The 288,358-nt window shown below is 38.4% G+C and overlaps 1 protein-coding gene across 3 annotated transcripts; it reads left to right on the plus strand.

The window, feature by feature from the left end:
• The first annotated feature begins 96,217 nt into the window (after positions 1–96,217).
• LOC127563301 (ATP-sensitive inward rectifier potassium channel 12) lies at positions 96,218–229,473 on the plus strand. 3 transcript variants are annotated; one of them, XM_051999671.1, is made up of 3 exons: positions 96,218–96,917; positions 192,312–192,412; positions 223,250–229,473. In XM_051999671.1, the coding sequence occupies exon 3, from the start codon at positions 223,405–223,407 to the stop codon at positions 224,692–224,694; it is 1,290 nt and encodes a 429-aa protein (XP_051855631.1). In that variant the 5' UTR covers positions 96,218–96,917; positions 192,312–192,412; positions 223,250–223,404; the 3' UTR covers positions 224,695–229,473. The 3 variants fall into 3 exon arrangements, with proteins under 3 accessions (XP_051855631.1, XP_051855639.1, XP_051855622.1); XM_051999679.1 differs by having other exon boundaries at positions 192,312–192,382; XM_051999662.1 differs by lacking the exon at positions 192,312–192,412.
• The last annotated feature ends 58,885 nt before the right edge of the window (positions 229,474–288,358 follow it).

A 288,358-nucleotide genomic window follows, 5' to 3' on the forward strand; every position in this document is an offset into this window, starting at 1 on the left:
GACAGGAGAAAAAGATAGGCCCAGGACTAGGTCCTCTTAATCTGGGGAAAGGAAGCTTGCGTCCTGACCCCAGGAAAGTGAGATGAGGTGACAATACTATATAGCTAGGCAGAGAGTTCCAGAAGTGATGGAAAGGAATGTTAAAACCCAATTTATTGTACATCCAGTTTTGCTGAGGGCTACTTCTTTCTGTGATGTCATCAACATTTTAGAGATAGGGATAGTAGAACCATAGTAAAGATCTGCTTAATAGCCTGACCAATCAGAATTTTCTCCCTTTTGCTTTCAACAATTGTAGAATCCCAGAATTTTAAAACTGGAAGAAGTTTTAGAACATGGAACATAGGATGTTACAGCTAAAAGTGGTTTGGGGAAATGGAAGGCCTTTAAGGAAGCTTAAAGCATAGAACATATGCTATTATATATTGCAAAGTTATCTTACAAAATAAAATGTGTAATGTCAAGGCTGAACTTAGAACCTGGAATGTCACATTTAGAAGAGAAATTTGTTAGATCTGGATGAGACTTCAGAACATAGAACAAAGAATATGTTAGAGCTGGAACTTAAGAACTTTATAGCTAGAAGAGATTTTTGGTCATAGAATGGCAATTTTTAGATCTGGATGGACTTAGATCATAGACCAAAGGATATGTTAGTTAAGGATATGGAACTTAGAACAGAATGTCAGATCTTTGAGAGAACTTAATAAAGCATGTTAGTATTTGAAGGGACTTTAGAATATAGGGCTCAAAAATTCTGAAAGGGTATTTGGGACCTAGAAAATAAAATGTTAGAGCTGAGAGGAACTTCAGAAATCAGTCTAGTCCAGCCCTTCTTGTTATAAAAGGAAAACTGATACAGAGATAAATGATCTATTCAAATTCAGATAGCAAATTAATAGTAGGCAAATAAAAGTCTCAAAAGATGATAGGATTTAGAGTTGAAGATAATCTTAGAAATCATCCAGTCCTTTCCCTCATTTTATAGAAAAGGAAACCTAGAGAAGTCAGGTGACTTGCCCAGTATCACACAGAACAGAATCAGGAGAGTTGGGCTGCAGATACAGCTTATCCAATTTCAAATTCAATAAACTTTCGACTAAACCACATTGTCTTTCCTCACTGCCAGTCGAGGACAGTTTATCTGGATGGTGGTGTTCAGTGGTTTCAGTTTGACTCTATGCGACTTCCTATGGGATTTTCTTAGCAGATACTCGAATTCTTTGCCATTTCCTCCTCTAGCTCATTGTAGAGATAAGAAAACTGAGTTAAATAGTGATTAATAATGCTTAATGGGTACTTCAGCATATACTGAGGTTTGTTTTTTTTTAAGTAGTTGCCTGTAAGAACAAAACAATTGAAAAAAAATTTTTTTCAACTGAACTGAAATTCAAAACAAATCATTTTAAGCAAAAGCAAAACCTTTTTATGGGCTCCCAAGAAAAGTTATTGTGTCCTAAAAGAGAGGTTTTTAATACCATAGCTCAAGTCCCCTCTTATAGAAATGTGTGTAGTTTAATCACAGAAATTGTTATTGAAACTAAATGCACTCTGAAGTTGAACCTGACAAATTAGGAAGATAAATGGTGGTCTTGGTGAAATCATAGAGAGAAGGGAAATATGACTTTCCAGAGTGCAAAAGGGAGAAGGATAAGGGGGAAGGAAAAGAGAAAAACATAAGCAGGGGTTAACAAGATAGCAAGTAATACAGAATTGGTAATTTTAACCATAAATGTGAATGGGGTAAACTCCCCCATAAAGAGGAAGCAGTTAGCAGACTGAATTAAAAGCCAGAGTGCAAAACACTGGGAATGACCAATAATTTCAATGGAGATGGATCAGTTTCTGGAATCTGAGGTATCTTAAAGTGACTTGTCCAGGATCACACAGCTAATTAGTGTCTGAGGTCAAATTTGTACTCATGAAGATGAGTCCTCCTGATTCTAAGCTCTATGCTGTAAATACTGCACCACTTATTTTATCTGGATGTCTAACTAGAATTTCACACCCCACACCCTGCTGTCCTACTCCATCTTTTCCTAAGAATCATCCTGAGCTAAGAAAACATTGCCAGACTAATGATCTGCCTATGGCAGCTCCCTAGGCAACAAATCATCCCCCCCCCCCCTTCTGCAAACCAAGCTGGGCAAACAGCAGATTCATTTAATGAAGACTTAAGGATCACATTAATAAACTGGGCTGATTCATCTTGCCTGTACAGGAGAGATCAGGCTTCCCAGTCTGTCTCTCTTTCCTCACAAGCAATTTCATTGAACATCCCAGTACTGGATGGAATTTTAGCATTTGTCTCTGTTCATGACCAAGCATGTTATTTTTTCTCCACAAAGAAATAGATGACTCAGCACAGCCCAAGGTGGATTTGTTTGACTTGATGGTATATTTGTTAAAAAGACTTTGTTGAACTTACTATATACTTAAAAATAAAAGTGTTATTCAGTCATCTTTGACTCTTGGTCATCCTATTTGGGGTTTTCTTGGTAAAAATACTGGAGAGTTTTGTCATTTCCTTTTCCAGATCATTTTACAGAGAAGGAAACTGAGGCAAATGAGTAAAGTGACTTGCCTAGGATCATCCTGCAAGAAATGTTTGAGACTTGATTAAAACTCATGTCTCCCTGACTTCAGGCCTGGGGCTCTACTTCACCTAGCTGCCTCCCAAACAAAACTAACTTGTATATGATAGAGACCTGTAATTTCATGTACAACTCTCTTGTTCTGTTTTAATATGTATATAGAAACACCCATTTTTTCCAATATTCATTAAGATAATTTTTTTAGTACACAAAAGAGAAAGAGCAGAGACAGAAGGAAAAAGAGAGGAAGGAAGGAAAAAAGAAGGAAGAATGGAAAGAAAGAAGGAAGTGAAAAATTGAACGGTGCAGAAAAGAAAGGAAGGGAGGAAAGAAGGAAGGGAAGAAGGAAAGAAGAACGATAAGAAGGAAGAAGGAAGAGAGAGAAAGTAATACGTAACAATAAAAACAGAATAAAAAATTTTTTAAATTTAAGTTTAAAAAATATGATTTCTAACTCTTGTGTCATACTCTTATAGAAACACATCCTTGCAGGCTACACATTGACTCAGAAAACCACAAGTTAACATTATCTGTTTTATATCACATTTTATTTATTTTGTTCAACATTTCCAATTACATTTTAATCTGCTTGTAGCTGGTGGTGAATTTGATACTTTTAAGCTAGTTCAGCTCCTTTTTACAGGGAAGTCACTTGAGGCTCATAGGGAAAATGAACTAAAATCCAAGGTAAATTAGTGGCAAAGTTTGTACTAGAACTCAGACCTATGTACATTTTCTGTTTCAAGGCACTTCACACTAGCACCACAGCTGGTCTTATTCCTGTATTCCTGGATAGATGAAGGCAGAGTTAGTCCTAAGCTTATCTGGGACATCTTTTATCTTTCTTCACTTTCTTCACCCCAACCACTCAGTATCCTCTTCTCAGGGCCCCACCGCTCTCTTCTTTCTCATCCAAACTTTAAAGAATAATGTTTTAAGATTCTATCTCTAGAGTTGCCTGGTTCTCATCTGGTCATCCTTATGTTATGGGTGTAAAAGTATTCTAAGACTTAGGGGAGATTACAATTAAGGTCACTCAAGGAGTAAAGTCAGAGGAAGGCTTTTTGTTTTCATTTTAAATTTCTTTTTTTTTCACTTAGCAAAAAAAAAAAAATATTTTCTCTTTCTCCCAATTCCATGACCCCCATCATGGAGAAGAAAAAAGAAAGAAAAAAACTTGTGACAAAAATGAACAGTTAAGCAAAACAAATCTGAGGCAGGATTTGAACCTAGGCTTTATAACTCTAGGACACTGTTCTTCCCCCATTACATGAAGTCAAGGGAGTTTTCCCATGGTTCCCAGCCTGACTTTTTGTATTTATTCTTTATTTTATAGATGGAAACCTCAGTCCTAAGGATATGTCTCATATCCGAGACTGGACACAGAGCCAGTTAGTGGTAAAAAGTTCAATTCTAGGACCCTACAGGACTACCCTGTAACTGAATTCAGTCTGATATCAGTTAGATCCAATATATATTATTCATAGACAGAATGTTCTACATATACCTGGGAGATGAGCACTTTAAACTTTAACTTCAGCTCTAGAGTGACTGGCTTTCCCCCTTGTTAGAGGGTTTCCAGGCATTTGTGAGGGACTGTTACCTGTGGGGATCTTCCAAGGACCTCTGATGTCCTGGCACCCAGGCCCAGCTAAATTTCCTTGTTAACTATATGCTCTTCCAGATGTGTTTCATATTTACTATTCCTGGTACCTATTTTACCTCTTCATTTTGCCTGTAACCCCTTCTCATAAATAAACCTATCTTTTGCCAAAAAAAGGCTACTGTGAATTCATCACATGACCAAACCCTAACATATGGTGCCAATTGGTCACATCAATCTCATCAGTAGGATTTCAAGAACCAGCAAAGAGGTGAGGCAGGTAGGCAGGCAGCCCCCACCCCAATTCCTTGAGTCACACCACATGAACAAACTCTATTCTGTAAGGGAATAGTCCTCTTTTAGGCTAAGAGACCTACGTTGGCCATCCCTACCAGAGGCTGACCTGGGGAAATAGGAGTGAGGAAAAAGCAGAATATGTTTCCTTCTGAATTTAGATTAAAGATGAGGTAGGAAAGAATCTGTCACGAATCTAGGAATTAGAAATTGGGTATAGCTCTTATCTAATTCTTTCATCTGAAAGAGAAAGAGAAACTGAGGCCCAAAGGTAACATGAGTCATATGGTCACCATTACCAAGCTAAGAAGTAACACAATTATTATTTGAATGTTTCTGACTCTAAATCTAGGATTTTTCTCTCTTTGGATTCAGTTGATTCTATCTTCTATGTCTTTGGCTAGGGCCATGAAATTTCCTCACCCTCTAAGGGGCTAAGGCTTCCTGCCAGCTTTCTCCATGTCCAAAACCTAGTCCAGGTCTCTCTTATTATTCCACTTTCTTTTGGGGGGAAGTGGGGAAGAGGGAAAAAGCATTTATACAGTGCCTATTATGTGTAGAGAAGGGAATAAGTGTTTATAGAGTGTCTACTATGTGTCAGTCACAGTGCTAAGCATTTTTTTTTTTACAAATACTATTTCATTTACTTTTCATAACAACCACAAGAAATAAATGCTATAATTAAACCCATTTTGCAGTTGAGGAAATTGAGTCAAACAGAGGTTAAGGGCCTTGTTCAGTGTCACACAGCCAGTAAATGCCAGAATTCAGATTTGAACTCAGGTCACCCTGACTCCTAGTCCAATCCTCTATTCACTGTTCCATCTTGCTGCCTCTGGAGAGTATTGAAGTCTTTAACAGGTGTCCAATTCCCCACCCACAGACCTCCTGTGGCCCTGTTTCAGTCAGATGATTTGTCTGAGACTTCTTCCTTCCTCCTAACTGACCCCCCTTTCTTTCCTTTGGATTGCCATTTCTTCTTCAGTTGCCCCTGCACCTGTTAAGAAGAAAAGTCCCTTCCTTGGGCATCAGGACTCAGTGAGTGACCCATAAGTTCACCCACTCAGTCCTTCTGTTATCTTAGGCAGGTCAAGCTCATTTCCTGTCTGTTCCTTCAGATCTGAGCCTGTTAGCAACTAGATCTGCTCAGTGGAGTCAGAGAACATTAAAGTTGAAAGAAAGAGTCCCTAGGAATTATTTGAGTCTTAGGAATCTTTGGAGATTTAGAGAGTAGACATATATTTCCTGTGACCTGGCTCCTTACCTCTTATGATCAGTTATGAGTCCTGGCTTTGTCCAGTTGCTCTGTCAGCCTAATCCTGACCCTAAGTCCTTGTGACTGGTGGATACTCTTCTGATGAGGAGGCCAGAGGATTCACCAGTTGTTTAATTCTTCATTTCACAAATCTGTACTAAGTACTTACTGTTTGTTCAACCCTATGTGTGTGTATGTTTTGGGGGGCATACAAAGAGTTAATAACAACAATGCTAATGAATAATAATGAGAGTGATTCAAATTTATGTGGAACATTCAAGTTTATAAAGGACCTTCCTAAGTAGTACAAATATTATCATGTGCATGAAGAAACTGAAGGTCAGAAAGATAGAATCATTCACCCATAGTTCAGCTTACAAGAGCTATTGTTTTATATTTGTTCTCTTTATATTTATTCTCTATACAATTATATATGTCCTTGTTATATCTCTCTCCTCCAATTTAGAGTTTAAACTCTTTGTGAATAGAGATTATCTTATTTATTGGATTTGTATTCCAGGGCTGAACACACTTCCTGGTAAAGGGGTGTGTTGTATGGAGGTGTTTTGATTTTGTCCATGTAGATTATGCATGTCCATATATGTTTGTCTAAATGGGGCTTACATGGAGGCAAGAATAAACATCTTTAGTATCTCCTCCTCACCTTACAATCTTCTCCAAGAGAGGCTTTGCTTCCTGCTAGGTGGGGAAACAAGAGGTTAGGGCCAGAGGCTAGCCACTCTGTTCTTTTGGGGATGGGGTAATCCCAGGTTAGAATTATATCTCTCTGACCCTTAAATATTATCTAGGGAAAGTAATTTTTAAGTTTCACGCTAAACTCTTAATTGCTATTCATTAACAAGAAAAGGAGGTCTCAAGCTATATATCCAAGGCAACCCTCCTCCCACAAGTTGTCAGTTCCACAATGAATACATGTAATAAATAACAAATAGACTCTCTTATCCAAGTTGATAATAAGCAGAAATCAGAGAAAGTATACACAAGGGAACATATACTAAACAATACAGATTAAGTGAACTCACCTTTTGGGAATGAGAAAACTCAATCAAGAGAGAGTTTCATATCTCATCCAAAGGGAAATTCCCTGAAGTTTCTAGAGTAGCAAACTGGGGATAGGAATGTGATTGAAATTCTATATATCAGCTTTTCCCAAAAGTCTTTGTCTCCCTTTAGTGATATGAAGAGATGTTGGAATCTCTCTAGGATCTGTCTTCTTTTGCTCCTACCAACTCTGTCTACCCCTCACAATAAGTCCTTGAATAATCAGTCTCCACCAATGAGAAAAAAGTGTCATTTTATTGTCCCTTTGGACCACTCTGGCAAATAATAGGCACAATATTTATTGACTGAGTGAAGTGACAGGATCAGGCTCTCAGGGAGCTTACCATCTAGTTGGAGAGACAAGACTCATATATATGAAACAAAAAAAAATAGAATTAAACTCAATTTAACAAATTAAATATTAAATATTTGTGTATTAAATATTTACTCTGGGCAAGTCACTGTGCTTGGCACTAGATAAGGAAAGATAAAAGATGACACAATTCCTGTCCTGTAATGAAAAGAGGGCTGATATTGATTAAGAGCAACTAGGTTTGAATTGCTATTTGCTACATCTGTGACCCTGGTCCAGTCCCTTCCTTTAGAAGTCATGGCCATGAGTCTCTGAGCCTGAAGAAATTTTCATCTATAAAAGGAAGGTGTTACCTAAATGACCTCTAAGGTCTCTTCCAGACTTAAATCTATGATCCCATTTAATTATGTTAAATTGTGTGATACAGAACTATAGTAATTATAGCAAGGCATCCTCTAGGAAGGTTTCCTAGAAGAGAAGAGGCTTGAGTTAGGACTTAAAAGTTGGGCAGAGATGCTTTTGATAGACAAAAGAGGAGGGTGATGAAAGAGTATTCTAGCCTTCGGAATATAACCAAAGACTTAGAGGTAGCAACGAACATGGCATGAGTAGACAGTGAGGAGATCAGTGTGGTGGGATCAAGCAGTAAGACCAAGCAGTGTATGTTGAGAGATAATTTGAGGATTTTAGTGTTGGAAGACTTTATAGATCATAATAGTCAACCTCTCATTTTATATGAGGAAACTGAGATACAGAGAATGAATGGCAGAGCCAGACTATCAACCCATTTCCTAAAGGCAAATTCAGTGCTCTTTGCCTTATATGATTCTTCCTATTTGAAATTTTTCCAGCTTGGCAGGATCTTCCTGAGCCCATGCTCTCCTGCATAGTTTTTGAGAACCAGCCTCATCTCCATGACCCATGGAAGCAGTGAAGGAAGAGGTGCTCATTACATACCAACAAAGAAATCATAAAAATCTTAAGACTGTATTAATAGTAAGTTGTCATTTTCAACTTTGCCTCCACTTTGGCCATCATTCCTACCATTTCCCCACAAAAAGATGTGCACTCTGCCCTTGTAAACATCTTGGGTTCTTATAGACGGAATTTTTTAATGTTTTCTAAAAACTCCATATCTTGTCTCAGCAACCCTCTCCTGCTTATTGCACTCTGGCCCTCCCTTTTAAGAATGTCATGTCTTTCTCCATTTGAATATAATCTTGAGGTCACAGATTATCTTGTTTGCTTATATTTGTATCCCCCGCACTTAGTACAGTTTCTGGCACTTAGTAAGTACTTAATAACTTTTTCTATCTATCTATCTATCTATCTATCTATCTATCTGTCTGTCTATCTACTTATCTATTTATCTGTTTACTTATCAATCTACGCACCAATCTTTCTAAATGTCTGTCTATCCATCTGTCTGTCAATCTATCAACACATATTCATCATATCAATCTCTCTGTCCACCTATTTGATTACCCATCCATCTATCCATAGTCACAGAGTCTTTTATAACACATGTGGCCTTTTGAAATGCTGAAGTCTATAACATGGTTATATTAGCATATTAAAAACTACAGGAATAGATGGTGGAGTAAAGTTGCCCAACCTGTCCCCAAACCACTCCAAATACCTTTAAATAATTACTTTAAATAAATTTTAAATCATCAGAATACTCAAAAAGGTGGAGCAGAACATTTTCCAGCTGAATGCAACTTTAAAACTACAGGAAAAAATATTTATCTTAATTTTCTTGAAATGAAGAGCTAGCAGTATATGCAACAAGAAAACATTAGAGGCATTTCCACTAAAAACAGGTACAAAACAGGGCTGCCCACTATCTCCTATTTAGACAGTTTTAGAAATGTTAGCTCTAATATAAAAAATCAAGGGAACAATTTTTAGTAAAAAAAGAAATTAAGATGTTGCTATTTGCAGATGACCTGAGTTTATGTTTAGAAATCCAAGAGAAAAGGAAAGAAAGAAATACTCCTTGTGATATAATTATTAAAGCAGATCTATGCAGATTTCCAATGGGAAACAGTTTATTACTGTTTGAGTTACTTTATATATAGTACTTGGAAGTAACTGTGAGAACCATGTATCATCATCAGTTTCTTCCTTTCCTTCTGGGCACAGGTGGAGTCTCAGAATACATTCTCAGACATGAAATCTATGGGTTAAACTGAGGTCATTCTATCTTAGCTGTAACAACTAACCCTTCATAAATTGACCAGATCAGAGTTCACCTCCAGTTCCTTCTAGTCCACACAGAAAAACTATGTTCTCCTGCACAAATGAATCTTAAGAATTATTCCCCAGCATCAAAACTTAAGATGCCAGACTTAGACTTAAGAAGCAACATTGTATAGTAGATAAAATACTGTATCTTTTTTCAGGAAGATCTGAATTCGAATCTTGCCCAGACACTTATCAAGAAGACTTGAATTCTAGCCTCAGACATTGTGTGAACCTGGGCAATTCAATATAACCCCTATTTGCTTTGGTTTCTTCAACTGTAAAATGGGAAATAATAACAGCATCTCTCTTGCAGGGCTGTTATGAAGATCAAATGAGATGATATTTGTAAAGTACTTAGTACAGTAACTGGCACTGTAGATAACAGATAATATATAAATACTTATTCTTTTACCTAAAATAATTATTCCTTAATAATTGGCACCAAGAGGCATATATTTGGTTTATCGCATTGAATTACAGCATTCTTGTTTCTCTCTGGGAAGGATTATTTCCCCTTGTTCTTGCTATGGAAGTGAACCATGACCACTGCAGAAAATATCAGTGAAGCTCTGCTTCTCCTAGTGGCTCAGAAAGCCAGGGCTTCTGCTTAATCTGCACAACATCGATGTTTGTATGATTGTGACAATATCTATTAGATGTAATTAAAGTAAACTGTTATTGTTTATCCTTCATTTTCAAAAATGACCATTGCAGGGGCAGCTAGGTGGTGTAGTGGATGGAGCACCAGCCCTGAAGTCAGGAGGACCTGAGTTCAAATCTGGTCCCAGACACTTAACACATCCTAACTGTGTGATTATGGGCAAGTCTCTTAACTCCAATTGCTTCAGAAAAAAAAAAAGTGACCATTGCATCAGGAAGGTGATGCTGTGACATGCAAGTGAAATTGAATTTAAGTGAGGGAGGACTGCGTAAGATCATCTGCCTCATTTTTCCCTCCAGAACTATCTGGGTCCAGTGGCCAGATATAGATCAGGATGATTGGAGATGGCCCTAGATGCAGTGGGGGACTTTGACCTTTTTAACTGAAGGTCTTCAACAGGTCTCAGTTTGACTGAGGCTACACCCATTCAGTGATTATAGCTGGGTATCAATCGAAGCAAAAAAAAAAAAAAAACCTACTCTTTCACTTAATTTTATATATATATCAATCTAATCTAAATTCTGTAATTCAGACTTTTTTCCTGGTCTCATCTTCAGCAACCATGAGACAAAAATATAGAACAATATCTGTTAGTTGAGGATTTAGTATATAGCAATGCAATGAGTCCTGATCTCATATATAGTATCGAGGTATCATTTAATTCCTTCTAGGATGGGGAGCAGAAAGTTGGGACCAGAAGCTTGGCTACCCTGCTCTTCTCAAAGAGAAAGAGTACTTGAGTAAAATTATATCTGTTTGTTTTCTTAAATGTTATTAGTCTAGGGGATTTATTCATATTTAAGTTAAAGTTCTGATTGCTACTTATTATTGGGGGGGAAGCAAGACCCCAAGCTACATGTCCAAGGCTGGATTCCCTTCCCATCATATATAGTTATACAGTGAACAAACTAACTAAGTAGCAAACAAACTCATTTATTCAAGTTGATAACAAAACAGAAATCAGAGAAGATATGCATAGGAGAATATGTATAAGATAATACAGAGTGAAGGAATTCTATGGAAAACTCAATCCTACCAAGAGAGGAATACTAGATCTCACTTTAAGGAAAAGTTCCCAGAAATCTCTAATGTAGCAAGCTGGAATAGAGACAGGATGGAAACTATTAGCTCTTCTCATATTGGCTTCTTAGAGTCTTTTCCTATTAGCAGTTTGAAGTTGGGTAAACAAGTTGCATCTTCTCTTGAACCGAGAAGTCCCCAAAGTAATTATAGAACTCAAAAGAGCAATTACTAAGAGCCTCTAGATACTAAAGTCCTATTCTGCCCTATACTTCAACAATTCTAACCAAACCTCATGCAAGCCCAGGAAATTGATCTTCACCTTACCAATGGGCTTTGGGACTTGGGTTACAACCAAAGTAACCCACATGGAATCTAGGAACTTGAATATTTGGTGCTTTCCCAAGAGGAGACACCAGCTTCCCTTACAAGTACTCTGGAACACAAGACTTCGAAATTTAGAATGGCATTGTTTGCACAGTAAGAGCTCAGACTTACCTTTGAATTAATAAAAAAATAGGACCTTTCATTCTCTTTTAGAAGACAGACTCCTCTTTAGAAAGGAGTCTAAAAAACTGCTTATAGTATTTCACAATTTGAGGTCAAAGTAAGCACAGAAAAGTGAATTGTCTTTCCTGGGTGTTTAATAGTGTATTGTTTGCTTTACCTCAAGTCTTTCTTTTAGGTGGTGGAGGGTAATGGTGGCCTGGGTTCTCTCCTCCCCAAAAGATTCCTAACTGATTGAGGGAGACTGCTATTATAGGCAGAGGCATCAACTTTAGTATCTACTACATTCATTTTGTGTTTAGCAAATTATTTTCATTGAACCTCAGTTTCCATTGGTGTTAAATAAATATATTGGACTAGATGACTTTTAAGGGTCTTTTCAGCTTTAAAATTTTGTTTCTTCTATGACAATCTAGGAAAACGACAAAACAAATCTGTTTTTTTCTCCCTTTCTAAAGAAACCCTAATTTCTAAAGAAAGGCCTGAAAATCTCTCCTGTTGTATACACATACAGTCCTGGACCCAGGGCATTTTATTTTTCATTCATTTTTTTTTCTCAAGAGGAAAAGCCCCATTTCCTGTCTAGCAGGGCAGAGCTGGAGGTCTATAGGGGCCACTGCTTGTCCACTGTGGCTGTGGCTGCTGGCTAAAACCTGTAATTGCTGTTTCCCATAAGGGCTCTTAGAGATAGTAGGTGCCAGCCTCTGCTGTTCCTTTTTCTCTTTCAGCTGCTCTAAGGGAGGGAAGGGAGGAGAGAGGGTGAGAAAGTCAATGAAGCCCTCATCCTGGGTCATGCATGAGCTGCCTGGGTCACCTCCCCTTTCTTTCCTTTACCTCTTCATGCTTCTGGACAGCTGATGCTGGATAAATGAGTGTGGGGCTGGATAACATGGGGACAGTGCCCTTTGTTAAACTGCCGTATTGAAGATTGTACATTTATAGGCAGTCATCAACACCAGTCTCCATTCCTAATTTATACAGAATGGCTGTATGTTCACTCCCTAAGGGGCTGGAGAAATGTTTAATAACCATAATAACTCTTATGCTGGGACAGAGCATTATACTTTTCCAAGTGCATTCACATCCATTATTTCATTGAATCCTGAGAAAATTAGGCAATCCATTGCTGGACTTGGAGTCAAGACCTGAGTTCAAATCCAGCCTCAAATATTTTCTAGCTGTATGGCCTTTTATTTAACTTCTATCTGATCCTCACTTAACTTATATCTACCTTAGTTTTCTTGCTTGCAAAATGAGGATAATAACACTTACTTCTCAGAGTTGTGAGAATCAAAGGCTATTTGTAAAGTGCTTAGCACAGTGTCTGGCACATAGCAGGCAATAAATACTTGTTCCATTCCTTATCAAATCCCTGCAACAGAGATAAGTAAGAGAGTATTTTTCTATTTGACAGATAAAGAAACAGAAAGGACTTATTCAATGTTACACAGCAAGTTCCTAGGAGAACTTGGTCTAGAACCTGGTTTCTTTTTTCGTTTTTTCTTCCTTCCTTCCTTCCTTCCTTCCTTCCTTCCTTCCTTCCTTCCTTCCTCCCTTCCTTCCTTCCTTCCTTCCATCTTTCCTTCTTTTCTTTTCTTTCTTTCTTCCTTTCTTCCTTCCTTCCTTTCTCTCTGTCTGTCTTTCTTTCCTCTTTCCTCCTCCCTCTCTTCCTCCCTCCCTCCTTCCTTCCCTCCTTCCCTCCCTCCCTTACTTTCTTTCTTTCTTTTCTTCCTTCCTTCCCTCCCTTTTCCCCTCCTTTTCTCCTTCTTTCCCTCCCTTTTTCCCTCCCTTTTTCCCTCCCTCCTTCCGTCCCTCCTTCCTTCTTTCTTTTCTTTTTTCTTTCTTTCTTTCTTTCTTTCTTTCTTTCTTTCTTTCTTTCTTTCTTTTCTTCTTTCTTCTTCTTTCTTCCTTCCTTCCTTCCTTCCTTCCTTCCTTCCTTCCTTCCTTCTTCCTTCCTTCCTTCCTTCTTTTCTTTCTTTCTTTCTTTCTTTCTTTCTTTCTTTCTTTCTTCCTTCCTTCCTTCCTTCCTTCCTTCTTCCTTCCTTCCTTCCTTCCTTCTTTTCTTTCTTTCTTTCTTTCTTTCTTTCTTTTTTCTTTCTTTCTTTCTTTCTTTCTTTCTTTCTTTTTTCTTTCTTTCTTTCTTTCTTTCTTTCTTTCTTGTTTTTAACATTAAACACTCCATTTCCTTAATCCCAATTTAGTGTTCTTTCCGTTAAGAGTACAAGAGAGGGAGAAAGATGAGAATGCATGTATCATTCCTTTAAATGGGGATAATTTAGATTTTATTTCCCTGACACTGAAGCTATATCTTCTTGGAGCAGAGTAAGAGACATATGAGGATGGAACTAGGGAGGTTTGGATAGAGAAGGAATGATGTTCTCTTGATAAAGTTGAAGGGAAACTCTATGTAAGATTTCTTTGAAAAAAAGAATAAGAAAAGAAAAGCATTTTTCAATTCAACTCTGAAAAGATCTTTTTATTTTTCCTTTTCCTCCTCTCTGTTATATGTTGAAGTGGATTAGCCTAGTGTCTTAATGGTTAGGCTTTACATCACTGCTTCCTGCTCAGGCCATGGGTTACTAAGATAGCAAAGCAATGGGAAATGAGTGACTTTCAGATTTGGAAATGTAGGTAATCAAGGGATCCAAACTAAGTAATGAACCAGAAGTCAGAGGAACTGGAAGTCTTGTTTTTGGGTATCTGTTGCTATTGTCCCCTTGGATTAATGAAGTTCTAAGGTCTTGTGTAGTTTCAAGTCTGATGGGCTTGCTTTGTTCATTAAAAACTTAACTCTGGTCCAGTAGGAAGGAGAAAATAGGACCTTCCAAAGCCCCAGTGTTGGCCTCCTCACCCCAGGAAGGTCTGAACCTGCAAAATTAATGAGATAAGGGGTGATTCTGCTTTAATCAGACATTCTGCATCATTCTGAGAGGTGATGATTTCCATTCCCAGCACATAGAAAACAAGACCGTAAAAGGGAAATATTTTCTAACTTCTGCCAAAGTCAGCTTTTTATAGACTGGCTTCCTTCTTTTGGTGGAAGTTTCAAAAAGCCCCTTAATGTTTGTGTAACCATCAAATTATATAAGGTCATTTTGTTTGGTTAACAGTCATTTTTATTATTTGTGCCACTGATTAATAAAAAAAAATCCGATTCTTCTAAGGCACTTTAAAGTTTTGCAAAGTAATTTGCAAATATTATTTAATTAAATCCTTGCTCCAAATCCCACAAGATATGATGTGAACATTAAGGAACAGAAAGGTTTTCTGAGGTGTCCAACACCCCAAAGTTAGTGTGGATTAACAGTAAGATTCAACTCAGGTCTTTTGTGATTCCAAGTCTAGCATTTTTTCTCTTAGGCCACATTGCCCCACTACCTCCTTCCCTTAGATAATTGAGAGTAGGCCTTCATACTCCTTCCCAAGAGTGGGATGCCTAAGTCTCAGATAACAGTTGAAAAGTGCATGCAAGCTCTCTGGAGATCGGGGAGTACCAAGTGTCATTCCAACTAAGGAAGTAGAGTCTATCTCCCATCCTAGGACCGGATGAAGCTTGGAATCTCTATCAGGTCACTTTTGCTTTTCCAAGATGAATAGCTTCCTGTCGGAAGAGCTCAGGAGGGTCAGAATGGGAGTGGATGACCGGAGGAGAACGGAGCCAGGACTGGTGTCATTGATGCCTAATAATACCATTGGTATTATTTCTTGTAAGGTAATACAGGGGTCAGGGAAAAGGCTGAACCTAGATGATCCTTAAGATCTGTTCTTGCCCTCACCTATGACTTTCTAACTTTTACATAGGGACCAAGTGCTCTGGGAATGACTGTGTGACTCAGTGGCTTTCAACACAGTAGTTCTTTACCTTGGCAATGTGGCTGATGAAATCTATGGATTCCCTTTCTAAAAGAATGTTATAAAATCCTACCTCAGACACTGACTAATTATATGACCATGAACAAATTACTTTGGCTCTCTGCCTAAATTTCCTTATTTATAAAATAGCACCTATTTCCCAAGGTTGTGGTGAGTTTCACATGAGATAAAATTGTAAAGCCTTTTGCAAACCTTAACTCTATAAACACTAGCTATTATTATTATTAAGTGTACAAGATCCATATGATTAGAAAAAAAATCAATAATATCAAAATATAGTACATAAAGTATTTTCAAAGACTAATTCACAGATCATAGACTAAGAACTCTTTCTAGAGTTTACAGTTAGAGGACCTGGAATCAAATCTTCTGTCTGATGCTTATGACTTGTGTGACTGTGGAAAAATCACTTAATGTTTCTGGGCCTTAGTTTTCCTATCTGTAAAACAAGTAGTTGGACAAGATTGCCTTTGAATTCACCTCTCTGCTCCCATGATCATACATTTTATGATCCTGTGACCTCTAAGTGACCTAAGTATGAGAATATGTGATTTGAGGAACAAGGGAAGATTTAGGACTTCAGTATGATTTCCAAGAAAGGTCCCCTTTTAAATACTTCATTGTGGTGAGGGGAAATCCTAAGTGCTCCAAGTCTATATCAGTAATCCATAAGCTCTAGCAGATCCTATCTGCCTAGCAGGAAAGGCCTGAAGTATGGGCCCAGAGATGGACTCAGTGTTTGTGCTGTGTGACTCAGGACAAATAACTTAATCTTTCAGTTCAACTCTCTGAGACTATAAATTACAGGGAAGGTGCCAGATCTAAATTGGTAGAGGTAGTTTCCTCACCTGGAAGTTCCTTATGTTTGTTTGTTCTCATATAATTTAAATATCTCTTGCAAACTGGTTCTCACCATGATGTTGCTAATCAGTATTTTCCTGTAAATGACATAAAATGGGAAATGAACCTCTTGCCAAAGTTGTGGGAAGGGTATCCCATATCCTAGCTCGATCTGGCTCCAGAGACTGGGTGTGAATATTTTACACCTCAAAAACTGGTAAAGGCTACAGATTGGGACTTGATTTTTTGTTGTTGTTGTTGATTGTCAAGATTTAAGAAAGTGATCAAAAAAATGTTAGTAACAATGATTAAGTTTAAAAGCTTGTGGTGCATACATTTTTCTACCTAGAAAGCTGGTTAAATATTTACCAGCATACAGATGAATGGATGAGTATGTCTATATGAGTCTCTCTCTCTGTTCATATACACACATGTATACACACACACACACAAACACACAGGGTAGCTAGGAGACACCATAGTGTACAGGGCACTGGACCTGGAGTCAAGAAGACTCATCTTCCTCAATTCAAATCCAACTTCAGACACTTACTAGCTTGTGACCCTGGATAAGTCACTTCACTCTGCCTCAGTTTCATCATCTGTAAAATGAGCTGGAGAAGGAAAGGCCAAACCACTCCAGTATCTTTGTCATGAAAACTTCAGATGAGGTTATCAAAAGTTGGACATGACTATAGCAACTGAACAAGAAGATAATACAAACCCTATGGTGAATGATGAGGAAATATGAAGTAAAGTTCGTGAGAAAAACTTAGTTTCAAAGGCTAGCTAATCCTGATACAAATGCTAACTAGTTGTATACTCCTTAGCAAACTATTTTGAACCTCAGTTTTTTCTTCTATGAAATGAAAAGATTGGATAAGATGATTCCTAAAATCTTCTCCAGGGCAAACTTTTAGGATTCTTTGAAGTCATGGATAATATATAGAGGATCAGGAGAGACAAGAGCTTGGATAGAAGAAGGAAAGCTTGGACATAATTCTACTATTCTACATATATTCAACATATACATACATACATATGCATATACATATGCATGCACTCGTGAATACATACATATATATTTTAGTCTAATATCTCTGAGAGTAGGCTGCTGTAGAATCATGGCTCTCCAAGGCTGGTGCTTTCTTTCTAGATATACTTTAAAACTCTCCAAATGACTCCTGGAAATGCTTTTTCAGACTCAGGGAGACAAACAGCATGGACATCTGAAAGAAGTAGGATGAGACCCAGTAAAGTAGTAATAGATCAGATGGGGGGAAGAATAAATTAAAACCCAGAGAAATATGAACTGGTGGTCTCAAGGGCAGAAACATGGGAGGGAAGGAATCTTGGGGCCAGCAGTGTCTGGAGAGATCTTAGGGAAAAGGTTAGAAAAGAAGACTTGACATGATAAATGTGGAAATTTGTTTAGGAGAATCGCACATGTTTAACCTGTATTGAATTGCTTGTTATCTAGGAGAGGAGGGAGGTGGGAAGAGAATGAGAAAAATTTGAAACACAAGGCTTTACAGGGGTGAATGTTGAAAATTATCTTTGCACGTATTTTGAAAAAATAAAAAAGCTATTATTAAAAAAAATAAGAAAAAGAATGAATTCTGATTCTTAGGGATGCATATGTCACTTAAAGACAGAAGAAACAATGGGAATGATAAAGAATGTGGACGTTTTCCTCAATCATTGTACTTCTAGACCAAAAATCAAAGTATCAGCCCTTTCTCAGAGTCATTGAGGGCAATTATGAATGTTTGGTCTAATAAACTATTAGCCCTTATTTTTAAAAAATGGCTTGAAAAGGGCCACAAGGAGCCCAGGGCAAAATTGTGAAAGTGGCTGCTAGTATTCACGCCTGACCTTCATCTGTCTCCCTGTTGTGTAGAGATTTTGTGCTCTTTTGCTTCTCAGCAGGTGGCCATGGACACTCAGGGTCCTTCTATTTGCAAACTTTCCAGGTAGGCTGTTTTCCCAAGAAACTCTCTGCTTAATCACTGACTGTCAGTAAAGGGTGGATTGTTCTATTGTGGGGGGGTAGAAATTACTTAAGTGTCATCTCTATTTTGAGGACCAGGTTGGGGAGGGATTGGGGGTGGAGAGGAGAGATGAAAAACTGAGTCAATATATTTGTTATTGACTATTCACCTCATCCAGGCAAAACTTCCACCCCTCCCCCTCCAACCTGGCATTGTGGTATCATCAGTAAAAAAACCTCTGGATTCAGTCATGAGATCTGGATTTTAATTTCCCTATGTTATTTGTTGCCTCTTTGACTCACCTAATATGATTCAGGCTCAGCTTTCTATAATCTATAAAATGAGGAAGATGGACTAGATGATTCCTAAAGTTCTTTCCAATTCTGAATTGATGATCCTCACCCCATCTCCCAGAGAGGTAAAATAACAATGGGAAAGTGGGAGAGAAAAGGAAGAGAAGGCAAGAGGGATGCTGATTTGGGGAGGGAATCAAAGCTATTCTCTTATGCAAAGAAGAGTCCACAGAACCACTTTGCTTTATTCACCATTCCCCTAAAGATATAGGGGATAGATTGCTGAACCTGTAGTCAGAAAAATCTTGAGTTCAAATTCAGCCTCACAAACTTACTAGCTGTGTGACTCTAAGGCAAGTCTGCCTCAGTTTCCTCATCTATTAAATGGGCATGCTAATAGTATCTATCTCCCTGAGTTGTTGTCAGGATTATGCAAGATGGTATTTGTGAAGTGCTCTGCAAACCTTAAAGCTCTATATAAATATTAGTTAATTATTATTCCCCTTCTATATTGTGTTTTTGTATGTGTTACTGTGGGGCAACCAGGTGGTACAATGAATAGTGTACCAGAACTGAGTTCAAATCTGGTCTCAGACACTTCCTAACTATGTGATCCTAGGCAAGTTACTTCACCCTGTTTGCCTCAGTTTCCTCATCTGTGAAATGAGTTGGAGAAGAAAATGGCAAACCACTCCAGTATCTTTGCCAAGAAAACCCCAAATGAGGAAAGGAAGAATCAAGCACAATTAATCAACAAAACGATATGTTACAGGTGATCCTAGCACAACTTAGGGTGTGAGCAACTGACTTAAGATACTCTCCACCTAAGAATCCCTGGAGAAAGACATGCTATGGTGGAAAGTGTATCAAACCAGTCATCAGATGATTTGGATTCCAGGTCTAGCTCTGCCATTTTATTCACTATGTGATCTTGGACAAGTCACTTCTTACTCCAAGAATCAGTTTCCTTATCCATAAAATGGGCACAATCATGCTTGCATTAAATCACAAGGTTGTTGAAGGACAATGCCTTATTTTAAACTATCATAAAGTGTTATAAAATGTTAGTTGTGTTGATATTAATTAATATTAATTATTATTGATGTTCTAAGGTCCCTCCCAAGTCAAACATTTTATGTTTTAAGACTCTTCCTTTTTAGCCCTTAAATTCTTTGTTCTATGGTCTAAGGACCCTTTTGGTTTTGCTATTTTATGAAAAGAAGGTAATTCTGGAGAGCTAGTTTAGTTATCTCTATCAAACCAAGAAGGCTTTCCCCTAGGGGAATGGGATTCCAGATAGCTGAGAACTATACTCTGGTCATTCCACCTTTTAAAAAGTTGGCTTTGTAGAGAGTTTTATTAGTCGTTCAAGGGCAGTTCATATATTCAGAACCTCTGATGGGCTGAGATGCTGCTACTGATTTTTCTTTCGCTGACTCTCCCTTTGGAGGCTTCTGACTACTGGGCCTTTTGGAACAAGCAGCAAAGCTGGGTCCCACACCTTCCTCCTATACACCAAAGAAAGGAGCTGGGAGGCAAGGCCCACCTTTCAGGAAGGCAAAGTGCAGATAAGAGAATTAGCAGAGCATGGTTTCTTTCTTTCTTCTTCTTCTTTTTTTTTTTTTTTCAATGTAACCCTTTTTGCCCAAGAAATTTTGACAGCCCCGGTATATAGATATAAAGTAGGCATACAAATCAAAAGATTTACTGATAATAAATCATAATTTTGTGACTCCCCACCTTCAGTTACAAGACCTCATATGGGATTGTGACCCATAGTTTAAGAAACTTTGATATAGAGAGCATTGGGCTTGAAACCAGAAAAACTTGAGTACAAATCTTGCTTCTCAAGTTTTAGAGAATCTTTACACAAGTCACTTAGTGTCTCTGATGCTTAGTTTCTTCATCTCTAAGATGGGGATCATTATAACCACATGAGAGAATAATTGTAAGTTTAGATAAGATTGTGTACAAAAGTCACTGGAAATAGTAGTTTTAACAGTAAACCAGGGAAGGTTCCCATTCTAATCTGTCACTAGTTCTTGATATCTGAAGATTGTAGAGACCTTAGAGATCATCTAGCCTAAGTTTCCCATTTTGCAGAAAAGGAAATTGAGGCCCAGACAGAAGTAATTTATTCAAGATCATACAGTATATAAATAAATTAAAAATAAAGGACATATAAAGAGAAATGTTCTCTGTATCCAGAAAAGAATTGATTGATATATATGAAAATGTATATATTCACACACATAAATGTATATAAAGACACACATAAATTTATATATATATATGTATGTGTGTGTGTGTGTGTGTGTGTATACACACACACACACACACACACACACACACACACATACATATATACTCACATCTGTTTGTGTCTAATGGTAGTCATCTGTGGGGGGAGGAAAAGGGAAGAAAAAAGTTTTAAAAAGAAATATTCATGATAATTTTGTTTTATATTTGGAGAGACTAGCACATTGTATATGATAGATTTGCAGTTTCATGTGCAATCATCTTTTTATTGTACTGTGTTATAGAAATGCTTGTTTTGTTCCCTGAACTGAAACAAAAATAAATTTTTAAAAAGATCACACAGGATATTAGAAGCATTCTGATTCAATTCTATCTAGTTTTTTCCAATGCTTCCCTTAAAGGGTGGGTTATTTAGAGATGTGCTAATTAACATTTAATAAACAATCCTCCCCAGAACACATTTTTAAGTTTAATTTTCATTATTAACATTTTTCAACACTTTCTTAAGTATAGACAATAACAAAGTAATAAATCAAGTTCTGATTTTTAGCATTTACATCCTCACATTAAAAACTTAACAATCTGCTCTCCCCAAAATTGTCTTTCCTGGCTCCAACACATCCCTAGAGTATAAACTGGGAGTGTGACTGGGGAAGGAGAAAAACCAAGGACTTTGGGGACTTGAGGGTGCTCTAGAATTCAGTTTTTCCACCTCTTTCTACCCATTTGTCCTAATCAAACCAAAATTGAATGTGGATAACAGATGACCTTTACCTGAGATCTTAACAGACGATTAACTTTCTAGGAAATAGAGAGAGCCTACTTCTAAGAAATGCTTAGAGGGATACTCCAGAGAAGGGAGGTAACTTGAAAACGAGTAATTGAAACGAGTGGCAAAGCTGATATTTAAATTCAAATTTCATAACTTTCCATTAAGTGAGCAAGGAATTTGAATTCAGAGGTCCTAGGGTTTGAATCCCATCTATTACCTATTACTTCTATGACCTTGCACAAATCATTTCAGTTTGCTGATCTTCAGTTTTTTTCATCTGTAAAATGAGCAGATTAGACTAAATGAATACTAAGGTTTTTCTGTTTCTAGAATCCTTTGAGGTATATAGGGCTGCTATTAACATTAGGCAGTGAGGTAACATAGCATCCAAGTATATTGTACTATGCCACCATAGTAGAGAGAGAGTTGAATCTAGAATCAGGAAAACCTGTGTTCACATTCAGCCTCAGGTACTTACCAGCTGTGTGACCTTGAACAATTCACTTAATGTCTGTCTGCTTCCCTTTTCTCAACTGTTTCATGGAATCATAATCGCACCTATCTTCCAGGTTCTTGTGAGGATCAGAATAGATAATATTTTTAAAATATTTAGCCTAGTACCCAGCACAAAGTTGGTGGTTGTCCTTCATACTCAAAAAGGACCAACATGACATCATTATGTTAGACTCAAGTTCCAATGTGTTCAACTGTGGCTGATCAGACCAATAAAAGCTCAGAGTGCTCTGCCACAAGTCGGACATAAATAGTCCCTATGAGCATTTGGGACAGCTTCTCTAGTTTTGCACATCTCATGTTTCTTTGAGCTAATTCAATTGTGTTTTGCTCATAGAGCACAGCACCTTCTTGATGAAGGCATGTCACACTGGGTGGTTTTGTGCCAGTGTCGCCCATGTCATACAATCTATTCTAAAGTTCTCGAAAGACCTTGAGAATGTCCTTGTCTAGCTTTTTCTGACCACTTTGTGAACATTTACCTTGTGTGAGTTCTCCATAAAATAATTTTTTAGGCAAGCATACATTTGGCATTAGAACAATGTGGCCAAAACCAAATACTCTCTATAAATATATTATTGTTTTCATTTTGCAGATGAGGAAACAGAGGCTTAGAGAGTTTAAAATGGTTCTCCAACTGTTCCATAGTAACAGATCTGTCTTTGGAATGATAACATTTTTATGGGGTGCTTTAAGGTTTACAAAGGGCTTTCCTCACAACAGCCCTCTATTATTATAGAGGACCTTTATTTTCTAAGCAGTGTTAGAATTATTTTACAAATAGTGACAGTGAGGCTCCCAGAGTTTTAAGTGGCCTTGTTAGGATTCAAATTCAGATCTTCAGAGCCAGGATTTGAATTTGTTTTCTACTTCACAATCCAATGGTTTGATCAGGATTCAAATTCAGGTCTTCAGAGCCAAGGTTTGAATTCAGGTCTTCTACTTCACAACCCAAAGTTTTGCACTAGACTTTACTTTCTCTTGGGCTCAAGATTGAGGACACAGATAAGTTTTGCTGGAATTGGAGGAGGTAAGCCTGAGCATCAGGCAGGAGCTAAGGTTTCTGGAGTGCTACAGGAGAGAGGGAGGTCCCTTTAGGACTTTTGTAAGTTCCTAGAACTAGAGCTGAAAGGGACTTTTAGAAGCTACCTAGTTCAATTGTTTTATTTTTCTAGATAAGGAAACAAGGTAGATACATGAATTGAGTTACCCAAAGTCATGTGGATTACTTACCTGAGTTGCCAAGTTCAACATTCCTTCCATTGTTCCATTGTGCCTCCTCACTCTGTGCCTCAGTTTTCTTCTCTGTAGAATGACCAGGTTAGACTAACTCCACAAGACTGTCAGTTCTGTGATTCTCCCTTGTGCTAAGTGCCCCAGCTCCTCAAACAGATAATATTTCCTAAGGGGGCCTGAGCTGCCATCCACCAGAGCCTTTCTTCCTACTTAGCCACTCCCTTGGGGAGGGCTTGAGTACCTACCCTAACACTCAGAAGCTCATTCCTATTGACCTCCATGAGTAGGAGGTCTCATGCTAAAGATGGAGAGTAGAGGGTCTCAGGGGCTTTTAGGAGATCAGTGAGAGGCATTTATCAGCTCTCCCTAAAGCCTGAAAGTGATTTCCAGGGTCCTGTGGCCTTGAAGAAACCATTATGAGCAATTAGGGTTGCAAATGGGCTTCCTTGATGCACTCAGGGTCTTTTCTCTGCTCAACTTTATCCCCACCCCCCATTGAAGAGAAATAGACTGTTAGAACTGGAAGTGGCCTTTGAGCTCTAGCCCAAATCTATAATTTACTAGAACAGGAAACTGAGGCACAAAGAATGGGAACAATTTAACCAGGTTTACACCTAGTAAACCACAGAATTGGGAGATGAGCTCAGAGCTTCTGACTCAAAGGTTAGTTTGCTTTCCAGTATGCTCTGCTTGTGTTTGGATGAATCCAACTTTATTTTAGAGTGCTGAGTATGTCTGCGTGAAAAGGCAGTGAGCTATAAAAACCACTGGACTTGGAGTCATCAAATCATAGAACTTAGAGCTGATATTTGCTGACTAAAAAGAATCTTAGCAGTCATATAGTGAAATATCTTCATTAGTTTTCTTTTTTTTGGTTCATTTTGAACTTATAATCAGAAAGACAAAAAAACCCAAACATTTTCATGTACATGGCACAACATAAAGTGGATTCAATATAGAATCATAAATTTCTACTTCAGACTGTTTACTTTTTTTGAAAATTATGTAATAAATACTAGACATTATTTTCACTGCTTACCTGCTTTTCTGTGCTTCTTTCTAAGTTTTCTTTTGTTTTCTGCTATGTACTTTTACATTTTTTCTCCTTCTCTCCCCACCCTAACCTAGAGAAGATTACAATTAAATGCAAAGTTATGTATGTATGTATGTATATATATCATTTTTAAAAATAAAGACATATGACTAAATGATTGCTAAGGTTCTTTTTAGTCAGCAAATATCTATCTGTCTGTCTATCTATTTATCTACTTATTTATCCATGTCCAAAATATACATACTTCTATTTATTAGTCTTTCTTCTGGAGGGGTAGCATCTTCCTTCATAGGTCCTTTATAGTTGGTTTAAGTGTTTATGATACTCAAGATGAATTAATTATTCAATGTTGTTCTTAGGACAATATTTCTGTCACTGTGTACAATGTTCCGTTGGTTCTGCTCATTTCACTTTTCATTATTTCATGCAAGTCTTTCTGCATTTTTCTGAACTCAAACAGTTTCTCATTTCTTACAGTGAAATAGTATTCCATCATAATGCTATACCATAGTCCAGTCATTCTAAAACATTTTCTTTTTTTATAAGTCAAGAAACAAATTAAAGAAAAGTTCTGTGATTTGTTCAGTGTAAAATGTGGGTGGCAGAATATTAAAACCATTACTATTTCAGTGGTATTTCTTCTCTCCCATAACGCTACATTGCTCCTGCTTTCAATCTTGACAGCTACATATTAGTTCTACTATCTAAAACACTGTCATACACTGCATTGGCTACACCTTATGTCAAGCTGAAAAATTGACAACCATATCATCCATGCCTTCATGTAAGTCATTGATAAATATATTGAATAACTCATAGCCAAGAACAGATCCTTGGGACATTCCACTAAAGAGCTCCCTGCAAACTCATTAGTTTGTACTCTTTGGGCCTGGTCATTCAATCAACTCCAAATTGACTTAACATTTGCCTGTTATCTAATTCATATCTTTCCACACATTGCACAAGTACAAAGAAATACCAAATTACTTGCCAAAATCAAAGTATACTACGTTATAGAATATGCCTGTCTAGTTTATAGATTCCATTATGGTTTACAGATTTCCATTCTCTTCTGTTTTTGAAAACTTTGTTTTTCTCCAGGTTTACAGAACCTCTACCATTGTACAAAATTTTTCACAGGTCACCAATAGAGCATTAAAAAAATAGCTGCCATTCTTTCAAGATAGTTTGTCAGGTCGTATGACTTGAATTCATCAAGACCAGTAGATGACACCTGATTATTTCTCTACATATCTTGAGTTTTCACTGCTTACTAATCATTTTATCAGCTCATAAGTCATTATTTTTGGAAAAAAAACCAGAAGCAAAATAAGGCCTGAGAAGTTCAAATTTCTTGATATTGTCAACATGTTATCATTCAACATATATTAATTGTCTAGTGTGTGACACTGGGAATACAAATACAGAGAATGAAGCAATCCCTACTCCCAAGGAGGTTATGCTCTAATGAGTATACAACAAGGAATATATGTCTATATAGAATATCAATCCATCAGTTCCTACTATGTGTTAGACACTCAGTGGGTACATAAATGCAGAAAATGAAAAAAATTCCTATTCCCATGAAGGTTAGACTCCAATGAGGATTCAACAGGGACATATACAAATCTATATAGAATATCAATCCATTGATCTACAAACATTTTTAAGCCCCTACAGTGTACCAGATACTCACTGAGGATACAAATATTGAGAATGAAACAATCCTTACTCTAAATGGAGCTTTCATTGTGGGAAGATTAACAAGAATTGATACAACTGAAGTAAGCAAAGACAAAACAAAAACAAAAACTATATACACAGTGACTACAACATTGTAAATGGAAAGAACGGTAGTCATACAAAACCCAGAAATTAATGTTACAAAATTACAAAGAACAAGCATGGCCCGAAAGACAGACTCCCTCCATTCCTTTAGAGAAGTTAAAGGGAGGTGCGAGGAAGAGGAGAGGGGAGGCCACAGTTGTGAAACACGGCTTATATTGTCAGACTTTTTTCTAAGTATTTCTAGTTTTGCTGATTTTCCTCCTTCTTTCCTTCTTATCTTCCTCCCTTCTTTCCTTTCTTCCTTCCCGCCTTCATTCCTTCCTTCTTTTCTCCCTTTCTTTCTTTCTTCCTCCCTCTTTTCCTTTCTTTTTCTTTTATTTTCTCTCTTTTTTTCTTTCCTTCTTTCTTTTGTTTCAAAAACCATCTTTGTTATAAGGGATGAAAGAAGGAATATGGGGGAAAACACATGATATAAAACAAACCTAATGTTGATCATTTTTAAAAAGAAGCTTACATTCTAAAAGGAGAGACATCTAGTATCATCAACCCCATAATCTAGTGCACCTATCACTTTTTTTGTTACCTCATTTGTCCCCAGTATAGCTTTTATAAAAAACAAAAATAAACATCCCCTCCCCAATTTTATTTTTTTCACAGCATTAATTGTCAGTCTCAGTTCATTCTGAGTTTTAGTCCTGGGCACAGTTTTTATATTCCCACTAAGATTCTTGTCCTTGTTCTCTTCATTTGTGCATCTTTTTGAAATCAGAGGAAGCTGGTTGATGGCTCTCCCACTGGTTCTCCATTTTTCTTTTCCTCATTAGGTCATTGTTTTCTTCATCTTTTAAATGTTATTTTTGAGTGCTTCCCTTACCTTTTCGGCCAGTTTCCCCCATTTCAAATTGACCATTGGATCATTGATGGCTTGTCCCTATCCAATCTATGAACCTTTTGAAATCCAGGGTCTTATCAGACTCTGAATGGCATCCTTTGTTATCATTCACTCTTATTATCATCCTTCCTTTGGACCCCAGTTAATGCTTTTTTTTTTTTTTTTTAAGATTGAGACAATTACTAAAGTCACAAATTCTCCAACTATTCTTACTTTTGACAGATAGATATCTCCATAAGATGCCTTACAAGTTACAATCTCCCTCACTGTGATGCTGTTCTCCCAGACTAAGTTTGTGACTCCTAATTTAATTCCTCTTCATTTCCAGGTGTTCTCTGATATATTCCAATAACAATATTACTTCTGCAGCTATCCCTACTCAATATCCAAATGCTCTTCTCCATGTTTAAGATTTAAATTCCTGGATTTCTATATTGGCAGGAGTGAGCTTATAAATGTTTAACAACTAGCTGTCTTGGGGAGAAACATATGCAAGAGACACATTTAAGTTTAGTCTGCATTAACATTTTTTCTATAGGTCTAGACAATTAACCAGACAATGAACCAAGTCCTGATTTGGAATGTTTTATTTTTTTCCAAGATGTAAATGCTCACATTGAAAACTTAGTAAGCAGCTATTTTTGGAAGTGGTGGTGCAATTGGGCTAAATGACTTGTATTCAGGGTCACATAGCTAGTTAAGTGTCCAGGGTCACATTTGAATTCAGGTCCTCCTGACTCCAGGGCCAGTTGTTCTATCCGTTGTGCCAAATAACTACCCCTACCAATCAACTCTCAAGAGATGCTTTTAACTGGCTCCAGAGTACTCCTTTATACGAGTATGTATTCTCAATGTACACTGTTAATTTATTTCCTTGCATATATTCATAGATCATAGATTTAGAACTAAAAGTGACCTTATAGGCCATTTCAGCCTTTTCATTTAGAGAAGAAACACCCAAAAAAGACTAAGTAACTAGCCATTATTACATAGCTAGTAAGTATTTAAGAGGGATTAAAATTCAGGTCTTGATTCTAAGCTCATTGTACCACCAGCTGTGAGACATGTATCTTTTGAAAAAGGTATATCCTTTTAGTAGCAAATCCTAGTCAAGGATACAATCCCACTTAGTCTTAGTGATACCTATAAGCAGGGCATGCAGATAAATATTTAACAAGCAGCTCTCTGATTAAGTAGGTGGATGGGAATGTATTCTCAACTATTTTTAAGTTTAACTTGCATTTTGAATATTTTATCTGTAATTTGCTTACTCTACACTATCAATACACTAATAAACCAAACCATTCCTAGTATTTGCTGATTTTTGAAGTGTAAATGTTTACATGATGTTTTCTTACATTAGGATTTCTAGTTTCACCCTGTTTAGTATCTCATTTCTGTATTTGTTCATGGAAATCTTCTCAGGCTATCTTCTTGGAAATTTTCTCCTGAAAATTACTGTTTTTTTGCTATTCTTCTTCTTCTTCTTCTTCTTCTTCTTCTTCTTCTTCTTCTTCTTCTTCTTCTTCTTCTTCTTCTTCTTCTTCTTCTTCTTCTTCTTCTTCTTCTTCTTCTTCTTCTTCTTCTTCTTCTTCTTCAGAAACAATTGGGGTTAAGTGATATGCCCAGGATCACACACCTCAGACACACAAATGTCTGAGGTTTGTTTTGAATTTGGGTCCTCCTGACTCCAGGATTGGTGCCCTATCCACTGTACCATCTAGCTGCTTCTATTTTTCCTTTTATGTTTCTATGGGATATACTTTGAACTACTAGACTTGTTAGATGTATAAAACTACATTTCCTTCGCCTCCTCTTTTTTTTTTTTCAATTTGAAATCCTCTTGCTTCAGTTTGTAAGACTCCATGAAAGTGTTTTTTGCAAGCCTTTGTTAATAGTGCTCCATTAAGAACCTTACATGTGAGAGGACTGGCGAGATTTACATGAACTGATGCTAAGTGAAATGAGCAGAACCAGGAGATCATTATATACCTCAACAATGATACTGTATGAGCATGTATTCTGATGGAACTGGATCTCTTCGATAAAGAGATTAATTCAGTTTCAATTGATCAAGGATGAACAGAAGCAGCTACACCCAAAGAAAGAACACTGGGAAATGAATATAAACTGCTTGCATTTTTATTTTTCTTCCCGGGTTATTTATACCATCTGAATCCAATTCTCTCTGTGCAACAAGAAAACTGTTCAGTTCTGCACACATATATTGTATCTAGGATATACTATAACCTATTTGACATGTAAAGGACTGCTTGCCATCTGGGGGAGGGGATGGAGGGAGGGAGAGAAAAAATAGGAACAGAAGTGAGTGCAAGAGATAATGTTGTAAAAAATTACCCTGGCATGGGTTCTGTCAATAAAAAGTTATTAAAAAAAAAAGAACCTTACATGTTCACATTTTAAGCTATGGTTCAGAAATTAAAATCCTGTCTTCAGTTATCATCTTTTTAGTTATTTGTTCACTTTTCAGATGTGTTTCACTAGACTTTCAGACCTTTTCTTCTAATCCATTGCCTTTTCTAATATACCACGTGAAATGTGATAAGATCTGAGTTCAAATCTCACTCCAGACATTTACTTACTATGTCTATGGCACTGAACAAATTATTTAAACTCTATTCTGTTTCAATTTCATCATCTATAACACAGTTTCTTAAACTGTGGGTTGTGACCCAAATGGGGTCCTGTAATTGAAGGTAAGGGTCACAAAATTATGATTTATTATCAGTAAGTGTTTGATTTGTATATTTTATATTTATACTCAGATGAAAAGTTATAAGTGAAAAAATTTAAAAAGCTATGATTGATAAAATAAGAATAATAATAGCACCTTTGATCCAGAATTTTTGGGAAGATCAGATGAGATGATATTGGTAAGGTGCTTTGCAAAACTTTAAGTACTACTATATATATATATATATATATATATATATATTATCTTTATTATCTGAGAATAGTGAGAAGGGAATAAACATTCATTAAAGGCCCATTTTGTGAGAGACACTATACAAAGCGCTTTATAAATACTATCTCATTTGATGACTCCAATCTTGAGAAGTAGGTGTTTTTATCTCCATTTTACAGCAGAAGAAATTGGGGCAGAGAGAATGTAAGTGACTAGTCCAAGTTCACATAGCTAGGATGTATCTGAGGCTAAATTGGAACCTGGGTCTCCCTGGTTCCAGGTCCTTCATTTATCCACTATTTCATTAATCTGTCTCAGTGAAACAATGCTGAAAGTCACTAAAATTAGACTCACAAAATTGAATCAGTTGCTGAATCAGAGTTCAGCAACTAACTCAATTGTGTGACTGGGACCAGTTTCCTTATCTGTAAAGCAAGGGGTGGGAATCAGACAACTCTATGATTAAAAATCAGTGACTCTTTCCAGAACTGCTCAAAAGAACTTCCCCATCATATTTTGCCTTTACGTAGGGCTCCTTGAAGATCCAAAAAGCTTTCCAAATTCAAAGGAAAAAAAAATTACCAGTATTGGAATTTCAGGTACTGTGACAAGCCTGTGTCGGGGGAGACATTTGTAGATCCTGAAGAGAGCATCGAGGGCACATCTGGGTCTCTTGAGCACCATTTCACAAAGATCTCCGAATACTAAAACCTATGCAAGAGATTGGTGTTTTGATTGATGTTTGCCCTTCGTTCTCAAAGACATCAGAGAGGTGATGCTGTGACATGCAAGTGAATTGGATTTAAGTGAGGGAGGCTGTGCGACGTCACCTGCCTCACTTTTCCCTCCAGAGGCATCCAAAAGTAGATGATTGAAGATGGAACTGGATGAAATGGGAGACCTGGGCGTTTTTAAGCTTAGGTCTTCACCAGGTCTCAGTTTGACTGAGGCCAAACCCATTCAATGGTTAAGGCTAAGTAGCAATTGAGGCAAAGATTCCCCTTTTTCTCGGGGTCCAAAAACATCTAAATAATTAAATAAATTAGTGAATGACTCTGGGAGAGGAAGACCCTCAGGTGGGCCCCAGTCCCAGGAGGAGAATGATTTGCACTGCTTGCATTACAGATACATTACAGCCAAGGAAGTATCTCTCTCTTCCTTCTCTCCAGCTCCTCCCCTCCATTTCAGATTTTAAATTGTTTGTGTATTTTTTTCCCCTTAACATGGGAGCTCATTATAAAATAATTGAGTGCTTGTAACAGTTTTCTCCTTGAGGGTTCCAATTAAGACATCACTTTACTCTCTTCCTTTTAAGACAGTCTTTTATTTCTTGAACAGATCGTTCCAAGGCCTGCTAAAAATACCCTACTCAGTGGCTGGTATCTTTGCTATTGCTTTTCCTTTCTCATTTTCCCCCTCTGAAATAAACCCTCTCCTGGCAGACTGATTTGAGGACCCTGGAAAGAGAAGAAGAGGGTTAAGATCTTGGTACCCCATTGGAGCAAGATCCTGTTCAGTTATGTTAGGGGTTAAACAGAATTGGGGAAACTGGCCTGGAAACCTAAGTACCCTGGGGAACATCAGTTTCCTGGGAAAATATGTTTCAGGTTCCAAACAACCAACTTACCAACAAACTTATGAAACATACATTTTGGCAAATTGGAAAATGTCAGTAAATAGCAAGGAGATAGGGTGAGAATCTCTTGTTCAATGAGGGTACTTACAAGCCTTTAGAAAGGGATTGCTTAGATTTGAAGAGACTTAGGATAAAGGAGGTACTTGGCAAATAATGTGGCAACGACACATATTTTTATAATCTTTTTAAGTTTTACAAATTATTTTCTTTATCACAACCTGGGAGGTAGAGAAACTGAGGTTCACAGGGCTGCATGGGAAATAAGAACCGGAATCAATTCTTTAAATCAAAATTTTTAAACAAATTTTTATTTTAAGACCAGTATGTTTTTCATCACACCACACTGTTCATTCACATAAATGATACTCAAAAAGGTATATGCTGATCTAATGAATGAACATAGAGGCAAATGGGATGAGGAAGGAGAGAAATAGAAACAAATCATAACTAGTTCTTAATTTTCCATATCAATGAAGAGAGGAAGTATATTGGATCTTAGTGGTGGAATCATAGATTTAAAGCTGGAAAGGACCTTAATAAAACTCCTTGAAATAGGATTGGTTTTAAGACTAACCCAGGATTCAAAGTATTCCCCAAATTCTATCTCGAAAGCCCCGACCAGTGTACTGACCTTTAATAGTAAGCCAATTAACACAATTAGCTCAGAGAAGGGGCATTTTCTGAAATCGCACAACATGAATAGTAGTAACTAAACACTTCCCCTCCCCCATAAATCTAAGATGAACTCTTCTACAGTTACATTCAGTGGTAAAAAGGGACACACATATTAAGTATACTATTGGAGAAACACACATAGAGTATACATGTGGCCAAAGAAAATAGTAGCTCCTTCACTGCAAGGTTCCAATGATTTTTATCTTTTCATAGAGTCTTCATGTTATTTCCCCTCAGCATTTGTGTTGGGCAGTTCACTCAATTAACTGGATCCCCTTTGTTTGTTCTTCCTAGTATTCACAACTGACAAATCTAACTCTCTCAACTGACTACAGATGATTCTCTTCCTATAATTTATTTTCTTGTAGTGGGTCTGAAGAAACAGTGAGGTATGAATATCCATTTCTAGGGATCATTTGAGAGCTTTAAAATACATCAGAAAAGGAAAGTACCAGCTTTGGTATTTCCTAATATTAGACCTGTTCACTGAAGTTTGTTCTTAATTCAGTTTTTATCCACTCTATGTTTTTTTTTTTAATTCAAGAGTATTTTATTTTTCTAATTACATGTATAGATAATTTCTAACATTGTTAGAAATTTTTGTAAGATTTTGAGCTCCAAATTTTTCCCCTCATTCCCTTACCTTCCCCTCCCCACCAAAAGCAAACAGATATGTTATACATGTACAATTGTTTTAACTATATTTCCATATTTGTCATGTTGTAAAGTGAAAATCAAAACAAAAAGGAAACCCATGAGGGAAAAAAAAGCAAAGCAAGCAACAACAACAATAAAGGTGAAAATAATGTGCTTTGATCCTCATTCAGTCTCCATAGTTCTTTTTCTGGATGTAGATGACATTTTTTTATTCCAAGACTATCGGAAATGTCTTGGATCACTGTGTTGCTTGGGAGAACTAAGTCTCTCATAGTTGATTATCTCACAATGTTGCTATGTACAAAGTTCTCCCGGTATATCTTACTTCACGCATTATCAGTCCATGTAAGTCTTTCCAGGCTTTTCTGAAATCAGCTTGCTTATAATTTCATATAGAACAATAATATTCCATTATATTCATATACCATATTCATTCCCCAGATGATGGATATCCACTCAATTTCCAATTCCTTGCCACCAGAAAAAATGCTATAAACATTTTTGCATATTATCCATTTTATACTTTTATCAAATTGATTGGAGGACTTCTTCCCAAACACTTCTTTATACTTTTACATTACCCCAACGAAGTCTGAAAGGAGCAAAGAGTTTATAAAGTACTAATGGACCACTCCCGCTATTATGCCCTTTGGAATCTGCCAGTGGATAAAGCATGTGAACCACTTAAAGTTTCACTCTCTTAACAATCTATAAATATAACTACTCAAAGCCTGAAAGGGGGAAAACTTTAATATCTCATTTTATATATTACCTCTCCTCCTTATATTCTATAATTTCATTAAGTAGTTTTTGAGGCACTAAATTTACCAAGGATTCCTTAAAAGTCCCAACACAAAGATAAAGAAATTTAGGTTCAAAGAAGAAAAGCCTTGGTCACAAAAGTAATCAGCAGTAGAGCCAGAATTCCATGATCTTTCTTTTTATTTTGCTCATGGTAGCCATGGATAATCCCCAGAGAAAAGATAACCCATTTTTCCCTCTTTGGTTTTAAAACCATGTTCAAATTGAAAGAAAAGAAGGGAAATTAGAGAGGCTGTGGATTTTCTTTTGTCACTGTTTTGTGATTCAGGGTTACTTGTCAATTTATCAGAAGAGAAGGTTTCACAAGTGTGCAGATTCTATCCGATAACTTCATGAAGGATGCTAAGGAGCAGATGGCATATTTCCAGTGGAGAATGCTAAGGAACTACTTAGGGAAGTAAGGGAAGTCTGAAGATTCCAATAAGCTAACAAACATGGTAAAAGGGAAGGTCTTTTATTGGCTATGGAGGCATTTGTCAAGGCCTTTCATCTTCAGAGACTTTCTTTGTCTCCCATTGTCTTCAGCTGAGATCTGGTAGTGTTATGGCATCTGGTGGAGAGACCATGCTGTGAGGCAGGTTGACAGGTAGGCCTTTTTATTCATTCATTTCCATTTTATATGTAGGGAATAGAGTCTGTGGTCTGGGTTCAGAGCTTGAGTTACAGGAATCCAGGAGTTGAAATCCAGGTCAGTTATTGTAGCCAGACCAGAATCAATGCCTCAAGGATTAAGGAGTGATCTTTTGAGATGACATTCAGGATTGCAAAACCAAGGGATGGACTCATCTGGCAATGATGCCGTTTTTGGATAGGAACTTGATGAAACTACTGCTTTATAGGAACTGAGCTAATCCCACCCTTCCCAAATACAAGAGGTAGTATGAGAGGGGATTGTGCCTTGAGTATAGGGGGAAATGTTTTTTTGTTTGTGCTATATCCGTGAAGTAAATATTCCTTCAATCATTTTGGAAAATTGGAAAATGTCAGTAAATAGCAAGGGGGTAGGGTGAGAATCTCTTGTTCAATGAGGGTACTTACAAGCCTTTAGAAAGGGATTGCTTAGATTTGAAGAGACTTAGGATAAAGGAGGTACTTGGCAAATAATGTGGCAACAACTCATATCTTAATAGTCTTTTTAAGTTTTACAAATTATTTTTTTTTATCACAACCTGGGAGGTAGAGAAACTGAGGTTCATGGGGCTGCATGGGAAATAAGAACCAGAATCAATTCTTTAAATCAAATTTAAAAAAAATTTATTCTAAGACCAGTATGTTTTTCATCACACCACACTGTTCATTCACATAAATGATACTCAAAAAGGTATATGCTGATTGAATGAATGAACATAGAGGCCAAATCAATCAATGTTATTTAGTTAGATGGAAGTGGGGTGCACTATGGTTACTGGATCCTAGAATGGGGGGGGATACAGTGAGTAGTGGCTTGAGCCAGTGGCACAGAACAGAAATATTCTCAAATCCCTCAGGATACCTGAGAACGTGGGGGAAAATGTAGCCTATTTGGCTCTGGGAGAGGGTCAGAGCATACAAGTTACATCAGCATTCTCTAAGGTCCAAACATACGACCTGGGTGGCATTCAGGATATGATCAAGCAAAACACTCTAGAGTAGTGGAAACCAGCTGGGAACTATAATTCACCAGAGATTTTAAGATGCCACAAGATAATGTTAGCAGCTGTATTGCTGGCTTCAGGCCCCACTCTGAGACAGGGGCTTGCCTCTCTCTGCAGGTGTTAATTTGGGGTGGTGATTTTTAACTTGAAGCACCTTAAGGGAAGAGATTGTATAGTTTACTTAATTCTGTAAGAAGGGTTATAGATAGGAATTTTGGCAGCTGAATCAACTTTATTTTGGAGGACCTAGGAAGTTCATGGTGAGAATAGAGGATACTTGGCTCACAGGTTTGATCATGAAAGAAGAAGAGATAGTCTGCATCCTTCTCAAGGAAATCTTTCTCTGGAATTGGGGCCCATCCTGGGAAGAAAGTGAGGGACACTATGGTAAAGAGATCATGAGGAGAATGGGCTGGGGTGGCCCTACTGCCGCTTGGGCCATATTAGACAGATGAGTAGAATATTGAAGTAAGCTGTTTTTCCACAATCCCTTCTACCCTTTAGTACAAAGCCTACTTCAAGAGTTGTTGTTTGTCTGTCATTCTCAAAAAGGACCATGACATTGGGAAGGCGATGTCATGACTTGCAAGTGAATTGGATTTAAATGAGGCAGGACTGTGCAAAGTAACTAGCCCCACTTTCTCTTCCAAAGCCATCTGGGTCGAGTGGCAAAGTATAGATCAGGATGCCCCCCCAAAAAAAAACCCTAATTAAATACTAAATACTACAATCTCTAGATTATAAGTGGTTACAAAAAAAATAAAAAATGTTCTAACAGAGATATGAATTACTGCTTCAGGATTCTGGAAGAAGCCTCAGTGTCTCTGGGCCTAGAGGCAGGAGGTTGGATACAACGACTGTTCTGGTCCCTTCAAGATCACAGATGTGGACCCTACTGTTCAGGGTCTCTTATTGTATTGAGACTTGGAGTTGGCAGTGGGGAAGCTGTTCCAAAAAAAAAAAAAAAAAAAAAAAAAAAAGGAACTGTGAAACAAGCTGTTTGTCTTTGTTCTTCCTTCCAGTCATTTTTCTTCGTGCTCTGTCCCTCAGATAACCAATGCTTTCATGCATTAGTTGCCCAAAGAAATCAGTCACCAGGTCTTTACTGATACCTATAGTTTCAAAGACAGAACAATAGATTTGAGCTCAGACAACTTGGATTTAAATCTTGATTCTGCTATTTGGCACCTGTGTGTCTTTAAGTAAGACCCTTAATCTCTTTGTATCTCAGTTTCCTCATCTGTAACTAGATAGCCTTTGAGGTCTGTCCCTTCTGGCTCTAAATCTATGACTCAGCATCATTTTCCCCATCAGAATATGTGCACGTGTGGAGGATATGGCCTCTGTTGAAGCTTTTGTTATCTCTGTTCCCAGCACAATGTCATGTGAATTTTGTTAAGTGGTTTTTCAGTTGTCTCTGAATCTTCATGACCTCATTTGGGTTTTTTTTTTTTTTTGGTTGTTGTTGTCGTTGTTTTGTTTTGTTTTGCTTTTTGGCAAAGATACTGGAGTGTTTTGTCATTTCCATCTCTAGCTAATTTTTTTTTTCTAGCTCATTTTACAGATGAGGAAACTGAGGCAAATAAGAGGAAGTGACTTGTTCAGGGTGACATAGCTAGAAAATGTCTGAAGTCAGATTTAAAGTCACAAAGATGAGTCTTCTTGGGTCCAAGTCCAGTATTCTACCCACTGCCCCATCTTCTTTGAACTGAGAATAAAATTACTGAATCATAGCATGTTAAAGTTGGAAAGACTTTAGAGTTCATTTAGTTCAGGAATTCCTAACCCATAATTCATTAACTTGTTTTTGAAACATTTTGATTACTGCATTTTGGTATGTGCTTATCCTTGTAATCCTATGCATTTTATGAATTAAAAAAATTTGTTTTGAGAAGGAACACGACCTTTATCACTCTCAAAAGGACACACAGACACACAGACACACACAAAAGGTTAAGAATTTTGGAACTATTCCAAGTCCTCTCATTTTACAAGATGAAGAAACTGAGGTCCCATAGCCATTAAATAGCATAGCCAGGTCTAACTTTTAGTACAATAGTACAGGGCCTAGTATGTGCTAGACCCTGTGGTAAGGATAAGGAATACAATGAAAGGCAAAAAAAAAAAAAAAAAAAAAACCAAAACAAAAAAAACAAAAACAAAAACAAAAACAAAAACCAAACTGGTCTCTGCTGTCAAGTAGCTCAGTCTGTTGGGGAAGGCAACAATGCAGATGACTGTATATAAATGGAAGAAATTGAGAATAATCAATAGAGGATTAAGACATAGAGAGAAGAGACCAGAGCCTAGACTTCACCTTAGATAATTTTTATTCAAACAGATGTCCTTTCAGCACCATAATGGCAGGTGATATGCAGAAAGTCAACCTAGAAATCAAATCTTATCTCAAAGAGTTAGAGATATGAGGGTTTCAGATCAGCAGCATTGTAGGGGAAATATTTGGGCATACAGGAACCTTTCCTGATATCTCCAGGTTAGTTTGAGGCTCCCACCCTCAAAAGCTGAAAAAAACAACCATTCTCTAGATTTAGGTGGACTAAAGCAGATTAACTGAACTGAACCAGTAGGACAATCAATAATGACCACATTGTTAAAACAGTTTGAAACACTTGAGAAATCTGATCAACACAATAAACAACCAGTATTCCTGAGTACCAATGACAAAACATGCCTTCTCCTGACAGAGAGGGAATGAAATGAGAAAGAAATTTTTTGAATGTGGCCATTGTGGAGATTAGTTTCCTTGAATATGCATATTTGTTACAAGGTTTTCTTTTTTCTTTTTCAGTAAGGGAAAGATGATGATGAGAGGGAAAGAAAATAAAAGAGAGACAGGGAAAGACAGAAATAAAGACAGAGAGAGAGAAGAAAAAGAGAAAGTAGGGAAGGAAGGAAAGAGGGAGGGAATCAAGGATTGAGGAAGAAAGGAGGAAAGAGAGGGAAGGCAAGAGAAAGTGGAAGAAAAGAATTAAGGGAGGAAATTAGAAAGAAAGAAGGGAGGAAAGAAGAAAAAAGGGAAGGAAGAAAGAAAAGAGAGAAGGGGGAAGAAAAGAAGGAAAGAAAGAACATTTTTTTTTTTGCTTTCAACCTGCTAGTACTTGTCTCCACAACTCAAGGCTCTCTTCCCCCAACTTCACCCCCCACCCCATAAGAAGTGAGCCTTGACAATAGACATCTCCCCATTCTGACATCTGGCTAATCCCCAGGGACCTGGGTTTTGCTCACTACCTTCCTCCTTCACTCCCATCTCACCCACCTCCTGCTTTGCAGCTAGGTCTCTTGAGGAGGGAAGTGTTGGGATGATAAAAGTGTTAGGGTTGGAACATCCTGGGTCCCCTGTGACTCCTCTGCAGTAGATTATGGGCTTGTTAACTGCTGAGGGTGCCTGAGGGTCCCTGTCCCTACTTGTATCTCCCAGGCAGGTCAGTAAGATGCTGAGTAAGTTGGAGTAGTAGGAGACAGAATTAGGCCTTAGCAGTTTCACATTTGCTTCCTAGTAATGACTCCTGATATAGATATATTTCCACCCACCCCCCACTCTCCCAATCAGAAAGCTCTTCTCAATTCCAGATCCCCCAGAGGGAGCTTTCCCACTGCTTCTGGGCAAGGAAAGACTCTCTATAGAGGGGGATGGGAAATTTATTGACAATGCTGCTCTCCAGCCATGTAGATTGTCTACCCCACACCCAAACTATGAGTTCCTATGATGAGGGAGCTGGGTCTTTAGATTGTGGTAAAACTCCAATTACTAATCAGGAGCTTGGGATCCTTAACTGAGACTCAAGCATCTTTCCTTCTCCATTTTTGCCTCATTTTGCCTTCAACACATTATCAGATGTCATCATTTGGAGGCAAAGGAAATCAATTTTTTTTCCCCAAGTGTGAAGGCAGATTGGGTCACAGATTTTCTATCCCTGGACAATTATGGATGTGTGACATAAAGATAGAGTAGAGTTTGTTCAGGTTAGGAGATGAAATCTGGGTTCAAATTCAACCCCAGATAACTATGAATGTATGATATTGGACAAATCACTTAACCTCCTTAGTCCCAGTTTCCTCATCTGTTAAATGAAATGTTTGAGCTTGACGGTCTCTAAAGTACCTTGCAGTCATTATAGATTATAGATTTATAATTTTATAATGCTTATAAGACTGATTCCAGTTTCTTTCTCTTACTAGCCATATAGCTTTTGACAAGGCTTCTCTCTTCTTGGGACCTCAGTTTGCTTCCCAGTAAAATGAGTGAATTGAACTAAACAAGTTTCCTTATAAACTCTATTTTTAAGTTTTTATTTTAAAATAAATTTTTATTGATATGCTTTATTTTTGATTAAATTTCTTCCTCTGTGTCCCTCTTGCTATTTTAATTAAAACGTCTATAATCTATGATCAGAGGAAGAGAGGTATTACTGTGCAGAGTGCTCATCTTGAGTTCAAATCTTGGCTCAGGCAAAGGCATCGAGGTGGATAGAGTAGTCTGGAATTGCTCTGGAATTAGGAAGACATGAGTTCAAATGTGGCCTCAGATACTAACTGTGAGATCCTTGGCAAGTCACTTCACCCTGTTTGCCTCAGTTTCCTCATCTGTAAAATAAGCTGGAGAAGGAAATGGTAAGCCACTCCAGTATCTAAGCCAAGAAAACTCCAAAGGAGGTCTTGAGAGTCAGAAATGATTGAACAACAATGATACTAACAATTGGCATTTATATAGCATTTTAAAGTTTGCAAAATGCTTTTAATCCATTATTTCATTTGAGTATCATAACTCAGATTGTGGCATATAGGGTATTTCCACTTTAACTATCAAATTATGGTATGCCAAGGACAATGTGAATAACGAGCTGTCATTTAGGGAGAACTTTAAAATTTGCACAGAATCTTAACATCCAGTAATCTCATTTGAACCTTCCTTCCTTTCCCCCTTCCTTTTTCCTTTTTTCTTTCCTTCTGTCTTTTCTTCCTTTTTCTTTCCTTTCTTCCTCTGTCTCTCCCCTCCCTTCTTTGTTTCATTCCCTCCCTCCCTGGTTACTTTCTTGCTCCCTCCCTCCCTCCTTTTCCTTCCTTCCTTCCTTCCTTCTTTCCTTCCTTCTTTCCCTTTTCCCCTTTTCTTTTCCTCTCTTTTTTTCTTTCCAAGATCTATCTATCTCTCCCAGACTGGAACTGTTGCATCCTCTCCTAAGTCCCATCCTATTATTGTTTGACACAGAAACTTTGACCAGCTCTTTTCTTCATCATGGACCTGTTTGCTCTTCTAGGTAGTCTCCTCCTAGGGGCTCACCATTTTGGTATCTGTCTTCATTTAGATACATGATTGACTTTCGTTCTGCTGTAGCTCAGAATTTCAGAAGTCAATTGTTCTGTCCTTCCTTAGTAGTAAAGACTACAGGCAAGTAGCACCATGACCAGCCACCTTTACATGTGATGTTTAATAAATACATATGATGTTACTGACAGAATTTTTCTGCCCTTTTTTTTTTTTTACAGGTTCATATTTATTTTGCAAAAAGCCAAATTGCAATGAGAAGGAACAGAATAAGGAAGACCTGGGTTCAAGTTTCACTCTGACACTTTCTGGACAAATCCCATTACTTTTTAGTGCTTTTTCTCTAAGACAAAGGATTCAAAAAATATGTAAACATACACATATTTCATTAGATATTTCCCAACTACATGTAAAAAAAAATTAACATTCATTTTTAAACATTGATTTTCCTCCCTCCTGCCCCTCCTTGAGAAGGTAAACAGCTTGATATTGATTATACATGTGAAGTCATTTCCATATTAACCATGTTGCAAAAGAAAACAGACAAAAATAAAGTTAAAAACAAATATGCTTCAATCTGTATTCAGAATTCATCAGCAATTTCTTTGGAGATGGATAGCATTTTTCATCATGGATCTTTGGAACTGTCTTGGATCATTATAAGAGAAGGATTCTTAACCATGAACTTGTGGTTCATGTGGTTTTAAAAAAAATTTAATATTTTGATAACTATATTTCAACATGCAGTTATTCCTTCCAAATCACAGCTTTCCCCATCACAGTTTTGATAGATTGTGGGTTGGCATAAGAAATTAAATGGGAAATTTTTGGTAGTTTTGCAGAAGCCACAGATGACAAAAATGTTTAGAAACTATGAAATGCATGAAATATATGTATAGTATTATATAATATCAACATATTTTATTTTTAATGCTATCACAATTCAGACTTCTCTTCTGGTATGAAGGGAGGGCCAAAAATTCTTATGTGGCTTTTCCATATTGCAGGGGCATAGTGATATATAAGAGATAATTATAATTGGTTTGTTTTGTAATTCTATACATCTAATAACATTATTCTAAGAACAGCCTTCATCTGACTGCCAAAGCAATCTATAACATAACCCTGGCTCTAAGATTCTAAATTACAGATTAATTCCCAAACTATTGGTGGAGGGTTTCCTCACTGGAGTTCCCTATCCTAAAGAAAATCATAAATCAATTTGCAGGTACTAAAGAGAAGGCCCAAAGCTTTGGATAAATGAGCAAACAAATGAAAAGGTACTTAAGTACTTGTTGTAGACCCCATAGAAACATTCATTGTTGTTCAGTGATTTTTCAATCATGACCCCATTTAGAGTTTTCTAAGCAAAAATCTGGAGGAGTTTGTCATTTCGTTCTCCAAGTTATTATACAGGTGAGAAAACTGAACTAAACAGGGTTACTCAAGAAGATGAATCTTCCTCAATGCAGACCTAGCATTCTATCCAACGAGCCACTTGGCTGGTTAGCTAAACATTAGGAATATAAAAATATACAAGTAAGATAGTCCCTACCCTCAAGGAACTTATGTTCTAAGGGAAGGAGACAACATAAATAGAGGAATGATAACCTGAAAAGAAAGAGTTTTAGTATGTAGGGAGTCATAGAGATGATGAATTGATCTATAGTAATCCTCTGCTAAAATATCCTTTCCAGAATTAATAATCATGGCAATACACATAGTTTCAGATTTGGGCAGCGAGTTGGTGTAGTGGATAGAGTGCCAGATCTGGAGTCATGAAGATTCATCTTCCTGAGTTCAAATCTAGCCTCAGACATTTATTAGCTATATGACTCTGGGCAAGTCACTTCACTCTGTTTGCCTCAGTTTCCTCATCTGTAAAATGAGTTGGAGATGAAAATGGCAAGCTGTTTAATATCATTGCCAAGAAAATGCCAAAATGGTGTCATGAAGAGTCAGGCAAAACTGAAAAATGACTTAACAATAAAATTTGTATCTGGAGCTATACTTGACCATACTATTTTGTGAAAGTTGACATTATGACAGTAGAACCATGACACATGGTTCAATTGAAGGGAGTCAATTCAAAGGGTTGTAAAAATCCATAGGCATTTTTGTTTCTTCAAAGTAATTTCCCCTTACATATGTGAGAACACATAAATAAATAAAGAAGGGGGATTTGAAACTGAATATTCATTTTAAAATTAGAAAAGTAAACCTTAAACAAGTGGAAAAGAGGAGATCTTGACAGCTATAGAAGAAATTGATCAATCGGAAAACAAAAACATCTAGGAATTCAGCAATATTTTGTAAATCAGAGTGGGAAGTTGTAGACTCCCAAATCGGAAAATAATAATAAAAATAATAAAATATAGCAACAACAATAAAAGCCAATAGATCTTCCTGCGTCTCTCTTTATCATAAAATAGAGATTATAATCTTGGTCCCACAGGGATAGAGAGGATGAGATGAGACCTCTGGGAAAAGAGAATACTCTAAATTTAAACCCAAGTCAATACTAAAAGCTTCTTTAATAGACACCAGGGACCAAGAAGTCAGACTGACTTCATTGAGGCTGAACCTGCCTAGCAGCAAAGTAGGCTCCCTTTGGGATTTATCTCATGTTTCTTTCTCCATATGCATCCTCTTGATCTGTTGAAGAACTAATTCTTCAGCTGAAGACTTGATGGGAACTCCTCACTATTCTTGGATCACAGAGATTGAGACCCATTGGCATAGGAAGAAGTCCACAGTCAGGAGAACATGCATCCCTAGATAGGGAGAAAGAAGGGAAGACTGGAAGAGCAGAGTAGAATCCAGTGAAAGGAATGGTCCCAAGCTAAATAACCTATGGAGGTTGGTGGCTGGGGTACTCTGTCAGAAACAACACCTGGAGAATCAAGAGGTTAAGAGTCAAGGCAGAGAAGGAGAGAAGAACGAGAAGGAACCAAAACTAAAGCATAAGGATTCTAGAACAAAGGAACACTTTTCTCAAATAGGAAGCCCCTTATATTAATAAAATATTTTAAAATGAAAAGTAGCTGGTATTCTTTTTTAATTTAAAAATTTTTCATAATAGCTTTTTATTTTCAAAACATATGTATAGATAGTTTTCAACATTCATCCTTGCAAAATCTTGTGTTCAAAATTTTTCTCCCTCCCCTTCCTCCACTCCTCTTCCCTAGATAGCGAATAATCCAATATAGATTAAACATGTGCAGTTTTTCAAAGCATATTTCTATACTTATCATGCTGCACAAGAAAAATAACATTGAAAAGGCAAAAAAAGGAGAAAGAAAAAAAAAAGCAAACAAACAACAACAAAAAAGGTGAAAATGCTATGTTTGGTCCACCCTCAGTCCCCATAATCCTCTTTCTGGGTGCAGATGGCTCTCTCCACCACAAGTAAAATTGCTGATATTTGTACAGAACTTTAAAGTTTGCAGAAGCTTTATATATACTATTTGATATTTAGCATAGCCCCACATTACAGCAAGGAAACGCTGGGAAAGGTGGCACCTGAGCTAGATCTTGAAAGGAACCAGGGATTCCAAGAGTCTGAATAAGAAGATAGTGAATTCCAGGCAAAGAAAGGCTACACTAAACTAGCACCTGGCAAAATTGGCTCCTGAGGTCATTTCTAGCTCTACTCCATAACTTACTCCTGAGAGAGGTATTATTATTATCCCTATTTTCCAGCCAAGGTCACTGAGACACAGAGGTAAATCCTCTTGGACCCTGGCTCCTGTTCTCCAGCCACAATAACATTCTGATTTTCAGGGGAAATTACTTGCCCGAAAACAAACCCTAAAGAATCTACTCCTTTGCAGAGGTGGGGGGCTCATGGGTATGGAGCATTGCCTATATTTTCAGATTTATTCTTTGTATTGATCAGTTTTTCTGATTTTTTTCTGTTCATTTTTCCTTGGAAAAATATTTGTTATATGGAATGATTCGCTGGGAAGGGGATAATGGGGAAGATTATGAGGAAAATTCTAGATGGTGTAGTAGAAAGAGCAGTGGGTCTAGAGTCAGGAAGACTTATCTTCCTAAATTCAAATTTGGCCTCAGATGCTTACTAGCTGTATGACCTGGGCAAGTCACTTGCCTCAGTTTTCTTATCTGAAAAATGAGCTGGAGAAGGAAATGTCAAACCACCCCGATATCTTTGTCAAGAAAACCTCAAAGGGAGCCATGAAGAATTGAACATAACTGAAATTACTGAACAACAACAGAAAATATCATCACTAAAAATTTATTTAAAAAATACAAGATAGTTTTAGTGGTAGGGCACTAGCAAGGAAAGGCTGTAGAAGGTGGCACCTGAGCTGGGTCTTGAAAGAAACCAGGGATTCCAAGAATCTGAGTAAGAAGGTAGTGAATTCCAGACAAGGGCAGTGATAGTAATTAGTACAAAGACCTGGATATGGGAAATGGGATATTGTATGTGAGAAATTGCAAGTAATTATCTTTCCATAGAAGCTACAAACGTGTATTTTAAGATAGGAGTTATTAGTTATATTATTATTCCCTTCCTACAGAACATACTGAAATCTGGTTCTATCTTTTTCATACTTTTTGCTTTCCTTCTTAAAAGTATCTTTCTTCTTCACTAGCCTTCCTTCTGAATCCTGTGTGTAATTAGTCATTTTAAAATTCATAATCGACTTTTGTGGCAAAGATGCTGTAATGCTTTTGCCATTCCCTTCTCTAGTTCATTTTACTGATGAGGAAACTGAGGCAAACGGAGTTAAGTGACTTATCCCAAGCTCACAAAGCTAGGAAAGATCTGAGCCTGGATTTGAAGTCATGAAGATGTCTTCCTGGCTCCAGGCTCAGCACTCTGACCACTGGGCCAAGCTCCAATTCTGCCTCTGATGGAAGGATCCCATCAGCTGAAAGTTTTAAAGCTTTCAGAGGATTTAAAGTTCAGTCTAATCTAACTCTTTCTATTGAGAGCACCACCATCCTTCAATTAACTCAGTTCACAAACCCTGAGTCCTCCTTAATTCCATCTAATCCTCATCTTCCATCTAATCAATGTCCAGTCTCCTCAGCTTATATCCCACACCTGCCCCTCCCCCCCCTTCCCCCTGCCTTTCTACATTCACATTGCTGCTACCCTAGTTCAGGCTCCCATCATCTCTCAAGTGCACAGTTACATTGGTCTTCAAATCAGTTCTCTTGTTCCCAGTCTCTCCCTCCACAATCTGGTTTCCAGAAGGTTGTCAAAAATAAGTCTAAATTACCCTCTTTAAAAACAAAACCAAAAACTTTTCGGTGGTTCTTTATTGTCAGCTAAAATACAAACTTCATTTAAAGCAAAGAGTTTGGTTGTACAGTGTTGGGCCAAGAGTTTAAAACCATCCTCAGATATTTGCTAATTGTGTGAGTCTGGGCAAATTGCTTAACCTCTGGGCAAATACTGCCTCAGTTTCCTCAACTGTAAAATGGGAATAAGTACAGCAAGATTGCTTTGAGGATCAAATGAAATTTTTGTCATTTGGTAATTTTAGCCATCTTCATGACTACATTAGGGATTTCTTGGCAGATTTACTGGAGTGGTTTGCCATTTCCTTTTCTAATTCATTTTACAGATGAGGAAATTGAGGCAAAGTAGCATATAAGTGCTTAAAGTAGCATATAAGTGCTATATTATTATTATTATTATTAAATAACATTTCACATGTCTATGATACATTATAGTATACTTGCCTCACAAATCTATGATGTAGGGAAAGCCAGTGTTATCTCTATTTTGCAGATGAGGAAACTGAGTCTTGGTGTGATAAAATGATTTGCCCATGATCACACAGTTTGGAAGTCACTAATCTGGAGCCAGACCCCCAATTCTTGTGACTGTTAGGTTCAATGTTCTTTCCACCCACTTGGAGTTTCCTCTCTAAAAGTTTTTGTTACATAAAATCACTGATATAGAGCCAGAAAGAAGGGGAGGGGTAAAAGTTCAGCTTCTCTCATTTTACAAGTAAGTTAACTAAGGCTTAGGGTGAGTAACTTCCCAAGATGAGACAACTTTTAGGGGCCCCCAGAATAAAGAAATCTTGTTTCCTAAATCCTGTGGTTGTTCATCATTCATTCTCAAAGAGAAGGAATGACTTCAGGAGGGTGATATCTTAACTTGCAAGTTAATTGGATTTAAATGAGTCCAAATAGGACTTACATATAGATCGAGGCAACTGGAGATGAATGGCCTTTTAAGCTAAGGTCTTTTCCAGGTCTTAGTTTGTCTAAGGCAACACCCATTCAGTGATTTAAGGCGAGGTAAGAATTGAAGCAAAAGATGCCCTAGTTTACCATCACAAAAGAATCAATCTGGGAGGGAAAGACTTTCAGAGTTTCTGGCCAGAACCGAAATAATTGCTAGCTGAGCTTTACCTAACTTTTAATCAGTGAATGAAAGTCAGACAAACTGAGACTTGGGAAAGACCTTAGCTTAAAAAGTTCAAGGTCTCCTAAACCAAACAGACTCCACATAAGTAGGCTGCGTATCTATACTTGTTCACGCATACTCTGAGCAATCTTTAGTGTCAGAAATGGGATTTGAATCCAGGTTCCCTGAACTTAAAAGTCCATTGCCTCACTATGTAAAATGTAAATTATACACACATACATATGTATGTATGTATTTTTGTGTTTTATTTGGAAAGTATCAGATCGATTTAGTTCCTTTCCCAGAATTCTACCCTAGGATCCCAGAATTTGAAATACAACAGCTCCAGTGCAGCTTTCAGGCTTTCCTCCACCCCCTCACTCCAATTCTCCCCTCCCTCCTCCTCTAGCCTAGAGGCTGTCCAGGAGCATCCCAGTCCCAGTGACAGCCTCACTATGGAAGGAATAAGGACCTCGTCTTCCCACTCTGGCCAAAGTCAGAACCAATTATTAGGGTTGGGGGAATGGGGCTCGCCTGGGGCCTTGTGCATAAAGATGAAGTTGATGGGGAGGGAAAGCTGGGGAGAGATAAAAAGTCCAAATGAAAGTGACTCTCAGGGCTTGAAAGCTCAGCTATCCCAGTGGGTCCCCCAGGGGCCTAAGCCCTCCAGCTAGAAGGTACTGCCTGGGTTTTGTAGCTAATGGGTTTGGGAGGGATGAATAGGTCTCCGATTTCATAATCACCCCAGGGGGACTTGGAAAAACTAGGGCCCTTTTCAGATCCAGCAAGAGGAATTTAGGATTAACCCTAAAAATGCCATGTTGTGGCCACTAAGAAACCTAGGAAATGCCTTCTCCCCCTCCCCCAGTTCAGTCCCAGGGGCTGACATTGATTCACCTAATGTTAGTAATGGAAGGGCCCTACTGGTTCATTTTACAGATGGGGAAACTGAGGACTGCAGAAGGTCACTTGCCCAAGGTCATATAGACAAGTAGAAATATTGTTGATGCCATGGACATTTGAAGAAGCATGATCTTTTGGTAGGAATTGTTGTTGTAGGAATAAACAAGTCAGAGAGGAGGGAAAAGAAAGATATCAGTGGGTGAAACCCAGGCCTGCACTCATAATTGCCTAGAATATTGCCTTGAACAGAAAGAGGTAATTCTTCGCCCTTATAAATAAGGAACACACTTGATGGCAGAACTAAATCCATCAGCAAACAGGGGCCTTCTTTGTCCTTTCAAGCTTCCTGAAAATCTGAGAACAACGAACTTCAGTAGCTTCCTCTGAAAAATATGGATATAAATCTTACTTTGGAGTAGGGGGCTAGTTCAGATGCTCTTTTGGGTTTCCCTCATGTTTAAGATGCTGCTACGACTGTAAGGAGGAGGAGGTGGATGTAAGGCTTCTTGTACAGACAATTGGTGACTCAGTAAGAGAGCTGTGAACCTGGAGTCTGGAAGCTCTGAGTTCAAATCCAGTCTCAGATACTAACTTTATGATCCTGGGCAAGTCCCTTAATCTCTGCCTGCCTCAGTTACCTCATGTGTAAAGTAGGGGATCATATCATTTACCTTACACATTTGTTGTGAGGACCTAATGAGACAATATTTGTGAAAAGTGCTTAATATAATGCTTGGCACATAGCAGGTTCTATATAAAAACTTTCCCTTCTCCTCTAACCCTCAGGCTCTGGGCCTGAAATAGACCCAAACACCAGGTCCATAAAAACCATCTTTCTTTTTTCCAAGACAATTGGGTTAAGTGACAGCTAGTAAGTGTCAAATACCTCAGGTCTTATTTGAACTCAGGTTCTCTTGACCCCTAAATGGGCGCTCTATCCACTGTGCCATCTAGCTGCCCCTTTAGAACGGTCTTTCAAAAATCAAAGTATGAAACCTTGCACAGGGTAAGTGATTAATAAATATTTTAATAGGAACAAATAGATGATATCTGTTACCAATGTGGCATTAAGCAAATCCTTTAACCTCAGTCTGCCTCAGTTTCCTCAGTTATAAATAAGACTAAAATAGCATCTACTTACCAGAGTTATAGCAGTACCAAATGAAATCATATTTGCAAAATACTTTGTAAACTTTAAAGAGCTTTATAGAAGCTAGCTATTAATAATGGAGATCTGTGATTTCATCAGTATGTTGTTCAGTCACTTCAGACTATTTGTGACCCATAAGTCCACGGAAAAACTGAGATTGGAATCCAGATCTGCCTCCATTCCAGAGTGCTATGTCTCATACCTCACTGCCAGCTTCATTTGCCATTCTCCACCCGTCCCTCCATCTAATAACCTCTCCTCCCTTACATCCCCAACACAAAGACCTGGATTCTCTCCTGGGCTTCCTACAAGCAGAAGAAAGAGAGAGAGTGGAAAATCACAACCCACTCTGTCCTTCGCTTTTGCCTGTTCAATTGCTGTAGTTGAGATTGGCACAGACAATCCAGTCCCAATAGCTTATACATGACCAGGTCACAGAAACAGAATCATAGAATCATAAGCCTGGGAGAGCCGCTAGTCCAAGCAGAACCCGGATAAAACCTTTGTGTGCCCGAGGCAAAGTTTGACAATTGTGATTCCCCCTCACCCCTTCCTCCTGAATTTGAAAATCCTACCTGCCCTCTGTGTGCCCATCCCCTGAAGCTTGGAGCTTTTACTGAGACACGGGTGACATCACAAAGTGGATACTTCAGTGCTATGAAAGGAGGAATTTCCTGGAGAAAAAAAATTATGATTTTAAAGTCATTTGAAAAAGCATCCTCTGTGGCACCCCCAGTGTTGTGCCCTACTTGGCTTACCTGTCTTGCTTGTCTTGCTGTGCCACACCGAGGAATTTTCTGGCACTGGTGAGTATGGAGTGGAAATGGCTGAAATTGGAGTAAAACAACCTAGATTCAAGTCTTGGCTCTGCTACTTAATGCCGGCATGACTTGAGGCAAGTCATATAACCCCTTTAGGACTTGATTCCTAATCTATAAATTTGGGGATAGGAGATTCTTCCTTTTCTTTCCTTCTCCCTCCCTTCTTTCTTCCCTTCATCCTTTCCTTCCTTCCTTCTTTCTTTACTTTCCTGCTTCTCTCCTTCCTTCCCTCATTTCTCTTTCTCTCCTTTCTTCTCTCCCTCCCTCATTCCCCCTTCTTTTTTCTTCCTTCCATCCTGCCTCCTGCTTCCTCCTCTCTCTCCTTCCTTCCTTCTTCTTTCTTTCCTTCTATCCATCCTTATCCCCTTCTTCCTTCCTTTTCTTTCTCTTCTTTCTTCCTCTTTCCTTTCTTCCATCTTACTCCTTCTTCCTTCCCTCCATCCTATTCCTTCTTTCTTTCCTCTCTCCTTCCTTTCCTTTCTCTCATTCCTTCCTTTCTTTCCCCTATTGGTATCCAGTGCCTCCAAAGTCTTTCTCCACATCCTCTTAATCAACCACGTGTTCAATCGATCCATATTTATTAAGCACCTGCTATTTTCCAGCCAGTGTGATAGCTTCTGGGGACAAACCAAAAATATAAGTGTCTGCCCTCAACAGGCTTAAATTATATCAAGATCTGTCTTCCTACACTGTAGCATAAAAAGAAAGAATCCTGAGCCAGAATCATAGAATTGTAATACAAGTTGGAAAGGCCTTAAAAGTCATCAAGTTCAAACCAATCTCCCTCCCTCCCACATTTTCCTTTCCCTCTTCCTCTCCCTCTTCCTTTCTGTCTATCTCTCTCAAATAGATGAGGAAGCCAAAACCATCAAAGTGAACTGACCTACTGAAGGACACAACTGTGAGAGAATGAGGTTTCTGGTTCCAAATCCAACAGCTTTGCCTCCATACCAAGCTTTTCCCCAATCAAGCGACTAAGATTCTTGTTCTGACTCAACCACCAATGAGCTAGCTGTGTGATCTTGGACATATTGTTTCCCTTTTCCAATCTTGAATTTCCTTATCTATGACATTTCTAATGTCCTTTCTACTTCTAAAGTTTCATGATTTTGTAATAATAATAATAGCTAGCAATTACACAGGACAGTCAGGTGGCACAGTCAATAAAGAACAGAACCTAGAGTCAGGAAGACCTGTGTTCAAATCCCGTCTCAGATACATACTAGTTGTGTGATCCAAGGCTAGTCACTTAATCCTGTTTGCCTCAGTTTCCTCACCTGTAAAATGAAGTGGAGAAGGAAATGATAACCCACTCCAGTATCTTTGCCAAGAAAACTCCAAAAGGGGTCAGACAAGTGAAAACAACTAAACAACAACAACAACAAAACACAATTTTAGCACAATATACAGTACTTTAAAGTTTGCAAAGCAAATCTTGAAATATTATCTCATTTTATTCTAACAACAACCTATAAATTGGAATAGAATGACAAGAGATGGAGTTGAGTAAAGGGAATGGAGAAGAAGAGGGTGAAATGAAATCATCAACAAATGACAAGAGAAGAGAAGGAAGCACAGATAAGTGGGATAGCTTTGAAAGTTATGTGTTGAATGTGCTATAAAAGCAAACTCCACATGCCAGAGGTTCATTCTTTTGTAGGTCCATCCATGCCTTTTGTGTTTTACAATGTCTATGAAAATGCTTTTTTGATTCAGTGTATATTTAGTTTGTAATTTTAATAATTAAAGAATAAAGTGGGACACAGCTGAATGGGATGAGGTCGTGGTAATGGAGTAGAGTAGAAGAGGAGATAGAGTGGGGGTAGAATGGAATTGAGATGAATGGATTGGAATGGGAATACACTGGAATGGAATGGAAACTTCCAGGCTCTCCTCTTTTGGATGATTCTTCATCTTCAGGTTCTGATAGTCAAATGGCTCAGCTCCTGCTCCAATGTGATCTCCAATGTGAGGGAACAGGAGGGAGTTGGTTGTTCCTTCTTAGACATCCTAAGAGATAACCCTTTCCTGGTTCCCTTGATAAGCTGCCTTTTGATGGTTTTATGGAATTCAATCTCTCCAGAATGGTTTGGATCCCTCCCCAGCTCCCCTGCACCAGCCACCCCCACCATCCTCCCAGCTGTCATAACCATAGCCCCAATCTGACAGAAGCCCAGAACAAATTCTTGCAGAGCATCTGTGGGAGCTCCCTGGGGATTGGCACCTGGCATGTGGGCACAATGCTGCACCTAGAAAAAGGAAGTCTAAGTGACGGGTGACAGGATCTGTTCCCTCCCCCTCCCCCATCTCCATCGCCTAACCTGGGGCACTGTAGTTCCTGTTGAGTGACTGTGGACTGCTCAGCATTTTGGCAGGTTTGTTCAACCATCAGTTTAGAGAGCTATTTTTTCTCTTCCCTGTTCCCCTATCACTACCTGGAGGTGCAAAAGGAAACAAGGCCAAAGTGGAAGCAACAACTTCAATGCCACAAAACTTGGAGAAGAGGCCACCAAATCAGACAACCTCTGGGAGAGAAGCCAGTGTAGGTATTCTTCACTGGCTCTGGATGCTGACAACTGAGATTCAATTATTCCTTTTGGGACAGTTATCCATGACCAGCCAGCTCAACTGGGAATATCATCTTGGCTATTCCTGGGATTTCTCATTGTCTTCTTCACACAATAAGAGCCAAGTCCCAGGCTTTTTCCTTTTGTTCCTGTCACCTGCCTCAGAGAACTCCTCAGTTCTTATAGACTCAGCTTCCAACTCTAGACTGATGACCCCTAAAATGGATTTGACCTTTCCAATGAATTCTATTCTCTAATTCTAGCTTTCTTTTTTTTCTCAACAGTATTTTATTTTTCCATTCCATGCAAAGACAGTTTTCAACAATCACCTTTGGAAGACCCTGTGTTCCAAATTTTTCTCTTTCCTCCCTCCTTCCTGAGACTGCAAGCAAGCTGATATAGGTTAAACATGTGCAATTCTTCTAAACATATTTCCACATTCATCCTCCTGTGCAAGAAAAATCAGATCAAAAGCAAAAAATGAGAAAAAACAAACAAAAGGTGAAAATACTATTCTTTGATCCACATTCAGTCTCCATAGTTCTTATTCTGAATGCATATGGCTCTTTCATCCCAAGTCTGTTGGTAATTCCAACTTTCTTGCCAAACCTTTCCACCTGAATCAATCAATTAGAAATAATTATCAAGTACCTACCATGTTCCAGGCACTAAACTAGGCAAGGGTGCCATTTTCATATTTTCCACTTTGCCCATTAACTGGTATTAGTGAAACTTAATTTAGGAAGAGGATCATTTAGAGGAGGGAGTGGCCTTTATGGTTACCTAGCCCAACTCACTCATTTCATAGAACAGACTTCTTAAACTGTAGTTTACAACTGTATAACTAAATGTGGGGGTTGCAAAATTATGATTTATTATCAATGTTTGATTTGTATATCTCTTTTTATGCCTGGGATCACATAAAAATTTCTCTGACAAAAAAGGGTCACAAGTAGAAAAAGTTTAAGAAGCCTTATTATAGATGAAGAAACTGAAGTCCAAGGAGGTTGTGACCTGCCAATCATAGAGGTAAGTCATAGAGCCAGAAGTCAAATCTAGAAATTGTGATCCACGGTCAGAACTTTCTTAACTCTTTCACGTATGAAGCAAGAGGAGAATATTCGGTGTTGAGTGGAATTGCTAGGGCAAAAATGGAATTCTGGTGTTTCTGACTCAAAAGACCAGTTTCTATCTCACACTCATTCTCTTAAAGGATGAGGAAGAGTCAAATAGGAGGATGGAAAGAGGAAGGTCTTCAATGAAGCTGATACACAGCCTTGTACTGGGGTATATAACTGGACTCAATGACCATTAAAGTCACTTCCTTCCTTCCCCAATACATGTAAATTGTGGTCAATGAAGAGTTTGGCCAGGTTCAAATTGATGAAAAATGAGAAAGAACTTTGGGGGAGATCAAATAGTAGAGCTTTGAAAGCTGTATTATTATTAGTGGATTTCTTAGGAGATTTGGATTTAGGAAGCCCTAGATTTGAATCCTGCCTCAGATACTTACTAAGTGACTCTGGGCAAATCACTTAATTTCTGTCAGTCTCGGTTTCCTCATCTGTAAAATGAAAATAATAAAATGAATAAAAAAGAATAATAGATAAAAATAAAAAATACATTTAAAACCCTCAATGACTTCAAAGGTCCTTTTTGGCTCCAAATCTATGATCCTATGATCATGTTTGGCACATAGTAAGTAATAAATAAATACTTTTTGTTTCATCATTGGCATTTACATAGTGCTTTAGGATTTACAAAACATTATCTTATTTACAGACTAAAAAAGCCTACCAAAAACCAACTCTAAGGCTCAGAAAGGTAAATTATTTTGTCCAAAATGACATGGTCTGTGAGCATTAAAGGCAGGAATTGAACCTGAGTCCTACTGACTCCACTCTGCATTGCCAGTCTTTGTGTAGTTGTCTGGAACATATCAGGGAAGTTCCTGATCTGATCTCTGAGCTATGTGTTGGCATATGTTCCAGTCTGTTGGTTACCTGGCTTGTACTATACATCTGAACTCTGAATATTAGGCAGGACAAGCTTATTCTCACTCAATGCCTGCATGTTAAATCATTTGTTGTTCAGTCATATCTGACTCTCTGTGATTTCATTTGGAAGGTTTTTTTTTTTTTTTTGGTCAAGGGAATATTGAAGTACTTTGCCATTTCCTTCCCCAGCTCACTTTTACAGATGAGGAACCAGATAAATGGGATGTGACTTTCCCAAGTTCCCACAGTAAATGTCTGAGGCCAGATTGAATTCATAAAGAGGTGTCTTCCTGACTTTAGGTCCAGCTCTTTGTGCACTGCACCACTTAGCTGGCCCTTCTTGAATCATAAAACCATAGATTTAGATCTTAGAGTCATCCAGTTCAATTGCCTGGCCATTTTACAGATGAAGAAACTGGAGCTTAGAGAAATTAATCAAATCCTTCTTTGTTATTCTGCTGTGATAGATTCTTAATATCTGATCTTTACTGAGCTGGTGACTGATTTTGCCCTAGACTCTTCCAGAATTTAAAGCCAAGGAGATTTGGGGTCTGGAACTTCTTGTGTGACCTTAAGCAAACCAATTGAAGTCTCTGTGCTTTAATGTTTTTGTCCCCATCCCCCTAAATTACCAGCATCAGATTTGTGAGGATGCAATGAATTAATGGATATGAGAGCACTTTGAGAAAAGAATAATTCTATATAAATACAAGAACTTATTATTAGACTGTCAGGGGCACCCACTGGTACTATGGGGTTAGGTTAGGACATTTTTCAATCATTCATTCAACAATCAGTTATTGAGCAGCTCCTGGGAGCTCAGCTCTGTGCCAGTCACTGCAGAGGACACATGGAATTAAAAGACACACTCAGTGAATGAATGAGTTTATAATCTAGCTAGGGAGGGAAGATAGACCCACTCATTCATCTACTCATCTCCATCCATTCAACAAACACCTGTTCAGCACCTGCTCTGTGGGTAATAACGGGGTCCCAGTATCTAAAGCTAGTTGGGAACCTTAAAGTTCAACCCTCTTTTCTTACAGGGAAGGAGTCTGAGTCTGGAAATGACTTATCTAAAGTCATACATAGAATATTAAATAACTTTTTATGGGTAAGAAAACTAAAGCAAAAAGGCTTTTCTGCTAAGGCTATACTTCATTCTGCTATCCGGTGCCAATGTTTTCTCTCCTAATTGCTCACATTATGATACAATGGGTTTGAATCCCGGTTTGGTTATCAGGGCAACAAATGGTTGTCGTCATTCATTCTTCCAATGATACCAGAGGGGATGTCTTGACTCACAAATGAGTTGGATTTAAGTGAAGTAGGGCTATGCAAAGTCAGCAGCTCTACTCTCTCCTCCAGAGTCATCTAAATCCAGTGGCAAGACAGGTTAGGATGACTGGTGACAGCCCCAGATGCACTAGGAAACCTTAGTCTTTTAAATCGAAAGTCTTTCCCAAGTCTCTGCTTGTCTGAGGCAACACCCATTCAGTAGCCAAAGGCTAAGTGAGAAGTAAAGTCGTCTAATTTGCCTTCACTAATGAATCAATCAGAGGAAGACCCTGGCCATAGCTGGTCAGAACAGAACAGAAACTATCACTGTTTATAATCAGATCCAGGGGTCCTTAAATTTTTTAAATAGGGGGCCAATTCACTGTCCCTCAGACTGCTGGAGGGCTGGACTATAGTAAAAACAAAAACTTTGTTTTATAGGCCTTCATAGCCCTGGGTGAGGGGGATAATCATCCTCAGCTGCTGCATCTGGGCCGCAGGCCATAGTTTGAGGACTCCTGATTTTTCTAAGCCATCAAAACCCAAACAGTGAACAAGTGAGTTTGGGTTGGGGGCTATTACTGACCAATCAGTAAAAGCCAAAGTGATTTGGGTTTAAAGGCATAATCATGTAGCTCCATTTGAATCTCAGTGGACTAGTCTTTCTGAGTTCAAATATATCCCTTAGACACTTTCTAGATGAATGAGTGAGTCTCTTTACCCTGCTTGCCTCAGTTTCATCAAGTGTAAAATGAGCTGGAGGAAATGGCTAACCACTCCATTATCTTTGTCAAGAAAACCCCAAATGGGGTCATGGCCGAAACAACCGAAGGACAATAACAAAATCAGCTACTTATTGCCTGTGACTCTGGGTAGTAAACTTAAACATGATGGTTTCACTTTTTGTACCTATAAAATGCAGGGGTCAGATGTGATAACCTCTGAGATCTCTTCTAGCCCTAAAGATATGATTTTGTAGTGCTTTACATTTTGCAGAATGCTTTCCTCAAAAGAATTTTGTGGATTAATTTCTCAATCTGTAAATGGAGATGATGCTTTGCAAACCCTAAAAGATACTAGTCTATTGAGTTGAATGTTCTATTAGGTCCATTTTAAAAAACAAGAAACAGACTTAAAGAGGGGAAAAGAAAGGCAGTATGATACAAGCTTTCTCTAATTCCTCTTGTTGCTAGTGCCTCCCCACTCCCACCCCAGTTCCACTCTAATTGCCTTGTGTTTATTTAATATGAGAGGCAACTCAGAATAATTGGCTGGCCTCAGGGTTGGAAAGATCTGACTTTAAGACACTCTTTGGTTTGGTGACTCTCCATAAGTCACTTAAAGTCTCAATTTTGAAGGCAACTCCTAAGAATTTCAGAATAGGTGCTAATTTGTTAGTTGAGGGAGTTTCCTTAGGGATTCCCTATGCCAAAGAAATCATAGATTTGGTTCTCAAAATCACACGCACATATTCACACACATACATACACACACACACACACACACACACACACACACCGCGATTTACTTGAGGGCCCTGTTTCCTTTGTCTTTGCCTGGCACATAATAATAACTACTTGCTGATTAGATCTTAGGATCATAGATTTAGAGCTGGAAGGGATATTTGAGATTATGGAGTCATGAGAGGGTAAGTGACTTGCTTAGTAAGCACTTAAGGTAGGATTCCACACAATGTTTTCTGATAGACTCTTGGAGAGACAAACAGACTAAAATGAAAAATGACACCTGAAACAATATTAGTCCCTTGAGAATAGTAAATGTTCTGTAAAGGAGTGGCTAAAATGTGCTAAGGGCTGAATGAAAGGTTCAGTAAGTAGTCTAGCTCTAACATGGGGTGTTCATCCCCAGCAAATGGAGAGAGTGTGGGTGGTTGATTTTCCCCTTCTGTTTATATGGTCGATGATCCATGTCCCTCCACTGGGTAGGATGGGTAAGCTGAATGTCTCTCAGTTACTGAATGTGCCAGGATTCCTGGCTCCTTTATCTCTTTCCAGGATGCTTCATTGGAGGCTGGCTTCCTTTTGACCATACTGGGATTTTATGTAGGCTGATGGTGCTGGAATGGAGCTAACTGGCTTCGTTCCCCATTTCAACTCCAGTATCTCACTGCTCTTTCATTAAATTCTGAATGTCACCTTGGTGACTACTTCCCAGAATACCCTTTGAGAATTTAGAGCTGCTCTCTGTGGCTCCAGCAGCTGTGAAAATCCCACTCCTTTGTCCCATTGTACAGGGACAGTAATTGCCAAGGGACAGAGATGGTGTGGATGACTTTCCCCCACTCCCCACCTCCCAGCTACTGCCACCACATTCCTCTTCCTGGCTTTCCTATTCCCCATGGAGTTCAGAACAGCCTTGGGACACCACCCCCATAAGTGGCCAAACAGCCCTTCAATATGCCCACCTTCCCTGTTTCCAGATCTAGGATGTCCACTGCAGGGAAACTCTAGGTGACACTTTGCCAACTTGAACAGTAAAACCAGTCTGCTGGTTAGTAAGTCCTAGAATAAGGGACAGAAAGTGAGAATTGTTGCTTGCTCTTTTCCTGAATCATAGAAAACTCAGGGAGGGCAAATATAATTGGTACCTGTCCTATGCTTCCATTTTGTCTTTGTTCACAAGGTATCTCTTCCTGAGATAGAGTATATACAGTGTGTCCCGTAGAAAGAAATAGATCTTTGTGCAGCTGGAATTCCTTTAGAACATTTGAACTCATGAAGATGAGTCTTCCTGGTACCAAGCCCAGTGCTCTATCCACTGTGCCACCTAGCTACTTCTACCTTTGCCCAAATGACAGCATGATATCTTAGCTCTTGAAAAGTGCTGCTATGCTATAGAGTATGTGAAAGAGATGGTGTAAGATAAGACAAAAGGTTTTTATGAACTGGTGCAAAGTGAAGTAAGCACAACCAGAGTAGCAATTTCTACAGTAACAGCAACATTGTAAAAATAATCAGCTTTGAAAAATTTAGTATCTTTGATCAGTACAATGACTGACCACAATTCCCAAGGACTCATGAAACTTGCTAAATACTTCCAGATAGAGAATTGAAGTACTGAGTGCATATTTTCTTCTTTTTTCTTTTCTTTTTTTTTTTTTTTTGGGGGGGGGGAATGACTAATGCAAAATTTTGTTTCGCATGACTATATATATATATATATGTTTTTGTAATGGCTTTTACTTTTTTTGCTTTTTTTGGAGGGAGGACATGGCTAATAGAAAGTTTTATTTTGCATGATTATATATATTTGTAATGGGCTTTGTTTTTCTTGCTTTCTCAATGGGTGAGTAAGAGGGAGGAGGGAGGGGGAGAATTTGGAACTAAAAATAAAGTAAAATTGAATTTGAAAAAACCTCTGACATTCCAAAAGGCTGGAGGCCTTGGTTCAAGCTATTTATTAACCATGTGAACCTTATACATGTTAGTGTATTTGCGCCTCAGTTTTTCTTCAAGGTTCTTTGTCTATATTCTTCATTCCAAGGCCTTGACATTCTGGGTTTTCTACTCCAAGCTCCCTCCTAACTCTGATATTCATTGTTCTGTGTTCTAATCTAAGGATTAGAGAATGTAGAGCATAGAATGTTAGAGTTAAAAGGGTCTACATTCTCTAATCCAGCCTTAAAGTTTGGTTGTTCCCTTCCAAGGAGCTGGCAGGCACAGTAGAAATCCCATTATCTGAGCCAGTCACCTCACTATGGTTTTAGTATTTTGTTATCTTTCTCAGTTGTCCCCTAGACCCATTTTCCATGCCCATACAAACCTCTTTCCCCTGCTTCTCTCCCTTTACTCCAGTGCCTTGGGTTTAGCACATTTCCTTTCTGGCATACAAAAGGAGAAAGCTCTGGGGGAAGAGGATGTATACAAACAGAGTCACAACTTCCCAGCAGGAAGTCCCGGTCACAGCAGGGGGTGGGAGGGAAATGAGCTAGTCTATTCAGGGGGTTCTCCTGTGAAATTCCTGTGGCAAATTATTGTGTCCCTGCCTCTTTCCAGAATTAAGAGACGTGCCATCCCCATTGCTAGGGTTTGCCCATTTCCTCCTTCCCATGGGACTTGGCAAATGTGACTCCTATAGCCAAGGTGAAGCCCCCTTGAACTTGAATAAAGAGTGACTGGCAGAGAGGGCTTGGGGGAAGGAGGGTTAGTTGGAGTTCTAATCCCAACTCCTTGCTGTGTGGGCTTGGGAAAATTGCCCAATCTCTCTTTTCATTAGCTTTCCCACCAGATTTAGTGGGGGTGGGACAATAGCCTGTGGGTGAAGCAGTGCCGACCTAATGAGACTACAGGAACTGGAGAGATGAAAGTCTGTAATATTGGAAATGAGAAGGAGTGAAAAGAGGCAGAGGTACCAGAGGAGATAGCTTTCCCTGGGGATCTCTGGAGGGCTTTCAGGACCCTACTAGCTGCCTTTAAAATGCTGATAACTCAAGGACTGATCTTCTGGAAGGCAAAAGAACAGAATCCTAAAATGTTGACTCTGGAAGAGATTTTTGTGATCACCAAGTATTACTCCCTAATTTTACAGATGAGGAAACTGAGACTCAGAGATGAAATGATTTGCTCAAGATCACACTGCTAGTAAAAGAAGAAGCTGGAATGCAAGTATAGTTCTTTTGACTCTTAAATCCAATGCTATCTCTGCTCTGTCATAGTCTCTCTAGAATCCAGATGTCAAGACTATTCAGGAGAGCTGTGCTTAACAGATATCACATGACTTAGAAGTTTCTTATGTACCTAAAAAGGAGAGGTCAAGGCAGGTAGTAATGTCAACAGATGCCAGCATTTCCTCAGGAAAATAACCATTTTCTCATCCAAATTCCTTTTTTTTTGGGGGGGGGGGCGTAGGGGGGTAGGGTTAAGTGACTTGTTCAGGGTCACACAACTAGCAAGTGTCTGAAGAGAGTTTTGAATTCAGGTCCTCCTGACTCCAGGGCAATATCTACTATATACCTTTTTTTTTTCTTTTGCAGAAGATCAGGATTAAGTGATTTGCCCAGTGTCACACAGCTAGTAAACTAATTCCTTTAAAGTGATTCTTAGCACCCTTCCTCCAATGCATACACACATCCTCTCCTCCACCCCCTTCTCTAGGGGCTGGTTCTGATCCCATCTCTAGTGCCAGCAATTCTCCCTGGCCCTTGCTTATTGATGTCAACAGCTGCCCCTTGTAAAGCATGTGGGGGATGGGGTGTGTGTGTTGTGGGGCGGAACAGGGTGCCTGAGGTTAACTGAGGGTATCAGGCCAGAGAGGGAGAAGATCAGATTTAATGGGGAAATAATGAGACTGCTATTTCTCTGATTTCCCTTTAATCTGGTATCTACCCTTACAACCTCCTATGCTACCCCCCTTCTCTAGTCAAGGCTGGAATAGGGATGGTGGGAATAGGGAGGATAGGAGAGGAGGGCTCTCCCAATAACATGGCCTCCCAACTATTTGCTGACCCGCTTCTTCTAGGTCTTCTGCCCTCAGGGATTATGTGGCCACAAAAGCTGAAATTCCCCATCTCCCTACCCCTGGCTGACTCCATTTTCAACCTAAGCCCCTGGGCTCAGGCTCAGATGGCAGGGAGAATTACAAGGACAATGGGCCTATGGGAGGGACTATATGAATTTGGGGCTCTTTGGCCCTAACTAGGAGCTCTGCCTTGTGCTTCTCATGCCTTAGCTGGTCTAGACCTAGGAAACACTGATAAACAGAGAGGGTGCCTGCCCTTTCTCTAGACTGCATCTAGTTACCTCCTGCAGGGATTATTACAATCTTAGAGACAATATAGACTCCTTGAAAGTGGAGATTGATTTACTATTTTTGTCTTTGTATCCCTGGCACCTAACACCATGCCTGGCACATAGTAGGCACTTTATAAATGCTTTTTGATTGATTAATCCCAGGTTTAGGATACCTGATCTAGTCTAACCCCTTCATTTTTTAGATGTAGAAACTGTCCATTTCTACATGCTCAAGGTCATGTAGCTATGAAGTGGCAGAATGTCTTTTGTTTTTCCAAAGAGAGGGGATGGATTACAACTGCAGAAAGGGCCATACATTGCTAGAAAGGGCCAAGGTGTAATTTAAATCCTTATTTGTGGATGGGGAGGGGTAAGAATGTTACTTGGAAGGACAAAAGTATTTTTAAAAAGATTATTAATAAAACATTTTGAAATTTAAAAAAGACGGGACAAAGCTGGGACAGCTAAGCGGGTGAAGTAGATAGAGCATCAGCCCTGGAGTCAGGAAGACCTAAGTTCAGACACACTAGCAAGTTGTGTGATTTTGGATAAGTCACTTAACCTCAATTGCCTCCAAAGGAAAAGAAAGAAGTGGCAGAGCAAGAATTGGAACCAAGGTCCTCTCACTTTTAACCCCAAATTCTTTGCATTCCCAAACTTTAAATTTCATTAAGAACTGAATTAAAATTCCCATTTCCCCAAGATGCAAAACAATGTGGTATACATTATACATTTATAATGTAAAGTCATGTTGTAAAAGAAGAATCAGAACAAAAGGAGAAAGCTATAAGAAAGAAAAGACAAATTTTAAAAAGTGAAAATAGTATATTCTAGCTTTCATTGAGACTCCATAGTTCTTTTTCCAGATGTGGATAGCATTTTCCATCCTGAGTCTTTTGGGATTGTTGAGGAGAACTAACTCTATCAAACTTAATTTGAGCAAATGTTGTTGTTACTGTATATAATCTTCTCCTAGTTTTGCTCACTTCACTCAGCATCCAAGGTCATGGAAGTATTTCCAGATTTTTCTGAAATCTACCTGCCCACCATTTCTTTTTTTTCTTCCAAAATTTTCTCCATCCTTTTCTTACCTTCTTCCTCCCAAAATCAGCAAGCAATCTGACATAGATTTAACATGTACAATCTTTTAAAACATATTTTCCATATTTGTCATGTTGTGCAAAAAAAAAAAAAAAAAAAAAAAAAAGAGAGAGACCAAAAGGGGAAAAAACATGAGAAAAAAATTTTAAAAGGTGAAAATACTATGCTTTGATCCACATTTAGTTCTTTCCAGATGCAGATGGCAGACATCTATTGGAATTATCTTGAATCACCACATCACTGAGAAGAGCCACATTTACCACAGTTGACCGTCACATAATCTTGCTGTTACTGTGTACAACACTCTTCTGGTTCCATTCACTTCACTCAGCATCAGTTCATGTAAGTCTTTTGACCCTTTCTGAAATCTGTCTGCTCATCATTTCCCATAAAGCAACAAAATTTAATCATATTAATATACCACAATTTATTCAGCCATTCCCGAATTGATGGATATTCTCTCAATTTCCAACTCCTTGCCAGTACCAAACACAGCTCATCATTTCCTATAGCACAATATTATTCCATTGCATTCATATACCATAACTTATTTAGCCATTCCCCAATTGATGGGTATCCCTCAGTTTCTGATTTTTTGCCACCACAAAAGAACTGTTACACATATTTTTGTATATGTGGGTCCTTTCCCCTTTATAATGCTCTCTTTGGGATACAGAATTAGTAGTGATATTACTAGATCAAAGAGTATGCACAGTTTGATTGCCCTTTGGCATAGTTCCAAATTGCTTTCCAGAATAACTGGATCTCTACTCCTCACCTCTACTCCATAGCCAATCAGTTGCCAAGTCTTGCAATTTTATTGATATTTGGATGGCACAATGGATAGAGCACTGAGTCAGGAGTCATCAAAATCTCAGTTCAAATTTGACCTGACTCTTGCCAGCTGGGCTAGCAGATCAGACTTACTAAAAATTTTGCCTAATTTCTTATTGTTGTTGTTAGTCCTTCTTCTAAAAGCGGATCACAGACATCACAAGGTTGACATCTTGAACTTGCACATGAATTGGAATTTAAGTGAAACAGAATTGAACAAGTTACTCAACCTCTGATTGCCTCAATTTCCTCAACCATAAAAGGGGGATAATAATATCACCTTTCTACCAAAGTTATTGTAAGGATCAAATATGACATTAAGGGTAAAACACATAGCACAGAACCTGGCACAGAGTAGGCACTTAATAAATGCTTGTTCTCTTCTTCCCTTCCATTTTCTCTTCCACTATATTTCTGGCATTTATCCACTTCTCTCCACTCATGCAACAACTAGTTTCAGGCTTTCACCTCCTCTCACCTTGACTATTACAATAATCTCCTAATTGGTCATTCTTCCTCAAGTCCCTGCCTTCCCCAAAATATCTTCCTCATAGTTGCTGGATTTCCCCAAAGCACAGTTCTGACCAAGTCAATCCCTTGCTCTATAAACTCCAGTGGCTCCCTATTACTTCTAGGATCAAAACCAAATTCATCTGCTTGGCATTTAAAACCCTTAAAATCTGGCTCCATTATAGCTTTCTAAGCTCCTTACAAACCCTCCATTCCTAGAATTCACTCTTTTCTTAAATTTATCTTCTAGAATCAGCTTATATTATACACACACACACACACACACACACACACACACACACACATTTGTCATTTTATTTTTAAATAATATTTTATTTTCCTCAACATTTAAAAAATAATTTTTAATATGAATTGGTTTTCATTCTGGAGAGCAATTAGCAACTATGCCCAAAGGGCAATCAAATGGTGTATACCCTTTGATCCAGCAACACCACTACTAGATCTGTATTGCAAAGAAATCATCAAAAAGGGAAAAGGATCCACATGTCCAGAAATATGCATAGAAGCTCTTTTTATAGTGGCAAAGAACTGAAAATTGAGGGGATGCCCATCAGTTGGAGAACAACCAAACAAGTTGTGATATATGAGTGTAATGAAATACTATTGTGTTATAAGACATGATGAACAGGTGGATTTCAGAAAAACTTGGAAAGACTTCCATGAATTGTTGTTCAGTGAAATGATCAGAACCAGGAGGATATTTTACACAGTAACAGCAATATTTGTGGTGATCAACTATAATAGACTTAGCTCTTCTCAGCAATATGATGATCCAAGGCAATTCCAAAAGACTCATGATGGAAAATGGTATCCACAACCAGATAAATTACTACAGAATCTGAATGCAAATTGAAGCATATTATTTTCACTTTTTGTTTGTTTTTTCTTTTTTATGATTTTCCCTTTTCTTTTGATTCCAATCCAATCCTGGATACCAGACTGAGTGACCATGGATGAATTAAATCAGATTAATGCAACAATTATGCATGAATCACTATGTACCAGGTACTGGGCTATTCAGTGAAGATATAAAGAAAACATGGTCTCTGCTCTCAAGGAGCTCACATTCTAATTAAAGAGATAACATGTAAATAACTATGTATAAACAAGATATAGATAGTGTAAATGGGAGGTAATTTCAGAGGGAATGCATTAAGAGTGGGGGCAAGGGTAGGGGTATGAGAAGGATAGAAAAGCTTCTTGTTGTAGATATGATTTGAATTGAGTGGTTTTTGTGGTTAGATTTATCTGGTTCCGAGAGAGAGAGGTTGAAATTCCCTACTAATGTAGTTTTGTTTTCTATTTCTTCCTGCAACTCATTTAACTTCTACTCTAAGAATTTGGAAGCTATATCACTTGGTGCATTTATGTTTAGTATTGATATTATTTCATTATCTATGTTGAACTGAGTCTTGAAGGAGTCCAAGGAAATTGGGAGGCAGATGAGAGGAAGTACAAAGATATAGAGACTTGAAGGTGAAGTAGCTTATTTGAGGAATAGTGTAGAAAAGTATAAGAAGCCTGAAAAGGAAGGAGAGGATTTCTGTGAAAGAGGGGTTGGACTCAATGAAAGACCCTCAAGCTCTAAATCTATAATCCTCTTATGACTAATAGTTGAAAGGAGGGCATGAGGAACAATAGTACTCTGTTGCTAAGGGGCCCAGTTCTAGCAATAGAAACTAGAAGAGGTCAGAAAAAAGAAATTTATCAGTGTAATTTATTTTAAAAAATAGCTAACATTTAAATAGCATTTACTATGTGCCAGGCACCATGCTAATATTATCTCATTTGATCTTCACATCAAACTTGGGAGATAGATACCATTTTTATCCTCATTTTACATATGAGAAAACTGAGGCAAACTGAGGTGAAGTGATTGTCCAGAGTCATACAGCTAGTTTCAGAGGTTGAATCTGAACTCATCTTCCTGACTCCCAAGCTCACTGCATCACTTATCAAGGTGAAAGGGAACTTGGACAGGATGATGGTGATGAACTTGACATCAGAAAATCTGGGTTCTAATTCTGGGCTTCAATATGACCTATGGAATAGTCATGGCTAGTGACATCACTCTCTTGGGTCTCAGTATCCTTGAAGAAATGGGGACAATATTCCTACTTCATAGGATTGTTGGAAGGAAAATGCTTTTAAAATCTGAACATACTATAGAAAGATGAATAATTAGACTTTGGGTGGGTTCAGAGGATATTCAAGAGTACTAGGGTACCATCTTCCCTATCCTCCCATCTGGTCCTGGACAAGATGACTTCAAAAGTCCCTTCCAAATCTGTGAAAGAGAAGCCTCTTGCCTAGACTCAGCAGTCCTACTAGGTGTTTTTTGTGGTTCTCTTCCAGGAGTGTGATTGAACTGGCCATCTAAGACCAATTGTTAAATTTTCAATTTGGGCATTCAGAAATCAATGGATACTACAAATGATTTGATTTATTTTTGTCTTTATTTATTTATTTTGTTGTTTAGTTATATAAATTAGATATAATAATAAATTTAATTTAATTTAAAATAAAGTTAACATTGTTTTGTTAATTGTCTGGACTTTGTTGTTATTGTATCTAATATCATAATATTGGGGTGGCTTACTATTTCCTTCTCCAATGTGTCCCCATTTTACAGATGAGGAACTGAGGCAAAAAGGGTTAAATGATTTGTCCAGTTTCACATACCTAGTGTCTGAGGCTGAATTTGAACTTCAGGCCCCATGGTCTATCTACTGCATCACTTAACTGCCCCTTGTCTAAATCAAAGAAAGTGATAAAGAAAATGTTGATAATGTAGGTCAAATTTTAAAATATGGTGTACTCTGTATATTTCTTTTCAAAAGTCTGTTGTTAAACATTTACCAGCACATCCCTATTCCTATCCTGCTCTCTGGGTGTGGAAATCATATTCATATTGGCGTTGGAGATTCCGGTTTTGAATTCTTCCTCTGATGCACACTATCAGAGTGACCCTGGCCAAGTGACCTAACTTCTGGGTCTCAGTTTCATTACCTGTGAATAAGGAGCTTGTACTAGATGATCTTTAAGGATCTTGCCGATGCAGCATCTAGGCTTCTTTGTTCCTTGGAGAACCAGGACATCAGCCTACATCATGTTTTTCTTTCAGCTGCAGAATTATAGCTAATTGTGGGCCACTGGCTGTTTGTTCTCTCATAATTTGGGGTCAAGTGGTTAATTGAGCCTGGAATAATCCCTTGTAGACCCAAACAGGGTAATTGTGACAAGATACACACACCCCTAGCCTTATCACCCTCATTGGTCCCCACAGCAGGGATTCCTCAGCTTGGGTGTTTTGGGGTCCCAAAGCAGCAGGAGTGACTTTCATTTAGACATTTTTATAATTTTCAGGAGTCCCTCCCAGCAGCTCACATTAAGTGACCTGAAAATATGAGGAAGAAAGCCAGGGTGTAAATAAAATAAACTGCAAGAATCAGGGGACCACTCCTCTTTTTTCAGGTCACCTGGTCTGGTCAGAATACCATTTCCGGGACTGTTTGCACATCTTTGCCTGGGTAGTATCAGGGACTGTTAATTGCAGGTAGGGGGAAGGGTACAGAGTGGAAAGTGCCACTGGGGTGGGGGAAGCTGCTTAGAAGCAGGATTCCTTTTCTCCTTCAAAATGGGAGGCTCCCCCAAATTTTGCCGGTTAAATCATCAAAGCGCTGGTGACCTCTCTGTATGGAAGCTGTCTGGCAGTCCCGAGCCCAGGAATCACTGATCAAAGACCATTTTTCTCCCACTGGCAGGATTCCTCATTATCTGGACAACACTGAAATTCATGCCGATTCTCCTCTTTGGTCTTACTTTTAGCCTCTTTCTTCCTCCCTCTCTCTTCTTTTCCTTCTCCCCTTTTCCCAAAATCCCCGCTCCCCCTTCTCTTCCTCCTTATCCTACCTTTCGCTCCCTCTTCTAGATTATTTCTTCCTATTCTTTATTATCTTCCCCCTCTCTTCTCTAGGAATGGTATCTTGGAGTTATATATCAATTTAAGGCTTACAAAGTATTTTGCATACATTATCTCATATGAGCTTCACAATGACCTTGTAATAAGTACTAACAGTGTTATTATCGATTCAAATCAACTAGCATTCATTATGCTCCTACTGAGTGTTTAGTACCTGGCATATAAAGTAACAAAACAAGACAAAACAATTCCTGTCTTCTAGGAGCTGAGGGGATTAATACAGCAAAGGGCAGCTAGTGGAGCAATAGATGGAGCTGTTTGTCTGGAGTCAGAAGACCTGAGTTCAAGTATAATCTCAGACACTTTCTAGCTGTGTGACCCTGGACAAGTCACTTAACCCTGTTTACTTCATTTCCTCATCCGTAAAGTGAACTGGAGAAAGAAATAGTAAGCTGCTCTAGTATATTTGCCAAGAAAAGCCATAATGAGTGAAAGGAATAAATAAAAAAGGGCAGCAAGTAGTGCATTGTGGAAATTGAGTGAATCATACTGATACCATCTTGTGACTCAATTCTGGAACTAGCTCATTCTCTTTATGTTTAATTATGAGTCTAGTCCAACTTCTGACTTGTGAGAAAGCTCTTCAATTGTGGGAACTGGGAGAAAACTATTGCATTGTTTGAACTTAATTCTGCATGGCTGGGAAGCTGGACCACTTCTACCTACTGCTTAGAGACTTAAGGATCAGGTTACACTAACCAGTTCCCTAGTCAGATCCAAAGATTGATGTAAGGAGTTTTCTCACAATTATAAATCTCAAGAAACCCATATATTTTATCTGAAAATTGATCAGTTATTGTTTCCACAATCCTTTGATTACATACAGACAGTTGTGGAGAATGAGACACCTCCTTTCATGATTTCAGGGAATTGCAGCTGTTCACTTTTTCCCTCAACTTGGAAAATCCCAAATCTTTCCTTTGATTAGAAATCAGATTACCTAATTTTGAATCCTAGTGAATTGTTTTCTTTTAATTAATTGTCTTAATTTGAGCCATTATTTTTAACATTTAAACATTGCTGTATGCAGGGCTCAGTGTCAAAGCTGGAAAGGCTGAGAAAGGCTACTAGTCACGATTTGTTGGGCAATTGGGCATGCATTGCTTAATAAATCGATATGCTCAAAAGCTTGAACTTTTGTCTCTTAAGCCATTTCATCTTTCACCCATCACAGAACTTACACTCTAGCGCAGTGGCAAGAGAATAGTGTGTGGATAGATCAATAAAAAATTTATACAGCATAAGGTTATTTGGGGAGGGAGCATTCAACACTGGGGATATCAAGAAAAACCTCTTGTAAGAACCCTCACCTGAGCTATGGTTTGGATGAAAATAAGAAAGTGAAGAGGGAGATTATTATAGACCTCCAGGACAGGTTGTTCAAAGACATGAGATGGGTTGTCTAATATGGGACCAGCAAGTAGACCAGTTTAATTTATGAGTGGGGAATAATATATGTAATCATCCTAGAAGAATAAATTGGATTAGCATTGTGAAAATCCTTAAGTGCCAGAAAGAAGAGATTCCATTTTATCTTAGAATTTGTAGTTCATTTCCATTTTTCAGGAGAGGAATCTGAAACTCAATAATTTGTCCATGGTCATCCAGCTGATATCAGGTCCAATTCAGATTCTAGGTCCAATGCACTTTCTATTTAGCATGTGCTCTCTCTCCCTCTTCTTCTCTCCCTCCTTTCTGTCTCTGTCTCTTTCTCTGTCTCTCTCTGTCTCTGTCTCTGTCTCTGTCTCTTTTTCTCTTCTCTCTCTCTCTCTCTCTCTCTCTCTCTCTCTCTCTCTCTCTCTCTCTCTCTCTCCTCTTTCCTCTCTCCCTTCTCCCCTCTCTCTCCCTCTCCCTCTCCTCTTTCCCTTAGCCCTCTCTCTTTCCCCCTTCCCTTTCCCTTATTCCCCCCTTCTCCCTTCCCTCTCCTCTTCCCTCCCCTTCTCCCTTCCCTCTCTTTCCTCACTTTTTTTTCTCTTTCTACTTCTACTAATTGCCTTCCCAAGCTTCTTCAGAGTTTCAAATTGCTGAGGGAGTAGCCTTTTCTTCTTTGGTTCTATGCCCCTCTGCCTACAAGGCAAGTGATGCCACCTGATTTATTGATGATTCGCTTACCACTAAGAGGACTGAGGATTCAAAAAGGCCATACTTGCTTATCCTCAGTTTCTTCATTTGTAGAAACATCTGGACCCAGTGCTTTGTCTTAGTCTGAGACCCCTGGATATAACTGCCAATCACTTTGTTTCCTCCTTCAGGGGGCTTTGCAGCATAAATCTTTGTTTGGATTCTGCCTCAGTAACTTATCAATTATTTGACTGAGCAAGTCACTTAATCTGTATTAAGCTCATTTTCCTCATCTGTAAGGAGGGTCTGTTGTACTAGAGTAGATCTTGTCCAGTTGAAAATCTATGACTTAATAATTCTTGATACTGAGTAGATGGAGGTCTATCCCTCTCCCAGTCTCTCCTCTTTTCAAGGATTTTGGGTCTCAAGGCAAATAGAAGAATTTTAGGCAGATGCTTAATGGGGCCTGGGACTAAGGCCAGGCACAAACATAGTCACTGTGTCAGAGACAGACAAACTATCTGAGAAGATTAGCAGGGCCCCTGAAAGCAGGGTTCCTTCAATCAAAAATGAAATATCATTTTTAACTTCTCTATCTCCCTTCTCTTAGAAGAGATATTTAGGATCCTCTTCCCCTATGGGACTTAGAAGCAACACGGTACCAGCCTGTGCTTCCTCCATTGGAGTTTCATTGACTCTCTCCATTTACACCCCAGCTGAAAATTATTCCATATCTGATCCCAGAGCACTTTATGCTAATTTGTCTTATATTCATTTTAAGCTCCTTTAAGGCAGTCAATGTCTTCGAAGCATCTTTCCAACCTTACATTTTGCACCCACCCTCACGCAGAATCAACAATCCTCTAAATCAGTCTATAGCACCACCACCCATCATTCCCACCAACTATAGCATCCCCACCACCATTCAAAATTATAAGGAACTAGGAATATTTATTGATTGAATATGGGTGACTAGGAATATTCTTAGGACCAATCAGGCCAGCTGAACATAAGCAGACAGTAGGCTGAAGTTTGACTGCTTAGAACACTCCCCATAGGATCTCTTCCCTCAAACTTCTAAGTCTCCATCCTACTTCTCTCTCAGCTAGTGATGACCTGGCTTCTTCCCTTACTTAGAAGATTAAGACCATCTATCTGAGCCTTCTCATATCCTCTCCTCCATTCCTTAATGTCTCTCTCTTCTCCCATTCCACCCCATCATCTTCTCTTCATTTTCTGCACTTTCAGAGACAAGAAAGTCTTTCTCTTTTTCAAAGTTAACCCCTGTACCTGTGCCCTGGGTTCCACTGCTTTCCATCTCCTCTGAGACCTTGCCTCATTAGTCATTGCCTCTCTCATCTTCAGCCTTTCCATCTTTGCTGGCTAACACCAATCTCAGGACTTTCCTGTTATACAATACTGTTCCTGTCATTTCATTAACCCTTCAAGGTACTGTCTAATCCAACAATCCAAAAGCATTTATGAAGAGCCTGATATACGCTAGGCACTGTGGGATACAAAGAAGCAGCATAATCTATTCCTGTCCTATATTTTTTCTATCTTTTCCCTGCTAAACTTCTTGAAAGAGTTATCTGTGCCCCCTCCCTTCATTGCCTTGTCATCCACTCACTCTCCAAGCCACATAGAATTACTGAATATAGGGTTGGAGGAGACCTAAGGGATCATCCTGTTGAACAGGATGATCAACCCCCTCATTTTAAGATAAGGAAACTGAGACCTTTGGATGTTAAAGAACTTAACTGATGTTGACCACTTAGTAAGTAGCAAAGCTTGGATATAAACCCAAGTCTTCTGATCTCATAAACTTATTTCCAAACCTCTTCCACTCAACCAAAGCTGCTCTCTATAATGTCACCAATGATTTCTTCAATGTCAAAATCATTGACCCCCTTTTCTCCCAGTCCTCCTGAGTGAATAAAACAAGGGATGAAAATATAAAAGAGTTCTTGCCCCCAAGGAGATTATTTTCTAACAGGAGCAGACACAGGAAAGAGTTACATTCTGGACTGGTAAATCACAAGAATGATAAATAGAGCAACAGAAAAGTTGATTTCCCATAGAGACAAAATAGATAGCACACAATGAATAAAGTGCTGAGCCTGGAGTCAGGAAGAAGATCTGAGTTCAAATCTAGCTTCAGATTTAGCTGTGTGACTTTGGCAAGTAAATCACTTTGATCTCTGCTTCATTTTCCTCTCCTTTGTAAAAGGGGGATAATAATAGCTAGTATCTCCTTTTCAGAGTTGTGAGGATAAAATGAGATAACATTTATAAAAGTATTTAGCACAGTGTCTGGCCCATATTAGATGTTTAATAAATGCTCATTTCCTTCTTTCAATAGCAATATTGATTGATTTATTGTTCCAGAGCTGTAGGATAAGCACACATGATTAAGGTAGAATATGAAATATGGCTGAAGCTAGGCAAGGTAGAATGGTTTATGTGACTCACTGAGCAGGACAGCCTTAGGGCAGGAGTTCCTGAGTTGGAATAGTTAAGTCTCCCAGGAGGGCATTGCAAGCAGGGTCGATGGCAAGAAGATGGTCTTGACCTTTCAATAGTATTTAACATAGTACTTTTCTTGATAATTTCTCTTTTTTTCTATAATACCACTATTATGATTTATAAATATTCTCTCATCCTAGAAATGTGGATGTGTTTCAAGGTTTTATCCTGGTTCTGCTTTCCTTTTCTTTCTATATTCCCTTTGTGATTTAATCCACTCTAATGGCTTCAGTTGTGGCCTCAGTGCAGATGATTCCCATATTCAGTCCTGGTCCCACCCCCACCCCAGCTGTGTAGTTTTACATCTCCAACTGCATATACTCACCTGTTTTTTTGTTTTGTTTTGTTTTAATCATACTGAAATCCACATACAGAAATATGAAGGATCTGTGATTTCATTGGCAAAGGAATTCCCTGCATGGAAACTCCTTTCACCAACAGCAGGTTGCAACTAGCCCAATAAATTGGTAGATAAGTATTAGGACATTGTCTAAAACACATGGGGGTTGTAATTTATCCAGGATTAGCAATGTCAGAAGCAAGATCTGAACTCAAATCTTTCTAAATCCAAGCCCAGCATTGCCACCTCTTCTCAAATTAACCTATTCTGTTTTGGAGCCCTGCCCAAGAACTGAATGAAAACTCACTTAATTCACTATATCCAGTCAGCCCTGAACCATTCTTCACATCTCATCAACCATCCATCAGGAAGCTAGGACCTATCCAGCATGGGCATCAATCAAACAAATATTTATTAGGACTCTGCTATGTGGCAACATGGTCTGCTCTTCATCAAATCCAAACCCTATCCCCTCTCCAACCTTCTTGCTCTTCCAGAGAACAGTAATTAAATCAATGCTATCATTACTATCAATCATCAGTTTCTATGAAACTCTAATCAATTGCCCTTTATTCAAAATCCCTGTTACTCCCCAGACCAAAACTCCCTTTTCTAGCCACAGCTTTCCTTTATGTGCTATTTCCCCCATCATAATGTGAGTTCCTTAAGGGCAGGGATTGTCTCACTTTTGTATTTTGTATTCCTATCACCTAGCACAATGCCTGGCACTTAATAAATGTTTATCCATTGATTTGACTATACCACACTATCTCTTAGAATTTTTGGTCCTGATGTATAATGTAATCAGATGTGAGAAACTCCCAGTGTGAAAACTCTCACCATAGATGCTGATCAAGACTTTAGCCATAATTTACTGAATTAGAAAGTTATCTAGACTATTGAGAAGTTGAGTGCTTTGCCCATAATCTATTGACAGAAAGTGTCAGACATAGGATGTGAGCTTAGACTGAATTTTGGATCAGGAGGACTGGCCCCAAGGCTGGCCCTCCAACCACCAGGCCATGCTGCCAATAGGCTTTGTATCTTCATTAGCAATTCCTCAAAGGTGATCTTATGCTAGCTTTCCATAATCCCTACACCTAGGTTGGCCTACAATGACTGCACTGTCCATGGTGCTGTCTGTCCTTGAGTTGGAAATCAGTCTTTAATAGCTGCTCTGCCATAGTCCATATAATCTTAGCTAAATCTAACTTCTCTGAGCCCCAGTTTCCTCTTCTGTAAGAAAAGGGTATTAGATTAAATGAGTCCTAAAGTCTCTTCTAGCTCTAAATCTATGTTTCTGTGTTACAAAGATGAGGATAAAACAATAGCTCACCATCGTTTGGAATTTTATTCTTATAGGATCATAGAAGGTATCAAGAAATTTTGTGTGTTGTATGGAAAGACTATAGTTTATCAAGGAGTTAAGAAATGTGGTGTTTTTCTTCTTTAAAATATAATAGTTCTCTCTGGGAGAGCAGATTTCTTGGGGAGGTTTTCTGGAGGCAGCCTTAGTTTCAGTTGAAAGTAATAATCACTCCAATGCAGCCAGGTGTTAAAAGTTCATATCTTTTATTGCTTCCTCCAAAACAACCCGGTTAGCTTAGAGGCTTATCTCTCTGCTTGGTTCCAAGAACTCTTGCAGCTTTGTCCTTTTCTTGTGCCTCTGCTTTCTTCAGCCTCCAATTCAGCACAAAGGTGAATATATCTTGCCTCTGAGAGAGGGGTTCTGGCTTTCAATCTCCCAGAATGCTTTGTGTCCGTCCCAGCGTGCTCCTCTCCAATCTAATTCCGCTGAACTTCTTATATTTCATCTCCCAAAGGAGGGAGAGATTAAGGGAAGTGTGAATTTGGATATCTCATACTAAACCCTGAAATCTCCCAAACGTGTGAACTCCAATGAGTAAAGGTGTGAACACAAGCATTGTATCAATTAGTTCTACTTAGTACCTTATTTCAGTTTCTGGCCCAAAACATCTCCTTGTAAGATCAGATCAATGATACTGAACCATGCTAAATTAGATAATTATTGTCTCTATCAACTCTAATGACTTAACAATTTGTAAAGATTCCAACAGACATTAGTAATGGAATCTCTATTCTGCTGGTTCTTAGCTATAATTTCTTTCAGTTTTCTTATTCATCTGAGGGGGTATTGGAGAAGATTATATCAAAGGTCTTTATCTCTAATATTTGAGGATTTTGCTTCTCTCTTAAAAGTTTGATGTCTGCAAGAAATTTTATTTTTTATAAAATAAATTTTATATATTTTAACATTCTTTTAGGTTATACATTTACATTTTTTTAAAAACATATTTCCATATGAGTCATGTGGGGAGAGAAAAATGAGAACAAAAAAAGAAAAAACATGAAAAAAACAGAAAAAAATATTAAAATTGTATGTTTCAATCTGCATTCAGTCTCCATAGCTATCTTTCTGAATGCAGATGGCATTTTCCATCCAAAGTTTATTGGAATTGCCTTGGATCACTGAGTTGCTGAGAAAAGCAAAGTTGTCTCAGTTGATCACTGCACAATCTTGCTACTTCTTTGTAGTTGTCTGTTCATGTAAACCTTTCCAGACTTTTCTGAAATCAACTTGCTCATCATTTCTTATAGAACAATAATATTGTATTACTTTCATATACCATAAGTTATTCAGCCATTCTACACTTAATGGGCATCCACGTTTTCCATTTTTTTTTTTAACAAAACAAAAAGAACTCTTTACAAACATTTTTGAACATGTGGATCTTTTCTCTCTTTTATGATCTCATTGGGATATAGATACAGTAGTGGTAATTCTACTACAGATTTTAAAAGGAAGTCAAGTCAACACAAATTTATTATGCAACTAGTATGTACCAGGTATCTGCAAAAAAAACTTTATGTAATAAATACATAACTCATAAAATTTCCATCTCATTTTAGAAAGGAAAAGAGATGGACATTACCATGTATCCTATTTGAGAAATACTGAGACTGAAATAGACAGAGATGGGATGACTGGGCCAAGGTCAGTGATTTAGCTGGACCCAGATCCCAGAAATTCCAGGCCAGTACCATATATCAGAAGATGTGAGCTGCTTTAATATTAATATAAAATATAGAATACATTAATTTTTTTCTTCTTTTGATCTCCAGCTACTAGTATGGTACTTTGCACACAATAAGTTCTTAAATTATGTGTTTTTATTTTTTAACCTTTCAAGTTCCAAATTTTCTCCATCCCTCAAACTCCTCCCTCACCCATTAATAAGGCAAGCAACATGATATCCATTATATATGTTATGCAAAACATCACACAATAAAATTTTTTTATTATAGCTTTTTATTGACAAAACATATGCATGGGTAATTTTTCAACATTGACCCTTGCAAAAACTTCTGTTTCAACTTTTCTCCTCCTTCTCGCCACTCCTTCCCCTAGATGGCAGGTAGTCCCATGCATGTTAAATATGTTTAAGTATATGTTAAATACGATATATGTATGCATATTTATACAGTTATCTTGTTGCACAAGAAAAATGAATTTAGAAAGAAGTTAAAAATAACCTGGGAAGAAAAACAAAAATGCAAGCAAACAATAACAGAAAGAGTGTAAATGGTATTTTGGGGTCACACTCATTTCCCAGTGTTCTTTTGCTGGGTGTAGCTGATTCTACTCATCACTGATCAATTGGAACTGATTTGAATCTTCTCATTGCTGAAGATAGCCACGTCCATCAGAATTGATCATCATATAATATTGTTGTTGAAGTATATAATGATCTCCTGGTTCTGCTCATTTCACTTAGCTTCAGTTCATGTAAATTTCTCCAAGCTTCTCTGTATTCATCCTGCTGGTCATTTCTTATGGAATAATAATATTCCATAATGTTCATATACCACAATTTATTCAGCCATCCTCCAATTGATGGGCATCCATTCAATTTCCAGTTTCCAGCTACTAAGAAAAGGGCTGCCACAAACATTTTTGCACATACAAATACCTTTCCCTTCTTTAATATCTCTTTAGGATATAAGCCCAGTAGAAACACTGCTGGATCAAAGGGTATGCACAGTTTGATAACTTTTTGAGCATAGTTCCAAATTGTTCTTCAGAATGGTTGGATCCATTCACAACTCCATCAACAATGTATCAATGTCCCAGTTTTCCAACATCCCCTCCAACATTCATTATTATCTTTTCTTGTCATCTTAGCCAATCTGACAGGTATGTAGTGGTATCTCAGAGTTGTCTTAATTTGCATTTCTCTGATGAAAATTCATTTGGAACAACTTTTCATATGAGTAGAAATAGTTTCAATTTCTACATCTAAAAATTGTCTGTTCATATCCTTTGACCATATTCATATCAATTGTAGAATAGTTTGATTTCTTATAAATTAGAGTTAATTCTCTATATATTTTGGAAAGGAGGCCTTTATCAGAACCTTTAACTGTAAAAAATGTTTTCCCAGTTTATTGCTTCCCTTCTAATCTTGTTTGCATTAGTTTTGTTTGTACAAAAGCTTTTTAACTTGATATAATCAAAATTTTCTATTTTGTGATCAATGATGATCTCTGGTTCTTCTTTGATCACAAATTCCTTCCTCCTCCACAGGTCTGAGAGGTAAACTATCCTATATTCTTCTAATTTATTTATAAGGTCATTCTTTATGCCTAAATCATGAACCTATTTTGATCTTATCTTTGTATTAAGTGTGGATCAATGCCTAGTTTCTGCCATACTCATTTCCAATTTTCCCAGTAGTTTTTGTCAAATAGTGAATTCTTTGGGTTTGTCAAACCCTAGATTGCAATAATTATTGACTATTTTGTCCTATGAACCTAACCTATTCCACTGATCAACTAGTCTATTTCTTAGGCAATACCAAATGGTTTTGGTGACCACTGCTTTATAATATAGTTTTAGATCAGGTACAGCTAGGCCACCTTCATTTGATTTTTTTCATTAGTTTCCTTGAAATTCTTGACCTTTTGTTCTTCCAGATGAATTTTGTTATTATTTTTTCCAGTTCATTAAAATAGTTTCTTGGGAGTCTGATTGGAACAGCATTAAATAAATAGATTAGTTTAGGTAGTATTGTCATCTTTATTATATTCCCTCAACCTATCCAAAAGCACTTAATATTTTTCCAATTGTTTAGATCTGACTTTATTTGTGTGAAAAGTGTTTATACAATAAGTTTAAAAAAATACTTGTTGAATTGAATGAAATGAAGTTAAATGTATGCCTAGAATCTTCAGGAGCTAAAAAGTACAGAGTTCTTTGCAATTTGGTTGAGGTAGAGTATATAATAGAAAGCATGCTGGATTATAAACTCAGTGATCAGGTCCTGGCTCTGCTAACAACAACAACAATAATAGTTAATATTTACATAGAACCTAATATATGCCAGGTATTATGGTAGCTACTTTATAAAAATTATCTTATTTTAATTCTCACAGCAGCCCTAGGAAGATAAGAAGGATAAGGTCACTCTTGAAGAATTTTACAGTTGAGAAAACTGAGGTAAACAGAAATTAAGTGACCTGCTTAGGGTTACATATTTAGTAAGTGTCTGAGGCTGGATTTGAACTTAGGTCTTCCTGATTCCACGCTCTATTCACTGTACCACCTAGAATTTCCCTTTTTTAAAACCTCTGTATCTGCCTCTGTAAAATAAGAGTTAGACTAGATATTTCTAAGGTCCCTTCAATTCTTACTTCCTTAAGTCTATGATTCTATGAATTAACAATTGTGAGTGACTAAAAGATAACACATTATAAAGTTGAAGAGAACCTTAGAGACATCCTAATCCAATAGCCTATATTTACAGGACAAGAAACTGAGGCACAGAGAAGTCTTGGATGAGACTATGAACAATAAGTCATTTGTATGGATAGGATGTTCCCCAATTGGGCGTTCCTAACTCAGGGAGTCTCAAGATTGAAGAAATGGAAAACCACAGGTCAATTCTCCTAATTAATGAGAAGAGCTTTCCAGAGGGGCTTGTCATTTACACAGCTCTGGAAGTGTATACTCAGCTCGACCTTTCTGCTTTAAATTAGCTTTCACTTACATTCAGAACAAAGGAGGACTTTCTTGCAACATTGTTTTATCCTCTCACTGAATAGCTAAGTGACTCTGAATAAGCCCTAATTCTCTAAGTCTCTTTTCTCTTCTGGAGCTCCATTCCCCAACTGGGACAGGAGAAGGGAGGAAGGGGAGATGGACATTGACACAAACCTTATCACTATGAATGAGTCATCTTGTAGCTAGGGTGACTTCAGGACCATGGAGACAGATTCCTTCCCTGACACCTCCTGCACCAAATTGCTGATGCCTAAAATTCTATCATGACAGCTTATTTTGGGAGGATTAAGACTATTAAATGTTATAACTCCTATTATAATATAAATTCTTCAGGAAACACTGAGTCTTATGACCAGAATATCCTGGAAACAGTTGGATGAGGATCTGGTTTCCCATCCTGAATTTGACTTAGGTGACCTTGGACAAATTGATTAGCCTCCTGAATCCTCAGTTTCCAGGTCTGTAGATTGGCAGGAATGGATTAAATAACCTCTACTGATCTTACTACTTGTGAATCTGCCTGCCTGGGAATCTTAGAGTGACATGACTAAGAAATCCTAGTAGGTAGAGTTGTGACATTGTGAATGAATGAATGAATGTGCATTGATTAAGTGCTTACTAATGACAAGCACTGTCATAAGGCATTTAGGGAAGCATTGAACAGGGAAGGGCATTTTAGTTCAAAAAGATACAGGAATAGTAAATGGTGCCATTGGAGAATAGATTGACTTATTACATTCAAGAGCAATAGCAGAATTGATTAGATCATAGATCCAGAATATTGTGGTGCTGGTGGGATTCAGAAAAAAAGGGAATGTGTATGACAGCAAAGAGAGGCTATGGAGATGATGACTACAAAATAAGTAGTGTAGTGAAGCAAGGGGCTAAGGCTTTCCTGAAATAGGTTCAGAAGAGGCACTCATAGTTGTGTGATCTAAAGTAAATCATTCATTCTTTGCAGTCTCAGTTTCTTCATCTGTAAAATGGGGAGTAATAATGAAGGCATTAAGACTTTTGGGACACAATTGTTGTGGTGTTGATTGCCTACCTATAAAGCTTGAAAGAAAAAAAAACTGTAAAGACTACCACAGCATCTCGGATTTACAAGGCCCTTTAGCCACTATCTTGATCAAGAATCTCATCTCCAGTGCCCCTTACAAATGGCCATCCAGACTTTGCTTAATATCTCTGGTGAGGGAATAACTCTACCTCCCTTGGCTGTCCATTCTTTTTGGATCAGCTCCAATTATCAAGAAAATTTTCCTTGACTCAAACCTAAGTTTTTACAATGAATCCTAAACCCCAGGCTTAGACTAGACACAAGACTATTGTAGACCACAAGAATTCTAGTGAAATATCAATTATTATTACTTGATTATAAGCTCCATGAAGTCAGGGATCATGTCTTAATCATGTTTGAGTCCTTCTGCTCTCTTCCCTTCCCCACCCCTAAAAAAAAGTATCTAGCATCTAACAGCTTGGTATGGTGGAAAGAGTGTTGGCTTTTTGAGTTAGAGGATCTATATTCAAATCCTGCCTCCTGACATTACTTGTGTGACCATGAGTAGCTCATTTTAACCTCCCTGAACCACAGTTCCCCCATATGTAAAATGAAGGAGTTGGATTAGATGGTTTTTAAGGTTCTTCCTAACGCACATTCATGTAGATACTGATCTGAATTAAATTGGCAGTTATTCAATGAGATTCCCCTGTCTTGGGATAGAAAGAGGGAAGAGAGGCAGAGACGGAGAGAGAAAGAGAGAGTCAGAAATAGAGAGAGAGAGAGAGAAAAAGAAAGACAGAGACAGAAGCAAAGAGAAACACAGAGACAAAAAGAGATGGCAAGAGAGACAGAGAAAGATAGAGAAAGAGACAGAAAGAGAAAGAGTGAGTCAAAGACAAAGAGAGACATAGAATCAAAGAATTTTTGTTGTTTGTCCTTTTTTCTTAAAAAGGACCATAACATGGAAGTGAATTGGATTTCAGTAAGAGATGGGCTGAGCAACGTTCCCAGCCTCACCTTTTTCTCCAGAGCTATCTGGATCCAGTGGCAAAATATAGATTAGGACTAGAGACTTGGATGCAGTGGGAAATGATGGAGTGGGGGGAGGGAGGGAAAAAGACACACACACACATACACACAGAGACAGAAACAGAGAGACAGAGAGAGACAAAGAGACAGAGAAACAGAAAGAGACAGAGACAGAGAGAGATAGAGAGATACAGAAAGAAAGAGACAGAGAGAGAAACAGAGAGACAGAGACAAGAGACAGAGATCCAAAAAACAACGATAATTAAGGGGCAAAGAAGGTAGAGCTGGTTAGTAGACTGAGGTGAAGTTGACAGAGGAAGCAAAAGCACTTTTTATAAAAAACTATTATCCCATCTTATTATCTACCACAGAGACTCTTTTCATTGGATTGAGACTGATTCTAGGAGTGTTAATAATACCTCAGAGGTTTTTACTCTTCAAGCACTATATCCAGATTAGATTCATAGGATCTTATATTTAGAACTGAAAGGATCTTAGAGGTCATTGCTCATCTTACAGGTAAAGAAACTGAGGCTGAGGGTGAATAAGTGACTTGTCCCAGATCAGCTAATAAGTATCTGAGGTAGGATTTTAATCCAAATCACCCTAATTTCAAGTCCAGAGTATCTATACCAATACACTAGAATAACCATTGACCAAGATAGATAGATCTTGGAGAGACATCCATTAAAACATCATCTAGTCCAAAGATTCTCAATCTTTTTTGTGTCATAAACCTCTGGCAGTTTGAGGAAGCTTCAATAAACCCTTCTGAAATAAAAAAAATCATAGTTAAAAGAAATGTCATTTTCAATGAAAGGTTATTGAAAATAAATAACACATCTTTTTTTCTTATCCAAGTTCACTAATTCCTTGAAGCTTATTCACACCCATCCACAGCAATCTTCCCTTCCCTCCTCCAAGGTCCAGGGACTCCAGGTTGAAAACTTTTGATTTACTCCATTTACTACAGTTGATTTACAACTCTAAAATGAAAGCAACCGAGGCTAATGGAAGATGAGAAGCTTGGCCAAAGTCACATGGCAAATTCCAAGTGGGGCTGTAGCTAAAACCAAAATCTTCTATACTCAGATATAACAGTGCACCTTTCCCTCACCAAGGGGAAATGAGAAGAAAAAAGGAAGTGGGGAAACTCAAGGAGGATATGTTGTGGAGCAGTTTTAAAATTTGTGGAGTAAAGGCTGCTCATCTTGCAGCATGTCATCTGTGGCCAATAGGAACTGATGAACTCATCCTTCCAGGTCAGCCAGTCAGCCTGGACATTACAGCCCTTCTGGACTATGAACTGCTTGGTATTTCATCTGGTCAATGGTCATTTGTTGCATAGAAGGGACTGCTTGAGGACATAGGGATGGCTTTGTGTTAGATTCCTTCAAAAATGAGCAGAGATTGGCAGGAATCTGTTGTGCAGAGTGGGTTATAGAATCCAGTTCTGTGATAAATTTCTTGCATGGGGATAAAGGGGAGAAAGAGAGAGATGCATAGAGAGAAAAAGACACACACACACAAACACACACACAGAGACAGAGACAGAGACAGAGAAACAGACAGAGAGATAGGGAGACAGAGACAAAGATAGACAGTAAGAGAAAGAAGAGAGAAAAAGAGGAAAGAGAGAGAGAAAAAGACACAGAGTCAGAGAGAGACAGAGACAGAGAGTAAGAAAGAGAAGATAGAAAAAGGGAGAAAAGGAGAAAAAGAGAAGAGAGACAAAGACAGAGACACAGAGAGAGATCCTTTAAAAACAGGCTTCTGTTGTTTAGTATGATTCTTAATGTTCCCAGAAAGGCAATTTTTCTGTCAATATTTTTATTCTGCTCCAATTTTCATCTTTCTCTCATTGTTTGAAAATTGATCCCATAGTAATTACAAGACTTCAAGCACATTAATAGTTTAAAAATAGATCCAATATTAACTGCATCTTCCCCCCCCCAATGTAACTATTCTGTTAGGGGCATTAGATCACGGGGCAGGGCTGGAAGGCACCTCATAGGTCATCTAATCTCATTTTCAGATGAAGAAACTAAACCTCCAAGGAGTTAAGTGACTTCTTCATAATCACATAGTTACTAAATTTCAGAAGGAGGAATTGTTGAGACCTTAAGTCCATCATGCCTCCACTGAACATGTCTCTGTCTCTTTCTCTCTATGTCTCTGTCTATTTCTGTCTTTGTCTTTCCCTGTCTCTTCGTGTGTGTGTGTGTGTGTCCGTCTCTGTCTTGTCTATCTGTCTGTCTGAACCATGATGTTCAGCCCCTATACTTGGACAGGTTCTTTATACTGCTCCAGGGGCCTGGTAAAGGGATAGACAGAGAACTAGGAAACAAAGGGAAGAAAGAAGAAGCAATTCATTCATTCCAACATATGCTGAGACCTGGGCTCTCTGAGCTGAGTACTTTGAAAGAGAACCAAAGAATAGTTCAAACAATTGATGCTAAAAATGACCCAAGTCTCATATATCCATATGTGCATATATAAATAAATAAAATCAAACAACAAAAGAACTCTTGTCACCTGGTAACTGATTGGTATGCTGCTAAGTTCCATATAATACACGTTTAAGCTTAATATGCATTATCAATATTTTCTTGAACACTTTCTTAAGTCTAACAATCAACAAATTAAGCCCTGAGTTGTAGTTTCATAATTTTGAATATATGAATGCTCACACTGAAAATCTAATAATTGGTTCTCTCTCTCTCTGTCTCTCTCTCTCTCTGTCTGTCTGTCTCTGTCTGCCTTTCTCTCTCCAATTGGCTCTTGAAAGCTGATTCAAACTGGTTCTTGCATATCACTAGTAGGATCTCTCCTTCTATCTTTGCTTTTTGTTAATTGCTTTTGTTGTTTAAGGATTACAAACTCATAGTTTTCAAGCTGAAATAAAACTGAGAGAGAACTATGATTGAGGAGATTAAAGAATTTGCCCAATGTCACACAGGTAATATAATTTGAACCTGAGTCCATGAGATCCATATTCAAGTACCTTTTCCACTGCCCACTTGTCTTTGTATTTTGATTTATTTTTACCTGTATATAAAGTGGTATGATTTGTGTTGTGTTGAGAGTATGGGAAGTTAGAGGTGGAATTGACCAGTCATGGGAAAGTTGAGGCCACTGGGGGAATTATCCAAATGGCCTAAGGGGTGGTCCAGTCCAGTAAGCAATGACCTGACTTAAACCTTCCATGGAACCTATAAATAGGCACTGTCCCTGCCCTGAAGGCCCATTACTGAGCACCCCGCTCCTCCCTGATAGGCCCATGGGAGGGATGATATAACGGCCCAATGCCAGGGATGGGTCATCACAAGGCACCATCCTGTTTGGGGGCCCTGGGAAAGGGATGCTGGGTGACCTAACTGGTCTCTGCCATCTGTGGTTTCTCCATTTGGCTGGTTTCCTCCAGCCATGGTCAGGGAAGCGAGCTTGCTTCTCCCATGAGAGCTTAGTTCAAAATTGATTTGATTTCCAGGGCTGCCATGCCTTCCCCAAAGTTTCCATCCAAAGCTACAGGCATCTGCTCTGTGTGCACAGAGCATCTGATGGAACATCCCGAGCTGCCGATTGGGCAGCTGGATCTGACAGCAGATGCTCTCTGGTTCTCACCAGTCAACACCGCTTCCTTAATGATAAAAGAGGGGGCTCTTATTTGCTCTGCCTACCTTCCCAAGTATGTTGTGGGGATCCAATGAGATAGTGAATGGAAAGATTAAGAGAAAAGAGTGTGGCTGAAGGGAAAAGATAGTGGATTGGAAGCCCAGAGAATTGGGTTTTAATCTAAACTCTACCACTAACTTGCCCTGTGACTTTGGGCAAATTATATACCTCAGTTAAATTGGGTGGGGGGTGGATGAGATGTTCCTTAAGATGCCTTTTGACTCTAACAGCCTGGGTTTCTGTGGTAGTCCTAGTCACAAAGTGAATGAGTCAGCAGCTGAGCTGGGAATGAAAGGGGGATGGTGGAATGAGGAGGGAGGGAAGAGGAAGGAAGGGGAACCCAGGCCTAATGGTTAGACACTACTGAGAAATCGAGGGGAGTAAGGCTGCCGGCATTACATGGGAGGGTCTACTGCCAAGGTTCTCTTACTCAAACTTCCAAGTTTGGTTCAAGGGGTCCCGGGTTGGGGTCTGGGAGGCCTGCCACCTGGTGGCTGGACCCTAAAACTGCAGGACAGCTGTGCTGGGGGTAGGCGGGAGCCACAGACCAGCGGGAGGCCTCCCGGCAGGAGGAGGAAGAGGAAGACAGAGGCAGATGGCAGGGAGGAGTTGGCAGCCCCCCAAGGCAGGCCTCTGGATGGAGGTTAGGAGGCAGAAGGACGAAATGCCATTAGCGCCACTGTCCACCCTTCCTAGGGGGTTGGGATGGGGGGACTTGGTGACTGGGACAGAAAGGATGAGGATGGGGGGATGTGCGGGGGACATGATCATGGTAGGATGAGGGGCAGGGGAAGGGGGGAAGGGAACTGCTGTGAAATTGACGGAATTATCACAGTCAGTGCCATGAGCCACCAAAGAGAAGATATCATCTATTTTTAACTTTGATGGATGAGAAGCAATCGGTCCCTCCCCTTTCCCCTTCTCCTAATATTCATTATTCCCATTCCCCTGGGCAGCCTCAGTGGGCATCTTCCTTCTGGCCCCACCCTGAAGCTCTGAGTTCATTAAAGCAGAGGAAGCAGGTAGCTGGGCTAGGGGGAGAGGGCAGGACACTTTGCACCTGGGAGAACAGAGGACAGAGCAGGGGGGAGAGCAGAGTCCAATCCAGGCAGGCAGCAGGACTGCCTCCACCTCTCAGTCCCCCACCCCTGAATCTATTTCTCCTCTTCCCCTCACTGCCATCCTCAAACTGGATGGGAATTTGGGAGAGAAGGGGAACAATAGCAAAAGAAATGGGGGGATGAGGAGGGAAGAAGGAGGTTGTGTGTAAAGAGGGGGCAGCATCTAGGGAAGCGTCCAGGAGCCGGTTCTCAGGGAGAGGATGGGTCTGTGATGGAGGAGAATGGGATAGCGGTGAGTCTATGAATCAGGTAAACTGAAAAAGAAAAGAAAAAGTTAAAATTTTGGCCTGATCAATCAGCATTTCCTAGGAAGGGACTCGCTGTCCTTTTTGAGCCCTTCTTTCCCCTTCTGAAATTCTCTTTTCCTCAGATCAATGAGAGACAGCCATCTCTCAGCTGAGAGAGTGCCTAGAGGAAGAATGCATGGAGGGGAGGGCAGGAAGGGGTGAGTAGAAGGCCCCTGCCTTCCCTGGCTTCTTACCTTGGCATACAGAAACTTGGGGATCTGTGCTGCCATACTCCCATCCAGCATCTCCCTACCACCTCATTATTTTTCAAACTCTTCTACAAAGAAATATCTAGAGTTTTCCACTGACACAATATGACACTTTAGGGTAGCCCCTTGTGGTGAAAAAGGTGATGGACCTGGAGTTGGAGACCCTGTTCTAGATATTGTATTTTTCTCTCCTTCAAAGCCTTGCATAGGCTATTCCTCCTTTCCCTTCTCCCTCCCAAGTCTGGAATATTCTCCTTCCTCCCTTCTGCCTCTTGAAATCCCTAACTTCCTTCAATTCAAATGCTACTTCCTACAAAAGAATAATTTTTGATTTTCCCATTTGTTTTTCTCTCTCTCCCCTTCCCCCCTACAAATAGTTTTATATTTATTTTATGTAAGTATTAAAACGTACTTATCTATGAACATATTGTCTTAGAGTAAAATTATTTAAAGGCAGGAAACTTATACACTTTTGTTTCTTTTTCCCCCATTGTGTCCTAATAGTATTTGTCATATGATAAATATTAACAAATGCTTCTTGTGTTAAATTTAATATTGACTCACTGGGCTGTGGGGTCTTGAATAAATTATCATCTCTCTTAGGTTCATTTTATAAAATAGAAAAATAATACATTTCCTACGTCACAAGGTTATTGTAAGGAAACTTTGTAATACTATATGAATAATACCTATTAATAATGGGCAATATCATAGATCTGGAACCAGAGGGAGCTTCAGACGTCATTCAATACAACCCTCTTGTTCTACAGATGAGGTATGCAAGGTTCTAAATGTCAGAAATAGGAGTCAAGTCCTGGTCATCAAAATCCAGAACTAATACTATTAATAAACCCTAAACTTCTTGAGGGCAGGAACCTTGTCTATCTCCTTCCTCTCTTTGGGGCTAGCGCAATGTGTATTGCTTCCTGGGTTACTTCTGTTGAATGAATGAAAAAAAAGTTAAACAGAAAAGGTAAAAATGTGCAAAGTACTATGCTAAGCCTTAGAAATATTTTTAAAGAGAGATAGATGATCATTGCTTTAAAGAAGCTCACATTGTCGGATAAACAACACAAATAGGATGGTTTAGCTTCAAGTCTGATGGAAAAGTGGCTTGGATCTGAAAATGCAAGGACAAAAGAGCTATTCATTCCTCTTCCTTCATGTCATATTCATTGATAAAATTATATCAGTTTCAGATATTGAACCATCTAATTATATAAAGAATTTTGGTGACATGAGCTTTCATGAATGAATAAATGAATGAATTCAAAAGTTGAAAGACCTTTGTGGGAAGGGGAAGATGGAAGAGTTCTTAGGAAATTGTTTTTCACCAAGATTGAAATTCTCAGTTTCTGAATTTCAAGGATCAGGAGAAATCAGGGGTAACTGGAAGAACATGTTAGATAATGAAATCAAAGGGAATTTTGCTTCCCACAGAATTTTTGAAAGGTGTTTATAAGATTTATTTAGGGTTATGGTTTTTGGTTATTTAGCAGAGGAAAGAACCAATAGCCGAGGGACCTTGTTCCCTACCCTCTCACACCCATATGGTCTCCACAGACAGAACAGAATGTTGAAAGTGGAAGAGATCATAGTGATAATCTGAAACAGTGGTTCTCATACTTTATATTCTTAAAAATCATTGAGGACCCCTCAAAGAACTATTGTTTATATGGCTTATATCTATTGATATTCCCCAGTATCAGAAGTTGAAATATCCATATTACAAAAATTGTTTATAGTTATAGTTATATATTATTAAATATAGTTTATAGTTATGAAACAAAAAAATTATTATAGTTATTTTGACAAAGGGTCCAGTGAAAGGATCTGAGGGAAGGGTCCTAGATCACACTTGGAGAACTACTTATCTATTCTGATCACTTCATTTTATTGGAGAAAATTGAGGCCCAGAAGCAGGGTGTGAAAATCTTAGCCAAGGTCCTACAGTACCAAACAAAGAGTCCAAACTCTATCCTCTTAACCCCAAATCCAGGACTCTCTGGATGACTACCCCCTTAGAAGGAACTCATCATAGAATAAATGACTGTGCATCATGTACTTCCTGAGTACCTAATGTCACATACTTGGGCCTGTACTACATGCTATTGGAGATACATCAAGAATTCCAGTAGTGGTCCCTGCCCTCAAAGAGAATTCACAGTCTAGTTGGGGAATGAATTAGCATATAGTTGGCAAACAGTCCAAGGCAATATGTAATTAATGAAGGGCTAAATTGACTAGTAGAGATTCTAGGTATTGTAGGGGGTCCTAAGGAGAGTACTACTTCATGAACAGTCAAGGAAGGCTCCCTGGAGGAGGTGAGGTTTGATCTGGGCTTTGAAGGATGGGGAAGATTTGGAGAGAAAAAAGATGGAGAGGATTTGGAGAGAAAAAGATTGGGGAGGATTTGATGGGATGAGCAAAGGAAGCAATAGCAGTAGCACTTTGGATGCAATGCCAAGGAAGGGGGCTTTGGTTTTTCATCAATTGTTAAATGATTCTAGAAATAGATATTGTCATATTATAAATGTAAATATTAAAGGAGCCATACCACTGAGTTAATTTAGTTCTAAGGTTTATATCATTCTCTGGCCTTCTCTCCTGCTCTTGCTTTTACTAAATGAAGCTCAAGCAGCTAGGTGGCAGAGATAAAATGATTGACCGGGAGTAAGGAATTCCTGGGTTCAAACCCAGCCTCAGGAACTTATTAGCTATGTAACCCTGTGGAACCTGAGGGCAGGTTCCCCTTGTTTCCTCATCTGTAAAATAAGCTAGAAAAGGAAATGGCAAACTATTCAAGTATCTTTGTCAACAAAACTCCATTTGGGGTCATAGAGAGTTGGGCATAGTTGAGAACAATTGAACAAATGAAGCTCAAGTTTTCTAAAACCCTTGGTGGAAAGAACATGAAAGTCTGAGGGGAGAAGAGCAGGCAAGTGGCCCCAGGGTACGTGATCTTGGAAAAAAAAAAGTTACTAATTCTCTAGAATTAGAAGGGACCTTAGAACATAAAATAGATCTTCAGGCCTGGAAGGGACTTTAGAACTCAGTAAATTTAGCATCCTTGTGTTTCAGAGAAAGAAACTCAAGTCTATAGTGGGGAGGGAAACTTACTTGACCAAAGTCATACAATGATTTAATAGCCCAGTCAGAACCAGAACCCCAAACCAGAATACTGGTTTACTTATTGCACCAAACCACCTTTCCCTACCACCATCCTTAACAACATATCCATATCTCTTATAGTATTTAATTACAACAACCTTGTGAGAAAGGAAACTGTACATTCAAATGCCAATTATACCGCATTTTACTGTGAAAAGAGTCCTGCACTTGAAGTTGTAGCTTCAAATTTCATATGGTACTATAAGCAAGCCAATTGATTTCCCAAGCCTTACTTTTCTCATCTATAAAATGGGGATACTAATACACGTATCTATTCCATAAGATTGTTTTGAGACTTTAATTAAACCTTTTGTTGGAGCAAAGTGTGCTAGTTATTTATTATATTTTATGCTTTATTGTTGTGCTGAATTATACAAAGTGATCTGAAAACTTTAAATCAATAGAAATAATAGGGCATTTAAAAATTAAATAAAATTTTCCTTACATTTTAAGCTCTGAACTATCTTCCTCTCCCCTTCCCTACCCCACACTCAAGAAAGTCACCTTTGGACACAATTGTATGGATATATGTGTATATATACACAAACATATATGTGAAGGTATACACATATGTATGCGTACATATATACACATAGACATGTAAATACCCATACATATATACATATATGTGTGCAAAACTATACTTTGCATACTTCTATTTATTAGTTCTTCCTTTGGACGGAGATAGCACCTTCCTTCATAGGTCCTTTGTAGTTGTTTTGAATATTTATAATACTCAGAAAAGCTTAGTTATTCACAATTGTTCATGATATTGCTGTTGTTGTATGTAATGTTCTCCTGATTTGCCCATTTCACTCTTCATTATTTCATGTGAGTGTTTCCACGTTTTTCTAAAATCAACCTGGTCATTATTTCTCATAGCACATTAATAATGCAAGAGAGGGCATTTAAATATAACTTCTTTCTACATATCAGAAAGTGTGTGCTAAGCACTAGGGATAAAAATACAGGTGAGCAAGATAGTCCCTGCTCTCAGAGAGCTTATGTCCTAGTCAGGGAAACCAACAGGTAAAGGGAAAAAGTTCCATCTCAGGAGCAGAGTCCAGGATTTGGTGGAGGAAGATAAAGATGATGGCTAGGTTGTATGATGGTATGAAGATAGCCAAGACAGAAATATTATAAGAAAACTGAGGCTGAGGTAAAGTATCATTCCCAGAATCACACAGAAAATCAGCTACAAAGTGAGGATTCTACTTCACGCTTTGTAATTAAGTCTAGAAGCATCCTTCCACCATTCATAATCCAATAAAATGGAATTCAAGGAGTGCCTTTCTCTGCCAAAATCTCAAAGCTTCTTCTCAGTCTCCTTTGCCCACAAACCATCTCCTTTTGGAAAGGATATTGCAATCAGATATCTTCTGTAGTTCTTTAGATCCTTTTTACTATTTCAAACCCTATGCTTAATACAAAGAATAGGGGCAGCTTCCTTGACCACACCAGATGCTTCCATTTGACTCTGGCTAGTGTTCTACCCCTTCATCTCCTGTACCATTTCTAGATGGTTCTGATTGAGAGAGGGAGGGTATAACCATTTCTCAGGGTAGCAACCTCCATTCTAGCCCTAGCTCCCCAAATAACTAACTGCATGAACTTCTACATGACCCTAGCCTCAGTTCCCTCCTTTAAAAAATAAAAGTGTTGAGCTAACTAAATCTCCAAGGTGCCTTCTGGCACTGACTGCAAAGATTCTTATGAGTGTTTATTGAACATCTGTCATTTGGCTGAATCCTCAGCCCAGTGCCTTACTCATCGATCAATCAGTCAACCAACAAACATTTATTAATTGCCTACTACATGCCAGCATTGTGTTAAGTGATGGAGGTACAAAAACTGGATTTTTTTTTAAAAAGCTCTAGCTTTCTCAAGAAATTTCTATTGTAGAAGACAACATATAGACACATCTACATATCTATCTATTCACAGTTCTATATCTTTATATACATACTGTCTTTATATAAGGAACAATGACATGCACAGTGGACAGAGTGCAGAATTTAAAGTTAAGAAGACCTGTGCTTGAATCCTGTTTTCAGAGATTTAAGAGCTTTGTGTCTCTAGATAAGTCCCTTAACTTCCTTCAATCTCAATTTCCTCATTTGTAAAATAGGGATAATAATGACATCTACCTTGAAGGGTTGCTGTGAGGATCAAATGAGTTAATATATGTAAAGTGCTTTATAAACTTTACACCACTATCACTGCTAACTCCAGAGCCAGAAAGAAAAAAGAAAGCAGAACGAGGGAGAAAGATCCTCCACTGGGTCATGGGAAAAGCATTGGAATACTTTTGGTAGTGGCAAAGAACTGGAAATTTAGTGGGTGACCGACCATTATTTGGGATGGAGAATGGTTAAATAAGTTATAGTGTATAAAGGTAACAAAATATTATTGTTCTATATGAAATGATGAGTGGGCTGATTTCCGAAAACTCTTTAAAGACTGATATGAACTGATGCTGAGTAAAGTGAGCAGAACTAAGAGAGCATTATACACAGTAACAGCAAGATTATGTGATGATCAACTATGATGGACTTGGCTCTTCTCAAAATTGCAGTGATCCAATGTAATTCCAGTAGACTGGGGATAGAAAATGCCCATCACATCCAGAAAGAGAACTATTAAGACTGATTATGGATCAAAGCATAGTATTTTCATCATGTTTTGTTTGTTTTCTTTCTTGTGCTTTTTTTCCTCTTTTGGTCTTATTTTTCTTGCACAACATGACAAATATAGAAATATGTTTAAAAGGATTGTGCATATTTAACCTTTATCAGATTGCTTGATATCTTGGGGAGGAGGGAGATAAAAGAGGAAAAGGAGAAAAAAATTCAAATGACTCCCAGATATATTTATTTAGTTCTAGTCTATGGGAAATCCCTATCTATATCTAGTAACACATCTTCAACTCTCTCTTGGATACCTCAAACTGGATGTCCTGTAGGCATCTCAAACTCATCCTATCCAAAGGAGAACTCAATATTTTCCACCTACATAAACCCTGCCCCCGAACTTCCCTATCACTGTCGAGGGCACTATAATCATTCCAGTTACTCAGATTCACAACCTTAGCACCATCCTCAATTTCTTGCCCTAAAAACCTCATATATCCAATCCATTGCCGAATCTTGTCCCTCCTATCTTCCCAATATATTTATTCCCTTCCCTCTATTCATCCAGCTAGCACTCTAATTCAGGCCTCTATCACCTCTCATCTAGACTACTGCAATAGCCATTTAACCAGTCTCCCCACCTCAAGTCATCCTCCACTTCAGCACCAAGGTGATTTTCCTATACCTTCTGACCATGTTCCCTACCCCCAAGCAGCTGTACTACATCCCCATTAACTCCAAGTTTCGATTTAAAGTTCCCCACTGGGCATTTAAACATCTTCGTAATCTGGTGACTTTGTATCTTCTTTTCTATATATTCTATGATCTAGCTTCACAGGCCTTGTAGCTTCTCAAGCAGAATATGGCCTTTCCTCCAATCCATGCTTGTAATGTTCAGCCGTCTCCCTTCTGCCTCTTAGTTTCAATCAGGCCCAGTCTCCCCCACTGCTAGTGCTGTCCCTCTGAGATGATTTTCCATTTGCACTGTCTATATCTTGTATGTACACAGTCATTGGATTATTTCTGCCTTTCTCTGTATCCCCAGAGCTTTGCCCAGTACCTAGCACATGGGAAAGGCTTAATAAATGCTTGTTGACTCATTAAAATCCCTAGACTGGCATATACTTTGGGTGCTATCAACATCCTTGAGGCAAGACCCCTTCCTCTCACTCTATCGCATAATTACAACAACTCATATTTATATATTACTTTAAAGCTCATAGAGCATTTAAATAAGTTATCTCATTTGAGCCTTACAACAACTCTGTGAGGTACCTAAGATAGGTTTTATCCCCATTTTAAAGATGAAAAAACTGATACCCAGAAAGGATAAAGTGATCTGCTTGTGATAACTCAGGCAAATATTAAATATAGGATTTGAACTCCAACCTTCTGACTCAGTGTCTAGTACTCTACTAGTAGACCATGCTGCCCCCTAGATGCAATGGTTTTTTTTTTTTTTTTTTGTTCTGTGGACCCCTTTCAGCAATAATAACAAAAATATGTTGTGAACTCCCAGCATAATTTAGTATTCTGCTTATAATATTCTCTATAATTATTTACTGATTAGGGTATTATTAAAGAATTTTTCATACAAATCATTTGGGGGTTCTAGAACCACTAAATGGCTAGGCCACTGTTCTAGCCTAATGAGGATTTCTTTCCTGGTTGTTGGATTTTAAACTTCTTGGCATCAACTCACCACCTATCACTTCTTTTAGTTACCTATTTCAGGACTTAAAGAGATCTGGAAGATCTTACTGATGTCTAATTTGAATCCCATGTTCCACAGGAGAATCCTGGTCCTTCTTTCTCCTCCCACAGGCTTTCAGACAGTCAACATGCACTCACCGAGCAGCTGCTATGCTCCATGTGCTGCTGGGGGACCGACTAGCTCTGGGGCTCAGGTCTGGCCAAGGTGCTGCAGAGTCAGTATGTTCCTGACTTCCTTCTATAGATCTCTACTTAGGTCAGAAAGAAAATCTAATAAACCTTTGGGCCTACCTGGAGCCCACCTCACTCTGGTTCACATAACAATGAAGCCTCTGACCCCTTTGGCTCCAGCTACAAGGCCAGATCCCTGGGGTTCACAATGTGAGTCATTTCCCTTGCCAATCATGGGGAAGGAGAAGTCGGAAAAGATCATTGTGTCCCACCCTCCTCCCCAGAGGCATGTCCCCTGAGAGAGAGGACTACATCGTTGTTCTCAGTCAATTAAAAAAAGATTTATTAGGGTTACACCAAAGAAAAAGAAGTAGATTTTGTCCATGTCCCCCAAACCCGGCACCAAACCCACTCGTCTAAGAAGTTTTTCCTCCCAAATTATAACCTCAGAAACACATGTGTATATACACATGTGCATGCATGTGCACACATGTGCAACACACATGCATGCAATGTGTCTGCATATGTTCCTGTGTATGAGCATGTATGTGAACACAGAGCCATACATCAGATGGGAACATTACTTAGGCCAGATGAGGAAGAGAGAGGGAACCTCTGTGTCTTTCCCCTCCTGTGGCTCTGCTTCCCAGCTTCTTCCATCCCCTTTCCCCCCAACATCAGTGCAAAGTATGTCAATACCCCTTATAGAAGGGGAAAGTCTGCAGATCCAATCGATGCCAACTCCTCTGGACAACATCCTGGCTTGAGAGCACTTAAGAGCCTCCAGGAGCCACAGTTTGGCCTAGCAAGGACTGGCGATAGAAGGGGATAAAAGAGAGGAAGAAATAGAAAAAGGGTTTGCAGTGAAACCAGCTTCATAGTGTGGTAGCTGGCTTTTTTTTCCCTTTCCTCCCCCTACCTCCCAGATGCCTCCTTTCCAGGCTCTGGGTTTCAGCCAGATCTCCATCCTAATCGGTCAGAGTCTTGTAGTCAATTTCCATGTTTCTCAGCCACATAATTATATTTAACATCAAAGTAAAAGAGTGAACTTGACAATGGGCACTCTCAAAGGAGAAATACGTATGTATCTACGTGTGTATATATAATTCGCACACACATATATATGCATATGTATATATATATATATATATATACCTATGTGTGTGCTGTCTATGTGTAATAACCATGGCTAGATGTGAAAAGAACACAGCTTAGAAATGACTTATATTTTCCTTGGGCAGGAAAGTGGTTAGAGAAACAGTAGTTCATGAAAATGTCTGTGTATTTTTTTTAAAGGCAGAGAGGCCAGATGGGGCTGGGGAAAAGGTGGATAAAAGAGCTGAACTCCTTCACTGTGGATCACCAGCCCCCAGGAGGCAGGGGAAAGATCTAAAGAGAGAGACAATGGGCCCTGAGCTGTTTGGCAGAAGTAGGGGCACGTGGGGACAAGGCAGCCTCTGGTAATACTGCCTGGACTCCCAGAGTGGGGTTCTTGGGAGTGGATGGAGAGAAAGGACCAGGTCAAAGGGTTGGATATATGTGGGGCAAAAGGGATGAAAGGGGAAAGCGATCCTAGGAAGAAGAAGGGAGAGGTTTTCAGGGAAAGTATGTATAGGTGTGCATAGGAGGTGGGGAGTATGGAAGCAGTTGGATTTGGTGAAAAGGAGAAGATAGTCGAACAAACAAATGCAAAAAGAGAAGACAGAAAAAAAGAGGGTAGAGAAGAGAGGGAGAGCCATCTGAAGAGGAGGACAAACATGTATGTGTGTTGGAGGGGCCTCAAGAGAAGGCAGCGAAGAGAATGATGGAGTGGGAGAACCCTAAAAAATAGAGCAGCCCAGCTATAGAGACGAGGGTGGGAGGAAGGAAGGCTCCTAAAGGCCATGGCTGGTGGGTTTTCGGGGAACAGTTAAGAGTAGTTGGTGTTCATGAACTAAAGCGGTAAGAGAGGGAGTGAAGACTGGTGGGAGTCCGAGATTGCTTCTCCGGGTGCTTGTGTTTCTTTGCCTTGGGAAAAAAAAAATAAAGTGCGGGCGAGGGGGGGGGTGGTGGAGAGGAAGAGAGAGAGAGAGAGAGAGAGAGAGAGAGAGAGAGAGAGAGAGAGAGAGAGAGAGAGAGAGAGAGAGAGAGAGAGAGGCAAAGGTTGGAGCTGGATGGGAGAACATTAAAGCCTCGCTGAGCTGTAGCCGCACTCACTCAGGATCAGATAGCAAGAAAACCAATAGGCGGGGAGGTTGGGGGGGGGCGGGGGGACCTCGCACTGAGACACCGAGAGAGCGAGCGAGAGGAGCGCAGAGGGGCCAGGTCGCTGCCAATAGCACGAGTCAGGGAGGGATCCAGGCGTCCAACCCCGGCAGAGCGAACCGGGTCCACCCAAGAAACCCGTACTCTGAAACTCTGTCCAGGATGGGTGCTCAGTGCATCAGGAGAAGCCCCCTAAAGGGTGAAGGCTCTTAAGGGAGACGGGAGGCTCGGGGCCAGCTCTCCTCGCTTCTGGATTAGCTAGGGTTTGGTGGGTGACTTTTTTTAACCCACAGAATCCAAACATTGATTTATTTAAATCAACCTCTCCACCCCAAACTGGTCACCTATATTATATATATATATTTGGCTGGGGTTAGGGAGAGAAGAGGAGGCAGGAGGACGCCCCTGATTGGGGTGGGGGTGGGTGGGGGGCTGGCTCTGCTCTTCAGCATGGAGAGATTGGATTCGCACCTGAGCCGGAGATGCAGCCCCAGTCCCGGCCCCAGCGGCAGCGGAGACAGCGGCAGCGGCAGCCGCGGGCGTGTTCCGGGGAAGAGGAGCGACTGGCTGGATTCCCCGAGCAGCTAACTGGAGGGAGCGCCGGCGTCAGGAGACCGGGCTCCACGGGGGCTCCGGCCGCGGCGAGGTAAGGAGCAGTGGCGGGCCTGACCCCCTCCTAGATCGGCCGCAGTGGGGGGGCTGCAAGGGGCGGGGCCGGGGGGGGGGTCACTGAAACATAGACCCAGAAACAAACCACAGACACAGAGACATCTGCCCAACCCCACTGAACCCGGGACGAGGCCGGTTGCCCTCACTCGTCGGCCTCCTTCCAGGGACTGCCAAGCGTGATTTAGCTCATGAAGTCTCTGCTTTAAAAGCTCTTATTGGCGGGTGGGTGGGAGGAATAAGGAATTCGTGCAACAACTAAGCTACACCCCCCCCCCTCCCCGTTCCCTAGTCGCCTCTACCCCCCAGCTCAACCCAATAGCTTCAGCCTGATCCCAGGGCTCTGACGTTGGGGGTGTTGGCTCCCTTAAGATCCCTAAAAATAATCCTCCCCAGCCTAGAATAGGGACGAGGTTGTGCAGGGAACATGGGTGGTGGTGGTGGCGTGGGTTTTTTTTTTTTTTAATTTTTTTTTTTTGGTGAGTGATCTGGAGATATGCTGACTGGTGCTTTTCTATTTTGCCTCGATTTCTATGTTTGTCACTGATCTTCAGCGCCTCTTTGCCTCTTTTTTCCCTGCAAGTTTTATATTGTAACCTTCGTTCTGGGCTCTGGTGGGAAACTTTGTAATTTTTCAATTGTGTGTCTCTTCCCCGCACCCACTCCTATCCTCCCTTCCCTGTCGGAGGTTTGGGGAGATGTGATGGTGGTGGTGGTGGTGAGGTGTGTATGTGTGTGTGTGTGTGTGTGTGTGTGTGTGTGTGTGTGTGTTTCAGATTGCAATACAACCTGCCTGCTTTCCCCCCCAAACCAAACCATATACTTAACCCTAGATCTGCCTCGGTTCTGCCCCCTCTCCTCTCAAAGACCTTCCAGAGAGGGCCCATTCTTTCATGACAACCTGAGTGACTTGAAACGCCTAGCTTCTTGTCAGTTGAACACACACAAACTCAGCTGTATCACTTGAATAGTATCATCTCATACTAAGTTCTGATGTAGTAAAAAAAAAAATCTTAATTTTTTTTTCCCTCTGCCTCTAATCAACATCCTGACAACTCCTCTGGTGAATTGTATTTTTTTTTTTTAAGAAGTCAGCCTTAATTACGGAGCAAACAGTATTTGGAAAGAGAATTGGAGAGTATTTTTCATCCACTTCGTTTCAGTAGAAACACTATCCACTGTCTTAGTCTTAGCTAAATTCACAGGCTTCTTAGTCTCTATTATGAGTCTGCTTATGAGAATGTTAAAGTTGGCAGGAAGACTTGATACAATCCAGTGAAATTCCATCATTTACAGAGGAGGAAACTGAGCCTAGAGAGTGGAAACTACGTTTCCAGTTTGATTTTTCTTTTGGAGAAAGGAAGGGAAATGACTTGTAATTTCATTGCTAACAGATAATTCCACAATGAAAATTTTTACCAATGTAGAATAGCCTTTGCTCTGCAACTTGTCTTAATAGAGTTGCTTGGAATAATGAGAGATTAAGTGATCTGATGAAAGTCATATAATCAATATGTCTCAGGGCAGGATTTGAACCCAGCTTTTCTCGATGCCAAGGTCTACTGTTTACTCTTTATATCATATTGCTAGTTAGTTTATACAGGATGAGACCAAAAACTAAAGCATTTTTTCGTGGGAGGGAGGGTATTATTCCCTAGATAGTGTTAGTTCCTCACAGCAACAAATATAGAATCATAGACTATTAGAAATGGAAGGAAGGAAAACAGGGAATTTTAGAGCTTTGACAAACCTGAGAGATCATCGAAACCTTACATGTTTCAGAGAGGACCAAGGCTGGAGAGGTTAAGTAACTAGCTGAGGGTAGCACAGATGATCAAGAGGAGATCCCAGGGCTCCTGGTGCCCCGTTTCCAGCAATTTTCCCATTATACCACAATCCCTCTCACATAAATATGGGCAGCTGCTGGGGTAGACTTAGAGCTAAGAGCCTCTTTCCCCAGCCCCATCTCCCTACAAACTACCCAGCAACCTTCCCAATAAGCAGCAATCCAGATGGGGTAGAAGAAAAGAAAATTACTCGGAGGCTAACATGTTTATCTCATTTCCCCTTGCCCATGCTGTTTTTTAGAGCCTTCTCTATGATTAAGGTCATACACGAATATACACATAGAAGACCCAAAAGTGTTTTTCAGTAGAGAAGGATGGGGATGGGGAAGAGAGAGAAAGGGAGGTGAAGAACTGTCTTCTGCTCTTCCTTCTCGCCTCCCATCCCTCCCCCACCTCTTCACTAAGGTGAATCTTGGGTTAGCTGCTACTGCCTGCCTCTTAATCTTCTGAAAGAGAATTCACCCACACCGAGTGGAAATCGGCCTCAGCCTCCTGCAAGGGGAGAGCATGCAAACGATTTGTGCATCTTGCCTCCTACAGAGGCAAACAGAGCGGTGCCTTGCCCGGCTTCAGCCTCCGCCTCTTCAAAAAGGAGTCATTCCTCAGAACATGAACTATCACTTTCAGACCCTCCTCTTCCCTTCCCGTCTTCCACCCCATCCCACCCCATCCCACCCCCTCTTGCCAGAATAGGCAAGATTAACCTGAATCCCTCTCTCCAGCCTTCCTTCATTTACCTAAGTGAACATGATGGGCAACTGATCACCGTTACATTGCCACTGACGTGTCTACTCCAATAAGTACCGCGGCTGTATATGGATGCACTGACTTGAATTTCAGTCTCAGGGCGGGCTGTGGCCTCTCCGGACAGGTTGGGAAACTGAAGGCCAGTCTGTGGGTTACTTTTCTAAGCAATTGATGGAGGCAGAAAGCGGGGTGGGGGACTGAGGTTTCACACTTAGAAACGTTAGTGCTTTCTGTTTTCTATTAAGAAAAGTTGCCGGAGCTTCCTCCCTTCCCACAAGGATATTTGAGGGTAGAGGCAGTCCCTCATTCCCCTTCTCTCCTAGGGAAATCATCCCAAGTCCCACCTTGTTCACATACTAAAAGTTTATTCCAGGATCCTTGAAGTTAGTCAGAAAAATGGTGTGTGTGTGTGTGTGTGTGTGTGTGTGTGTGTGTGTGTGTGTGTGTGCTGGGTGGGGGGTGGCAGTATTCTGTCCTCCCAGGCTTGGGGTGAGTGTAAGGGAAGAGCCTGGTGTTGGGGTGCTTGAGGAGAGGAAGGAGAAGGTATTATCTGGAGTGTACTAAGTAGTGGCTCAGGGCTTAGTTCTGGGGGTAGGAGAACACAGGAGGCTGTGCCAGGGAAGAAAAATGGTTCTTGGGGGTGATGGGGAGCATACGAGTAGGAAGCATACTCCTATGCTCTCCATCACTCCATCACCTCTTTCTGGAAGAGGAGATAGAATAGGTCCACAGCTGGAAGAGGAAGTATAGAGTAGATGATCCAAAGGGGATTGTTTTACAAACCCTTATAAGCACCTATTCAGTATTAGGAGCCTAGAGATCTACAAAATTTAAATAAGACATGGGGGCTGTCTTTATCTGTCCCCTACCTGGCTACTGGTTCCCCAATCCCTCTTCTCCATATCCTGCATCAGAGGCCCTGAGCAGAAATCTGTTTATACAATGCTGCAGGAATCTTCTGAGATAAACTGGTCAGGAGAAGTGAGAATGGGTATGTCAGACTCTTCTACAGGAGTCTCTTACTGGCCTTCTCTGTCTCTATTACCTGTGGCAATGAGTGCCAACTGTTGGGGTTAGGAGTCCTTGGCGAATTATGACTCACTTGGGATGGGAATGAAGGGCTTTCTCAGCTCAGGAAGAATGAGACAGGGAGCCTTACTTTTCTGTGCACATAGTAGGGACTGAACAACACTGTAAGAGTTCAATATAAATGTAATAATTTCACCTTTTTGGTTTTACATCAGAATAGAAGTGAAACTCTTAAGAACTCTACAAAGATTTGGGAATGAAGCACCTTAAGTTCTCCCAAATCCGCTTGTACATTAGGAAATATTTTTCTTTTTTTCTTCAATAGTATTTTGTTTTTCTGAATACATACAGTTTTCAACTCCCCCCCCCCCCCGAGGCAACTGGGGTTAAGTGACTTGCCCAGGGTCACACAGCAAGGAAGTGTTAAGTGTCTGGGGTCAAATTTGATCTCAGGTCCTCCTGACTTCAGGGTTGATGCTCTATTCATTGCGCCACCTAGTTGCCACAACATTCTTTTTATGACTTTTGTGTTCCAAAATTTTTTCTCCCTCCCTCACCTCCCCTCTCCTAAGAAAGCAAGCAATCTGATATAGGTTATATATGTGCAATTCTTTTAAATGTATTTCCATATTTGTTATTGTGCAAGAAAAATCAGACCAAAATGGGGGGGGGGGAACCATGAGAAAGAAAAAGAAAACAAACAAAAAAGATGAAATTACTATGCTTTGATGCATATTCAGTCTCCATAATTCTCTCTCTGGATGGCATTTTCTATCCCAAGTATCTTGGAATTGTCTTGGATCACCACAAGAAATCCCAAAGCTGTTCTCAGATGTGCACTGTATGTGATTACCAGATAAGATGGGATTGGACACATCATTCTTCCCAGCTTGCCTGATCTGGGCACTATTCACGGGTCAGGTATCTCCTACTCTCCTTTTGCCATCATGAAGCAATGATATAGCAAATGAGACTCACAATGAGAAATTGGGGAACACTTGAAGGGATTGGCCCGGTTTCTAAAGCATCTTTGTCCCTGCCCTGAGAGCTCTGGTCCCTTAACTCTCTCTGGGTATATCGGTCTTTTCTCTACTGAGTACTTGGGGCAGGAGCCTGTTCAGTCCCTCTTGAGTGGGGACTAGGTTTTCAGATCTAAAAGTCTTATCCTGATCCCCACCTACCCCAAAGTTCCATTCTATGGAAAATCTAAAACCAAAAGACAACTTAAGGATCATGGGATCATAGCTCTTAGAGCTGAAAGGAACCCCAAGTCTTTCATTTTCCCATTTTACAGATGAGGAAACTGAGGCTCAGGGAAATGAAATGGCTTGCTCATGCCTACTCAGATACCAAATGTCAGAGTTGGGATTTGGGCCCTCATCTTGTAACCCCAGTCTTTTCCCAACAGTGTCACACCACCTACATGCCTCATTTAATAGAAAGGCCCCAAAAGTAAAAAAAACAAAACAAAACCAAAAAAAACCCTGAGTACCAAGAAGTGAATCTGGGTCTTTGGATTTCAAGTCCAGTGTCCTTGTAGCATCTATAATTCTAATTTGTCCTTGGAGAGGAGGGCAGAAGGTCTAGGGGGGAGAGAGAGTGAATATAGTTACCAATTATAGGGGAGAGGGAAGGGTAAAAGGCAGAAAATCCAATTACTCTCCTGGAGGGTCTGTCTCTGGAGAATCCTGGGGATTCCTCATATTTTTGAACTGTATGGACTAGACTGGCTATCTCTATTGGAGGCAGAATAAGGTGATAGTTCTGAAACTGTACTGGAATAATTATAATAATACATTGCATTTACAGAGCAATTTGTACTTTAAAAATTGCATTGACGTCTTTTCTTCTCAATGATTATGGGAATTGAGTCAAAGGTTGGGAGCTGCCCTGCCAGAGCTGGTGCCAGGGGATACTAGCACAACTGTAAATGTTGGTCAGCTAACAGTGGAGGACAGTAGCAGGTTGATGACTTTGAATGTGGAGCCTCTGAATTATCCACCCCTAGGCATCACCATCACCATTTCAGTTAAGGTTGGGTTCCTGGAGATTGATGGCTAACTTTCCTTCTCCCCCCTTGCCCCACACTCTGGGGCAAGGTTCCAAAGAACTATTTGATAGTTTTGAGCACATCATGTCCTGGAAACACTTCTGTTTCCTTTTCCCAAGAAGGACAAGCCAGAACTTTTCAGGGATGGCAGAAAGTTAAGGTGAGATAGGGAGAAGAGAGGGAGTGAGAAGCAGCCAGTGGCGTGAGGATACATTATCTATTGGTCATTCATCCCTCCTAACCAACTCTGCCATCTTTGTCACTGATGGAAACTTGTTCTCTCTTTCACATACATCTTCTTTTCCCTCTTTCTCCTCTTCACTCTTATCTCTCATTCCCTTTTCCTTTCCTTTCTTTAAAAACAGTTTAATTTTTCATTATTCTGAACTTGAACTTGTGATTAACAAAAACAAACACTTCCATGTGCAAAAGAACCTCAAAAGAGGATCTTATATGAAACTGTAAATCTCTCTTTTTAATAGAACAAATTCAATATGCTCTTTTCACAACTGATGTGATTATTTGTGTCTCCCTCTGAATTTCCTTTGCATAGCTTCTTGTGCATGCTCCAGTGACCCGCTTTTCTCTTTTTCTTTCTACTTTTCTTTCATCATTATTGCTAGTTCTTTATCTATTCCAAAATTCACCTGCCCAATTATAAATGAGCCCTCCCTTGTGGCAAATAAGCTGTCAAACAAAAGTGGCTATGTCCAAATATATAAGTTTTATTCTGTAACAGGAATCCATGGCTTTTCTATGAAGATGACTCCCTTTTTCTTTTTTTATTGTCTTTTTCTTTTACCTAGGCTTTTCTCCATCTCCCAGTACTTTACTTATATGACTCTGAGAGAATGAAATTTCCTTTTTTTGAAATTCTATGATGTCACAGTGACACTCAATTAGAGGTCCTAGATTTCCTCAGCAGTGTTCCAGGACCCACCCCTTCCCAGCATTCACAGCCCTCAGTCCTGCCTGCCTTGTGACGATGGTGATGGTTTTGGGGGTAGGGGTGGAGCTGGAGGGGAAAGGACATCCATGGGCCAATATGCATCTGGCCAGCAGCAGAAGGGAAGCCTGAGGGAAGAAGGTGTATCACGCCAGAGGCAGCGAGCTGGTTCTGATCTGAGAAGAATGGAGAAACAACCAAGAGTTAGGCTTCTTTTGCCAGCTACATCTGGTGCCTGGCCCTGGCCTGGGCTCAGGCCAGGTGACTCATTAGGAATGATCAGAGTCGGAGTGCCTGGCACTCACCTACCCCCCTCCTCCCTTTCTCTCTCCCCCTCCCCCTTCTTTCTCCCTCACCTCCTCTCTCTCCCTCACCCCCCCTCTCTCCTCTCTCTTTCAGTCTCTCTTCTCTCTCTGTCTCTCTCTCCTCTCTCTTTCTCTTCTCTCTCTCTCTCTCTCTCTCTCTCTCTCTCTCTCTCTCTCTCTCTCTCTCTCTCTCTCTCTCTCTCTCTCTCTTTCCCCAATGGCAACCTCAGTGGCTAAGGCTCAGGGAGACTGACTGGGCTGGAGGAGTGCCATCTAGTCTTGATTGCCAGAGGCATGTTAGGGAAAAGAGGATATTTGTGAACAGTGGGAGACATTTTTCATTGTGTGAACCCTTGGAGGCTGTGCAGAGGGCATGGTTACTGTGTACTTGACCATGGGCCAAGTCCTTGTGTATAGTGCATTCATTGAGCACCTTCTGTGTGTTCAGCATGGTGCTAACTAGGCATCATGAGAAACACCAAAGAAATATGATATTGCCTCCAAAGAGCTTATAATCTGAATGGGGAACTGTACTCACACAAGCCAGATAACTAGGGAGAAAAAGATGATTTTCAATCAAATGCTCAATTCTAGTATTAATGATCAATGCCAGAAGATTCAGAGAAAAGGAATATTTATGACTGCAGTATTCAGAAAAGGTTTCACAGAGAAGAATGGGGAGTTCACTAAAAAGAGTACTAGATTTGGAATGGGGGAGACCTGGATTAAAGTCAAGTCAATAAGCATTTATCAAGCACCTACTATGTATCAAACACTGTGCAAAGTGCTGTTTGAATCTCAGCTGTTGCTTTAGCTCTCTGGGGCCTCAAGTTTCCTCCTCTGTAAAGTGAAAAGTTTGAAATAGATGATCTCCAAGGTTGTCTTCATTTCTAATTCCTATGATTTTTGGAGGTGGGAATTGAGGAATCTTAAAGGATGGGTGGGATTCAGATAAGCAAACAAGAGTGTGATGGTCATTTCAGGTGGGCACAGGACTGGAGATAGATACCAAATAGCCTGGCCTGACTAGAGTGGAAGCATATATTCATCAGTGGGTCAGATTGGAGAAGGGAAAATGATGCTAGATTTTAGAAACCCATGAATGCCAAATTGAGTTCTTATTTGGTCAGACCATACATAAGGAAATGATATTTTAAGTAGACAAATAACTTGCCAAAGGTGTGCAAGATAGATTGGTGAAGGAAAGAGGTGAAAATGGAGACAGAAAGACCAAGACCAATAGACAATTGTTACAGTTATGCAAACATGAGAGGATAGTAATAATTCATATTTATAAACCATTTTATAACTTACAAAGTTCTTTCCTCTGAGATCTTATATTCATTTTACAAATGTGGAAACTGAGTAGTGGGTGACTTGTCCAAGGTCTCACAACCACAGACTATTGTCATGGCATTCCGTTTCCTTTGAATAGCCTCATCTCCCATATCTGGAATGTTCTCCCTCCTTACTTGTGCCTCAGAATCCCTAATTTCTTAAAACCTTAAGCAAAGGACCATTTTCCACAAGAGATCTTATTCCCTTAGATGCTAATGCCTCTTTTTCTGAAATTTGTTGTCGTCCAATCATTCAGTTGCATCCAATTTAAATTTGTACATCCTTTGAATCTACATTTACACAAACATACATATGTATGTATTCATGTTATTTCCTCAAATAAATGTAAATTTCTTGAGAGCAAAGATTTTTTTTCTTGTTTTTTTTTTTTCCTTCTTTTTATCCCCATTGTCTATTATTATGCCTGGCAACTACTAGATACTTAATAAATCTTGGTTTACTAATTTTAGAGCTGATACTTATACTGATGTCCTCCAATCAGTCTTTGGCCAAAGCCCATTTGGTCATTGTTTAGGTCTTGATTGACTCATTTTGAATGTAAATAGCAATAATTTCTGCTTTGACCAGAAACCGTGAGGGTCTTCCCCTCCCAGATTCATTCATTCATTTATGTATTTAGGTTTTTTTTTTTTTGTTCTAGGTGAAAAAGGAAATTCTTTGCTTTAATTATTACCTAGCCTTCATCTCTAAATGGGTGCAGCCTGAGTCAAACTGAGGCCTGTTGAAGACCTAATCTTAAAAAGCCCAAGGTCTCTCATTTCATCCAGGGCCATCTACAATCCTCCAGAATTATATTTGACCACTGGACCCAGATGGCTCCAAAGGGGAAAGGGAGACAAGTAATCTTGCCTAGCCCTCTCTCACTTAAATCCAATTCACTTGCATATAATGGCATCACTTTTTTGATATCATGGTCTTTTTTGAGAAGGATGGACAAACAACAATTTGCTTGAGAGTGAGAAGGAACAGAAAGGGAAATTTTTGGAGCTGAGAAATCACGAATACATGCATGAATACATGGTTTTGAACCTAGAGTGTTGCCATTAAAAAAATTGGGAAAGTTGGGACTATATTTTAAGGATGATGACAGATTGAATCTTATCTGGGACCTGTTGAATTTGAGGTGAACTCAGAACTACAGCTGAAAGTTATAAACAGCTGAAAGCACTGCATCAAAACAGGGAGAACAGATAAATACAAAAGAGACAGACTAGAGTGACACAACTGCCTTTAAGAGTGCCTTTAAGGATTATCCAGAGAAGAATGAGTTTCAAATCTTTTGAGTAGTGTGAGATCATACAGATTTAGAACTAGATGGGTTTTTTATTAAGTTCTTTTATCTCAATCTATTTTAGTTTATTTTTGAAGTATAGAGTAATTTTGGGGTGATTTTTTTGGCAATACTAGGGAAAAGGGTATTTTATTTTTCAATTGAAAATTCACTGTCCAAAGTTACTAATGACCTCTTAATCACTAAATCTAATTCACTTCATTTTATAAATGAGGAAACAAAACTAGAATCTTAATTGACTTAAGAATCCAAGGTCCCCCAAACATCAAGTGACAGCCACAAAATTTGAACCCGGGTCCTGTAATTCCAAATCCAACGTTTTCGTTTTTATCATTTTACCTCAGGAATGTTCTTTGTGGCGTGATGGACAGCTAGGTGGCACCATAGTGCCCAGATCACCAGACTTGGAATCAGGAAGACTGTTCTTCCTGAGTTCAAATATGGCCTCAAAAACTTTCTAGCTGTGTGATCCTGGACAAGTCACTTACTCCCACTAAACTACTCCAATATGTTTGCCAAGAAAACCCCAGATGCAGTCAAGAAGAGTCAGATGTAATTCAAAATGACTTAACAAAATAGCATGTATAAAGAAATCATCCTTTTTTCATTAGAAGGACTAGTGGAACCTTTCTGCAATATATGACAACTTTTTAAAAAATTTTATTTTGACACCATTAACCATTGCCATTATAGACACTGGCTCCTCCCTTGGCTTTTATGATACTGCTCCTAAAAATTCTCCTAGCTGACCCTTTTTCTTTAGTCTCCTCAAAAGTTCAGTGAAGTCAAGGAGTTCTTAACCACTTTTGCATCATGGATTCTTTTGGTAGTTTAGTGAAATCAAGTCTATGGACCCTTTCTCAGAAGAATGTTTTTGATGAATAAAATAAATGCATAGGGTTACAAATGAATGCAATTCTATTGAAATACAGTTATATATAGTATAATACATGTATAAAATGTGTACGTGTATAATTTTATGCATAATATATGTGTAATAATATACATGCATATATTTTGATAACAATTTTCAATCAAGTTCATGGATTATAACTTAAGAAATGCTGGATTGGAAATTGGACCAAATCCAATAAGATGAAATACATAAGATAAATGTAAAATATTACACTTAGGTATCCAACAAAATCAACTTTTCAAGTACAAGATGAGCGCTAAGGCCTGCTTTGTCAGTTTATCTGAAAAGGAGATGTAGGGAGTTTTAGTGGACTTAGTCAGCAGATGAGACAGCCAAAAAAACTAATTTAATCTTGAGCTGTATTAAGAGGCATGGCTTTAAGAAATAAGGAAGTGATAATCTCTCTGTGCTCTGTCCCTGTCAGATGTCATCTGGAATATTTTGTTCGTTTCTGGGTACCATAACCTAAGAGACAGGTTGATTATCAAGAGATTGTATAGAGGAAGGCAACCAGAATAGTGAAGGTTTGAGTCCATCTTGTGTAAGTTCTATATTGGAGATAATTAATTTGGAGATGATCCAAGGAAATTATTATCTTTTAGTATTTTAAGGACTGCCTGTAGAAAAGAAGGTTTAGATTTGTTCTGTTTGACCCTAGAGGGGATGAAAGTTGCAAAGAGCTAAATTTAATTTTTCAGAAGATAAATGAGCTGCATGAAAAGTCATCATTGGTTTCCCCTCTTTGGAGAACTTCCTGCTGAAACTAAATGACCACCTGTTGTTTAGGTTGTAGTGGGAATTCCTTTTGGTTATGAACTTGGACTTGTCAGCCACTGAAGAACCTTCTGCTTCTCCAGTCCTTTGTTTCTGTTTATTCTCCTCCTCTTCCTCCTCCTTTCTAAGTGTGAGTGTCCTCTAAAGATCTCTCCATGAAGCTCTTTTCCTGTCTGCCCATATTCTCATTTTCTCCTATGGTCTTAATTGTCATCTCTGTTAAGATGATTCTAAAATTTATATTTCCAACTCTCTTATTTCCTTGACTTCCAATCCCATATTTCTAACTAACTGCCTATTGGATGTCTCCACCTGGATATCCTGCCAGTACCTCAGATTCAACTTGTCCAAAATAGAACTTGTTATCTCCTACACTAACCATGACCCTTCCTGCCACTATCTTCCTGATCATACCAGATCAAAATCTGACTCACATCCTTTTCCCTCACTTCCCCATATCCAACCAGTTGCCAAATTCTATTGACAGCTCTAACATCTAGCCCCTGCTTTCCATTTGTGAAACTACCCTTTTAGCTTAGTCTCTTATCACTTCTTTTCCTGGTTTGCTATAATCACACCCTATCAATCAACAAATATTTTTTAAGTAGTTATTATATACCAGCACTTGGTTAAGCATTGAGGATGCAAAATAATATCTGTCCTCAAAGAGTTAACATTCCAATAGGAAGGGGAGAAAAGGAAACGTTTATTAAGCACTTCTGTTCTGGGCACTGTGCTAAGTGCTTTACAAATATCTCATTTGATCCTCACAACAACCCTGGGAGGTAGGTGCTATTATTATCCTCATTATGCAGTTGAGGAAATTGAGATAGAGGTTGTATGAATTGCTAATAAGTGTCTAAATCAGGATTTGAATTCAGGTTTTCCTGAACTCTTATCTACCTAGATGTCTTAAATAAAGGAGAGAGGGCACTAAAAGATAGGGAAGAGTCAAAAAAAAAAAAAAAAACAAAAACAGGGGAGGGGGCTGTATTGAAGGCAGTTGTGTGTTGAAGGCAGTTCTTGACATTCAAGAAGTGGAGGGAAGGAAGGAAGTATATTCCAGGTATGGTGATCTATTAAAGGCACAGGGATGGGGGATGGACATTGTATGTACAGCAGCAAGAAAGATTACATGGCTTTTCTGGCCCTCTGCAGTGTCTTTTCTCTTCAATCTAACGTTTCTACAATTGTGAAAACAGTCTTCTCGATCCACAGGTCATTTATGTGCCCCAAACCATTCAATGGCTCCTCTTTGCCTATAGAACAAAATATTGGCATTTAGGGTCCTCCAGGCTACTGTTACACTATTTATCCATGTGCTCTAAATCCCCATCAGATTGACTTCTAGCTGTTCCCCAGTCTCATTTTGCCCTCTCCTGCCTCCTCCATCCATTAGCAAAGGCCATCTGCCATGCCCAGAATAGAAACACTTCTCATCTCAGCTTTTTGAAATTCCTCTCTTCCTCCTAGGAGCTGTTCTATTGCCACCTCCTCTATGAAGTCTTCTCTGATTCCTATAGCTGAAAATACTCCCTTCCTCTTTAAATGTTCTAGAACATCTTTGCTGAATCTCTCTTTTGTCCCTCTTACACAGAACCTTCTATGGTACTTATTTGGGCACGGGTTATAATACCTTTCTTGTAGAATATATACTCCTTGAACTCAGAAGCTGTTATTTTTCATCTTTTCATTACCTGCACTTAGTCCAATGTCTTGTTATTTGGGACTCTGGAGAACTGATAGAAATGTAAAAGTGCAAGCTCTGGAAGTTGGTGAAAAGGGCCAGAAAGATACGAGCTTTGGGTCTCAAAAGGATAAGGAATTAATTTGAAAGCAGAGTGGAAGACACATTGAAAGCTGTCCTCCCAAGCTAATGTGGTAGATGGCCAGGTCGGTGGCCCAGATTTAGATGCTAAATCAGTGGGTGCCATTTAGTTTAGAAACCATCCTTCTCTTTTATATATAATCTGGGACTCCATTTTTCTATCTGTAAAGTGGTAATAACACTCACCCTACTGACCTCATAGGGTAATCATTGGACGGAAAGTACTCTAAAAATGTAAAATATCATTGTTATGAGAGTCCCTGGCTTTGTAATAATGTATTTCTGGCCTCTGTTTAATTTTTCCTTATTTTCTAGTTGTCAATAAAACCCTTTTTTAAAAAAGTAGCTCAGCCTTTATCTAGGGAGCAGAGGGAGGTGATCCACAGTGATGTCAGCTGGGAAGAGCTGAGGTAAAAACAGAAAGACACGAGTAAAGATGGAGTGAGAATCATAGGACCATTGATTTAGGACTGGGAAGGCATCTGAGAGATCATTTTGTCTAGCCTTCCTCATTCATAGCAGAACAAACCAAGAATAAAAAAAAATTAAATGACTTGGCCAAGATCACAAAGGTAGAAAAACCAGGTCCTCTGCCCTACAAGTTCAGATTCTTTCCAAATCTCTATGAGAAGAGGAAAAACATCTTCACAAAGGCTAAGTCTACTCTCTCTATATAAACAACGCTGCTTGGAGGCATGGAGTACTAAGAGAGATCCAGATCTCTGTGTGCTGGGAGGTTGGTCCTAGGAGCTCTTGACAGAAGATTGGATTTTCCAGCATCTTCTCCTAGCCAGTAAGGTGATAAACTGCAGTTTAGGGGTGGGTTACAGTCAGTACCTCCTACAGACAAAAAATCTAGTCAGCTGAACTACAAATCTAAGACTTTTAAGTTGTTGAGAAAGTTAGGAAGAATTTATTGTCTGGAGATTTACTATAGCATTTAAGTCCCACATCCTAGCTCCCCAAAGTATAATGAATACTATTATCTCTAATAATAAAATGTAATCTGGGGAACTAGGTGATTCAGTAGATAGAGCGATGGCCTTGAAGTCAGGAAGATCTGAATTCAAAACCAACTCCAAACACACACTAGCTTCAAATCACTTCACTTTATTTGCCTCAGTTTCCTCATCTGTAAAATGAGCTGCAGAAGAAGATGGCAAATTACTCCAGTATCTTTGCTAAGAAAATACAAAATACGACTATGTAGAGACAGACAAAAACTGAGCTAGAAATCTAAGACTTTAAGTTGTAGAGAAGCTTAGGAAAAATTTACTTCCTGGAAATTTACTATAACATTTAAGTCCCACATCCTAGCCCCCAAAGTCCTAAGTAATACTTCAAGGAGTTCATGGTCTTAATGGGGAAGATAGCATGCAAACTATGTACATATAAAATATATATAGGGCCAATTAGAGATAGTTTCAGAAGGAAGACACTAGCATTGGAGGAGGCTTCTTAGAGAAAGGGGGATTTTAATTGAAACTTGAAAGATCCATCATATTCTGAATCTCTTCTCTCTCTCTCTCTGATTCCTCTCTGACTCTGTCTCCGAGTTTCTCCCCTCTCTTTGTCTCTCTGGGGCTCTTCTTTCTATCTGTGTCTGTTTCTTTGGAGATGAGTTGGGAGAGAGTTCTAGGCACAGGGAAATGGAGTATTGTGTTCGAGGAACAGCAGAGAGGCAGTGACTCTTTGTAAAAATTGTATAAGGTTTAAGAAGACTTGAACAGATAGAAGGGGGTCAGATTTTAAAAGTCAAACAGAGGATTTTACATTTATTCTTGGAGGTAATAGGGAGCCATTGGAATTTATTGAGTGGGGATGATGGAATGACACGGTCAGACTTGGATTTTAATAGACATTATCAGGCTTATAAAACATTGCTCCCCTTCAGTCTATATTTCAGCAAACTGTCCTATTTTCATTTCTTACAGATTACTGTAATTTGCACATAAAAGCCATTCTTAGCTTATCTATTTTAAAGTCATGGTATTTGATTCTTCTTGATCTCATTTGGGGTTTTCTTGACAAAAACACTGGGAAAAGTTTGCCATTTCCTTCTCTAGCCATTTTACAGATGAGGAAACTGAAACAAACAGGGTTAAATGACTTGCCCAGGCCCACACAAATGTCTGAGGTTGGATTTAAATTCAATTCTTCCTGATTTAAGGCCTAGCACTTTATTTGGCTGCCCTTACAATTAATGAAAGGAAAAAATTCTTAAAGGAAAATACATGTATAGGGCACTGTGTCTGCTCCTGAGGAGACACAAAGTCTTGATGAGATGGGGTCCCTGCACTCTTGAAGCTTATATTTTAACAGGAGAATTAGAGCCATACTTCATCCTAGTTGAGTCTGTCTCACTCTCTAGCTCCAAACTTCCTCAGCTCTCTTCAAGCATCCCACCACAATTCCTCCTCCTAGCTTCTTAGCTTTCTTGTACCTTAAGAGGCATGTTAGGAGTGCAGCTCCTCAAACAGGACACTTCATTTCCAGGCATCTTGCCTTTGCCCTGGCTGTCCCTCGTGCCTAGAAAGCTTTCTCTCCTCATCTCTCTTACTTTCTCCGGCTTCCTTTAAAACCCAGCTCAGTTCTCACTTACTACACAAGACCTTTGTGATCTCCCCTTCAGGCCCACCTCAAAGCTGCTAATGCTTTTTAGATCTCAGTTACCCTATATGTTTTGTCTGCCCTTAATTCTTTACATTTATCCCCTCGTTAGATTGTAACTCCTTGAAGGTAGGGACTTCTTTTTTCTTGCTTTGTATCCTCCATTTAACACAGTGTCAAACACATAGTAGGAACTTACTGTGCTTAAGATATAGTGGAAACTTAACATGCCTAACACACAGTAGGAGCTTAACCTACCTACTATATAATAGGAACTTAACATATAACTTAACATCTAACACATAGTAGGAATTTAACATACTTACTACATAATAGGAATAACCTGTTTAACACATAATAGGAATTTAATATACCATATAATAGGAACAAACTAACATATGCAGGAACTTAACAGGCTTACCATATAATAGGAATTTAACATGCCTAACACATAGTAGGAACTTAGCATATCCAACACATAGTAGGAACTTAACACATGCCTAACACTTAGCACAAGAAGAACTTAAGAAATGCTTATTAAATGACTAATTTTTTAAAGGAGGTTATACTTTGAACTACTTCTCGATAATAGCTAACATTTATATAAAACGTTTAAGATTTGAAAAGCCTTTTCATTCATTATCTGACCCCCATGAGCAATCTTGGGAGGTAAGTATTATTTTTTCCCCGTTTTATAGAAAAGAAAGCAGAAGCAGAAAGAAAAGGCCCTGTCTAATTTGCCCAGGGTTACACAACTAGTGGATGCCTGCAGTAGGATTCAAAGCCAAATCTTGCTGCCTAACCAACAGTGCAACAGTCTAGCTACTATGTTACCTGTTCTAGTCTCCTCATTCTTGGTGAAATATGTGCTCTGGACTGACCAGCAGAGCTAAATCTAATGTCAAGGACTGGTGGAAAGAAGATTATGCCTTACCCTAAAGAAAAACTCTTGAATACTTTGAATAATTTTGAATGATTCTAATATTAGAAGCAACTAATTTAATTAAATAGTGAGCTCTCCATCACTGACAGTTTGCAAGTAGAGGCTGGATAACCAACTACTGGACCAGAAAGCTAGAGAAAACAACTCTTGTACTTATTGAGAAGTTTCCTTCTCATGGAAAAAAATTTTTTTAAAGAACAAGTACTTTATCAACATATCATATATGCAGGAGAGACAGCAAATTGTAGGAGAAAGATGATCAGTTTGGGGGTCAGATGGTGTGAGTTCAAATCTCAACTTTTTATCTGTGTGACCACTGGCAAATCACATCCTCTCTGGGGCTCCATTTCCTCCTCTGTAAACATAACCAATTGGAGTTCCTTTTCAGTCATTCCTAACTGATTCTATGTGATTCCATGGGTTTTTTTCCTTTCCCATTTTTGGTCTATTTTTCCTTGATTCTTTATCATATGTTTAATTTTTATTGCATCATGATGTGAAAAGGATGACTACGGGTTTTCTTGGCAAAGATAATGGAATAATTCGCCATTTCTTTCTCCATTGTGTCCCCATTTTACAGATGAGGAACAGGGGCAAGCAGGGATTGTCTTGCCCAGGATCACACTAGTAAATGTCTGAGGCTGTATTTGAACTCAGATCTTCCTAACTCTATGCCTGATGCTCTATCCACTGTACCACCCAGCCTCCAATTGGACTATATAGTCTTTAAAGACCCATTTCAACTCTAAATCTATATTTTCTTAGGTCCCTTCTAATCCAAAGTCTATGATCCCATGAGTCTTGATTCTATTCCCTTTCTTAGCCTCCTTCTCATCTGTAAAATGGAATTCACAGCATCTGTCCTGCCTGTCTCAGAGGGCTGTTCTCAGAATCACTATGGTTAAAATGCAAGGCATTATTTTTTTTTATTGAGAGAAGACTCTTGGCTGGAAGAGTGGGAGAAGATGCCTGTGTGTATGATACATGGGGACTGAAGAAGGTGGGAGGTCGGGGGAGAGGGGGAAACTCAGGGTCTTAGCTGGTGCAAGAGAGCCATACAGAGTAGTGTGGGCTGAGAGGTGTAGGGAGAGGCCATAGACACACCCTGTCACCTGCTTTTCTTTTTCTGGACTGGGACAGAACTGAGCCTTCCTGCTCTCCTTTGTGGGAGGAGTACAGTTCTCCAAGCACATTTTTAAAAAAAATAATTAAATCAAACAGCTGGCCTTGTGGGTGGTGGGAGGAGGCTGCCTTCTGAACCTCTTGACTTGAGGTTGCTTGGTTCACAGCCAGAATGGCTGGCCAGACTTCAACAGGCCCTAGATTATGGGAAATCATAGAAATCATGGAATGCGGGCTAGAAAACAGGCCTTAAATTCAGTCCAACTCCCTCAATTTAGAAGGGGAATTTGAATTCTGGGGGAAGTGACTTATACAAGGTCACACAATGAGCCAGTGATAGGACCCATACTAAAATTCCACACTCTCTGCATAAATTTGATGTAGAGTTCAGATCGAGGAAGTTTGATACTCAAGCTTGGACCTGCCTGGTGCCTCTCATTTGAGAAGAACAAGATCCAGATTTAGCCTTCTTTCCCATACATACTCCCTCTGCTCTTCTATATCTCCCCTTCCATTCACTTCTCACCCCCAACTTTCATATTTTTCTATCTTTCTATCTTTGCCTATGCTTTTTGCTTTCACCTGGGATACCTTCCCATCTCTTCTCCAAATTCTATCTATCCTTCAAGGATAGATATCCAGCTCAAGGGCTACCTCTTCCATGAAGTCGTCCCAGTCCATGAACAGCTGAAATGAGTTTTCTTTGCTCTGTACTCCCACAACACTTGTCTGGATCACATGGTTTATTCCTTGTGCTGTGGTTGGTTTACAGATAATCTCTCTTCCTGTAAACTATAAACTCCACAATAGAATGTAAACTCTTTGAAAGTAGGGATTATTTCATTCTCTGTAATTATATCTGCCTAGAATATAGTAAGTGCTTAATAAATGCTTATTGATTGAAGGCAGGAGATCTTTTTTTCTCCTCAGATCTAGATCAACTGATTGGTGAATTTAGTGAGGAAAGGGAGAAATAGAGATTTGGCTGCTGGGTTCCACCTAATGTGAATTAAGAACCTGCTGTGTATTGGCCACAGTGCCAGTACAGTATTTGGGGAAACAAAGATAAAAACAAAACTGCTCTTGAGGAGCTTATAATCTCCCCTACTAGCACTCCCTCCCAGATTTTAGATTCATTATCTGCCTACTAGGGCCAGTCTAAGAACTGAAATCTCAGAAGCCTGTATTAAGTAGTCTACCCCAACTCATTTCAGATTTTCTCCTCTCCCTCCTTGATATCCTGTTCTCATCTCCCCTAGGTAGTGCTCCGTACCCAACCTCTCTCCACCTAGCAAACACTTTTTTTAGCTTGCTGTTCTGCTTGAAAGCATTTGACAAACTAATTTAGGATGGTGTTAATGATGGGGGTAAGAAGGACATTTAGTGCTTTAACCCAAAGGAGAGGAGCTCTAATGATGCAGTTTTAGGCACTGTAGAACCTGGGGAGGGAGGAAATAGGAGGGAAAGGTTAGAGGCCTTCCCATTAACCTTCAGCATGATGTAGTAGAAAGAGCAGTATACAAGGAGTCAGAAGACTTGGCTTAGAGTCCCAGATCTGCCAGTATGATAAGAGATTATAGAAAGACTTCATATATAGAAGATGGTTGCTTAAGCTGAACCTTGTGTTTGATTTGGCTTTTTTGTTTTTGGTTATGGTTTTTGTTTGTTGGTTTGAAATGGCTTGTCCAAGGTCCCAGTTTGTGTCTGAGGTTACATTTGAACTCAGGTCCTCATGATTTCTCTGTGTCTTTAAAAGAAGAGAGGGATTCTATAAGAGAGAAGGAAAGTAGAAATACTTTCCAGGAACTGAGAATGGCAGTTTTTCCTTTCCTCTCCTTCTCCAGTGCCTCAAACTACACCTTTGGCACTCCTTCGGGCTACCCCTACCAGTCATTAACATGGCATCATAAATTAGTTTGTTACTGAAGATTTTTTTTGCCCAGAAGAGTGATATGTCTGGGTCTAGTCTTAAGAAAGATTATTCTTGGGCTAATTTGAAAGATGGAGTGGTAGGAGGAAAGTGGAGAGGCTGAAGATTGATGGGAATCAATCAACAATTTTTGATTAGATGCCTGCAGTGTGCCAGGCACTGGGGAACAAGTACAACTTCATATATTGTATATATATTAATATATTCAATATATAAAATTATCTATGTTTACAGGGAGCTTCTATTCTAATATAGCCAGCATAAATATATACAAAGTGGTTAAATAAAAGATAGTTTAGGGAATGTGGGAATTGGGAAGGCTCTGTGCAGGAAGTTCCTAGAATAGCCAGGCAAGTTGTAATTGCAAGGATAATATCAATGGAGAAAAGTGCAGATATTAAAAATTTGGGAAATTGCATAAATTCTCTGTGATCATAGATAAGCCATGTCATGTTAGTGTCTTCTCTTTTCTCATATGTAAAACAGAGAAAATAATGACATCCCCTTCCTTCCTATAGATCATTCTGTAAATCCAAGGAAGCTGGGTCTTTCCCTGCTCTCCTTACCTTGACTCTTTTCTGTGCTGGATGACCTGGAGGGGCTGAAGATTGCCCATCATCTGTAGCTGAATATTTTTTTGGCAAATCTATTTCTGAATAAGCTAGAATACTTCTTTATATGCTAACTGAGAAGACAGTGATGTGGGATAGTTGGAAAGTACAAACCTGTGAGTTAAGATTCTTCACCTGCATCCTGCATCTGCCACTAATACCTTATATGACCTTTTTCTCTTTTCTTCCTCAATATGCTAATCTGTAACAGGATTGGGTTAGAAGAGAGAATTTTGCCAGGAGCTAGGATGTGGTGTGTTGGTAAATGTTTAACAATAAGCTCTCTGCCCTGAATCTCCACCCCCCTCCCCTCCCATCATGTAAAATATAGGATATATTTTTAAGTTGTTTATTAACATTTTTCCATCAACTTTTAAAGTCTAGATAATCCACAAAATTTGTAGCATTTTTTTCTGAGGTACAGATACTCATGTTGAAATTTTAACAATTGGTTGCTGAGAATCACTATGAGCTAGATCTAAGCACACTGCTGGATATATCCTGGCTCTGGCTAGAATGACCCTGGACAAATTATAGGATCATAGATTTAGAGTTTGAAGGGATTTTAGAGGCCATTGAATCTAGAGGGTCTTCATCTTTTTTGCATCATAGACCTCTTTTGTATTCTGATGAAATTTATGGACTTTTCTCAGAATAATGTTTTTAAATAATTGAAGGAAAAATTTCAATTAGAAGCTAGAGGATTTAAAATGCATCCTATATGACTTGGCCAAGGTAACATGAGATTAATAAGTAACAGAGACAGTATTTGAACTCTGACTCAAAATTTATTACTCTTAATTCTAGGAGTCCCAATTTTCTTTTCTTTTGCCTTAATAGCATTTTATTTTTTCCAAATACATGCAAAAATAATTTTCAACACTCACCTTTGCAGAACCTTGCATTCTAAATTTTTCTCTCTCTCTCTCCCCCTCTTCCCTCAAGATATAGGTTAATCATGTACTATTCTTTTAAACAGATTTCCATATTCATTATGCTACATAAGAAAAAAGGAAGAAAACACAAGAAAAAACAAACAACAAAAAAGTGAAATCACTATGCTTTGATCCATATTGTCTCCAAAGTTCTTTTTCTTCAATTTTCTTTTATTTAAAATAGGAATAATAATCCTTGTATTGCTATCTTATAAGGTTAGTTCTGATTTGTAAGTTATAGCAACTACATCTGTGCCATCAATATTACATATCGCTAGAGAAAACTCCATTTACCAATATGTGGAATGACACTTTTAACAACCTGTCATTCTTAGAAAGTTGTTTAAAGTCTTGAAAAATGATCTGACTTATCATGTCATATAGTCTTTAGGTGTCAGAGGTATGATTTGAACTAAGGCTGGCTCTCTGGCCATTACATTCTTTCTCATACATTGATAGATCTATCTCTGAAAAAGCTAGAATTCCCCTTTTTATGTTCCCCTCCAAGAAGACAGTGATAAGATATAATTGTTACATAGAGGCCAGAACTCATATAGCACATCCCTGTGCTTTTAGTATTAAGGAAAGCCTCCTGCCCCATCTAAAATACTTCCCACCTTCTCTTCAGAATCTCTTCAACAGGAAACAGAACCATTCAGTCTTATTAGGGATGTGGTGTAGCTCAAAAGTCCCATTGAGAAAGGCAATACAATGATTGACAGGGTAATAAAAGCTCTTGCTTAGGTAGTGCCTTCAAGTTTAACAAGCACTTCACTCCTCATAATTCCATGAGGACTATCAGTCTTCTTATTTACAAATGAGGAAACTGAAGCTTTAAAAAAAAAAAAAAAACATGGTACCTAGCCGGTAAGCATCAGGGTCAGGACAGCTGCTTCCAGTATACTGATCTGTCATTGGTTATTTCCACAGGTTCTGGGACTGAGATCGGAGGTTTCTTGAAATTAGGGCTAAAAGGGCAGGAGAACAGGGGCTTCCCAGGAATTAGAAAAAAACAAGTAAAGTACTTACTGAGGAGGATCAGGATTCTGCTTTAATTACAGGGGCCTGTGCAGCCACAGTCCAATGGCCCATGCAAGACCAACCTGTGTTTTTCTTAATACTCCTTACAGGGAGCTGGGGTTATCATCCCTGAATAACAGTCAGTCAAGAAACATTTAATATTTCAAGTATTGTGCTAAGCACTGGGCATACAAAGAAATGAAAAAAAGTTCCCTGCTCTCAAGAACCTCATGTTCTAATCTATGTTTATACAAGATACATGAAGGGTAAATGGAAGGTAATCTCAGCTAGAAGAAGAAGCAGGATCAAGAGAGTTCATGGAAGGGAATAAATTCTGAATGGGGTAGGTACTTAAAGATCCTATTCTGTTTGCTGGTTTGAACTGAATCAGGTCAGGTCAGAGCTGGGATGGGATCTCTCCCCTTTTCTCCATCCCCTCCCAACTGTCTCTGGGTGCCTATTGTCTCCTCTGGAGCTGGAGGCCTGGTCCATCCTGTCCTCCTGCTCCTGCTGAGTCTCAAGCTGCTGGTCACATCATCCAGCCAACAAGACTAAGCCAGAGACCTCCCTCTCTGGCCTAAGGAATGCTCCTCTGGTGGGGAATCTGGCAAAGGCGCCTGCAGGGACTTGGCAGGTATGGCCAGGACCTGCAGCTATGGGAATGGCTGGGCAGAAGGGCAGGCAGAACCCCAGGAATAGACATTTTTACACTTTAAAGTACCCAAGGCTATGTATGGTCAGTGCTGAGAGCTTTACCCAGTGGATCCAGCCCTTGAGCTGGGAATAGAGACAGATTTTGGAGAGTCTAAATACAGGGAAGAGACTGGAATGATTCAAAGAATGAATGATAAATGAATGAGTCAATGAATGACAAGACATTTATTAACCACTTATTAATGTACTAAGCATTGTGCGAAGGGTATTTTATACACACACACACACACACACACACACACACATATATATACACATCTATGTATGTACATATGAATGTGTATTGGAGATAGCTAGGTAGCATAGTGGATAGAACACTAGGCCTAGAAAGACTCATCTTTCTGAGTTCAAATTTGGCCTCAGACACTTTCTAGTTGTGTGACCATGGGCAAATCCAGTAACACTATTTGTCACAGTTTCCTTATTTGTAAAATGAATCAGAGAAAAAAAATGGCAAACCATTCCAGTATTTTTGCCAAGAAAACTCCAAGTGGGATCATAAAAAGTTGGACATGACTGAAAATAATCACGCAATAAAACATATATAGGTATGTGTATATATGTATATATTTTCCCCAATTAACAAAATCTTTCTATGCCTCCTACCTTTCCTTCACCATTGAAAAAAAAAAGGAAAACAAAAGCCCTATAACAAATTTGCATGTGCTAAGCATAAAAGCACCAAAGCAAAGATAGTCTCTACCTTCAAGAACATAATTTTATTATAATAATCAATTAATAGTTATAATTAGTAATAATAATTAACAATAGTTTATTGTAATGGGAAGATAACAGTAAAAGAGGAATTCTGTCTCAAGTCTGTTCCCCACTCAATTGCCAAAGTGACTTTCCTTAAATGCAGAACTGACCATGAGGCTACCCAGTTCAATCAACTCCAGAGATTTCTCATTATCTCTAGGGTCATGTGTAAAATCTGTTTAGCTTTTAAAGCCCTGCACAACTTCACCCAAGATAGTCTCCTGGTAATATCATTGGGAAACTATGCTCCTGTCCACACTCTGTGATCTAGCCAAATTGGCCTTCTCTCTGTTCATCCCATGCATAGTTACATATGTCCTTGTGGTCACCCTTCCCCATTGGAATGTAAGCTCGAGAATAGGAATTGTTAGCTCCAGCCCTGGAGTTAGGAGGAACTAGGTTCAAACCCAAACACTTAATAGCTGGGTGAACCTGGACAAATCAGTTAACCCTGATTGACAGACAGACAGACACATATACAGAGACAGAGATGACACACACACACAGAGACATACAGACAGACAGAATTTGAATTCAGGTCCTCTAGTGCCAAAGCTGCTTTCTACTGTATCATCTGCTTTACTGACAAAGAATAGGAAGTAAAAGGAATAGAATTTAATCTATTAAAGGTCATGTGTGGTCTCTTCAGCTCTAAAGTTTCAGTCTTGTCACACTCCTATAAATCTCAGTTTCTTCCTCTGTAAAGCGGGAGATGAAAATAAGACTATCATCTCATTTGATCTCTAAATAATACTGTTACATATATATATATATGCATATATATATATATACATGTGTGTATATATATATTCATATGGATTATTTGTGTCTGAAGTGTGACAGAGCATTTCAAGCTCATATTGGTCTTATCTGCTATAGTCTGACACAATGTAACAATGTAACATTGGTCATCTTCAAAAACAAAGGTTGACAACCAAATGTATGTATGCATGCATGATGTGTAACAGTATTAGGACAGCTAGGTAGCCCAGGGATACAGTGTTGGGTCTGGAATCAGGAAGATAAGTTCAAGTCCAGCCTCAGACACTTAATACCTGTGTGACCCTGGTCAAGTCACTTTATCCTATTTGCCTCAGTTCCCTCATCTGCAAAATGAATTGGAGAAAGAATTGGCAACCACTCTAGTATTACTTCCAGAAAAACTTCATATAGCTTCATGAAGAGTTGGACATGACTGAAATTACTAAATAATAATACAATAGCATTAGAGAATCATATGAGATAATGAATGTAAAAAGGTTTTTAAAAAATTTTAAACCTAATTTACAAGGGTTGTAAGTTAGCATTATATAGAGTATTAAAACGAATCTGAGAAATACTATAATCCAGTATTTGTATTGTTTACATAAAGAACATGAGACATGGATAAAATTGCCCAGTGAGGTAGGGCCAAAGCTAAAACTAGAATTTGTACCTCCAACCCCGTCTTTTTCACGAGTTGCCATGAATTCCTTTATCCTATTGGCAAACTGTGATCCAGAAAAGAACTGAATTCTGGGAATGTGGGCTGAAAGAAGAAGGGATGGAGCTGGTCTGGAGGCAGGCTGCTTGTTAGGGTGGCTAAAGCTGTGGAGAGTGTGAATATATTGGCAGATGAGGGAAATGAGAAGAGAGGGGGGAAAAAAACCTACAGAAACCAGTTCTTAACTACTTTATATTTTCAAGAAAAAGTCAGTATGGTATAATAGAAAACAACAACAATGGATTGAGGGTCAGAAAGATCCCTGCTTTAAGTGTCATTTTACATACTTTGTGACTTTAAGCAATTCCAGGATCTGTATTCAAATCCCACCTTTGACACATAATATGTGTGACCTTGGGCTGGCCACTGAATATGTTTTGAGACTAGTTTCCTCATTCTTTGTACAATGAGGAGATAGGATCTCAGGTCCTTTCAGTCTCTAAATCTATGATCCCATAATCTCTCAAGATTCCTTCTAAGTTCTAATATATTTTATGACTCTATCCCTTTGGACTCAGTGGGTACTTGGGATACTGTGAAACCAACTCTCATTCAGATTTTATAAGGGGTATGGGAGGTTAATCTCTGTCTCAGAAAGAGCCTGCACCCATGGCCCCAGGCTGAGAAGTTACAGAGAAGGCTGTCTTTGTACTCTGAGAGATTGCCTCCTTGACAGATAATATGGATTGGTGCCATATCCAGAAAGAGAAGATGCTTTATCCTAGATAGCAGATGCTGAAAAGACCAGAGAAAAAACCACAATCCAGCTCTATCTCCCCAAGTGTATCTGTGAAGGGTAGCTAGTTGGTATAGTGGATAGAGCATGGAGGCCTGAAATCAGGAAGAGTCATCTTCGTGAGTTCAAATCCTGGGCAAGTCATTTAATCCCATTTGCCTCAGTTCCTCTGTAAAATGAGTGGAGAAGGAAATGGCAAACCACTCCAATATCTTTGCCAAGAAAACCCCAAATGGCATCATGAGTTAGACGTGACTGAAAACAACTGAACCACAATAATAGTGAATCTTTGTGAAGAGAGTGAGTGGGAACTCATGTGTCTAAAAGAAGGAAGGGACTAGAAAGAGCAACCCAGGGGGGCACTGAAGCCAAACAGACCCTCCTGAAGAAGTTGGGCGGGGGCGAGAGGGAGAGGAAAGAAGAGAGGCAAAACATCCATTGCCTATTTAGTAGGAAAAAAGTCTGACCAGGATGATGAGGACCTTGTCATGGAAGACCGTCAGCCCGGAGAAGAGAAAGCTTAAGGAGAATGTGATAGCTTTCTTCAAGTTTTAAAGGGCTTTCATATGGAAGAGGAATTAAATGTCCTAAAACTGATAATATCTAGCAGGTATAAAGCACTTAAAAAAAAAGACAAAGGGACAGCTAGGTGGTGCAGTGGATAGAGCACCAGCCCTGAAGTCAGGAGGACCTGAGTTCAAATTTGACCTCAGACACTTAACATTTCCTATTTGTGTGACCTTGGGCAGGTCACAACTTCAATTGCCTCAGCCAAAAGGAAAAAAAAAAGCAAATTATGTCTTTTATTTCATCTATAACCCTGGAAGGTCGGTGCTATTATCCCTTTTTATAAAAGAAGAAATTGAGAAGAGTTTAATTGACTTGCCTAGGATCTCATAGCTAGGAAGTGTCTGAGGCATCAAAACTTGAATTCAGGTTTTCCTGCCTCCAGGCCTGCTGCGTTCTCTACAATGTCCCCTCTATTTTCATCTTGATAACCAAAAGAACAGAAAACTCCTGGAGGGGAGGAACTATTTTTGTTTTTGTCTATGTATTAACAGGGTTTAGCACAGTGACTTTTACGTGGTAAGTGCTTAAATTGTTGAATTGGCACCAGTCATTTCACAAGTATCTATGCCAGTTACTGTGTTAAGTGCAAAGGATGCCAATATAAATGCAAGAAAAGCCCTGCCCTCCACACAGCTTATATTCTATCTAGGGAAACAATGTGTACACATATAAATTGCTATACATATGGATATATATGTGTGTACATAATATATATGAAATAAATTTAATTTTTGGGGGGAGGAGTGCCAGTAATTGGAAGGGATTAAGAAATGCCTCATAGGATATGGCACTTGAACTGAACATTGGAGAAAACTAGAAATTCTAAGAGTAAGAAGGGAGTGCTTTTAAAGACAGCTTATGGAAAGGTATCAGGTGCAAGATGGGATGTCATGTGTGAGGAACAATAAGAAAGTCGATTTGGTTGAGCTATCAAACACATAGGGCAAACACAAAGGTGGTGCATTGGATAGAGCACCATGCCTGAAGTCAGTCTTTCCCAGTTCAAATTTGGCTTTAGATACTTACTAGCTGTATGACCTTAACCCAATTTGCCTCAGTTTCCTCATCTATAAAATAAGCTGGAGAAGGAAAAGTAAAACCACTCCTGTATTTATAACAAGAAAGCTCCCTTTCCAAAAAAAAAGAAAGAAAAAAAGAAAACCCCAAATGGGATAACAAAGAGATATAACTGAAAATCAAATAATTAAAGGATAATGTGTTTTTTGAATTTTGAAAAGGTAAGTTGGGGTCTAGTTGTGAAGGATATAAAATGTCAAATGGAAGAATTTAAATTTCTTTCTTGGGTCAATAAGAATCCATCACGGTTTATGGAATCATAGGAATGATAAAGGTATATAGCATATTTGTATATAGTTAAAATTTTTCTCATGATATTATGAACAACTGGAGAGCAAGAACTGTTTTATTTTCTTTGTAATCCCCAGTTCTTAGCACAGTGCCTGACACATATTAGGAATTCGATACATTGACTAACTGAGAAATGAGCAGAAGTTTCAAAGCAGCAGATCTTCCTCAATGTAAAGAAGCATTTTCCAATAATTAAAGCCTTTCTGACATAGGATGGGTTGGTCCCTTTGGGACATATTAGCTTTCCAATCATAGGAGGTCTTCCGGTAGAGACTAAATAACCATTTATAGGATATATTATGTACCTACTGGTACAAGTGTGGGGATAACCTCTGAGGAATTCTATCTAGCTTTAATTTGCTGTAGTTCAATACTCTTAAGATCTGTGGGATAAATAGAATAACTGGAATCACACACTACCTCCATGTTATGATATCAGGGGCCTCAACTTATGTGAATTACATGTGACCACTAATATCTGGTCTGAGAAAAGAACATGAAAATAAATGTGTGTGTTATACTTCTGAGAGGTAGCTTGGGAGCAAGAGTCTTGCCCTAGAATGAGAAGATATTCCAGCTTCAAATTCTATGAGCATAAGGCCTTGGCATCTCATCTTTCTGAAACTTATTCATTTTTTCATTTGTAAAGTGAGGATAATATTTCAGGATTTTTCAGGATTATTGGGAAGAAAATGCCATAGAAATTTTTGTTTATTATTTACTAGCTATCTTTCTATTCCTGAGACTAATAACTTCCCTAACAAAGAATGGTTTCCTTGATGGAGGTTTTTTTTTTTTTAATACCATTTACTGATTTAGGTATTGCAAAATTTATTGTAGAAATTCTTTGTATCGTTAAACTTTTCAAATTGATGAATACACACAGAGCAAGGAAAGGAGAAAAGAGTGACAGAGACAGAGAAGAAGGGAGGGGAGAAAGAAGAGAGACAAAAAAAGAGGCAAAGAGAGAGACACTTGTTTTTTGCTTGCATTTTCTTTTCTTTCTTAGTTTTTCTTTTCCTTCCTTCTTCATCTGATTTTTCTTGTGCATCTAGATAACTGTATAAATATGTATACATATATTGGATTTAACATGTATTTCAATGTATTTAACATGTATTGAACCTATCTGCCAGTTAGGGGAGTGGGTAAGGGGAAGGAGGGGAAAATTTAGAACAAAAGTTTTTGCAAAGGTCAGTGTTGGAAAAATTACCCATGCATATGCTTTGTAAATAAAAATAAATAAAAAACAAAAAAAGAGATAGGCAGACATAGAGACATAGAGAGGAAAAGCGTGAGAGACAGAAACAGAGAGATACACAGAGAGAGATAGAGGAAGACAGGTGGAAGGAGGAGGAGGGAGAAAAAGGAAGGGAAAGAGGGTTAGGGACACAACTTCTAGGCCTTAAAAATAATGATTTTAAGTGTTTTGTGAAAGCATAAGACACACTGTGGACCTCCAATCACTGGATCCTTGTATCTTGTGGCATCTCAGCCAATCCCAGCCACCATCCTAGATCCACTGACTACTATTTGTCTGGGTGTGGGTAGAGAAATTAACTTCCCTGACCCTCAGTTTCTTCATTTGTAAGATAAGATAGATGGCCCTTGAGCCCATTTCTAGCCCTAGATCTATTATCCTGGTTACTCTGATGATGTTAGGAGAGAAGATAGCATCTAAAGGAAGGTTCTGATATGATTACAGTAAAAGGTGATTATGGAACCCAGGAATATCGTGGGGATAAAATACCCAATTTGAGAGTGGGGCAGGGAAGTATCAGGGAAGTCATAATAGCATGTCAAAGGATATTTGTATTTTACAAATTATAACAGAGCTAACCTGTTCCCATGTATTAAAATTCTGATTAGATCCAGAAGCTCTCACTTAAGTAAACCATTAGATTCAAGAGTGCTAAATAGAAGACTTGTTCATACATTTACTAATTGTTAATCCTTCCCTTCTATGTTCCAGTCACAAACGGCTACTCTTCTTTCCCTCTTCTGTCTTCCTGCCTTTCTTTGATAGCACATTTCTCCTATGTGTCCTCCCATCTTTGTCTGGGGAAGTCCTGCCTTTCTTTCAAGGTCTAGCTCAGATGCTGTCTTCTGCATAAAATCTTCAAGGACCCTAAGCTTCAGTCCAATGAAAGTAATCTTTCCCATCTTAGATACAACACTCTGCTTAGATGGCATTTTTTTTTACATTCATCACACTCTCCTTTATGTCATGGTTATTTATATACACAAATAATACATACATAAATAATACATAACCTTCCCATCCCCACTAGATAAGCTCTTTGAGAACAGAACTCATATCTCATCCACTTTTAGTGTCTAACACAGCACCTTATATCTAATAAGTACTTAATAAATGTTTGTCAAATTGTGTGTAGAATCCACCACAGAAGAGGTGTTAGATGAAAGCACTCTTGGGAGAAGCCAAAATCTGAGAAAGTATGGAGGCTTTATTTTTCCAAAAGCAGCATTTGTCTTTATTTATTGTTTGAATTTGCCAGACAACTCCTAGAGAAGATGGTTGTTTTCTCCTAGGATTTATTCCTGAAACTCAGGTAGCTGCTACTAAGTCAACACTGGTGCCCTGAATTATGGTAGCAGAGCCAAGTGATTAGGTGTTTGACTGGCATGGCTCAGTGCAGCTCAGATAATTTGGCATGAAATTCAACTAATTATGCTTTTTCCAGGAAAAAAAGATGACTATTAATATAATAATAATAGAGTACTTTATGGTTGCAAAGGATTTTTATATCCACTCTCTCATTTGGTCCTCACAACAGATTTGTGAAGTAGATAATTTTATCCTCATTTTTACAGATGAGGAAACAGAAGTTGAAAGAGATAAAGTCACAGAACTAGATATCAGGAATCGAGACTTCAGTCCAGATCTTCCAACTAAACTCAATTTTATATGTTTATTTAAATATTTGTTATATTTCAATATTTTAAAAGATAGATGATTTCTTCTGGACATAAAACCGCCTAAGTACATAATAAGAACCTTTCTCACTAAACTTCAAAATTTATTAATTGTAGCTTAAACTAACTCCAGTTTTGACTATCACTTGCTGGTGCTAAATTCCTTGAGCCTTTTTTCCAGTCTTTCTAAAGCCCTGAAATACTATGTGTTACTTCAAAACTTTCTGCTGCTCCTGGAAATTGACAGTCATTTGATGCCTCAGACGTCTTACCGTGCTGCTCACATAGTGCTCAACTCCAACCACCTAGAGTCTCAGTAGTTAAGAGAATACTGTTATCTGTGCCACAATGTAGCTGCTTCCTATGGTGGCTCGTTCCCTTTTTTCTTTCACAGCCAGAAGAGAAAGCAGACAAAATTTGTCCTATATAATTCCTAAGGTTTGCATAAACCCTATGACTACCTCAACCCAGTCAGGATAAGATCTTGTTTGTTAGTCATTCTTTACTCATTCTATTCACTAACCAATTCCTTTTGAAACCTCCAGCTTGGGTAGAAACTATTTTGCACAGGAAAATTATGCTGTAACTAATCTAGTAATTCCTGGCTTCTAACAATCCTCTTAAAGAGGCTATATATTTTTTGACCACCACATTTCCTCTTCACCAGTATATCTCATCTCAGGGATTGTTCAAGAACCTTGGGACAGACTTTTTTTTGCTTACTCCTTTTGTTTCTCTGCATCTACTGAATTTTCCAGAATTTCTAGTTGCTAACGACTATATCTAATTTTTAATGGCTTCCCTAGAGAGGTACAAAGTGCCTCAGTTCAGAGACTCTTCTTTTTGTATGAATGTCCACTCAAAGGACATTTAAAAAGGAAAGGAACTCATACCTGGGCAGTTAGGTGACATTGTGGATGACTTACTGAGTTCGGAGTCAAGAAGACTCATTTTCCTGAGTTCAAATCTGGCCCCAGATACTTACTAGACCCTGCACAAGTCACTTGAGTCTGTTTTTCTTAGTTTCTTTATCTGTAAAATGAGCTGGAGAAGGAAATAGCAAACCACTCTGGTATCGTTGCCAAGAAAACTCCAAATGGGGTTTCATAACTGAAATGACTGAACAACAGCAAAATCATCATACCCATTTCAGATCACACATATGAGAACACAACTATAGGATTCTAGGGAGGGACGCACATCCTGAGGGAACAGCAGAGTGGAAGTTCTTAACCTGTTTTATACCATAGACTTCAAAGCAGTTTGTTGAAACCTCTGGACCCCTTCTCACTCTACTGTATTTTAAATGCATAAAGCAAAATATATGGGATTACAAAAGAAGCCAATTCTATTGAAATAGTGATCAAAATATTTTCTGAAAACAGATGCCAGGTTAAAAACCCCTTGCCTTAGAGACTGAAGATGATATCACAGTGGGAGAAAGCTACAGTCTGGCATCCCAGGGAAGCCCCTGCTTAGGATGAAACTGTTCTGAGGATGGGGAAGTTCTATTTTTTGCTCTATCTCCTCCTCCCTTCCATCTCTACTCCCCTCTCCTTTCCTGGGTGTGCAGATCCTTACTCCAGACAGATACTCCCCCTCCACTCTTCTCCCCTCCTTTCCTCTCCCCTCTTGTCTTCTCTTCTCCCTTCCGGCTTTGCCCCAGCTTTCTCTTCATTTTCTAGCCCTGTCGCAGCCTCCACACGCTGCAGCTGCTCGAGGCTGCTGTGTTATAGGCTGTTTGAGATGCTGGGGAAGCAACATGCTCATAGAGCAGCCGATTTTCCCCCCAAGCCCTGTAATCAGTCTGTCAACTGAGGGATGAGCACTTTGTCAAACCCCCACAAGGAAGAATGCAGGCCTGTGTGGATTGGGGAGAAGTACCTGAAACGGGGCCAGGATTCAGGCTTATTTTTGAGGGGTCTGTGTGTTCCTGCACATATGTGTATGCATCTTTTTCTGAGGGAGTTATGCTTTTAAATGTATCTATAATGCCTAAGAGTGTAACTACATGATGATTAATATACCTATAATGGTATTAAGGGCATATGAAGGCAGAGATTCCCAAACTAGGGTATCTGAACCCTTAGGGGAATATGAGAAAATTGTCAAGGAGGCACAAGAAATGTTTTAGTAAATGACTATATTATCTTATTGAAATATCTCAAAAGATCTAAAGTTATTTCCAATCAATGATGTTAAAAATTCAGTGTGCCTGGTGAAAACAAATTAATCTGTTTATTTCTTACGGGCATATGCATGGTGAAAAGTACAATTTTAAAATTTAATGGGAAGTTTGAGAAAGTTTGCTTAAAAGTCAAGGGCCTGAAAAAATTGTCAGCCCTTAAAATAATAGATGGATAGGTATGAATATGTTATATATGTATATATATAATTTTATATGAATACCTAAGTATGATAATATATATGTTTTTGTTTGTATTTGCATGTAGGTTCATAAGTAAAGAGGGTAGATGTGAATGGATAGGTATGTGTATAGAGGAGAGGAGATAGCAGTTGATCTCTGTATATGGAAGGACAGATGGAGATAAATGGGATGTGAGAATGTGTTTTTCTTTCTTTCTTTCTTTTTTTATTTTCCCTCTCTCTCTTCCTTCCTTCCTTCCTTCTTTCCTTCCTTCTCTTCTTTCTTTCTTTCTTCCTTTCTCTCTCTATGTTCCTCTCATATATATGTATATATACATACTTCATTTATATATACATGAACATGTGTGTGTGTTGTTTCCTTTTCTTCTGAAACATATCTAAAGGTTGATTTGAAAATAGCTATAGAAATGGAGTCAGGAAACTTAGATTTCAATCCCTCTATTGACACTTGTTGGTTATGTGATACTGGATAAGTCTACCTTTCAAAGCCTTAGTTTTCTTCATTTGTAAAAATGAGTTTTTTATAATCCTCAGAGGACTGCTTGGAGGAAAGTACTTTGAACGCTAATTATAAAAGGTGGCTTGACAATATATAGGAATATATCCAATCTGGATGATCCTAGTTCCTGCACCTCAGTGACATTGGTCTAAGGGAGGTAAGTAGGGATGGTACATAAATTTTTGCTGTTTGTAACAAGGCCCAGGATCAGCTCAACACTAGTAGGGCTTCCCAGGCTTTGATAGCTATGAGCCCAGGGATTAAGTATGATTTGGTGAAAGAAGCTGTATATGGAATAAGAGGAGCTGGGTTAGAATTCTACCTCTGCCACTTATTATCTGTATGATCCTGGACAAAATACTCAATTTCTCTGGGACCTTCATTTTCCTTATTTGTAGAATTAAGGGGTTGACCCAGATTATCTTTGTACAGGCTGTTTTATCTTGCTATTCACCTCTGCCTCTAAGAATCCCTCTCTTCCCTAAGAAAGGGCTCAGTGCCGGCCATCTCCTACATAAGGCATTTCCTGATCCCCACCACTGTCAGTTCTTTCCTCACCCTAATACTTCTCATTTCTTTTCTGTATTTTTTATATTTACTTATCCCTTTACATATTGTTCATCCCTATAGACTGTGAATTCCTTGAAGACAGGAATGGTTTTGTGTTGGTCCTTGTTTTCTCAGCACCCTGGCAAATAACAGGCACCTAATAAATTGCTTGTTTCCTTGTGTTGAACAGAGAATTTTGTATTTTCCCTAGAAAGATAATTAGGAAAGAAAATGGAAAAGGAATAAGTATTAAGTACCTACTATGTTCCAAACACTATACTAAGCATTTAAAAATATCCTCTTGCGATTGAGTGTGGGCATTATTATTATCTCCATTTTATAATTAAGGAAACTGAGGCAGATACCTTTGTAGGTTGAATTTGAACTCAGGTTTTCCAGACTCCAGGCCAGGTCCATCTCTAAAAATACAATCCTAAAATTGGGGCAAGGGAAGGGGTATTTAGAGAGGTCTGCCCTAGGCCTTCTGGTCCTCCTGCTACCAGGCAGGCTATGATCAAAGATCTGTGTTATAAGTACATCAATTCATTTAATCCAGTAGGAAGAATACTCCTCTCAGAGTCCTGGTTTCTAATCCTGGCTCTGTATAACCTTGCACCAATCATTTTACCACTTGGGAGATAATTTACATTTCTATGCCACTTTATTTTTTTATTCTTTTGGTGAAGTAATTGGGGTACAGTGACTTACTCAAGGTCACACAGATAGGAAGCATTAAGTATCTGAGGCTGGTTTTGAATTCAGATCTTTTTCCCCTGCATTCACTTTAAAGATTACAAAGCATTTTCTTGTGAGTTAAGTAGTACAAGGAATATTATTATTTCCATTTTGCAGATGATAAAATCTTGGTCTGCCATTTCTATTTTGTGTGGCTTTGAACATGTCATTTCCTCTCTAATCTCAGTTTCTGCTGACATTTTCCCTCTCTTCTCTTAATTCCTCCAAAGACAGTTACCACCTGGCAAGCAAAGAGTTAAACTTGTTCCTCAGACATCTCTAGTTTTCTTTAATAAGCTTAGAGGTAACATGGTAAAATGACAATGGAGATATGAGTTGAGAGTCCTGGGTTTACAATATGAAACCATATTGTAAAGGGCTGCAACAGGGAGCCACTGAAGCTTCAAGAGCTTCTCTCTTGAGAGGTAAGAGCCATGCTTTAGGAATATCCATTTGGCAGCTATACAGAACGTAGATTGGAGAGAGGGAAGAAATAAGAGCCTGAATTAGGGCATCTACATTGTAAGTGAAGAGATGTTATTGACAGTAGGTAAAGAATACCTGTTGTTCAGCTATCTCAATCGTGTCTCTCTTCTTGACCTTTTTGGGGTTTTCTTGGCAAAGACACTGGAGTGGGTTTACCATTTCCTTCTCCAGCTCATTTTATAGATGAGAAAACTGAGACAAACAGGGTTAAGTTACTTGCCCAGAGTCATCTAGTTAGTAAGTATTTTAAGCTGAATTTGAACTCTTGAACACGTGTTTTCTTAACTCCAGGCTTAACATACTGTCCACTGGACTGCCTCGCTGCCCATACTTTGAATGGACAATGCAAAATGCATTTCTTTTTCTCTCTGGATTGCAATCCAGAGACCATCACTTGTTCTGACTCTGATAGCCTACTTTGCCTCTACCCCTTCTCTGTGTCCAACCCCTCCCTACTTCAAATAAGGGAGAAGAGTGGACTTGAGTTGCCATGAATAATATACATCCAGTATCACCCACTCCTAGATAATTGAGAGTTGAGTGTGTAGATGATTTGTGTTCTATTGGCACTCTGCCTACTTTATGAAAGGCGTTAATAGTCCTTGTCTAAGGCCTTTGGGGTCATTCCAAACCATTAGAACCTGAGCTGAAATAGAACAAATCACTCCCTGTCCATGTGGGGATTCTTCTGTTGCCTTCTCTCCAAACTTCAAAGCTGTCCAAGGGAGAATGTCCCCAAAGCACCATCAAATAGGCTCATTGCTCTGGTTTTTTCTTTAGCTTGCAGCAAATCAGACACCTCTCTACTTTCATTACCCTTATCCCATTTTCAGATGGAATTGACATTTCTATCAGTTTGGGGTAGCCTGTGATGTGGGTAGAACTGATCTGCTTTAGAGAAAGTAAAGACGGAGCAGGAAGAAACCAGTGGAATTTATATGGAACTTGGTTCTGAGGAGAGTAGGTTGTGGCTGGGATGGGGGTGGAGTGGAGGAGGGGAAGGTGTATCAGGAGTTTTCTGCTGACACTTTCTCTCGCTTCTCTCAGTTCCTCCAAGGACAGTCACCACCTGGCAATCAAAGAGTTAAGCTTGTTGTCCAGATATAGCTAGTTTTCTTTAATAAATCCAGAGGTAGCGTGGTGTAATGACAAAGGAGACAGAAATCAGTAGCCCTGGGTTCTAGCCCAGACTCTATCATTAATTGGCAATATGACCTTGTGCAAACGACTTCCCTTTTTCCAAGCCTCAGCTTTGTCTAGAAAATAATGGGGCTTGAGTGGAGAATCTTTAATATCTCTTCCAGCTCAAATATTTTAGGACTCTTTGACTTGTCTAAATTAAACTAATTAATGAAAATCTCCAGTTTTTCTCCTTTATTCTTTCCTTATTATTTTTTTTCTTTCAGAATTCTTCCCCTCCTCCCCACTTTCCAAGGCATTGAGATTCCCAGTGTCAGAAATGGGAGAATGGGAGAATCATCTAGGCCAGCCCTTTCTCATTTTACCGAAGAAGAAACTGAGGCTCTGAAAATAGAATTGAATTGTCTACACCCCCCCCCCTCGTTTATAGAATCATATGTTTAGACATTTAAGGAATCTTAAAAGGCACTTTAGTGGCTCAGTAAGGTAAGACCACAAGGTCTGGAATCAGGAGGACCTGAGTTCAAATCCAATTTCAGATACTTACTAGCTGTGTGGTACTGAGCAAGTCACTTAATCCTATTTGCCTCAGTTTTCCCCTCTGTAAAACTAGCTGGAAAAGAAAATGGCAAATCGTTCCAATATTTCTGCCAAGAAAACCCCAATGGGTCAACTGCAAAAGAAATTTCATCCAATCCCTTCATTTTACAAATGGGAAAACTAAGACTCAGAAAGATTAAATGTGGATTTGGACACAAATTTGAAGACAGGACTCCTGACTTCTAATCCAACACCCTTTCCACTTTCCTCCTAGTTGTTTGTCACTTTTTAAAAATTTGGACAAATTCATCTGAAAACAAGGTGTGTGTGTGTGTGTGTGTGTGTGTGTGTGTGTGTGTATACATATATATTATAATTGTTTCACTATATACATATACATATATGTATATACATATATGTATATGTATATAGTGAAACAATTATAATCTTCAGACATCAGGCCTCTAACATCTTCTATCCCCCTCTCCATTCTTCTACAAGATTGGAGAAAAAAGCTATCCAATCTGGGTAACAGGAATAAAGCTAATTAAAAAACTGGAATCCTCCTTTATTTAGTACCAATATGTATTACAAATTCAGATCAAATGAAAGTGGTCCTCAAGCTAAAGTATCTCATTTACATAGTAGTTAGCCAGCAATGCTTTGAACCAGTTCCTTTCCATTTTTCTCTAAGGAATAATTACCATTTAGAATGTAAGCTCCTAGTAGGCAAGGGCTGTTGCATTTTTGTCTTTGTGTAGCTAGTTCTTTAACACTGCACTTGGGAAGTTAATCTTGTTGATTGACAGGGTGATTGATGGGCGGGCCTTTGAACCAAAGGTATTGTTCTTTATGGGGACACCTATTCCCTATTATATCCACCCCAGCAGGAAAGCATCAGAGTAAGACTTAAAGAGTAAGAGTAAGAACTAATAATACCCGGGGACAGCTAAATACGCAATCGAAGTCAAGAAGACTCTTCTTCATGAGTTCAAATTTGGCCTCATACACTTACTAGCTGTGTGACCCAGGACAAGTTGTTTAATCCTGTTTGCCTCATTTACTTTATCTGTAAAATGAACTAGAGAAAGACATGGCAAACCATTCTAGTGTTTTTGCCAAGAAAACCCCAAATGGGGTCATGAAGAGTTGGATACAATTGAAAATGACTGAATAACAACAAATAAAACCCTATACGTCTACTCTTCCAAGAAATATGTATTTGAATATTTAAAATATAAACAAAGCAATTCCATATTACAGAAATCAATGTTATTTTTCACTTGATCTTGCTAAGCAGATTAGACAACAAAGGTAAAGTTCCTTGTGTTCAGACCACATCTGCACTTTCTTTGTTACGTGGGTAATAATAATAAAAATTGCTGGAAACCAGAACCGTAACTAGGGTGGATCATTGGGATTTTGCTCCAAGGTAGCAAATTTAGTGGGTGCTGAATTTAGTCCACAATGATAGCACATGATGTTCTTCAGCAGCAAAGAAACAATGGAGCTCAGCACCTAGTTAGCAAGAATAATTAGTTAAAATAGGAAGCTAACAGATGTTGTGATAGATGAGTTATTTCTCTCTTCACTGTTCTGCCCTCTTAAATTGAGGATACACTTAGGCTGCTTGCCATGGGTAAAACCTGTGGTATTTGTTTCACGAGTAAAAATTCTGATTATGATCTTCCCTTTGAGTATTGAATAGGACAGCTTTTCTCAAGATGTTGTGAAATTTGGATGAGATAGTGGATACAGAACACTTTGCAAACCTTTAAGCTCTATATAAATGCCAGTTATTTATTATTACTATTGTTATCATTATTAGCCTTCAATCATCGGGCCTCTAGTCTGATGATGATTTCATTCTCTGAACCTTCTACTGCACTCCTACTAAACTCAAGCAGTGTTCATGGAGCAATATAAGAGCATGCTACTACATGTTTAACATCCAGATTCCCCATAATAAAAAAGTATATAAACATACTTCTAAATTTTATCTGCATTAATACTTTCTTGAGTCTAGACAATCAACAAAGCAATATATCAAATTCTGATTTGTAGCATTGACAATTTTTGAGATATAAATGCTCACAATGAAAATTTAACAATTATTTCTAGCAGTTAGAACTGACTCCAGCACCTTCCTATAGACTTTATTGCTATTTTTCATCAGTCCACATTTTTTTAGGGTTTACTGTAGTCATCATAAAAGAACTTCTGTGAGCTAATTAGTGACAAAAGTAAGACTCAGTTAAGTCAATGGTCAATATGCATTTATGAAGCACTTATGAGTATTAAGCACTCCTGATACAAAGGGATGCAAAGACAATCCCCATCCTTGAGGAATTCATGTTTTAATGAGAGAGACAACCACAAACAACTATGTACCTTCAATATATATTGTGTTAAGTGGGAGATAATCTCAGGTGGGGAGGAGAGAGGAGTAGGGACTGGGAAAAGCCTTTTGAAGAAAATGGAATTTGGGCTGGCTTTTAAAGGAAGCCAGAGAATCCAGAAGGTGGAGATGAATAGGAAGAGCTTTTCAGGCATCTGGGAATAATCAATGCGCAATAAACAAATGTGCAGAGTTGGGAGATAAGTATTGTGTTTGAGGGAATAGTAAGGAGGCTATAGAGGACTTAGAGAGTAAAGTGTTCATAAACTGGAAGGTGAGAAAGAGGCCAGTTTAAAAAGAACTTTAAAAGCCAAGCAGAGGACATTATATTTGAACCTAGAGGTAAAAGGGAGCCACTGGAGTTTACTGAATAAGAGAATCAGATCTATATTTTAGGAAGATCACTTTGGCATATGAACAGAGGATGAATGAGGCTCAAACCCATCAAGATCTCACCTGAGCACAGGGATTAGGGATTCAGGATATCAATCCTACTGAAAGAGTGAGGAAATGTTTATTTTTTAAAAATAAAGCTTTTTAATTTTCAAAACATATGCATAGTTTTCAATATTCACCCTTGCAAAACTTATTGTTCCAATTTTTTTCTCCCTCCCTTCCCCCATTTCCTTCCCTAGACAGCAAGTAATCCAATATATGTTAAATATATGCAAGTCTTCTATACATATTTCCACAATTATCATGCTGCACAAGAAAAATCAGATCAAAAAAGGAAAAAATGAGTAAGAATTAAAATGCAAGCAAACAACAACAGCAAAAGTGAAAATACTATGTTCTGATCCACCCTCAATCCCCTCAGTCCTTTCTCTGGATGCAGATGCCTCTCTTCATCACAAGACCATTGGAACTGGCCTGAATCACCTAGAAGTTGAAAAGAGACACATCCATCAGATTTGAGCATAGTATGATCTTGTTATTACTATGTACAATGATCTCAGCATCAGTTCATGTACGTCTCTCCAGGCCTCTTTGAAATCATCCTGCTGATCATTTCTTATAGAACAATAATATTCCATAACATACCATAACTTATTTAATCATTCCCCAACAAATGGGCATCTATTCAGTTTCCAGTTCCTTGCCACTACAAAAAATTCTTTTCCCCCTTTTTAAGATTGCTTTGGAATACAGGCCCAGGAAATGTTTTACCCAGAATAATAAATCACTAATCAGAGAAATTTAGTAAAGAGGAGATTATTTTATAGCAGTAGGGACTTTCTCAGCACCCTTCAAATAACATCATCTAGTTGATTATCTACTCCAACTATGTATAAAACCCATGCCCTCCATTCTGGATGGGCTTTTCTTTTTTTGGCAACCAATCAGCAAGCATTTATCAAATGTCTACTATGTACCAGGCACTATACTAGCTGCTGTTGTTATTTGTTCTTCTCTTTTTTATTTTCAATAATATTTTATTTTTTGAATAATAATTCATAATATCATAATAATAATGATAGTTTTCAACATTCATTTTTATAAGATTTTGAGTTCCGTTTTTTTTTCTTTCCCTCCCTTATCTCCCCACTCCCCAAGACAGCAAGTAATCTGATATGTTATACATATACAATCATTTTAAACATTTCCACATTAGTCATGTAGTAAAAGAAAAGGGGAAAAAAGCAAGAAAAAAGACCCCCTCCCAAAAAAAAGGTGAAAACAGTATGCTTCAATTTGTATTTAGATATATTTGAATGTATTTGAATATCTCAGTCTCCATAGCTCTCACTCTGGATGTGGATGGCATTTTCTATTCCATGGAATTGTCTTGCATCTCTATATTGCTCAGAAGAGCTAAATTTATTATAAGTGATCATCACATAATCTTGCTCTTACTTTGTACAATGTTCTCATGATTCTGCTTACTTTATTCAGTATCAGTTCATGTAAGTCTTTATAATTTTTTCTGAAATTAGCCCATTCATCATTTCTTATAGAATAAAAATATTCCATTACATTCATATACCATAATTTGTTGAAACATTTCCCAATTGATGGGCATTCTAATTCCAATTCCAATTTTTAGTTCCTTTCCAGGGCAAAAAGAGCTGCTATAAATATTTTTGTACATGTGAGTTCTTTTCCTTCTTTTATGATTTCCTTGGGATTCAGTCCCAGTATTGACACTGCTGGATCAAAGGGTATGGCAGTTTGATAGCTCTTTGGGCATAGTTCCAAATTGCTCTGCAGAATGTCAGGATCAGTTTACAACTCCACCAACACTGTATTAGCATTCCAGTTTTTCCACTTCCCCTCCAATCATGTTAGCCAATCCCCTCCTGTCATCTTAGCCAATCTGATTGATATGAGGTGGTACATCAGAGTTGTTTTAATTTGCATTTTTCTAATCAATAGTGATCTAGAGCATTTTTCCATATAACTATAAATGGCTTTAGTTTCTTTATCTGAAAATTGTCTGTTCATATCCTTTGACCATTTATCAATTGAGGGATTTGTCCTTCATTCTTGAAGAGGACCGTGATACAAAAAGAAGACAGCTGACATTCTATTGGTGTATGCTGGTCATCATTATCTGGGACTTTAATCTACTCATCTTCATTGCCCAATTTAAACTTATGTTACCACTCAAAAAAAACCACTTGTCACAGGCAGGACCAGAAAATTGGGGGAGGGCCAGAGAGGGCTGGCATTTAGCCCATAATATTATATATAAATCCCATGGTGCTGGGAGAAAGAGGGAACCAAAGAAAATAGTAGAAACAGATCAGGCTGTGAGCTCTGAAGTCTGCCAAGCAGAATCTTGGAGGACTGCCCAGAGTTTGACCCACAGAGGTCCATCCACCCAGCAGAACATGGTCTCCAGGGAGTTGGTCCCCAGTGACTGCCACCACCCCCAACCATGGTGGCCGTGACACTCAGTAAGGAGAGGTCATAAATCTTTGGATCCTAGCACTATGGCCCAACTCAGCTTTTTCTGACCTTCTTCCTCTTCTATGCTCAAGGGTTGAAGGAAGAAAGAAGGGACTATAGAAGGGATTTGGGGAACCAGAAATACAAGGAGCTAAGAACAGAAACAAAGAAGGCTCCTCAAAGCAGCTAACCAAATTCTAGGTTTTGCCTTAACAATAATCCTATTTTCTAATTTTAATTCTAATCTCTTTTCACCCTTGCCTTCTCACCCTCTTCTACTTTGTTTTCCCAAAGGCTTCTCAAGTCTTATGTTCCTGTCTCCTCTCTTTGGATTTGACTCCCAGGCCTGCTCCTATGTAAGGTTAAGTGGGAATCTCTTGCCTTAAGTTTAGTGTGACAGATTCCTTATTCCTCTAAGCTATAGTTTCTGACCTTGGTCTGTGAACTCGAGTTTCTTTGGGTTTTATTTTAAAATGTTGATCACTGTATCTTAATATAAATGATTTCCTTGGTAAGCTCATATCTTTAAAAAGACAAGACAGAGATCGAAATCACCTGCTTTAGATCTGTGGTTCCCATTTCATGTTTTCAGAACTCCTGAAGAAGTTCCTGGTAAGTGTCTAACGGATTTGTGCTGAAAATTCTTTAATGGTGCCTTAAGCAGAAAATAATTGTAAAAGAATTTTGAGTAAAACCCTGGGGGGGGGTTAGTACTTATGAGTAGTATATTAACTCTCTGAACCTTGGGGATTCACAACACATTTTTTAATGAAAAGAGATTTGCAGAACAACAACAAAAATTATTGGGAACCACTGGTCTAGAGAAATAACAGAGAGGGATCAGGAAGAGACATAAAGGGGGTATTCCTGACTCCAGTTTAGGACCTTATAATAACAATAACAATATCAATGGAATATAATATTAATAGCACATAATGATATTATTAATATGCAACAACAGTTCGTATAATTATAATAATTTCATTTTTGAGTTATTGTGTTTCCCTACTCCATATCTGTGAGACACTTCAATTCCCTTCATTTCAATATTAAATGTTCTCTCATTTGAGTATAATTGTGGTCCTGTGAAGTAAACAGGGCAAAGGCCAGAGGATCATAAAGAAGGCGCCTGAAAAGATCATCCAGTACAATCCTCCTCATTTGACAGAGGAGGAAATCTAAGCTTAGAGATCCCATAGGTAGTGAAGGGAAAGGGAACAAACATTTAATTAATGCTTATTCTAAACCTACTATATTTCAGGCACTATGCTAAGCACTTTAAAAAGATTATCTTATTTTATCTTTACAACAACACTCAGGTTGTAGGTGTTATTATTATCCACTTTTTATAAGTGAGGAACTGGAACAGGCAGGGATTGAATGATTTGCCTAGGGTTACTAATAAATATCTGAAGCCAGATTTCAACCTAGATCTTCTTGACTCCAAGCTCACAGTTCTAATAGTTGGACTTTGTCTAAGGTCATATGGCAAATGAGTAGCCAAACTAATTGACAGTCTTGCTGGGTCAAAGGGTATGCACAGTTTTATAACTTCTAAACTATAAATTGTTCTCAGAATAGTTGCACCAATTCACAGCTTCACCAATAATGTATGTGTCCCTATTTTTCCATAGCATCTCCAGCATCTAATAGTTTTTCTTTTCTGATGGGATACAAGATCGACAATTCTCTAATTATTAATATTTTAGAACATTTTCATTATGACTATTGATCTTTGGTTTTCCCCTTCTGAAAACTGTCAATTCATATCCTTTGACCATTTATTAGTTGGGCTATGGTTCTTCTTTTGATAAATATGGTTCACCTCTCTATATAGTTGAAGGAATAGTAAATAGCTCTCTTTATCAGAGACTTGCTATAATATCCCCCTCCCATTAACTTCTTTCTTTCTAATTTTGGTTATATTGATTTTATTTGTGCCAAAACTCTTAAATTTAATGTAGTTAAAATTAAATTTAAATTAATTAAAATTTAAAATCTTCTCTTTTGTTTGGTCATGCATTCCCTTATCCATAGATCTGATTAGTAATTTTTTCCATTATGATATCATCCTTTATATCTAAATCATGTGCCTGTTTAAAGCTTAATATACTATATGATGTGAGACATTGATCTATGCCTAGTTTTGCCAGACTATTTCCCATTTTCCCAGAGGTTTTTTGTCAAATAGTGATTTTTTGCCCCCGTAACTGGAATCTTCAGATTTATCAAATATCAAATATCAAATACTAGGTCACTATGGCCATTTATTTCTGTAATAGTATATCTAATCTATTTTTTTTTACTCAGTACCAGATTGTTTTAGTAATTGCTACTTTATAGTATACTAGGAAAGCAGTTAGGTGGTACAATGCATAGAGTACCAGATCTGGAGTCTGGAAGACCTTGAGGTCAAATCTTACTAGCTGTATGACCCTGGGCAAATCAGTTAACTCTGGTTGCCTGAGTTTCCTCATCTGTGAAGCAAGCTGGAGAAGGAAATGGCAAATCACACCCATATCCTTGTCAAGAAAACCCCAAATGGGATCAAGAAGATTCAGACACAACTGAACAATAACAAAGCACTATATAAATGTTAGTTATATTCCTCCTCTTCCTCTTCCTCCTTCTCTTCAACATCATTTCCTTTGATCCTCATAACATACCAAGAGGTAATTGCTATTATTATCCCCATTTTACAGCTGATAAATTGAGACTGAGAAAAAAGTAAATTACTTGCCTAGGATCATACAACTAATAACTCTTTTCCCCCTGTGGCAATTGCCCAGGATCATACTAGTTAGTAATTTTTTGAGGCAGGATTTGAACTCAGATCTGCCTGATTCATTATCCAAGACTGTACTACCAACATGTAGGAAAGATGTATTTATAGTGGAGATGGGAATCTAGCACATACAGTGGTGAACCAGAGCCAGTTCAAACTAGTCCAAAGAGTTCAATTGTTAAATTTTCAGTGTGAGCATTTACACCTCTGCAGTCAGTAAACACTACAATTCAGGACCTGATTTATTGTTGTATTGTTTGTTTAGACTTAAGAAAGTAATGGAAAAATGTAGATTAAACTTTTTAAAATGTTAAGGTTTTTTGTTGATTTTTTGACAGTCAATTTTTATATGTTTTTAGCATATTTCTGGGGCTGGGAGAGTGTGACAACCCTCACAAATGAACAATTAGTTCCATAGCTTCAACTGATTTGAGGCAAGAACTGAAGAAAATTTAAAAAATAATTAAGGACTAAGGATGGTTGAGTGTCTTTGGACCCCACACTGCCAGTAATGAATTTGATCATAGTATTTAGAGCTGCTAGGGAACAAAAAAGTCATTTACTTTACTCTCATGTTACACTGAAAGAAACTGAGGCCCTCAGAGGTTAAGTAGTGTGATTCAAAGTCACACACTTAGTAAGAAACAGAACTGGTATTCTGAATCCAAAATCAGTGATCTTCCTTCTGTCACACCCCCCATGCCTTCTTCTGGGTGAGATAATCTTCCCAGAAATCCACTAGCTAGCCTTATGTCACAAATTCCAGGGGAACTTGGGTATGGTTGCTCCCTCTCCAGTAACTAAAAGGACAGGTCCCTGCCCCAGACTTCCCTTTTCTTCTTAATTTGAGACCCTCATGAATGATGAGATCTGAGAGAAGATGCTGAGAAATAACTAGCCCATAAGTTGTTACCTTCTCCACCAAAAGGCAGCCCCACTCCAAAACCCAAGACAGAAGAAAGAACATGAATTCTGTCCCCCCAAAAAGGTCCCTGAACTATTACTCTTCAGGGTTAACATGACCTCTAAGGTTCTTTTTGGCTCTGAACTTTGTGGTTCTATGATCCCGTGATTATGCACATGGGAAGACAATGGTGCCATCCATCATCTTAATAGACTTTGCCTCTGTAGGGTACTTGCCAATGATCAGTGCATTTTCCTTTCACTGTCTTGTGATATATTTCTTTTGGCTCTCTCTACACCTACAGATCTAGAGCCTATTGGAGCTCACCCTACACTCTCCAATACTCCTGAATAGCCTTAAATGAAGATTATAGAAAGTCAAAGTTGGACAAGACCTTAGAACTAATTCAATTCTGCTTCTCCTCCACCTTTAAAAAAAATCATGAAACCAAGGCTCAGAGGAGCTAAATGACTTAACTTATAGTCACTCTGGGCTTTAGTGATGGGAATGGGAGTCTAGGTCTGCAGATTGCGAGTCTAGCTTTTTATGGTGTATCCCTTTGACCCATGAATCTAAGGATAAGGGGGAAGGTAAAAGGTCATGTTTTTGAGGCAGGGGTTTATAACATCAGGAACCCAGGAGTCCTGATTTTTTCCATCTAGTGATGACTTTCCTGATGCTTTCATCCCAGTCTCATGAAGAAGAAAACCATGAAAAAGTCAGAAATTTCAAGAAATAGAAAGGAAGAAGGGAGGCAGGAAACAAGAAGTTAAAAGTAGCTACTTTTTGCCAGTCACTGTGCTAACGAAGCACTTTACAAATATTATTTCATTTGAGCCACACAATAGCCCTGAGAGATTGATGTAAAATTCCCATTTTACAGTTGAGGAAAAAGAGGCAGACAGAAGTTAAGTGATTTAACCAGTTAAGATGTGTCTGAGGGTGAATCTGAATTCAGGTCTTCCTAACTCCAGGCCCAGCTTTATTCAACCACTTAGCTGCCTACGAAAATAAAGATAGAGGATACAGATAGGATACGGCAGCTAGACAGAATGAGGTCATCATGAGTAATGAGTAACAAATTAGTACCTCAAGGAATTGTACGGCCCTGTTTTATATACAAGTTATTTGTTTCTTCAACAGCCTGAGCCCTGGGATGAGGGCCTAAGGCAAGGTACCTTATACACATACTGTACATGTACACATTTGTATTTTGAGACATGGGAGACACGGGCACAGGACAGCCCAGCATGATGTGCCCTCATCAAAAAAAAAAAAAGGCACTGTGCTCTATAAGCAAAACAGAATTGTAGCAACTCAAAAGAAACATGAGATACACAAATTTGAAGACATCTCCAATCCACATGTGAACATGAACTATTTGTGCTTGACTTGTGGCAGAACATTCCCAGCTTTTATTGGTCTAATTAGCCACAGTCAGACACACTACTATACATTAACTCAACAGGGATGTAATTTTGGTCCTCTTCTAGAATAAAGAACAACAGCTAACCAATATACAAAGAATTTTACACATATTATCTCATTTGATCCTCACCACAGTCCTTTGAGATAGATGTCATTATTCTCTTCATTTTACAGATAAGGAAACTGATGTCCTTGTGCAAAGTCAATAAGGGCTATTTCCTGGGTCCAGGCTTTTATTTGCACCTGCTTGGTTTCCTAATAGGTCCTATGGCCTTCAATTCATCCTTCATCCTGCTTCCATAATTGCCTTCCTTATACCTAGATCTGGCCACTGGAATGAACATCAGAAGGAGCCTTTGGGCTTAACTAGACCAATTTCCTCATTTTACAAGGGAGAAGATTAAATTCTAGAGAAATGAAGGAGAATCCAAAGTCCCACACATACACATGTACATATATGTATACACCCATACAATCTTGTCCCTCAAGACAAATCTATGAGGTAGCTGCTCTTATTATCCACTACTCTAGGGGGATGCTCTGTCCACTGGGCCACTAAAATCTGATAATACCTTAGAGGTCACTTCCTTCAACCCTTCATTTGACAAAAAAACGAGCTGGTCTAATCAATCAGTCCATCAATAAATGTTTGTTAATCTCCTATTATTTCCTGGCATTTAAAGAGTGAAGCTGCTCTAGGAGAACTTACATTCCAACCACTGGTCATCCACTTTATACTTAAAGATCTCCACTAATGGGAAAGCCACTGCTGTTTCCAAAACAGCCTATTCCACTTTTGTATAACTCTAATTATGAGGAAGGGGCAATGGATGAAGTGCCAGGCCTGAAGTCAGGAAAAATCTCCATGAGTTCAAATGTGGCCTTAGACATTAATTAGCTGTGTGATCCTGAGCAAGTCATTTAACTCTACTTGCTTCAGTTTCATCATTTGTAAAAGGAGCTGGAGAAGGAAATGACAACCCATTCCAGTATCTTTGGTAAGAAAACCCCAAATAAGATTACAAAGAAATGACTGACAAAAATTATGAGGAAGTTTTTCCTTATATAGGGCCTATCCATCATTCCTAGTTTCATCTTCTGGATTTAAGCAGAATAAATCTAAACCTTCTTTGGATACTTCAGCGCCAGAGGACCTCAGTTGAAATCTCAGCAGGGGAAAGGTTTGGACTAAATCCTTTCTAAAGTCTCACCCTATGTAGCTTCCCTTAGCCCCACATCTTCTATTCTCTAGTTTAACATCTTCTATTCCTTCAAAAGATCATTGTATAATGTAATTTTGAATCTTCCTTGTCTTCTCACAGACTACGATAGTCAAACCTGAAATGTAACTCCGAAACTTAACACGGTGCTCATCTGACTGAACAGAAAAGTTGCCCCATTGTCTCAGATGTTCCATCTCCTCTGGACTTGAGTAATTATCAGGCATTATTTCCTCATCTCTCTCCATATTCAGCGTAGAGTCAACAGCCCCGCCCTGGTTCCTGTCTTCATTCTGCTCATCAACTCACTTGCTTGACAAGTCCTGCCATTTAGAATTTTCTGGGCATGGAGTGGACCAGCTGGTAGGGATGCATTCAGCAAGACCAGCCCACCGTTCCCAGACAGCACCACCCACCGTCATCCGCTTGCTACCACCTAAGGGACCCTTTGAGTGACAACTTCCCAGCCTCTTTCCAACTCATACTGGCAGGGAAAAAACAGGGACTCCAGGTGTTGGGGTGTAAATGGTGGATGGCAGGGCAAAAAGCTTTGGTTCTCCACTTTCTCCCACCCCTTATCAACTAGCATGGAGACACAGCTCCCACCCCCTGCCTGCTCTCATCTCCTTGTGTTGGGAAGTAGTCCTTTCCCCTGAGATTGGGGAAGACTGGCTTACAACTGGTTTCAGCTCATCCTCTTCACTACTACCACCTCCATACCATTAATAATTGCGATCCATTTTCATAGAGCTTCACAAAATACATCCTTCCTCCACCCCTCCCCAGTAGCTCGGAGTTATAGCTGGTATGAATATTTTTACTGGGTCTGAAATTAAGAGTCCCGGTCTCAAGCCTGTTTTTGCCATTTCTTAGCTATGTAGGATGTTGGCTACTGAGGGGTGGTGAGTTGTCCCCCTGGGCTGGAAGGAGGAGGAATGATAAAAGAGCTGGGTTAAAGGGTTGCTGGGTAATATCTTATTACTGTCCTTCTTTTAGAGCTGAAAGCAGTTCCTTATTTTTTGTGTCATGTACCCCTTGGGCACACTGGTAAAACCTATGAGTCCCTTCTTTGCATAATGTTTCTTTAACTACATAAAATAAAATTCATGGGTTTACAAAGGAAGCCAACTACATTGAGATGCAGTTATCAAAATTCTTTAAAATACAAGCTCACAGCCGTTAGCCTCCTGGATTAAAGGGTTTCATTGGGTTTTGTGTGCCTGTCAGTTTCTGTCCAATTGTGTTGGCCAGTTCCTGTGGGTGGGCTCTGCTCTCTTTATGTATTTTCTCCTTCAAAAGGGGCCTGATCCAGGGAACTGGGTTCAAGGTACAGGCTGTGTGTGTGTGTGTGTGTGTGTGTGTGTGTGTGTGCCCGCGCGCGTGTGTGGGCGTTCATGCTTGGTTTCTTTCCTTTTTTTTTTTTTTTTTTTTTTTTTTGGTTTCTTTAATGAGAAATTTTTCTCTGACAGAAAAAAAGGTAATGATAAGAAAGATGATTTGCATTATGGCTGAGCATTTCAGCAGGTGCCTGGTACCTCAGAGCAACTCATATCCTAGTGGGGGCTGGGTTATTATCTTGTTAAAGAGCAAGGTGACCAGGAACTCTGCCTTTACTTCTTATTCAATCACTTGTCAAGCCTTGTTGTTTCTGGTTGCCAGTATCTTCATACCTACGTCAGATTCCGCCTCAATTCTGATCTTATTTTTTTTTTCTTGTCTATATTACTGGAACAGCCTCCTTACTGATCTCCCTTTCACAAATTTTTTCTCCACAATTCTCTGTTTTTGTCACAGAGAGGTTACCTTGCCTAAGGTAACCAGGTTTTATTCCTACAAACATGCTCGTATCTCCCTCACCTTCAAAAACCACTTATTTGATCCATCCATCCCCAATGACTATATCCCACATCTCCCTTTTGTGGCTAAATTCCTTAAGGAAGTAATCAGTAATTGATGCCTCCACTGCCTTTCATTTTTCCCCTTCATGCTCCATAATCTAGCTTCAGCTTCATCATCAGCAAAAACTTTTCCCAAAATTCTCAATAGTTTCAATTGCCAAATTGAATGGCCTCAACTTTCATGCTTCTTGACCGCTTTGAAACTTTGACAGTACTGATTGCCTTCTTTTCCTTGATATCCTCTCCTTTCCAAGTTTCTGTGACATTACATTCTCCTGGCTCTCTCCTTACTTGTATGATCATCCCTTCTCCTTCTTTGTTACTGGATCTTCTTCCAGTCCATATCTACTAACTATAAGTATCCCATATTCCTAGGCTCTCATTTCTTCTTCCTTTTTACCATTTCACTTGATGATCTCATCAGCTCCCATGGATTCATTTATCACATCTACGCTGATATTTCTCATATATCTAGCCCTAATGTATCCGCTGTCTTCCAGTCTCACATTTCCAGTTGCTTGTTAGCTATCCCAAGCTGGATGTACCCTAGCCATCTTAAATTAAACTAAATATGTCTAAAATTAAATTTATTATCTTTTCTCCAAATCCTTTCTTTTCCTAATTTTCTCATTACTATTGAGACCCCACCTTCTTCCTAGTCACCCAGGCTCTCAACATAGGTGTCATCCTCAATTTCTCACTTTCCCAATCCTTCCTCCACATCTAATCAATTGCCCAAATTTTCTTGGTTCTACCTTCACAACATCTGTCATAAATGATTCATTTCCTATTTTCACCAGCCTAATACGGTCCCTCATCACCTTATTCTTGGGCTATTGCAATAATCAGTTGGCTGGTCCCCCCAACTCTAGTGTCTTTTCACTATGATCTATTCTCTTCTCATCTCTCCAATTATTCTTCCTAGAGCTCAGATCTGATCATGTCTTTTCCCTACCTTCACATCCATTCAATAAAGTTTAGTTACTTCCTATCACCTCCAAGATCATATGTAAAGTAAAGTCCTCTGTTTGGCATTCAATGCCCTTGATAACTCAGACCCCTCCTGTCTTCTAACTCCTTACTGCCACATCACCTACTCTTCAACACATAAGTGGCCTCCTGGCTGTTTCTTGCACAAGACACTCCATCTCCCAACTTTGGGCATTTTCACTGGTAGTTCTTTTTGCCTGGATTGTTCTCCCTTTTCATCTTTCTCTCTTAGCATTCTCAGCTTCCTTCAAGTCCCAGGAAAAAATACTTTCTCTTAAAAGAAGCCTTTCCTGATAGCACTTAATGCTACCATCTTTCTCTGCTGAATATGTCCAATTTATCCTATCTATATCTTGTTCATACATAGTTTGTTTGTATGTTATCTTTCCTGGATTGTAATCACTTTGAGAATAGGAACTGTTTTTGTTTTTCTTTATATCCAAGTGCTTAGTATAATGCCTGGAACAAAGTAGGTATGTAACAAATGCTTACTGACTGACTAATTGAACCTAGGTCCTCTGACTTCTAAGGCAATGCTCTTTCCATTGTACCCTGTTACCTATAAATAAATCTTTAGTAGAAGGTTCACACCCAACCATAACAAAAAGAAATATAAACAGAAAGAAAGAAGGATCAATCTCTCAATAAGCCCAGTGACTGAATTTTGGATCTGCTGCCCAGACTCATTGGCTATGAATGAGGGCATGAAGGGACTTTTGAGCTTGAATCTGATGCCTTCATTTTGCAAAGAAAAAAATTTCCAGTCATTTTTCATGCATGTTTGACTCTTGGTGGCTGCATTTAGGGTTTTCTTGGCAAAGATACTGGAGTGGTTTCTCATTTTCTTTTCAAGCTCATTTTGCAGATAAGGAAACTGAGGTAAATAGAGTTAAGTTACTTTCCCAGAGTCACACAGCTAGGAAGTATCTGAGGGCAGATTTGAATCCAGGTCCAACATTCTATCCAATACTACCTAGCTGCCCACAAAGAAGGAAATGGAGTCTAAATTGCAGTAGTTAAATTGGTCAAATTCAGGCTTTTTGACTCAAAAAGAAGAAACTATTCTTTCTGCTATAGTAGAGCCTTATTTTCATTAGATCTCTCATGCCTTATTTGGGTTAGAAGATCTAAGGTTCCAAGTGTCTAGAGACAGGGGTGTTGCAGAGTTGCATTGAATGCCAAACAATCCATATAATTTCCATGCAGAACTGGGTGACTATTTCCTGAGTTGCCTCTGTCAGTGGGGGAAGCTACTAAATGATAGTGTGACACCTTCCAAACTCTGGAGAGTTTCAGGGAGGAAATCTGTTGCCATACAAGTAGACCAATGGTAGGTAGAACCTGCTTCATGGTGAGGAGCATCCTGGTAGTGGAGAGTTTGGGAACGAGATGAAGTGCTAGAAGAAGGATGGTGGAGACTGGGAAGCCTGAGGCAGCAGTCTCCTCCCTTTGGCTGGCATTGGCAGTTGGAATTTGGGGCCAAGTTTTGGCTATGATGCTGACACAGTGCTGAATTTGGAACCAAGGCAGAAGAGTTAAAAAAAAATCTTCTGCCATTTATTTGCTGTGTGACTTTGGACAAGCTACTTGAAATCTCACTCTCTTGATGGCCTCTAAATTCTTTTTGGGTTTCATCTCAAGATAGAGTCCCATGAGCCTATAAACACAGTATGCATTAGGACTGGGGGCAGAGAAAGCTGTGGTTAGTTCTATTCTAGTGGTGTATATCTGAATGGTACCAAGTGGACTTGCTTCAGGTTTATTTCCTGGAGCACTGCCCTCCAGAGTACTGAAAATTTGTACCTAAACCAGCAAGCAGCTCAATGGTTTATCTTGGTGGCTCTAGAAACTACTGAAGTTTGCTTACGAATGGGTTTCCTCTGGTTAGGGCCAGCAACCCACCTAGACCAGATTGTTGCAATCAGCTTCCTGTGGCATAAAGCCCTGCTGCTCACCAAATTTCACTATGAAGTCAACATTTTTTCATTAGAGTTTCAGTTTCTTTGGGGGGGATCTACATCAGAAACGAAAAGGCTCTGGAGTCAGAGAGCCAGAAGGATCGGCATTGGAAATTGGGGAGGCTTCCACCTTTAGAAGGTAGGGCATTTCCTTTCCATTGACTTTTTCAAAATGCTAAATCCTTCCTTAATATTTTACCTATTTGAATTTCTCTGGCCAAGAAAAGGTTTCAAAATGGATCCAAGTGTGGATCTCCTATCTCCTAAAGAGGATTTGGGGTCTATACAAGCTCATGAGTAGGAGTCAATCAAACTGGAAATTTTCTGTTTCTTTGACTGGGGGGTTCTTAATTTTTGTGTGTGTGATGGATCCTTTGGCAGTCAAGTGAAACTTATAGAGCTCTTCTTAAGATAATTCCTTTAAATGCATAAAATAAAATCTAAATAGAGTGCAAAATAAAGATTATATTAAAATTAAGATGAAATTATTTTCCTATCCAAGTTCACAGACTTTGAAATCTACTCATAGATCCTTGCTCAACTTTTAATTTTGCTTCTTTTTCTCTACTAATCTTCAACTTTTCCCTAATAATCTTCAAACTGGAAAAGGGAGGGAGAGAGGTGAGCCAAAAAGGCTTAATAGGGAAATGAAACCAGATATAAGTAAAGATGGAGAAAGGGAGCACCTTAAACGCCCTTGATCAGTTCAAAACCCTAGGCCCAAATGAGCTACATGCTAGGTGCTGAAAGGACTGGCAGGTGTAATTGCTGAGACACTGTCGGTGAACTTTGAAAGACTGTGGAGAAGGGCAATTGTCCCAATTTTCACAAAAAGAAAAGAGAATAGCATCAGCAAACTAGAGATCAGTGAGCCTGACTCCCATTCCTGGCAAAATTCTAGAATGTATTATTAAATGGATGATTAGTGAATGAAGATTTAGAAAGGCAGGCACCTGGATGGCTTCATCAGGAGCAGACAAACTAAATTCATTTCCTTTTTTGACACGGTCATTTGACTAGTAGATCAGGGGAATGCTTGTAGATGTGGTTGATTTAGATTTTAGAAAAGCATACATCACAATTTCTTGTAGGTATTCTTGTGGAAAAAATGGAGAGATGTGAGATAAACACTAGTATGATTGGGTGGATTCAGAACTAGTTAGATGGCTGGACTCCCAAAGTTATTCTTAATGGTATAATGTCAGTTTGGAAAGAGGTTAGAAGATCCACAGGGACTTGTGCTTTAACCTGTGCTGTTTGACATTTTGTTGTTTTGTTGTTGTTGTTTTATCAAAAACTCAGATAAAGGCCCAGACCGTGGCTTTATCACATTTGTAGATGAGACACAGTAGAGAGGAATGGGGCATATGTCAGATGGTAGTCAGATTCCCCAAAGATCTGGCCAGATCTTTGCCAGGTGAAATGAGGAAAAATGTTTTGCCATATCTTGGGTTCAAAACATCAACTTTCTGCAATTACAGGATGGGGACTATGGGTGAAGGCAGATGTTACCAGACAGCCCCCCCTTTTTTCTTCTTCTTCTTAAAAATATTTAGTATTTTTTTTGCCTTAGTTACATGTAAAAACAATTTAAACATTCTGAATTCTATATTCTAAAATCCATTCTGCCTCTGACATCCTACATATCATATTCCATGGTTCTTTTAGGTTCTAGTGTTCCATGTTCTACAGTTACTTCCAATCAAGCTCCATCAGGGCAGGTTGTCTCACTTTCAAAGTTTTTGCATTCTTAGGCACAGCTAGGTGGCATAGTGGATAGAGTGTGAGGAATGAAGTCAAGAAGACTCATTTTCCTGACTTCAAATCTAGCCTTAGACACTAGCTGTGTGATCTTGCCAAGTCACTTAACCCTGTTTGCCTCAGTTTCCTCATCTGTGAAATGAGCTGGAGAAGGAAATGGCAATTCACTCTAGTATCTTTGCCAAGAAAATCCAAACTGGGGCCATGAAGAGTTGGCAATAATTGAAATAACCCAATAACAAAATACTTAGTGTCTAGCACATTTGCACATAGGAGGTGCTTAGGAAATGCTAATTATTGAATTTGATTATTTTTTTTCTACTGCTTTCTAAGGTCCTAATTCTAGTAGTCTATGTTCTGAAGTCCCTTTCAGCTCTGACATTGTATATATACTATGTGTTGCAAATATCATTACTGCTGAGTGAATGTTGGTGCAGAGTATAGAATTCTGATTCTATAGAGGGAGTGTTTATATTACCCTTCTTGTTCTTCCTAAATGGCTCTAAAGCTTAATGGGGGAGAGCCCTACTTTCTCAGCAGTGCCTTATATTTTAGTGGCTCTAAGTATGCTATTAATGTTCAATAAAACCTAAATGTCTCATCAGTCTCTTAGAATTGAAAGAGACCATTTTATCCTCTTAGAGAAAACTCATTGGCATTTTAGCATCCCTCAATGCTGCCCAAGGTTGAGTTGTATTTATTAATAAAAAAAAATTGAAGCAGAAATGTTATCTAATAAAATATGAATCGAGGGAAATGTTTTAGGGAAAATAGAAATATAAAGCCAGGCCTTCCTCAGTTCCTCTTTTCTTCCCCCCATAAAAAAAAAAGCTCACCAAGGTAGCCAGAGGTAATTAGATTTGTGATATGGAGTGAAGATGAAAGCTGTTTTTGGAGAGACCTATTGAATAAATCATGATGAACTGCACGGGACTAATGTATCAGCGGAGTGTGGAGTGTGCAATTAGTTGGCTAATTATGTTGAAAATCCAATTGAATGCACAGAGAGGGTGCCACGCCCCCTGACTGCCCAGGTGCATCTCAACTCCTCCAATTAGTCCTGAATTTCTCCTGGCCACCTGCTCAACGGGCCAATGTTCATCTTCCCCCCTCCCCAACCTGGTTTCTGGCTTTGCTCATCCTGTGCATACAGTACCAGCTGATGCCTGGTGGTAGACTCAGGGACAGGCTGATGTAAGAATTGCAACAGGAATATCAGAATCCCTGAATGTGTGGCCAGTGGCACTTTCTGGGTAAGTCTGGAAGGATAAAAAGTGATTTATCAAAGGTGTTAAGTGCGATGTCAGAGGTGGATGTTGTGACATGGATTTGATCAAAAACATTAGGAAAGTCGCCACATTTCCCCTTTCCCCCAGATATTTCCAGTGCAGTTAATAAAGTGGAAAGCACTCTTGATGAGTCAAGAAGGACAGAGAAAGAGCATAATTTCCTGGATAAGGGGCAGGAAGGTGGCACAGTGAATAGAACTCAGAAGTCTGGAGTCAGGAATACTCATCTTCCTGAGTTCAAATCTGACTTGACACTTATTAGCTGTGTGACTCTGAGCAAATCACTTAAGCCTCTTTGCCTCAGTTTCCTTATCTATAAAATGAGCTGGAGAAGGAAATGGCAAACCACTCTAGTATCTTTGCCAAGAAGACCCCAAAATGGGGTCATGATTGGACATGATTGAAGAACTACAATATCTGAGATAGGGCACTGAATGGGGAAATAGGAAATCTGACTTCTAGCCCCATATCTACTGCTAATCAACTGTGTGACCATAGGCAAGCTACTTCACAGGATCTCAGTTTCCTCTTCTACAATATGAAAAAATTGGATTGGATGACCCCTTAGATCACTGTCAGGTCCCATATTCTTTGAGTTGATGAATTTGATTCTGTGAATTGGGGTGTGTGTGTGTGTGTGTGTGTGTGTGTGTGTATGTGTGTGTGTGTGTGTGTGTGTGTGTGTATTGTGCACATGTATACATGCTCAAAATGGACAACTGAACCCCTGAATCCTGTACTACTAGCTTTATTTTATCTGGGTGTCAGTATGGATGCTGAACTGGATTATAAATGAAACAGTGCAGGATAGGGGAATCAGGAACCTTGGATTTTGAAACCAGAGCTGCCACTGATTTGTTGGAAATCTCTCTGGGTCTGTTTTCTATTCTGTAAAATGGGCTAGTTGGATTAAATACTCTCTTATTCTTTAAGATTAAATACCTTCCAATTCTGAAGGTCTGTGATTCCATGACCTCCATCTCCTTGCCTTATATTTTCCATGTATATCTCAAGCTTATATTAAAAAACAGACAAAATCCCTGAAAGCTGGGGAGAAAAAAAGATACTGTGTCCTAACTCAGACTGTAAGGGCTATTCTTTTACCTGGATTTCCCTCCTTCCTCTTTCCTTTTTCTTTTCTTTTCATACAGGTGTAGTTTGTCATTTCCTTCTCCAATTCATTTTAAAGATGAGGAAACTGAAGCAAATAAGGTTAAGTGATTTGCCAGGGTCACAGAGCTAGTATGTGTCAGAGACCAAATTTGAACTCAGGAAGATGAGTTCCTGACTCAATGATGATGTTCCCGGGACTCTCTCCATTGTTCCACATGGTTTTTAGAAAGATGGAATACCTGGCAGCTCTCACTCTATCCACTGTACCACCTAGCTGTCCAAAGATTCAGCTCTCTAATCCTACAATTATCCCATCTCATTTTCTGTATGTTGCCATTCCCAAGTGCCCCCAATTGCCCAAAGTTACAATGGCTGACTCTGGGTTCCCTTTCTTCCATCCTCAGTCACAATCTGAAGGTCCCTCTGTTCTCAGCTGAAAAATTGCTAAACTGTCTTGGTCTCCAGTTAGAGCTGCCCAGCCCATCCCTTAAGTCCAATGGCCTCTATTTGTTTCTGATGATCTCTCCCTCCCTTGCTTCAGAAGGTTGCTAAGGAAGGATATCTGGCAATTATACCAACAAAACCCAGAGCCAGCCCTAAAGTAGAGTGAATTGTAAATTCAGTATGAGTCAATAGTATGACACTGCAGCCAAAAATAAATAAATAAATACAAAAGTTAAGGAGATTTTCTGCTATATTAACAGAGGCGTAGCACTGAGAGGTGCTGAGAATGTGACAGTCCCATCACATTTTGTCTTCATAAACCCCCTTATAGTATTACATTTCTTTCTGGGTTCCAATTTTTAGGAAAGACATTGACAAACTAAAGTGTACCCATCCAGGTACCAGGGTGAAACCACACCATATAGGGCTCTGCTGAAAGAACTAAGGACACAGGGCAAAGACATGAGAGCTGCCTTCAAATGTAGAAACAGCATGAAACATTGGGAAAAGCTTACTTTGCAGTCAGAAAACTTGGGTTCAAATCCCAGCTCTTGCTTATTAACTGTGTGATTCTGGGGAAATCAATTACCCAGTTCCCTTACCTGCAAAATTAAGAAGTTAAACTAGATGACCTTAGAGGTTCCTCTCATGTGTGTGATTTCCAAGTATTGTGATGGTGGTCATGTGGAAGTGGGATGGGTTTCAATCTACCTGCCTCCCAGAAGGTAGAATTTGCAGGGACAGATTTCACTGGTAACAAGGAGAAACTTGGTAGCAATCAGAGCTAAGTATAGAATGGGCTGCCTTGGAGAGAGTCAGTTTTTCCCTTGCTGGTAGGTTTGAATGTCTGAGCTGGAGAACACACCTGTTGAGGCATTATTATAGTAAGATTCCTGAAGTCAGTGCTGGTGGTTGACCTCAGATGTCTCTTCCAAGATTCTGTGAGAGGGCTCCAAGCTTTGGTGTCTCATAGCCACCCCCACCGACACCCGCCATAGAACCAAACACCTGGCAGTGACTCATGGAGTCAGACAGTGGGTAAGAAGATGACTCAGGTGGCTGCTAGCAAAAAAGGCTTGAAGCTCATCAACATCCAATCAGCCCTTAGGCAAGGCTGCCCCTTGCCCAGCTCACTGGCTTCTCCAGCTCTCACCCATCTTTTTTTCCAGGCTATCTCTTCCTATTTTAGGGTACTCTCAACATTCACTGTAACCCTATGTCACCTGAGTAAGCATGTTGAGAGAGTGGGATATGATTAGATATGGATATGGTTGAGATAGTCAGATATGGAAGTTGGGATGAGGCTCTGATCCTCGGCTGGGCATCAGTGGTCTTGTCTAGAGAGGTCCAGTATCTAGGTTCTTAACATAATAGAGGGCTATTGAGGCCAATGAGGAAAGTGGAGCTATTACAGGTTGTAAGTGGAATATTGTTTGAGATGTGGTCATGGAAAATCCTGGAGTACAAGGAAATATAGCTTTGGAGCTGAAAGAAACCCAGACCAATTAGTCCAGTCTAGTTCAACTTTCTCATCCTGCAGATAAGGACCGATTCAGATAAGTTAACATACTTGCCCATGGTCACACAGTTAATAAGTATCAAAAGCAGGATTTGAGTCCAGACTTTCCAGCCTCTAAATCTTGTACTTCAACTGTTATACCAAGATAGATTCAAATCCTGGCACTGATGTTAATTGGTGAGTGATCTTGGGCAAACCATTTTTGTCTCTTGACAATAATTGCTTCATTTCTAAAATGAGGAGACTGGGTTAGATGATCTCCAAGGACTTCCTAAGCCTTCATCTCACCTTCAGGTAAGGATGTGCACATAAGGATTTCTCTGTATGTGTCTATGTACTTATCTGCTATCGCACACACGTGTACAGAAATGCATTACTCAATTACCCAACTTTAGCAACATCAGAGGAAAAGATTCGATCACTATGACAACCCCCGACGCCACCTGTGTTCAAGAATTTTTTTTCTTGTCTTTCACTTTTTTGGGTGAATCGGGGCTTGAGCATTCCAAAGACAAAAAATAACCAAACAAAAATAAGTCGTAAAAATGTAAAAAAAGAAAGGGTAAAAAAAAAAAAAGGCCTTGGAAGGAAAGTTTTGTACTTGACTCAGAGGCAGCTGTCACAACATTCCCTCCCTGTTCTCAGCCCTCTGGCTCCAGCCTGTGTCCCTTCAACTGAGGGTGCCCTGGGCAGGAAGTCCTCTATCAGTCCTGAGAGGTCTGAACCTGCTTTCAGTGACTCAGTCAACAGTCATCAACTAAGCTCCTACTATGTGCCTGCCACTTAGTATAAAGAAAGGCAAACAAGCAAACAAAACAATTCCAACAACAAAAACTCCCTGCCTTCAAGAAGCTTACACTCTAATGGGGAGACAATATGTAAATAATTAGGATTTTACAAAGTATACACAGAGTAAATGAAAAGTAATCTCAGACCAGAAGAAACCTAACAATGAGGAGATTATATGAAGCCCCAGAAGTCAGAATTGGCAGAGACCTAAGTGGTTACTAGTGTATACTTGCACAACTGTATAGTCTCCATTTAGAATGTAAGCTTTTTGAGGACAGAGACTATGATTAATTTTTATTTTAGTACTCCAGCATAGCACAGTGCCTGGGGATTGGTGTACTCTGATAAAGAAAAAATGGTAATTGGAGCAGTGAAATTGACTCTACACAGACACAGATAATAGTAGAGGGATTTGAAAGGCAACAGGAGATTCAGTAACTTTCTCCATCCCCTTGGTGAATGAATTTGCTGCAGAAGTGTTCATTGAGAAGATTACATTACATGACATCCAGGAAAATGGAAGGTATCCTGTCCAAATGAAAATTTTTCTTCTCTTCCAGAATTCTGGTCTACGTTGGATGGTTCTTTGCTCAGACCATACTAACACTATATAGTATTTTCCCTTTAGAACTTGTCAACGCATTGTCCTATCAGTTATCTCCAAGAAGTAATGCTGACTGTAGTGGAGGAGGAAGAGAAAATCAAGGGACCAATTTATAAGGAAAGAGAGATGGAATAAAAAGAAGTTAGGGCCAAGAAGAAAACAACACTTTCCTTAAAAGCCCAATGGTAAAGACTAAGGGAGAAAAAACCCAACTGGGTAGGAGGAGCGGGAAAAAATTTTTCCAGCAACTATATTGTCCTTTCCTTATCTTGATTCTCTGGAGAAATAGTTCAGTTTTATACTTCTCCTCTACCTTACCCCCTTGTTCTGTAGCTAATCACGTATTTGCCAATCCCCAAACCCAGAATATTCCCTGTATCTGCCGTCTTTGCTCCTGCTCAAAGCTTCTGAACAAAAATTGAAGGAAATCATGAAAATGTGCTAATTGGATCTGATACAAATTTATGTTATCTCAACTGGGGCCTCACTACCCCAAGGCAATCATTGTCTTCTTCGTTGATTAATCCACTATCTTACTGTACACAATGACTGTTCCAAACCTCTCATCTTTCTTCTAGCCTCCTCTTCTGACTTTCTCAGTTGAAAAAACTTCAGACTTCACTGAAAAAAAATATAGGTTATTTGATGCGATCTCCCTCTAGTTAAGGCAGCTAGGTGGTTCCATAGTGCAGAGTGCCAGACCTAGAGTCAGGAAGACTCATCTGGCCTCAGATGCTTACTAATAAGTCACTTCACTTTGTTTGCCTCAGGTTTTTCATCTGTAAAAATGAACTGGAGAAGGAAGTGGCAAACCACTCCAGTATCTTTGCCAAGAAAACCCCAAATGGACTAAAGAATAGCTCAACAACAACAATATCCCTCTTTGTTACTCTTCCCTAAGTCATATTTCTTAAATATATTTCCTCATTCTTGCCTTTATTCCTATATTGGATGAAGATGTATCTCTTCTTGTTGTCAAGGACAGTCCCACCCTTGACCCCAAATGCTCCTGTCTTCTCTGACAAATTGCCCTCTTTTTTGTTTCCATTTTATCTTTCATCTTCAATCTCTCCTTTTGGATTGGCTTCTTCTCTGCTGCCAACAAATATGACCATGTCTTCCCCAACCTTTATAAAAATACTCATTTGATCTAACCATCCTTCATTGCTTTCATCTTATATTTCTCTTCCTCTTCTCAGTTTAACTCTGAGAAAGGATTCTCTGCTATATGCTTTCACTTCTCTCATTATCTTCTCAGTCTTCTTCAATCTCATCATTAATCTGAAATTGTTCTTTTCCCGAACTGCCAAATTGAATGGTTTTTTCTTAATCCTCACCCTTCTTGACCTCCTTGCAGCATTCAATACTGTCCATTACCTTCTGTTTCTAAATAACTCTCTCCTCTCTAGATTTTAGTGACACTCTTCTCTCCTGGTTCTTCTTCTACCTCTCTGACTTTTTCCTCAGTTTTCTTAGCTGATTAATCCATGTCACTGCTCTGTTAACTATGAGTGTCCCCTAAAGCTCTTCCTGCCTAGGCTATCACAGTAGCCTCCTAACTCCAGTCCTTCCCGTGACCATGCCATACCATTCATTTTTTACTTTGCTGATTGAATAAAATGTTCATGTACTATTCTGATGTCCTTCTTCTGTTCCTTTAATACTTCCTCATTAACTACAGTACATCCAAAGACATCATCAGACTCAAACAAGGTAATGAATGATATAAAGCATTTTGCAAACCTTAAAGTACTACATAAGTGCCAGTTATTATTGTTATTATTAGCCTCCAATCTAGGGATGACTTCATTCCCTGAGCTTTCTACTTTACTCTTGCTGAGCTCAAGCAATATTTAAAGAGCCTTAGTGAGGGGGAGGGGGAAGCAGAGTTAATAGATATGCACACACACTTTCACATTTAATCTGAATTATTAACGCTTTCTTAAGTCTGCACTGTCAACAAAACAACCTAGAAGGTAGCATGGCTGATTTCTGATATGTAAATACTCATCGGAAAATTTAAGGATCAGTCACAAGACAGTTGGTCTTAGCGCTAGCACACCCTTGTATCCAACTACATAGTCCAACTAATTTGGTTTATTCAGAGTGCCTTACTTTTCTTTCTCATCTCTGTGCCTTTTTCATATTTTATTTTATACCTGTAATGGACTCAGGCCTCAGTTTCCTTTTTTCTAGAATTAATGGTTGTACATTCTATCTATATTCCCTGAGCATTTTCTCTGGCTGTCTCTTGTTTGAAATGCTCTCTCATCTCTGGTTCCTAGTTTCCCTGGCTTCTTTCAAGTCCAATCTAAAATCCCATTTTAGGAGAGGGAAGAAGGGAGAAAAATTTGGAGCTTAAAACTCTGTAAAAATGAATGCTAAAATTTTTTTGACATGTAACTGGGGAAAAAAATTAAATATTTTATATATATATTTAAAATCCCATCTTGTTCAGGAAGCTTTAACCAGTTCCTTTTAATTTTAGTGCTTTTCCTCTATTTGTTTGGACATACTTGCTTATTGTTAGGCTAGATTCATCTATCTATATCTATTTGATTTTCTGTCTCTCTGTTTATCCATTCATCCATCTATCCATCTGCATGTCTATCTGTCCATCCATCTTTATGTCTGCTCTTCCATTGATATCCATCCATCTATATTTCTGCCCTTCCATCTGTCCATCCATCCATCTATCTGTCTGTCTCTCTGTCTAAAGACTGAGTCTCTCTTTCTTGACCAGGCTGGGAGTTCACAGCCAGGTCCCACCCTGATTAGCACAGCAGGTCCCTGCTTTCAAAATGCTTACAGACTGACCTGGGACTTGAAACTAACACATATGTAATCACAGAATGATGGTTGTTTTTTTTTTTTTTTTTTCTGAGGCAACGTGACTTGCCCAGCGTCATACAGCTAGGAAGGGTTAAGTGTCTGAGACCAGATTTGAACTCAGGTCCTCCTGACTTCAGGGCTGGTGCTCTATCCACTGCACCACCTAATTGCCCCTAGGATGTTGGAATTCTCTCATTTTATAAGAAGAGAAACTGAGTCCCCAGAGAGAGCAAGGGACTTGCAGCTAATTAGTAACATGCTGCTCTCTAACCTCCAGTCCAGCTCTCCTTCCATCCTACCTTGCCTTTTCTCTGTATCCCCAGGCTAAGCACTTGCTTATACATCAGAAGTCCTTAATGAGTGCCTTTTCATTCATTCATGAATCAAATTAGTAGATAGCACAGTGGATATTGGGACATGCAGGGCCAGCTTTAAGAGCAGGAGGTGTTTGGGGAAAAAAAAAAGAGCTCAGTGAAAGCTGAAGAAGCTGGGCTTGCTGGATGAAGAAGGTGGGATTTCAGCTGAGCCCAGGGATGCTGCGACTTTGGCAACCTTTGGGTCAGACTCCCGCGCTGCCAAAGCCCATATCCGGCCCTCGTCCTCCTTCCTGCACCCCTGGGGAACTAAGCTGGTTGGACTAAGTTGACCTGTCTCTGACCCAATTGCCTTCAGTCATTCCTGTCCCCTCTGGGTGGCCCCACTCCAGAGCCTCCCTGAGCGTCCATGTTCCTATATCCAAAATAGCCTAGTTTAGATTCCATCACAATAGGTCAGCAGCCCGGGCTGGAGCCTGCCCTTGGACCTGGTGATGCTCTTCAAATTGACGTGGGTTTTGTTCCAGGAATGGGGGAAGGGAATGCAGTTGTAAAATATTCAGGGCCATGTAGGGATGGGGCAAGAGATCTTCCCTTTCCCTTCACCCTCCGCCCTTCACTCCTGGCCAAAATAAATGCTGTGGGAAGAAAAGGTCTGGGCCTGAAGCTGAGGAAGGGGAAGACAGTCCTGAATCCTCACATTTGAAGAAAAAGGGGTACCTGGTTCATCTCTGATAGCAATAGAAGGCAGATTCTATGGAGTCAGGCTCACAAACCCCACTTCTGCTACTTGGGCAAAGTATCAAACTACTCCTCTGGACATTAGTGTCCTCCTCTATAAATGGAGGCAGTTGGATTAGTTATCCATAAGGCCCTTGTCAGGTCTAAATCCTAAGCTCCAGTGATCCTTTGCTAGAATAAAAAGAAACCTGGACCTGGCTAAGGGACCAGGTTTGAGTAGTTGGAAATAAGTTCTTTCTAAGACTGTTCTCCTAAGGTGATGGGTGTGGTCCAGCTTATCTCTAAAGTCCTTTAAAACTCTAAATTCTATAAAGCTGTGACCCTGGATCCACTTCTTTCTCACTTCTACAAACATTTAATTCTATTCAGCACATGCTAATTAACTGTTTATTATATTTAGACCCCTCTTCTAAGTAGCTATGGAACAGTCTCCTTTCCATTCTCAGGCTTAGTTCCTCCTGTAAATTGGAGGTGTTGGAATTTATCAATGGTTCTTAACTGTTTTTATCTTCTCCATTAGATTGTAAACTTCCCGAGGGCAGAGAGGAACTGTCTTTTGCCCCCTTTTGTATCTCCAACACTTAACACAGTATTTGGAACACAGTAGATCCTTAGTAGATATTTATTGATTTGTGTGTATGTTGTGGACCCCTTTGACAGTCTAGTGAAGCCAATAGATCCCTTCTTAGAATGATGTTTTTAAATGAATAAAATAAAGTGTAAGGATTAAAAGGAAACTGACATTTATAGTGTTTTTTTCAAGTTCATAAAAGCTAGGGTAAAATTTTCTGGATTAAATAATCTTTAGGATTTTTTTTCCAGCACTAATATTTTTATGTATTTATGATTCACTGAGGGTAAAACCACTGTAAGAAGCACTTAAGTATGTAGAAAGAGAGGAATTTTTGATAGAGAAGTCAGAAGAGGAAGGCATTACAATACTCAATTCAGGTCCCCTGTCTTCAGAATCAATCATTAAGCATTTATTAACTGCTTACTATATATCAAGTATTCTGTAAGTGCTGGGAATATCAAGAAAAGTAAAAATATTCTCTGCCCTCAAGAAGTTCATGGTCATGCTATAAATATACATATATGTGCGTATGTATAAACACAATATATATTATATATAAGTATATTGTATATATACATACATAATATGTACATTGTATATAGATGCATACATATGTATAATGTATATACATACACACATACAATATGTACATTGTTTACATATACACATATAATATGTAAATTGTATATAGATACACACATATGTATATTGTATATATACACACATACAATATGTACATTGTTTATATATACATATAATATGTACATTGTATATAGATGCACACATATGTATATTGTATATATACACACAATATGTACATTGTTTATATATACATATATAATATGTATATTGTAGATAGATACACACATACATATGTATATATGTATATATTTATATTGTGTGTGTATATATACATATTTATGTGTATATGGGTATATTTATTTATTTATGGTGGAGAGAACATGCAAATAGCCAAGTACAAACAAGATATTGAGATGTTGTCTTTCCCTTGTTTTACTGTGTCTGGCTTTTTGTGATCTCTTTTGGGGTTTTCCTGCAAAGGATACTGGAGTGATTTTCCATTTCCTTCTCCAGCTCATTTTGCAGTTGAGGAAACTGAAGCAAACAGAGTAAAGTGACTGGCTCAGGATCATACAGCTAGGAAGTATCTGCTGCTAGATTTGAACTCAGGAAGATAAGCCTTCCTAACTCCAGGCCCAGCACTTTGTACTAGTAACACTTAGCTGCCCTCTAAAGGCAGACAAACAACTAGGTAGGTAGGTAGGTAGGTAAGTAGGTAGGTAGGTAGGTAGAGTTAGACAGAAACAGATAGATGATAAAGATATACACATAGATTTAAATGTCATTCCCTTAAATGAATCACAGATTCATAAAAAGTTAGAACTGGAAAAGATTGTAATGATTATTTAGTCCAGTGTCTATCAACTTTAAAAAATTATTTCAATATTGAAATATTAGTTTCCTTTGAAATACTTGTATTTTATTTTAATAATTTAAAAATATTATTTTGAGAAGGGGTCCATTGACTTCAACAGATTGCCAAAGGGGTCTATAATATAAATATATACATATTATATGTGTATTATATATATAGTACATATTATATATGTATATATATAAACAATGCACATATATGTATATAATATATATAAAGGTACATATATGTATATATAATATATAATATAATATATAGTGTGTGTATATAATATGTATATTGTATATAATATATTATGCTTACACACATACATATATATGTATGTATATTTATATACACACAAATAATAATATAAATGGGAGGCAGTCTCAGGGGAACAGTACAAAAAGTTCAGAAGTGGAGTAGGGGAAAACAGGATAGGCTTCCTGCAGAAGGTGTGACATTTGACCTGAATCCTAAAGGTGGCCATGGGAGCCACACATCAGGCCAATTTATAGAAAGAGGGAGCATAGGTGGGAAAACCCTGGGGAAAGCCCAGGGAATCAGGAGGAAAGTGTCAAACTGCCAGAATTGTCCAGTGTGGTCTACCTGCCTGATCCCCATCTCTCTAGTTTATCCCATCATTTGGCCCCTAACATAGTTAGGGCCTGGGTAATCTGGGGAAGGATCCTCTCCAGGTAGTATCTAGTCTGTTTTCAGGCATTTGTTTTCAGGCACATAGACCCATGCCCTCCCTCTGGGAGCTCTCATTGAAATGCTGACATTTATCTTATTGTGGGGACTTTCTTAGATGACAGCATTTCATTCCAGGGAAATGATGGCCAGCCCCAGTGCTGACTGCAAGAGGGAAGAAGAGTATGACTCTATTAGGAAAAGGATCAACAGTTTAATGAGAGCTAAGGAGGACTTGAGATCTCTTCCTGCTGCTTTCTTCTCTTGTTCTACCCACCCCCCTGGGAGTGATTGGGCCATGGAGACAATGGTAGCTTTCCCTTTAAGACAGATCCTGAATCCTGCTTCTGGGGAGTGAAGTTACAGATATGCTCAAAGGGCCTCCCTGACATTGTTTGGGGATGAAGCAAGATTGTAGACGTTTCTCAGGGCTCTGAGTCATTCCCCCTTCCTTCACTACCACCCCCCCCCAGGAAGCCAGAACCATGTCCCTTCCCCCCAGTCCTCAGGAGACGTTCTGAAGGCCATTACACCTTCTGTCCCCAAATACCTATTTCCTCTAATGAAAAATGACAGGATTAAATCAGGTCTCTTAAGTTCCTTCTCAAATGGATACTAGGGTCTCTTCCAGCTCTGATATTCTTTGTTTCTAAGACCCCTCCCAGACATAGACACTCTGCATTCTAAGATCCCTTTTAGCTTTGATATTTTATTTTCTAATCTGAAGTCCTTTTCAATACCAACATTCTGTTTTAAGTTCTAAGTTTCTTCTCTCTCCACTAATACTAACATTCGGTGTTCTAAGGTCATTTCCAGTTCTAACAAATTGTACACAATAGGGGTGTGTGTGTGTGTGTGTGTGTGTGTGTGTGTGTGTAAAACCTTATTCTGTACAGACTAGATGGAAGAAGGAGATGCTCTGAGCTGTCTGGGAATCAATCCCTGGAGAACCAAGCTTGTTGCACCCTTGTACTGTCAGGAGTGAGGGGCAAGGCACAGTCTGGAGTTGGGAGGGGGGCGGGGCTTTTACAGAACCAGGAACCTTGAAGGCCCAAGCCCTTCCTGATAGCAGGAAGCTATTTGGGAGGATGCCTTCCAGCCTCCTCCTGTTCTTATATCCTCTTCCAAGTGGATAAAAGATGGGTAGTGTGTGAACCTTAGCACCCCATCCCAGCCTTTCCTTTCTTCACTCTCTGGACACCCCTTCATCCTTATCACTTCCCTCCTTTGGTATTATCCCTGGAGTTGCTTTTGTGTTTCCATGTTTATCCCCATGAGAATTCTCTACATCCAAATAAAGTCATATGTGCGAAACGGAAAAAAAAATAAACTATATATTTTTCCCTGATGATGTCATTCAGTGCCACACTGACAGTGAGGGAGGTGGAGGGAGGTGGAGGGAGGCAGGGGGCAGTTTGGATTGGAGAGTGGTAAGGGGTTAGAGTTCAGAGGTTCCCAAGCCTGCCTTTCCCCTTTAGGCTGAGTCCCGTCATGGAAAAAAAGGTGAAGTTCTTTGCTATAACTGGGACCGAAAAGGAACAGGACGGGGAGGAGAGAGAAGGTGTTTCCCAGGGGTACAGGAGGCTGAGTGGTCCTCATCCTCCCCATTCTCTCTGCAGCTTTGGCTCTATAGAGCATTCTTCCTATTATGCTCTTTCCTTCAAGTAGCACACTCTCCTGTTTTTCTTCCCATTTTTCTAACTGCCCCCAAATATACCTGATATCCTTCCATCTTTGTGTCTTCACTTACATTGTTCCCTAGTCACCAATGCCCCCTCTTACCCTATCTTTACCAATTGAATCCCTACCTAATCCTTTAACATCCTGCCTCATCCAGGAAGGCTTCCTTAATCTTTCCCCAAAGGATAAAAGTATTGCACTTTGTTTTGCTCCTCTCTAAGATACCTCTTATGTAATTTTGTGTGTTGTAGATCTCAGTTTGTTATCTGATTTCCCCCTAACTAGTGAAGCACTGTCGTACAGTGGATAGCAAGCTGATCTTGAAGTTAGGGAGATGAGAGTTCAAACCCAACCAGGATATATACAGGCTCTGGGATCTTGGGCAACGCTCTTAAACTGTAAATTTCAGAGAAAGTGTTTTGCCACATTAGTAGAGGAAGTTTCCTCATACAGTTTTTGTCTATACCAAAGAAATCACAAGCCAAGCCCCTTTCACCTAACTCCATAATAACAGAATGTGATTGTTTTTTATCTAAATTTTTTATTGTACTTAGCACCTGTCTGTTGTAAAGCATAATGCTGTTTGATAGTTTTGTTTTTTTTTTTTAGTTTAATGAATGGTGACCCTGAGGGCCCATCATGTTTAAAGTACCTTCTGTTTCATCTCAGAAAGAAGAAATTCTATACAAGTATAGTCTAAGAGCACAACATGTTCTTTTGTTTTCTAGTGAGAAACTACTTATTGCAAATTACAAGTATTTTCCTATCTCCAGGGCTGACTCCAATTGGGCCCTGAAGTATGGTTTCTTACATTGGTTAAGGCAGCTGTGGCAGATATACTAGAGAGAGTCAGAGCTATGCTGGTAAATATTTAACAATCAACTTTCCAAAAATGTAGTATATACTTTAAGTTTAATCTGCATCACTGACATCTTATGCGCACTTTCTTAAACCTAGACAATTAACAAAATTATAAATCAAGCCCTAATTTGTAACTTTTGCTGATTTTTGAAGTGTAAATGCTTACACTGAAAATTTAACAATATATTCTTTCCAGCTAAATTGAACTGAGTCCAGAACACTTCTGATAGGCCAGTTTCAGTCAAGAAAACCTGGGTTCAAATTCTGCTTTTAGCATATACTTACTGTGTATGATCATGTACAACTCATTTAACTTCTCAGTGCTCTTTAGTAGTGTCAAATTCAATTAGAAATAGATTTCTGCAGGCATGCTGACTTGGAAAACCACAAATTAACATTATTAACATTATAATGTATTCATATTTATTTTGTTAAATATTTTACAATTGTGTTTTAATCTGGAGTTTTGTGACTTGCTGGGGCTGAGAGTTTAGCATCTCTGGGCAACCTTTTTCTTTACCAATCAATCAGCACACATTATTAAGTGCTGCTATATTCCAGGCATAGTGTTGGGCATTGTGTATACAAAGACAAAAAACCTGCAAAGTGTTATATTCTATCAAGAAGATGATTTGTGCAACTATTAAGATATTGAAAATATATAAAATAATTGGGGAAGTAGGGGAAAGAAAAAGAGAAGGAAAGGGCACTAACAATTGAGGGATCAGGAACAGCTATAAAAACACTTGTAGAACCAGTAGAAAGTAATTTTTTGAGGTGTTTGAAGGAAAAATGCTCTGAAAGGCAGAGGTAAGGAGAGAATGCACAGATGTAGCATAGCGTTAGGAGTTGGACTGTTATATGTGAGGAGTAACAAGAAGGCCAATCTGGGAGGTCACGGAGTATAGAAAGAGGAAAAATGTGATAATAGCCAGCATTTATACAGTACCTTGAATTTTACAAAGCACTTTTCCCCCTCACAGCCTTAAGAGATAGGTGCTATTATGTCATTTTACAGATGAGAAAACTTTGATTGAAAGTAGTTAAGTGATTTGGCTAGGGTTACTTAAAAACTAAGTGTTTGAGGGCAGATTCAAATTCAGCTCTTTCTGATCCCGGTTTCATTACTTTATTTACTTTACCATCTAGATGTCTTGTTATAGCAAGGTTAGAAAGGTCTGTTTGTCTTTTTGTTGTTGTTTGCTTCCATTTTATTTTGCTTCACTTTTTTTTTTACTGGTTTGATGTAATTTTTCTTTTGCAGCACGATAATTATATAAATATGTATGGATATATTGGATTTAACATATATTTCTATCATGGTTAGCATATATTGGAGTACTTGCCATCAGGTGAGGGTGTGGGGAAAGGGGAGAAAATTGGAAAACAAGGTTTTGCAAGGGCTAATGTTGAAGAATTGTCCCCGCAGATGTTTTGAAAAATAAAAAGCTTTAAAAGAAAGAAAGAAAGGAAGGAAGGAAGGAAGGAAGGAAGGAAGGAAGGAAGGAAGGAAGGAAGGAAGGAAGGAAGGAAGGAAGGAAGGAAGAAAAAAAGAAAAGAAAGAAAGGAAGGAAGAAGGAAGGAAGAAAGAAAGAAAGAAAGAAAGAAAGAGAAAGAAAGAAAGAAAAGAAGAAAGAAGAAAGAAAGAAAGAAAGAAAGAAAGAAAGAAAGAAAAGAAGGTCTGTTTGTTGCAAAGGACCTGAAAACCCAAACAGATTAAGTGCATATTTGATGCTAGTTTACCGAGTAGTGGAGTGACATGGTTAGGCCTATGCTTTAGGAAAGTCACTTTAACAACTGTGTGGAGAATGGATTAAAATGGGAAGAGATAAGGCAGGAAAATTAGCTGAATAACAGAGAAGATACTGATTTGCATCAACAGATGGAGTTTTCTCAATGGAAGTTTCCCTATACCTATGAAATTTCAAGTCCACTACCAAAAAAGGGGAGAGGGCAATTTCATTTATTTGGGGATCTGGGATAGTTCATTGATACTATGAGATGAACAAGACCATTTTAAAAAGTTCACTTCCTTATCCTTTTAACATACTACTCCAGGCCTTCTTGTGATGATGTTCCCTAGCCCTGTTCCCCTGCATCTAGGTTGCTCAAACCCAGTATTCTCTAGGGATATTCTTTTCAAGTCAAATCCATAAGCATTTATTAGGCTCTTGCTATGGATTAAGCTCTATGCTAAACATCAGAGATACAAAAAAATGGCATAAACACAGTCCCTACCCTCAAAGAACTTACATTGTTTAAAAATATATATTGCTATTGATATCTTTAGTTTTTACATTGCCTAAATTTTCCCCTGCATCTTTCTCTCTTTCTAGAGAGCCACCCATTGCAACAAAGAATTTTTTAAAGAAAAAAATTAAAACTGATCAATACATTTAAAAAAATAATCTGATAATTATACAATCTCCCACATCTGGGGACACATCCTTCTCCCAACCTCTGCAGAGGAGTAGAGGGAGGTTTCATCTCATTTCTTTTTCATAAGGATGAAGTTTGTTCTTTGTAATTTTGCAACATTCACTTTTGATTGTCTTGTGGCTATTTCCATCTACCTTGTTAAAGTCTTTGTATATATGGTTTTTTCTTGACTCTGCTTACTTCATTCTGTGTCCGTTTATGTAAATCATTCCAGGCTTCTTTGTATTAGTCCTGTTTGTTATTTCTTACATCATGGTAATATCCCATCTCATTCATGAACCAGTAAAATGAATATTTACCACAATGAAATCTCTGTGTCACAGGGTATGGACATTTTGGGCACTTTATTTGCATAATTCCAAAATTGCTTTCCAGAATGGTTATACTAATTTGTGGCTTCACTAACAATGCATTAGTGTTCTAGGTAAACACTCAACCCAGAGGTTTTCTACAGGAAGAAGACATCTTTTAATCAACTAAGTAGATAAAAGATACACACACACACACAGAGAGAGACTAGCTAGTAGACAGTCTGAGAGGCTCACTGGCTTGGAAATGTGAATTGATTAGTGCAGCAATTTTCAAACTTTCTGATCCTAGGAGCCCTTTATATACTTAAAAATTATTGAGGACTCCAAAGAACTTTTGTTTATATGAATCATGTCTATCAATATTTACTAACTGAAATAAAAATTGATAAATTCCTAAAATATTTTAATCCACTTATAAATAATCAACCCTTTACATGTTAACACAAATAACATGGGTAGAAACCTAGAAACTAAAAAAAAATTTAGTGAGAAGAATGATATTGTTTTACTTATTTTTTCAAATCTTTTTAACATCTGGCTTAATAGAAGATAAGATGAATTCTACTATCTAATTTTGAATTCAATCCGTTGTTATTTGGTTTACGTATATAAAGCAAATCCTACCTCCTACATTTTTGTAGTTGCAGAAGTTGAGAGTATTTTAATAGGCAGGTTTTAGAATTATAGGAAAATTGAAAATTATTTTGACCTTATAGAACCTTGGAAAGGGTCTCAGGGTACTCAAATGTCCATGGACCATACTTGGAGAATTGTTAAGTTATTTCTTGGTAAAAGGAAGAGGACCTAGTGTAGTAGATTGGAGGCAGGAAGACTTGGATTCAAATGTTTAGTTGGCTACATGATCCTAGGCAACCTCTTTAACCTCCCTTACATTCAGTTTCCTTCTTTGCCATAAAGGAAATGATGGAACTTACCTTATAGGATTGTAAAAACTCTATAAAATTAAAATTTCCTAGCCAAACTATTGGCTATAATATTATTACAGCCAATGTCAGTTCATGGTGTCACAGGAAATTAGAAAGGAGTCTAGCTCCCTCATTTGACAGATGAGGAAATTGAGGCCCATGAAGTTAAAGTGACTTGCAAGGTCACATAAAATATTAAAAAACAAGGAAAGAAGGGAAGGATGAAGGGAAGGAAGGAGGGAGGAAAGAAGGAAGAAAGGAGAAAAAGAAAGGAAGGTAAAAGGGAGGGAGGAAGGAAGGAAAGAAAGAAAGTAAGAATATGTCTCTGTGTGCAAAATCCAGATTATTACCCTTGATAAGAAAGTTTCATGAAGGCATAGGATCTGGGATGACTAGGAGAAGGAAGCAGGCCAATAGGGCATTGTCCTACTGGATGAGTTTCATGGTTTCTCCAAACTAGGATTCTCACTTTGAAGAAAAACATCCATGAGGAGGCCATGGCTGTTGTTGTTCAGTCTTTTTCTGTAGCCGTGTCCAATTCTTCATGACCCTATTTGAGTTTTTTTTTAGGCAGAGATACTGCAGTAGTTTGTAATTTTCTTCTCTAGGTCATTTTACAGATGGGGAAACTGAGACAAACAGATTAATTGACTTGCCCAAGGTCACACAGCTAGTAAGTGTCTAAGGGCAGATTTGAATTTAGGAAGATGAATCTTCTAGACTCCTTGCCAAGTATTCTATCCACTATACTACCAAACTGTCCCTATATGTATTTCTAACATCACTTTATTGGGTAGGACAAGACCAAAGCACTTCTCTTCCCCAAGGGACCCATCATGGATCGGTGATCTAAGAATTTAGCTAAACCTTTTCAGAAATTATTGACAGTCTGACCCTGAGCTAGAGTTTAGGGTCACAAGTTCCATCCATTTACTCCCTTAGTGTGGGGCAGCATCTGATTTAACTTTACTTAAATCTCACATCTCAAGCTTTAAGGCCAAACAGCTCCAGATAAATATGTCCAACAACTGCTCATCTCTTTCATACTAGTCTCTTCTGAGACTCTGGGAGTTGATATTAATGCCTGGATCTTTAAGTAGGCCAGAAGATCAATAGGACTAAATGAAGGGAAAGGGAAGTTCTGAGCAATTATATCTGGGGATGGATATTTTTTGATTACTGTCCCTAATCGAACAGTTTCCTTATCATGTATAGAAAGAGATTTCCCAGAACCTTTGATTTAAGGAAGATGATATATCTTTCTTCACATCCATAAGATTTCACTGAATTTCAGGGCCTTGAAGCTTCTGACATAAACTCATTCAAGAGAAAAGGAAGGAAGGAAGGAAGGAAAGAAGAAAAGAAGGGAGGGAGGGAGGAAGGGAGGATCAAGAAAGAAGGAACAAAGGAAAGAAGGAAGGAAGGAAAGAAAGGAGGGAGGAAGGGAGGGAAGAAAGAAGAAAGAGAGGGAATGAGAGAGGGAGGGAGGAAGAGAGGAAGGAAGAAAGGAACAGGGTGGGGAATAAAGGAAAAAACATTTAAAAAATATCCTCTATGTGCCAGGAATTGTACTAAATGCTTTACAACATTATCTAATAATAATATCCAGAGAAAGACTTCATAAGTAGCAGGATCATTATCATCCAGACTTTTGATATATGATGTGCCAAGATCTTGGGTGCTACAAGCTCAATACTAGATGTTCTGAGGTATACAGAAAATACAGAGTAGCATAAACATAGGCACACAGGGAAAGCCTTCTAGATCACTGTACCCCTGGAGCTGTACTCCTTTGCCACAAAAAATGTCTCTTCAACTTTCTTTTCTTCCAATCTATTCCTAAGAGGACTAGTTTTAGAAGACCAACACAAAGGCCTGAGTGATCCCTGTTTTTCTCTGTTCTCTATAAGCAGACTCATTATTGATAGCAACTGTTGTCTTCCTGCTCCCTCAGATCAATTGCCCTACCTTCTTGCCTATGGTAACAGCAAGGACCAATTCTAAATGCTTGGTAGAGAGTTTGGGTAACAAGATGAAAGGGGGTGGTTGTCAGACTGGGAGACCAGAACATGATATTCAATTTAGTTATAATAAACAAATAGTTGTTGTATGAATACTGTGTGACTAACCTGTGGTAGAGATAGATAGGGCCAGGGTTCTCAGGCTTGTGTACAGTCTAATTGGGTAGATCAGACATGACCATCCTATCTCTAATGCTTATTACTTATTTGACCTTATACAAGATAATTTATCTCTGTAGACCTATATCCTCATCCATATGAAAGATTTATACGAGGTGGTTTCTTAAGTCTCTCAAATCTGTATCTATGGTCCTATGAAGCAATCAGAATATTATACAGTAAATGATTGGATGTTAAGTTCATTATAGATTATAAGTTATTTAGGATTTCAGTCAAAGAAAGTATAGGTCAGACAAAGTGCAGTGGACTGAAATTCCAAGGACCTGACTCTGCCACTTATTAGCTGTGTGACTTAACTTTTCAGAGTCTCAGTTTCCTCATCTGTAGAATGGACATAATAATACCTACTCCAGCATCTCAAAATTGTTATGAAGATAAAAGGACCTGGAAGATAATGTGGAAGTGTTTTATATATTTTAAAACATTATAGAGATATGACAGAATTATTAGTGTTGCCAGGAATGATTGAGCTGAACCTTTAAGAAATGGCAGGTTTTAAACACTTCTATATGTAGAAATGTGGGGAAAATAAACTAGAACATAGCTAAGGGAGAGGAATAGCCCTGAAGTTTATGGACTACCTAGCCACTTTGTTCTATTTCCCAGTTAGGATAGGCTGGGAGATATCCCATTCTCTATCTGAGTTTCTACAACTTGGGGGTGGGAATGAGGGAGAATCTTTAGGGATTATAGCCAGGTTGTAAATACCAAAGCTAATTTCCTTTCTGAAACCCTTTTTTCCCCCATTCTTCTACCCCCATCCCAATATCACTATAAGATTATAATAATAATGTTAAAATCCCATGAAACAAGCTTAACACTTTCTTCTTCATTTTTCTACTTAATATTTTATTTTTTCCAATTATATGTAAAGGTAGTTTTCAATATTTACTTTTATAAGATTTTGATTTCCATTTTCTTCCTCCCTGCCCTTTATTCTCCCAAAGGCAATAAGCAATCTGATGGTTGTACACATACAATCATATGAGATATATTTCCATATTAGTCATGTTGTGAAAGAAGAATCAAAACAAAAGGAAAAAAACCATAAGAAGCAAAAAACAAAAAAAAAGTATAAATAGCATTCTCTGATCTACATTCAGATTCCTTAGTTCTTTTTCTGGATGTGGATGGCATTTTCCATCATGAGTCTCTTGGAATTGTCTTAGATCATCGTGTTGCTAAGAAGAGCTAAATCTATCAAAATTGATCATCCACATAATGTTGCTTACTATATACAATGTTCTGGTTCTCACTTCACTTAGCACAAATTTATAGAAGCCTTTCCAGGTTTTTCTGAAATCCACATGCTTATAATTTCCTTTTTAAAAATTTTATTTGTTAGTTTTTGACATTTCCTTTTATGAGATTTTGATTTCCATTTTTCTTCCTCTTTCCCTTTACTCTTTCCCAAGATAGCAATCAATCTGATATGGTTTATACACATATAATCATATTAAATGTATTTCCACATGAGTCATGTTGTGGAAGAAGAATCAGAACAAAAGGAGAAAACCATGAGAAAAACAACAAAAGTGAAAATAGTATGCTTTGATCTGCATTCTGGCTCCATAGCTCTTTCTCTGGATGTGGATTGCACTTTCCATTGTGATGAGTCTCTTGAAATTGTCTTAGATACTGAGAAGAGCTAAATCTATCATAATTGATTATCACACAATGTTGCGTTCTCCTGGTTCTGTTCACTTCACTCAGCATCAGTTCATATAAGTCTTTCTAAGCTTTTCTGAAAGCCACACCCTATCATTTCTTACAAAACAATAAGTTCAATACTTTTAAGATTAATCAGTATTATCAACATTTTCTCCATCACTTTTTTAAGTTTAGACAACCAACAAAGCGATGAATCAAGCCCCAGTTTATGAGGTTTGCCAGTGCCCAAGATGTAAAAACTGACACTGAAAATTTAACAATTAGATCTTATAAGCCTGCATGATCTGGCACCAGTATAACAGTGGATAGAGATGTGGTCAGATGCCTGTGGCAGAGATTTTCTGGAGATAGGTTCTGGAACAGAGTAAACATGAAGGAAAGGGCAAGGTCTAAGGCATATTAAAGAAGACCTTAGATTCCCAGAAGAGAAGTTTGGAATCTCGTTTGTAGATTATAGAGAACCACTGAAGATTATAGAGAAGAATTTGACTAGTGGTGTTGAATTGAAAAGGATTCCTATGAGCAGGTAGATTGGGGATATAGAAACCACCATCAGTCTGCTGCTATCATGGTTTGATTAAACAAACATTTATTAATTGACTACTATGAATATGATGAAAGGTGACAAAGATCCCAAATAGGGAAGTATCCGTGGGGGTGGAAAGGAGAGACATTATTAAAAAAGGATTAGGATGTGATGACAGATTGAATAAGAGTATCAAGGATTGGGAGGGGTCAAGGATTATTATAAGTATAGGTCATTGATAGTACATTGAAAGAAATAGAAGAGATGAAAAGGAGAGCAAGTTTGTGGAACATGAGGAGAGAGAAGAGGAAGATTAGAATTTCAGGCACTGAGAATTATGTACCAGAGGCCAGGAAGAAAAGCAGACCATTCATTTCCTTGAAACCTGTGGATTACCTAGATACTTTGTGCTATTCCCAACTGGGAATATAGACTGGGAAGTAAACTGGGAGATATCCCTTTCTCTGAGCTTCTACAAGTTGAGGATGGGAGTAAAGGAGAATCTTTAGAGATTATAGCTAGATTGTATATATCAAAGCCAGTTTCCTTTCTGATACCCTTTTCCATTCTTCTACCCTCACCCCAATATTTATATGAAATTATAATAATAATCTTAAAATTCTATGATACAAATGTTATAATTTATGCTTTTCAGACTAGTTTCATATGCTCAACCTTATTTAATCCTCTTAATAATCAGGTGAGAATGGCAAGACCAAAAATGATTAATCTCAGTTTACATATGAGAAATTGGAGACCCAGAGAAGCCAGTAACTAGGGTCACACGGTGTTTCAAGTCTCTACCCTCACAAATCCATTCTCCTCCATATCGTTGGTGAGCTGATTTTCCTACAATCCTGCTCTGACTCTGTCATTGCCCTATTCAAGAAACTCCAGTGACTCCATGATATATGGTAAAATACAAACTTTTCTCTTTAGTATTTAAAAGCTGTTCTAGTCTGAATTCCAACTATATATTTTTTAATAGCTTATTTTACAGATGAGTTCAAGGGACTTGCCCAGACTCACATAGCTAATAAGTATTCTGAGACTAGATTTGAACTTAACTCTTCCTGATTCCAGACTCTATCTACTGTGCCATCAGCTATCCAGGAGTAGAAAGGAGCCAACAGAAGCAGACCTTACTCTGTGGGACCTTATATCCCAAGCCAAACAAATGTGGAACAGGGAAAAGAGCCTTTAAATCTGAATTCTAGTTCTAATTCTGCCTCTGACTTGCTAGGTGAATGTAACTAAATCAATTATTTACTGTGTCTTATGTTCCCCATCTGTGAAATGGGAATCATCTAATCAAAATCTCTTCCCTCATGTCCGATTCTCATTCCTTTCAGAGGTTTGAAAACAGTCATTGATTCCTTCAACAAACCTTCCTAAGGCAGAGATTTGAGGCTCTTTACCATTCTGGTTCTACTTTGGAGGGTCTCCAATTTATCAAGGGCCTTCCTAAAAAAAACAAAAAACAAAACAAAACAAAACAAAAAAACAAGGTGCCTTGTTGTTGTTCATTCATGTCTCTTTTATGATCCCATTTGGGGTTTTCTTGACAAAGATACCAGAGTAGTTTGCCATTTCCTTCTCCAGCCATTTTGTTGTTGTTGTTGTTGCTTGTCCTTTGTTCTCAAAGAGGACCATGACATCAGGAAGGTGATGCTATGACATGAAAGAGAATTGGATTTAAGGGAGACAGGGCTGTGCAAGTTTATCTGCCTCACTTTTCCCTCCAGAGCTAACTGGGTTCAGTGGCAAGATACATATCAAGACAACTGGAGGTTCCAAGTTCATTTTAAAGATGTCTGAACTGAGGAAAACAGGGTTAAGTGACTTACCCAGCATCACACAGCTAGTAAGAGGCCAGAACTGAACTCAGGAAGATCAAAATCTCTGACTCCAGGCCTGGCATTCTACCACTGTGTCACCTAACTGCCCTAGTTCAAGATTTACCTAGCTTGTTAAATTTTGAAGCTGGGAACGAGGCCATAGAATCACAGATTTGGAACCACCATTACCACAAAAAGGTCCTTTAGAATCCACCTGAGGTCAATTGTCCTCAAATTACAGAAGGGAAAACTGAGGCAAGGGAAAGGCAAAGTGATGTGCCATAGGTTGTATAACTTGGTGCAGTGGCAAGTACACAGGCTTTTGGCAGAGAGCCTAGGTTCAAAAACTGGTTCTGCCATTTTGGTGACGAGTCACAACCTCTTTGTGATTCAGCTTCCTTGTCTGTAAAATGATGGGGTTAGGCTAGATGACCTCTGAGGTTACTTCCATCTCAGAGCTATAATGTCAAAGTAGGACCCAGCTCACATGATCTTGAGAGTTAAAAGGTACCTTAGGATTCATCTAGTTCAATGATGAAATTTTTTCACTTTTCAGATGAGATAAGAAAACCTGAGGCACAGATGACTTAGCCTTAATCATAAAGATAACAGGTAGCACACTTAGGATCAGGTCCTTTTACTCCAAATTCAGCACTCCAGAGTTCTTCCTACGTGTCACTCTTAACACACTATCTATGTAGTAGTTAATCCCTAAAGTTCTACCCAGTCATTAAAGGGGAACCCCACTGGCTTTTGGAATTGGGAGTCCAGAACAGATGTGAAATTCAGCCCACTTGACTGTTAAATGGATATCCTGGCTTGGACTCCTTAAATTCTTTCTTCTTCTAGAATTAGATTTTTATTCGACTCTGGGAGAAATGTGGGGCCAGGAGGAAGAGGATAGGGAGGAAGGTGAGTGATTCTGGACAAAGGGTGACAGTAGAAACCATTAGTTTTTAATGTGTCTGGAACTCAATGGTGCTTAACCCAGAGGACTCTAATCAAAGCAGTCTCTGACTTCAGTCACGCCTGCTTGGTTCAGTGAGGTTCAGAGAAAGCAATGGTCGAAGCCCAAAGGATTCAGTAGCTGGCCTGGCAAGGGAAAATAGTGAAATCAATTTCTCAGGTGAACTATATATACATGTATATATATATGATATTATATATACACATATACATACATACATATAAATATATACATACATATGTATATATGTGAATATGTATACACATACATACATATAAATGTGTAAATGTGTGTATTTTTAAAGGCCACATTGAAACACTGAATGAACTGACATAATTTGCTGAGGTTTGGCCAATGAGGGGCAAGGCAGGGCTGCCATGGAGAGCACTCCAAAGTCTTATTGAACTCTGGATTCTATGTCAAAAGCACCTCATCAACATCCCCAAATTTAGGGATCTGTTGGCAAGGGGACCTAATAAATCATTGGCAGATGTTTGCTCAGCTTACTCTTAAGAATTCTCACCAAGTAATCAAGACAATTCCAATAGACTTAGGATGGAAAATGCCATCTGTATCCAGATACAGAATTATGGAGACTGAATGTGGATCAAAGCATAGTATTTTCATCTTTATTGTAGTTTGTTTTTTTCTTTCTCATATTTTTTCCCTTTTGATCTGGCTTTTCTTGCACACCATGATGAATATGGAAATTTATTTAGAAGAACTACACATGTTCAACTATATCAGATTGCTTGCTGACTTAGGGAGGAGGAAAAAGGGAGACAAGGGAGAAAAATTTGGAATACAAGGTTTTGCAAAGATAAATATTGAAAGCTATCTTTGTATGTATTTGGAAAAATAAAATGCTATTAACATTTTTTTAAAAGAGTTCTCACTAAATGATCCAAGATAATTCCCATAAACTTGGGGTGGAAAATGCCATCCACATACAGAAAACTGAATGTGGATTGAAATATACAATTTCCACCTTGTTTGCTTCTTTGCTTTTTCTTTCTCATGGTTTCCCCCCCTTTTCCTGATTTTTCTTTCACATTACAAATACAGAAATATGTTTCAAATGATTGTACATGTATAGCCTATATCAGATTGCTTTCTGTCCTAGGGAGAGGGGAGTGAAGGGAAGGAAGGAGAAGAAATTTGGAACTCAAAATCTCACAAAAATGAATGTTGAAAACCAACTTTACGTGTAATTGAGAAATTAAAATACTATTGAAGAAAAAAAAAGAGTTCTTACCAAGGAAATGAGAATGATGATGATAATAGGTACCATTTATATAATACTTTGGGCAGCCAGATGGTGCAGTAGATAAAGCAGCAGGCCTGTAATCAGACAAGCCTTCAAATCCAGCCTCAGACACTTAGTAGCTGTGTGACTCTGGGCAAGTCATTTTACCTCATTTGCCTCACTTTTCTCATCTGTAAAATAAAGTGGAAATAGCAAACTTCTCCAGTTATTCTTTGCCAAAAACAACCCAAATAGGGCCATGAAGAGTTAGAAACAATTTTTTAAATATAAATTTCTTTATGAATCATGTTGGGAATGAAAAATCAGAACAAAAAGAAAAACCATGGGAGAGAAAAAACAAAAGTAAAAAGAAAAAGTGACATTCAGTCTCCAAACTTTTTTTTTCAATCAACAAAAATCTACTTTCTTTCCTCCTTTATCTCCTCTTCCCTACTCACCCCCAGTGAAAAAGAAATAAAAACAAAGCCTCTGCTGTAAATATATACAGTCAAAGTCTCACATTGACCATATACATAAATGGTATATAATAATTTAGTAGTTTCATCATTTTCCAGTTGTGTCTGTTTTATCATGAACCCATTTGGGGTTTTCCTAGCAGAAATACTGAAGTAGTTTGCCATTTCCTTCTCTAGCTCATTTTATAGTAAGGAAACTAAGGCATACAGAATTAAGTGATTTGTTAGGGTCACACAGCTAGGAAGTATTTGAACCAAATTTGAATTCAGGAAGAAGAGTGTTCCCAACTCTGGGTGCAACACCCTATCCATTATGCCACCTAGTTGCCCCAACACATAATAATAATATATATATATATTATGTATATGTATGTGTATGTGCATATGCATACATCCTCATTGATACCCTGTTAAGAGGTGGGTAGCATGTTTGATAATGACTCACAATAATTATGGCTAGTGATTGATTGGGCAGTGTTCTTACAAATTGTCTTTATTATATAAATTGTTTTGTTCACTTCACGTCAGTTATATGAGTCTTCCCAGGCTTTTCTGAAACTTTTTTATATTTTTTTATTTTCATTTGTATTATTCATTTTTTATAGCACAGTACATAGTAGCCCATTATATTTAAAAAACATAACTTGTTCAGCCATTCTCCAACTGTTGAGCACCCTCTAAATTTCCAATTCTTTGCCACCACAAAAAGAGATGCTATAAATATTTTTATACATATGGTTCCTTTTCTCATTCTTTTATTTTTTTAGGGTATAAATCTAATATTTTTATCATTGAGTTAGCTACCTCTATAGCATTTTAACACATATACACAGACACACCCATTTTACAAATGTAGAAAATCATTTATAATGAAGATGTAACTTGCTCAATATCATACAAAGAATAAGGGACAGAAACAACATTTGAATCCAGTTCCCCAGGACTTAGAAATTTCAGCCTTTCATTTTGTAGGGTCAAAAATAGTCTCAGACTCAGGAAGGGACTTATCTTTGAAGTCATGACTAATAAGTGTCATGAGCTGAGACATAATCACATGTTATACAGTAAAACTATTAGGGCCCATCGGCAGCAGAGTCCCCAAAGAAGAAAAATTTGTCTTCACGCCCCATTTTCTACATACTTTGCCACTCCTTTCCTCCACCTCCTCCCAGGCCCTAATCTGTGCCCACTTGTTGACCTCTTTTTGCTCTCCATTGTAAACCCCCTTGGGGCAACTCGTTGGTCACAGCACTACCAGAGTAGGGAGATCCTGTAGCTGAAGCCTAATCCCTCAATGTGCAATGCCAGACTCTCTCCCCTGCTTAAGAATCTCAGGCCACAGGGAGCAGGTGGGACACAGATTTGGGGACCAGGGAGGCCAGATCAGGGACCATCTGCTCCAGAGCTCACATAGAGAATTGCTGCTTTGAGAGACAGCTTGGCAAAGTAGAAAGAATAGAGATAGAAGAACTGGGTTCAGACTTCAGTTGCAGCACTTGCTAGTTATGTGGCCATGCAAAATGCTCAACTACTCTAAAGCTTAGTTTCTTCTCCTGTAATATGGGGAGGATGGTCCCTGTGCTGTACTACCTATCTATATGATTGTTGTGAGGAAAATGCTTTACCTGCGTTAAAATATTATAGAATTGTGAATTATTATGCAGATATTGGGGTCCTAGCTCAAGAGATAGATGGAAACTCAACCATCTAAGTCTGGGCTTCTTATATTTTTTTCTACTTGTGATCCTTTTTTACCTGAGAAATTTTTAGGTGACCCTAGGTATATAAGTATATAAAATAGACCTACAAATCAAACATTTATTGATAATAAATCCTAATTTCACAACTCCAAAATTCAGTTATGTGATCCACATGGGGTTGTGAATGAAGCTGGCACTAGTCCCATTATACATTTTACAGATCAAGAAACTGAGGCCCAGGCAGGTTAAATAATTTACCCAGGTCACATAGGTAGTGAGTGGCAAAACTGGGATTTGAACACAGGCTCCGTGGCATAAATGCACTGAGGGCTCCCTACCCCCTAGCACCTCTTTCAGAGACATAGGGGAACCTGCATAGTTTGTAAACATTAGATGCAAATTGTCTATTTGCAATATATAAATTTATATACAATATAATTGTAATTTGCAATTATAATTTATTCAGTTATATTGTATACAGATTTTAGATACATTCTGTATATTTTGTTACTGTTATATTTTCTCTCATTAAAATATAAGTTCCTTGAGAGAAGGACTATTTCAATTTTATCTTTTATCTCACTCAGCTAGTAATTGTTATGTTTTCTCTCCTCATTAAAATGTAAGCTCCTTGAGGCAGGGACTGGTTCATTTTTATCTTTTATCTCTAGAGCTAGGTGTAATGCCGGCAGTTAAATGTCTAATAATGTTTGTTGATTGATTATTCCCATTTGCCAAGTGAGCAAACAGAGTCGCAGTGAGGTGTTTAGATGTCAAAGAGACCTTAGTGGTATTTTGTCCAATTCTCCAATTTTATAGAAGAGGAAACTAAAGATTGAAGAGATTTCTCCCACTGTCACACAGTTTAGTTAGTGACAGATTTGAGATTTGAATCCAGGATCTTTGACTTCAAATCTAATTCTCTTTCCATGATATTAAACATACTGAATCCACTAAAGGGAGTTACTGATAGAGTGGGACTAGAGTCCAAGTCTCCACTCTGTCAAGATGGGCTTCCTTTTAAATGAGCACCTTGGGAACTTGGGCTACCCTCTAGCTTCTACCAACTTCCCAGACTCCCCCAAGAGAGACCAGGAGCTCCCTATTAATTTCAACAGGCCTGGCAAAGAGATTGATCTCAGAGGAGGGACAGGGAAAGGGAGGAAAAAGCTTCTGACCAACCCTGATTTAAGGGCTTGTTCTGAGGTCCTGGCTCCTCTGTGATCTCCCCAACACCCAGCCCAAAAATGGAACAAGGCCAGGGACATCCTGCCCCCACTGCCTCCTCTTCTGGGGAAGGGATGTTCTTAAGATAAAAATACATTCAGAAACATTCCTTGGCCGGCATCACGACCCCCTTGTTCAGACATGAGGAGTGATGAGAGCAGAAGGAAAAGCTTAAAACCTGGCGAGAACTTTCCCCACCCCCAATCCATGTGCAACTCTGTCATTCTGCCTGTCCTTGATTCACCTTTGAAGATACAGTAGGGTCAATCATTTTTTTTTTTTTTTGTCATTTTAAAGAATCCTTGCAAACCCACTTGATTCCTGCCTTCCCAAGGTCAACAGATCTACTCCTGTCTCTAGACCTGATTAGATATTCCTTTAGGATAGGATAGGAATAGAGATAGGAGAAGACCTATGAATTCATATATTAAAGGGTACTCTCTGATGATATGTATATCAGCACTTTTTCTGTATTTTATAATCTTGGAAAGTTTCCTGGATGCTGAGAGGAAACATGACTTATCCAGAGTCATATAGCTAATATGTGTCACAATTCAAACCCTGATCTTCCTGATCAGGCCAATTGTCTCTCTCCTTGAATAGAACATCTGGGAAAAGTCTGAAAAGGTTAAAAAAAGGACATTTTCTATGTTATTCTGAAACCCTGTCTCATAGAAAGAGCTCTGGATTGGGGTCCTGGGTCTAATCCCAGATTTGCCACTTGGGCAAGGAGAGGCAGCATGCTTTGCAAAAGTGAAAGACTCTGTGAATGTCAGCTATTGTTAATTTTTTTCATTTTTTAGTTTATTAAAGCTATTTCACAGATCTAATTTTTATTATTATACTTTCAAATAGTTTTAATGATTACTAATTTAATATTATTCATTTTAAAAATAATAGCTTTTTATTTTCAAAATATATGCAAAACAAGAGAACTGTTTGGTTCTACACACATATATTGTATCTAGGATATACTATAACATATTTAACATCTATAATATGACTGCCTGCCATCAAGGGGAGGGGGTGGAGGGAGGGAAGGGAAAAGTCAGAACAGAAGTGAGTACAAGGAAAAAAAATTACCCAAGCATATGTACTGTCAATAAAAAGTTATAATTAAATATATATATATGCAAAGATAGTTTTCAACATTCACCCTTGCAAAACTTAGTGTTCCAATTTTTCCTCCCTCCCCTAGACAGCAAGTAATCCAATATATGTTAAATGTGTATAATTCTTCTACACATATTTTCACGTTTTTCATGCTGCACAAGAGAAATCAGATCAAAAAGAGAAAAAAAATGAGAAAGAAAAAAAAAGCAATCAGCTATTGTTGCTTAACCTCTCTGGGCCTCAGTGTCCTCATCTACAAAATGGTGATATAGAGTTAGAAGATGTTTAAGGTCATTTCCAGCCCTGCTTTTGTGTGGTCTATTGAAATAGCCTCCTAACTTGTCTTGATGACACCTGTCTCCCTCACCCTGTTCCTTTCCAATCCACTTTGTTTTACTACTGAGGTTTTCAGAGAGTACAGATTATATGTCTCTACTGCTCAGTATTATTCTCTGGGTTCCAGCCTATATTCCATAAACATATCTTCTATTTTCCAGCCCTTAAACCTTTACTCACATTACTCCTCTTTGCCTAGAATGTCACTTGACATTCTCTAGACATTTCTCTAGAACCACTTGAAATCTTTGCCTCATCATTCAAAGTTGTCAGATATAATCTCTCCCTTGAGCTTTTGCTTCAGCCAGAAATGACCTTTCTTTCCTTGGATCCTAGATCTAGAGTTGGAAGGGATCTCAAAGTTTATTTATTCCAATCCCAGCATATTGGAGCTGAAGACCCCAAAGAGGGTGAATTGCTTGAAGTCACACTGATAGTAAATGACAGAGCTGGGCTTTGATCTCAGATCCTGTGGCTATAAAACCAGTGTTCTAGCCACTGTACCATGCTGTCTCCCTCTCACAAAACACTCAGAGAGGCAGTGTGAAAGAACCCTGATCATGGAGAGAGGAAAACCTGTATTGGTACGATCTCTTCTGGTATTTACCATAAGCATGACTTTGAATAAGCCATTTCACTTGTCTGACACTCAGCTTCCTCTTCTAGCAAGTGGGGATGGCACCTTAAATCCCTACTTCCTCAAGGTTGTTGCTAGGAAAAGGCTTTGTAGAGTTGAAAAGATCTTGTAAATAAAAGTTGTTGTTTTTGTCTCTCCTGTGCACTTATCATATATTTTTAATTATAGTTATTTGTGTACATGTATTGCCTCTCTTTGCTAAATTGCAAACTCCATTGTTTATGCTATAGTGAAAGTCATTTCCCTTACTGAATCTTGCTTCTTTCTTTGTAAAATGAGGGGTTGAGTTAGAAGATATCTAGAAGCCCTTCATATCTATTACATTCTTTTTTTTAAAGAATAAAGTCATACTTCATTATATTGGTGACTGGCATAAAAGGTTTTAAAAATTAGTCAGATTAGTCAAATTAGTCAAATTAGTCAGAGAACCTAACATACAAAGAGTCTGAAGCTTGATGCTGATCATGATTTTAGGTCCTACCTACCTTAGTCTTTGAGAGATAGGATTAGTTAACTGCAGCCTTTCTCCCAAGGAGCTAGCTGCGTCTGCCTAAATTGATCTGCCCCACTGATTCTGATAAAAAAGATTTCCTCTCCTGATTATACAACCCAAGAATCACAGACTTTTAGCATTGGGTACAAACTTAGGAATCAGTCTAATTTCCCATCCCACACCGCGTACAAATCCCAAGTAGTAGCATTTCAGATAGCCAGTCATCTAGTTTTTTCTTGAATGCTTCCTATGACAGGGAACTCACTACCTATCAAGGCAAACTCTTCCATTGCTAGACAGTTCTGATTGGTAAGTCAGTCTTCCTTGACTTCAGCCAAAATCTTCTTCTTTGTAATTTCAACTGGTTGTTTTTTATTATACTTTCTGGGACCAAGTGAAATAAGTCTTCTCCCTCTTCCATCTGTGATAGCCCTTTAGAAATCCAAAGATTATCATTGTGTCCTCACAGATAGAGACAAAGGTTTTATGCTCTCCCTAACCCTGCACTAATTGGTCTTTCCTAGGAATGGTAATTACATGTATAGGACTGCTTGCTATCTGGGGGAGGGGGTGGAGGAAGGGAGAGGAGAAATTGGTACAGAAGTGAGTTCAAGGGATAATGTTGTAAAAAAATCACCTTGGCATGGGTTCTGTCAATAAAAAGTTATAATTATTAAAAATAAATAAATAAATGAAGGAATGGTGATTGATGGTGTCATGGTATTAAGAGGAGACTATCAAACCATTATCACTTGTACTTGAATTTGTAGCATATTTTCTGAATAATTGCTGAGATTGTTTCCCTTTTTCTATTTGTTTCTCCAGGTTTAGCACAGTTCTTGGCACATTATAAGCATTTAAATTATTTTTTCATTCATTCATTCATTCTTATTCCAGGATAAGCATCTTAGATGCAAAATTTTTAAGTTTAGTTTCTATTTTCCTGTTGTAACAAGTGGATTTGACACTGTACCATATGAATGGAAAATTTCCCCATTTCCCCATTTCATAGTTGAGAAAACTAAGCCTCAGGGTTGTTAAGTGACTTTATTTTGATTAAAAATTTTTTTTGACTAGATGAAAGAGGAGATTCCTTGCCTCAATTACTACCTAGCCTTAATCAGTGAATGGGTGCTGCCTCAGTCAAACTGAGACCTGTGAAAGATCATAGCTTAAAAAGGCCTGATCTCTCTCTGGTCACTGGACACAGATGGCTCTGGAGAGGAAAGTGAGGCAGGTGGCCTTGCACAGCCCTCCCTTACTTAAATCCATTTCACTTGTATGTCATGGCATCACCTCGCTGATGTCAAAGTCCTCTTTGAGAATGGAGAACAAACAATAATAGTGCTGTTCAGGCAGCTAGAAAATGTTTTTCTTTTTCTTTTATTATTTATTTAGTTATTTTTATTATAGCTTTTTATTTACAAGATATATTCATGGGTAATTTTTCAGCATTGACCCTTGCAAAATCTTCTGTTCCAACTTTCCCCTCCTTCCCCCCACTCTAGATGGCTGGTTGACCAATACATTTAAATATGTTAAAGTATATGTTAAATATAATATATGTATACATATCCATACAGTTATTTTGCTGCACAAGAAAAATTGAACTTAGAAATAAGGTAAAAATAACCTGAAAGGAAATCAAAAATACAAGTGGACAAAAATAGAGGGAGTGAAAATGCTGTGTTGTGGTTCACACTCATTTTCCATAGTTCTTTCACTGTGTGTAGCTGGTTCTCTTCATTATTGAACAAATAGAATTGATTTGATTCATCTCATTGTGGAAGAAAGCAAGTCCATCAGAATCGATCATCATATAATATCGTTGTTGAAGTATATAATGATCTCCTGGTCATGCTCATTTCACTCAGCATCAGTTCATGTAAGTCTCTCCAGACCTCTTTGAAATCATCCTGCTGGTCATTTCTTAACAGAACAATAATATTCCATAACATTCATATGCCACAATTTATTCAGCCATTCTCCAATTGATGAGCATCCATTCAATTTCCAGTTTTTACATTACAAAAAGGGCTGCCACAAACATTTTTGCACATACAGGTCCTTTTCCTTTCTTTAAGATCTCTTTGGGATATAGGCTTAGTAGTAACACTACTGGCTCAAAGGGTATGTACAATTTGATAACTTTTTGAGCATAGTTCCAAATTGCTCTCCAGAACGGTTGGATGCATTCACAATTCCACCAACAATGTATCAGTGTCTCAGTTTTTCCACATCCTCTCCAACATTCAGCATTATCTTTTCCTGTCATCCTAGCCAATCTGAGAGATGTATAGTGGTATCTCAGTTGTCTTGATTTGCACTTCTCTGATTAATAATGATATGAAGCATCTTTTCATATGGTTAGAAATAGTTTCTATTTCTTCATCCAAAAATTGCCTGTTCCTATCCTTTGACTATTTGTCAATTGAAAAATGGCTTGATTTCTTATAAATTAGAGTCAATTCTCTATATATTTTGGAAATGAGGCCTTTATCAGAACCTTTGATTGAAAAAATGTTTTCCCAGTTTATTGCTTCACTTCTAATCTTGTCTGCATTAGTTTTATTTGTACAAAAGCTTTTTAACTTGATATAATCAAAATTTTCTATTTTGTGATCAATAATGATCTCTAGTTCTTCTCTGGTCACAAATTCCTTCCTCCTCTATAGGTCTGAGAGGTAAACTATCCTATGTTCTTCTAATTTATTTATAATTTCATTCTTTATGTCTAGATCATGGACCCATTTTGGTCTTATCTTTTTTTTTAAATAACTTTTTATTGATAGAACACATGCCAGGGTAATTTTTTACAGCATTATCCCTTGCATTCATTTCTGTTCCGATTTTTCCCCTCCCTCCCTCCACCCCTTCCTCCAGATGGCAAGAGTCCTTTACATGTTGAATGGGTTGCAGTATATCCTAGATACAATATATGTGTGCAGAACCAAACAGTTTTCTTGTTGCACAGGGAGAATTGAATTCAGAAGGTATAAATAACCCGGGAGGAAAAACATAAATGCAAGCAGTTTATATTCATTTCCAGTGTTCTTTCTCTGGGTGTAGCTGCTTCTGTCCATCTTTGATCAATTAAGGCTCTCTTTATCGAAGAGGTCCACTTCCATCAGAATACATCCTCAAACAGTATCATTGTTGAGGTATATAATGATCTCCTGGTTCTGCTCATTTCACTCAGCATCACTTCATGTAAGTCTCGCCAGTCCTCTCTGTATTCATCCTGCTGGTCGTTCCTTACAGAACAATAATATTCCATAACGTTCATATACATTTTGGTCTTATCTTGATGTACGGTGTTACGTGTGGGTCAATGCCTAGTTTCTGCCATACAAATTTCCAATTTTCCCAGCAGTTTTTGTCAAACAGTGAATTCTTATCCCAAAAGCTAGAGTCTTTGTGTTTGTCAAAAACTAGATTATTATAGTTATTGACTATTTTGTTCTGTGAACCTAACCTATTCCACTGATCAACTAGTCTATTTCTTAGCCAATATCAAATGGTTTTGGTGAAAGTGTTTTTCTTAAAAAAAAAAAAAAAGCAGGAGTTAGGTATTCCCAAGTCTTTGTCCACTCTTTTTCCCACCATAAAAATGGTTGCTACTGGGACACAGTCACTCTACTGGTTCATTTCCTAGATCCTTTCATTTGTATTGGTGCTCTGCCCTTCTGCATGGGGAGGAGGGAGGCGGGTATTGCAGAGGGCATGAGATATGGTACTTCTTTCCTGAAACATCACATCTCATTACTGGGTCACCACTCCCAGAGGCCATTCACAGGCCCTCTCCTGGGACCCACATTTCCCATCCCCAGCTATTGTGGTTAGGAAAGAAGATTAAGCATTTATTGTTATTGTGTTGTTTCAGTAATGTATAATGGTCTCTATTTGTTTTTGTTTTTTGGCAAAATTACTAGAGTTGTTTGCTGTTTCCTTCTCCAACTCATTTTATGGAAGAGGAAATGGAGGCAAACAGAGTAAAGTGACTTATACAGTCACACAGCTAGTAAATGTCTGAGACTAAATTTGAACTCAGTTCTTCCCAACTTCTAGTGCAGCACTCTATCCAAGTTGTTTCTAATCATCTATCATGTGCTTACTATCTGTTAGATACTATGCTAAGTGCTTTATAAATATGACCTCATTGATCTTCCCAACAACCCTAAAAGATATATGCTATTATGATCTCTGTTTTACAGTTGAAGAAACAGCGTAAATAACTTGCCCAACATCATGTAAATATCTGAGGTCAGAATTGAACTCCGGTCTTCTATCTACTGTACCCTTTGGAGAGAGCGCTGAAACTTGGAGACAGTAAACTCTGAGTGCAAATTTTCTTTCAGATATATTGGCCGTGTGATCCCAGGCAAATCACAACATTGCTTTTCTCATTTGTCAAATAATAAGACTGGAATCAAAGACTTCTATGGTCCCTTCCAGCTCTAGATGTCTGACCTTTATGATCCTGGCTGGGAGAAGTGGAAAAGAGACAGCTTTTCTTGCTATCCTTACTCCTGAAACAAGTATAAAAAAAGATTATTTTTTAAATAGTTTTTAAAATTTTTCCTAATACATGCAAAGATAGTTTTTAACATTTGCCTTTGCAAAATCTTGTTTTCCAAATTTTTCTCCCTCCCTTCTCTCCTCCCTAAGACAGCAAGCAATCCAATATAGGTTAAACATGTGCAATTCTTCTAAACATATTTCCATATTTGTCATGCTGCATAAGAAAAATCAAATTATCTTTTTCATCATACTTACCCTCCCAAATGCTGATCACAGCTCCTCTAGGATAATAGATTTTAAACTGGAAGAAATCTTAGAGGGCACTTGGTCAAACCCCTTAGTTTTACATGTTCGATAGCCTAGGCCTGTGTTAGCAGTTACTCTTCCTGAGTCACTGTGACTAAAAACTTCCATCCAGATGGCCAAGTTTCTGAAGATGGGCCTCTCAGAACTTAACCAGGCTATTCCTGAGAGGACAGACATGTAGTTAATTACCAAGGTTGGAGTCAAAGTTTTTCCAGCTTTGTAAGGCCTGCTAGAGCTTGTCTTCTGCTGAAAATCTTTGAGAAGCCAGGGTCACCTTCATGCCACGTTGAGACACTTCAGTGGAAGGATCATAAAATATCATAGAATAATAACACACATTTCTATATTGCTTTGAAGCGTACAAATTATCCTGTGAGGTAGGTGCTGCAAATATTATTATTTTTTAAAATAAATGAGCACATTAAGAATCAGAGAGATTAAATACCTTTCCTGTGGTCACACAGCAGTAATAAGTGTCAGAGTTTGTGCTTTTGACCATAGCTTTAGAACTGGATGGTTCTCTGGAGGTCATCTCATTCAGATCCTTCATTTTCCAGATGAAGAAACTACAGGGCAGAGAAGTTAAGTAATTTGTTCTAGGTCACACAGCAGTTAATAAGTGTCAGAACCAGGACATCAGATCATAGCTTTAGAGCTGGGACAAGGCTTGGCTGACATCTAGTACAGATCCTTCATTTCCCAGATGAGGAAGGAGGGAAAAAAGGTAGGAAAGGAAGGGACAGAAGGAGGAAAGGAAGAAAGGAGGAGGGAAAGAAAAGACAAAGGAAGGAAGGGAAGGAGGGAGAGAAGAAGGCAAGAATGAGGAAGGAAGAAAAGAAAGGCAGGATGGAAAAAGAAAGGAAGGAATGAAGGAAGAAGAAGGAAAGAGGGGAGGGAGGGAAGAAGGAATAAAGGAAAGAAGGAAGGTAGGGAAAGTAGAAAAAAGAAAGGAGAGAGGGAGGGATGGATGAAGGGAGAAAGGGGAAGGAGAGAGGAAGGAAAGAAAGGAGGGAGGATGGAAGAGAGGGAGGGAAAAAAGAAGGAAAAATATTTATCAAGCACTTGGTATGTGTCAGGCACTTTCCAAATATTATCTCATTTTATCTTTACCATAGTCTCAGGAGGTAAGTACTATTATTATCCCCATTTTACTGCTGAGGAAACTGAGGCAGGGAGCAGTTAAGTGACTTGCCTAAGTTTATACAGCTAGTAAGTGTCTAAAGTCAGATTTGAACCTCAGAAGACCTGAGCATTCCTGGATTCAAATCCTTTCTCAGATGCTCACAAAGTAGTTAACCTTAGACTTCATTTGAACTCCAGGCCCAGAACCATTATGCCATCTAGATGTTAGGATGCATAACAGTGAGTATTATGAACACTGTTGGGCCGGTGAATTTTAAATGACACCTAAGGAAGCAAGTGATGAATCTGGGATTTGAACCAAGTCCAGTGCTTGATCTGGTACTACATGATGCTTCTCTGAGGCTGGGGAGGATGGTGTTAGCCAACTTCCAATCTTCCAGGTACACAAAGTCAGGTGATTTTGCCCAAAGTTATACTTCAAGTTATTGGCAAAATCAGGACCAGAACCCATGCATCCTGATCCCAGGTCAATATTTTTTCATACTCTGTCTCGCTGCTTCCCAGCCAACATCTCAGTGAGGATTCCCTTAGCCTAGTTCTTCATCTTAAAAAAAAAAAAAAAAAGGCAGTTGGACTAAATAGTCTTAGAAGTTCCTTTCAGCTCTATGATCATTTATCTAGCTTTATCCAGCAGAGATGTCTGAGGGCAAGACCCTTTAGGGAAGGGGGAAGGAAGGAAAAGGAGGGAGGAAGGAAGGTCCTTTGGGGAATAGGAAAAGACAAGACCAACTCTATCAAATCTTCAACATTGCCAAGAGCTGGCCCTGCAGTTATTTCACTCCTAGAGATAAAAACCACTGGCCCTCAACCAATCTGCCACAGAGGAACACATAGCAGATCCCCTCATGACTGAAAATGTCTGGCCACAGTCTGAGGACACACATAGGACTCTCAGCTGTGAATCAGCTGAGAGTTCTCCAGTTTCCAGATGCCCAAAAAGAGAGAGTGAAAAAGCACTGAGAAATCCTTTCCATGACAAGAAAATATTTGTTCCCACTTCTCCCTGCCCAGGTTCCTTCCTGCCTTTTAACACGTCTGAAACCAAGAGCAGTGCCCTGAGGGACATCCCAAGAACATCTCAGGTAAACCAGCATCCAACGTCTAGAGATTAGGTAGGTGACTAATTCAAATTAATTAGTTCAGAATTATTGGAAAACTCCCTTTGATGGGAAGGACAGATAAAGGGAGACACAAACCACTCTGTCAGGTTGCCAGAGAAAGGGAGTCAGAAGCAAAGAAAGGCCAACACCTTGACTTTAGGGTGGGAATTGTTTGGAAAAGATTGAATGGAGGAAAGAATGTGAAGAAGAAACCTCAGGAATTCCCACAGCCAAGGTCAGCCTAAGGATGTGTTCTACTATTCAAGGAGGCCATCTGACCCCTGGAACAAGTACCTCTCACAGGAATAGGAAGTGATTCCATTGTTGTTCAGTCATTTTTCCAGTCGTGCCCAAACTTCATGACCCCATTTGGGGTTTTCTTGGCAAAGATATTGGAGTGATTTGTCATTTCCTTCTCTGGTTCATTTTACAGATAAAGAAACTGAGGCAAACAGAATCACACAGCTAACAAGTGTCTGAGGCTAGATTTGAACTCACGAAGATGAATCATCTTGACTCTATGCTCTAGCACTCCACCTAGCACCCTTTGGGAATAGACTCGTAATTTTCTTGATTTTGGAAAACTGTGATGGGGAAACCCCCTGTATAAATGTGGATTGACAACTGCTATAAGTTATAGTCTTAGACAGTTGTCTGGAAGTCACAGTCAATTTGCCAAGGATCACACATGATATATTTTAAGGAACACATTTGAACCCAAGTATTCTGGCTCCAAGTCCATCTCTCTTAACCACTACACCACACTGTCTTTCCTACCACCTGGTTTATTTGACATTAGATTTCTGTTTTATCAAAATATAGATTCTAAAACTGGAAGGGTCTTTGAAATATACAATATAATTTTCTGCTTGCCTTTTCTTTTAATTTTTTAAAAATTCCATCTTATTTTTTTTACATGCCTTTTATTTATAGCTATAGCTTTCTTCCCATTCTTTTTTTAATGAATAATTTTTAAAAGGGGCGGGGAGCATTTCAGCAAAACTAATCAACATATCAACTAAGCCTGTAAATATATTCCACACCCAAAGTCCATCACATCTATAAACTGGCTTGCTTCTCAAGCAGGGAAGATAAATTGCAGTAGAATCATAGAATCCTTAGGAATGTTGTGAAATTCAAAATAGATAATGAATGTAAAGCATTGTGCAAACCTTAAAGTGCTATGTAAATGCTAATTACCACTACTATTACCACTAGTATTACTACTACTACAAACATTACTGTATTAATATTTGTGTTTAATAATTATTATGCAATTGTGTTAAATATAACTAAATGACATATATTAATAGTTATTATTAACCTACAATTACTAAGTCTCTAGTCTGGTGATGATTTTATTTTCTGAGCTTTCTATTACACTCCTACTGAGCAAAGCAATATTTAGAGAGTAACACAGAGCTGAGCTGGTAAATATTTAACAACCAAACTCTCCAGAAAAAGTAAAATATTTGTGCATGCATACAAACTTTTAAGTTTAATGTGGATAATTAACATTTGCTCAAGTCTAGACAATCAACAAAACAATAAATCAATCCCTTATTTGATCAGAAGCTGTCAGTTTCTGAAGTGTAAATGATACTCACTGAAAATTAAATAATCCACAAACCTGTTATAACTGGCTCCAGCTCCTGATACCACCTGAGTTCTCTGGTCAGAAGGAATTTTGAAAGATAGAACATAGCACAAGAAATCTAATGGATCATCTAGACGGGAACTCTTTTTTATGTCATGGATCCCTTTGGTAGTGAAACTATGGGATTTTTCTCAGAAAACAGTTTTAAACACAATAAAATATATGGAATTATAAAGAAAACCAATTATATTTAAATAAAAATTTGAAAATATTTTAGGGGACAGTAGATAGAGCATTGGCCCTGGAGGCAGGAGGACCTGAGTTCAATTCTGGCCTCAAGGCCTCAGACACTTGATGCTTTTTAGCTATGTGACTTTGGGCAAGTCAATTAACCCCTATTACCTTAACAACCCCCTCCCCCCCAAAGAAATGAAAAAGAAATTTTTTTAAAATTTGACAAATATATATTAATTTATTATTATTAAAAAGTGACTTAGTCCAAACTCACATTCAAAATTAAAATTTACTCCATGTCTAATGAATGGTCAATTAGTCTCTCCTTGAACATTTCAGGTGATAGGAAGATCAGCACATCCTAAAGTAGTCCATTTCATTGCTGAAATGGCTCTAATAGTTCTACAAGTCTTCCTCAAGCTAGGTCAGAATACATATCAAAAAAATATTTTAAAAACAAGTTTGCAAACTGTAGGTTAAGACCCCATGCAAGTAAACTTCCTCAATTTACAGAGGGAAAATCTTTGGCCTGAAAAGAAGACATTTGTACATGGTCACAGGGAGCTGTGAACAATACAGTTAAGGTTCATACTAGATTTCTTGACTTCCAGCCTTGGATTCTACAGTGCCATCCGTCTCCCTCAGGGACACCTCAAGGTAGCACATACCTGGAGCTTGCCTCCCAAACTCCCAAGTCTTTTCCTTTTCCTCACTGTCAATCTCAAGTTTAAAAAGTCTAAGTGATTCTTTAGACCACTGGGCTAATGTCCACTGCCCCCTTTTGTAAAACTGGTGAAGAGCTTCTTACCCATATAAGCATGTGAATATGTGGTCAAGAAAATGGTGATACTGAAGTGTGCGAGAATCATGGTTCATCAAGAAATACACATATTGTATCTGCACACATATATTGTATCTAGGATATACTGTAACCTATTCAACATGTAAAGGACTGCTTGCCATCTGGGGGAGAGGGTAGAGGGAGGGAGGGGAAAAATCGGAACAGAAGTGAATGCAAGGGATAATGCTGTAAAAAATTACCCTGGCATGGGTTCTATCAATAAAAAGTTATTAAAAAAAAAAGATTGTAAAATAAAAAAAAAGGGATTAAGCACTTGAGACTGATTTCTTGGGATTCCTACACCATCAAAAAATCTTCATCTAAGTGGACCTGGAGTCTATATGGTTCTCAGACTAGCTGTTCGATCTCATGCCACAATAGGGCAAAAAGTCTAAATCTGATCATAATGATTTTTAAGTATTTAAATAAATATTCAAAAGAGAGGGGAAAAAAAAGAATCATGGTTCATATTTTGTTTGAAAGAATTCAAATCAAAAGAGGCCAGAACCTCCAAGGACATATTCTTGGCAGGTCCATTACTTCCCTCCCTTCACTGCCCTTCTGCAAGCAGCAGCTGAATACCTGACCCCAGCTCCAAGGAATGAGCATTATTAAATATTGGCAACATATAGACTATGGGCAGAAAAACTCTCTGCTTCAGAGAAGTCAGATTGGCGACTTCCCTGCTCTGAATTACTGATATCAGTCTGACAAATGATGCAGGCAGAGAGTAGGCAGAAAAAAATTAAATCACAGTAGAGATGGGCATAAGCGTAAAATAGTAGGGAGAGCACTAGTTCTAGGTCATTGGACCTGGGTTCAAATCTTCCCACTGATACTTCCTCTATGTCGTTACCCTCAGTTTCCTCCTCTATAAAAGTATAATGTTAGGATAAATGAAATCTGAATTCCCTTTCTAGATCGATGTTCTTTTTTTTTTTTTTAATAGTATTTTATTTTTCCAAATACATGTAAAGATAGTTTTCAACATTTAGCCCCGAAAAACCTTAAGTTCCAATTTTTTCTCCTTCTCTCCTCTTCTCTCCCCTCCCCAAAACAGCAAGCAATCTGATATAGGTTAAACATGTGCCATTCTTCTAAACATATTTCCATATTTTCCATGTTGCACAAGAAAAATCAAATTAAAAGGGGAAAAAACACAAAAAAGAAAACAAACAACGAAAGAGGTGACAATACTATGTTTTGATCCACATTCAGTCCCCATAGACTTTTTTGTGACTGCAGATGGCACTTTCCATGACAAATCTATTGGAATTGCTTTGGATTACCTCTTTATTGAAAACAGCCAAGTCCCATAGTTTAGATATATGTTCTAAAGGCTGAGGTTGACCTTGGAGTCTTAGTTCCCTCATTTGTAAAATACAAACAAGGACTGCACCTTTGATTTTCTCAATACAGGGAACTCCCAAGTTGAATAAATGTTTTGCACTAATTCAAGGTGATACCTTTTCCCTCAAAGTAGGCGTTGCACTGAGAGGTTAAGTAACTTGGCCAGAGTCACAAAGCCAATAGGTATCAGAGACTGGATTTGAAAGCAGGTCTTCTACTTCCTGAGTTGTTTTAGGTAAAACATTTCATGAATCTTTGAAAGGTCATAGAAATGGGAGCATTTGTTAAGAACAAGACCTCTGCTGAGAGATGTTCATTCTGATAGGTATATTGCAAACCCAATGCACCAAAGGATATTCATTGCTCCTGAGATGTTTCTGCTTTTCTCCAGGACTTAGGGTGGTTAATTGCTTTGTATAAAATTCCCTTCCATCTATCCACATCCTGTCCTGCTCAAAATCCACCTCATCCAGATATTCCATTTCACACTGATATACTGCCTTTATTTTCTACTTGTGTGACTCAGTAGGCACTCTTGATTTAATATCTAACTTTTGTCCTCTGACAACAAGAATTTATTAAACAGTCACTTTGTGCCAGGCATTGTGCTAAGCATGGGGAGAGAGAGGGATTTACATAGAAAAGCAAAAACAGTCCTTAAAATCTCAAAGAGTTTGCATCCTAATGAAAGACAGCATGTAAGCAATTACACACAAGATATGTATAGAGTAAATGGGAGGTAACCTAAGAAGGAAATCAGTGTGGGGGAAGAGTACAAAATAGAAAGGACTCCTGTCATAGGTGGGATTTGAGCTTAGTCTTTTTTATATATAATAATAGCCTTTTATTTTTCAAAATACATGTAAAGATAGTTTTCAACATTTACCTTTGAAAAACCTTGTGTTCCGAAATTTTCTCCCTCCTTTCTTTCCCCCTTCCCCTAGACAGCAAATAATCCAGTATAGGATAAATGTGCAATTCTTCTAAACATATTTCCACATTTGTCATGCTGCATGAGAAAAATCATATCAAAGGGGGAAAAAGCTCAAGAAAGAAAAAAACCCAAACAAACCACCACAACAAAAAAGGTGAAAATACAATACTTTGATGCACATTCAGTCTTCATAGCTCTCTCTCTCTCTCTCTCTCTCTCTCTCTCTCTCTCTCTCTCTCTCTCTCTCTCTCTCTCTCTCTCTTTCTCTCTCTCTCTCTGAATGTGAATGGCTGTTTCCATCACAAATCTATTGGAATTGCTTTGAATCACCTTATTACTGGAAAGTGCCAACTCCTGCAGTTGCTCACTACATAATCTTATTGTTGCTGTGTACAATATTCTCTAGGTTTTTCTCACTTCACTTAGTATCAGTTCATGTGAATCTTTCTAGGACTTTCTGAAATCAGCCTGATTTCTTAAAGCAAGCCTGGAGGTGGAAATAAGGGGGAAAACATTTCAGGCATGAAGGACAACTGAAGCAAAGTCAGAGTGATAATGGGGCAGCTAGGTGCTGCAGTGGATAGAGCACCAACCCTGAAGTCAGGAGGACCTGAGTTCAAATCTTATCTCAGACATTTAACACTTCTTAGCTTGCAAGTCACTTAACCCCAATTGCTTCAGGAAAAAAAAAAATCAAATGCTAAGAGATAGAGGGGCCTGTTCAAAGAATAGCAAGGAAGCTTATAGAGTGTAGAATAAAGTGTAAAAGCCTAGAAAGTAGAAAGGGCCAGGCCCTGAAGGGGTTTAAATAACTATTAAAGAATTTTATGTTTGATCCTGAAAGTGCTAGGGAACCACTTGAGTTTACTGAGTAGGGGAAGAGACATGGTTGGATTTGTATTTTAGGAAAATTACTTTGGCAACTGAGTTGGATGGAGTGGGGAAGAAGGAGACAAGAAGACCAAACCTGAAAGATATTGAAAAAGTCAAAATGTGAAGGAATGAGAGCCTGCACCAAGTTATCTGCCTATAAACTCCTCAAAGGCAGAGACCACCTTTTGACTAATGTCTTCCACAACACTTAACTCCAGGGCTGTGTATAACAGATCTCAATGAATCCTTGTTGAAATAATGAAATATAAATGAAGATACAGTGAATTTTGGAATGAATCAAGGGGAGTCATAATCTTCATATATCATTAGAGCCAAAAGATAATTTAGTCCAACTTTCTTAAATTTGTTATTGTTTAGTCATTTTTGAGTCATTTCTAACTGTTTGTGATCCCATTTGGGTTTTTCTTGGAACCAAATACCAGAGTAGTTTGCCATTTCCTTCTCTGCCTCATTTTATAGATGAGGAAACTGAGGCAAAATGGATAAAGTGGCTTGTTCAGAGTCACACAGCTAGTAAGTATCTGATGTCAGATTTTAACTTAGGAAGATCAGTCTTCCTCACTCCAGGCCCAGCACTCTCTCCACTGTACCATCTGGTTTTCCCTTCCCTTAGTTTAGAGAGGAAAAAATTAAAAGTCAATCAATCAACAAACATTAATCAAGTATCTACTATGTCCTGGGTGCTGTGCTAAGCAGATTGGGGAAGGGACTGACTCAAGATAATAACAGAAGTAGGATCAGAATCCAGTTTTCCTAACACACTCTCCCCATTCCAGGACAGGGTTCTTTCCATATACTTGCAGTTAACTTTCTTTCTTTCAAACTTAAATATAAAATATAAAAAGAAAAAATTGATATATGCACAGCAGAATATAAGAATTCAAAATATGAGACAATAAATTTCCATTTCAAGAAACCTATATAATAAATACTATGCATTGTGTTCAGAACTGTCCATCTTTTCATTACTTCCATGTATGTTTTCCTGTTGTTCTTGGCAATACACTTTTTACTTTCTTCTTTTTTCCCCATTTCTAATCCTTCCACTTCCTCCAAGAAGACTGTAATTAAGCACAGATATATTTATATTGACATATACATATATATATGTATAAATATGTATGTATATATTTATACATATGTGTATACATATGTATAAATATATACACACCCATGCATACACATACATACAAAGTTAACTTTCTGTGGTTTGACACCAGTGGAGGATCATTTTAATTAGATTATGATTATGCTAGAAGTGGTACATTTTATACCAAACATTAGAAGAAAAGGAAAGATGTGAAGCCTCAAAACTGATCGTCAGACCTCAGTATCTTCCCATTAACATCACCATCTTATCCCCTCAATTCCAGGTCCTTGAGTCAAGGTTATAGTCATTCAAATTGGTCCTAGAAACAAGCAGAATATAAGTCAAACAGCAGCATTAACTGTAATGCTTTAGTCTTTCATATCTATGGGTCATCTTTAACTTATCTATTAAGCATTTGTCCCACCCTAACAGTCCTTTGAAAGAGATTGAGTAGGCAATGACTAAGCTCTCCATTTTAGAGATGAGGAAGCTGAGTCCAGTGAAATCATTTATGAATTCAGGCATATCAAGTGATAAACTCTCAGAGAAGTTAAATGACTTGCCCAATGTCACTTAGAGAGTCAGGCTCCTTTCACTAGCACAACCAGCCTTTAAACACTCTCCAAATGCTGAAACACAGCTATTGTTATTTTAGTCTTTTTCATTCATGTCTGACTTTTTTTTTTTTTGAGGGGGCATTTTCTTTGCAAAGGTATTGGAATGGTTTACCATTTCCTTCTCCAGCTAATCAAGATTATGATGCTGAGGCAACTTGACTTGCCATCCCCAGGGAGTTCCTCCCTGATGCTTGGTACCATGGGAAGAAATTTGTCTAGACTACTCTTGGGATAATGTTAGTATGACAAGAAGAAAAGCCCAGTATTATGATTATAAGCATCAATTTGCCTGTGGCCACCTCTGTGATTTTGGACAAACATCTTTGGGTCCCATTTTCTACATCTGTCAACATTAATCGCTTCCTGATCTCCTTCATGGGGCTATTATGAAAGGGTAAATGAGTTAAGGTTATAAATTGTTTTGTTCATGAACTTTGGACCCCCATACAGGTGTGATTAGCTATATGTTTGGAGTGCTGGTCTTGGAATGAGGAAAGCCTGAGTCTGAGTCCTGCCTCAGACATTACGAGCCGTATGACTATGGGCAAGTTATTTAACCTTAATTAACCTGTTTCTCCATCTGTAAAATGATGATAATAAGAATGTATGCCTCATAGTGTTGTCGTGAGGATCAAATGAAATAACATGTAAAAACTTTGCAATTCTAAAAATGCTTTGTAAATACTAACTATGATGATGATGATGATGTTGATGATGATATCGCCAAAACTTGCCCTGGAATTTTCTGATGGGAGGGACATGGGGGGCATTCTTGCTGTGACTTGGATCACTTTTTAAACATCTCAATTGCTTCAGGGCATGTTGTGGTTTTTCAGCTGACTTGGCTCTGACTGTTTCTTAAAATGCATGTCATGAGCTCTCGATTTTCCACAGGGGGTTGATTACCCACTTGGTGGAGTATCTGACAGCAGCAAGGTTTCTCCCTGCCAGCCAACTCCCCCTGGCTCTGGAAGAAAGAAAATTGACTAATCACTGCCATTCCCTGCCCCCATCCCACTTTCCTGATGCCCTCTTTAACCATTATCCTGTGCTTTGTAAAGGAAGAAATAAAGAGGACAGAGGAGAATTCTTTAAGACTTAGAAACATTAGAATGGTTACACTGGATTGACCAGCTCCCAGGTGGTCCTTACACCCGACTCTGATGGAGCTATTCCTCTAGCGATAGAAAGTATATCCCTGAAGGCTACTTTTGAAGAGTTCAGATTTTTAGTAAGTTTCCTTACATTGAGCTGAAATTTGAAAGATTGCATGATACAATGTAGAGATTACTGGATTCAAAATCCAAAGCTCTGAGTTCAGAGCCTAGTCCTCATGCTAGCTGTGTGATTAGATGTAAATCATTTAGCCTTTCTGTGCCTTAGTTTTCTCATCTGTAAAATGAGAGCATTGGACTAGATTACTTAAATTTCCCTTGTAGTTCTAAATCTATGATCTACCTATTGCTCCGGCTTTTTTCCTCCAGGGCAAAAAACTAGTCTCACTCCTCTTCCATACAACAATGTTAATAAATCTAGATTTAGAAAGAATCTCAGTCCAAGCCATTTATTTTACATATGAGTAAATTGAGACCCAGGAAATTTTAGTTACCTAAGAAGCAAACACTAATGATAAAATTCAAACCCAAGTCCTCCAATTCCAAAGCCAACACTCTTTCAGTTGTACTTCTATGCCTCCCTTCTGCCAATATCATCAGAATGTTATGTATCTATCCAAACCACTGGTAAGGATAATCAGTAGTATTGGGGCAAGGATAGATTCGTGGAGCACTCCAGGTTAACCTCAATTTATCATTTCTTTAGTCAGACCATTCATTCAATTCCAAATCTACCTAACGTTACCATTCCTTAACTCATATCTCAGTATCTCATCCAAAAGAATATCACGAGACTCTTTCAAACATGATACTGAAATCTACTTCCCATTCTAAGTTAGGGCCATTCCCCCCAAAATAGAGCTTCTCAATATGAGTCTTTAGGTATACTTGCCAAAGGCTTTAAAGCTTATTCATTTTTAATCAAATTTTTATTTTTTTGTTACATTTTAAGTTAAATTCATTCATTTTTTGGAAGTTATTGATTTTGACCATTTGAATAACAAATTTGATGCTTAAATACCTGCCTCTTAATTAGATCATCAACTCTGTTTTGAGTGTCTCCTATGTGTTCAGCTTCCTATGTTAGGCTTCCTGAGGAGAGAGCTAGAGAAAAAAAGACCCTCCCTTACTTTTCAGTGGTTTAAAACCTAGAAGTCAGTCCATGTGAATTAATTAAGCACCTCCCATTTGCCAGGCATTTTGCTAAGTGCTGGAGAGACAAAGAAAAGGAAGTTGCTACTTTCAAGGAACTCATAGTCTAATGGAGAAAACAACATGAAAACAACCATGTTCATTTAAGCTACATACAGGATAAACTGGTAATAATCAGTATCCCAGAATTAAGGGGAAACAAAAAAGGCTCTCTATAGAAGATGAAGTTTTAGTTGAGACTTGAAGGAAGCCAGGAGGCAGAGATAAGGAGAGAGCATTCCAGGCATGAGGGACAATCAATGGAAACATCTTGAGTTAATAGATGTTTTGTTTGAGAAATTTCAGGAGTTCATCGAAGAAGTAGGGGAGAGTAAGGTAGAAAAAACTAGAAAGAGGTGGGAGGAGCAATCATAAAGTTCTCTGAACTTCAGAAAAGGGGCAAGATAAGATTAGATAGACAAGTAAATACAATTTTGGGTAGGATGGGCCAAATATGGATCCAACTTCAGGAGGGGCAAAAAAGAAGTCATCACTGTGGCCTGTGATAGCCAAAAAAAGTTTTATGGAGGAGATGAATGAGTTGAATCTTGAAGGATGGGTGAGGTTCAAATATGTGAGGATAAATATCAGTGAAGGTGTAGATGTGGATAAGTACCAAGTGTGTTTTATAGGGAATAAATAGCCCAGCCTGGCTGAGCATGGGGAAGGAAGAGTAGGAGAGAAGCCGAAATCAGTTTGGAGTAGTAAATCAGGATCAGGTCAGGAAGAATTTTGAAATTTAATTTAATTTAATTTATTTTATTTTACTTTTATTATTAATTTATTTTCTTTTAACTTAAACTAAGGAATTAAGACTTTGTAATAATAAAAACTTGATACTTTTATAGTATTTAAAGGATTTCAAAGGACAAAACTCTATATAGAAGGCTGTATAAGGTTTTATTCCCCCCTTTTACAAGTAAGGAAGTTGAAGCTCCAATAAATTAGAATTCATACAGTTAATAAGTATCAGATAGAACTGGAACCTATTCTGCTGGTTTTAAACCCATTGCTCTTAGCATGATATCATTCCTCCTCTGCTTTGATTGGGGGAATCATTAAAGGTGCCTGAGCAAAGAAAGAACCCCACTCCAACAACTGGCACAGGAGATAGGGGAGCCATTTAGGAGCTGCTCTAGCAAAAAATTTAAACAAAATTTTTCCATCAAAAAAGTGCATGATTTTATTATATTTCATTTCCTTCTTTATGAAAGAAACTTTATTAAAATAAACACCCACACTCCACTTAGCTTCACATAATGTGACCAGATCATCTTTAAAATATTCCTTTTCATAGGAACTCTTGCTTTTTTAACTCTTGGCATGGTCAAAATTTAATATTACCAATACTATATTAAAGTTTCTTTGTTATTTTTGTGGCTAATAATGACTTTTTTGAATGAAGTTGATGTTTCTAATCTGTTCTAAAAGCTATAATAATTTCTAAGAAAGAAATTATATCAAAGATTTCTGCAGTAGAATTCTAGTCTGTGTTTTGTTTTGTTTTGCAACACTTTTGGGTTGGGAATTCTCTGCCATGGTCTCCTCCATTCTTATGGATAATTGAGAATTTTGTGTGAGTCACTTGCTGTATCATAATAAGTATAAACACAATCAAGTTTGCACTGTGTTTTTCTGTGATAGGTAGCAAATGTTACCAGCAGTAGTTAGCTTGATGAGTAGTCCTGGTTCCCTAGACCATAAAAGAAATCAAGGCAGAATTTATGAAAATTTTTCTCTTTTCTATTCACTTTGATTGACAGATATGTCAGTGGTAGAAACAGGTCAGAGTGTAGGATTCCTGAAGAAGAGACTAATCTATGAACCTGGGAGCATGGAATCATGGAACTTTAGTGATATATTATAGCTTTGATGTCAAATTCAAATAGAGACTGATTGCCAAATGATGTATAAGGATCTCTACAGGTACACATTGACTTAGAAAACCATATGTTAATATTATCTGTGTTCTATTTGATTATATTTAGTTAAATATATCCTTTTTGTTTCTCATTGTGACTTGTTTAGTAACTTTAAACTTAAAATGTCATTTTAAATAAAGTTTGGACATGTTTGTAAAAAAAAATATCCTGATTACAATTTAATCTAAAGTTTTGTGGATTAAATTGTGAACTGCTCCATGAGTTTGATATCTTTGTAAGAGATCTTTACTATTTTCCACAACAACCACCTCATCTGAAAGAAGAGGAAACCAAATCCCAGAGAAAGAAAAAGACATATCCAAGATCATTCAGTGAATTAGTGGCCCCTTCTTTGGCTCTGTCCATAAGGATGAATACTTGGGACCTTGAAGGACTTAAACACCTGCTCTACTGGTTATGGTCAGCTCATTTAGCTTCTCAAGGTGAAGGTCAGGGTATATAATCATAGACAAACCACACTTATCTGTGTAGGTTTTGATACAGAAGTATTACAGATTGAAGTCAAAATTCTTTAGTTTGACATTCAAGACTCTTCGTGACCTGATACTAATCTATTGCCTCAAGCTGATTTCAGCTTCTTTCTTAATCTTTCTTCTCTCTGCTCTAGTCACACTAGGATATTCATTCTCCAAAGGATATACTTGGTACTTTGCCACATCTACACTATTACTCATTTTCATCTTCACATATTCAAATCTCATCCATCCTTCAAGGCTCAACTCAATCCTCATCTCCTCCACAAAGTCCTTCTTGACTACCATTAAGCCTACATTGATGGATGGCTCCCTCCTCTTACCTCCTCCTGTCCTTGTAGTCAAACTTGGTCCATACTGTCTGTGTAGAATATTAGCTTTTTTTAGGGCAGGCACTACTTTAGCAGCTAGATAGTGCAGTAGATAGAGTGCCAGGCCTGGAGTCCTGAAGTTTTCTTGAGTTCATCTCTAACTTCATTTACTAGCTGTGTGATCCTGGACAAGTCACTTAATTCTGTTTGCCTCATCTTTCTCATGTTTAAAATGAGCTGGAAAAGTAAATAACAAATTACTTTAGTATCTTTGTGAAGAAAACCTCAAATGAGATCATAAAGAGTTGGAAACAACTGAATAATAATAATTGTTTTATTTTGGTCTTTGTATTCCCACCTTCTAGATCAGTAAGTCTAGGAACAGAGTAGGAATTTAATATGTGTTTGTGTATTGAGTGACACACACAAGTCCCCTAACTCCTAAATAAGTGGCTTTTCCTATGTATCACAACACAGAGGAATGAAGTGAGGGAATAGGTGATAGAAAGAGGAGGGCTTGTGATTTAATACTTTTTAGAAAATTACCTTTGAGCCAGGTCAAGTTGTTGGAGTGCTAGACTCACTTGTTGCTGCTATATAATCCTGGACTAATCAACTAAATTCTCTATACCTTTCTTCTGTAATCCAGGAATAATAATGTCTACCCTACACACACCCCATCCCTAGAAAAATACAACCACAAGGCTCTTCTCAAAGAAAAAGTATTGGATATGTCATTCAAGATGGGCAAAATACTTACTGTGTGAGTCTGAGCAAAGCAATTAATATCACTGAGCCTCAATTTCCTATGCATAAAATGAGAAAATTGGTCTCAAGTAGCCTCTGAGATCTCATCTATAGCTATGATTCCCCTGTATAAAGGGTGAAAGGACATTCCTAAGGCATGTGAACCTGTTTCTCAGAACAACCTTCCCAGAGATCTTCATTTTTCGATCCCTGATCTGTGGTCCTTGTTCATCACCTGCCAAGCAGCCTTCCTAAAAATGGCGGTTTCTTTCTTCTTCCCAATACTGTATCTAAAGAAAAGGGGTGTGGTGAAACTGGATATACTTTCAAGAAAATCCAGAATTATGATTCATATAAACAAATCTTGCAAACCGAAAAATCTCTTCTCCCCACCCCATCACCCCTAAGTATTCCAGCCCATTAATTACTTCGTGATGTTTTTTACCAGGTAAATTAAGCCAGCCTTCTTTATAGTGTGTTTGGAATATCTTGCTCCACACCCATCATGGGCATAGGTGGGAAAAGCCAGCACTTTGCCAGTGGGAAACCTAGATATTTCAACCATCTATCACCCAGTCTTCAAACTATCCATTCACATCAGTGCCAGTGCCTGAGCAGAATAGTCCTAGCTGGAATCTGGTTATTTCCTAGGAGGTAGCTGGGATATTTCAGAAAAAAAATGGTTCAGGGAAACAACAGTCCCAGCTTTGCCACTGTCTTACTGTGTGACATTGGTTAGCTTACTTCCCTGTCTGGCTTCTGTTTCCTCAACCGTATAATAGTGATAGTAAAGAAGGATCAAGAGTAGGAAGAGATGAGCTTCGAGATATTTCCCAGCATTTTATGCATGTAGCCAATAGTCCAGCTTTTGAAACTGTGGTTCACAACCCCAAATGGGATTTAATAATTGAATGTAGTGGGCATAGAACTAGGATTTATTATCAGTAAATGTTTGATTTATATATCAATTTTACATACCTATGCCTGAGGTTATATAAAAATTTCTTGGGTGAAAACTTTTCTTGGAAAAAGATTAAGAAGCCCTGTCTTCTGTTATATGTTCAAAAGAATCTACACATCTGATTTTTGGTTTACATGATCTATATATAGTCTCTGTTGTCTGTCCAAAGATCTCTTCTTGTCTGACTTTCTGCATTTCAAGTTTCTAAAGCATGAATATTGCAGTGAAGTGGTAAAATCATAAGAGATCTGGATTCAAATTTTGACCCAGAATCTTGCTAGTTATGTGATTGGGTTCAAGTCATTTAACCACTCATAATCTCTATAAAATGGGGATAACACTACCTCATGGGATTTGTGAGAAAAATATGTAAACTTTAAAGTGCTATAGGTATATAAATTAGCATTCTGTGTTCTCTGTTCATACATTTAGCACAGGACCAAAAATTTGAAGCTGGCATGCATGTCCAAGATTATCCTGTCCAACACCTTCATTTTATAGATAAAGAAACTCAGGTGAGAAACTTAAGGAGCCTGACTGAGCTTGTATAGGAAGCACATAGCAGAACTGAGATTTAACCCTAATAGTCACTTTGCTAATCTCTCTTCCAGTGATGACATTCTCAGGTCTATATTCTAAATGCCTTCTAACTCCAACATTCTAGGTTGTATGTTCTAAGGTCCCTTATATCACTGCCTTATATCCCACAGCCCAACTCCCCTTCAATTTGTGACATTCTAGGTTTTCATTATGAAGTCCCCTTTAGCGCTAACATTTTACTTTTTAATTTCTCTTCCAGTTCTGACATTCTAAATTCTATATGCTATGGTTACTTTTAGTTCTAATATCCTATGGTCTTAAACCTCTTCTATTTCTGACATTCCCAGTTCTATAGTCTAAGCTCCTTTCTAGCACTATCTGTGTTCCATGCTCCTTCCAGCTCCAACATTCTTGTGTTTTATGCCCTAAGGCCTATTCCAGCTTGAACATTCTTGTATTCTGAGCCCGAAGGTCTCTTCCAGTGAATCATTGTTCTATGCCCCAAGGCCTTTTCCAGATATATCTTTGTGTTCTGTGTTCTAAGGCTTCTTTAAACTGTATCTTTGTGTTTATGCCCTAAAGTCCCATCCAGCTCCAACACTCTTATGCTCTATGCCCTAAGGCCCCTTCCAGCTGTATCATTGTGTTCTAAGTCCTAAGGTCTCTTCCAGCTCTGTTATTCTGTGTTCTATGCCCTACAGCTGCTTCCAACTGTATCTTTGTGTTCTGTCCTCTAAGGCCCCTTCCAGCTGCATTCATGTTCTCTGTCCTAAGACCCCTTACATCCCTGGTACTCTTTAAGTTTCATCTTCTGACGTACCATTTGCAATAGCTCAGATTTGTTACCCAGCTCTTTGGGGGAGGAAATAATGATTGACAGGCAGTGAATCATTGCCTTTCATTCACATCAGAGGACAAGAGATGCTGATAAGAGAGAGACCATTGAAATTAACTGAGGTCACTTCTAGTTCCCAGGACATCCTCCCCATCAGTCTGATAACAAGGCCTTCACTGTAACCAGTGCTGTCTCAACTATCCAAGGCAACCCTGCAAACAGACACACTTGTGCTCTCAGCCCAAGCAGCTGGAAATAGGATTGAGGAGGCAAAGTGAAATAAATCACCATCCTTTCATCTGAAGAAGAGGATGCTGAAGGAGGAGGACCTAGCAACTGTTTCCATGTGTCCAAGGGGTTGGGAGGAGTGTGACGACCACAGGGAATAGTCTCTGAGATTTAAAGAAGGAAAGGAACAATAAAAACAGAATTTACATAATGTTTTACATACATGACTATCATAAGATCATAGATTTAGAATTGATGGGGACCCTTGAGACCACTGAATCCAAACCAGTCATTTTATAGATAAGGAAACACACACACACACACACACACACACACACACACACACACACACACTAAGTGATTTGCCCATGTCACAGAAGCAAGGTTTTTTTTTTTTTAATTTTACTGAAAATTCTGAATGGTATACATATGTGATGAAGTGTATGCATAAATCTTTTCCCTTCCTCATTCATAAGTGAAATTAGATTATACAAACAGAACAGGAAGTGTGGAACAATATAACTAGTCAGTCATGTAGCAAATCTTTTACCTTAAAATAAGTCTTCTAAAAGCTCACTAACAAGGAAATAAATGCAACATTGTGCCATTGGCGCATTAAAAAAGTCAATTATTATTGATATTATCTTGCTTTAATTCCTTTTTTGTTTCATAAAACAATACAGACATATAAGCATCTGAGGCAGGATTTGAACCTTTCTAGAGTAGCCAATCTGGTCCACTCCAGTGTCACCTAAGACATTTTGTACTAGTTCCACCTTTGTTTAAATCATCCCTCCCTCAAGTAATATCTTTTTTTCCATCCTTTTGAATCCTATCCATTCTTTGGGACTTAATTTAAGAACTACCCCTTTCAGCACTTCAAGTTTGGTACTCTCTATTGGATGACATCTAGTTCAATCTCTATTCTTACACCCCAGCCTCCTCCTCAGCCCCTTGTCATTTTTCCATATGAAGAGCTGAAGGCCAGAGAGGCTCTCCAGGAGAGCCAGGATCTTTAAGGCTCAATTTTGCCCCACCTTGCTCACCTATTGGAATCCTAGAGTGGCAGAACTGGTCCACTTGTTGTTTACCAAAGGTACTTTGTGTTCTCTCTATCTCCTGCCCTTTGCTCAAACATTTTCAAGGAATGCCCTCCTTTTCTCCCCTTTCCCTTCTTTGAATGCTACCTAGGGTTCAGGTTCCAGTTCAAGGCATGAACTTTTTTATGAAGCTTCCTCAGATCACTGCAGACTATAGGAGTCCCTCCCTCCTCTGAGTTCACAGCATGTACAGTCTGTACCTCTCACTTGGTAATTAATCCATACACTCTAATGTGATAGCTTTTTTTTTTCATGGGCAGCCAGGTCTGGCAGAAAAGTGTACTAGATTTGGAATGCAGAGATCTGAGACAAAAACCCACCTCTGCCACTCTATATAAAAAAGTGGCAAATCCTTAGTTTTATGAGCATTTATTTCTACCTCTAAAGGATAAAATATAAGGCCTTATCCAAATCTCAATCCTGGAATGTTTATGAAGCTTCCTTATACATAATATGATTTGCTACAACTACATATACCTAGGGAATAGGAACATTTTGGTTCTTTGCTTGGTTAGTCCATAAGACCTAGTATGGAACACTATTTAGAGCAGAAAGTCATTGTGTTGTACTACAGAGAGTACTGGACCTCAAGTCAGAAGACTTGGACATAAATCCAACCTTTGCCACTTAGTGGATGTTTCATCTTTTTAAAAAAAATTATTAAAACTTTTTATTTACAAAACATATGCATGGGTAATTTTTCAACATTGACACTTGCAAAGCCTTCTGTTCCAAATTTTCCCCACCTTCCCCTCATCCCCTCCCCTAACTGGCAGGTAGTCCATTGCACGTTAAATATGTTAAAATATAAGTTAAATCCAATATATGTATACATATTTATACAATTATCTCTCTGCACAAGAAAAATTGGATCAAGAAGAAAAAAACCGAGAAAGAAAACAAAATGCAAGCAAATAACAACAGAGAGAGTGAGAATACTGTGTTGTGTTCCACACTCTGTTCCCATGGTTCTCTCTCTGGGTGTAGATGCTCTCTTCATCACTGAACAATTGGAACTGGTTTGAATCATCTCATTGTTGAAGAGAGCCATGTCCATCAGAATTGATTGGATGTTTCATTTTAAGAAAGTTACTTAACTTGAGTTTCCTCATCTGTAAAATAGGCATAATAACATCTATACAACCTACTTCATATGGTTATAGCAAAGGAAACTCTGTAAACATTAAAGAAATATGCAATAGTAGAGTAGATGCAATAAATATCTATTAATTGATGGAAAACTCTGTGCCGGGTGTTAATACTGCCAGAGGAACAAACTTAAAAATGTTTCCCAAAAATTACTTTGTACTTGGAAAATCTGAATTCAAAACTAACTTCAGACATTTACTAGCTGTGTGGCCCTGAGTAAGTCGCTTCACTCTGTTCCCTCAGTTTCCTCGTCTGTAAAAATGAGCTAGAGAAGGAAATGGCAAATCACTGCATGATCATTGTCAAGAAAAGCCCAAATAGTGTCACAAATAGTTGGACATAATAAATTATGATAATGTAAGGTACCCCTCAGGGTCATCTTCTGGTTGGTTCTCTGACAGCTGTTCTTCATGTGATTTCTGATGGGAGTTCTTTATTTCTAAGCTTGAATTTATCAGTTGTTTATGACATCCTTTTGGATGTTTTCTTTTGGGAAGGCATTGCTGCATTGTGCTGGCCTTGGAATGAGGAGAAACCATCTCTTTCACTCACTACCTATGTGAGCACAGCTAGGTCACTTTAAACACTTAGTGAAGTATGGTACAAAGTGGGCTTGATTGAAAGTAGAGAATCCTAGCTCTGCTGCTGATTACCTGTGTAACTTTGGGCAGGCCACTTAATTCCTATGAATCTCTGAGCTTCCTTGGGACCTCTCCATGACCTCTAAGATATCTTCAAACTCAAAATTTATGAGTCTATGGACCTCTCTGAGCCTCAGTTTCCTCATCTATAAAATAGAGTTAATGCTATCTGAAGAGTAATAACATCTGAAAGGATTATCTCACAAAGTTGTTGTTGGGGATCAAATGAGAAAATGTACCTAAAGTTATTTGTAGATTTTAAAGTATGACCCCACTCCAATCCATCCTCCACATAGCTGCAAAAGGAATTGTCCTAAAGTGTAGGTCTAGCCATAACACTCTTCCATACAATAAGTTCCAGCAGTTCCCAATTGCTTCGATAATTGAAACATAAATTCCTCTGTTTGGCATTTAAAGGTCTTTACAACCTGACTCCAGCCTACATTTCTAGTGTTAATACACATTATTTCCCTTCACTTATGCTACAGTCTAGCTAAACTTCTCTTACTGTTCCTCATATGACACACTCAGGCATTCTTAGCATTCTCTGTCCCTCGGACCTGGAATTCATATTACTCTTTCCCTATAGGAATCCTTACTTCCTTTTAAGACCCAGCTCAAAAGCTACTTTCAACATAAAGCCTTTTCTGATGCCCCAATTAGTTGGTGTCTTCCTCCCCCCAGTCTCAATTACCTGGTTTCAAGTTCACATTTTCCTTCCCCAATTATATTGTAAGCTCCTTGAGGGTAGGAATTTTTGTTTTCTTCATTTCTAGTTCTCAAGATGATATCTGGTACCTAATATTTATTGTTGTTCAGTCGGTTCAGTCATGTCCAATTCTTTGTGGTCCATTTGGAATTTTCTTGGCAAAGATACTGGAGTGGTTTGCCATTTCCTTCTCTACCTCATTTTACAGATGAAGAAACTGAGGTAAACAGGATGAAATTACCTTCCCAGGGTCTTATAATATCTAAAAAGTATTAGAGGCCACATTTGAATTCCTGTCTTCAAGCCTGGTACTCCATCCATTATGGTACTTAACTGCTCCATCAAATAATATAATAAATGCTTGTTGCTGAATTAATAAATATAAATGTCAATTATTATTAGATTCCAAAGCAGTCTCACTTTTATTCTGGGGAAGTTTGGCTATTAGGAATGGAAAGGATCTAAAGACTTGTAATTTTGGTACCCGAGCTCCTCTGAGATCAAACTAAGTTTTTATTATTACTCTACAATTGTAATTTTGGTACCCGAGCTCCTCTGAGATCAAACTAAGTATTTATTATTACTCTACAATGTGAAACCCAAATTTGACCCTGATTTCATCTTAGGTATTTTTTCAGCTAATAGCTATAACTCCCTGGCCATTCTACACCACAGAACTTCTTAATAATTTTCCTATCTGGGATACTTTTTCCTGAATCTAGTCACCATCTAGAATGTGACAACACCCACCTCACCCTGGGAGTCACATGGAGAGCCTGGTTGGGGCACCTTCTTTCAATTCCCACCTACAGGGTGGGAGGGCAAGACACACCTCAGCTCAAATACCAATAGATCCCTTGTCTTCTCCAAACCAAAATCATCCCAGACTTTGAGAAGGAAGAACCTGGGCTCATGCATTTCCTGAAGCAGAAGACTGAGCTGAGAGATGGTCCTCAGTTGTGGGACTAGGAGCCCCAAATGGAAATCAAGGTCCTCAAGAATAAAGGGATGAAAGTTAAGTACAAAGTGTCCCTACTGGGGCTGTTGATTTTCCTAAGGCTTTAAAGTCATACTGATCTCTCTTGATGTTGCTTTTGTAAAAAAAAATTTTTTTAATTACTTATTGTTCGTTTGTAGTACATTAAAGAATTAGATGTTATGTTTCACATGTCACCTATTATATATATGTATATGTATACTGAATGTAAAAGATTCTGCAATATCAAATGAATGGCATATGTGCAACATAACAAGCAATGGTTAATGTTAGAGGCTTATGGGATCTGTATCTCATATAGATCTATCCCTAATATCTCAAAAGCCAGCTTGGAGTAGTTGGTATAAGTTTGCTTTGGAGCCAAGAGACCTAACATCATCTCTTGGCTTTGTCGATCCTGGACAAGTCCCAAACTCACTGAGCTTCAGTTTCCCTATCTGTAAAATGGAAAAAATAATAATTGTGTTATCTACTTCAAGAACTGTCATGAAGATCAAATTAAATATACATAAAGCATTTTTTAAGCTTATAAGTGTAAGCTAAGATATTGTTGATATTATTTATAATTATTAGTGTATTAAATATTTTATATATTTGTTATATATATAATGCAATATATGTATATATAGACAGGAATATTCTTATGCATATATATGTGTGTGCATGTGTACATGTATAATATACATCTACATGGTGTATCCCCAAAGTTTTATTGCATTTTAAAGTCATTAAAATTCTTTGTCAGGGGCAGGTAGGTGGGTGCAGTGGATAGATCACTGGCCCTAGGACCTGAGTTCAAATCTAGTCTCAGATATTTATTAGCTGTGTGATCCTGGGCAAGTCACTTAAATCTGAATGCTTTCTCTTAAAAGAAAGTTCTTTTATGATTTTAAATGGCTTTTACAAATTATTTATTTGCTTAAAACTGCAGTAGGACTTTGTGAACACCCTATGGGGTATATACAGGTACATGTATAAATGCATATATATACATATACAAATAGATGTATATCTGAGAACTCATGTGGAAAATCAGGTAAAAATTTGATTTCACATTTGGGAAGACTGGTTTTCAAATCCAGCTCTCTCACAGGGGCTGTGTGACCCTGGACAAATAACATAATTTCTCAGTGTTCTAGGTGCTTTGCTAAGACTGTGAGTTGCAAAGAAAAGACCAATCTGTACCGGTAGAGGTAGCTTCATTGTCTGAAAATTCCATTTTCTATATGGACAGTTCCCTGTCCACCTAGAGTGATAGACTATATAATAACTAACTAGAGAGGTAGGTAAACAAGCAGCAGATAGATGGATGGACAAAGAGTTGGACAGACAGACAAACACATATATAATCTACATTTACACACATATGTAAACTCACTCTAAGTTGAAAAATTGGTAGCTCTCTGTATTGATTCGGGAGGTCCCTCCCTAGGAGTTCCCTAAACTGATGAAATTATAGGTCCATCCAGACTCACATCTTATATAATTTCCATTATGTATTCCATATTGGGTATGTCACTAATCAAGGATTTAAAACTTTACTTCTAAAAGAAATCTTGTCAATGATACATATAATATCTGCTCTGAACTATGCTGTGCTTGAAAGTTGCCTAAGTTGGTACTTAGAGAAACTAGGACATTTGTCCATGGTCATACAACTTATACCTTCCTGCCTTGAATCCAGCATTCTATCCATACTACTGTGAGACTAATACATATATGACCATGTATAAAAATGTTTACATAATAGCTTTGTTTAGGTATGTGTGTATATATACATATATGTACACACTTTTATTGTTGAGTCATTTCAGTCATGTCCAACTCTTTGTGACCCAATTTGTGATTTTCTTGGCAGAGATACTGGAGTGTTTTGCCATTTCCAGTATTCTAACTACTACACCACTTAGTTGTCTTCTTGTATATAAACACATTTGTTAATATGTATAAATATACACAAATATATGTTTGTGTATATGTGCATTTGTGTATGTGTATGTATATGTGTAATATATGTGGCATATATTTATATATATATATATGTGTATATACACACACATATGTACTCTGAAGTACCTAGCTGCCCCATCAAAGAATTTTAATGTTTTAAAATTGCACTAAAATTTTGTGGATACTCCATGTATATGTAGGTTATATATATAGGCACACACATGTATATTTACATATTGTATATAGTGATCATAAGGGATATAACAACCTATATACACAATATAGGTGCATATATACATGCATATATGTGTTGTATATACATGTATGTGTTATGCGTTCATGTGTATGTATCTATATACCTATATACATATGCTTTCTAAGGATCTTGAGCAGTTATACCTTCAACCAACAATCATCTTTGATAATGATAATGATAATGATGATAGTGAATAGCATTTTTATTAATTTTCTAGTGCTATCTCTCACGTTTCTCAATTTCCCTAACTGTGAAATGAGGGGGTGATAGGATTCTTCCTAAGGTTCCTTCTTTCTCTCACATTCCATGATTTTATTTCTTGTTTTCATCCAATCTTAATATACTATACTACTTTGGCCACCAGTCAAGTATGTTATTTTTATCTGTAGTGGTGGTTATTGTTGCAGTTATTTTTAATCAGTTTTGAAGATAGCAACATTGTATATTGCTGTTCTTACCCTCTGTGTGGATGTGTATATTTGGCATTTCATTATTTTCTTTATGATTGGTGGTTTGCTGATTCTGACCTATGTTTCATTTGTTGTGTCTGTCCTTGTATTAAATCCCTATAATCACTCATTCACACACACACACACACACACACACACACACACACACACACACACACACGAGTTTAGTTATTTTCTATTTATGGTTTAAAACAAATAGTAACAGCAGTGGCTGTTCTTGGGATACTGTCCAAAGTGTAATGGGCTGCCTTGAGAGATAGTATATTATTCTCCCTTACTGGAGGTCTTCAAATAAAGCCAGAATGATCATTTGTCTGCTGTGTTACATAGGGGATTCTTCACTAAATATAGGTTTGCATTAGATGGTTTTTAAGGTACTTTCCAACTCAGAGGTTTTATGATTCTAAGAAACAAGATGATGTAAGAGACAGAGTACTGAATCTCAGGTCAGGATGCTTTTGATTTCAAATCCTGCCTCAGATATTTTCTATGTGACCTTGGGAAAATTATTTAACCTTTCTGAGCCTCTTTTTCCTATGCATGAAATGATGGGGATGGATTTTAGGGCATCTAAGGATGCTTTCAGATCTAAATATATTATTTGACTTCATTGTTTCTCTTTTCCCTTTCAATTGATAAGCATTTGTTTTCTTTGCCTCCTATCCCAATCTCCAATTTAAAATTTTAAAAAAAGGAAGAAAGGAGGAAGAAAGGCAGGAAGGAAAAAATGATGCAAAGAATGAATAAAGGAAGGGAAGAAGGGAGAAAAAGAAACAAGGGTGGAAGGAAGGATGGATGGAAGAATTGAAAGGAGGAAGGCAGGGAGGGAGGAAGAAAAAAGGAAGGAAATAAGGAGGAAGGGAGGGAGAGAAGGAAGAAGAAGGAAGGAAGGAAGGAAGAAAAAGGAAGGAAGGAAAGAAGGGAGGAGAGAGAGAGGGAGGAAGAAAAAAAACAAATGTATAAATGAACAAACCAACAAATTCGCATATTGGCCATATATCCCACATTTAGTCCATCCTCACTTGCAGGAATCGTTGCTCCCTGCTCCTTTCACAGAGGGCAGACAGAGTCTTTCATCTCCTCCACAGAGGAGCATAAGGCTAGAAGTGAAAGCAGCCTCAGACATTGTTTAGCCCAACTCCTTCATTTCACAAATAGGAACCCTTCAAATACCTGAATTTAGCTATCACTTCTCCCCTGAATCTTCTCTTCTCTTCTTCTCTTCTCCACAAAGACTCCTGGTTCCTTCAACCAGCCTTCATAGGAAAACTCTTCACCATTGTGGTGAACACTGAAACAGAGTTAATCTTAGAAGAACAATTGTACTTAGTGAGCCATCATCACCTATGCTGCAAGGGACCCTCTTTGCCCTTGAAAAAGGGTAGGCCTCCCTATTGATAAATATGCATATGCCCAAGTGCCTTCTGGGATGTATCTTCCCTCACATCATAGCTTGGTCTTTCCTGACCTCTATTTTGGGGATGGAAGTTAGAGAGAATGGGAGAGAGGTAGAGAAGGAGGGAGGGAGGGGAAAAGGAAATTTCTTTCCAGTTTCCATTGTCTCTTTTTGATTATAATTCTGTCCTGCACAGGCAGGGCTGTCTGAACCTCTTGGAGCACCCCCAACTCCAGCTGTCCATCACTTCATTAGTGCTTAATAGCTGTTGGTCCAGCCTGACTGATCCAGAGCTGGAACAAAGGAGCAGTGTCCCTGCTTTGGCCTCAGCCCTCACGATGACAAAGTGGACTTCCTTCAAGGCCATTGAGCCCTCCAAACCTGCAACCCAATGGTGTTCCTTTAGGCAGAGACGGCGCCTGACACTCCCTGCCAGTGACTCCCTTGGTGGGGTCCCAGGCGGAGGGACAGGCTCTGCCTCCAGCCAATCTGTCAGAAAAGCAGACCGAAGACTGTCATCATCCTGGCCCAGGGCCAAACGCCCTCCAGCATTATGTGACCAGGCTTCTGCCCCTGGCCCCAATGGTGAGACCATAACATCGAGCTTTCCATAAGTAGAGCTTATATGTAAGGGAGTGCCAATAGACCACAGCGGTTTTTCTTTCCTGCCCAGGGGCTATGGACATGGGCCATGAAAAGTCACCTTGGCAGGAAGACTTCAAGGGAGAAAGCCCCCATCTGCCTGAGTTCAGTGAACCAATTAATCAACAAGCATTTAGTGTCTACTACATACTAGGCATTGTGCTAGGTACCAGGAATACAAAGAAAAAATGAAACTGCCTTCAGGGAGCCTACATTTTTTCCAGAAAAGAGAATGCCCCAACCCCACTCATGTTTTCCCACTTTTTTATTTAAAGCTTTTTTATTTTTCAAAACATATACATAGATAATTCTGCAACATCGGCCCTTGCAAAACCTAGAATACATTTTTTTTAAAGGATACAAAGTATTTTGGGAGCTAGGGCACTAGAAGATGGGCAGAGTGAACCAAAAGAGACTTCATGTGGAAGATGGGGTCAGGAATTTCAAAAGGCCGAGGTAAAAAGATAGAGTAGTCCAGAAATGAGGGACCTACTCTGCTAAGTCACTGATGCAAGAGATGGAGTATGGTACAAGGAAAACACCAAGGAAGCCATATTGAATGAGGATGGAAAGGAAAGCAATACATATTAGATCGAGAAAGGTCACTGGGACCCAGCTGGGAAGGGTTTTAAACACCACTCAAATCTAATTTCCAGTTCCGACATTTCAGATTCTAGCGTTCTTCTAGCTTTCGCTTGAAGATAGAGTATGACCTAAATTACTGTGTGAGTTCCTTTCCAGGCTATAATTTGATGATTAGGTATATGTAAACACATAGAAGGCAGCATGGTCCCCAGGCTCCTGGACAAATGTTGGGAATGAAATAACTGGCCTTAGGAGATAGTCATTAGACTATTACAGTCAGCTGAACTGGGTTTAAATCTCAGTTCTGCCCCTTCTTTCCTATGTGAACTTGGATAAGTCACTTATTAGAGCCTGGAAGTGTTTGGAATTAAAGGACTTATGTTCAAATCCTTCTATCTTAATTTCTTTTGGCCTCAGATTCCTTTCCTATAAAATGAAGTAGTTAGACTGGATGGACTATAAGGTACTTTATATGGGACTATATATAGACTATAGATTATATGATCTATAAAGCAGAAGGCTGGACAATATGACAAGGATAAAGAGAAAAGGAGGTAGAAATTTATGAGCCAAGAATCAAATGATCAGGGGCCCCACTCCCAACAGTCCCAAGATATGAGTGTAATGTCCTAATAGGGAAAGTGAGCTTAGCTTCCATAGATTGTCACTGAAAACCCTGAGGACCTAGGGGAAAGAAGTAGCAAAGAATTGGGGTCAAAGACCTGCCTGGGTCAGTAAATATTACCTGAGGCCCACATAAAGCCCATTAGGGTTGGGGAAAGCCCATTTAGATTCCTGGTCAGTACTAGTGGCTTGACCTCTGAATATTCAAAGATATTGGGGAAAGTGATGAGATACAATCTGCCCAGGTCCTCTAGTAATTTAGGTGTGATATACTCAGTATTGTGGGGAGTTATATATAATGAAAATACTAATGTATTTAAAGTAAAAATAGGTTCATCACTGTATCTCCATGATTTGGGGCAAATGGCTCAACCTCTGTGATCCTCAATTTCATTTAAAAATGAAAGGTTGTATTAGACATCCTCCAGAGTGCCCACTTGGCATCTGTGACCCCATCAAGTCTTAAGGTTTCATCCAGTTATAGGTCCTATGGTTCTGTACTGCTCCAATGCCTGGAATATAGCTCTTCAGTTTTATTCATGTTCCAATATTCTTGCCACAGCAGTGAAGGGGACTTCTATTAGAGAGCACTTTCCAGACCACATTCCAGGAGGAAGTCTGCAGCTGTAGCATCTGATTGGTTAGAAGGGGATCCAACAGGTTGGACAAGCTGATAGAAACCACCTCCCCCGTCTTCAAGTGCCAGCAACCTCCTTTCTTCAGCCTGGTGGAGATTAAGCTTCCCCTCATAGTCCTCAGACTCCTAGGCAAATAATAGGAATGAACTATTTGGTCCCAGGAGATAACTATCATCATATCAAACAAAAGGATCCATACGTCGTGGAATATCAGCTCTGCTAGAGACCTTAACATACATAATGTCAGAACTGGAAAGGAACTAGAACATAGAATGTTAGTGTTGGGAACGATTTTACACGCTATCTGGGGAAAATATTCTTAATTTTTTTGGTGTTTTAGATACCTATTAATGGGCTGGTGAAACCTATGAACGCCTTCTCAGAATAATGTTTTTAAATGCATAAAGTAAAATGTATAGGATTGCAAAAGAAATAAAATTTACATACATATAGATAGATGCCTATATATTTTATGAATTTGTATATAATATGCAAGTACATATATGTAAATATATATGCATCTATGTGTATGTATATAGTTCATAGACTTCAGTTTAAGAATACTTGATCCATTATAACCCTGACACTTTATGGGTTAGAAAACTGAAACCCAGAGAAAGGATGTGATTTTCCCTCATTGTTTTAAAAAAATCATAAAAGTTATATTTGCTTTCAGAAAAGAGATTTTTTAAAAGTTCCTTTTAAAAAGCTCCCTAGGAGAGAGGTGAGGGACTATGGGTACATAATGTGGTATACATTGTCACATGTCGTCACATATGCTAATTGGAGAGAGAAATGATAATCAAGAAAGACTATGAGGTCAAAAATGTAGATACCAAAAAACTAATTTTAGAAAATAATAATAATAAAGTTTAGATCAGATTATGTGGGTTGAATTGAAAAACAACATGGAAAAGGTGGGTCCTGATTCCTGCACCTCAGATGAGTCCCACTTAGGTCTCCATCTGCAATAGCTCCACAGATTTAGTGAGGTATCCAATGGGGAGGGAAGAGGAATGAGAGACAGCTTCTGTCCTTTGCTTCAGTCACTGCCTAGGGCATGGAGCTGAACTCAAGGAATCAATAGCTCTGCTTCAGCCTAACCAACCTAATTAAACAGCTTTGGGGCTTGGGGGTGGAAATGGGAGAAAGCAATAGCAAGGACCAAATCTGTAATCAAAGCTGTTTTAGCCACTTACCCTACTGGGATTGCAGTTATCACATATTCTTAGGAATTGAGTAAATGATCTGTCCCCAGGTTTCCCATCCCTCCCCTGCCCTTGTTTCTACCCTTTGTCCCATACCGAATCACTGAGCAGAAGGTAGCCAGTAGTTTCACTAGCTGGAACAGCGCTGCAAGGCTTTTCCTGGTCCTTGCCCTTGACTTTGGGGCCCCAGGGCCCAGTGATGTCAATGGGCACGTGGCTGGGAAAGGGCCTGGCAGGGAGTGGTGAGGTCCATGTGATGGAGACTTGTCAATTGTGCCAGGCCATGCAGCTGGGATAGGACGCACACAGTTCACCCGCGTGCTCAGATATCCTCAGCCAAGCCCTGATGAGCACGAGTTTGATTTGTCCCAGCAACAATAGGGGAACACTAGAGATGAGGTGGCAGGAAATAAACTTGGAAGGCAGAGTCTGTGCCTTCCTTAAAGTTGTGTTTGTTAAATATGGTACAGAAAAAAGGGCAGGCTAGGAGGAATTAGGAGACCTGATTTCTAATCTCACCTCTGTTCCTGCTGTGTGACTTTGGGTGAGCCACATTCCCATTTCTAGGCCTGAATTTCCTCCTCCATTAACTCAGGAAATTGGAATCAGAAGTTCTTTACCAGACAAAGAGTATATGAATAGATTTCAAGGAGTCCATGAACTTGGATGGAAAAAAAATACATCTTTATTTTTACTAAATTTTTTACTGAATTTTTACTGAAATTTAACATTTCCTTCAATTATTTTTACTTTTAAATGGTATTTTATTTTTTCCCCAGTTACATATCAAGAAAATTTTTTCCAATTTTTTTACCCTCCCTCCATCCCCTCTCCATCAATTATTTTTAAAGCATTATGCTGAGAAGACCATCCATAAGCTTCACCAGACTGCCAAAAGGACCCATGGTACAAAAAAGTGCCTGTAAAGTACCTACTGGATGATTGCCATGGTTAACTTCCACATCTGGCATACAAAGTTCTCTATTCTTTTTTTTTTTTTTTTCTTCTGAGGCAATTGGAATTAAGTGACTTGCCCAGGGTCACACAGCTAGGAAGTGTTAAGTGTCTTGAGATCACATTTGAACTCAGGTCCTCCTAAATTCAGGGCTGGTGCTCTATTCACTGTGTCACCTAACTGTCACAAGGTTCTCTATTCTAAAGGCCCTTCAGCTTCTTCCATTTTTTGTTTGTCCCAAAATCCCTTCTTAAAAACAGAATATTATAGTAGCTATATTATAATCTTTGTCACAACTTGCCGGTGTGATTCTGGGCAAGTCACTTTCCTTCTCAGGACCCCAGGCAACAATGCAAGTGCCAATCTTCATTGGTAAAAGGAGTTTACTCTCTAGAAACAGTCAATACTAATGAAATCATGTCTGTTAAGAATTGCACATGTTTAATCTGTATTGGATTGCTTGCTGTCTTGTGGGGCAGGGAGCGAGGGGAGGGGGAAGGGAGGAGGGAGGGAGGGGGGGAGGAGTTGGAACAAAAAAATTTGCAAAGATGAATATTGAAAACTATCTTTGCATGTACTTGGAAAAACAAAATACTATTAAAAGTAAAAAAGAAGAAATCACATCTATTAAAAAAAATTTTAAGGTCCTTTTTGATTGTAAAATTCTGTATTCTATTTTCTTAGGGCACTTCTAACTCATGCACTAAGCATTAAAGTCTCTTTAAGCCCTGGCATTCGAGGATTGTATAACTATACCTGTTGTCAGTCTCTTGCAAAAAGAATTTACCATTCAAGCTCCACCAAGTTCTTCTGTATCTGTACTCATATGTATATATTTACACATATGAAGATGGGCATACATGTGCAAAGAGTCTGTATTGTACGTTGCCTCAGAAGGCAATATCTGTGTGATTTTAACACATAAAAAAGTACAAACTGTAGGGGCAGCTAGATGGCACAGTGGATAGAGTGCTGGCTCTGGAGTCAGGGGGACTTGAGTTCAAATCCAGCCTCAGATACTTAATATTTCCTGGTTATGTGACCCTGGGCAAGTCACTTAGCCCCAGTTGCCTCAACAACAAAAAAAAAAAATAATAAAAATATGTGAGTGTGTATAGTGATAGAGAGAGATGTGTTTGGAGTGATGGAAGACTTGGGAAGGGGAGGGTCTATAGTCCTGGCTTTGCCTCTGGTTAATCATAAAGTGGTTTAGGAGAGAAAGCATTGATTGTAATATTAGAAGACCAGAGTTGTATCCTTGGCCCCAGTAATTAGCTCTATAATCTTGGGAATGATATTTCATCACTCTAAACTTTAGTTTCCTCAACTGTAAAATGGGGATAATAATCCATGCTCTTTTCCTGCCTTAAGATTGTTGTGAATAAAATACTTTAAAACATTTAGATTAGTTTCCGTATTTCCTGGGCAAGTCAGGTTGAATTAGAGGGGTCTTTGAGGAGCTTACATTCTATAGGGGGGAATGTTCTAAGCTTGAACCTCAGCTCCACACTGGCCCCTCATCTTGCCCACGTCCGCCATTATCATCACTGTAAGCTGATTCATTCTCTCCTGTACTCTGGTTTATATTCTATTCATGTTTAACTGCAGCCTTTGTCTCTTTGTTGCAGGCACTCTCCCCAACTTATTGGACCTGAGCGCTGGCCACATCTGTAAAACTTTGGACTTCTCTCAGAGAGGAGCGGGCCCCAGTGGGTTGTCAGGGACAGGGGGGAGTCCAAAGATCCAAGGGATCCCCCCGGCCCACAACGCCAGTTCCTCAGGGATGACTGCAGGGAGGGTCAACCCTTATAGTATAGTATCCTCCGAAGAAGACGGATTGCATCTAGCCACAATGCCAGGAGCCAATGGCTTTGGCAACGGCAAAATCCACACACGCAGGAAATGTCGTAACCGCTTTGTCAAAAAGAATGGTCAGTGCAACATTGAGTTTGCCAACATGGACGACAAGTCTCAGAGGTACCTGGCTGACATGTTCACAACCTGTGTGGATATCCGGTGGAGATACATGCTACTGATTTTCTCTCTTGCCTTCCTGGTTTCGTGGTTGCTCTTTGGGGTAATTTTCTGGGTCATCGCTATTGTGCATGGGGACATGGAGAAATCCCCGGACGACAAAGACAAGCCATGCATTCAGCAGGTGCACGGCTTCATGGCCGCCTTCTTGTTCTCCATTGAGACACAGACGACCATCGGCTACGGCCTCCGTTGTGTGACGGAGGAGTGCCCCATCGCCGTGTTCATGGTGGTGGTACAGTCCATTGTTGGTTGTATCATAGACTCCTTCATGATAGGGGCCATCATGGCCAAGATGGCCAGGCCCAAGAAACGGGCCCAGACCTTGCTCTTCAGCCATAACGCGGTGGTAGCCATGAGAGACGGGAAGCTTTGCCTTATGTGGCGGGTGGGAAACCTGCGCAAGAGTCACATTGTGGAGGCTCACGTCAGAGCTCAGCTGATCAAGCCGAGGGTCACCGAAGAAGGGGAGTACATCCCCCTCGACCAGATCGACATTGATGTCGGCTTCGACAAAGGTCTAGACCGCATCTTTTTGGTGTCCCCCATTACCATCCTCCACGAGATCGATGAGGAGAGCCCCCTGTTTGGGATCAGCCGACAGGACTTGGAAACTGATGACTTTGAGATCGTGGTCATCTTGGAAGGGATGGTGGAGGCCACGGCCATGACCACGCAGGCCAGGAGTTCCTACCTGGCCAACGAGATCCTCTGGGGTCACCGCTTTGAGCCCGTCCTGTTTGAGGAGAAAAACCAATATAAAATCGACTATTCTCACTTTCACAAAACCTATGAGGTCCCATCCACGCCCCGTTGCAGTGCCAAGGACTTGGTAGAAAATAAGTTTTTGCTCCCAAGCACCAACTCCTTTTGCTATGAGAATGAACTGGCTTTCATGAGTCGGGATGAAGATGAGGAGGAGGAGGATGACAGTCGAGGTCTGGATGACCTGAGCCCTGAAAACAGACATGAGTTTGATAGACTTCAGGCCACAATAGCTCTTGATCAGAGATCTTACAGAAGGGAGTCAGAAATCTGAGCCTTGCCGGTTCAGTTCTTCCTCTTCTCTTTTCCCCTACAATCCACCCAGGTTTATGCAGAACATTGTTAAGTGCCATAGGGATGGTTGAAGATTTTAGTAGTGTCTTAGTAGTTTCACATGTTTCATCGCAATAACCTTGAAAGGGTTGGCAGGGAGAGGGATAAGAAGTCCCAAGCAGACCCCCTGAGGGTTCAGACTTCTGGCCATCGCTGACCAGAGGGTCTTTCCCCGAGGTTCAGTCTGTGGGCTCAGCCCCCGGGGGCTGCACAGGGGTCTCATTCAGCACCCGAGGCTTTTCCCTTGGATGCCTTGTAAGACAGCAAATAGCTCCTTGAAGTCAAAGGTCACAAAGAGTCTCAGTGTTGCATAGCCTGAAACCTAATCAGGTTAGAACAGACTGAGAATTAATCAGGCCAGGAGACACAGTTGAGCTTGCCTGGGGATGGCAGCTGGGTAGGTGCAATGCTGCACACTGGTTTTTAACTTAGGGGGGAGACATCAGGTTTTTAATTTTTCAACTTAGCGCTGGTGAGACTGTTTACAAAAAAATACATATATATTAAATTAAAATATAATTCCAAAAAAGAACATTTTTTAATTAAAAAAAAAAAACACAAGAGATCAGAACTTCCCTCCCCCACAGTGGAATGGAACATCCAAAGAAGGCCCCAGCATCTGGCTGAAGGGGATTAGGGATACACTGGAAGACTTCCTGGGGCTAGAACTGTCTTTTCCCTTGAGCAAGCTCCATCCATCCCAGGGAAGTGGACACTAGTTCCCCACCTGTGGTGTCGGCAACAGCAAGCACAATTATCTACACCTTAGCTCATGTTGCTCATAAGGAAACTTAGATTCCATTTGTAATAGAAAAGCAGAACCATATTAATAATAATAATAAAAATCAAAAAGTATGGTTTTGGGGGGGAGGGTTGGGGCAAGGGAAGGGATTGGTCTAAAATCTCTTTGCACCTTAGAGATACATTTTGGTGTGAATCATATCCCACTTAAACCCATCCCCCTGCATGTGGTTTGAAGGCCACTGCTCATTGTTTCCCTGAGCCTTTGGAAATGTTAGGGATTTGCATTGTTGGATTTTAGGTCTATAATTGTTTTCCTTTTTTCTTAACTCAACCACCCAACTGTCTGAACCCCAAGAAATCCATCTTACATTTTGAGTTGAGCAAAAAGTAGGTTATTGCTTATTCTATCTTGGTCTCCTGAGACAGTGTGGCATATATAATTGGAGGAATCCTAGATAAGGAGTCTATAGACCTCTTACACTTATCAGGTAAATCACTTAATCTCCTGAGCCAAGATCTCCTCAGTCTACAGAGTGGACTAGATTGGATTATCTTTCTTGGTCTCACCTAATTCTAAAATCCTATGATCTTTCTTCCACAATTGGCAACTTGGGGATTTATGAATTGCCATCTTGGATAATCATGCCATGTATGGAGGTGTGTCTGTCAAGTTCCCAAATAGCAAAAGGAAAACCAGGGAAGAAACTGACAAAATGAAAACAAAAATAAAAACAAAAAACAAATCCCACTGTTCTGAGTCAAACCATCTTCACTCTCCAGGCACTTTGAAATAGGTCGTGCCTTAGAGACACAAAATTGCCCAGCAAAAGTTTCTTTTTACCTAATCATGATTCACACTTTTTAAAATATTCCATGATGCACCTCCTAAAAAAATCTCATTTTTTCCCCTCTGCCATTCTTTATGTATCCCACCTTCTTGGCTGTGACTGTGGCCCTGAGAAATCAGTAAAGCCACATGCATAAAAATACATAAAATACACAAATACATAAAAACAAATTGCCTTTCCCCCACTTGGAGGAGGTTCGTTGAAGAGACCAATCCAGGTGTCCAGCGTGATATTGGAGATCTGTCATCCTATCCTCTCTCTATCCCAGAATTCTGGTAGTTTTAGAGAAAAAACAGAGAAAAGGTGTACTACTTTCTGCCCTTCCCCTGGATGTCCTAAAAGAGGCCTGTCCAATATCATCCATCACTTAAGTGGAAAGGAACAGAATTTAGGAAGAGTTTGCCTTATCATCCCTAACCAATCTAAATCAGGAAGTGTCATCCAGGGCCAGCCAGAAGTAGCATACAACCTGGCTCAAAAGAAAGAGAGATGGATTTGGAGTCTGGGTGAGCTTGGACAAGTCAGTCACTTCTGTAATCCTCAGTTTCCTCATCTGTAAAATAAGGAAATTGAGCTAGTTGGCCTCTGAGGATCCATCTAGCTCTCAGGCTAATTTCCTGAAATCTTTCTCCCTAATGTTTCCTGCTAATTCTCTATTCCCTGCTTACCTTTTTGGTGCCTGCTAATGTCCAAGTCTGATCACTTCATTCAAACTTAATATGTAACCTCCCTGGGAGTGTAATTTGAAAGAAGGCAATTGTTAGCCCAAAGGAATGCATTTCTAATAGAATTTGAGGCACTGGGGACAGAGATAAATTTGCACAGAGTTACTCCCAGCATCCATGTCAGTAGCCACTATTCTGTCTATATACAAGATCGTTTATTATTCTCTAACTGACTCCCAGAATGAGCCAGCTGGTTGGCCACGGGAACCCTGAGATGGAGTTGCAATGTTTCAGGGCTGCTGACCAAGGGCCATCTGTCCCAACTCTGGCCCAGGAGGGTTCAGAATCCAGATCCATTAGAGCTCAGCTTCACCATCCAGATTTTGGGAGTGGGAAGGGGTTTTCTTAGGTGACTGGGAATCAGGGAGTAAACATTTCAAATCCTACCTCCTTGGAATGATGGTTCTGGAGTTTGGCTTCTTTTTCAACTTCTTCTTTCCCCCGACTTGGGGTAAAAAAAAAGCACCTAGATATTGAAGAAGTCTGAGAAGTTATGTAGTCCATTCAACAGAAAAGGCTAATCAGGACCAGATTGGTTAAAAAGCTTGCAAATGGTCACACAGCACATTAGGGGAAGAGCCAGGACTAGGACCTGGGATTTCTGGTTCCTGATCCAGAATTAATTCAATGCAGCTGACTCTTTTCCCCCCTTTCTTTTTTTTTTTTTTAACTGGAGGTGAGGGAATAAAGAATATGGGGAAGAGGGAGAGGGAAGGTAGCATTTGCCTTTCCTTGCCACTCATAGAAGGAAAATCCATGTGCTTTCTCCATCTCCTTTCTCTCCAAGGTTCACCCCAAATCTCTGTCTCCACCTGCTTCCTTGCAGACGATCTCAACCTTCTCTCCCCCTTGAGCTTCCCCATGACTGAGAACCATATGACATGAGGCTCATCTTTGGTATTTCCAAGGCAAGAAATAGATGTCTGTCTGGTCTCACCCACTCCAGCTGTCTCAAGACCTAGCCACAAAAGCTGGAGATGACTTCCCACTTCCTCTAATACAGTCTGGGATAGTTTAAGCAATAGTAAGGGGTAGAAGGGGACATCTTAGGTCGGGGGGGAGGGTGGGTATAGAGGGACAGGGTTCTCTTATTTATTTTTTAACTGCTTTTAGGTTCTTTCCAAGGTGCAAAAATGCTGCTGTAAGTGTTCTTAGAGGCTTGATGATTTCTTAATCTACAAGACGTTAACTAAAGAGTAATAAGACTGATTTTTTTGTTAAAGTAATAAACACACCAGAATTTATCCATCCAAATTTGATTCAATCCAACTGAATAGATATTTATTAAAGCCTTTTTGGTGTTGGGGAAGCTAGGTGGAGCAGTGGATAGAGTGCCAGGCCTGGAGTCAGGAAGACTCCTCTTCCTGAATTCAAATCTGGCCTGACAATTACTAGCTGTGTGACCCTGGTCAAGTCACTTCACCCTGTTTGCCTCAGTTTCCTCATCTATAAAATGAGCCAGAGAAGGAAATGGCAAGCCATTGCAGCATCTCTGCCAAGAAAACACCAAAGGAGGTCATAAAGAGTCAGACATGACTGACAACAACAAACTTGGTTGAGCACTGCGCTAGGCGTTTGTGGAAGACAAAGCTTCACTAAGTCCTTGGGTTATCCCCTTCGAAGTAGTTAGTCCCCCAGGAGGCCACCCACTGCCATTTCTCCAGCCATTGTTGGTGCTCCTCTTTGGGACTTGCCGTCCGAGCCAATATATAAGCCAAGAAGAACCTAGTCATAGAATCATACATTTAGATCGGGAAGGAATTTTTGAGCTCATTTAAGCCAACTCTCTCATTTAACAGTTGAGGAAACTGAGGTCCAAAGAATTGAACTGACTTGTCCAAGATCATACAAGTAGTGTGCTTAAGTCAGGATTTGAACCCAGGTCCTCTGAATACAAATCCAGTGCTCTTCCCACTGTACCACAGTGCCTCTCATGACTTTATAGTCATCACGTATGGTGCGATTTGGGTGGTATGTATGTGAGTGTTTTTAATCCCAAACAAGATTTCCCAGCCTGATCCCCAACCTTAATCACAAGTCTTGGCACTGGGTAGGGGTGGGAACCATTCTTTTTTAAAAAAAATACCAGAGGAGAAGGAACGGGAGGAGGAAAGAAGAAATTTGCCTCCCATGAGGCTATGCAAAAGAATATGGAGCAAACTCTAAAGGCAGTTTCCAAAGTGGGGCACCTTCTGAGTAGCTCTCCTTAGGTTAAGGATCATTCAATTTAGTTCAATTTAACAGCTTTAAAGGAGATTCACTCTGGTGGATCAATTCTGGTCTGTTTCTTTAGCCATCAGCCTCCTTACCTCATCACCACCAATCCTATCTCATGGTGAATATTTGTTTAAAGAGATAAAAAAGAGAGAGAGATACACTTTTAAATAAATTATTGCTTTTTAATGTTTTGATTGTATAGTCTGAACTGAGAGAAATAGAATTATATATATGTATATGTATACACATATACATATATATATATGTGTATGTATGTATGTATGTATTTTTAACTTCTGGGGTGGATGCAAATTTGTCTGTGAGCAAGGTAGGCCAGCCTGATACCTGCCTTCCAATTTTGATTTTCATCTATTCCTCTTTCCCAAAATAGAACACATCAAAATGGCAGGCAATGGTCCTCTATAATGTGTAGTTCGAGAAATGGCACATGATTTCATACTCTGTATAAATCTGATAATTAATATTAGGGGCAGGAGGAGGCTACCTGTGAACACTATAGGTGACTAGTTTCCTTATTGTCTCCTTTTGTGAGATAGAATTTCTGAGCAGGGAAGAGAGAAACCCAATAAGATGATCATCCAAATTAAAGGGTTGGCTGATAGGAGTGTTTTGGATTATTTCTCATTAGGCTAGAATTGACAAGTCATTGATTAAATCAAGAAAAAGAGTCTACCCTTTGAGAGGCATGGCCTAGAAGTAGGGCCAAGACCTGATTTGGGCAAAAGACATCATTGTTGTTAAAAACAAACAAACAAAACCAAGATGGCCCACCTCTGTTCCACACTACCTTGAATACCAAGGTTCTGTTGAATTCAGACATGGGGTCCCCATCTCCAAGACAACTTCCTGAGAACTAGTCACATCTTTGAGAGAAGATCAGAGTTCCAAGGGAAGGAGGGATTTCTGGGATTCATAGATTTTAAGGACTAAAAAGGATGTCAGAAGTCATCTAATCTAGCCCCTCATTTTGCAGAAAGAGAAATTGAGATTCAGAAGAGAGAAAATGACTTGTTCAGGGTCATAAAATTAGAAGCAAAACTGGAAACAGTATGTTATCTCTTAATCTCTAATTCATTCCCATACTTTATCCCTAACCATACAAGTGAGATTTAACACCATTTAAACACCATTTAAAAGAACTAGCACAGAGTCACAGTACCTAGAAATATTGGGATATTTGCCAGTAGCAAATCCTTTTTTTGAGGTGGGAGGAGGGAAGAACAATGATCAAACTCAACCTCTGTGATGCTCTTATCCCTAACAAACCTAATCAGCAGTTTAGTATTATGGGAATTCACTTGCCCTCTGGGTCTTACCTTGGCTCTGAGAATCAGAAAACCTGAGTTCTGGTTCCATATTGGCCACTAACTAATAAATCACTTCCCCCACTTAGGGCCTCAGTTTCCTTTTCTGTAAAATGAGAAGTTGTACTAGATTGTTTCTAAAGTCCCTTCCAGTCTATATGGCCTATGTTCTAGGATTCTCACTCAGTAATCCAACACACATTCATTAAACAATTCTGTGAGCCCTGTTGGGGTGAAACACCAAGACACAACATATTTTGTCTTCAGAGAGTTTATGGTTTAAGCTCTTTGATACCCAATAGTCCTCCCAAGAGTAGGAAACTACTTTTTACATTCTCCAAAGGAAAATGAAAGCCTTCAGCTTTCAATAATGGTAACTTGTTATGTGCCCTTATCTACTGGCTTCTTCCCACAAAGAAGAGACAAGAGGGAGACAAGACTTAGGCAAGCATTTCCTCTCCACCACCCCATGTGTTTAGAGAGTGGGTGGTGGTGTGGTCACCATGCCATTCAAAATCCCCTCCCAGGAAGTGGCTGCATCTATTTTTGGCACTATCTGGTAATGAACTAGAAAGACCATTAATTTACAACTTCTTCCCATCTTAATTCTCTAATTACATCCATTGAGCATGGATTACAATCCCACCTGCCCATAACAGACTACATACCATCAATTAGCATCAGCACTTCCAATGGAACTGTCACTTTCCTGTCTCTTTCAAAGCAGCCTCCCATGTCAAGACTTTCTCATGTCCAATTGCTCCAATGAACCCCTCAGCTGACTACGGAAATCATCTAATTAACTTGCTAGATGCTGTCTGCATCTTTAGAATAAAACAACCAGATATCTACTTAGGAGCCAGACCCTGGTTCCTGTAGATATCCCAGATTATGAAAACAAATAGTAGTTATTAATGAAGGTGCCACGCTGCTCCTTCCTCCTAGCACCATGCTCCATCCTCTGGATGGCAAGAAGTTTCCCATTTTCCTCAACTGGCCCCTGAGCAATCCAATTTTCTTTACTAACAGTCTGTGCAAAGGAAATCCAATCTGGAGCGAGAGCACAAAGGACCTGGAAACAAAAACTGTGATGATGGCCCCTGTTCTCTTTCCTTCTTCGGTTTATCTAGCACACTTAGATGATAGGGCTGGGACAATCACTAACCTTTAACTTTTTCCTATTCCCATGTGTTCTGGTGCCTGCTTGACCTATAAACCTTTTTTTGGTGGAAGATTAATTCAGAGCTGCCTTTTTTTGTACCTTTAATCAGGCAGAACAAATGCATTTATTTTTAAACTCTTCTACCTTTTTTTGTTCCCTTTTTTGCTTGCGCTGAAAACCAAAATAGTTTCCCCTCTTTATTGCATTAAAAAAGAGAGAGGTGATCAGAGCAGAAAAATACATATAAATATGTAACACACACACACACACACACACACACACACCCCATTCTATATGTGTGTATGTATGTATGCATGTATTCAAAAGAGGTGACACAAGGCAGAGAAGGCAATGCAGTCTCCTTGTCTAGTTCCTTAGCATCTCAGCCCTTGAAACACGGAGGTCTGTGGCAGGTAGAAGACAGAGCATTCGGTTCTGAGCTGTACAAAAATCCCCAAATCTGAGTTTGCTTTGCTAAAGGAGAGAGTGAAATCAGTGTCCCACCTCAAACAAAGAAGATTCAATTATGAGAGATGAGTGTGTGCTCATGTATGGGTGTGTGTATGTATTCATGTGTTTGCTGATCAACAGGAGGGATTGGTTTCCCCTCTCCCCTCTGCAGACCCAACTGCATTTGCCTGGTACTTCATTGTCCTTTGACTCTCATGCATTATTAGCCTGTGCATCTTCCTTCTCCAAAATCCCCTGAGGAGGTGATGTTGGGGCATATGGGTCCTGGACTCAGAGAGATGCTGTTCCCTGTGGGGGAGGGAGGGGAGAGTGGTCAGAGAAACTAGCAAGGGGGCATTTTCCACCTAGAGTGTGTTTTATTGCACATATGTTTCAGATATGTGTGATGCTATATGATATAAAATCTATTTTAAATTATAAAATCGGAGAATTTTCATGTTATTTTAAATACATAGCAACTATCTAAAAAACCTAGAGAATAAGACTAGATGACATTAAATGCATTTTGAGCTCTTGAAAATCTTCTGTGTCGGCTTCTATGTTTTAATCATTCCCCACCCACCCATCCAATATGGCTCTGACTGCATTTTAAAACTATATTTTCTGTGTTGCCCAACTTTTCAGATTGTTGATTTAACAAATAATCCCCTTGCTGAAATTTCCCAGGAAAAAATTTCTGCACAGGAGAAAAGATTCTCTTTGCATTCTCTCTCTTCAATCAAATAATAAATGAATATTCATTAAACATCTATTGTGTGTTAGGCACTGTGCTAAGCATTAGGGATACAAAAAGAGGCAAAAGGAACTCACAATCTAATGGAGGAGACAAGATGCAAACAAATATATACAAAGTATACTATACAAAGGATAAATGGGAAATAATTAACAGAGGGCAGACACTAGAAGTAGGAAACATTGGAAAAGACTTCCTGCAAAGGATAGGATTTTAGTTTAGACTTAAAGGAAATCAGATTAGCCAATAGGAAGAGTTGAGAAGGATGATCATTCCAAGTTTGGGGTGCAATCAGAGAAAGTGTGAAGAGCCAAGGGATGGGATGTCTTGTTTGTGGAGCAGTTATGAGGCCAATGTTACTGGATCAAAGAGTAACATGTAAAAGACTAGACAGGTAAGAGGGGAATTTATTGAGTGCAGATAGGATGAAAGAGTCAAACATTGATTTAGGAAAATCACTATATTAGATGAATGGAGAATGGATTGGGCTATACTAGACTAGAGGAAGGCAGACCCACTAGCAGACTATTGCAATAGTTCAGGTAAGGTGATGAAGGTGTATAACAGTGATTCTCAAAGTATGGTACAAAGATCTTGGGGGGTCTCTGAAATCCTTTCAGAGAGTCTACAGATTCAAAATTAATGTTTATTTCTAATATGATAAAATCTGTAAATAATCTGTAAATATAATGCACATAAAATTTGAGGTCAGCAGAGACATGGGGGCAAGATGGTTATATCTGAGAATCTCCAGCATGAAGATGATAATTAAGTCCATGAGAGCTAATGAGATCACCAAGTGAAGTATAGAGAGCTCAGGATAGAACCCTTTGGATGAGGAAATAGAAGAAGCAGCAATATAGGTAGGAGAAAAATCAGGAATGTAGTGTCCCAAAAACATAGAGAAGAGGCTATCAAGAATTAGAAGATGATCAAAAGCTGCCCAAAAGTTAAGAAAAATGAGAATTGAGAAAAGGCTATTATTGATTTTTAGTAAGCCAGGTCATTGGTAATTGGAGAGAATAGTTACAGTATAATGACAAAGAGTGGAAGATTGTAAGGGATTAAGAAGAAGAGAGAAATTGGATTTATCATGGAGATGTTTGGCTATAAATGGCAGAAAAGAGATGGAAGGATAGTTAGTGGGGATAGAAGGATCCAGTAAGAGTTTTCAAGGATAGGGGAGATATGTTTGTAGACAGTTGAGAAGAAGCCAGTAAATATAGAAAGAGCGAAAATAAGTTAATAGATTGGAAATCACAGAAAGGGCTGGAATGGGATTACCTGAGCAGGTAAAGTCATGAGTCCTGGTAAAAAATAAATATGCTTCATTATTTGAGATAGAGGTCAAAGAGAAAAGGGAACTCATAGAACAGGGTCTTAATATGTTTTCATAAAATGAGACAGTTTTCAGCTGAGAGGATGGGAGGAAAAGAAGCCATGGGAAATTTGAGGAGGGATAAAAGAAGTTTGGAAGAGCTGTTATAGAGAATGGGATAGTGAATTTAAATAAGGTAGATATAGAAGGATTGCTTAGCCGTAGTAAGGACTTAGTTGAGGTTATGTAACATATATTTGTAGTGGCCCCCATTCACAATAGTTGCATTATTTTCTCCACGATTATTCAGCAAAGGCAACTACTTATAGGAGACATCCAAGACTGAAGCTTGGTAGTGCATAACTTGTAAAATGATAAAGAGGATTCAAGAGGGGAGAATAGTATAGCGTTCACCAAGGGGTCAAGATAGTGAGAAGAGAAAAGAGTAGTAGAAAGATGCCCTGGGAGAGAACTGTGGGGTCAATAGATTAGAAGTTACAGTGTGGATGAAGGATAAAGTTTTGTAAGAGAAGGGAAAGGAAGAGGTAAACAGTCACTAGATTGTGGAAAGATTTTTGAATTCTTGAATGTAGAAGTAATATGCTATGAATAATAGTAAGAACAAAATGGGATGTAGAAGCTCACAACTCCCTGCCTTAACCAACGTATCAAGTGGAAGTCCTATGCCTAAATCAGAAAATTGGAGATTAAAGATGCCCATGGAAATAATCTCAACTTGAATACCCTGTGACCTCTTGGCAGAAGCTGAAAGGAGCAGATATGTATTGGTTCTGTCTTGCTTGTCTCCCTATTTATCCCTCCCCACTCCTATCCTCAGCATTTAGACATGCCTACTAGGGATCTTCATATAAGAGGGATTCAAAAATTATTGATTTATTTGAAATGAAAAGTCATACTTTCAACCACCAAGTATTAAGCACTTACAATGTACCAAGAGTTAAAGGGTGGGAGATACAAATTAGTAAATCATTGGTTTACAGTGATAGGTTTAGAAAGATCTTCTAGTATGGTACCTCCATTTTACAGAGAAAGAAATCAGATCCCAGAGAATGAATAAAAAAAGAAAAGACAGTCCCTGTCTCACATTACTTTCTAATGGGGAGATACCACACAAAAAAGAGTGGTTCTTAGCTGCTTGCCCAAGATAGTAAGTATCAAGAGACAGATTCAAATCTATATCCCTATGATTTCTAATCTGCTATTTCTTCCACTAAAAGTCAAATAGTAAAGTTAGTAGAATTCACACTCAGTTCTCCTAATTCCCTGTCCAGTGCTCTTTGCTCTATACTACGTTGCCTCTTCCTAAAACCTCTTTCTAATAAGTCATGCCAAAGTCATATTAGTTCAGGTTGATTTAACCCTAGGATCATGGATCAATTGTAATAAACCACTCATATTTCCGTAGCATATTCAGGTTAACAAAGGGTTTCTTCACAACTATGGAGGTAGATAATGCAAGTGTGCTTATCTCCATTTTGCAGATGAAGATGCATACCATATCAAAGTTGTTTTTTGTCCTTCATTCTTGAAGAAGACCATGACAACATGGAAGTGACGCCATGACATGAAAGTGAACTGGATTTAAGTGAAAGAGGGCTGTGCAGAGTCTCCAGCCTAACTTTCTTCTCCAGAGCCATCTGGGTTCAGTGGCAAGATATAAATCAGAATGTCTGGACATGGCCCCGGATATAGAATCTTTTCTGCATAATTGCTTAGAATGGGAAAGGTGGTAAAAGGGAGAGACCCTATGGGGGTTAGGGGCTTTAGGATAGATAAGAGTATCTTGAAGACATTTTTTTCTTGGTATTTCTGGGAGGATTAGCCTAAGGTAAAGAGAGAAAATACTCCTTCAAAAAGGAAAGAGGCATCTGAGAGGAAGAAATTCCAATCTTTTCTCTTAAGAGAGTCAATATGGCACAGAAGGGAAAAAAAACAAAGGCTCCAGATATTAGGGTCTCAGTTCTAAATCAGTCTAGAATAATGAGCCATGAATGTGACTTTGGGCCATTTATCTGAACCTTAATTTACTCATTTGTAAAATGAGAGGGCTGAACTACATGGTCTCTTCTGACTCTAATTTTGGAACCCTAGACTTAAACTAATCCTAAAACTAAGGAAATCTCCCTCATTTCCCAAAACACAGAGGACAAGAGAAGTCTGAGAAAGTAGTGAGAGTGAATGGGAAAGTGGAACAATGAGATAAAACCCCGAACTAGTAAACAGAAAAGTTAGTTTTCTTCCAGAGGGAAAATAGAATGAACTAGACAAAGAAAAAGAGAATAGAGGAAAAAGCAAACCAGGGACACTAAAAATTATGGAAGAACCACAAGACCCTATATTGATGCTAATATTACAAGGTTTCTTAGAATTTCTCTATGACAAGTAACCTTTGGTTGGTTGTTCTTAGCTTCAAGAGGCAAATATCATCCTAGTTTTAAGTACTTTTGTAGATATGAAGACTAAACTGAGTTAAACTATGACTAACTCGCAAATCCAAACTGGAAGCCTGGGACAATTAGGCAATCAAGAAGAAAGGAGATATTTCTCAATTGTCAATAATATTTGAAATTAATGAAAGCACAGAGCAGATGTATTCACTAAGCTGGAAGGGTATTAGAACATGGAAAAATAAAGATGGGCAAGTCAAAATATCAAACACAGAATGTCAGTGTTATAAGAGCCCTTAGAACAGAGTAATCAAACATGCAGCACTCTTTTTTTTTTTTTTTTTTTTTTTTTTTTGGCTGAAGCAATTAGGGTTAAGTGACTTGTCCAGGGTCACACAGCTGGGAAGTGTTACGTGTCTGAAGCCAGATTTGAACTCAGGTGCTCCTGACTTCAGGGCTGGTGCTCTATCCACTGCGCCATCCCATGTAGCACTCTTAAGTATAGCCTGAGTCAAATTAAAATATAATTGAAAAATATTCAACAAAATAAATAAAAATATTATGAAACATAGATAATATTACATTTTAAAACTATCAATGTGCAGTCCTCAAGGATTGTGATGTACAGGCTATTCAAACTAAAAGGACCTTTAGTATATACAACATAGAATACTGGAGTAAAAAGAAGCATGGGACTGAGCATATTAGAGCTAGAAGAGAACTTAGACTATAAAATATAGAATTTTACAGTAGGAAGAATCTTCAGAATATAGAACATAGAATGTTGGAACTGGAAAAAATCTTAAAACACAGAATAGCAGAGCTGGAAGGATCCTTAGAATATAAAACACAGAGTATTGAAGCTAGAAGGTAACATAGAACTTAGAACATCAGAGCTAGAATAGACCTTAATCTACAGAACATGGAATGTCACAGGTAAAAGAAACCTGAGAGTATCATACCTTAGGTCTTAGATGTCCATTCTCCCTTTTTTGCCTTTGGAAAATACAAAACACAAAAGCTTGGAAGAAGCTTTGGAACATAGATTATCAGAGCTGGAAGGAACTTTGGAACATAGAACAACACACAATGTCACAGTTAGAAAGAAGGACCTTGGAGATCATCTAGCCCAGAGGCTTTTAATCCTTTATTTAAAATCATAACGTCTTTTCACAGACTAGTAAAATTTATTGAGCTTTTCTTAGAATAATGTTTTTAAATACCTAGACTAGGAAATTAATTATATTAAAATAGTTATCAAAACATTTTTTAAATTCACAGAACTATTGAAATCTATGAACCTATCTCCACACACACACGTGTATATATACACGTACAAATATATTTATACACATACATGTATACAAATATATAGATATATACTATATACTAATGTATGTATATATTCTCTATATACACAAACATCTTTGTACATGCACATATATACATATATGTAACAATATACCAATGTATCTATAAAAGTAATTCTATATACACATATACAAATATATTTGTACAGCTGCATATAGACATATATAGAGATAAAGATTTATATCTAACAATATACTAATGTATCTATATACATAATTCTCTATATATACATACACACATATATAGATAGATATCTATATCTAATTATATGGTAATATATCTATAAAGATAATTATATATATTATAAACACATATATACACACATGTACATATAGATAGATATCTATATAGGTAGTTCTCTCTATAGATAGCCATACAAATGTTTGTACAATGCACAGATATAGATATAGATATAGATATAGATATAAATATCTATATCTAACAATATATCTTTATATAATGCTTTCTTTCCCTCTGTCTCTCTGTCTCTGTCTCAATCTCTCTCTGTCTCTCTACATACACACACACACACACACACACAAACATCTCACTGACTTTTTGGGTCTTCCCTCTGAGATACTGCTGATTTTGCATCAGAAAAAGAAGGAAGTCTGAGAAGCTAAGGCATTGGAGCTCTAGTTATAAGTGATATCCTTCATCACCTGCCCCCAAACAAGAGCATCTGGGTGGAAAATCATTTTGGTTCCAAGGCTAATTCTGACCCCCTACAGTACATGCAATAGTTTTTCACCTTCTTGGCAGCTGAAAACAGCTCCCCAAATTAAATCAAATCAGTTGACATTCATAAAGTGTCTACAGCACTCAAGCCAATATGTTAGATATAGTGGTGGAAGTCAAAAATGAATAAAATGGAGAGGCAACTTGTTGAGATGAATAGAGAAGACCAGGCCGCAAGAGCCTGGAAGACCTGAGTTGGAGACCTTACTGGGTGATCCTGGTAAGTCACAATCTCTCAGTGCCTGCAGATTACTCTCTAAGGATAGCATTAGTTGCAGAATAGTTGCCAAGCTACATTAGTAGAGGGATTTCTCACAACCTGATGAAATGGCAGATCTAGATGAAAAAAGACTACAAACAACATTCCCTCACAATAAGTTGGCACTACTAGCCGCACTTTACAAATGAGGCATCTGATGCTCTTGAATATTGTCATTTACCTAAGGTTACCTAGCTAATGCATCAGAACTCAGGTTCAAACTCCTTCAAAGCTCATCTCCAAGAATGATTTTCTTCATGTTCTTCTAGACAGTAGTAACTTCTCCTATATCAGACTTTACACAGCACTCTGTACCTGCTTTGTGTGCTTATATTTACATTTACATCATATTTATTTATGGACAAGCTTTAGGTCTCCTGGGACATCTGAGTAGCACCGTGGATAGAGTACCAAGCTTGGAGTCATTTCTTCCAGTTCAAATTCAGCTTTATTTACTAGCTTTGTGACCCCAGCCTCAGTTTCTTCAACTGTAAATTAGCTGAAGAAAGAAATGGCAAACCACTTCACTACCTTTGGCAAGAAAATCCCACATGGGATCATGAAGAGTTGGACATAACTGAACAAGATGGTACAATAACTTAGGTCTCCTATTAGATTGTCAGTTCCATGAGGATGGACATTGTCTCATTCGCCACCAACACACACTGACTAAAGCCTTGTGAATAGTCTCCTAGTTATGGAACAAGCCTAGTAGCCCATTGGGTGGCTAGGTGGCACAGAGCACTGGACTTGCAATCAAGAAGATCCATTTTCATGAAGTTTAAAGCTGGCCTTAGATACTTGCTAGCTATGTGACCCTGAGCAAGTCACTTAGACCTTTTTTACCTTAGTTTCCTCATCTATAAAATGAACTGGAGAAGAATATGGCAAATCCTGCCAGCATCTTGGCTAAGAAAAACCCCAAGTGGGGTCACAAAGAGTCAGACACGACTGAATGAAGTAACAAAGAAAGTAACGCTTTAAAATTTGATGAATTGAAAAAAGGACACTCAATAATAATAACATATTCATTTATATGCACAAAAAGAGAAAAGAGGAGAAGTAAAGGACAAGGCTTTGTAGCTCTTTACATATGTTATCTCATCTGAGTTTCATAACTGAGGGTAGTTATTTATTTAAGGTATTATCATTCCCATATTGTTGATGAAGAAACTAAAGCTAGAAGCTAGAAAATGTTAAATAACTTCCCCATTCAGGGTCATAAAATTAGGAAGCATCAAGGCACAATTTGAACTCATGACTTCAAGTTTAATACTTTTACCTACAGATGCTCTTAAATTTTTTTTCTTTTGAATCTTTGAACCCTCCTAAGATATCTTGGGGTTTACTGACTAAATTTCTTTCTTAAGGACCAAGCCTCAAATTAAAACTAATTTGTTTTAACTCTCAAAGTTAACTCTCAAAGACTGACCAATAATACATCCCAGGCAAAGCCCCCAGTGGTCATTGTTGAGGTCCTCACTGGCTCGGAGTGAATGGAAATAGCAGTCATTTCTGTTTTGGCCAAATAAATAATACAGACAATAAATACGTTCTGTCGAGGTTCAGATAAGAAAGCATTCACTGTAGTCTGCGGGGATCAAGGAAAGCTTCCTGGAAGAAATGGAATTAGACCTAACCTTCATGAATAAGCAGGATATAAATGGACAGAAAGAAGGCAGAGAGAGCTTCCTAGACATATGAATAAAAGTGCTGAAGCAAGACAAACATAAGATGTGTTTGAAGAATAGCAAAGTCCAAATCATCGAAATGTCCAGAGTGTAAACTAATATGGATAAAATAAGTGTATGTATAAATGTAGAGAAAAGCCTTTATCAAGCACCTAATTTGTGCCAAGCATTGTGTTAAAACTGGGGGGTACAAATTGCAAACATAAAAAAGAAGACAGTGGATTGTTATACACAGGAACTTGAGTTGAAAAGAGGGCCTGTGGGTGGGGATGGGTATATTCACAGTTTGGAACTGTTTGGGAAGCCTCAGAGTGACCTGAGCTCACCCATCACAGCCCAGGGTCATCGGGACAGTCGTCTGAGCTCCAGTGGGAGAAGGAAGAAAGCCAGATTAGCAGCACAGTTTGGAGCTGTCTGGGAGCTGTGCCAATAATGTCTCCATCATAGCACTCAGAATCAAGGTGTTAGCCATGTTATGTCCAAGATAAAGATGTTATACAGAACCATCCAAGCATATTCTTTATATTGATAGTACACCTGGTAGCATTGTCTCCTACTCAACTGATGATGGGTGATGATGTTTTACCTACAAAATCAGAGATTTTTCTGAAGCCCTTCCTGCCCCCCAAATTTGCTCTAATTGGTAATCATTCCCTATTGGTAACATGGGGCCTTCTACAGATTTTTGAAGAAAATTAGGTCTGGATACAATCCAGATTGGTAAGGCTTAGTTAAAACTCAGTAGGGCTTTTGTTATCCCCTTGGGGGATAGAGCCCTCTTGGGGAGCCCACACAGGTCTCATTCAAATACTGGGTTTCTTAAGAGAAAATTGCAAGTTCTTCTCTTCCAAAATTTCCAGTTGAGGGAGATCAGACCTTTCCTTTTTGAAAGGGCTTTGTTCAAAAATTCAGATGCTTGTTCACTGTGGAAAGAGAAAAATAGGATGGCAAGGATAATTTCAATGCAAGCCAGTGTGGCCCATTACAGGGATGACTTCTCTCTATTATCTCTTACAAAAGCTTCCCAGGCTTGGATGAATGAACAGGAAGAAAATGTTCCCACCTGTTCTTGAAGAGGGTTGTTTAACATGGGTTTACAAAGGACTTATTCTGGCCCCAGCCCTGTCATTAATTAGCTGTGGGACATTAAGCAATCCGTCCCTCCTTTCTGGACATTAGTTTCCTTACCTGTCAAATGGAAGAATTATATTCAAGGAAAAGGCATGGAGTCCAAGGGTTTGGATTCAAACTTCAACTTTTCTGCATATTAGCTATGTCACCTAGAATAAATCATTAAATGCTATTTAGGACTTAATTTCCTCAACTATAAAATGATGGGTTGGTCTAGATCAGTATTATCAAACACAGAAAGGGGGAAGAGGCACAAATCCACCATAAGGATCCCTGGGGAATACATATTGACTTAGTTCTAAAATATAATGGTATCTATGTTCTGGGGCAGCTACGTGTCCTTTAGTGAGGAGGTCCTGAGTTCAAATCCATCCTTAGACACTTTCTAGCTGTATGACCCTGAGCAAGTCACTTCACCTTATTTGCCTCTGTTTCTTCACCTGTAAAATGAGCTGGAGAAGAAAATGGTAAATCACTCTAGTAACTCTACTAAGAAAACCCCAAATGAGATCATAAAAACACTAGTGAATGACAACATCATATATGTTTCATTGAATTTCTATTTATTTTGTTAAATATTTCTCAGTTACATTTTGATTTGATTCAGGCCACATTTAGGAGTTTGCAGACCATCAATATATTTGACACTTCTGGGCTGTAAAATCCCTTCCAATTCTAGATCTATAATTTTTAAATAGTCTTTTCCAATTCCAGCCTCCTAGGATTCTGAGGTTAGGGCTTATGAACAGCTTTATCTTCCTTTCACACTTAGTTTGTCCTTAAGTAGAACTGTCACAGTCTAAAAGACAGAACACTAGAATTCATCCTTTGAGCTCAAGTTTCCATGGTGTACTGTAAGTGGTAGCACCATCCTCAGCACCAATGGCAGTAATCTAAGGCAGCAAGAAGAATTCAGAATGAAAACTCAACCTTCCTTCCTTGTACCAGGGCAGCTGGCCTGGCAAAATCCACACCTTGCCCTTTGGCAGTCATACAATCCAAGCCCCACCTGCACCTGTTCTTCCCCCTGCTTTTCAGAGTTGGTTGGGAAGGGTAATGGAATGACTGGGGTGGGGTCACTGAAGAGTCACAGGAACAGAGAATTGGATATGGTCCCAGCCCAATATGAGCAACCAGAGACCAATATGAGCAATATCAGAAACCAGAACCAGCTTTACACCTCTTCCTCACTAAACCCTATGACCAGCCACATGACCACAGTGAAATACTGAACTTCCTTTCAGTAGTAAAAATATTCTTACCAATATTATGGCCTCAGTCAGTAAATGATAAACCAATTAGCACCGGAACCACAGAATGAGTGACTAAGATTCTACTCACAAGGAACCTACCTAGAAACAAAGAATATTACAAGGAAGGGAAATTTTAGGATTAAAAATTTAATTGGACTGTTTATTAAATTCTAATTTAATTAATCACCAAGTATCATTTTACAAGTGAGGAAACTGAGGTTGGAAGAGGGGAAGGGAATTTCCCTAGATCCCAAAGGTAAACAGGAAAGGTAGTATGTGTTAAAATCTCAAGAACTTTTTTTTTCCCTTATTAAACAGAAATGTAACAATAGAGAGCCAGAAGGCCTGAAATATACCATTGGATGCTAGACAAGTGTTCAACATCTCAAAACCTCCAGAAAACCTGCAAAAACTGAATCACAAAATAATTCCTCTTTGTGCCAGTCTATGAATTGATAAATAATATTTAAAATAATAAAATGAGAGCAAACCATATACTGTAAACATTTTCCTAAACTGATAAAATCTTAAATCTAATGTAATATCCAAAACAAATAGATTTTGATTCAGTAAAGTCACATGATATCTTAGTTTGCTTTATTGGTTTTGATAAAAGGCCTTATGTCTCAGAGAGGAATAGTATCTCTTTATGATCATCTGTATAATAGGCTTTCTTAGTTCTTTTTTCCCCTTCTTTTTTATCATTTTTTTTCAATTTTGAAAAATTTTAATTTAAAGTTTTGGAGTCCAAATTCCATTTCTCCTTCTCTCCTTCCATGTGCAGTCCTGTAAAACATTTCCAAATTAGTCATTTTGTACAATATGATTTGAATAAAAGGAAAAAAAAGAAAAGAAATGGAAAATAGCCTGCTTCAGTCTGTATTCAAACAATACAGTTCTTTTTCTGGAGGTGAACAGTATACTTCATTATTAGTTCTTTAGGATTGTCTTAGATCATTGTATTGTTGAAAAGAGCTAAGTCATTCAAGTTCTTCATCAATAGTATTGCTTTTATTTTGTACAACTTTTTCCTGGTTCTGTTCACTTCACTATGCTTCAGTTCATGTAAGTCTTTTTAGTTATTCCATCACAATCATATGCTACAGCTTGTTTAGCCATTTCCCAATTGATGGTCACCCTTTCAATTCCAGTTCTTAGCCAACACAAAAATAAATATTTTGGGATAAATAAGTTCTTTTCCTCCACCTTTTTTAATATCTTAGATTGGTATCCAGTAGTGAAGTGTGGGATCGAAGGTATGCATTTCTTGGCATAGTTCCAAATTTCTCTCTATAATGTTTAGAATAATATATAACCCCTCTAACAGTATATTAGTGCCACAGTTTTTCCATATCCTCTTCCACATTCAACATTTTCCTTTTTTTGTCAAATTATCCAATCTAATATGTATGAGATAGTTCCTCAGAATTGTTTTAATTTGCATTTCTCTAAACAATAATGATTTAGAACATTTTTTCAGATGAGTCTTGATAAAACTCATTTCTTTGAAAACTGCCTGTTCTTATTCTTTGATCATTTATCAACTAGGGAATGACTTGCATTTTCTATATATTTGAGAAATGAGACATATCAGAGATAATTTTTGCAAAATTTCTCCCAGTTTTCTACATTTCATATTTTGGTTGCATTGGGGGTTTTGTGCGCAAAACTTTTTATTTTATATAATCAAAATTACTTACTTTACATTTTGTAATGTTCTCTATATCTTCTTTGGTCCTAAATTCTTCCCTTATCCATAAATTTGAAAGATAAACCATTTCGTGGTCCTTTACATTGCTACTTTATCACCCTTTATGTGTAAATCATGTACTCATTTTGATCTTATCTTGGTATATGGTGTGAGATGTTGATGTATACCTGCTTTCTGTCATAGTGTTTTCCAGTTTTCCAGTTTTTGTTTTTGTTTCAAAAGTTTGGATATTTGGTTTTATCATATGCTGTATTATTATGGTAATTTACAATAATGTAAATTGTACCTATTCTATTTCACTGATCCACCACTCTATTTTTCAGCCAGTACCAGATTGTTTTTAACAACTACCACAACAAACTTGAGATCTGGTAGGGCTAGACTACCATATTTTACACTTTTTCATTTATTCCTTTAATATCCTTGAGCTTTTGTTCTTTCAGATGAATTTTGTGATTATTTTTTCTACCTCTACAAAATACTTTTTTATAGTTTGATTGCTATGGCACTGAATAAAAAGATTAATTTAGGTAGAATTGTCATTTTCATTATTTTAGCTCTGCCTGTCCATGAGTAATTAATATTTTTTTTCCTAATGCATATATTTGGCTTCATGTGTGTAAAAAGTATTTCATAGTTGTGTTCATAGAGTTCTTGGGTTTGTCAGTCTTTGTGTAGGTGCCATATACGACTGAGAAAAGATATATTTCTTTTCCCATTCAATTTTCTCCAGAGATCTATTATATCTAAATTTTCCAGAATTTTGTTCATCTCCTTACTTCTTCCTTGTTTGTTTTTTGGTTATATTTATCTAGTTCTGAGAATATAGTTTTATTATGTATTTCCTCCTGTAATTCATTTAACTTCTCAAAAAATTTAGATGCTATAATGTTTGGTGTAAATATTTAGTATTTACAATTGATATGACTTCATTCCCTTTGGTACCTTTCAGCAAGATATAGTTTCCTTCCTCATCTCTTTAAATTAGATCTATTTTTGTCTTTGCTTTTTCTGAAGTCATGTTTGCTTCCTTTGCTTTCTTTGCTTCTGCTGAAGTATAATAAATTCTGCTCCAGTCCCTTACTTTTTATCCTGTGTTTAGCTCCCTACTTGAAATGTGTTTCCTGTAAACAAAATATTGTAGGATTCTGACCTTTAATCAATTCTATTTGCTTCCATTTTATTGGTGAGTTTATCCCATTCACATTTATAGTTATGTTAATTAATTATGCATTTCCCTTCATGCTATTTTACCCTTGATGATTTCTCCCTCTCTCTTATATCCGTTTTCTCCTCGTAATATTTTCTTCTGATCACCACCTTCTCCAATATATATTCTCTTTTATCAGTATCCCCTCGCCTCCTATTTTTGTATCCAAATGAGTGTGTATAGAATTCCCCCTATGAGCCAATTTTGATGAAAGTAAGGTATAAGTTTTACTCACCAACCCCTCATGTTTCTATTACAATATTTATATTTCATACCTTTCTTATATGGGATAATTCAGTCATCTCCTCCCTCCTTTTTTAAGTGCAATTTTCTTTCTCATCCCTTTATTTTGTTTTTTGTGTATCATCCCATCAAAATCACCTCATATACACATCCTTTGTCTATATATATATATATATATATATATATACTCCTAACTGGTTTTGTAGTAATAGTCCTTAAGAGTTACAAATATTATTCTGCTATGTAGAATATAAACAATTTAACATTGTTGAATTCTTATGTTTTCTCTTTCTTATTATTTTTAAATGTTTCCCTTGAGTCTTGTATTTGGAGGTTATTTTTTTTATTTAGTTCAGGTCTTTTAATCAGAAATACTTAAAATTCCTCTTTTTTGTTACATGTCCATTCACTTCTTCTCCCCCCCTCAAAAAAAAAAAAGAGAGAGAGATTACATTCGATTTTGCTGAATAGGTGATTCTTAGTTGTAAGTCTAACTACTTTGCTTTCTGGTATATCATATTTCAGTCCCTCCATTTCTTCCATATAAAAGTTGCCAAATCTTGTGTAATCTTTACCCATAGCTCTACAATATTTGAATTGTTTCTTTCTGGTTGCTTGCAGTACTTTTTCTTTGATCTGTAAGCTTAATCACAAAACAAATAAGAAAGAAATTAAAGAGCATATATGCACCAAGTGGTATATCATCTAACTTCCTTAAAGAAAAGTTAAAAGAGTTGTGAGAAGAAATAGACAGCAAAATTATAATAGTGGGAGATCTCAATCTTGCACTCTCAGGTTTAGATAAATCAAATCACAAAACAAATAAGAAAGATCTGTAAGCTCTAGAATTTAGCTATGAAGTTCCTGGGAGTTTTCATTTAGGGATCTCTTTCAGATGATGATAGGTAGATTCTTTCAATTTCTATTTTTTCTTCAGGTTCTAATATATCAGAAGAATTTCCTTTAATAATTTCTTGAAAGATAATGCTCAGGTTTTTTTTCTTTTATTTTTTATCATGGCTTTCAATAGTCCAGTAATTCTTACATTATCTCTCCTGGAGCTATTTTCTAAATCAATTATCTTTCCAATGATAAATTTCATATTCCTTTTTTACTTTGTTTTATCATATCTTGACTTCTCATAACTTCCACTTGCTCAATTCAAATTTTTAAGAAATTATTTGCTTTAGTGAACTTTTGTACTTCCTTTTTCATTTTATTCTCTTTCTTGGGGAGTTATTTTCCTCAGTAAAATTTTGTGAATCTTTTCTCATGTTACTGACTCTTTTTTTCCTGATTGTCTAGCATTACTCTCATTTCTTTTTACAAGTTTTCTTCTATTTCTCTAATTTGATTTTTAAAACTCTTCCAGGAATTCTTTTTGGGCCTGACATCAAATTACATTTTTTTCTTTGTACCTTCACATGTAATTTTAACACTATTATCCTCTTCTAAGTTTATGCCTTGATCTTCCCTATCTCTATAGTAACTTTTTATGGTAAATTATTTTTTCTTTGTTTTTTCTTTGTTTTTTGTTTTTGGTTCATTTTTCTGCCTTTTTTTTTTTTCAGTTTGATGTTTTATATTAAAATTAGGCTCTCAAGCCTTAGGATTTTACCGTAGACTTTCATTGGGCTTCAGGGTTTAGCTGTTTGCTTTCAATGGAAGGTAGGCTTCCCTTCTACCTTGATCTGGGAATAGGGGATCTCCTTGTTGGTCTCCATACATGTTGGGGCCTTGATACTGGGTTGCTATGGAAACATAGTCTTATAGTGACTGGCCCTGGAAGAGAGATTTTTTTGCTGGTCTGTTCCAGAGGTCACACTTTGCTGCTAATTTACTATGGAAACAGGATCTCTTTGCTGGCAAATCCCAGGGATGAGTCCTACTACTACATCAATAATAGAGTCAAAGCCACAATGATGGCCTTATAGAGGGGATCCAACTGTGCTGCACAGATTTCTCACTTGCCTAGTGGGGTACTGACTTGAGGAAGGTAGAGCCTCACTGGTAGATTGTTCCAGGATTGGGGAGCTTCACTAGTGGATTGTTCCAGGATTGGGGGGGATCCTGCTGCAGACCTCCTCTTGTGCATCTGACTGCTGCTATTCTAGGACCTTGCTCTCCTCTCCTCCTAGTGAGACAGATCTTTCCTATAAGGTTGTTAAGCTGCTTTCCTGCTCCTAGGTCAATTCTGAGGTGGTTTTCTAATTGTTTGGAAGGGAATTTGGGGGTGATACACAGAACTTCCTCATTCTGGATTTTTAAAAGGAAAAAAATTACTCCTTCTTGGAGTGGTCCCATTGAATGATGTCATGTTGTGTCTTGGCTGTCTGGGGGAAACTTTGGTACTATGCTTGTATGGTCAAAGTAGAAATGGAGTTGGTGTATTTGCCCATACACTATCTATCTCCCCAGATCAAGCAGTCTACTTTTCATGACTCCTTTCTTCCAATGTGGGTGCAATGACAAGACTGAAAGTTTTCAATAGTCTTCTCAATGCTCAAACCTCTTGCTTGAAGACCTGCCCTCAAGAAGAGTAATTATTTGCATGTCTGCTGGATGTCTGCTAAAGTTATTTTCAGGAAAAGCATAGATCTATGCTTCTTTAAGATACCAGGTCTCCAATCCTTCCCTCTTTCTCTTTGCCACTAAACAACCATGGTCAGCAAGTATTTACTGAATGCTTACTATGTGTCAGGGTTTATGTTAAGCACCAGGATACAAAAAAGCAAAAACACAATTTCTTTCCTTAAAGAGTTCACATTCTAGTGGGAAAGGCAACATATAAATACCTTTCTGTCTGAGAGAGCTAAGCCCATGCAGAGAAGAAGAAAGTTAACATTTCTTGTCATTGGTTGAAATAAAGCTTTATCCCACAAGGTTAATAACACTCATCAATTATCTTGATTTCATGGATCTTAAAATCCCCATAATGTCAACAGAATATGAGGAAGTTCTCAAAACACTGGGTGGACTCCTAGGTTAAATAAATATCACATCATGAATAAATGTTATGATAAGCAGATCACAGAATCATATGGTCTTAGATTTAGAGACAGAAGGAATTGTAAGGAGCTCTTATTTTACAAAGGTGATCTGCTTCATTGAGAAGAATGTCTGAATTATAAAATAGCTTTAGTATAAACACCTTTTCCAAATCCTCTGAAACCCTCCATAGTGACAGTACCCTATGGCCAGGAACAAAGGTTTATTTAGTACATATAGCACAACTCAATTGGCCCAAATTCAGGCTATTAAGAGAAGTTCACTGCTGGATTTAGGGTTGATTAATCTAGGAAGGAATTTTCAGACAGCCTAGGCACATTGGTGCTCCATATGTCTTTCTTAATTTAGCTAGGGAGGAAGACACCAGGGAATACCAACCAGATGGCTTGAATATTGGCCATCCTAGACCTAATAACAGCCATGCTAGGCAGGACACTGATCACTACATAATGCTAGGGTGAATACGCCCACACATATTTAATTCAATTCAGCACACACATGTGGTTAACTACTAGGTAATCTATTGTTTTGGGAGAGGCAGTAGATACCACATTTGTATCAAACTCTAAGAAAAATGGATCCCTGCTTAATACATGCTTATTTAGAAAAGCATAAATTGACATTATCTATGTTATGTTGTATTTGTATTTATCTTGTTAAACATTTACCAATTACATTTTCATGGAGAATGAAAATGTTCTGGTCCATGGAGAGAGTTGTAGTCCACATATGCTGGGATACTTGCTGGAAGTAAGTTTGACATCTCTGATAGTAGAGGTGAGAAAGGGAGTGACAAACAGACAGAGACCAAGAGAGTAGAGAGAGCAAGAGAAAGTGAGAAAGTGAGGGAGAGGGAGAGAAACAGCAAAAGATAGAGAAAGAGGGAGAGTTGAAGGGCGGAAGAGGGAGAGGGTGTGAGAGAAATAGACACACAGTGGGACAAAGAGACAGAGACAAAGAGAACTGAGAAAGAGGTAAACCTGGGTGGGTATCAAGTGCCCTTTTAATAATTTCTCATTTAAATTCTTAGTTGTTTGAGCAAGACTATAAATTACAGAGTCCATTATGAGCAGTAAGTAAACATTTAGTACCTATTGTGTGCTAAATGCTGGAGATACAAGTTTTAAAAAAAGATAATTTCTGCCCTCTCTAATGGAGAAGACAATACAGAAAAGAAAAGAGGGGAAACAAGCACACAATTCGAGGTGAGGTAGAGATGGTAGAAAAGTCTGAGAAGTCCCAAAGTAGTTAAGCCAGATAAAAAAAATGAGATGTTATAAGCTAACTCTTTAAATGGAGGTTTTCTAGTTCATGTCTCCACCCTCCAATCAGAGATGGTGGAAAGCCAAAGCTGATGGGATCTTGCAGGGTGATAAGGTTTCTGGGACATGGTGGAACACTCAAAGAAGTTCCAAAATAGCTTAACCAAATGAGAAATTAATCCATATGCATTGATAGAGTTTCCCTCACTGAGAATTTCCTATGCCAATGAAATCAGATCTAGGGGTGTGGTATGTGTGTGTGTATATGCGCACGCGCACATGTTTTAAAGTTCAGGGAACTGTGTTAATCACAGGAGAAACAAGGTGAAAAATAGCCTAGTCCCTGTCCTCAAAGTGCTTACAATCATGTGTATGTATGTATGTATGTATATATGTATGTGAAGGTATAATCTATATATATATATATACAGTAAGGCATTCTTGCCTCTGCTATCTAGAGGAAGAAACATGCTCAATAAAGCTAGATCAGGTAGACTTGTGTGTCATTTATCATTTTAGGACTCCTCTCCCCAAGAGGAAGCTCTGAAACTAGAACTAGGTTACCTAAGCCCACAGAAACTTGGTTTGGGTTGAAGCTCATATTAGCAGGTTTCCTTGTGGTTCACAGTTTTATGGGGGAATTGTACTTGGGGAAATGACAAGACCAGGTACAAATGGAAGGATAGAAGCAGACTGGCAAGCTCTAGGGTACAGCGGGAAATCAGGGGACAATACACTATCAAAAACAGAAAGGTTTATTTTTGTTCTCTAGTGGGGTCACACAGAGAGAAGGAGCAATAAAGGCAGAATCCTACCTATTCCTCCCAGAACTTATCCCTCTCCCATTGAGGACCTAAAAAGTTCATGAACCAAACCATATGAGCCAGGAACAGCTCACACCCCAGTACAAGTTATTCACAGTAGGGCTTATATACGTACTCCCAGATAGGAAGTTGGGTCTGATTTCTCTCATTTCTTCATACCACAAAATGGAAGAGGAGATAGTCACAGAAGCCATTAACCTAGGATTGTATTTTTTCTCTGGGTTTGGAAGAGGTATGAGAGAAATGGGGACAGGGAGATAATATTTAAGCAACCCCAAAAGGCTGAATAAACTATCTATAAGATGGTCAAGATAAAGTGGAAAACTCTTTGAAATAGAAGTCAAGAAATCAGTTTTTGTCTCAGTGTCCAGCACATAGTAGGTACTTAAAAAGGTTTATTGACTGGCTAACTAACTTGTTCTGTGGCCACAAGCAAAACACTCCCTTTTTCTAGATCTCAGTTCCCTCATCTGTCAAATGTGTGGTGGTTGATCTAAGATGATGTCTGCATTCCTGTCTAATTTAAACCCTATAATTCTATGATTGCAGTGATATGAAATATGATATTCTAGTAACTTCTAAGTTCCCTTGTCTGGCCTCAGCTCTGCCTATTTCTGTATCAGTGATGCCTTCTAGGAAGGTCCAAATAACCTGATATGGGAAGATCTTTGTACCTACCATAGGGGGTGATACCACTGGGACATTCATGGCTTGCCTTACATGCAGTAACCATAGTAACCCATCATCAGTTTCTCTACTGCTGCCATCAATTCTTTATCCCTCGCTGGGGATTAAGGTAGAAGGCTGATCCATTTGTGTTCTCTCATCATTCACTTGCCTTTGGTCACTTGGGCTAAGTGAATATGCACAAGAATCCCAAACAAGAAAGATCTTGAGTGTGTCTGACAATTTTGCATCCCAATAAAGCCTCCCATGAGGTTGGACAGAAAGTTTCCAACTCTCCAGAGGAATAATAATAATTCACCTTTGTATAATTTATTTCCTTTGTGACAATCTTGTGAGTGTACAATGCAAGAATCTCCATTTCACAATTAAGAAAAATGAAGTCAAGAGATGGAAAGAGATCTGCCTAAGATAGTTGGGTAGAGCAGTGGTTAGAGCACTGGGTCTGGAATCAGAGATACAGTTCAAATTTGCCTCAGAAACTTCCTTGCTCTGTGATCCTGGGCAAGTAACTTAACCTTTGTTTGCCTAAGGTCCTTCAAAAAGGGATTTTAATAATAGCATCCACCTTCCAGGGTTGTTATAAGGATCATATGAGATGATATTTATAATTTTTTATTATTGAAGTTTTTTATCATATGCAAGGATAATTTTTCAACATTGACCCTGAAAAACTTTGTGTTTCAATTCCCTGCTTCCTTCCATCCCTTCCCCTAGATGGTATATAATCTAATATGTGTTAAATCCAATATAGGCATAGATATTTATACAATTATCTTGCTGCACAAGAAAAATAAGATCAAAAAGTTTTTTAAAAAGAGAAAGAAGATAAAATTTAAGCAAACAACAACAAAAAGAGTGGAAAATGCTATGTTGTGATTCATCCTGAGTTCCCACAGTCTCTCTCTGGGTGTAGATGGCTCTCAATATCACAAGATCCTTGGAACTGGACTGAATCATGACATGATATTTGTAAAGCATTTAACACAGTGGCTGGCACATATTATACATAAATAAATAAATTCTTGCTTCCTCCTCCGCCTACCCCAAGGTCACAAAGATAATGAAGATCAAAGCTGGGATCTGAATTCAGGTATTCTGGCTGTAAATCTAATGTTTCTCCCCTTGCACCATTCTGATGGTAGAAAGCCAAGCAATCCCCTGGAAAACCTTTCCATATAGGATTATTCTCTATACAGCTGAAGTGTTACATCAGTTCTGATGCCTAATTTAGAGGCTTCAATGCTGGATCTGGGTAAGGCGGGCATTTCTTAAGCCACTACTTATCTATTCCATTTTTGTGGTTCATTACTAGGATATATATATATATATATATATATATATATATATATATATATATATATATTGAGAGAGAGAGAGAGAGAGAGAGAGAGAGAGAGAGAGAGAGGAATAGAGTAAAGAGCCCAACATAAAAAGAGAAAAGAGCACTAGACTAAAAAGCCAGGGGACCTAAATTGTGGTCCTCAACTCATTTTCCCATTTTGGGTATCTGCTCCCTATCTTGTAGAATGACTTGCTTGGGCTCAATGCTTTCCAACTTATCTTCCAGTTCTAAAAGACATTAGGATGCTGGGAATGCTTATGCATGTCTAGTAGCCATTTGTGGCTGATCTTTCCCAGTGGATTTATCCATGTGATGAATGTCAGGGTACATGCAGAGAACTGTGACACCAAAGATAGATTTATATGACAGGACCTTAATTGGGAACTTTCTCATGCAGGGAAATGCTTTTCTTCACATCTTTTGTCATATTGGAAAGGGAGCTGGCTGGATTGGCTGGAACAGACTGGCAGGGGTCTTGGTCTCTCCAGGTACTCTAGAAGAGTGTTTTGGCACTGGGAGAGTTGAAAAAGAAAGGGAAAAAACAACCACATGCTTTCAGATGAGCACTGGGAGTGGAGTGGGGAAACAGAGGTGTTTGGAGTATGAACAGAGGAATGGGGCAAGAGAATGTCAGTAAGTGACCTTTTGCTAGTTACATAGTGCTAGATCAACTTGGAAAGCAGATCATTGGTTCACATTTGTTATTTTCTCAGTCCCTTCCCATTTCCCAAAAAATTCTAGAAGATGTATGGAGCTGGTATGCAGAGGAAAATATGTACATCATAGAAAGAACCCTGGATTTGAAGTTAACAAATCTGAGTTTGAATCCTTTTGTTAAGTTGTTTTTGACCCATTTCGGATTTTCTTGGCAAAGACACTGGAGTGACATGCCATTTCCTTCTACTGCTCCTTTTACAAATCAGGAAATTAAGGCAAACAGGGATAAATGGCTTTCCCAAGATCTTCTGCCAGGCCCTAATAACAGGGATTGGCATTTATTGTTGGGATCAGACCTTTGAAGCTCCAATCCATCTGAGTTCCCATTTCCTATTCTAAATCCCTCATCCGGGAGCTTGTGTGCTCCAACATCTTGTTAGCTTGCTGCGCTTAGAAACATATAGCCAGTTTTAAACATTGTTTGGGAGAAGGAGAGGAAAGGGAGATGAAAATAAAGAAAAAGTGAGATTTCTGTTTATCCATCTCTATAGCTTTAGTAATGGGCATTTTGTTTGTTTACTTGGATTTATTTAAAATATCTTTTCTGGAGAAGCAAAAAAGACTTAGAAATTCCATCTTGGAGAACAGCTGAAAACTCAGGTACTCTAATCTCAGAAGAGTCCACCAAAGGCTCTAGAAAAACAAAGTTGAATGGTCTTTAGACTCATAACACTCCCAAATCTTTTCTGTTCTCTCAGTCGCTGCTTCCCAATCTTACTTCCTCAATGAGGACTTCCTCTTCCCAGCCCATGTCTGTTTACAGAGTATCTTGACAGTGCAATTTGTGGCTCTTGTTAAGAAAGCCCCTATTTGTTTATCTTAAAAGGATGATTGGTGTGAACTTTTGACATCTGTAGGCTTCCTCCTTTGCCCACTTTTATGAGTTAAATTTAAATATGAGAGTGATTCTTGTTTTGGGTGAGTTTTATTTTAATAGTATGGAGAAATTTAATAAATAAAATTAATTGGAATATGAACCTGCTCTTGGTATCTGTCTTACATTAAATCTGAAAGGGATTTCATGCATGCTTTGAAAAGACCGATACTGATTGTGGTGACTGTAATTCCCTAAGGAAGAAACAGTTATCTTTCTGGTTTCAATGCCTCTATCACTTGGTGTATTGAAGAGACTTTGGGGGGCTCTCTATAGACTGGCTAGCCTTTGGCAAGATTGTTAAGTGAGTGGTTTTTTCTTCCTTCCCAGGGTTATTCATATTTCTTTGGATCTCTAGTGATGGGACTCCAAATAACATGACATTTGAGTGGGGGAAATATTTTTGGTCATTGGAGCCCTTCCAGTGCTCCTGAAAAAAAGACATCATGATATAATGCAAAGGCAAGTGGACTGGCAATCAGAAGATCTTGTTTCAAGTCCCACCACCAAAATGATATAACAACAACGATGACGACAATTAAAACTGTTAGCATTTATATAGCACTTATTTAATCCTTACAACAATCCTGTGAAGGAGATGCTATTTATTATTCTCATTTTACATTTTAAAAAACTGAGGTTCAATTAAATGATGTATCCAAGGTCACACTGCTAGTAAGTTCTAAGTCAGGATTCAGGTCTTCCTGACTTCAAATTCTGGACTCTATCTCTGTTCCACCTAATTGTTCCATGATCACTTACCCTCTGTGAACTTGTTTTCTCATCTGTAAAATGGGAGGATTATACTAGATGATTCTATAGAATCACCAAATATTAAAGCTGAAAGTTACCTTAGGGGTTATCTAGTCCAAGTACCCCAATTTAGGGAAGAGAAAACAGCCTCAGAGAAGTTAAGTCATTTGTTCCAGGTCACATAACTAAGGGAAGAGTTGAACTCAGGTCTTTCCCACTCCAAGTCCAGCACTCTCTCTACTGTACCACCAAGCTGCCTTAGACTAGTATCCTGAAAAATTTGAATTAAATCCTCATCAAGAGGATTTTCTACAGCAGGGCTTGCTGATGGGTGAAAATTCAACAATAGGGGAGCCCCAAGTCTCACCAGCAGCTCTCCCTGTCCATGGTCCTGAAGGTTTCCAATATTTAAGCACTTTTGTAGCTAAACATACACAAAAGCATTCATCATAAGCTCAGACTGTTGGAAGGAAGGAGGGAGGAAGGAAGGAAAGGAAGGAAGGAAGGAAGGAAGGAAGGAAGGAAGGAAGGAAGGAAGGAAGGAAAGGAATGAAGGGAAGGAAGGAAGGAAGGAAGGAGGGAGGGAGGGGGGAAGGAAGAGAAGGAAGGAAGGAAAGAGGAAGAAAAGAGGGAGGGAGAAGGAAGGAAGGAGGGAAGAAGGAAGGAAGGAGGGAGGGAGGAAGGGAAGAAGGGAAGAAGGGAAAGGAGGGAGGGAGAGAAAGAGGGAAGGAGGAAGGGAAGGAAGGAGGAATGGAGGGAGGGAGAAAATGAAAAAAAGGAGAGAAGGAAGAAAGGAGAGAAAGTTCATATTACTAATAAACATAAGAGGTAGGGTTTGATTCTAGAGTCCCTAACTTCCAATCAATGCTTTTTACTCTAACCCTTTTTGCCCAAGGTCACCCAATCAAGTTAATAGCAGAATTAGGAGTCATGTCCATATCTTTTGACTCCTGATTTTTTTTTTACCATCTTACTCATCTTCTTAAGAAAGCCTTTCCCAATCTGATTTAATTCTCTGTTGATTTCCTATTTATCCTGTATATAGATTGTTTATACATTTTTTTTGCTTGCTCTCTTCCTATTATATTGTGAATTCCTCAAGGGCAGGGACTGTCTTTTGTCATGCTTTGTATCCTCAGTGCTTATCACAGTTCCTTGGCACGGAGGAAGTACTTAATAAATGCTTCTTGACTCACTAAAATGAGCAAATCCATTTCTATGGCACTTTGAGGTTTACAAAGTATCCCTCTCCCACAATAACCTAGTGAAAGTAGATGGTGCAAGTGTGATTATTCTAATGTTCCAAATGAAGAGATCAAAGGCAGTAAGGGCGTGGGGGAGGGGAGAGAGAGAAGGAGGGAATATTCAAATGACTTTTTCCAAAATCATACATCTCTGAACTTCCAAAGCCAAGATTCTAAGCCAAGTTTTCTGATTTCAAATCCACCATTCTTTCCACCATAGCATGCTGTATAAGACATAACTCTGGGATTGGGTGGGTATGGGTGGGAGGAAGGAATGGAGATCATTGCTTTTATGTTGGTAAAGAATTTATCAAAATGCTTTCTTAGGCATCATTTCACTTTACCAATACTATCTCACAATAATGCCATGAGATAGATGACTCGGGTATCATTATTTCCATTTTATAGAGTTAAATGCCAAGCACATAAATGGAAAGGAACATGCCTAAGACCATATAGCAAGTTAGTAGCAGAGGTTGGGAACAGAAGTCACGGCCTTTCACTCCTAATACATTCCCTCTTTTTACTAAACTATGCTATTACCATTAAGGAGAAAATGAACAGGAAAAGCAGAAAGAAAAAAGAATAACAATGGCAATGAGAGGAGGGAAAGGAGCAAGGAAAGATAACTGTTTATAAGAGAGTCACTAGCCATTACCTAGGATAACCTAAGACAATAGATTACTTATCAATCACTTGACAAACACTTATTAGGCACCCTTTATATATCAGGCATTGTGCTAAGTGCTAGTGAAATTTTTTTTAAAAAGGCAAAAGGTTTCTGTCCTCTTAGAGCTCACATTTTCAGAGTGGAGATGGAATGTGAATTATTATATACATGCATGATGTATAAAGAGTAAATGGAAGTTAATCTCAGAGGGAAAGGTATTAATAGTAGAGCAAACTGGGTAAGGTCTCCTGAAGAAGATAGGATTTGAGCCAAATCTTGAAGAAGGCAGCTAGTGATGTGATAGTTAGAGTACTAGGTCTGGAGTCAGGAAGACTCATCTTCCTAAGCTCAAAACTGGCCTCAAACACTAGTTGTATAACCCTAGGCAAGTCATTTAATTGTTTGCCATAGTTTCTTCATCTGAAAATGAGCTGGAGAAGGAAATGACAAACTATTCCAGTATCTTTGTCAAGAAAATCTCATCACTAAATAAGTACTTGAAGAAGACCAGAGAAACCAGTAGGTGGATGTTGAGGAGAGAGAATGTTTCAGGTATGAGAGAGACAATCAGTGCCAAATATTCCAAGTCAGGAGATGAAGTGTTGTGTTCAAGGCATAGCAAGAAGATCAGGGTAGCTGGATTATAGAATTTGTGCAAGGGAGCAAAATATTGAAAGACTAGATAGAGAGGAGCCAGACTGTGAAGAACTTTTTATATCAAACCAAAGATTTGAAATTCATTCCTGGAAGCAATAGAAGGCAGGAGAGTTTATTGGTGGAAAGGACTTATATGGTTAGGATTATGTTTGGGAAAATCACTTTGATAGCTGAGTGAAATATATATTAGAATGATGAGGAGTTCTCCATATACTTTAAAACATTTGTAATAGCACTTTTTGTAATAGCTAAGAATTAGTTGGGGGGGGGGAGTGGAGTAGATGCCCTTCAGTTAGGGAATTACTAAACAAATTGTATATGAATGTGATGGAATGTTATTATGCTGTAAGAAACAATGTATGTGATGAATACAGAGAAGCATGGAAAGATTTATATAAATTGGTACAAGGTAAAGTAAGCACAATCAAGAAAACAGCATACACAAAACTACAATATTATAAATGAAAAGAACAAAATCATACTCCAAATCAAGAATAAACATAATAAAACTATAAAGATCAAATAGGAATTAAATGAAGAATATGAAGAAATATGAAAAGATATTATACAATCTACCCATTTATGGGGATGAGAGATCTTCATTGCATATGTTTTGGGATTTTTCAATACATTGATCAGTTATGCTGAATATTTTTTCTTTCTATAAAAATACTATTTATTATATGGGATCACTACCAAAAAGGGGTAGGAAGAGAGATATATGGGATATAATGATGTAAGAAACAGGAAATACAGATAAAATTTTATTTAAAAAAGAAAAGAATGGCAAACATAAAGCAGGGAGTTCAATTAGAAGGTTATTTCAATAGTTCAAGTGATAGGGTTAGGACCTATATTTAAGTGGTGACTGGGTGAATAAATGAAAGGAGATTGAAAGATAGAGAGATAGAGATATATGATGTGAAGGCAGAAGGAAATAGATTTGGAAGTTTGGAAGAGAAAGAAGTTTGGGGGTAAGATAAAATCTTCTGGGGCTCACCTCTCCTTCAAAAAAAGTCTTTATTGTAGAGCAGTTGACTTTGGCCTTGACTTTTAATTTCCCTTGGCCTTCTCAGAAAATTATAGAGAAGATGAATAAGTTAATTGGCCTGTAAGGTCTACTCTAGCTCTATCATGCATGATTCTATGACTCACAGGTACAAAAATTATATAAGATCACAGGATAATAGACTAGGGTTAGAGGGAATCCTAACATCATCTATTCCAACCCCCTCATTTTACACAGGAAGAAGTTCAGGTGTAGTCTATATAAAGGAATAGAAATGAAAATCTTTGCTGTAGAGATCAGAAGACCTTAGAGAAGTCTCAGATCTCTGCAAGTTATAGCAGCCCAACATTAATGAAACCCCTAGAAGAAAAAAGATATGGTATAAAGAAAAAATCCCCAGACTAGGACTCAGGAGATCTGAGTTCTAATTTGGATTCTATTATTAACTAATTCCATGATCTTAGACAATTTTCCTACTTGGGATTTACTTCACCTGAAAATAAAGGTAATTTTCTTTTTGTTCAGTGAGATAATTGGGATTAAGTTACTTGTCCAGTGTCACACAGCTAATAAGTCTTAAGTGTCTGAGCTAGATTTGTATTCAAGTCCTCCTGACTCCAGAACTGGTACTGTGCCATCTAGCTGCCCCGAAGATAATTTTCTTGAGGGCACATACTCTGCAACTGATCTTTATATCTCTTTCAATACTTGTATAATACATTGCACATAGTTAAGTGCTTGGTCATTATTTATTTGTTCAAAGAATGAATGATTTAAGAAAAGAGAGCTAGGTTAGATAACCTCTGGGTTAGAAAGGTAGAAAGGGACCTCTGGGGTCCTTTCTATCTCTAATACATAATGCCCTCTACTTTATCACTCTATATCTTGGGGAGTAAGGTCTCCAATAATTTGAGCATTCTTTCTGCTAATGGTCTCCTGCCTTTTAAAATCATCATTAATAAACTATTTTTGAACACACACTCTCAATATATGTATAATTATTCATAAATTATAAACAGGTACTATTGTGCTAATAGTTGTACATTATAGCATTTATAAAATTAGAAATTAAAAAGGATGAGATAAAGATGAAATAATATTTAATTCTAGAGTAATAGAGGAACCATTGGCATTTATTGAGCAGAAGAATGATAAGATCAGACTTGCATTTTAGAAAGGATAAGTTGGAGTGGAGAAGATCCTAGAGACATTAATTAGGAGGATATTGCAAGAGAAATGATGAAAATGTAAATGAGGATAGTAGATAATGGGAGAGGTGTAAGTGTATGAATTTGAGAAATGAGAAGTGTTGAATAAATAAGATTTGGCAAGTGCGTAGGTGGTTGTTGTCTATGTTTGAAGAGGACCAAAATGACATCACTATGTTGGGGTCAAGGTACAATGTGTCCAACCATGGCTGATCAGACCATTATGAGCTCAAAAGATTTTACCACAGATTGGGCAAGATTTGGTGACTGATGTGAAGTAAGAGTGAGGATTCAAGAATGATATCAATATTACAAACTTGGGGGAGTAGAAGGATAATGGAGCATTTGGCAGAAACAGGAAACTTCAGAATAGGGATGAGTTCTGGGGGAAAAAACCTTGTAATGAGATATTCTATGCAAATCAAAATCATTTGTACTTGCTTATCCTGTGGAACCCACTTAGTCCAATCAAAAAGGAAAGATAAAGTTCACTGCTCTGATGTTCATACCCTACTCTTTGAAGGATGCCTACTACAATTACAGAATGATCTGGGAGACAGGGACTGGGTAGGGTGGGATATAGGCATAGGCACAGAAAATCCATGGTGCAAGGGGAAAGAGTTGGGATATGATGGTTGATGGGAAAGGGGACTAGGGTGTAGTTGTGTTGTCAAAAAACTCATTTATGGAGGAACTCATAGGATGTAACCTATCTTCCTACTTGTGACTAGTTGGCCACATATTCCTTGAGATTATGCCATGATCCCCTCATCCCTGCTTTGGAGACTATTGCTCTGTGCTATGTTCTAAGGTCCCTCCAAGCTCCAAATTCTAAATTCCAAATCCCTTCTAGCTCTATCTCTTTTCTATATTCTAAGGTAGCAGAAGCAACAGAGAGTAAAGTGGACAGAGCAGTGGGCCTGGAATAAGGAAGTCAGCTGAAGAGACTTTCAAGATAGTAGATAGCAAAACCAAGGTTTGAACCCAGGTCATCTGTGATTCTAAGTCCATTATTCATTCTACTGTACCATGCTGTTCCCTATGTTCTAATTTCCCTCTTAACCCTCACATGTTATGTTCTATTTCTAAAATGCTTCTCACTCTGACATTCTATATTCTATGTCCTAAAATCCCTTCCAACTCTGACATTCTGTTTATGTTCTAAGATCCCTCTCAGCTCTGACCTTCTATGTTCTGTCTTAAAAATCCTTCCCAGCTCTGACATTTTGTTCTCTCTATGTCCTAAGGTTGACCCCTACTCCCAGCTTTAACATTCTTCATTCTATGTTCTGAGACTCTTTCCAATTCTGATATTCTATGATTGTCTAATTCCATGTCTGATTCCTCTTCATTAAGGAGACAAATGGCCTTTTCTTTGTACTGGTGAAAGGAGTGGGGGTGTTAATCCCTGTTGATCTCTTCTTTGATACTGGGATGGAGCAGTTTCATGCTTCTCTTTCTCCTCAATTTAATGATGAGTTTATTGTGTCTTAGAATGAGCTTCCTAGGAGTTTTGTGCACAAACCCTCTATATCATAACCAGGTCATATTTTGCTCAAATATGTTGAAGAAAAATGAAATGGCAACATATTGTAGTGGACAATGCACTGCATTTAGAGGAGAGAGATCTGAATTGCAGTTCTTTCCCCCACTCCTATCACTGTGTAACTTTGGTAAAGTCATTTAATCATTAAATCTCAGTTGCTTTACCTGTAAAATGGTAATCAAAATTACTTTCCTGAAGGTGAAGGCCAAGATTTCAATTTCTTTTAAACAGGATCATGCAGAGTTTAGAGAAGGACTATTCCTCTCTTCAAAACTTAACTAAAAATTGATATTCTCTTTGAAACTCTCCCTGACTGACCAATACTATTTCTGGTCTTTTTAAACCAGAGGGTATTAAGAAGTAGAAATAGGGAGAGAGGTTCCTTTTATTCCATCCCGATTTTTCTCTCACCCTCTCTTCCCCCTTCTGTATCCTTACCTCTCTCTCTCCCTCCCTCCCTTTCTCTCTCACACATATATATTCACACACACACACACACACACACACACACAGAACAATATTCCAAGATCTATGAAAATATATAATCTGGAAAGAAGTTTTGGTACTTTTAAGAATTAGAAGTAGAAAAAAAAAAGAATTAGAAGTAGGTTCCCCCCCCACAATTTGTTATGAAGAATGATTGACTTGGGAATGGAGAAGGAAAGAGGGATATATTCAGAAGTAAATGTGATAGAAAAACAAGGTATCAATACAAAGGACACAGTATTAAAACACATATATATATTTTTTTAAATTAGAAGCAAATTTGAAAGTGATCTGGAAGATTGCAGATGTTAGTACTTAAGTCTTAGAGATGGCTCTTAACCAGCAGTGTATTCTCACCCAGCCTTTGATTTTTAAAGGTCAATGAATTGGGTAGAAACAGTGTATTTGAAGTCACCAAAAGGTCTAACGAAACTGCCAATTTACCTTTATTTCTTCACTGCTTATCATGTGGGAGAGAGGATGCGAAGCATTAGAAACACAAGGCAGTTTTTGGAAGGGAAAAGGAAGAGGCCTTGGAAGATTTCAAGAAGTTTGTCCTACTTACAAAGAAAAGAGTGGAAAACAGGAACGAAGGAGACAGAGATAATCTCACCCTGCCTGGAGTACAGGAAGAAGTGGGGTCAGGTGCATAGGGATGAAAGTTAGTGAGAGTCTGGAATCAAAACAGCATGGAAGGACATAGAAAAGGGAATGAATTAGAAGAAAAACCAAATAGGTAGTTCAGTCTGACCCTCCTTCTGCCCTAGACTAGAATCCTATAGTATCATTGGGATTAAGCTGAAAGGGACCTCAGAAGTCATTTTTGTCCGAATCACTCATCTTGGGTTTATATGTCCTTTGTTTTTGAAGAAGACCAATGACATCACAAGATGACATCTTGACTCATGCATGAATTGGATTTTCGTAAAACAGAGTTGCATAGTCTTCAGCCTCACTCTTCCAGAATCACAGTTCTTTTTCTTGTGCAGCAAGATAATTGTATAAATATGTATGCATATATTGGATTTAACAGATATTTTTACTATGTTTAACAAAAATTGGATTATTTGCCATCTAGGGGAGATTGTGGGGGGAAGGGGAGAAATTGAAACGCTCTCATGACATTTAACATCTTTTGATTTTATTGTAGTTGTTATACATGGAATCATTCTTATCTCTGCCCTACCCCACCCCGTTGGGTTGTATGCTCCATGAGGACAAGAAGCTAATAAATAAATTTTTGTATCCTTCCATGACCCAAGCACAAGGTTTTACAACAAATTAATATTTTTCTGTCACTTTAAGACTTACTAAGTATTTTCCTTAAAAACAAAAACAAAAACAAAAAACCCTATGAGACAGGTAGTAAAAGTCTTCTTATTCCTTTTTACAAGTGAAAAAACTGGTGTCAGATTTTAGGACCATAAATCTAGAGAGAGGCAAGACTACCCAATTTATAGATTAAAAAACTGAGAGATTTGTTGAAGATCATACTAGGAAAAAGCATCCAAGATGGGATTTGAACCCAGACCTGTTGATTCTAGAGCTTGGGCTCCTGAATCGACTTCCTCAAAATTATACAACTAAGGAGTATCAGATTCTGCATTCAATAGCCTTTCCATTGTTGCTGTTGTTGTTCAATTATTTTTCAGTTGTGTCCAACTCTTCATGACCCCATTTGGGGTTTCTTGGCAAAGGCAATGGAGCAAGCAGTTTGCCATTTCCTTCTCTAGCTTACTTTACAGATGAAGAAACTGAGGCAAAGAGGATGAAGTGACTTTCTCAGGATCACACGGTTTGTCTTTGAGATGAGATTTGAACTCAAGTTTTCTTGACTCCAGGTCTCCTTGCTCTATCTACTGTGATTAACTCTCCATCCCCTCTTTTTATAATTATTTTCTTGGGATGTGTGTGGGGAAATCATATGGAGCCAGGTCCCCCCAGGCAGGGACTTTACCAAATCAGGGTTCAACCCCGCCCACGACCCCCAGCAACCTTCTGAGCTAACAGCTGCAACTCCCTGCACCCGGAGGCAAAGACAGAGCTAGTAATTAAGAGAGCACCAAGGTTAAAAGCGATGCCCGGCTGGATGCCAGCATTTTAATGAACTTTGCTAAACTGCCAGAACGGTTGTATGTCTGGGGGAAAAAAAGACGATCATTATTTCCCCACCAGAGGCGGCTGGGCCCTGTGGCTCCCTGGAATCCAGATTCTTTCTCCCACCAGGACCTCCCCTCACCTCCCACTAGGAAACAAGTGTCCCCCACCCTGGAGTCTTGCCTTAGTTTGAGATCGAAGTGGGAAACAAACCCAGTCCCCTTCTCCTGCAACTTTCCAGCCCTCCTGAGGTGAGAAGGCCAACCACTGTGGGACGGGATGGGATTTTTATTCAATGTGGCATGCCCGTAATTAACCATATGCTGTGATTCTCAGGCAGGCAGGGCTCGCAGTGCTGCTGCATCCCAGAGCAGGTATTATTCCAAAGTCATAGAAGAGCTCAGGGCCTCAGCTGGGGACTCAGCAGACCTGAGTTCTAGGCCAGGCTCTGCTGACAGCTGACTGCGTGACCTCTGTAAGCAGCCCCGTCCCCAAACCCAACCTTCCTCTGGTGGGACCTCAGTTTTTCAATCTGAAAAATGAGGGGATCGTTCCTGATAAATCTGAGTTTTCCTCCAGCCCTAATCCTGGCACTAGAATGAATGCCAGGAACCGTGGCATTTGGAGTCTGAAGACTGAATCACAGGCTTGCTACTTACTACCTGTGTGACCTAATTTAGCTTCTCTGGGCCTCACCTGTAAATGAGAAGGTTGAATTAGGTGGCTTTGAATTAAATAGCCTTTAAAGTGCTTTCTGGTTTTTAATCTATGACCTTTTGGCTTTGGGTTTCTCAACTATAATAAGGAGATGAATTAGATAATCTTTAAGGTCATTTTTTTAACTTTATAATTTTCATTTTATTTTTCACTTTATATTTACTTTCTTTTACTCTTACCCACCTCCAATCTAACATTTCTTTTTTGGTAAGACTTTGTGTTCTAAATTTTTCTCCCTCCCTTCCTTATTTTCCCCCTCCCCAAGACAGCAAGTAATCTGATATAGATTAAATATGTGCAATGTGTTGTCTTGTTGTGCAAGAAAAATCAGATCGATGTATGATGATCAATTCTGATGGACGTGGCTCTTTTCCACAATGAGAAAGATTTAGGCCAGTTCCAATGATCTTGTGATGATGAGAGCCATCTGCACCCAGAGAGACTGTGGGAACTGAGTATGGAACACAACATAGCATTTTCACTATGTTTGTTGTTGTTTGCTTGCATTTTGTTTTCTTTCTCATTTTTTCCATTTTTGATCTGATTTTTCTTGTGCAACAAGATAATTGTATAAATGTGTATGCATATATTGGATTTAACAGATATTTTTACTATGTTTAACATAGTTAATTTGCCATTTAGGGGAGAGGGTGAAGGGAAGGGGGAGAAATTGGAACACAAGGTTTTGCAGTGGTTAATGTTGAACAATTATCCTTCCATATCTTTTGAAAATTAAAAAGCTTTAATAAAAGAGGAAAAAAGAAAAATCAGATCAAAAGAGGAAAAAAATGAGAAACAAACAAACAAAAGGTGAAAGTACTATACTTTGATCCGTATTCAATTTCCATAGTTCTCGCTGGATAAGGATGGCATTTTCCATCCTAAGTCTAATGGAATTGCCTTGGATCATCACATTGTCAAAAAAAGCCAAGTCCATCACAGTTGATCATCATTGTTTCTGTACACAATGTTTTCTTGGTTCTGCTCACTTCACCCAGGGTCAGTTTATGTAAGTCTTTCCAGATTTTTCTGAAATTAGCCTGCTCATCATATCTTATAGAATAATAACATTCTATTATATTCATATATCATAACTTAGTCATTTCCTAACTGATAGGCTTCCACTCAATTTCTAGTTGGTTGCCACTACAAAAGAGCTACTACATTTTTGCAATCTGGGTCCCTTTCTCTCTCTTATGATTTCTTTGGATTACAGACCCAGTAATGAGACAGCTGGATCAGTTATGCACAGTTTGATAGCCCTTTGGGTATAGCTCTCCAGAATGGTTGGATCATTTCACAGTTCCACCAACAATGCATTAGTGTCCCATTTTCCCATATCCCCTCCAATATTTATTGTCATCTTTTCCTGTCCTTTTAGCCAATCTGAGAGGTATAAAGTCCACCTCCAACTTAAAAGAAAAAGAAAGCTTTTATAACAAATATACATAGTCAAACAAAAACATTTTCTGCATTCTCCAAGACTAAAATTCTATGTCTTATTCTGCATCTTAAATCAATCATTTTTCTGCAGAGAGGTGAGTAGCATATATCATTATTAGACCCATGGTCATTGATCAGAGATCTTAAGTCTTTCAGAGTTAATTATCCTTGCACTGTTGTTGTTATAAAAATTGTGCTCCCAAATCTGCTCATTTCATTCTGCATCAGTTCATACCAGTTTTTTCAGATTTCTCTGAACTCATCACTTTGGTTTTTTATCCTTTGATAGGTACTCTCTTTATTTCCAGTTCTTTACCACAATAAAAACAAAAAGTTACAATAAATATTTTTTACCCATGGGTCCTTTTCCTTTTCTTTGATCTCCTTGGGATATAGGTCTACTACCGGTATTTCTGGGACATAGGCTATGCATAATTCTAAGATATTTTCCATTCTTAAATCCTGATATCCTATGATATGGACTTTTACAAAAACCTAATTGGTCTTTTTGCCTCAAGTCTCTTTCCTCTGCTATCTATCTTGCACACAAATTCTACTCCTAAAGCCTACATCTGGCCATGTCACTCTCCTGCTCAGGAAGCTGACAAAAATCTCTCTGACAAAATACAAATTCTTTGGCATTTAAATCCCTGCATAATCTGACTCCAGCTCACTCTTCCAGAATTATTTGTTGCACCTCATTCCCCATCATGAATTTTAACCCATTCTAAATTAACCTACTTGCTGTTCCTTGTACATGCTATTCTATTGTGCTTATCTATTACAGGGCAGCTAGGTAAACAGTGAAAAGAGGCCTAGATCTGGAGTCAAGAAGTTCAAATCCAGACTCAGACACTTACAAGCTGTATGATCCTGCCTCTATTTCCTATTCTTTAAAATGGGGATAATAATAGCACCTACTTCCCAGAGTTGTTTTAAGTATCAAATGATTTAATATTTGTAAAGGGCTTAGCCTGACATATAATAAGTACTTAATAAATCCTTCTTTCCCTCCATCCCTAGGGTTTTGCACTGACTGCTTCCCATGCCTAGATTACACCCTCTCTTCTAACCTTTTAGGGTTCAAGATTCAGCTAAAGTGTTACCTGCTATATAAGAATTTTCCTGAGCTTCTTCCATTTGTTAGCCCCCCTTCCTATTCCCCATATTATTTGGTATATATTTTGCACTTATTTACTTAGGTAGTCCCCCTCCCTACTGAATGCTTCTTGAAGGCATATATAAGATCATATTGTATGTAGATCAGGTTTCTTTGATTGTATACAGTTTGTCTCACATGGAGTCTCCTGTATCCCCAACCATGTTAGATGGAGGACACAGAGAGATCAATGTTAGACAAACTGAGCATGCTCAAAGAAACCCGTGCTACATTGGAGCTGTCGGGAATCTCAGAAGCTATCTTTTGCAACTGTTTCATTTAATATGAAAGATAAGACTTAAGTCAGTTAAGTGATTTTTCCCAGGATCTCCCAGGTAGTAAGCATTAAGGCTCGGATATGATCTCAGATCATTTGACTTAAAATCCAAGCTTTTTCCCGTTAGAGTAGGTAATAAAAATAGTTCAAAGATATGAATCCTTGGAAAGAGAATGTGATGTGGATGTGGTGGCTAGAAGACTAGTCTTAGAGAAGGAGGAAAAATCTCTGATATGTTTATTATGTGAGCTTGCTCCATTGTCCAGGACCCTAGTTGATGAACTTCTCTGGGCAATCAAATTTTGACATAATTTTCCATAAGCCCTCACAACTGACAGTATCAAAGGCGTTGGTCAGATCTGCAAATGTTGTATACAGACCTTTGTTCTGCTCCTGGCATTTTTCCTGGAGTTGTTGAGCAGTAAACATCAACTCGACTATTCCTTGGCCTCTTCTGAAGTCACACTGGCTCTCAGCTTTCCCAGTCACCAAAGGAATGAAAGAAGGCTACGTGCTTGCTCCTATGCTTTTTATTATAATATTTTCAGCCATGCTGTCAAATGTCTTTAATGAGGACAAACATGGAATCAAAGTCATCTACCACAGTGATGGTAAATTCTTCAACTTGAAAAGGCTATGGGCCAAAATTAAAATGGAGGGAGTGTTGGTGCATGATTTTTTGTTTGCAGATGATAGCATGCTCAATTCAGCCTTTGAAGCTGAAATGCAACAAAGTATGGATCAATTCTCTGCTGTTTATACTAATTTCATCCTAACAATTAACACCAAGGAAACATGGATCCTCTATCAGCCACCACCACACCTTCCATATGTGGAACCATCAGTTACAATAAAAAATAAAGTTCTGAATGTTGTGGATAAGGTCTCTTACCTTGGCAGTATACTTTCCAGGGATGTCCACACTGATAATGAGTGAGCTTGATCAAATAAGTTATTTTCCCAATGATCCAAGATATGCTCTATCTTCTTAATGACCCAGGGTACTCTCTAAGACTATAAATTATCAGTTGCCAATTATCCTGACTTTAATCTTGCTACTGGACTTCAGTAATTCTGGAAGAAAGAATGAGACTGACAAATTTATGCAACTTTATCTCATTTAAACACAAGTCACACTCAAGTCAAGACATCACTCCATGATGTTATTGGTCTCTTCAAAAACAAAAGCTAAACAACATCAGTGAATTACAGGCCTGGATCAGAGAGGAAATTTCCAAACCAAAATATTCCTATGTTGGTAAAATCACTAGTCATGAACTTCAATATACCCACATCCCAAAAAGAATCCTTAGTAGTAAAAATTTCCAAGAGTAGCTAGATGTTATAGTGGATAGAGCACCAATCCTGAAATCGGAAGTTCCTGAGTTCAAATCCAGACTCATATACTTAACACTTCTCAGCTGTGTGACCCTGGACAAATCACTTAATCCCAATTGTTTCAGCAAAAAAAAAAAAGTAAAAAATTTCAGGTCACCATCAAGGGGACCCAACCAGCCCAGCAGGTTAATTGTGGAGATGTATTTTACTATGAACTCCTTCATAGAACTCAGTAAATTATATCACATATGTAATCATTTATTCTAACTTACACATAAAACCAGCTTTGATCAGGATACTTTTCATATTAGCTCCTTTCCCTTCAAAAGTGTGCTAAGAAGTGAGGAGAGGATGAAGAGTATTCATTCCATTTTACATGTTAAATAATGGAGGCACTGGGAATGAAGTGAGCTGCTGGACATGGCAAAAAATCTTGAGATAGAATTGGAAAGAGTTTACATATCTTTGGATCCAAATACATTTTTAAAATTTTTAATAGTCTTTAAATTTTTTTTCAATTTAGCAAAAAATCCATTTTCTCTCTCTCCCATCTCCCCTCATTGAGAATAAGTGAAAAGCCAGCCTTTATAACTATGTTTGTGTGCCTATAAACCAAAAGATATGTCTCATTCTGTACCCTGAATACATCACCTCTCTTTCAGGGCATATGTATTTTTTCATTGATCCTCTGGAATTGTGGCTGATCTATTACATTTAAAAAAAATGAAAACTAGGGTGATTTGTTTAATCTCATTAAGAATTCTGACACAAAGCACAGTAAATGCAACAAATCAATGTGTAATTTAGTGTCACTAAATTTCTGAACCTCAATTTCTCCATCTCTAAAATGAGAGAATTGAATTAGATGGTCTCTGAAAGTCCCTTTCCATTCTGGATCTATGGCCCTAAATGCTAACTAGAGCATGTGGCTTTTGGCCACTTCACAAGAATTACTGAACTGCTACAGTAAAACAAAATTCTTCACCAATTTGAACAAAGTATTCACAACAGCAAAGCAAAACTTTATTCCATTTTCTGTTGTAAAAGCATCATAAAATTGACTTAAATATTCCCAATATTCAAAAGGGATTTTTAAAATTACCATAAATGCAATGAGATTTAGGGAGCATGTCATTAGGTTTGGAAGACAAAACTTGGAAAGGCATCAATCAGGGAAAAAAAAGTCCCCAGATACTCCAAAATATTTATAGCAGTATTTTTTGTAACAGTTAAAAATTAGAAACAAAGTAAATGCCCATCAACAAAGTAATGGCTAAACATATTGTGGTACGTGAATGCAATGGAATATTACTATGTTATAAGAAATGATGCATTGATGAATACAGAGAAGCATGGAAAAATCAATATGAACTGTTGCAGAGTGAAGTTAGCAGAGCCAAGAAAATAATATGCATAGAAACAACAGCTACACATAAAAATAAAAAAAACAGAAGTATAACAAAATTATAAAGATCTAATGGAATTCAAATGCAGAAGTATGAGAAGACATGAAAGTGGGAGTCTTATTATATTGCACATGTTTTTCAGACTTTTTCAGTGTATCAATCAATTGCACCAACTTATTTTTCTTCATTTCTTAAAAAAAATTATAAATAAATAAATAAATTGTCATATAAGATGGCTCTTGGGAAAGGAAAAGAAAAGAATATATAGGATATTAGGGGTGATGTAAGAAACAAAAAAAAATCTATTAAAAAAATTTTTAAAGCAAGACTCAGGTCATAGAAAATTTGCCTCTGAATAGGATGGATTTGCCAAGTAGTAGGTATACTGTAGGGCCCACATCATTTAAATGCAGTTATTAACATTATCCAAACAAACATATTAACAACATTTAGGCAGAGCCACAATGGGGAACCCTACTGAAGTTAGAGGCCAATAGAGATAAATAAAGTTGCATAACCAGGAAAAAATGAGGCCATTTCTCTTTACTGTCCTCATCTCCCTCTCTGCCATCATAAAATCCTGGTGGCACAGGAAGCTCCAAAAAGAAAATTTTGAGAATGGGAAAGCATGCAGGAGACCATACTGTGAAATGGTCCACAATGACTACCATAGGAATATTCAGATCACTGACTCCCAGAGTCCTTCAGCTTCTGAGAGGTTGAGTCCTGTGACCTCTAATGTCAGTATATCTGATACCGGAGAATAGGTAAGGCCACTGGCCTCGTGGTAGAGTCATTATCCATTCCAACAAATATTTATTAAGCATCTATTATGTGTCAGGCACTACCCTAAGTGTTGGGGCTCCAATTAGCAAAAAGAAAGACAATCTCTTCACTCAAGGAGTTTATAATCTAAAAGGGGAGACAACACACACAAAAGGAGGCAAGAAAATAGAGGTAGGGGAGGGAAGGGAAAATCAAGAGGTTGGAGGTGCAGGAATGTCTTGTTTCATGGAGCAGAGACCGGGTAAAGTAGTAGATGCAAGAGGAGTGAACTAAGGGTACAGTTTTTGTATTTTATCAAGATATTGAGAGGATACCATATTTAACATGTATTGGATTACCTGCCATCTGGGAGAAGGGGCAGGGGAGAGGGGAGGAGGGAAAAAGTTGGAACAAAAGGATTTGCAATTGTCAATGCTGAAAAATTACCTATGCATATATCTTGTAAATAAAAAGCTATAATAATAAAAATTTAAATTAAAAAAAAGTTTAAGTAAAGATCTAGAAGTATGCAGGACATTACGTATCTATTAAAAAAAAAAAAAGATATTGAGAGGAGTCTGGTCCTCTACCCTCCAGCCCTCCAATCAAAGAGAAGAAGAGCCTGAGAGAGTTGGTGTTGATCAAGGTTTGAGTTAGCAGCTTGGTGATGAGATTAGAAGTGACGAACTTAACCTAGGAGGGACGCCTTTTTTTTTTCTAAGCAGTTGAAACCAGGCTGGGCATCAGATGCAGAAAGGAGTGATTATCTTCCATATCCAATATGCAGGAAATTTGGTGCAAAGGAATTGCTATTGTTGTTGTTGTCTCCTGAGTTGAGTTCAACTCTTTGTGACCCCATTTGACATTGTTTTCTTTTAATGATATTTTTCTCTAATTACATGTAAAGATGATTTTAATACTTTTTTTAGTTTTTTAAGTTTTAATTTTTTTCAAATTCTATCCCTCTCTTTCTCCTTCCTAAGACAATAAGTAATTTGATATAGATTATACATGTGCATGTACATGTAAAGCATGTTTCTATATTAATCATTTTGTTGGGGGGGAAGAAAGAGACAGAGATAGAAGAGGAGTGGAGAAGAGAGGAGAGGAAAGGAGAGGAGAGGAGAGGAGAGGAGAGGAGAGGAGAGGAGAGGAGAGGAGAGGAGAGGAGAGGAGAGGAAGGGAAGAGAAAGAGGGAGGAAGGGAGAAAGAAAGGGAGGAAGAAAGGAAGGGAGGAAGGAAGGAAGGAAGGAAGGAAGGAAGGAAGGAAGGAAGGAAGGAAGGAAGGAAGGAAGGAAGGAAGGAAGAAAGGAAGGAAGGAAGGAAAGAAGGAAGGGAGAGAGGGAGGGAGGGAGAGAGAGAGAGGGAGGGAGAAGGGAAAAATAAATGAAAAACAATAGGTTTCAATCTGTATTCAGATACCCTCATTTCTTTTTCTGAAAATGGATAACATTTTTCATCATGAATTCTCACTCTGCAACAATCGTCTTTCCAAATTTTTCTGAAATCATCCCATTTGTAGTGTTTGGTGTTTTTTGTTTGTTTTTGTTATTGTTGTTGTTGTTTGCTGAGGAAATCGGGGGTTAAGTACTTGCCCAGGGTCACACAGCTAGGAAATGTCAAGTGTCTGAAGTTAGATTTGAATTCAGGTCCTCCTGACTTCAGGGCTGGTGCTCTATCCACAGCACCACCTAGCTGCCCCTCATTTGTAGTTTTATTAGCAAAGATACTGGAGTGGTTTGCTATTTCCTTCTCCATCTCATTTAGGAAATTAAAGCATAGTGAACTGATTTTTACCAGATTCCAAGAAATAAAGCAGGATTATAAAGGATGTTGAATATCAGATATAAGTATCTGAGACTGTAGGCAAGATTGGAGATGTAAACTCTCCCAGATCATTCACCTTAGATTAGTCTTTGTCAGTCCAAAAGTTATAGTCCCTTCTCCTCCTTTTTTCTACTCTATACCTTCTCTGGAAAATCAAGACCAAATGCATACCAATACAGATAAGTGGCCCTTCTTCAAAGTATGCTTATGCAACTAAGAGGTTAAGTGACTTTCCTAGTGTTATACAACCAGTAGGGGTAAAAAGTGAAATTTAGCCTCTGAGACCGTCTCTCTAGACACTATATCATGCTGCCTCTTGTCTGGCAGAGAGTAGGAAATGAATAAATGCTTGTTGAATGAAATTGAAACAAATTGAACTTTATATTAGATGCAATTGCAATGTGTCAGCATTTTCTGAGGGAAACTGGATTTCCAAAAACCATTAGGGAGGATCTAGTCTTTCCCCCCATCATTTTGCTGAGGAGGAAGTAGAGACCCAAAGAGTTACAATCATGTTGAACTTAGACTATAGTGCTGACTTCAAAATTAAATAATTAAAACGACAGAGGGGAAAATCCCTGAATTAACCTAGAAAATAATTCAATATCTGATATTATACCAGGGCAACTAGGTTTTAGAACTGGGCTTGGAATCAGAAAAACTCATCTTCATGAGTTCAAATCTGGCCTCAAAGTAGGTGGCCCAATGGGCATAGTGCTGAACCTGGAGTCAGGAAGACTCATCTTTATGAGTTTAAATCCAGCCTCAGACACTTTCTAGCTGAGTGATGCTGAACAAGTCACTTCCTCTTTTGCCTCAGTTTCTTCATCTGTAAATGAGTTGAAGAAGGAAATGACAACCTCCTCTTGTATCTCTGCCAAGAAAATCCCAAATAAGGTCACAAAGAGTTGAACACAGTTGAAATGAGTCAACAACAATGATATATGTAGACCAAGGTTCAGTGTTCTCAATAGGAGTAATGAAGGTTATCAACTCCAATGTAAAAACTATTCACTGTGTAACATTGAGTTCCTTAACTTTTCTGGGTCTTAGTTTCTTCATCTGTAAGGTGGAGCCCACAAAACTTACCTTATCTGCCTTACCAGAACATGGATTAAGAAAGTCCTTTTGAGAAGTATAAGCTCCTAGATACAATATATGTGTGCAGAACCAAACAGTTTTCTTGTTGCACAGGGAGAATTGAATTCAGAAGGTATAAACAACCCGGGAAGAAAAACAAAAATACAAGTAGTTTACATTCATTTCCCAGTGTTCCTTCTCTGGGTGTAACTGCTTCTGTCCATCTTTGATCAATTAAGGCTCTCTTTATTGAAGAGGTCCACTTCCATCAGAATACATCCTCAAACAGTATTGTTGTTGAGGTATATAATGATCTCCTGGTTCTGCTCATTTCACTCAGCATCAGTTCATGTAAGTCTCGCCAGTCCTCTCTGTATTCATCCTGCTGGTCATTTCTTACAGAACAATAATATTCCATAACATTCATATACCACAATTTGCCCAAACATTCTCCAATTGATGGGCATCCATTCATTTTCCAGCTTCTAGCCACTACAAACAGGGCTGCTACAAACATTTTGGCACATACAGGTCCCTTTCCCTTCTTTAGTATCTCTTTGGGATATAAGCCCAGAAGTACACTGCTGGATCAAAGGATATGCACAGTTTGATAACTTTTTGAGCATAGTTCCAAATTGCTCTCCAGAATGGCTGGATGTGTTCACAACTCCACCAACAATGTATCAGTGTCCCTGTTTTTCCACATCCCCTCCAACATTCCGCATTATCTTTCCCTGTCATTCTAGCCAATCTGACAGGTTAAACAATACTTCTAATGTGAAAGTATAGATGGGGTGGAGTGAGCTTCCAAGGTGAAGAGGTTTCTATGGCACAACAGAGGAAGTTTTTTTGGAGGTGAGATAGGAAGACTTTGGCCTCCACAAAGTCTTATACATCATGCATGTAAGTAGACATGGCTCTGTCAGTGGGGCACACAAAGAGCACTGCAAATTTGAATAGATATGAGTTGCAATATGTTTTTGTATATTCTTTTAAAGCTATTTTAAAGATGAAAGTACCAAATTATTGACAATTAATTGCTGTGGGAATAAAAGTTTGATTTTCTTGAGCTGAAAAAAAAGAGAAGTATAAGTTCCTATCAAGATATAAAATGTTAACATTATAAATAGTTGTTTATTTGACTGAGAAGTAGCCAAACCACCAGGACCAGCTCTTACCAACCTGGATTCTGCTATATACTCCCTAGTGTGACTGTTTCCTTTTCTCAGGTCTTGACTATTAGAGATCTGATCATAAAAGCATAGATTTAGGCATGAAAGTATTAGATCCAACTCCCTCATTTTTTATAAATGAGGAAACTGAGGCACAGAAAGGTTATATAGTTTGCCTAGAATCTAACATCTAGGCAGGATTTGAATTCAAATCTTCGTGTTATCAAATCCAGCATGCCATTCGTTATACCACCTACTTGTCTCTGGCTATATAATTTGAGTATTGAAATAAATTCACTCCAGCAATGTGACTCCTCTATTTTAGGGCAGGCCCTTTTATCTTATATTAAGGGGTTAGAGAGGCAGGAAGATACATAGGACATATCTCCATGGAAAATATGTCAGTTTAATATGAACAGAGAAAAAGCACCTTCCTAGCCTTGAGAGAAGGGAAAGACTTCTGGAATCTACTCAAACTTTCACATGAGAACATAAAGGTAAGCCTGTACATTCAAATGCATATACACATAATCATACATATGGGTACATACAAATTTCCAAGATGGAAGAGCTCTTAGAGAACAACTAGCATACTGCCCCATTTTACAAAGAAAACTGAGGCACAGAGAAGGGAAGTGCCTTCCCCAAAGTCAGAGAATGGTAAGCATTCACATATACCTATAAACACAAATGCATGTTTAAACACATATCCCAAGCATCAATTTAACATGTATTGTATAAGGGCTTACTGTGTGCCAGACATTGTGCTAAGCGCTGGAGATGCACAGAAAGGGAAAAAAACTTTATACTCCCAGCTCTCAGGGGAAGTACTACATCCTTATGGGAGAGAAAACACATAAATATTGAATACAGAGACTAACTGAAGCTATACATGCATAGCACAGATTTACATACACACCCCAATATACATACACACGCATAAATACCCCCTCCATCCACAGAGCCTCTTCTCTACATACACACAGCCCCTTAAACAGCTGCTATAACTAAGAGCTACTGCTTCTGCTGCACCATCTCCAATTTGAGGGATTGCCATGGCAACAGAATTTTCAGCCAAATGGATATCAAGGCCTATTAATAAATATCATTTTCTTATCATTGAGCGTCCAGTCCAGGCAGCAAGACTCCCAGGAGAGGCCCCGGATGCATCTCTGGCATGGCTAAGGCCCTGGCTGCTCACCCGTGAGCCTTACAAGCCAAAGATCTCCTCTGAGCTATTAAGGGGAAGGAAAAAGAATCATCTATAGTGATTAGCTACAAACTGGCTTCACTGGAATTAATGAAAGGGAATCTCTCTGTCTTGGTTCTCCCTATTTCTCCTGCTTTGCCTCTCTTTGTGTATGTTAGGGTCTGTCTCTCTTATGTACACACACTATTTGGTGGAACAAACACAATCAAAGGTTATTAGTTGATAGTCTGAGATATACTCAGCTAGGTCCAGTTAAATGTCACAAGGTGATACAGGATGCCATGTGGCCAAATCCAACTAGATATACTTTCCCTCTCTTACTATACTGTATTTATTTTATTTGCTCATAAATATCCATTTATTATATATGTATATATAATATATATTCTGTTTATACTTACTTTTATAACTATCATTTCCTCCAATAGAATATAAGTTTCTTGAGGGCAAGAACTGTTAATTTTTGTCTCTGTATCCCTAAAATCTAGCCCAGGACTTGGCAAAAGTAGGTGATTAATAAATGCTTATTAATTGATTGTACTATTGTATTTTATCCTGGAATATAGGATTTTAGAAGGCACATTGCCCAAATTGTCCTGGGTCCAGAAGAGGATGAGTAAGATGGTAAGAAGACTGAAATTTTATTATCTGAAAAAGGCTTGACAGTGATGAGAATGTTTTAAATAGATGCCCATTCTCCAATTAATGGGGAACAAAATAGATTTTAGCATGAATATAATGGAAAATATTGGGCTATAAGAAACAACAAATATGATGAACACAGAAAAGTATGAAAAGACATTAACCCACACAAAGTGAATTAAGCAGAATTAGGAAAACAATATATAGCACATAATACTGACAATAATATAAATTGAAAGAATAACAACAAAACAAACAAAACTCAATTCTGTGTAATTATAATGCTATGCTTAGTCCAGAAAAATAGCTATGAGGAAGCATCTCCCTCCCTTCTTTGCCGAAATGGTAGATGATGAGTGTGGAGTTCAATATAATGCTGGACTTGACTAATATATTGGTTATGTTCACTAAAAATTTTTCCCCTCTTTTATTCTCTCATAAAGGATGGCATTCTGGAAAAGGGAGGGAGAGGGATATGTTAGGAAATATATGTAATGTAAAAGTAAAAGATCAATAAAAAATTTAATGGAAAATTTTAAAAGAAATAATGATTGAACAAAACTCTCCATTCTTCCACTTCAGTCATTTTCTTTGGCAATTCTTCATGCTTAGAATTTCCTCCTTCTTCATCTCTGATTTTTGGCATCTTTCAAGCTCCAGCTAAAATTCCACCTTTTATAGCAAAATTTCTTAAACTATGAGATCAGTTAATTGAATGTGAGGGTGGATAGGTTGCAAAATTATGATTTATTATCAATAAATGTTTGATTTGTATACCTATCTTATATACCTCTATATCCGAAGTCATATAAAAATTTCTCTGGCAAAAAAGGGGTCTAGAGTGGAAAAAATTTAAGAAATCCTGTACTATAGGTAGCCTTTCCCTCTATTAATTATTTTTTATCTTATATATAACTTATTTGTATGTAGTTGTTTGCATGTTATCTCCTCTGCTAGACTATAAACTTCTTGAGGACAGGCACTGTCTTTTTCCTCCTATTATGTCTAGATCTTACCACATTGTTTAGCACATAGTAGGTGCTTAATAAATGTTTATTGACTGACATGGGAAAAAAAAGAACTTAAGCAGATATATAATCACAATTTTCAACTAACCAAGAGGCTATTATATGTAAAAAAAAAAAAAAAAAAAAAAAAGCCATGAATTTGTTCTGCTTGTTCCTAGAGAGTGGTACTAAGAACAATTCTAATTCAAAAAAAAACATCTACTTAAGTATCTACTGCACTGTGCTAGCAGCTGAAATGAAATAAACCCTTTCCTCAAAGATTTGACATTCTGTGGAAGGGATACAACATATACTTAGATGACTAAAGACAAGGTAATTTCAAGAGGGAGAGTGGAGCCACCAGGATGCAGGATTATTCATCAATAATTACCAAAAAAGGCCTCATGGAAGATGTAGCACCTGAACTGAACCTTGAAAGGAAGTAAGGATTCTGAGAAACAGAGATGGAAAGGGAAGGCATTGTACGCAGAGGAGATGGCCTACAAATGCACAGGGCTAGAGCCAAAATCAGAGGACTGTGCTCATCTAAGGTTTCAACATTGGCTCTTATATCTCTACCTCTACATCACTATCTCTCTTAAAACTTTTTTATTTCGTTAACAGAGGCAGAAGATGGAATGACTAGTTGTAGTACTAGTTCTGCCTACTAGTGCAGTCTGACTGCAAGGTAAAGCACTGAAGAATTAGGGGAAGAGGAGAATCATATATAATAAAGCTGAAAAGCAAAATGAGAACCCGATTGTAAAAGGCCTTGAAGACCAGACCAAAGAGTCTATCCTTTATCCATAACAGGGCAGCTAAATGTCACAGTAAATTATTCTGCTGACCCTGTAAAATAGTCATATTCTTGAGTTTAAATCTGGCCTTAGTCACTTAATAGCTATGTGACACCGGGCAAGTCATTTCACTTGGTTTGCCTCAGTTTCCTCACTTGTAAAATGAGTTGGAGAAAGAAATGGCAAACTACTCTAATATCTTTACCAAGAAAACTCCAAATGGGATCATGAAAAGTTGGACAGGATTCAAGAATGATTAAACAATGCCATAGTCCAGGTGAAAGAAGATGAGGTAGTCTTATTTCACCTAGAGTGATGGCCAGCTAAGCCAACTAAGTGCAAAAAGTGAACAGATGTGAGCGATAGCATGGTAATACAATCAACAAGATTTTAAAACAACATGAACATGAGAGTGAAGAATTGGGGAAGAGTTAAAGGTGACTGGATTTATGAACCTGAATAATTAGGAAAAGAAAAAAGCCATCAATAGCATTAAAGAAGTCTAAAGGAGGGATAGATTTACAGAGAAATGGTAAATCTGTTTTGAAACTGGTCTTGAGTTATAATTAAAATATCCAAGTAAAGACAACTAAAGAAGAGGATTAAAACTCCACATAGAAGCGATAATTGACAGTAACAGGGAGACAAAATTCAGGCCTTCTGATTTGCAGTACAGAAAACTTTCCATTGTACCATACTACTAAAGATTAAAGAATAAAAGAATCCCAAAATTGAATAAGATCTCAAAAATAGATCATCTTACTTGAAACATGAATCCCTTTGAAATATCCCTGATAAGTGGTTTTGTCATCTTCTTGCATACTTCAAGTGACAAGCAACTTATTATCTATGAAAAGAGTTATATTTAGATAGCTATAATTATTATAATATTTCATTTATATATTACAAAAATATAAATATTATATTATATATGATATATAATGTAATATATAAAATAATATAATATGTAATGATATAAATAATATATAAAATACATTTATATGTTATATAAATATAATATAAACATAAATATTATAATAATTACAGATATTTAGAAAAATTATATATTTAGAGTTGGAAAAAATCTCAGAGGCTATTGAATAGCATTACATAATAACAGAAACCTCTAGACTTGGTATCAAGAATGTCTGGGCTCAAATCTTCCAGACACACTTGCCAGTTGAGTAACCTGGACAAGTCACTTGACCTCTTAGCATCACTTTTCTCATCTGTAAAATGGGGGTAATAATAGTACGTATCTCAAAGATGATTGAGAAGATCGAATGAATCTATATGTAGGTAAAGTGCTTTACAATCCTGAAAATGCTATCTAAAGGTCAGCTGTTATTATTTTCCCCAACCCATCTTTCTCCTAAAACTTATCTCTGTCTTTTGAAGTCACCACTGTTCTTGCATTCACCAGATTCATAAATTTGAAGTCATGCTTTATTTTTCCATCTCCCTCACTAACCCCCATCCCCATCCAATTAGTTGCCAAATCTCCCAACCATAAATTTGAGTTGAAAGAGACCCTAGGGTCTTATCCAAACCCCTCATTTTATAAATGAGGAAAATGAAGCCTAGAGAAGATCACTGATTTGCTTACCCTAGTAAGGCAGTCAGAGACTTTGAACCAAAGTCCTTTGACTTCTAATGTAGTCCTCCATCTACCATACCACAAAAAGCCAAGGTCTTCCATTTCATCCAGGTCCATCTCCAGTTGTCTTGAGCTATATCTTGCCATCGAACCCAGATGGCTCTGGAGGGGAAAGTGAGGCAGGTGACCTTACACAGCCCTCCCTCACTTAAATCCAATTCATTTCCATGTCATGGCATCACCTTCCTGATGTCATGGTCTTTTTTGAGAAAAAAGGACAAACAACAACATGGATTCTACTTCCATGACATCTCTTGTTTCTGCCTCCTCTTCTTTCATACAGCATCTACCCTGTGGGATTGTGAAGAAAGCAATGGAACTGAAGTCAAGAAGAACTCTGGATAGGAATCCAGCTTTAGTAGCTGTGTGATTCTGGGTAATTTACTTAACTAATTGATTTCTCATCTGCACAATGAGGATAATAATAGCTCCTCCTCACAGGGTTGTTTGGAAGATCAAATAAGAAAATGTACCTGAAGAGCTTCACAAGGCTTAAAGGACTATATAAAAGTAAGCTACTATTATTAGATCTATTAATTAATTACTAAGTCATAGTATATGTAAATAATGGAATATTATTATTCTATAAGAAAGGATGAACAGGCTGATTTCAGAAAAGTTTGAAAAGACTTATATGAACTGATGCTGAGTGAAGTGAGCAGAACCAAGAGACCATTGTACATAGCAACAGCAAGATTATGTGATAATCAACTGTGATAGAGTTGGCTCTTTTTAGCAATGAGGTAATTGAGGGCAGTTCCAATACACTTGTGATGAAAAGAGCTATCTACCTCCAGAAAGAGAACTAGGGAAACTGAATCATGGATCCTTTGATCCATAGTAGTTTCACTTCACTGTTGTTGTTTGCTTGCTTGCAATGCTTCTTTTTCTTGTTTTTTTCCCTTTTGATCTAATTTTTCTTGTGCAGCATGACATATATGGAAATATGTTTAGAAGAATCTATATTGGATTTCTTGCAGTCTGGGAATGAAGGGGGGGGAGAGGGGAAAAATTTAGAATACAAGGTTTTTCTCTTTTTGTCTCTCTTTTTTTATTATAGCTTTTTATTTACAAAATGTATGCATGGGTAATTTTTCAGCATTGATAATTGCAAGACCTTTTGTTCCAACTTTTCCCCTCCCTGCCCCCCCCTTCCCCCAGATGGCAGGTTGACCAATACATGTTAAATATGTTAAAGTATAAGTTAAATACAATATATGTATACATGTCCATACAGTTATTTTGATGGAATACAGGTTTTTCAAAGGTGAATGTTGAAAATTATCTTTTCATGTATTTGGAAAAATGAAAAGCTATTAAAATTATCATTAATTAATATCATTGTGTTAGGTCAGTTCTTCATCCTTTCTTCCTTTCTTGCCCAGATTTTTTTTCTTTTTTGGCAAGACAATTGGGGTCAAGTGACTTGCTCAGGATCACATAGCTAGTAAATCAGGTGTCTGAGGTCACATTTGAACTCAGGTCCTTCTGATTCCAAGACTGGTAGTCTATTTTCTCTGCCATCTAGCTGCCCCTCTTTGCCCAGATTATTACAATAGCCTCCTAATTGACTTCACTGCTTTCAATATCTCCCCACAGCTACCAAATAAATATTCCCAGAATACACAATTGATCATATCCCTGTGAAAATGCTGAAAAATCAGATTTCCACAGTATTGCAAGCTTTGAGGTAGTGAGGGTTAGTGGATACCACTGGCCAAGAGATTTTCAGAATTTGAGAGATTGAGGAAAGTTAAGATTTCACAGAATAATCGGTGATCAAAAGAAGCTTTGAGAAAACAAGAAAGTGAGGGGCTAGAAAGGCACAGGCGGATTCAGCCAATCAGAATGAATCATGTTGTTTAGAGAAAACTACAGACTTAAGATAATAGCCAATCCAAGCCAAACTAGTTGGGGGTCAATGACCAGGGACTTGACTAGATTTTAATAGGTTAATTGAATATTAAACAACAATTGCTGTAGGAGTTTTCTGCCATTTTGGAACATGAGATGTATGTTTTTACATATTAAGGAGAAATATGTAGTAGATACAGTCAGAAAGATTGTAGCAGGGAAGAAATGGACCAATCCTTTCTCTGAAGGGGAGGGGCTGCGCCATACTAACAAATATAAAAATTCTCCCACTTCTATGCACAGTGTTCCCTCTTCCCAAAAAGGAGGGGCCCTCACTTCTTGCTAGAAACATTAAAATGATTCCTTAAGATTCTTTTAAAATAAATTTTCCTCCACATCTGATTTTCAGTGTCAAGAGTGTATTTCTAACATCCCTCTCCTACTCAAAAACCTTCCATAGCTCTCTATTACCTTGAAGGTAGAAATAGAGAATCTCCAGGCTAGTATTTACAAATCTCCATGATATGATTCTCACTTCTTTTTTAAGTATGTGAGTCATGGTTCAAAGTTTGAAAGAATTCAGAAGTTCTCTTAAGTCACAAAAGAATTCATTTATGTCATAATTGATGCGCTAGTCTCTAAGGGAGTCTAGCAATTAGAAAGAGTTTGGAGAGAGTCTGATATACTGAAAATTTGGGACTTAGATAGCAGACTAACAATCTACAAGGTGGTAAATTATAAGAGAGATAAGGATGTCTTTTAGGTTTTATTATTCCACATTCTTTAGCTAGATATGCAGTTTTGAGTAGACCCTGAATTCTGATCCGTTATATTCTCCCCTTTCTGTCTTTTGGAGAGAGGAAATTCTGGGGACAAGACCTGGGGACCCATTAGTATTTGTGTATTTCTTACCCCACCAGTAAAACTGACATTGCAACTGTTCTTCATTCACAGGCATTCCTTAAGTCACTTTCCAGCCTTTTCTGCTCCGCCCCTCCCCCACAACATGCCCACTCACCTGCACCAGGTATATTCCACGGCTTTTTCCCAAGCCCAGCTCAGGTACCAACTCCTCCACAAGGCCTTTCCTGATTTTATTTTTCCTTCTTGCACCCCACCCCCAAATTGTTCATTCTTTCTTCCCCCTTTCAATGATTTTATGTTCCTATTAGTTTTTAGATACTTTGTATTGCTTATCTATGTGCACTTTGTATCCCCTGCTAAGCAGGAGAGTATAATTCATAATTTTGTGCTCTACACCCACACCAGGCACTCTAGAAGTATCTCTTTTTCTCTAGCCTAATGTGAAGCAAAACCTGGGTCTTGTATTGAATATACATTGAATCAACTCCCAAATCCCAGGAAGTCCCTGAAGCATATGCTTCTTCTCCATCACTTCCTGTCCTGAAGTTAGTTACCTTTTGTGGTCCTGTTTATCCATTTATGTTCTTGAGCACTTGTAAGTTCTATATAAATGTTAGTTGTTATTATATTGTATTATACATATTATGTGTCTTGTTATAATTTTTGTATAATAGTATCAATAACAATTATATTATTATAATTAATGTTATTGTATTATTTCATCCCAAATTGGAGATTAGAGAGTAGAAAGTGTCATAAAGTTTGGTCTTAAATTAGTTTAGTCAGAAGATCTTGGTTCCATTGACTACCTATGGGATCTTGGACAAGTCATTTCCTTTTAGTTTCTTTGCACACTCATTTCCTCCCCTGCCTCTAATGCTTTCTATCTCAGTTTTCGAGGGATCTCATTTGTAAAATGAGGGGATTGCACTGGGAATTGTTCCCTCCAATTCCTAATTTATGATCCTATGCTGTTTTAGGTGCCTTAGAATGCTGGGCTTTAAAAATGTTTGTGGCAACCTTTTTTGTGGTGGCAAGAAATTGGAAACTGAATGGATGATGCCCAACAACTGGAGAATGGCTGAATAAGTTATGGTATATGAATGTTATGGAATATTATTGTTCTATAAGAAATGACCAGCAGGATGAATACAGAGAGGACTGGAGAGACTTACATGAATTGATGTTCAGTGAAATGAGCAGAACCAGGAGATCATTGTACATGGCAACAATAAGACTATACGATGATCAATTCTAATAGACGTGGATCTCTTCAACAATGAAATGATTCAAACCACTTCCAATTGTTCAGTGATGAAGAGAGCCATCTACACCCACAGAGAGGATCGTGGGAACTGAGTGTGGAATACAACATAGCATTCTCATTCTCTCTATTGTTGTTTACTTGAATTTTATTTTGCTTCTTTAAAAAAAAACTGGTTTGATTGCATTTTTCTTGTGTAGCACGATACTTGTAATAAAGATGTATGCATATATTAGATTTAACATATATTTCTACCATGTTTAACATATATTGGTCTACTGGTCATCTAGGGGAGGGTATGGGAGAAGGGAGTAAAGGTTTTGCAAAGATTAATGTTGAAGAATTGTCCACGCATATGTTTTGAAAAATAAAAAAGCTTTAATTAAATTAAATTAATTTTTAAAAAAAGATTGCTGGGCTTTGAGGAAAACACCCTAAGAACCTCCAAAGCAGGTTTGTAAGTGATCCTCAGCATGACCTTTGCCAGAAGAGTCTTCTCCCCTGTATTTGCACTGCTCTCCTGCAGGGGATGGATGATGATTTTGCTGCCTCTGCTGCCTCCCCTATGGGCTTTGCTTCAGGCCTCCTGAAATCTGTTGACTTGCCTCCAGCTGGGCTCCCCTGGCTCCATGCCAAGCACTAAGAAGCCGGCACTACTCCCGGATCTCCAGGGAGCTGCAGGGATTAGGGAGGATGGTGGGGGTGGGGAAGAAGGGAGAAAAGCAGGCCTGAGGCCATGGGCAGCCCTGGTAAAGGAAACCTCAAGTACCTTCTGCCTCCTATCTTGTATAGTTCTCTTCTCTCCTCTCCTCTCCTCCCTTCACTCCCACTTTAGCATTCATCTGCTATCCATACATCCAAATCTTTTCCCGTGGCCTCTTTCAGTATAGTAAGGAAAAAACTGAGACTAGAATTTAGGGTGAGACCCAAATCAGTCACTGAAAGGCAATGGAGTAACTTCCCTCTGGGCTTTGGTTTCCCTTTCTAAAGAAAGGAAATGACAACTGTTAAAGGAATACCACCCAAGGAAGCTCTCTCAATGACTGTACTCTTTTGATCTTTGCCCTTCCCCAGAGTCTTCTCCAGCACTCTCCATCATAACTTCATTTCTGGGATTTTTTTTTTTTTTACAGGGCAGTTGGGGTTAAGTGACTTTCTCAGGGTCACTCATCTGGTAAATGTTAAGTGACTGAGGCCAGATTTTAACTCAGGTCCTGCTGATTCCAGGATTGGTGTTCTATCTACTGTGTCATCTAGCTGTCCTATAAGTGTCCTTTCTGTACAACTGCACCTTCAGTCAACAGAGGAAAGAATTATCCATCTTTTAAATGGCATTAAAAAAAAATCTTTCCCTTGCATTAGGATTGCATACTTATCCTCTCTTCTGAACTATAACCCTTTAAGGGATGGTCTTAATTACTCTTAGCATGCCTCATAGACTATAATATCAGAATATGCTAAAAGAAATGTTGTTAAATGAATGGAAGAGGTTGAATGGACAAAAGAGAAATTTCCATTTATGCAGTGTTTTCTACAAGAACCCGGATGAGCTAGATTGTATATTATAATTCCTATTTTATAAAGGAAGAAACAGTCCCACAGAGATAAAGTGACCCATTAGTTAAATAAACGTAAGTGTAGGGGCAATTAGGTGGTGCAGTAGATAGAGCATCAGCCCTGAAGTCAGGAGAACTTAAATTCAAATTTGATCTCAGACACTTAACACTTCCTAGCTATGTGACCCTGGGCAAGTTACTTAACTCCAATTGCCTCAGCAAAATAATAATAATAATAACTATAAGTGTCAATATTCAAATCCAATCCCAATATGACCAATATGGAAATCTGTCTTGTATGATTGCACATGTCAAATTGCTTACCTTCTCAGGAAGGAGGGGAAGAAAGGAGAGAATTTAGAACATAAATTTTTTTTAATGTTAAAATTATTTTACATGTATTTGGGGGAAAATAAAATATTATTTTTTTTTAAAAAGATTTTAACTCAGATCTTCTGAATCTCTTCTTTATCCAACATCTGATTACTGAAGGCACAGTCTCCATAATTATATTAGTTTGAGAGTTCCTTAATCTATAACCTCAAAGGCCTCTTTCTATTTGCTTTTGACTTTTGATCCTGTGAAGTCAATCAAGCTAACCATGATTTGGCTTTCATTCTCAAGGTGGTGGGTTCATTCCTTTTTCTCTAAAACCTGAAGTGACTCAGTCTTTCTTTGCTGACCATCAGGTTTATCTCTTTGTTTCAGTTTGAAATTTCTTTCTCTGTAACTACCTGGATCTCCATGTAATGGTTCTATGCTCTCCTACAGTGTGTCTGGCAGAAATTTTGCTTTTTCCTGAAATAGCCTCTTTTTCCTGGACACATTTCCCAGCCAGAAATATTGAGTTGTTTTTCCTCCTCACCAGTTCCTCAGCTTCCAAGACTTTTTCAATGACCATTTCCATCCCCTGGACCAGTTCGTCTGGCTGTCTGATCTATTTTCTTCAAAACATCTTTCTTTTATTCTTCATCCCTACCTTTTGCCCTGACTCCAAGAATATCACAGACCCATTTGCATTTCCTACTTCTTGAATGCCTCGGTACAAATATTAGCATTTATAGATCCCGTATTAACACCATTTAACTTGTCTACAACGAAACCAAATACATTTTGAGGATGAGGTGAGATGGGGAGGAGTAGGAGAAAAGATTTTTCGACAGAGGAGAAGGATTCTGGGATAGGAAAGAGAGTTAACTTATAAGGAAAAAAACAGTTTCTAGTATACTTCATCTCAGAGATTGACTTTATAGACCTGACATGGAAGAAAATTGGATAAATACAATATATTGGATTCAAGCAGTGACTGACACTTTCTTTCTGAACCACATAAATAGATATAGGACCAGCCCTCTGAAATAACTTGATAGTTGCTAAAGTTGGTCCCTGGTGTCCCTTCACTACATGAGGTTTATTGACTTCTGTGCTCTCTTTTCTGGCAAATACCAGGCACAGTGCTTCAGGCCAAACCCTCCTCCTCACAATCTCATTATACATAGAATTGTATACCATGAGCCTATGGATCTTGTCTGACTCCTTCCTTCTTAACAAAATCTCTCTTTCATTGAGTCTTTTACCATACTGACCATATTTTCTGTTTTTGATTTTTGTTTGTTTGTTTTGAGAA

The sequence above is a fragment of the Antechinus flavipes genome, chromosome 1 (assembly GCF_016432865.1).
Source record: "Antechinus flavipes isolate AdamAnt ecotype Samford, QLD, Australia chromosome 1, AdamAnt_v2, whole genome shotgun sequence".
Classification (NCBI taxonomy): Eukaryota; Metazoa; Chordata; class Mammalia; order Dasyuromorphia; family Dasyuridae; genus Antechinus; species Antechinus flavipes.

Coding starts and splice junctions, on each gene's coding strand:
- LOC127563301 (XM_051999671.1), top strand. CDS start 223,405: ATGACTGCAGGGAGGGTCAACCCTTATAGTATAGTATCCTCCGAAGAA.